Raw genomic sequence first — 236,128 nt, forward strand, 5'->3', positions numbered from 1 at the left:
CGCCGGCCGCCCCGCTCCGCCTGGCGCCCGCCGCGGGAAAGGGCGCGGACCGCGGGCGGCGGGCGGGGACAAAGATCCCCGCAGCCCCCTTTAGGCGCTGGAGTTAGTCTGATCCCTTGAGAAAGTCTGCGTTTCCGGCGCCCTCGCTCTCCAGCCTCCGTTGGGATAATTTGCCATAGTAACGACAATCAATCATCATCGTCACGGTCACCCGCGATTTACTTCTTTATATATTTCTGACCCCCTCGCTTAGTCTTCACGCCAGCCCCTCGGGAGACGGGATGGTCCCCTTTTTGCCTATGGCGAACCCGAAGCTCTGAGCGGTCACGAGTGGGCCGAGGGGACACGGCCAGTAAGTGGCAGAGCCGGGATTCGAACCCAGAGCGGTGGGACGCCACGGCCCCTGCACCTGCTGGTGGGCAGCGGGTTCAAGTCTGCGCCTCCCTGGCCCGAGGCAGGCCAGGCATCCAAGTGCTTCTTGCATTTCTTGTGACTGCCCTGGCGTTATGTATCCCGTGGCAGGGGAGCGCCTCTCCACACCTGTGGTTGGGAAGCCTTTCCTAACCCGTGCTTGCGTCCAGGAAGGAGCCAGGGCTCCCTAGGCTCGATGTACCTGGATTTCATTTCTCATTCAGGTGGGCTGTGACCTTGGCGCTGGTCCATGTCCTCCTGAATGGTTTTCTTTTAGCACCTGGGCGCCCTTATTGCTTTCTTCTCTGCCAGGAGTTAAATAGACCAGCTTGCATTCTCTAGGGGGGGAAATGGAGTTTACAGATGTTAGTTAAGGTCACGGTCACGAAACTCTTTTTCATTTCTCTCTGACCTATGTAGATTCAAATTTTGCATTTTGCCTGCTTATAAAGGTCGTTTACATTGCTTTGAGTATCCCTTCGTGACCTATAATTCGTGACCAATAATTAATTTGAAGGTTAAGTTGTGAGAATTGAAGTTTCTTTCTGTTAATCCTTAATGGAGTTGTATGTAAATGGAGGTGACTTCACAACCTTCTTTTGAGATAACAGCCCTTTTCACTAAGGTATAATTTTATATCTTTAGAACAGTTTGGTAAGTCTCTCTTCTGAAAGTCGATGGATTCAGTAAAGCTTTTTAAATAAAAGGCATCCAGTCTGTGAGTTCTGTAGACTCATTCACTGTAGAAAAGACAAGCGGGGATCCTTCATTAAAAGGCCAAAACATAAAGATTCAGGGTGTTCTGGACAGTCCTCAAAACCTCCCTTTTCCTTTGAGAACTTGGCTGCTCTGCCTGGACTTTTGGCTGGGAACCACGGCTACTTTACTAAAGAATTGACATTTTAGGTTCTTAACTTCAGGAATGGTTGGTGAAAATATTGCCCCTACTGTTGGGGGCATGCAGAAAACCCAGTTAACTTAGCCGAAACCCTTCTTTTGTTACATTAATGCATTTTCCCCTTTTATAAATATTTGGCATTTCTCAAGCCTGTTGAATTATCCTGAGGTGAGATTAAAACCATAAACAGGAAGAGCCAGGGGATCCTTGTTTAACAAGTGTCCCACGCGATTCGGTGATGAAGTAAGTGTGGGCACCTGTATTAGGTGATAGGCCAACGCCCTTCTTTAAATGAAAGGGCATGAAATTCACCTGTGTCTGTGGTGTTTTAGCTCCTTATCCTTTGCTTCTGTGTGGGGAGCGTCTTAGATCAATCCTGACTTTGCAAACGTTACCTGCTTCCCTGCTAGGAGATTTCTAAAAGGCTCAACAGACATCCCGTTCACCAGAGCTCTGATTTTTATGGCAAACCTTCGGGAGGGAGCAAAATCTGGCTTTTCTGCTTACTCTCTGGGTTGACGTAGTGGAAAATGCTCTCATTGGGGCCTGTGTTGGATAAGTTTTGATAGTTGAGCGGTAGAATCATTTGCCAGTCTGTTTGGAGCTAAGGTGCCTATGGCTATGTGCAAAATATTTATTTATGAGGTTAATGACCTGCTTAAAACCACCTGGCTCATACCTGGGAAGACCAGTTCCTCATATGTGTGAGTATCGTGCTTGTACTGAAAGATTAAAAACTATGAATTCACTTAGCAAGTTTAAAGCAGCTTTTGTTTGCTGAAGCCGCCTGATTTTCTTATTTTGGGGCCCTGACCATTTCTTCTTTAATCCCTGAGTTTTTGACTTTCACTTTATTGTTCCAAGTTTCCGGTGGTAGGGAGGGAAGGGAGCATGGTCGGGATTACATGACTTGTAGCAATAATCATTTCTCTCTCTTCCACTCAGACCCCTGGCTGGTACCGTGAAACCCCAGGGCCCATCTCTCAAGCAGAAATCACAAGTTGTTTTGTTCTCTTCTCATAAATGATTAGACTACAACAAATCCTTGAGGCCGCAGCGTCCTGTGCTTGTCTGGCTCATAGTAGGCACTCTGGAGAGGTATAGGCTTTTAAAAAGAGTTTTTGTTTGCTTTTTTCCCTTGTCCATGGCTTAACGGGAGTCAGGTGGCATTTTCTCATTAGAAAGTTCTCAACAGAAAACATACCCAGTCTTTATGCCCCGAGGCTCCGGGCCGCTTTTAAAAGTCCCTTCTGATGATGATTTCCTAAGAGGTAGGTTCCCTAGCACTGTGAAGCCCCTGTGTGATGTCTGGACACCGCTTTCGAAGATGGGAGCGTAGCATTTGTTGTGTTTCTTTGGGAAACCGTGAAAGTATGTGGGTCGTCGATCTCCTTTGCTTCTGTTAGCATAATTGATATGTGTATCACGGTTCTCTCAGAACACGTTTGTAGAGGAACTGCTGCTTATCATTGTCCTACATCTTATTTAATAAAAGGACGCCAGGCCCTCCGATGTTTCCAGGAAGGGAATACTTAGATGCTTTTGTATCTCTGTGATATCCGGCCTCTGCCCAGACCCAGTTCCACTATCGTCCCATCCTACTCTTCAGAATAGTTCTTAGTAACTTTAAATATATATATTATATTTGTTAAATATATATTTAGCCTGTTAGTGTGACCATCAAATATGCCCTGAGCAAGTCATAGAAGCTTTACTCCATGTTTCTGCTCCTGCCTTTTATAACAACCTCATTTCATTGTTTCTGGCAATATGTCTGGGCATTCCTTCCAGCAAAAGCTGTTTCTGTTGACCAATTTTTTGGGGGTGTCGAAAAAAACCAGAGACCTTTTTGTCTGTGACTCCACAAACCAGAGCTATCAGCAGCTTGTAGGGTCGGGGCTTATCTTCATCAGGAGAAGGAAAAACTCTCTAACAATTAGAGTGATCCCAGGCCTTTGGTGGTAAAAAGTGCCTCCACCCCAATTGTTGATTCCGGGATTAGGCACAGGTGAAGGGGGATTCACAAACCAGAGACAAGCTGGATTCGACCTCTAAGGTTCACCCACTGCTAGAATGCCCCAGAATTCTACACCTCCCCCTTGAACTTCAGTGCCTGCCCGTTTTCATAAAGAGCTGACTTTCTGGAGGTGGACACCCAAGTCTCTGCTGCTTTCACAAATACGATATTTACATTGAGCTGTGATAATGCAGAGAAGGGCAAAAATAAAGGCTTTGAAAAGGAACTGCAAGTAACCCTTTATCAGTTTTGCATACATCTTGGTAATGACCACATTGCAACTATTGTGCAGTTATCTTTCTATCTGGCTTGTGTTTAAAAGCACACAACAAAGAATTTAGAGACTAAAAGGGGTCTCAATAGTAAAAATGCTTTAAAAAGCTGGGCCATCTCTTGGCCGGTACTGCCGAGGGTCTACACTATTCCAATGCTGACCGATAGATACTTTACTTGGCCCTGGGGATAAAAAACTGAGATACCTCCTGAATCCCCCCCCCCCAAAAAAACCCACCTGTCAAATTTTTGGCATCATCCTGACTGTAAGCATGCTTGACCTTGGGGAAAGTGAACAATGCTTATTCTCATAGCAGCAACGCCGTATGAAGTATTTATCTAGAACACTCTTCCCTGCAGACTTGCGATGGGGGGAGGGTATTCTGGGGGAGGGCTTCATGAGGCTCCAGGTCTCTCTCTCTTGCCCTTCCCTGGCTGCAGGGCCTTGGATGGATTCTTCCCCCTTCCTTTCTTTTCCCATCCCTAAGGGAGAGTAACAGCAGCCATCCCGTGGGGCTGTGTGAGGCTGGGAGAGCACACGGTGTATAGCAGGTGTTCAGCGAACAAGGGCTGTGTTTCAGGTGGCTTTGTGTTTCTATCGGTACTTGTCTGGTAACTGCATTCTTCTGGAAAAAAGTAAGGAGTCGGTTGAGTTGCCCTGGGGAGCTGTTTCAGATTTTTAAGAGTCTGAACGTAGCTGTTCTCTAGTGATGTGAAGGGCTGGACACAGCCTGATGCTGGCTTTCAGGGAGCTGTTACCTTACGCTCCCTCCAGACTGTGCCATTTTAGGTATGAAGATATATACAAGGTCCTTGCCTTCTGCCCCAATCCATAGTCTTACCCAATCTAAGCCCTTGCCTTCATTCCATGAGGAAATCCCCGTGGGCAATCACCATTTGGGGAAAGCTGTGTTGTCCCTTAATTCCAGAATTGATTTAATCTGGCCACTTTGTGGCTCCTGTAGTTTCTCACTGTGCACGTCCCATTGCTCCGGCCTCTAGACCTGTGTTATAGGCTCGGTTAACCTACAATGCCACATCTGTCCCTCCATGTTCCATTTTCTTTGTCCTTTTCTATTGGCTTCTATCAGAGTTCCTGAACCAGTGATGTGCAAGTCACATTCAGCCACAGGCAGGCTTTGTTTGGCTCAAGGACTTTAAACACCAACCAAAAAATAACCCTTGAATTAGAAGACAGCATTTGAAAATCCTTCAAGCTGGGATTTCCAGCTTTTCTTGAAAAATCGGAAAAGTTGGCCACGCTCGGCCAAGAATCCCATGAGGTAGCCATCGGCTGGGACTGCACACAGCTGCCCCCAGTTAGAGGGATGGCCCTGTGCTCTTCAGTTTGCCACAGGCCTGGCCACTCCTTATCACTCATCCTTAATGTCTAGGTCTTTGCCATTTGTCTTTGACAGTATTTTTTTGTTATTTGTTTTTCTTTGAAGACAAAAACAAAATATGTGTCTACATGTATGTGTGCACCCATGTTGCTATTAAAACCCGAGAAGGATTATCAGTGGCTAATAAAAATAATCTACCCTTTCTCTGCAACTTCCTCCCCTCAGCAATGTCCTTCGCACATCCACCTCCGTCCTTACAATGCTGCGAGGTGGGTGTTACTGCACCCGTGGGAGAGATGAGGTTGTCACTCTGATTTGGCTTACCTGATCTGTTTGATATGACCGTGTCAGGGGTGGGGAAGAAGTTTATAGGACCCCTCCCTTGTACTTTCCCACACTAAGCAGTTTCTCACGGGCAGGGCATTTTAGGCATCTCTTCTTAGGATGCATGGCTTGGGACAAGGAAACAAGGCAGGTCCCATTGGTAAAGATGCAGCTACGTGCCAGGGGATTGCTATTCCTCACGCTGGCCCCATAGAGGCCACACACTCCATTTATGGGCTGGATAAATGGAGTTGAACACACTGGGCAGTACAACTTGCAGACCACTTTATAACTCTGTCAAATAACCGGATCTAACCTCTCAACCGTCTGATCCATAAGGGAACATTTGAACCCACCCTAAAAAGTGTAGGAAAAATGAATTTGATATATTTGTTTTAATCTAATGGGCTTCTTCCTTAGTAAAGTAGCTGGAAATGTCTGGTATCCTCACTTTGGTTAAACTTACCACCCCCGAAATAAGGGTATTTAAAATATATTTTGAAATGGATAGTTACAATGTTTGGGGTAATACTTTTGTATAATTAAGACATTGGGGGGAAGCATGCCTCTTTAAAAGGAATATTCTGCAAGCCTTAAGCCAGCTCTCTTTAATATTACAGACTGATTTGGAGTGGGGGGGATCTTCCTGCGGGCACAAAAAGACCTCTAATAGTTCATTGTTCAACTGAGAATCCAAGCTCCAATTTTTTCATTGTGAGCAGCTTTCTCCTTCAAACGCCAAACAACCCTAAATGGTTTTTAAAGACGGTTCAGGGAACTCCGAGTACCACTATTTCATGTTTAGATCGTGTTCCCAGTAACAAAAAGTAGCATGCTCACTTATTAAAAGCCCCTTCCCAAGGCTCTGGACTGTTGTTTCTTTCTTTCTTTTCTTTTTTTTTTTTTTTTCCATATCTCTCCCCACTTGTGTCTAAAGTGAAGTGATTGTAAAACAGAATGGCACGTAAACTTATTCAAATACAGCACTTTGTGGACACTCTCTGCTTTTTATTGCAAGGTAACAATCCCGGCTGTTTGTTTTAGAAATGGTAATGTTGTATCATTGTAACAAATTATACTTAAAAATCATTTAGTGTGAAATTGCAGATTAATCCCATAGGGATAGGGTATTAACAATCACCCAGCCCTTTGGAGCATACAGATGGTGAATCTGGGATTTACAATAGGAACAATCACTGATTACATGCATGGGTGTAACGGACAAAAAGGCCTCCACAACTTCAGCTTGGAGAATACGGTGGAGGTCCTAGCGCCTGACTTGTTTGGGACTCTCCGTTCCGAAGAATGCCTGTTTGATCACCTAGCCTATGTGAGCTGCTGCAGCGCGTCCTATGTGCTTTGAAACCTACCAAGGGTTGTCTCCCTGTGCTTCGCTTCCACCCTTCTAAATGCCATTAGAATTGGTTGAAAGAGCAATTTCACAGTGGGGTGTGCAGATGTGCCCAACCAAGAGCGCTCGTTATCCAAACCATTACCTGCTGTTCACTAGGCACCAGGAAGAAAGTTGTCATGCACGTGGACCGGGGGCCGGGGAGGGCTCTGCACTTCAGAAGTGAATCTGTGCCTGAAATGGAAAGGATCCCTAAGTGCAATACCCCTGATTTTGAAACTTCTTTGGCAGAGCTCCAGACTGCAAACCCCAGGACGTGCACGCTACGTAAACGGGGGACTCGTACACACAGTCTTGAGTACAGACCATGTTACAGTGAGTGACCAGCCAGTGTGTGCTTGGGACTCTGAACTCATTCAGCGAGTAACACTGATTTCTTTTAAACTGTATACTTAAAAATAACTCCCTGAACTTCTAAACTCAGAATAGCCATTTCAATGCCAATTTAGATTCCTACATAGCTTCTAGATACACCCGTATAAGTCCCCTCCCGCATCTCAGCTTTGATTTTTAGATGCAAAGGTAAGAAAGTTTCCAATCAAAAGAACAAGTTGGGGGTGGAGGGGTGGGGAACAAGTTGTCTCAGAAGGCAACCAAAAACCTGGAATGCTGGAAAGAATTTAATATAATTCTCTTGGCTTTTTAGGGCTGTTTCTCAAAAACAAAACCCTTTTATCTGGATGAACGTTTTATTCCAAATATTCTTTATCCAGACATTGTTTTGTTGACACTGCTCAGAGCAAAATAGGAGTGGAGTCTAAGTGGATGTTGTCTTTGACCGGAGAAACTGTTTTTTGCTTTTAGGCAAATGCACCCCACACTGTTTTTACTGCTTTTCCTAAACGCAGGGATTTGCGCCCCTGATGGTCCAGCCGAGTGGTAATGACCGTGTCCTCTCTATCGGACCCGTTAATGACCCTCCCAGAAGGGTTTTACAGCTCCATCTTGAGGGGACGCTTGTAAGCCTCTCAGGATTATTCTAGAGGTGCTTTGCAACTGGCCCTTATTTTAGCTCTGCCTCCTAGGAGCTGGGTTGGGAACAGAATCAGTGTGGCCTTTACTGTCATGGTAGTAACATGGAGGCAAGGCTCAGTCCTTGGGAAAAGTCTGTTGTATCAGCTTTGAGACCCATTATGGCATCAGATACAAAGTATATGGTTGGTGATACACTCCTTTAAAAAGGAAAGATTTGCTGGGGCACCTGTGTGGCTCAGGAGGTTAATTGGACTGGCTCCTGATTTCGGCTCAGGTCACGGTCTCAAGGTTGTGAGATTGAGCCCTGCATCAGGCTCCACGCCTAGCATGGAGCTTGCTTTAGATTCTTTCTCTCCTTCTGCCCCTCCTCCTCAGCTCCCACGCATGCGCCCGAGTGAGTGCTTTCTTAAAAGGATTGGCCAAAGCTGAAAAATTTTGATTTTAACCCATAGTATAAGCTAAATATCCATGAGTACATTCTGATATAAATGCTGGAAGAAATAGAGAAACGTACGAGAGTTGAATATTCCTTTCAGAAGAATCCCAGTTACTGTATGTAGACAACATCTGGAAGGGGAGCATGACTGCCCACCTTTCTCCTTCCCCTTCACTGTTGAGCTGGTCTTAGTGACCCCCCCGCCAACTTACAGCGTTTAGAGAGGAAGATGCAGTAACTTGACAGCAGAGCAACCTGGCACATATATTGACCTTGACCAAGAGATGAAGGTTAATGTCAGCCGTGATGCCCTGGGGATCCCATGCCCCACCCCCTGATAGGATGTGATGGGATGAAAAGGCACAGAGGCACTTCACCCCCGTGGTAGCCTTCTTAAAAAACCTATAACTTCAGTCTACTCATGAGGAGAACATTAGAAAATCCCAAATTGAGGCTCATTCTACAAAATACTGGATCAGTACCCTTCAAACTCCATAGTCCTGAAAAGCAACAAAAGTATGAGAAACTATCTCAGACCAAAGGTGAGGACACGGTGAGTAATGCTCCGTGGTACGCTGGGTTGGATCCTAGAAGAAGAAAAGAACATAGTGGGGGAAAAAAAAACACAATAAAATCTGAATCAATTCTGGAGTCTATTTATAGAAATGTACCACCATTGCTGTAACAAACACACCATTGTAATGTGAAAGGACCTGGGGGCACTAGGAGAGGGGTATGTGGGAGATCTCTGTATAATCTTACAATGTTTCTGTAAATGTAAAATCCTTCCAAAACCATTCATTTAAAATCACGTAAATGACACCTCCATGTTTGTAGCTGTAGGATTTCCAAAGGCCAGGAGGTGGACACAACCGAGTGCCCAATAGTGGAGAAGTGGGTTAATACAATGTGGTTACACAGGGAACATTCAGCCTTAATAAGGAAGAAAATTCCGACACATGCTACAACATGGAAGAAACTTGAGGACATTACACTCAAATGAGATAAGCCCAGTCACAAAAAGATAAATGCTGTAGGATTCCTCTTCTATGCAGTACCTAGAAAAGTCAAATTCATAGTGACAGAAAGTACAATGGTGTTTGCTGGGTGGGGAGGGGGATGGAGGGTTACTGGTTGATGGGTATAGAATTTCCATTTTGAAAGATGAAAAAGTTCTGAAGATCTGTTGCACGACGATGCAAATGTCCTTAGTACTACCAAACTGGGCATCATATGGTAAATTTTATGTCCTATTTTTAATCAATTTAAGGTTTTTTTTTTTTTAATCAAGGAAATGCATAGGACAGCTGTACAAATGAGGAAAGCCTTTGCTTCCCATAAAAAAGACCTATGGCTGGGTTCTTAGCCTTGATGCTATTGACATTTGTGCTTGATGATTTTTTTTTTAAGATTTTATTTATGAGAGAGAGAGAGAGGGCAGGGGAGGAGTAGAGGGAAAGGGATAGGCAGACTCTGTGCTCAATGTAGAGCCCGACAGGGGGCTTGATCCCATGACTCAGATCAGGGCCTGAGCCAAAACCAAGAGTCAGATGTTTGACTGAGCCACCAAGGGGCCCCCTGATGGTTCTTTACGGTGGGGGGGTTCTGTCCTGTGCATTGTAGGGTGTTTAACAGCATCCCTGGTCTCCCCACCAGAGGCCCAGAGCACCCCTTCCCCTATCATGGCAACCAAAAATGTCCTCAGACATTAATGTCCCCTGGGTCTCAGGGAGAAAGTTGCGTTGACAGAGAACCATCGGTCTACTGAAAGACTAGGGAGGAAAAGAAACCGATCTTAAAAAAAATTGTCTACACCTTCACTGTCCAGTACGGTAATCGCTAACCATATGGGACTATTTAAACTTAAACAATTAAAACGAAATGAGAGTTTCAGTTTACTAGCCACATCTCAAGTGCTCGTTGGTCACATGTGGCTTGTGGCTACCATATTGGACATGACAGATGGAGACCATTACCATCCTCACAGAAAGCTCTATTGGCAACACTGTCTAGGTGTTGTGTTTAGTCACTGTATTTCTCCTCTCACCCGTTTGGTGTGTGTACTCCTTTTTAAAGTCCTTTCCAGGCTATCCGTGTGCGCGATGTTGATCGTGAACGACAGCAGTCTTATTATATACTATGTTGGTGAGAATATGGGGAAATAAATACTCTAGTATACTATTTGTGAGAGCTTAAATTGGTTCAACCTCTACCAAGGGCAACTTGACAGACAGCAGGTCTGCCATTAGCCAGGCCGGTAACTGTTAACAAAGCCGCCCCTTGTTACGGGCTCACAGCTGCCCTAGTGGCAAAAACATGAATGGGGACAAAAAGCAAATAATTTGTGAGTTGAGCTTACCTACCTGTTAGTGACCCCCGCAAACACCTCTCAGAGCTCCTTTGTTCTGTCTCTTAAACATCTAACAGCACCCATCCGCTGAAGATAAGCCTGGTTAGCAGTCCCCCCCAATTCTGGCCATCCTGGTGTCGTCCCCACGCAGCTGGATCTAAGGAGCCGACAAGCAGATGGAAGCCGAGGTCTGTTCGGCCCTGAAAGTGAGGGGTGGAAGGGCCTTGCGTGCGTTTGGATGTTATGCTCTGTAAGCACCTTGAAATGGTTTCTGGGCTCTTGCACTGTACGTCTACTCTCCTTTCTTAGGCAAATAAAAACTAACTGTTCGTATTCAAACACACCTTTAATTCTCAGAATCGGGAAATGCAGACTTCCTCCTCCTCTTTTCCAAGACCTTGAAGTCACAAAAATAGACATGGTAGCATTGGGCAGGGCCTTTCAGTGAGAGGATTGTTCTGTAAGGTCTGACACTCAGCGAGATCCTTGCGTGGTCTGAGTATGAGGGGGGTCAGTTAACTGTTTCTCTTTTCCAAAAAAAAATTTCTCCTTTGGTTGTCAGAGATGGGCTGAAGTCATTCTCTTATGTTCTGTCTCATTCCTTGTTGGTGTTTCAAAACTCAAATGTCAAGTCCCTGTCACCTTATTTATCCATCAGATTTTGGAAAGGATTGGACTCCTAGTGGGAGAGGGGCATAGAGGAGTGGGAGACGGTGTAAGGCATTTGTACACCTTTGGCTGATTTTTTAAAGTAACAAATTAGGATTTTAAAAAAATTTTAAGCATGCAACAGCATAGTAGTGACAAAAACCAAGAAATACATAGAAATTAGCCAACCTTGAAGACATTATGCTAAGTGAAGTAAGCCAGCCACAGAAGAACAAATGCTGCATGGTTTTACTTATGAGATCCTTAAGATAGCCAAACTTGTAGAAACAGTAGATTGGTGATGGCCAAAGGGTGGGGGGAGGGGGACATGGGGACTTGATTCAACAGGTGTGAGGGTAGAATTATGTAAATAATTTCTACAGAGCCAGACAACATAGTGCCTATTGTTAACCATTAAGTGGGTGGACTTCGTGTTAAAGGTTCTTACCACAAGGAAAGTAAATGTTACAGGCTAACAGAAAAAAAATTAGCCAAAGAATACAAACCATTGGTTGGTTGTTTTTTTTCCTAGTTTAAGTATAATTGACAAAATTGTAAGATACTTACGTGTATAACGGGATGATTTGACACGCCTATACTTTGTGAATGGGTTCCTCCCATTAGGTTAATTAACCTGTCCATCACCTCACCTATTTTTGTATATGTGTGAGAACACTGAACTTGTGCTCTCTCAGCCAATTTTAATTATACAGCAGAGTTACCAACTATAGTCACCATGGTTTACATTAGATCCTCCGATCTTACTCCTTTTATAACTGAAAGTTTGTACCTTTTGACCCATTTCTCCATATTCCACCCCGCTCCAGTCCCTGGCAACCACTTTTCTACTGTTTTATTGAGTTTGACTCTTCTAGATTGCACATATTTGTCTTTCTCTGGATTATTGCACTTAGCATGCTGTCCTCCAGGTTCATCTGTGTTGTTGCAAATGGCAGGATTTCCTTTTGTGAGGCTGGATAATATTTCATTGTGTGTGTGTGTGTGTATGTATACACACCACATCTTCTTTATCCATTCATCCATTGACAGACACTTAGATTGGTTCCATACATTGGCTATTGTGAATAATGACCCAATGAACAGGGGAGCGTAGGAACCCCTTCAAGATTGTGATTTCATTTCCTTTGGAAATCTACCCAGGAGCGGGCTTGCTGGATCATACGGGTAGCTCTATGACGTTCTTGAGGAAACGTCATACTATTTTCCACAGTGGCTGCACCAGTTTACATTCTCACCAGCAGTGTGCAAGGGTCACATTTTCTCCACATCCTCTTCAACCTTTGCTATTCCTTGTCTTTTTGATAATAGACATCCCTATGTCTGTATATGAGGTGATCTCGCTGTGGTTTTCATTTGCATTTCCCTGATGATCAGTCAGGTTGAACATCTTTTCATGTACTTACTGAACATTTGTAGGTCTTCTTTGGAAAAAAAATAGGCTATATAGGTCCTTTGTCCATTTTTTCATTGGGTTTTTTTTGCTATTGAGTTGTATGGGTTCCTTGGATGTTTCGGATAAGAACCCCTAATCCGATATATGGTTTGCAAGTATTTTCTCCATTTTACGGGTGGCCTTTTCATTTTGTTAATGGCTTCCTTTGCCGTGCAGAAACTTTTTAGTTTGATGTGGTCCCACCTGTTTATTTTTGCTCTTGTTGCCTTGCTTTTTGGTGTCAAGTCCAAAAAATCATTGCTAAGACCAATGTCAGGGAGCTGATCCTCTATTGTTTTCCTCTAGGAGTTTTATGGTTTCAAGTCTTTAATATGTTTTTAGTTGATTTTTGTGTATGGTGTAGGATAGTGGTCCAATTTGTTTTGCATGTGGCTGTCCAGTTTTCCCAGTACCATTTATTAAAGAGACTATCCTTTATTATATATTCTTGGCTCTATTGTATATTAATTGGCTCCTTTTTCATAAACTAATACACACGAGTTTATTTCTGGGCTCTCTGTTCCATTGATCTGTGTCTGTTTTTATGCCAATACCACACCATACTGTTTCAATTATTAAAGCATTGCAATGTAGTTTGAAATCTGGAAGTGTGATACTTCTGGCTTTGTTGTTGTTTCTCAATATTGCTGTGGCTATTCAGGGTCTTTTTTGTTTGTTTGTTTCAGTTCATACAATTTTTTTTTAAGATTTTATTTCTTTGTTTTAGAGAGCAAGAGAGCACAAGCGGGGAGGGGAGTAGAGGGAGAGTGTCAAGCAGACTCTGTGCTGAGTGTGGAATCCAATACAGGGCTCGATCCCAGGACCCTGAGATCAAGACCTGAGCCAAAATCAAGAGTCAGACACATAACTGACAGAGCCACCCAGTGCCCCTCATTCATATAAATTTTAGGACTTTTTTCTTCATATCTGTGAAAAATGGCATCAGAATTTTGATGAGGATTGTATTGAATCTAGATTCCTTTAGGTAATATGGACATTTAAACAATATTCTAATCCATGAATATCTTTCCACTTATTAGTGTTCAACTTCTTTTAATATCTTAAAGTCTTCAGTGTACAGATCTTTTAGCTCCTTGGTTAAACTTATTCATACGTATTTTATTCTTTTTGATGGTACTGCAAGTTGAATTGTCTTCTTAATTTTTCTTCTAGTTCATTGTTGCCAAGGAGTTTTATGGAGAAAGGCTTTAAATCTCTTAAAGGTCTAGAAGGAAGACAGGAATAAATGTAAAGAGAGATTTTTCATGGATAATTTTTAATGGTGGTAAATATACATAAAATTCATCTTAACCATTTGTAAGTATACAGTTATGTAGCATTCAGTATATTCACAGTGTTGTGCAATCATTCATCTCCAAAACTGAATCATTTTCTCAAACTGAAACTCTGTCCCCATCAAACACTAACTCTCATCCCCTCTCTCTCCAGCCCCTGGTAAGTACTGTTCTTTCTGTATGCATTTTACTACTCCAGAAATCTCCTGTAAGTGGGGTCATTCAGGATTTGTCCATTTGCAACTTATTTTGCTTAGCATGTCTTCAAGATTCATCCGTATTATAGCATGTGTCAGAATTTTCTTCTTTTCCTTTTTAAGGCTGAATAATATCCCATTGCAATTGTATATAAATATATATTCATTTATTCTGTTGTCTGTGTGCACATACATACACATTTTTATTTATCTGTTGATAGACACTTGGGTTATTTCTACCTTTTGGCTATTGCAAATGATATTGATATGAACATGGGTGTATAAATATCTGTTTGAGTCCCTGAGTCCCTGTTTTCAATTCTCTTGAGTATATACCTAGGAGTGGAATTGCTGGATCATATGGCAAGAGACTTCTCTTTAAGACCCTGAGTACAGAACCTGTGCTAGTCTGACTGAGTGGCTTACAAAACAGACTCTTACTTCTCACAGTCCTGGAGGCAGGGAAGACTAACCAAGGTGCTAGGAGATTTGGTACTTGGTGAAGGCTTTTGCAAAGGTCATCTTCTTGCTCTGTGCTCACATGGCCTTTCTTTCTTGCTCTTTGGTACCAATCCCATCATCAATGTTCCACTCTGCTGACCTCCTCTAAACCCAATTACCTCCCAAAAAGGTTTTACCTCCAAATATCATCACACTGGGAGTTAGGGCTTCAACACAGAAATTTGGGGAGGACACAAACATATGGTCCATAATTGAATCCTTCTAGATTTTTATCCTAAATCTTTCGCAATTTTCTCCCCTTTACTCATTTAATGGAAATTAACCCCTGGGTCACATTCTTTTTGTAAGGCGTATTGAGGACTGTCAGTGTATTTGAATTTCATCAGCGGTTTGCTTAATGTGGAAATGAATTACTTAATTACAACAGCAAGTTGAATCGGGTACAAATAGGTTTGGGAACAAATAAAGGTGACTCTTAAGCATTCAGTTCAACCTGTGGGCATAGAAGCGGGGAGTCTTGTGCGCATGCGGGTCACCTGGAGATCTTATTAAAAGGCAGGTTCTGACTCACTAAGTCTAGGATGAGGCCTGAGGTTGTATAGTTCTGAGTCCTCCCAGTTGGTGCTGATGTTGCTGGTTCCCAGACCTTAGGAAGCAAGGTTCTAGAAGGTCTCTTGCTGCTTTTGAGACTTCAGCAGAGGTGAGTGTCTTCCGTGTGTTCACCAGGGTTGAGAAAGCGGTGATTAATTTTGGGATTCATTTGGTGAAGGTCAGTTAAGAGAGTAAATTTGTCATGGTTTTAATTAATCCTGGGGAGTAATAAGCCACCCCAAACTTAGTGGCATAAAGCTTCCACCCTTTCTTGTTCTCACTGATTCTGTGGGTAACGAATCCCAGCAGGTCTTGTCTTTGCTCCTCGATGTCTGGGACCTCAGCTGGGAAGACTGGAGGGTTGGGGTTGGAAGTGACTTGACAGCTGGGCTCAAAGTATCTGAAGACTCATTCACTCTCAAGTCTGGCTCCTCGCTGGAGTGGACTGAAGGACAGGGCCCTGCCATTCAGAGGGGTCTATATGTGGCCTCTCCACCTGGAGGGGCTCCCTCACAGCATGGCGGTCTTGGGGCAGCCAGACTGCGATGGCAACTGTGTCTTTGACCTAGCCCCAGAAGCCCCACAGTGTCCCTTCTGCCACATTCTGTTGGTTAGAAGTGAGTCACAAGCCCATCTAAATTCAAGAGAGGGAATTAAACTCGGTATTTTATAGAGGAATGGAAAGATCTAGAAGAGCAGGTGGAAGGGAGATATTGTGGTGGCCATTTTCAGAAAATCCAATCTGCCAAACCTAATTTAAAATTTTTTTCACTTCTAGATTAAGGTATTTTTGGCAAAATACACCTTTTCAGTACATCTCTTTGATATTAAAATCATCTTATTAGCGGTTAAAATCTTGCTCAGGGACCCAGGAGCAGGGATGATAGATTCACACTGAAGTCTTTCCAAATGTATCACCCTGAGAGCACCCTGGGTCTCCTCCTTTTAAGGCTTTTTTTTTTCTTTTTAAAAGATTTTATTAATTTATTTGACAGAGAGCACACACACAAGTAGGGGGAGTGGCAGGCGGAGGGAGAGGGAGAAGCAGGCTCCCAGAAGAGAAGAGAGCCCAACTTGGGGCTCGATCTCAGGACCCTGGGATCATGACCCCAGCCCAAGGCAGATGCCCAGCGCACTGAGCCACCCAGGCACCCCCTCCTTTAAGGCTTTCACAAGACCGTTGCATCCTTGATAACTATTCATTCTTACATCACGGGCCTGTCCAGGCAGGACCTCAGACGACACAGCAATGCTACTAATGTGTGGAGGCCTTTGCAAAGAGGTTAATCAGAGTCCTTGGGCACAACTTGCTGGCCTGCCTGTACCTGTCCAGATATTCTTCTCTTCCAACAGGTGAGCAGTTCCATCACTGACCGGTTGCCCAGGTTCCCCGCAGTTTGTAGACCCCAGCATTACTTCCTGCTCCCTCCCTCCCCTACTCCAATGTTGTTCGGCTATCTTGGTCTCACTTCCCCCATTTCCAGGCTAACGAGTTGAGTTGACAGGATTGTTAATTTCACTTCTTTGTTGTGACAAACGTATCAGGTTACCTAAGATGTTGTCCTTAGGGGGAACTGGGCGAAGGATCTGGGGGAACCCTGTATTGTTTTTGCAACTTTCCTGTAAGTCTATAAATATCCCAAAATGCGTGTGTGTGTGTGTGTGTGTGTGTGTGTGTGTGTGTGTACAGGCACACACACAGACATACATGAAGTCAGCCACACTTCTTGGTGCTTTTAAAAACAATCATTTATGTGATGTAGTCATTATTAGAAAGTTTTAATGTGAATAGACACAAGGTTTGGCTAGCCGTGCATATCTGAATGTGGCAGATTATAAGTGGCTGGTGGATGAATGTCTTGCGGGGTTATTCCTACTTCCTTATTTAATAACTGGATTCGTAAGGGCTTCTTAAGCCTGAGTGACCCATGCTTTGTGGCCAGGCCTGGCCCAGTGACCCCTACCAAGGCCCCTGTCCCAATTCGTCTATCAGAGAAAAATGAATCTATTTCAGGAGCTATCAGTCCTCATTATCTCTAATTGGGTCTGGCAGCTGGAGACAGGCCTCATTATTTTTAATTGGGGCCCATCCTTCTAGAACAAAACGCCACCCAGTTGCATGCCGACCATGCGGGGATATGTGCTTGCAAGTTCAAAGTGAAATTGCATTGTGGGATTTCCAGGAAATCACACTATTTTCTGTCCTTTTGTTTCACCTAGCTTTATAGTTGTAGTCTTGGGTTGTTAAACCAAAAATAATAATTGAATTGGGACCGTCCGTGTTTATGTCAGAGGGCTTTTGTTGTTGTCGTTAGCACGTGGGTAGTCGTAATGGAAGTTTTTCTTCCAAAATTAATGAATATTATAATACTGGATATAATTTGGCACTTTGCTCATTTAAGCATCATTGAAGCTGTGGGCATGGTGTTATGCCATGGATACATTTGCCTTGTTTAAAGGGACTCATTTTTGCTAATTCTAATTTACTACAAAATAGATAATCCTTTACATATCACATGCTTTTGTGTTTCTTTGTTATCCTGTTAAATCATCAGTCCGTCATTTCCTGCTTTTCTGAAGTAGGAAGTCCATTTTAGAAAATCCAGAAGTGTCTAAATCCAGTATTGGTTTTTTTTTTTTGAGAGTTTTTGGCTGCCCCAGCTTTCATAATATTTTAACGATCCAAGATGGCAAATAATTTCTTTGACAAGCTCGAATGCCTTCTGAAGGCCCTCGGAGGACTTGTTGCCACTGGAGTTAGAAGCTCTGAGGTCCAGCATGGGTCCTATCCCCTGAGGGAGCGTGCCTGTGTGGGGCGGGGGTCTCCGAAGTCCCAGATGCCTTAGCAAACATTCAGACAGAAATCTGGGCCCTCCTTAGAGCGAAGAGCTGTAAGCAAAGCAGACGGGAAGGGGGATTTTAGGAGCACCTTCTCCTTGGCTTCCTCGGGGATACTTTTTAGACCTTTCAGCAAGGAAAGGCCAGGGCAAGACTTCCCTGGAATGGGAAAGGATCAATATGGCAGGGGTCGTTCCTCCAGTCCCCAGGCAAGATTTCTCCCGCCCACGCTCGGTTCGATGAGCTCCTGGGTTAGCTGGGGAATAGTGGCTTTTGTTTCATTCGCTATTAATGCTTTTCTATTTTCTCTACTCCTGTAGCTTGTACATGGCTTAACTTAATAGGGATTTTCTGCCACCCTTTCCTGTTTGAGATTCCTTCTGAGATCTTTTGGTCTCGAGTAGATAGTCCAACTAGGTGCTATGACTTTCGGTGACAAATTTGCCATATAAGGTACAGAGACTGGCCACACATCTTCCTGAAGTACTCCTGAGCGGCTGCAGACTTATTTCCCACTTTTTTTTTTTTAATTTTATTTATTTATTTGACAGAGAGAGAGACAGGCAGCTAGAGAGGGAACACAAGCAGGGGGAGTGGGAGAGGAAGAAGCAGGCTCCCAGCGGAGCAGGGAGCCTGATGCGGGGATTGATCCTAGGACCCTGGGATCATACCCGGAGCTGAAGGCAGACGCTGAATGACTGCGCCACCCAGGCGCCCCCAGGATATTTTCTTGATTTACAAACATTTCCTTCTCTTCTTACATATAGCATCCTTGTTAGTTCTGTGTGAATATCCCTTCCCTGTTTGTTGCTATTCTTTTGTTTCTTTAAATAACAGCTTTATTGAGATACAATTCACATACCGTTAAAATATGTACTTATTTATTTTTTAAGTCCTCTCTACCCCCAACGTGGGGCTCAAACTCATGACCCCAAGATCAAGAGCTGCATGCTCTATCAACTGAGCGGTTCAGGTATCCCAAAATAGATACTTTTAAAGTGTACAATTCAGTGAGTTTTAGTATCTATACAAAGTCATGCGGCCATCACCACTATTCCAGAGCATTTTTGTCACCTCAGAAAGAAACCCTGTACTCATTAGCAATCAATTCCCTTTTGTACCTCCCCTCGGTCCCTGGCAACCACTAATCTAATTTGTCTCTATGGGTTTGCCTATTTCAGACACTTCATATAAATTTTACCTTTTGTGTCTGGTTTATTTCATTTAGCACAAAGTTTCCAAGGTTTATCCATGCTGTAGCATGTGTCAGTGGTTCATTCTTCTTTGTAGCTGAGTGATATTCCATTGCATGTATATATCCTGTTTATCCATTTATCACTTGATGGACATTTTTTTTTTCATGCTGTAGAACTTAATCCACGATTCCTACATGGTCTTTTGGAGTTTGGCTGGATTAGGAAACTTTGTAGCAATTGAAAACATTTCTTACAAAATATGTGTAAGTTACTTTGCTTTTTTTTTTTTAAACAATATTGTACAGAATTGCTCTTTTCGTAGTGTAAAAGGAATCAACCACAAATGAGAAACCAAACAGCTACATAACCTTACCGGTATTCTACAATACTTTTTTCCTGTCCACATCTGATTTTTTTAAAAATAAGCTTTGAATCACAACACAGCTGGGACTAGGGTGAGGCACGTGAGGCACCTGCCTCAGGTGCAAAATTAAAGGGGTTACCAAAAAAATTCAAGATAATATTTTAATGCATTATTTTAGAAAAATCAAAATTAATGTGAAAATCCATGATGAGTAAAAAGTACTAAAAATTTAAATATAGTATCTCTGTGTACCATTCAGTATGACTAAGTTTATTATTGGTAATATACTACTTATGAATAGTAATCATACCTTAGACTTAGAGAACTTTGGGTCTAGAATACAATATCTTGAGACTTCTGTGCTGATGCTGCCCTGGTTACTGTGAAGGCCAGGATGTAAGCGAGACTATTTGGAAAAGCAAGTCTCAGATACAGTTTTGCATGTTGAGATTGTGTGGAAAGGAGAAAAGGGAACTTTTTTTCCTTCTCCTGAGACAACAAAGAGAAGGGCAAAGCGTTACAATAACTAAAACGGGTGCCTGGTTGGCTCAGTTGGTTAAGCATCTGCTTTCAGCTCAGGTCATGATCCCAGGGTCCTGGGATTGAGCCCCACATTGGGTTCTCTGCTTGGCGGGGAGCCCGCTTCTCCCTCTCCCTCTGCTCCCTCCTTGCTTGTGTGCTTTCTCTCTCTCATTCTCAAATATTTTTTTAAAAAATAGCTAAAACAGGTAAGAGTTTATTTCTTTGGGAATACAACCAACATAATTAGCCTCGTAATTATCAGAAACCTATCAAAACCAAACCTGGGACCAAAAGAAAGAATGGTTTTGCACATTTTTTTAATGTTAAAACCTATTTGCAAGAATAAGAAAAGTGCAAGAATAGAAGACCCCTGGGGTGCCTGGGTGGCACAGAGGTTAAGCATCTGCCTTCAGCTCAGGGCGTGATCCTGGCGTTATGGGATCGAGCCCCGCATCAGGCTCCTCCGCTATGAGCCTGCTTCTTCCTCTTCCCACTCCCCCTGCTTGTGTTCCCTCTCTCGCTCTGTCTCTATCTCTGTCGAATAAATAAATAAAATCTTTAAAAAAAAAAAAAAAGAAAGAATAGAAGACCCCTGTGCCCTTTGCCCAGGTTCACCTATTGGTAAACCGCTTATCCCATTTGCTTTATCATTTGGGCTCCCTTTACCCCCAAGCCCCCTTCTCTCCGGCAGGTTTCCCACCCAGGGCAGGATTGAGTGTAGGGTCAGGGATTCCATGTAGTTTTCGGGTCTTTAGCCTCTTTACTTTTTCTACTCCCCCCCTTTTTACCCCCTTTTCCCCTTCTTTCCCCTTTCTAGCCTCTTTTAACTGGAACTTTTTCTCTTGCTCTTTAAAATATTGACATTCTGGGTGCGCCTGGGTGGCTCAGTCAGCTGAGCGTCTGACTCTTGATTTTGACTCGGGTCAGGATCCCAGGGCTGTGAGATCGAGCCTTGCTTTGGGCTCTGTGCTCGGCGCTGAGTCTGCTTGAGATTCTCCCTCTCCCTTTGCTGCTCCCCCAGCTAGCACTCCTTTTCTCTCTTTCTCATTCATTCATAAATAAGTAGATAGATAAATAAATACTTAAAAATGATATTTTGGAGGAATACAGTCCCTCTCCATTTTATTAATAGAACATTCCTTGTGTTGTGATTGTTCCCTCACAAATTCAATTCCGGCAATGCATTCTTGGCTACAATACTGCACAGGTGATATTCCATCCTTCGTAGGGAATCCCACCTGGAGGCTCGTAGTGTCCATTTGCCCCTCGTTGGTGATGCTGACTTTTGACACCCAGTGGAGGTGGTGTCTGATTTCTCCATTGTATAATTACCATCTTCCTCCTTTCTGTTAGTATGCTATCTGTGGGAAGATACCCTGCCCCACATCGACATTTCCCCCTGGGATTCAGTATTCTTTGAGGATTCTAACTTGATCCCATCTTTTCTAAGATGCTCGTAAAATGCTAATTTTACTCTTTTTAAGAGCCCAAAAACAATAGAATAAGAAAGAGGAAAAAAGGAACTTTTTGTTTTGAATATGCTAAATGAGATGTTTTGAGCCTGCTAAATGAGGTTTTGCACCTGTTTTGAATGAGATGTTGCAAATGTTTTGAACCGGCTAAATGAGACCCACCATACTTTCCCAGCCTGCAGGGCAGTGGTTACAAATACTGGCTTGGATGTCTGCCCACTAACACTACTTACTAGCTGTGTGACTTTGGGCCCGTTACTTGGTTTCTCAGATCTATAGCTTGCCCCTTAGCAAAATGAAGTCATTAATATTTGAAGATTCAAATGAGGTGTGATGGTTAATTTTACGTGTCCACTTATCTAAGCTAAGGAACGCCCAGATAGCTGGTAAGACACCAATTTCTGGGTGTGTCTGTGTGGTATTTCCAAAGAGTTTAGTATTTGGGTTGGTAGACTGAGTAAAATGGCCTCATGTAATCTATTGAGGGCCTGAATAGAACCAAATGGCAGAGGAAGGGTAAATCTGTGATTTTTGGTTGACTTGGAGCATCTGTTTTCTCCTGCCTCAGATATTGGCGTTCTTGGTTCTTGGGTCTTTGATCTCACATTAGGACATACACCACCAGCTCCCTGGTTCTTAGGCCTGTGGGCTGAATTACACCACCAGCTTTCCTCATTCTCCAGATCATAGATGGTAGATCATGGGACTTCTCGGCCCCCCGATATAGCATGAGCCAATTTCTATAATATATCTCTCATGAACATCTCTCTACATCCTATTGGTTCTGTTTCTCTTGAGAATGTGGACTAATAAATGCATAAGAGTTAAGTCCAAAAAAAGGTATCCACATTGGTTTGCGTGTATCGAGCACTTATTAAGATGGTACCTGTTGTAGGCGCACATCCCATCTAGAAAGAGCCTGGGGAATTCTACATTTTAACCACCTAAACAGAATTCCAGGCACGCTATGAACTCTCTCAATACATGTCTTATAAATTGACCACCCATCACCTTTCTCCTCTTTAACCCTCTCCTTAAAGCACCCTATATTTGTGATTTGTCACTTTCTGGAGAATACATTCTAGAAGCAAAGGTGATTTATTAAATGCCAAGTAAGAGGATGAACGAATGATCTAAGGATTGTGACCCCAGTTCAGTTCACTCATTATTTACTGGGGTGGTGAACTTCAGCTTTTTCAAACTCCATTCACACCTCATTTACTGAGGTTTGGTAATAGGAGACCACATTCTGAGATCCGTGAATCTAGAATTGGCAGCACTTGCTAAGCATATAAATTAGGGTACTGGCTGAGCTGCTGAAATGGAGACCTCCAAAGGGCAGAGCCTTAAAGACGATGGAAGCTATTCTGTCAACAGCCCAGAGATAGGTGAATAGCCCAGTGTGGTTGGGTGTTTCTGTTCTACAGGACCATCCAGCATCCCAGGCTTCTTCCGTCTTGTTCTACCATCTCCTGGGGCCTATCCTTGTTTGCATGGTCAAAGCTTATCGCCAGGTCTGTAATCCAACCCGTGGGAAGGGGAAAGATGGAGGAGTAAGCCACACAATTTCCTTTTTAGGAAAGTGATGCAGACTGTGCACACTTTGCTTCTGCTCACATGTCACATGGCGACTCGTAAGTGCAAGGGAGGCTGGGAAATGTAGTTTCTAGCTGGGCAGCCATGAGCCTGCCCAACAGCTGGGGAAGGATTCTTTAGTCCTGAATGAAACAACTTACAGAATTGTCAGAAAATAAATGGGTGCAGTTTATTTCATTGAACTTTATATATATAAATCATGCCAGTAAAATATTTCAAAATTAAAATATTACAGTCCAAAATAGGAAAAGAAGTAATGGATTGGTACTTTATAATTACATTAGTCTATCTTTTGACCAAAGGGGGAAAAAGTTCTACCTGCATATTTGTCACAATAATGAATAATAACTTCACATTATGTTTTTAAGCCTTAACATCTGCATATCGGTCAATGGCTTCAATAGTGATCTTTTTTTGCATATGCATGTTCAATAGATAGGAAAAGGTCTTTTTTTTTTTTTTTTTTGTAAGAGATTTTATTTCTAAGTAATCTCTACACCCAGCCTGGGGCTCAAACTCACAACCCCAAGATAAAGAGTCACACACTCCACCGACTGAGCCAACCAGGTGCCCCCAAGCGGGAAAATTCTTAAATAGAAGGATAAATTTTGGTAGAGATTCACAAAATACTCCTTTTCACAATGCATTCCAGAAATGGCAGTATTATCCACGTCTTTGTATCTTCAGATCCATTCTTGTAGCTTCAGATGTCTCCATAGTTGAAAATTTCCGCCAGAACAATTCACTAGAGAGTTCATTACATTTAGTAAAAATTTCTGAAGTTTTTCCTCTACAGAAATCAGTTCATGGCTGATCGTTTTCATTTGGTTGGTCTGTGTTTATTTCCAATCAAAGGCTGTTTATTCAGAGCTTGCTGTAACAAGGGAGTCGGCCACCATCGCTTGTGTTTTGGCAGAGAATGTAAGGCAGGCAGAGAAGTGGGAAAGGTTTATGGGTGGGGGGAGGAGAAAGGAAGGCTTTCAGGTAAGCTCGGAGTGGAGGCTGTTGGCATGGGAAGCTGGAGACAGACTAACTGTAAGAAGGGCATTCTCTGTGGGCGGTCAGGGAGCTTCTCTGACTTTCCCTGGTTGGTCCTCAGTTGGAAGTGGGAATGAAAAGGGGGGGAAGGTTGGCAATTAGGAATCAAGTCCTGGCCATTTTGAGCTGATGGCAACAGGGGCCATTGCATGGTTTTCCTGGATTGTCAGCAGAGATAGGTAGCAGTCTGGCTCCTGGCAAGTCTCACCTAAACTTTTGTGTAGTCAGTCTCGAACTCATTCAGGTGTCGTATTGACATCGACATCCTTTGCTTTAGAACAAGCCTCTAGTTGGTGAAAATGAGACATTTAACCCCTGTCATTTTGATTTCCAACCAGTAAAACCAGCATCTTCTGCAATTTCTGCTGCTATTCTTCTTTGAAATTTCCTAGTTTTTTCTATGTATGTATCCACTTTCTTACATTTTGTTGTTGCATAGTTATTGATTTTCTCCATTGCTAAGCCACAGTTAGTGGCTTTCATGCAATTTTCTCTGTGAGGATCTTCAGGGTATAATTCTAAAGGCTGATTCTGGCTCTTTGCAAATGTTTTTATGATTGACAAACTTCATTTAAAACTGCACATGAGAAAAAGAGCCCCAAAAAGAAAAAAATAGCGCATATAGCTATCATTATTTCTAATCCATTGTTTAAGCCCAGAATTGGGTAAATACAACAGAACCTGGACACACAGACCAGAGCCCAAAGGGAGCACAAACAATTCGAATTCAATATGATCTTACTCTGAATAGGAACACATGTGGTTGAGTCTCCGTGTGTCAGGGGATGATGACATAACGAGGAAATCTCCAAATTCTATGTAGAATTCAATGCCTTTTAAAGGATAATCCACAAAACGTGCTATTTTGAAGCTTACAAATACATTATTAAAACTCAACAGAAATAGTTGGGCTATAATCATTTAAGACTTAGATGAACAAAAGATTCTTTTGCGGATGGACTATTTTATCCCTGGCGCTGCCTAGAATTGCTGGTACCTGGTGATGATATAAAAGCGGACTGACTTTTAGTTGGTTTTAGTATGAGTTGTAGATACTCTATGGTCACGCAGGCAGGTGATCCTCCCATTCCCAGTTCCCCACCAGTATGCCTCTGGAAGTGTCCTAACACCACGGGATGACCGCCAAGAGGGAGTAAGGGAACCTCAAAAGCAAGGAGCACAGTGTGCCTACATTGCGTGCTCCTGGGTGCGTGTATTTTAAGTGAGGTGTGCACTTCCATACACATACATATTTAAGCATGGAATAGCTCTAGCAGAACGTAGAGGTAGTCATTCAAATGACTGTTTCAAGAAGTCTGGCGTAGTGAAGAGAAGGCCATATGCACCCCAATGTTCATAGCTGCATTGTCCACAATAGCCAAATCATGGAAGGAGCCGAGATGCCCTTCAACAGATGACTGGATTAAGAAGCTGTGGTCCATATATACAATGGAATATTACTCAGCTATCAGAAAGAACGAATTCTCAACATTTGCTGCAACATGGACGGCACTGGAGGAGATAATGCTAAGTGAAATAAGTCAAGCAGAGAAAGACAATTATCATATGATTTCTCTCATCTATGGAACATAAGAACTAGGATGATCGGTAGGGGAAGAAAGGGATAAAGAAAAGGGGGGTAATCAGAAGGGGGAATGAAACATGAGAGACTATGGACTATGAGAAACAAACTGAAGACTTCAGAGGGGAGGGGGTGGGGGAATGGGATAGACTGGTGATGGGTAGTAAGGAGGGCACGTATTGCATGGTGCACTGGGTGTTATACGCAACTAATGAAGCATCGAACTTTACATCGGAATCTGGGGATGTACTGTATGGTGATTAACATAATATAATAAAATAAAAAAATAAAAAAAAAGAAGTCTGGGAAACTAAGGGGTGTGGTGGGAGCTAGTCTTTGTCTAGGTGACTTTCTGGTGACAACTTCTGTTCATTGAAAGACCTACCTGGATCTCGGCTGAGAAGTCAAGAACATCTTTATTTTTCTTCAGTGCAGCTCACTGAGGGTCCTGACTTCAATGTTCGGTGACTGGTCAGAAATGTAGGTGACTAATCAAAGATCAGCAGTGGCTGTAACGTGATCTCTAGGGAGGTCGGGTTTCCAGTTCTTATCGCTTGCAAGCCGCTCCGTCTGCACAGGTGGGCGGCCATAGGGTGCGGTCACCGCCTCCTATGATGAATTATTAATCCGGCCCCGCCCAGTGAGCTAGAATCGCATCATACCTCCCTGCTATGCATCGCAGGATCATAAGCCAACGGGGAGGAAGTTTCGAATGGCTCAAGCGGGATAACTGTTAAGAACCCACGCTCTCTCCTTGCAGGATGGCATCCAAGGTAATGTGACTGGGAGGTGGCCTCACTCTGGCACCTTCTCTTCTGTTGGGAGCTGTTGAAACAACAGAGACAGCTGGGCGTCCAGGGGGGATAGAGCGAGAACCAAGCTCGTGGTTAAGATTTTGAATTTATTTGGTGAACATGTTCAGATGATCGGTAGATGTCCTCCTTTTATTGTTTGGCGGGGGGTGTGATCCCTTTGGATGGAAGTGTGGAGTGTTACCAATTCATTTGAGATTGCCCTAGAGCAGTGCAGTCCATCAACCTTTCTGTGATGATGAAAATGGTCTATATTCTCGACGTCCAATACAGTAGCTGCCAGGCATATGTGACTGCTGAGTGCTTGGAATGAGGTTACTGTCCCTGGGGAACTGAATTTTAAAGTTCACTGAATTTTAATTAATTGAAATGCCACATATGGCTAATGGCTGCTCTGTTGGGCAGCACCGGTAGGACCTTAAGTAATAGGTAGACACCAAATGTTGAACAAAATCATGGGTAATAACGACCCTCACATGTGAGACTGTAAACCTATCCCAGGTACACCGTGTTTACTTGTAGATGTGCTAACCCCAAATTGTCCCAGGGAAAGACCACCCTAAGAAGTTTAAACTGAGCTGTTTTCCTAGGCGTGTAGACAATGACAATAATTCCCCTGGGGCAATGGAAGACAGAATTTGAGTATTAAGCCTACTGGCTTTTTGCAGGAGTTCATTAAAAACTTAAAGATGTAGGACAATTGTTTTTCCGACCTATTTTTTTTTCTTTCGCTTGACCATCTCGAGTTAATTGTCTATTTGGAACACATGATCTGTTGAAGGATAATTTCTCCTTCTCTAGATAGCCAAAAAGGTCAGAGAAGCGTTTATAAATGTAGCTAGAATAATTTAGTAGCCAGCCACAAACTCCTCATGCACAATGAAGAAACTCTAGCTGCAGCCTGTCATCGATCCATTCACTCAATGATCCATTTCTATAGCACCTAATACCATCGCCCTGGCAACCGGTGATTCCCAAATGGCTCTGTCCTTGACCAGAAATGTACTTGAACTCCCAGAGGTCCTGGTTTCACCTGCCATTCCTACCTTATGTCTCAGAATGGTAACTCTAGGAAACATGATTCGTGGGGAGAAGTCATTTGGTTCATTGGAGAGTATTCCCTACGGAACAGGTCTTACAGAGGACATGTAACAGGTAGGTCTATTCTCAAGCAAGGTGTCACGTGGCACTTCCCATTGTCATGACGGTATGAAATTCCTGTGGAAGTATGCACGCGGATTCATCTATTTGTGGTTGTACTTCCTAAAAGATGAAGGCAAGTTATCTCTCCTTAACTTGTGGATTACTTCCCAGACTCCTTTGGTAAACCTTTGAGTGGAAATATTACTTCATAACAGAAACAAGCCAACTATCGATGTATCCGACATCTTGGATGGATCTCAAAGGCATTATACTGAGTGAAGAGAACACAGTCTCGGAAGGTTACATGCTCTGTGACTCCATGTGCATGTATCCTTCTTGAAATAACACGATTATAGAGCTGAAGAATGGAACCTGGGTTGCCAGGAGTTAGAAAAACTGGTTGGTCTGACTTAGGAAGTGATGGAGCAATTCTGTGTCTTGATTGTAATGTGGTTAATGAGTACACACGTGGGATAAAATTATATTGTAGCACACGACATGACTGCATATAAAAGTTACTGAAATCTGGGGGCGCCTGGGTGGCACAGCGGTTAAGCGTCTGCCTTCGGCTCAGGGCGTGATCCCGGCGTTACGGGATCGAGGCCCCACATCAGGCTCCTCCGCTATGAGCCTGCTTCTTCCTCTCCCACTCCCCCTGCTTGTGTTCCCTCTCTCACTGGCTGTCTCTATCTCTGTCGCATAAATAAATAAAATCTTTTAAAAAAAAAGTTACTGAAATCTGAATAAAGTCAGAAGATTGTCCTAGTGTTGATTTCCTGGTACTATAGTTATTGTTTACTTTGGGAGAGGCTGAATGAAGGGTACATGGGAACTTTCTGTACTAGTTTTGCAACTTCTTGTGAGTCTATAATTATTTCAAAATAAAACTTTTTTTTAGAGCCTAATTTGGAAATATTAGCGATGGAGCCTTTAGAAATGACCCGCAAAGGAGTTGGGCTTGATGAACTGAACAAAATGAAGAACGATGCTAAGGCTATCCGGGCGCTTGGTTCGTGCCACTCAAGTGAGCCTTACCCACATGGTGGCATTTTTAGTTGGTGGGGAATTCATCCAAAAGCTCACTTTGTGCAAATCATCCTGGCGGTTGCCCCTTTCCTCCAGGGTAGTTGAATTGTAGGAACTTGTCATTTGGTCAGGAATCAGGAAGCTCCCCTGCCAGGTAATGAGGAAGCGACTCACGATTTCCAGCCATGCTCAGTGTTTGTACAGAATGGATTCCACTATGTTTCTTTCTTTCTTTTTACAGTCTTTGTTTCACAGTTTGGTTTCTCCAAGGTAAGTATTGCTACTCTGGCTTTCTTTTGGCATCCGTCCGTGTTTCACCATCCCCTCACTTTCAATCTGCAGGTGTCTCTAGGTCTCAAACGAGTCTTGTAGGCAGCCCATAGACGGGTCTTGTCGTTGTCTATTTATTCTGATACCTTATGTCTTGTGGTTGGAGCATTTAGTCCATTTACATTCAAAGTAATTATTGATAGAGGGGTGCCTGGGTGGCTCAGTCAGTTAAGCATCTATTGATTTCAGCTCGGGTCATGATCTCAGGGTCATGGGATTGAGCCCCTGTGTCATGCTCTTTCTCTCCCTCTCACTCTCTCTCAAAAAAAAATTATTGATATATATTTCTTGCCATTTTATTACTTGTTTTGTCATTGTTTCTGGCGATTTTCTCTGATCCTTTCTTGTCTTGTCACTTTTGGTCTCTCCTCTGCTGTTTCACGATGGAATGTTCAGAATATATCTGATCCAGTGTGTCATTCAAAGCCATCATTTCCTTGTTGATTTTCTGTTTACATGATCTGTCCATTGATGTAAATAAGAAGTTAAAGTCTCCTATTGTTGTGTTATTATCAGTTCCTTTATGTTTGTTATTTTATATATTTGGGTGCTCCCACAAAAATATTTACAGTTGTGATATCTTATTGGATTGTCCCCTTTATGATTCTATAATGCCTTTCTTTGTCTCTTTCGACACACCATATTTCAAATAACAAGTATTTTGACATAGTTCAAATATATTTTTGTGACTACGTATTTTTATGACTTTATAACACATCAGAGACAAATGCGAAGGTAATGTTTTTAAACTTTATTTTAAAAAACATTACAGACTCACAAAGTTGCAAAAATAGCACAGAGAGGTCCCGTGTGCTCTTCACCCCGTGTCCCTCAACGGTTACATCTTATGTAACTGTCATACAGTATTTAAACCAGGACAAATGATGTCTGTACCACGTGTGTGGGTAGTGACATGCCATTTTAGCACACCTGTAGATTTGCGGAGCAGTTGCCACAATTAGGAGTGATTATTTTCACCCTGGTTATCTTAGGTGCTAATTCACTAAGCTCCTGACGCCTAGGAGAGACTCCTTTTCCTGTCTGGGTAGGAGACAGTTTCATTAGAAGGCAGGTAACATTATATGTGGGATTCAGAGAATAATTGGGCTCAATAAGCCGTTGGCTCTTATTTCTGGGATGCCTGCATTTAAAATTTCACAACTCATTTTGGAACAGCTTATTATTAAAAGAAGACTTCATCTAAATAAGGCTGGTGTGGGATGTGTGTATGTGTTTGTAGTATTACTCTAAAAACTCCTTTGGGGCGCCTGTTTGGCTCAGTCGGTTAAGTGTCTGCCTTTGATCTCTGGGTCCTGGCATCCAGCCCCACATCGGGCTCCCCTCCCCGCTCAGCGGGAAGCCTGATGTTCCCTCTCCCTCTGCTCATGCTTTCTCTCCCTCTCTCAAATAAATAAATAAAATATTAAGGAAAAAAACCCCAAACTCTTCTGAACACTTGCCTCCCTTCGACCTCTCCTTCTTACCTTATCTTTTGACTAACAAAGTAAGCATTTTTTATTGACATGTTGAAGAAAAGCAAACTCACGCACAGTTTGACAGCAGGAACTTAGACTATTTTAAGTAACTTCCTATTTAAACATTTTTTTATTGGAATCTCAGTAAGAGCCTTTTATAAGTTTAGGCATGGAGTACAGAGTTGTCTTCACTGTACCTGTAACTGTTTTTATTTCTAAAGATATTGTAAGTTCCTGGGGACCAAGTGCCTCCCACAATGCCTTGCACACATTAAATGAGAAACTGGTAGGTCGGGCACTGTGTTCACAGGGATGATTTTGATCATGCTCTTGGTCCCTCTTTATTGGAACCACTCAACTTTTGGGGAACCGGGCTGGCTCAGTCAGTAGAGCATGTGTCTCTTGATCTCTGGGTTGTAGGTTCGAGCCCCACCTTGGACGTAGAGATGACTTAAAAATAAAATCTTAAAAAAAAAAAAAGTCCCTCAACTTTCTAATCTGATCATTGGCTTCTTAAGTCAATGATACAGACTCTGCAGTCAACATTTCCAATAGTTTGAGCCGATTTGATAAGATGACCTCATTTTATCTCTGCTTGAATCAAGCATTCTCTAACACAGAGGATCCCGTGGTGGTCAGAGAAGCGGCTTCTAATTATGCTGTTTTGCATCACTGTCAGAAAAGGTGAAACTCCGTTTTCCCTCCCATATAGTTTTCTAGATAATTGAGGATTTTGTCAGATGAGCTTTGCTCTCTTTCTTTGCTTCAGAATTTTACTACTGAATGGAACAAAAAGGTGCTCTCAATATGATACAGAAAATGAAGGTTGTTTTTCCCCATCTTTTCAGGTATCAATCTCTTGTTACAGAAGTCTGGCTCTGTTCATAATTCCACTTTTAACTGAGTTTAAAAGATTTTTTTAAAAAGGTTTTATTTATTTATTTGACAGAGATAGCCAGCGAGAGAGGGAACACAAGCAGGGGGAGTGGGAGAGGAAGAAGCAGGCTCACAGCAGAGGAGCCTGATGTGGGGCTCGATCCCATAACGCCGGGATCACGCCCTGAGCCGAAGGCAGACGCTTAACTGCTGTGCTACCCAGGTGCCCCCAAAAGATATTTATTTTTATAGCTTTTTTTTTTTTTTTTTTTTTTTTTTAAGTGAGGACATCAGGGAAGGGTAGAGCAAATCTTAAGCAGGCTCCACACTGATCGTGGAACCCAATGTGGGGCTCCATCTTCCAACTCTGAGATCATGACCTGAGCCAAAATCATGTGTCACATGCTTAACCGACTGATTCACCCCAGTGCCCCAAAGATGATATTTATTGTTGAGAAGAATTCTAGTCCTTTAGTACTAATACTTGCATCAGGGGCATTTGGCCAGAAGACTCCAAAATAATACCATTGTGCTCCATAGAACTTCTTGGGAAATTCACTGTTGCCTGAATTTTGATTCTAATGTCATTCTGACTGCTTCAAATCCAGATCATTTCACACTATGTGATGTTTTAAAGTATCATTCTCAATTTATGAGGATTAATCATGTTACTATTTTTTAAAATATTTTGAGAGGAAGCAGGGGGAAGAGTGGAGGGAGAGGGAGAGAAAAGAGTCTCAGACTCCAGCCTGAAGGCAGATCCTGATGCAGGGCTGGATCCCATGACCCTGAGATCAAGATCCCGATGCAGGGCTGGATCCCACGACCCTGAGATCAAGACCTGGGCCGAAATCAAGAGTCAGATGCTTAACTGACTGAGCCACCCAGGCGCCCCAATCATGTTATTTTTAAAAGCTAAAAAACCATGTACAGGGGCGCCTGGGTGGCACAGCCGTTAAGCGTCTGCCTTCAGCTCAGGGCGTGATCCCGGAGTTCTGGGATCGAGCCCCACGTCAGGCTCTTCCGCTGGGAGCCTGCTTCTTTCTCTCCCACTCCCTCTGCTTGTGTTCCCTCTCTCGCTGGCTGTCTCTCTCTCTCTCAAATAAATAAATAAAATCTTTAAAAAAATTTAAAAAAAAAGCTAAAAAACCATGTATAGAACATTATCCCAGTATTTTTACATACACACATGCCCGGGGTGAGGAAGACTAGAAAGGAATATTCCAAAGTGGAAAGAGTGGTAATTTCTGAATGGTGATGATTTTTATTCTCTTTATTGTATTTTTCCAGAATGTCTAAAACGAATGTGTATTTCTTTTATAATCAGAAAAAAGATACCATTTTAAAGAGCGATATCCATGGGGGACTTTTAATAGATGCTTATTTAATAAGTATACTTCTCATTCTCCTTTCCCTTCTATTCTTATCATAAACCAATGTCAACAACAAAATCCAGAAAAGGCTTTTTTTCCCCCTTAAGTATAGTTGACACACGGTGTTAGTTTCACATATAGGATATAGTGGTTCGACAAGTGTGTACATTACACATTACGCTGTCTCCACAGGTGGCAGCTACCGTCTGTCCCCATGCATTCCTATCACAATATCACTGACTCTATTCCTTATGCTGTGCCTTTTATTCCTGTGATTTTCTCCTTCTGTAACTGGAAGCCTGTATCTCCCCAGAAAAGTTAACTTAAAAAAACTGTACATATGTATCTTTATTTTGTGCATATTTGTCCCCAAGTGGGGCCTGTTGCATGCTGTCTTTCTCCTCCTTTCCTAGAAGAAGCCCTAGAAATCCCAGCCCAAGACGCCCAGGGTACAACTTGCTGGGGTATGTGCACAAGAATTCTACCCTTCATGGAATGAATATCTCCAATAAGTTTATCCAGCCCATGGCTAAAGAGCTTGTACTGACATTTTGTTGTTTTTTCTTTCATTAAAAATTTGGGACGGGAAAGGTCTGTTTCTTTGGAAAGAGGGATCTGAAAGACAGGCCATGTCATTTTGGTTTTGGTGCCTACCTACCCTTTACTTTTATAGACTTGAAATGAGTCCTTTTTGGCTCACCTCCCCAGAAGACAAAAAAGGAGGGGGGAGGAGGGTATGTCCTGCCTGGCAAGTCCAATATCACAAAAGGGAAATAACCTAGCTGGCATTGGACATGGAGGAAGAAAGGTTGGGAAATCTCCAGTGAATTCCAGTCGTAGGAAAAGAAAAACAGTCGAACTCGCAGTTCGCAGAAGCAGCGATAACCTCAGGTGATGTTGACCCCGCGGGGGTACAGAGCGCACTTCAAGGAACAGGGTTCTGAACACGGTCCTGGGCTACCTGCACCCATTCATTGCAATGGCCTGGGGGACCTGTGAAACATCCAGGTTCCTGGGCCCATACTCTGCATTTTCCCAGGCTTCACTTCTGCCATATTCAAGTTTGAGAACCACAGTCTCCACTTCTAGTGATTTTTAAACCTGCGGGAGGTCCTCGCTGTTTTCACCTGAGTATTATTTAAGCACAGATGTCACAATGGGGGCTACTTAAAAGGCCATGTAGAAAGTTGTCTACTGTGGGACGTCTGTGAATTTTCTCATTGTCCCCAAAGGGACGTGGACTGAGACGGAGGGGGGAAAAATCCCGGGAAAATTCCAAGCCACACTTTTACATTCCTCGATCCAAATAGGTTTCAGTGTAATCCATGGTCAATATCCAATTTCCACTGAGTGTTTTTAAGGCTCCCAGACCATGAAATATCTTTTGTTCCAGGGAAAGCTAGCTGAGGATGCCAGGAAGATTCTTAAGGCAAGAAAATGCCTCTTGGACAATTTGTCTATAAACTCAGGGAAACAGGATTTCTGGGTGCTTCCATGGACTTCAGGACAGGCAAAAAGCATCTCAAATAAATATCCTCCCCTTAAAACTGCTGTATTGCAGGATTATTAACAACAGCCAAAATGTGGAAGCAATCCAGGTGTTGACTGAAGGATGAGTGGATAAAGAAAGTGTGTGTGTGTGCGTGTGTGTGGTTATTCAACCATAAGAAGATTTCACCATTTGTGACAACGTTGATGGCATTATGCTAAGTGAAACAAGACAGATAAAGACAAATATTGTATGACGTCATTCATATGTAGACTCTTAAAACAATGACAGAAACCAAGCATATAGATACAGAGAACAGATTGTTGGTTGCCAGAGGTGGGGGCTGGGCAAAATGGGTGAAGGGGGTCAGAAGGAACAAACTTCCAGTGGTAAAGTAAATAAATCCTGTGGTTGTAATATACAGCATGGGGACTATAGTTAATGATATTGTACTGTGTATTTGAAAGTTGCTAAGAGTAAAATTTCTCGTCACAGAAAAGGATTTTGTAGCTGGTGATGGATGTTAACTAGACTTTTCATCCTTTCATAGTGGATACAAATATTGAACTACGTTGCACATCTGAGAGTAATACAATGTTACATGTCCATTATGTCTCAATTTAAAAATGGGTGCTAAGGAAAAACTCTGCTATGAATTTTCCAAGATCTTTTTTTCTAACATGTATTTAATTTACGGTTGGGAGTTCAGGGAGCAACATCTAGGTCTTGCATTAGGTATTTTTTTTTTAGCACCTGCTTAGGCTGGAGGATCTGGCCATATACTATAACTGCCAATGTCTTCTCCACCTGCAACTCCCATGGGGCAATTAAGAACCCATGAACTCTATTTTTTACTAGGAGACCATCTAATCCCTAAGGTAATTTAAGAGCATTATTCTGTTTGCTGATATTCATAATTATCATCACTCAGTAGTGATTAAGAGGCTGCATTTGGATAACAAAACGCCAACAGTCCTCTTGTCCTGAGATGAAAAGATTGTCCCTCATTTTGACCGTTGAGCTGTCGCTGTCGAGCAAATCAGAGACCTAAACACTTGCGGTATTATAATGCTTTTATCGCTCAAGGTCAATCCTAGTCAGTTCCACAGCTAAGACTCCTTGAATCAAAATATCGGACCACACTCCCTTAACAGGCATTTGATTTAAATGTTAGCTGCCACCGAGGATGGCCCTTCAGAATTGGGGACGGCACCTTCGAAGGGTTTCCTTTGAGAGCTAGACAAGTCTGCCTCTTCAGGGAGCAGACGCTCGTTGAGCTCTATGCTTGAAACTGCTACCTGCTGTTTGTGGTGAATTTCTGGTTTCTGTTTGGACAAGCGAGAAAACAACAGGTTTAGGAAGGTAACGTCTCCCCCGAGTTCCAAGTGATCTCATTTGCAAGATTGTTAGACGCTGAAAAAAATGGAGCCGCTAGGAATCCAGGAAGTCTTAATGAGGAAGTGTCACACCTCCAGATTTGAGCGATGTATCAACAAACCATTGAACGCTTAATTGGAAAAGTGTTCCGTTTGAAATTCCACTCTGATTCTCTTGGTGCATGGAGTTTTTTTGGTTTGTCTGCTTTGTTTTTGTTCTTTACCATTGATTCTGAAGTCTGGCTCCTAAGGGAAAGAGAAATGTGTGCTAACCGAGACACCGCACAGGGTTAGCAAGCTTGTTCTGTAACCGCCCAGATAGTAAGCATTTCAGGGTTTGCGGGCCACACAGCCTCTGTTGGCAACTATTCGTCGCTCCTGTGGTGTAAAATCAGACACAGACCTACACCAACACTAAGCATGGCTATGTTCCACTCAACAACACTGAAATTGGAATTTCATGTAATTTTCTCACGTCACAAACTACTTACTACTCTCTCGATTCCCCATCACTCCATCCCCCGACCATCCATAGCTTGTGACCAAAACAGGCAGCTGTCTGGATTTGGCCCCCCGGGACGTAGTTTGCTCTTCTCTGACACGGAGCATCAACACCGTTGTTTTTTGTTTTGTGTTTAGAATTTCATTCACCACGGGCCAAGCTTCTACAGCTGGCTTTGTTATGAATTTTGCTTTCTCCCCAAGTCCCCGCTGATACTGTCCGTCGCGTTCTTGCCTTTGGACTGTGACCAGAGGCCGTTTTCTACAGCCCGCCACGATCATCAGAAGCAAGGGTACTGTTCAAACGTCAGGATTGCCGCAATGGGAAAGAACAATAACACAGTGACGTGAGCCATTTTTGATGATCTAGGAAAGCCGATGCCTATTCGTGCCCGCCGGTTTCTTATGGAAACCGACAATGAGAGCGTTCATGGGTGGCGTACACCCTGCGTTGTGGAGACATCCCTAGGTGCTGAATGCCCTGCAGTGTGCAGAGGAGAAAGGACACTGTACCATGAGCTACAGCCAGTCAGCGGGTGAGACTTGCAAGACAGGTTTTCTCCCCTGCGGTGTTAGCCGTGTTAGCGAAGGATCTCCTGGTGTTGAACTCTTTGACCCTGTTGAGAACAACTAAGAGAACAGCTGTAAGATCAGTATTCCCCAACCTTTCCTACTAACAGGCTTCTAGGTCTCTCGGCCTGAGTTTTTAGTGAAATCTTTACATGTAGGCATTCCAGAAAAATACATCCAGCCCCTCGGGAGCTGGCATGCGATCCCTCGCTGATGGAGCACATGTTTCAAACTGAGGTTATTAAAGATGGTGTTGGGTGTCCGCCTGGGAGATGGCCCTTCACTGTGGGAGGGTGGGAGGTGGCTGGGGAACTGCCCTGCCAGCTAACCGAACTGCGGGCGGGATTCCTGGCCTGAACCCAGACGTTAGAGCGCCTCATAGCTCATAGGGAACCTGACAGGCAATTGTATTATGAAAGCTGACGTGCTGAATGGACTGCTTTTAACGATATTCTTTACCTGTCTCTTTGTGTTAAAGTGGGAACAAGCAAGGGGACAGAGTGGAGAGTCGGGGAAGGCGGGAGGGGGGTGGCAGGTGGAATAAAATATCGGTGGTTTCATGTGTGGAGCTGATGTAGACTGGGTAACAAGAAAGGGTTGCACAGAACAAATCTCTTTTGTTCCCTGTCATCTTTAAATGAGTGTCAAAGTAGGCAGGGGGGCTTTGACCGTTAACCGCACAATTTAGCCGGCCTGTTGTGTCCTGCGGGCCCCACCTCCTTGGGGTTTCTCAGATTAGAAAAGAAGGCCCCAGCCCCTTATAAATGGGCCATCTCTTGTTCTTTGTGTCCAGACTGCCCAGTGTGAAATCCACAGTGACGTTAAATGTTTTCTAATGAATAATTCCTGAAAGGAAATGGAGGACTATATGTGTAATGGATTGTAGCGCATTAAAATGTTTTATTTTGCGCACAAAAATGTTGTCCTTCACAAGCACCACGATTGTTGCAAAAAGGCCTTTGTGACGGACCTGTTTCAATGGATTATCTGCAAGCGTTTCTATCCCAAATGGGAATCAAAGGCTGCCTTTGGCAAACTAATGTTTTTCAAGATGGCAGCCATGAAACACAGTTAGTATTTAAAGTTGCGGGTTTAAAAGGAATGTTTGAACTCGGGAGATTTTCTCACTTACTTTCCCCGCTTTTGATTCGAGAAAGTGAAGCGGCTGCCCCCGACCTCTGTCCTGTTCTGGCAGCCGAATGGTCAGACTTTACAAGATCCTTGGAGCCTAGTTCTTAGAGACAAGCAAAGGGGTCCCAGGAATGGGTGGTAGACACTTTTTCTTTGGCTAAACTTCATTTTTCTTCTTCTTCCTCTTCTGGATGTGTGCGGATACACATGAGATTGCAGGGAATTTCAAATGAGATCTTGTTGTGATCTCAAGAAGTTCCCTATGGGTTTCACTGGGGAAATTATTGGGATTTGAGCGGCTCTTCAGTGTCTAAGTACAGAGACCCCTGGGTTTGTGCACTAGCCCTGATCGGTTTATAACAAAACTAATGGGAGTCTCTGTGCTTCTTAAATTGGGGTGAAGTCCGCTTTAGCTTCAGGGCTATGTGGTTGCCAGTTAGCCAATCACCATGGCAAGGGTCTGCACTCCCCCTGTCTCTGTCTCTGGAACTTTACTAATGGGGAGCTATTCGTAAATAGAGTAATTAGCAAATAGAGACAGAACAGCTGTGCTTTGCTGATGCTGACAGACTCAGCTTCTGTGAAGGGTCTAGTTTTCCAACTTTTTAGTTATCTGTCTTCACAGGAGAGAGGATAAGTGTGCTTGCTCCCCAGAAAAAGTCTCCGTGGCCCTCACGGAGGATGTGTGAAGTGTAGCCAAAAACATCCACCATGTGGCTTTTCTCCACAAGAATGAAATATCGTTGGGGGAAAGAAACCAATAAGCGCTCCGCTTCTGTGAATTAGGCATGTCAACAGAAGTAGGTCTTGACTGCAAGACTCTGCCTCACATCCTTGTTGAGTTCTGAGCTCTAGACATGTGGCTACCGCGGGTTGTGTGCTGGAGGGGAAACAGAAACAAAAACAACATTTCTGGAAAGTACCTCAGAGAACCGATCTAGTCGCCTTTCCAGCCCACGAACAGAATTCCCGTCTACTGAGTAGTTCTCTTTTGGTTTGTCCTATTTCTCTGCCTTCCCTACAAGCTTCAGTGAATTTCCGCATGAGACAAGACCTCAGCAATTCGGCCGCCCCATGTACAATTTTATAAAGAATAAGTGAAGAATGAAAGCATGGAATTCATCACAGGGACTGCGGTGCCATATTCTTTTCCTTGAGAGGGAACACAGCAGAAATAGGACATGTGATGTTTTTATTTTTTTTATTTTTTTTTAAAGATTTTATTTATTTATTCAACAGAGATAGAGACAGCCAGTGAGAGAGGGAACACAAGCAAGGGGAGTGGGAGAGGAAGAAGCAGGCTCATAGCGGAGGAGCCTGACGTGGGGCTCGATCCCGTAACGCCAGGATCACGCCCTGAGCCGAAGACAGACGCTTAACCGCTGTGCCACCCAGGCGCCCCGGACATGTGATGTTTTTAAAAGTCTTCTTATTATGGGCTGTAACCCACATACTGAAAAGTGCATAAAATAAATGTGCAGCTTTGTTATTATAAGGCACACACCGACCTAGAACATTCTAGCCCTCCGGAAACCCTTCATGTGCCTCTTTCATTCCGTTTCCTGCATACCCACTTAAAGAGAACCACTGTTGGGATTTTCATGATCTGTTTCTGAACCATGTGCGGAGCATTTGCAAACAAAAGTTACAGCTTTAAAAAAAAAAAAATCAGCCTAGTTTCACCAAGTGGAAGCCTCTAGGTGAGTCTCGCTGGCACAGAAATGAGCGGTTATGTCTTAATGTGCATTATGAAAAGTCCCTAGCAAAGCCAAGACATCGCTGGTTAGACGCTATCACTTAGGACAAGATCAGAGTAGGCCCTGTAAATCCTGGCGCAGTGCGCACACAGACCCAAACTGAAATGTACAGGATTCATTAATAATTGGGGTGGGTTTTAAAAAATTTTTTAATTCTTTAAAATTTTTTTAATTTTTTTTTTGGTGGAGGGGAGTAGATTGCTTTCTGTTTGCGTTTGGAAAGAGAAAGCAGACATCCAATGACATTTATGGCTCAGCTACTAAAGCCTTTGTAATTCTGTCCGCAAGAAGGAGCGTTTTTACCCAAATACTACAAGTCACCAAATAATCGTCGGGAAATATCAGGGTAAGCTGCCGGTCGTTGGTTATTTCATTGAGGAAGGGCACAGCTCCATTGACTGAGATTTACTGAACCCACATATCCTGGTATTCAGTGGAAAGTTTTACAGTCTGTGCTCTATTTGAGCCAAGACATCCTCTTTTTTTCTTCTGAATTTAAATTTTATTATTTAAAAAACAAACAAAAAACCTCTATCCACTGTGTTGTGTTTGGTTTCATTGGTTACAAGCAATAGAAACAGCCCTCATTTATTCCAAAAAGGAAGTCCTTTTTCTCTTCTGACCGGAGAGGCAGGCAGTGAGGATGGTGTGTCCCCAGTACACATCACACGGTCACTACGGTCTTTGTAAAGCCTCTCTGCAGATTTGTTTTGCTTTATTCATCTCTGCCATTTAGAGACTCCCCAGCCCCAGTGCATTTGGTATGCTTCTGTAACGTGGCTGTGTCCATATGCAGCATGCAACTTTGCTGTTTTTTGTTTTTTGTTTTAAGATTTAGTTATTTTTAGAGAATGTGTTGGTGAGGGGGCAGTGCAGAAGGAGGGAGAGAATCCACAAGGAGATTCCTCGCTGAACACGGAGGCTGACATGGGGTCTATCCCAGGACCCTGAGATCATGACCTGAGCCGAAACCAAGAGTCGGCAGCTCAACGGACTGAGCCATCCAGGCGCCCCCTTGCAGCTTTGTTTGGCATGCAAGTTAGCTGTGCGTGAGTTAAATGGTACATTTGTTTCTTCTTCCTTCATAATGCATTTGTTGTCTTTCCAAGATGCTGTGAGACTGTTCCCCAGGTGCCTCTCCCATGCTTCCCCAGTCCCTAGTGATAGACGCTGAACTTGCCTCCAAACCGAGAGGTTGGCAATGGCTATTTTCCTTCTTTACATGCCTGTAATTGAGATCTAAGTGCCTGGAAAGCGCAATCGGGAAGCCTGAGCTGTGTTTTCCACCTCCTGGCTAGAGATGGGAACGTCTTATTGGACTGTCCCACCTGAGACCTTCCAGTCGGGAAGAGGACGTCCCCCCCACCGCCCCGGGGAAAATGAGAGGAGACGTACAGGTGCTGGGAGGGGAGAAACAGTTATCTAGCCTCACAGTGGAAAAAGGAAATAAGAATTCTTTCGGGCTCAGTGTGACCAGTCAGCGGGGAGAGTAGATAGACACTAGACATGGGAATCCAGTATCTGCACGTACCACATTCCCTCATGTAACTGTGTCTCATTCCTGTCCCAGTCCCTTCCGGGCCCATGTGCATCCATATTTTGTAATCATAGTGCACCTGTACATTTGTATTCTGTTGCCCTCACTTAAAAGGGAGAGAACATTGGTTACATAATCTTCATAAGCATTATTTTAACATATGACAGTGTTGCCTTTCTAAGGGATGGTCGAAATTTACAATGCTTCTCATGCTGCATTTGGCTGCAATTTCATCTCAGCCTTGCCAGTATTGTGTATTATTGTTTCCCTTGCCCTTTTTTTGGTAATAACGTGGTGCTGTTGCAGTTTTCCTCTGTATGAATTTAATTGATACCGATGTTGAGGACCCAAAGGTAACCTTTGGCCAGTGTGCCAGGAACTGCACTGCTGGAAGCAATAACGCGGCTCAACATGGGAGTGCTTCCTTATTCTAGATTTGTTGCCAAACTGAAAATATTTCTCCGGCAGATGATGGTATCTAGGCAAAACCAAAGTAGACCAAACTTCTATCTACAAAGATGGTTTTGGGACGCTCTTCTGAGTCCTTTTCTTCCATCTCCTCCTTCCCTGGGGCTTCGAGAGCCTCCGTGGAGATGGTGAGCTTGGAGCTGGGTGCAGGGAGTCTGAAATCAAGTGGTTGGTATGAATCCTGCCTCCCTCATTTACCCCCTCTGGGTCTTGAATATTTTAGTGTAGGTTTTCCCTTTTGAAAAATCGAGGTCCTAGCACTTATCTCACAGGAGTGAGCTCTTTGAGAATTAAAGGAGATAAGACAGTCAACATGATTGAGGCTGTGAGCCTTTGCCAATGCGTGGGGAGCATTTGTGACCCATCAGTCGCGATAGGAGGGGGATGAGCGGCTTCTGTGGGCCTCCCCAGCACCCAGACATGCCATCCCAGAACTTGTCATGCTTTTTCTTCTCAATTCGCTTCTTTCGCCGAAACTTCTTAAAACTACATCCCATCAGCCTTCATTTAAGCACTACTGTTTATCTCAAAGCAAAGGAATCCAGAGATGAATTTTTATTTTTTTAATTGAATTTTTTTTTCATTTCAAATTTTTTTAAATTCTGGAAGAGATTGGGGCGCCTGGGTGGCACAGCAGTTAAGCGTCTGCCTTCGGCTCAGGGCGTGATCCCAGCGTTATGGGATCGAGCCCCACATCAGGCTCTTCCGCTATGAGCCTGCTTCTTCCTCTCCCACTCCCCCTGCTTGTGTTCCCTCTCTCGCTGGCTGTCTCTCTCTCTGTCAAATAAATAAATGAAATCTTTAAAAATAAATAAATAAATTCTGGAAGAGATGAATTTTTAGCCAGTGCCAAAGTTCGTCCAAGATGCAGAAAGTTTTGGAGAAATTGAGGGAGTCTCTTTTCTACACCCCTCAAGTCTAGCCATGTAGGGATCCTTGAGACTGCTCTAGGACTGGCTTAGAACCCATTGCAGCTGGGAGTTTTATTTTGTGGTTGAAGTAGAATGACCAAACCTCAAGATTCCAGAAAAATCTGGCCATAGCTCCGGATGGAAGACAAATGCGTGTTGTTTTCAGCCAAAAGCAGAAAAACCTAGCTATAAATTCAGAGGGAAAAAGTACAATGTTGAGCACTGAAACAGAGGAGGACACTTGCATTTGCTAGGTAAGAGCCTAAATTGAATAGGGAAAGAGGGATGAGTTTGAAGGGACAGATGTGGGTTGAATCCAGGGCTCTGCCCCTTATCGGCTACAGAAAGTTAGTCAATTCTATTGTTATGTCTTTTTGTCTTTTGTTATCTACTTCTTCCAGAAGAGGGGCTCAGGTTTATTCAGCGACACATCTGTAGTTGTCTCCTACTCTTACGACAAATCTATGAAGGAAACATTATGACCCCATGTAGAAATGAGAAACAATTCTATTCCTTAGTTTCTAGGAACGAAAGCCCAGACAAGTGAGCTTGAGTTTATTTTGTTACCACAAACTCCAGAGGATGCAAGAAGAAGTAAATCGTGCTGGAGTCCTAGATCCTATAAAGGAAAATTTCATTTTTGAAGAAGACTTTATTTATTTATTTACTTAGAGAAAGAGAGCGTGAGCAGGGGGGAGGGGCAGAGGGAGAGTGAGAGAATCCCAAGCAAACTCCCCACTGAGCGTGGAGCCAGATGTGGGGCTTGACCCTGAGACCCTGACCTGAGCTGAAATCGAGTCCGATGCTTAACTGACTGAGCCACACAGGCACCCCAAGGAAAAAAAATTCATTTTTATGTACTAAACTTCATCAGGTATTTCTCTGCAGGAAAAACTGCATAAGAAAATCAAGAGACAAAGGACAAACTGGGGCAAAGGGCTAACTTCCTAACTCCACAAAGAGGTCATTCAAATAAAAGACAAAACTAAGTTCCTTATTAGAATCTAAGGAAAGATGTGAGTGGGCAAATAATCGAGAAAGAAATACAAAAGCCCAATAAACCTGCAAAAAAGATGCCCCCATCGGCTTGCAGTTCACAAAATGCTCCCGTCTCCAGCTCTGTGGTGACAATGCAAAAGGTCCGTCTAACGGTATTGGAGAAACTTGGGGGGAAAACTGCATTTTCATACCCACTTTGTTGAAGGGAAAGTTGGAGTGATCTTTCTGATGCATGTTTGCTAAGCTGGCTCTCCCAATTGTCTTTTGATCCAGCCGCTCCTCTCCTATAAAAGCTTCCTACTGGTTCTCTCGCAATAAATAAATAAAATAAATAATAAATAAATAAATAAATAAATAAATAAAAATGCCAAGCTGCAACTGGCAGGATGCCCATGACAAATGGCCCATGACGCCAAAAACTAAAACTAACCTAACGTCCATCTGTAGGAATGGCAGCTCCTCAAGGACAAGGCTATTTTCCTGGCCTGTGCATTGGTGCATCCCAACTGAAGCGTCTAGAATTGAACTTGACACATAAAAAAAAATGAGCTCCATGAATGTTAGTGGATAATTGAAGGTGGTATACAATGAGTATGCAGTCACACACACACACACACACACACACACACACACAAATAGGTCGTTCTTGCTGCTATTGAAAGCTATCTGGATATATTAAGTGAGAAAAAAAGCAAGAGGCCATATGCCATGTAGTACATGGTTCTGTCCGTGTAAATAGAAAAGTGTTACAGGTATGTAAACGTTGAAGAAGGACAACAGTAAACCTTATGGGAAAGGGGCTGAGGTTTAAAAAGATGAGAAAGTCTTTATTTTGGGGAACCGTTTGACATTTAAAAATTGAGTGACCCAGGCACCCCATTACCTGTACAATCAGGCATTCGACTCCTGATTTCGGCTCGAGTCATGATTTCAGGGTCATGAGATTGAGCCCCACGTCAGGCTCCACACTCAGCGGGGAGTCTGCTTGAGATTCTCTCTCCCTCTGCCCCTCCCCCTGCTGGCACGTGCACACATGCTCTCAAATAAAATTTTTTTAAAAAATTGTACAGATACATTAATTTATGACAGTTTCCCCCTCCTCCACGCACATGCATACCATGGGGCAGGAAGTATGACCAGATCTAATGGAATCAGGCAGTTATAGAACAATTAGTGTTTGTCCCTCTCTAGGACCACCAGCCCATGCCTTTGCCTCTGTGTGGGCTAGCACGGCCAGCCTCACTGTGTTCATAACCTTGCAATTTGTACACCTCCATGGTAAAAAGAGTGGAGTGTCTTAGATGCCCCCCAGCTGGGTTCTGCCTCCTCATCTTCCCAGGGGAGAGCCATGCCCTGGCCCACTTGTGATGAGTTCAATTCACGTCTTCAACAGAGGTGGGAAGGAAGCAGAGTGCCCGGGAAAGGAGCGTAGGTGGAGAGGCAGTTGCTGTCAGCTCTGCCATGCTGAGGTTCAAAGGGGGCAATGACATGGTCAGAGTCACAGCAGTGGGGCGAGCCTGTAGACTGATCCAAAGCCTGCGTCCTTTCTGCAACCTGTCACTGAACTTCTGTTTCGACTTTCACCCACGGGGGAAAATACCTTCTACGGGATGAGTTGTCATGGATATTTCATGAGATATCTGTCAACAGCGCGGTTACTGTGCACATGGGACATGCTCAGTAAATAGAAAGGGCTGTTACCCACATCAATATTATATTTTATTGGCAGGAGGAATACATTTGGATAAAGCAATGTTGATTATCTTTCTTTAAACTGTGATATCTCCCAGACCAATGGCTTTAACTGCAATGCCATCTCTTCGAATTCTCTAGATTGTTTTTTTTTTAAGATTTTATTTACTTATTTATTTGAGAGAAGGAGTGAGAGAGCACAAGCAGGGGAATAGAAGAGGGAGAAGCAGACTCCCCACTGAGCAGGGAGCCTGACTCGGGGCTCAATCCCAGGACCCTGGGATCATGACCTGAGCCAAAGGCAGACGCTTAACTGCTGTGCCACCCAGGCACCCTATCGATTGTTTCTATCTACACAAGGTAAAGGATTGTCATAAAATTCTAATTCACTCAACAAATTTACTGAGTGCCTCTTATGTGGCAAGAACTGAACTAGAAGCTGGGGGTACGACAATGAACAAGATTTACTCTTGAGAAGTTTCTAGAAAAGGTCAGCCTAAGATCAAGAAATCGTGATTAACTGTAAGTTGTAGAAAGTCCTATATAAATGGGTGCAGAGATCCTGACTATTAGGGACATTTACTTATAATTTTTGCTTTTGAATAGATAATATAGTTAAAACATACAAAATCCAAAAGGTGCAGACAGGTATACAATGAAACTTAAGCCTCTTTCTCCAGAAGGAGCCACTGCTGCCAATCTCTTGGGCATCTTTCAGGGAGATGTCACCACTTGTAAGGATATATGTATGTGTGTGTATATTTCTTAAAAATTGTGGCAATCTATTCAGGAGATTCTCTACCTCTATGATCCACTGTATTGCCTATACCATAATTTAATTTATTCGTTCCTTATTAGTGGGTATTTAGATTTAATCTAATGAAAATAAATTACCTGATACTGAATTTCTGGAATAAATCTAACTCGGTCATGTTTTACTCTTCCTTGATTATTATTATTATTATTATTTTCTAAAGAATATCATTTTTTAAGATTTTATTTATTTTTTGAGAGAGAAGGACAGAGGGGAAGGAAGAAGGAGAGAATTCCAAGCAGACTCCATGCCGAGTGCAGGGCCTGATTCAGGGGCTCCATCTCATGACCCTGAGATCCTGACCTGAGCTGAAACCAAGAGTCGGATGCTTAACCGACTGAGTCACCCAGTCACCCCTATTCCTTTATTATTTTATTAGGTTTGGCTTGCTAATCATTTATTGAGGAATTTGTATTGATGTACCTAAGTGAGATTGGTCTCGTTTCTTTCATATATTCGTACACATATATACAATATATGTATAACTTAATACAAATCACCTGTATGCCTCCACCTAGTAGAAGATATGAAGCACAATCTTGGTTTTCATGGTAGTTTTACCACCTATGCCTATATTCTCAAGAAGTATATTGCTTGATTTTGCTTGTTTGGGACATTTGTTAAAATAGAATCAAGCCATATATATATTCCCATGGGCCTTGCTTTCTTTGAACAAGGCTCGTTTTGAGCTTAACCCATGCTGATGAGCACAATGGTGATTCATTCACTTCCATAGCTGCGCACAGGATCGTGGTTGAATTAAACATCTTTGTTGAGTCTTCCTACCCAAGATTTGGCATGTATTTCTATTTCTTAAAGTCTTCATTTGTGTCCTTCTGGAGTGTGTGAAAAACAGCATGGGTTCTGGGGTGTGGCTGTTCCAGTTTGAATCTTGGTCTGGCATATACTAGTTATGTGGCAAGTTATTTGATCTCCCCATGCCTCAGTTTCCCCACCTATAAAACGAGAGCCAAAGTACCTGTTAACGTCCTGAGTTTGTTGAAAGGTTTCACGTGAATTCCTATGTGAAAAGCACTTGAGACAGCGGCTGGTGCCCTGTAACTCTGTGTAACCGTCGGTGGTCTGACTAGGCAACAGCCATCGTCCTGTATTCTATTAAATGGGGCTGTTCCAGATGCCGCTGGGCACCTCTTGTGCTCGTCCCCCTCTACACGTAAATGAGAGCAGTGAAGTCGCTTGGTCACAGGAAATCCGTCTTCCTCCTTAGCCGGCTATGCGAAATTGTTTTCCAAAGTAGTTGTGACAATTTACACTCCGACCCACAGAGCGTGAGAGTTTCCGTCACTCCACATCTTTGGACGAACTACTGGCGGTTTCGGCAAAGTGCCTGTGCCATTTTACATTCCCGCCAACAGTGGCTGAGGGTTCCAGTTTTCCCACTTCCTCACCAACACTTGTTCTTGCCTGACGTTTTGATTGTAGCCATCCCGGTGGTCGTGACGTGGTATCTCAGTGCGTTTTGATTTTCCTCTTTCATCTCTTTTATTTAACTTTTTTTATTGACGTGGAGTTGATACACACTGTTGGCATGAGTTCGGGATGTACAGCAGCGTGATTGGACAGTTCTGTACGTTGTGCCGCGCTCACCCCACGTGTCGCTCCCAGCTGTCACCGTGCAACACTGTTACAATACAATGCCTATATTCCCTTTGAGGTACCTTTCATCCCCATGACTGTACCTCCCACTCCCTGTCCCCCATTTTGTCCATCCCCTCATCCCCTCTCTTCGACCTCTCTTAATACACAGGTTCCCTGGCGCTTTTCTTGAAAAACAATGTTGAAACTGGGGAGTTTGTCCTGTAGAGTTTCCCAGTCTGGATTTAGGTGATTGTACCCTGCAGCGTCGCTTAAAGTGTTTCTCCTTCTTTGTTATCCTTCAACTGGGAAGGTAGGTCTAGGTCTGTGCTCTTTAAGTTCGCTGAAATTAAATTTTCAATTCCTTAAGCTCCCTCATCATATCTCAAATGCGGATGGGCCATGTGGGGCTAAGGGCTGCTGTGTTGGACAAGGAAGCTAGAGAACGTGTCCATCATCTCAGAGCGTGCTACTGGAGTGTTGACCTAGATGCTTGGTCAGACTCAGCTTTGTAGGACATAAATCCTTTGAGATCTGCCTTATGGCCCAGGCGGTGGTTTGGTCAACTTTTGTAAATAGTCTATGTGCTTTTGAAACAAAATGTATACTCTGTAATGTTTGGGTGCAGTGTTCTTTCTACCTGTGGAAGTTAATTGTGTTGTTCAGATTTCCTGTGTCCTATAGATTTTTTATTATTTATTTATTTATTTATTGTGTGCCATTGTTTTCAGTCAGTTTCTGAGCAAGGTCAGTTAAGCTCTTCCTCTGTGGAACTATTTGAATAAACTACAGTTTAGTACATACACACAGTGGAGTATTTGGAACTGTAAAAAGAAAAGGGGAATGTTGTTAGCAACAAATTTGAGGTGATCACCAGGAGATTTCCTAGTGAAAGACAAATTGGCAAAATAGAATGTAGAATTTGCAAATATATACATAAGGGGGGAAACAAATCTACATGTGCTTGCTAATATTTAAGAAACAGTTTTAGCATTTGAATAATTTTTAAATGGTTATTTACAGAAGATAGAAGGGAATAGGGCTGAAGGGACAGTGATAGAAGCTAGTTCTTTGGATATGCCTTATTTTGTTCTAGGGAACCATATAAAAATGTTTATGTAATTATAGAATAAAATAAAACTTAAAAATTAATCTCCTCAAGTAAGGAAATAAACCTAAATAAATAAAACAAAGGAAATAAACCTAAATGTGTATCTGGTTGCTAATATTGCCACATAGAGATCACTTATTTCAAGGGAGCTTAAAAACACAGAGATTTGCCTGTACAACCCCAGAAAAGTTCACTCCAAAGACAGATAATTAAAAAAAATTCAAACTGTTTTCAGTAATCATATTGGGGATAGTGTTAGTATTATTATTTTGGAGCTATGATGTGTGTATTACGGAAAAAAGCCAATGCTTAATTGATCGTGTTGTTGAACTGGCGTTTTGGATAGGAGAAAGGGGAAGTAATATAAGAAAGATAAGGTTAAGCACAAACCCCTTAGTTATGTATTTGAATTGATAGAATGAACTCATCATGCATTTTGAGATACTTTCTTGCTTCCTGTAAGATGGGGAGCAAGACAAAATGCCCACTCTCACCACTCATATTCAACACAATACTAGAAGTCCTAGCCAGAGCAATTGGGCAAGAAAAAAAAATAAAAGGCATCAGAATTGGAAAAGAGGAAGTAAAACTGGCTCTCTTTGCAGGTAGCATGATTTTACATATAGAAAACCCTAAAGATTCTATCAAAAAATTGTTAGATCTAATCAACAAACCCACTAAACTGGCAGGATACAAAATTGACATGCAGAGATCAGTAGCATTTCTCTACACTATCCATGAATTATCTGGAAAGGAACTAAAACAATCCCATAAAGAATATTTTCTCATGCTCTCTACTAAGAAGACAGAAACAATGACCAACCTAGTAGCAATGAGTATCCCTAAGGTCTGATTTCAGTACCTACCACTTTCCCACAAAGAAACCAGAGCTCATGAAAATATATAAGACAAACCTGAGACAACTTGTCATCCTGATAAGCAAGGAAGCTCTCAAAGACTGTTAAGGCCATGTCAAAAGGACTCAAGAGTCATTTAATAGGTTCCCACTAGCCAAAAATGAGATACTCTGAGCATCAATAAGGATAATAATTGCCATGGGATGACACCCATTAAAACACTTAAGTCCATGAGCTCAAAATGATATTGAAAACTGATGATCAGCTTTGGAGGATGCAATGGAACCAACTCATTATTCTGAAAACTGATAAGCATTTATCCTGCTTTGCCTATTTAAACTGTACCTCAAGGCATCCAAATAGTTTATGGAAAGATCCCAGCTAATAAATGAAGAAGGAGCAGTAGACCTGGAATATTACCATTTTTTACAAACTCCTAAAAAAAATGACCTGTGTGGGAACATTGACTTCTTAAAAGACAGCTAGACCTTCTGTGTCTTCTGCTGGAAGAATTCACTGCCTAGAAAGTCTTTTGGCCAGAACAAATCAGCTCTGTATCTGATCAAGCCCCTAGATTAAACTACCAATTTTTCAGGAAATGCAGGAGAAAGAGGAGCACCTTAAATGAACTCAGAAGAATGCAATCAACAAAATCCAGAATGTGGACAAACTGCCCAATTTCAAGTTGTGAGAAAATAAAGGGAGGGCAGGGGACCCTATTGAATAAGAAACCTGGGAGACACATCAACTAAATACAATATGTGGACCTTGTTAGGATACTGATTTGAATAAGCCAACAGAAAAAAAAAAAGAAAGAAGAAAGAAAAGAAAGAAAAAGAAAGAAAGAAAGAAAGAAAGAAAGAAAGAAAGAAAGAAGAAAGAAAGAAAAAGAAAAAAAAAAGAAACTTGAACATTGGGTATGAAAATCAGGGAATTATTGGGGTGCCTGCATGGCTCAGTCAGTTGAGCATCCTTCTCTTGATTTCGGCTCAGTCGTGATCTCAGGGTCATGGGCTCAAGCCCTGCATCAGGCTCTGTGCCCAGTGGGGAGTCTGCTTGAGAGTCTCTCTCTCCCTCTGCTCCTCCCTCCTGAATGCACATTCTCTCTCTCTTTCTCTCTGAACTAAATAAATCTTGAAAAAAATTAATTTGAAGTCCTTTATGTATGACAATGGTATTATGTACATGTATTTTGAAAGAATTCTGATCTTTCAGAGATACCTACTGAAATATTTATAAAGTGACGTGAAGTTTGTGACTTTCTTTGAACGAATCCATTGTTGGGAGGAGAGGTGGGGCATAGCTGAAATAACAGAGGCCATAGGTTGGTATTTATTGAAGCTGGGTAATGGGTACCTTGGCTTTGTTGTGCTTTTGAGGCTTTACTTTTATGTGTGAGCATCTTTCATAATAAAAGCTGTAACTGTATATATTTTCAGGAAAAAACTAAAGAAATTATGAGGTAAAAGAATAATATTGGTGGTGCACAGGTGTGAGTATAAATGTGAAGGGAGTACTCAACGAAGCCCAGGGCACGGGATTCGGGAAGATACGGAGGGGTTTGCCAACTCTCCTCTGCCCTGGGGCTTCTCACACTCTCTCCCACATGCCCATGGGTAACCTGGTAAGACTTTCCCCTTTAACCAGAAAAGCTTTGCTTTCTTTAATTTTACATATTGAGGTTTCTTATGACTTTCCTTGGAAAAAAGGGTCCTGGAGCATAAAATGTCAAAAGCTACAACTCTAGGGCTTATATTCTCCCCTTAAAAAAAAATGCCCCCTTCTCATATTCCAAACTTCAGAGTAGTAGCCAGAACAGCTGGCAAAGTTGAACGTGCAAGAGTCATGACTCACAGTCAAAGTGCTGTTCTCCCAATGGAAAAACCCTTTTCTGCATGCGCATGAGTCAGGACAAGCAGCCTTCAGCTGCAATAACAAACAGCCCCAATTCTCAGAAGTTTGCCGTAACAGGAATTTACTTCTTGCTTACACAAAGCCTACTGTGGGTTTTGATGATATTTTTTTTTTTAAAGAGAGGACAAGCAAGCAAGCATAGTAAGGGGTAGGGGGAGAGGGAGAGGGAGAATCCCAAACAGCTTCCTCACTCAGCATGGAACCCAATTCGGAGCTTGATCTCATGATCCCGAGATCATGACCTGAGCCGAAATCAAGAGTCAGATGCTTAACCGACAGAGCCACCCAGGGTCTCCTGGGTCTTGATGATTCTTTAGAAGATCTCTCTTCCCTGTGACGACTCAGGAATCTAGACTATATTGATTTTTGTACCTCGTCCATTCAACCAGAGAAATTCTCAGTCACTGTGGCCTCAAAGGAGTCCAGATAACCCAATGGAGGAGCTGGCACAAATGTCCCTTCTACTCACAACCTGTTGGCCAGAAATAGTCATGTGAGTCCACCTAGCTGCAGGGGGAAATGTCGGGAAATGCATGGAATGTGTGGCAGGCATTTTGGTCTCTGTCACAGCATTTAGCCACCTTGATATACACGGTGTCCCCTCCCCCACCCCCTATACACACACTGGGTCAAGCGCTAGGTCATGTAGAAGGTGATAGGGTCAGGTCACCACTGAGTATACGAGGCTTCCAAAATAATGGTCCTAGTGGGAGCATCTCTTTGAATCTCCCACCTGCATATAAGTGAAGTATCTAAACCATGTGGGACAAATGGTGACTAGCTTGCTTTTGGCCAGTGTCCCACCGGACGAAATATGTGCAACAGGATTTCACATAAAATTCTGAATTTCTGACTTTTCTTGAATAATCAGAGGGCCCGGCAACACAGGCCATGCATTTGCACCTGGTGTCACCTAGTGGAGCCAAGCAGTGGCTACCCAGCCTAGATGCCTATTCATTCCCTAGTCTAAGTGGGTCCCCAGCACCCAGTGGCGTGACTCAATCCTAGTCCTTGGGGCGCCTGGGTGGCTCAGTCATTAAGCGTCTGCTTCTGCTCAGGGCATGATCCCAGCGTTCTGGGATGGAGCCCTGCATCAGGTTCCTCCACAGGGAGTCTGCTTCTTTCTCTTCCACTCCTCCTGCTTGTGTTCCCTCTCTCGCTGGCTGTCTCTCTCTGTCAAATAAATAAATAAAATCTTAGGAAAAAAAAAAAAAGCCTAGTCCTTGCCCGGGACCCTGCAGGCAGCAGAGCTGTGAGCCTTGATCTGGGGGTTTGCACAGCAGCCTCTTCCTACAAAGTTGTATCACCCCGAAGATGTTCATTCTTAGGTGTCATAAAAATATCTCTCTTGAATTTCTTCTCTCTTATTTGGTCATTTCTGGGTTTAATCATCTCTTCGCCATAAAATCCCTTAGTCCTCTTCTTTTTGGTCAGAGCTGAACTACTCCAATTTCTTTATCACCCTATCCCCTTCTGCCCCAATATTCGTCCCTTTGACTGTTCTGTCCGTCTTATTAGGATGCTCTAGTTTCCTCATGCCCTGTTAAGATCTTTGGAAATGAACTAGATTAAAGGAACCCAGGTATAGGAATTGAAACGTTGCAGAAACAGAAGCCCGGTCTGAAGCGGAGAGAGTGTGCTTTGGCCCTTGCAAGTCGAAACCACTGTCCTGTCCCTTAATCTTCAAGGTTTTGTCGAATCTTTTTGGGCTGCAAGTCACATAAAGCCCTAGGTACTGACTACAGAGCTCGTTCTGGCAAGCACACACCTACCTCTAGGACTGGGATAAGAAAGCTTTTAAATTTCCACACCCACCACCTGCAGAGATCAGACTGTGGTGATACTTGTGGGCACAGCTCCAGACATGATTTCAGACTCCAGCCCACTCCCCATTCAATAGGGGCTCGCCGACTACTAGCCAGCACATTTTTTTCGCTTTATTTTCTTGTTTCTAATAATCGTATTAGCAATACTAATGAGGATAGAAGCAAGCGCTCACAGAGCTGACATTGCGTCTGGCGCTGTTCCAAGTGCTTTCCATGGTCTGTCCAAACCAACAACCCTGTGAAGTAGGTACAATTATGTTTCCATTTTATAGACATGAAATAGAGACAGGGGCTTGGAGAGGTAGACTTTCCCAAGGTCGTACCACCAGGAAGCAACAGAGGCAGGATTTAAACCCAGGCAGGCTCATGTTCCAGAGTCCTTGTGCGAAATCACGATGCTATACTGCCTCTCTTACACACACACACACACACACACACACACACACACACTTACTTTAAGATGGGTATATTCAGAATCACTCAAATATTCTTTGATCTACATGCATTGTTTTCTTCCTTAGCAGGTGCTTGTTCTAGCTCTGTTTGACTAGTGTAGAGAGACACCTGGTGGCCATTCTGGTTTTTAAAACTTTACTATGCAAAATTTCAACTACATACAAAGTAAACAGAATAGTTTATAATAAATCCTCCTTACACTCATCACCCGGCTTCAACAAGTATTACCATTCTGCCATTCTGTTTCCACTTATACCTCCACCCACTCTCTCTCCCCTCCCCACTTACTTACTTATTGTGGTCCTTTTTAAAATAAAATTTACATATGTGGAAATCTCCAAAATCTCAACAAGGTATCTTGACAAATGGACACACCCGTGTAACTCACAGCCCTATCAAGACAAAGAATGTTTCCATCACTCCAAAAATGTCCTTTGTCAGACCATCCCGCTAACCAGGCAACAATTGTTCTGATTTTTCACTGCAGATTAGTTTTGCTTCTAGAATTTAATATAAATGGAATCGTAGGGCATGCACTCCTTTGTGTTTGAGTTCTTTCACTCAGTATAATGTCTGTGAGAGTCATCCGTGTCGTGCGTACCGGTCATTTCTCTTTTAGTGCTGTACCCATTCCATTGTATAGATTCCACTCCATTCTCCAGTTGATGGGAATTTGGATTGCTTCCAGTTTGGGGCCATCATGAATCAAGTGGCTGTAAACCTTAATGTTCGAGTCTTTTTGTGACTATATGTTTACATTTCCCTTATGTAAATACTTAGGAAGGGAACTGCTGGATCAAAGGATGGAGGCATGGTTAACTTTATTAGAAACTGCCAGACCTTTCCCCAAAGTGATTCTATCATTTCGCATTCCTGCCAGCAATGTAGGAACATTCCATCTGTTCCACATCCTCGCTCATGGTTGATGTTGTCAGTCTTTTTCATTTGAACTATTCTGGGGTTTATCTCACTGTGGTTCTAACTCACATTTGCCTGATGACTAATGACATTGAGCATTTTCCCCACTTAGTTACTATTTGTCTATCTTCCATTGTGAAGTGTCCGTTCAAGTCTTCTGCCCAATTTTTACTGGGATTGACTTTTTATTATTAAACCATAGGAGTCTTTTATCCTGGATACAAATCCTTTTCAGGTATATATTTTGTGAACACTTTCTGCCAGTCCCTGGCTTGCCTATTTATTCTCTTAAAGGTGCCTTCTGGGAGCAGTTTTATATTTGATGAAGTCAAATTTCTTATTTTTTTCTTTTATAGTTATTTCTTCCTGTGTCATAAGAAAACTCACTTCCTCTAGTTGCAGAGATATTCCCCTTGTTTTCTCCCTGAGGCCTCATAGATCACACATCTACATTTGGGTCTAAGATTCATCCTCAGCTTATATATATACAAATAAAATGTTATAAAATAATATGATAACATATACATGTCTTTATGAATTTATATCTTCATGTATTATGAAATAGGAATTGTTTATAAAGTTTATATACAATAATAGTTTTCTCTATATAGTTTCATATATCAGCTTATACAGTATATAGATATATAAAAAGTTCTGTATAGTTTTACATATATGTTAATACAGTATATAAAAAGTTCTATATATAGTTTTACATATCTGAGTTTATACAGTATATATATTAAAAAGTTCTATGTAAAGTTTTACATATATAAGTTTATATAATATATAAATTAAATAACGAACACATATTTTGTAAGATATGTTACTAAAAACGTTATCTTATAACATTTTATAATAAAAATACACAAATATATTATGGGGAGTGAAATGAAATTTATTTCATTACGATATCTAATTATTCCTGTACTATTGTAATGATTTTCCTTTTCTGCACTGAGTTGTTTTGGACCTTTGTTAAAAGTCAATCCACACATGGTCTTGATTACTTCAAGGGAAGAAGCCGGAGTCCTCCGGCTTTGTTTTCCTTTTTCAAGGCTGTGCTCCAGCTGTCCTAGAGCCTCCGCATACCCAAAGATAGCAGGTGTCAATTTCCTGTCTCTCAGATCCAGATTCATCCTTCAGTCCCTGCTCTGTGATAACAAACTGGCCTCCTTCAGCATTTCTCCTGGAAGGGAGCATATTAACCTTTGTCACTAGAGGGTGCTGGAGGGACACTGCGATAGCCAGAGGTTTGTCTTCCTGGCTCCCTTTGCCACGTTTTGCTTGTTCTTTTGGGCTGCGTAGCCACCTGCACACTGGGATGCGTGTGAGGGATATGCATCAACTGTGTGCCCAGAGCACAGGCCCTCGATGCTTTTTCAGCCTGTTCCAGATGACGGCCTTGTGCTATCCTCCCAACACAGACCTCGCCCCCCGCCCCAGGCCACCTCCTACAGCCGTGGCCCCCACTCTCTCTGTACACCCTCCAGTCTCCAGCCTCAGCTTGCCCGAGACCTGGAGAGCCGTTTCCCACAGCCCTCCCGACTCAGGCAGTGCAGCCCCAGGTCTCCTGCCCAGTGCTGATCTGACTCCCTTTGCTTACCTGTGCCCAGGAGGGTCATTCTGCTGCCTGGTGACCATGGACAAGCTCTGCCCCCTAGTAATGCAGTGAGATTCTCCACCATCCAGTGGGCCTGCAATCACTCCTTTTCCAGGGAGCTCTGAAGCCCATCCTTGGGGAGAGGACCCTCCACGTTTGTCCTTCCTTAAGAACTCACTCCCCTATAACAAGAAATTCCCATTCCAACCAAACTCCTCATCACTCATGTCAGAATTACATAGCCACGGGCATCTGGGGGGCTCAGTTGTTAAGCATCTGCCTTCGGCTCAGGTCATGATCCCAGTGTTCTGGGATCGAGCCCTACATTGCGCTCCCCACTCAGCGGGAAGCCTGCTTCTCCCTCTCCCTCTCCCACTGCTTGTGTTCCCTCTCTCCTCTCTCGCTGCCTCTCTCTCTGTCAAATAAATAAAATCTTAAAAAAAAAAAAAAAAAGACACAGCCAATTTGGGCAACTAATCCAATTGAGTAAGTGATGGTGAGGAAAGCGTGCTCTGGGGCCAGACCGTCTAGTTTCGTGTCCTGGCTCTGCGTTTTGGCAGGACGAATACATGTTTTGTAATGTCTCTGTCCTCTGTTGCTGCATCTGTTAAATGGGCATGGTAATAGCGCTTGCTTCACAGGGTCATAACGAGGGTTAAAGGAGACAATACAGGTCAAGTATTTAGCGTGGTACCTAACACGGTACCTGCTCAGCTCCCGTCCGCTGCTGCTGTTACTGTTCGTGCTTTTATTACCATCCCCTTGCATCCCTAACCAGGTGGTCAACTCTTACCGGAGAGCATAATCTGATCTCCGTGCTCTACTGTCCCCAGGGGTGGGTATCTTGGTATGTCCATATTACATGAGCAACAGGAACTACAGAATAAGTGAGCTGCTGAGAATGTTCTGTTTGCTGCAGAAAGAAGAAGTGAGGAGGAGACACATTCGACTGCACATGGAAGGCGCGCTCACCGCCAGAGACAAGGTCGGGGTGCAGGATTTTGTGCTGTTGGACGCCTACACCAGCGAATCCGCTTTTCTGGACAATCTTCGCAAGCGTTTCAGCGAGAACCTCATCTATGTAACGTAACCCGTTTCTTGCTGTTTTCCTAGACTGGACGTTCCCCCACCCCACTCCACCCCCGCCTGTCTTCATGGCCTTGATGATAGCCAACAACAGCCTTTAAAGGGACAGGTGAAGGGACCACTGCCAGATGCAGGCTGATCCTTCGTGTTAGGCCTTTAGGGCCGCCAGTGACAGAGACCCAGTTTAAACAGGCCTAACCCCCAAGATGGAATCTATCGATCTATGGCACTTTAGGGACCAGAAATAGATCTAGGGTCTAGGGTGATGAGTCTCGAAGAGCCTTGAGAGCTCTTTCTCCATCTGGAGGACTACTTCCCATCTCTCTCCTCGGTTTTGCAATGCTCTCTTTCTGGGGCCGACTCTGCAAGGTGGCACGGTGGCTGCCAGCAGGACCAGGCTATGTTGGTACTGAGACGATAGCAAGTCCTCCTGGAGACACAGACATTGGTTGGCTCTGATTGGCCCATCTTGGGTCATGTGCCTACCGCTGAACCAATCCCCGTAGCTAGGATGAGGACTATTCTGATTGGCCAGGCTATTTACCTATTCCCAGCCCTGGAGGGGATGGGCGAGGCCAGTGTGCACCTTACTGTAGGATGTGGACTGGAGAAGGTTCCTCAAAGGAATCTGCTGGAAGAAGGGCATCTAGATACCGGACAGGTAAACATAAGGATGACCACTGCCTCCCACGAATCTTCAAGAGTCAAGGCGGAAACATTTTACCGGACTCTTTTTGGCTTGGTCTAGTTGGTTCTAGTGATGGTCAGTTTTTAACTTTCCCATTTATCACACCACCTTGATTTGATTGTTCAGTTTTCAGGTAAATTCCTTTAAGGTAAACTCCATAGTGTGTCTGTGTGTGTGGTGGGGTGTTATTAAACGTAATTAACTTTATGGAGATCTTACTAGCTTTTGCTAAGGGTAAAACAGACAATCAAAAGCAATCTAAAAATATTTGTCTCACAGCTATTTTGTTTTCAATGGTGGCTGTGACTTAGTCTGCATGTTGGAACCAAGGTTACGAGAAGAAATAATCAGAGGGCTTCTCACAGTATATACTTTTAATTGTGGAAATAGATTTTATGCATAAGCAAAGGAAAAAGAGCGTGGTTTGGAGAAGTATACGTGGGATGATAGGGTCATCATGAACAAATCATTTCCAGGTTGAACAGATAGACTTCAGAAACTATATTCTACCCTGGAAGATTTCTAGTGATGGAAGCAACGCAGAATTTTAGCCGAAATACAGTATTCTTATCTGTTCTAGTTCTCTGTGTGACTTTGTCCTCTAGAGTAGAAACATTCATGAGAAAGATTTCCGGTGTAATTTAGCATAACCTTGGGAACCTCCAACATTGAGACTCTGGAATGAAAACCCACAACAAACAGAATCGGCAAACTCTGGGTGCGTTTTTCAAAGGAGCCCAAATGTTTATTCCCCCCCCCTTTCAGAGCTTAGAGCTTTGTTTATTCATAACTGTATGCCAAGAAGCTTTTATGTTAGTGGTTCTATTCCAAATAGAAGTACTTGAAAAACTTGACTCATAATAGAATCCCACATCCAAATCCAGGGAAAAGGATGCCAGCAGCAAGAGTGTCTGCCCAGCTGGGAGTCGGCTGGGATACACACCCACCCTGCTTTCACCTAGCGGCCAGCGAGACCTCTGTGACACACAAACACAAATCAGATCGTGGTGCTCCCGTCTTAAAGCTATCCACTTGACCTAACGGTTTAAGGCGCTGCAGTTGGAACAAACCCCCAATTCTTCCTGCCCTGTGCGCTCTGAACTTGCTCCCTCTCGGATGTCATGCCTTACAATTTCCATTCTCCCCTTCCCCACTGGCCTCCAGGACAGTCAGCCTGCCACCTTTGTCCCCTCAGCCTGACCCGCCCTTTCTTTCCTGCTTCCTTTTTTCATAACTGGCTTCTCATCCTTTAAGTCCCAGTTCAGAGTCTCCTCCTTGAAGACGACTTCCCTAAGCCCAGGAGCTCAGATGGCGTTCTCATGACCCTACGTACACCTTTCTTACCATTCGAATTGCAACAGTCTTGATCCCTTGGTCGGTTGTCTGGTCCCCCTCCCCTGCAACCGTGCACACACATGGAAGTTCATGGCAGCAGAGACGGCACCTGTCTGATTTATCGTTTTGTACCCCAGCCTGGAATGAACGCACGGGGATCGTCACATGTGATGGTCTTTTGCTTTAGCAGTTTGCACCCCAGAATTCCTCACCAGTGCCTTGGTCTGTTCCTCTAGACCTATATTGGGACGCTCCTTGTGTCTGTGAACCCGTACCAGGAGCTTGGAATCTACACTGTGAGCCAGATGGAACTTTATCAAGGGGTCAATTTCTTTGAACTGCCACCACATATGTAAGTAACACGTATGAGGGTCATCAATAGTATTTTTCTCTCTCTTTCCTTCCTCTTTCTCTTTTTTCTCTCCCTCCTTCCTACCCACTCGTCATCCATTCAAATCCTTGATGCACGCTCATTGGATTCTGACTTAAGTTCCGTACCTCACTTAGACTGCCGCCTTCTTCAGTGCAACAGAAAACATAAGATCGTGTTGGAGTCTCCGCTTAAATATCAAGAGAGGTGGAATCTTTTGTTAACTGCTGAGAGATCCGAGAGTGTGGCTAGAGAGGTGTCTTTTCTGTGAAGAGATTTGCTATAGTGCCATCTACCGGTGTCTGGGTATCATGGCAGCTAAGGAGCATCCCCGTGGGTAGCCGGACTTCAGATCCATAGGACAAGCAATTTCCTATCTGATCTACATGTGACTCAGGCTTGGCTCAATTTCTCAGTTCTCCCTGGTTGGCTTCTGGAATAATATTTAAGCGCTCCCTCCATTTTTCTTGGTGACTCATCTGTTCACCTCCTAAGGCTTTTATAAACCTTCCTGCATCACTACCACCACCAATTTCTGAAAGAGCCAGCTTTCAAACTCAGCCACATGGGAAGGTTAGTGTCTTGGAAGATTTTCATGCTTTGGTTTCTGATCTTGAAGATAAAGCCCTTATAACAGTGGTACCTCTTGTCCTATAGATATCACAGAGCTTTTAAGATATTTTCAGTTTCCTGGGGGCGCCTGGGTGGCACAGCGGTTAAGCGTCGGCCTTCGGCTCAGGGCGTGATCCCGGCGTTATGGGATCGAGCCCCACCTCAGGCTCCTGCGCTATGAGCCTGCTTCTTCCTCTCCCACTCCCCCTGCTTGTGTTCCCTCTCTCGCTGGCTGTCTCTATCTCTGTCAAATAAATAAAAAATAAAATCTTTAAAAAAAAAAAGATATTTTCAGTTTCCTGTCTCTGTTCTCTTACTTCAGAAGGTTTTGAGGGAAAGAGGAAACATGATCTTAGTATATCTACTGAGTGTTTAAAATATTTACACGAGATGTTATTTCCACCTACAGTTAATAGAACGTCTCCTGGGGATATCCTTTAGCATCTGGCTTATTCTTATAAGAAATGTTGGATTTTTCAAAATCAGTTCATCCCATTATTGTTCGAATTCTCCATTTTAACTCAACTGTTTGAGTATTGGTTTCTGGAACACTTTATGCACGTGATCAGTTAATGGGTCGTGGTGAGAGTTAGATAGCTGAGCTCAGTGTCTTGTACAACTTTGTCTGGATGTGGTTTCCTGGAGGCAGGGAGCTCTGATGATGTCACCGCTGAGGGAAGTACCGTTATGGCCGCTTCCCACTCCTTCCGTTTCTGCCCCACTCCTTCTCCAGCTACGCCATAGCTGACAACGCTTACCGCATGATGTGCTCTGAGCTAAATAACCACTTCATCCTCATTTCTGGAGAGAGCGGGGCAGGGAAAACAGAGGCCTCCAAGAAGATTCTCCAGTATTTTGCTGTGACCTGCCCAATGACCAAGTCGCTACAAATAGCCCGTGACAGACTGCTGCTCTCCAATCCAGTGTTGGAGGTAAGTGACCTTTGAGGACCTGTGGAGGGGAGTTCTAGGAAGGTCATTAAGTAGGAAGAGTCCTCTGCCTGGGCAGGTTAGTCAAAATGGGCAGGTCACCCTCTGGGAGTTAAGCAGAGGGCCTCAAGGGCAGCATGACGGTTAAGGGTATAGCTTTGAAGTCCAGCAGGCATGGATGCTAACCCCAGGGCAGCCACGAGCCAGCAAGCTTCGACAAACCACTCCCAGATCCTGTTAGCCTTACTGTGGAATGGGTATATTCATAGTTTCTACCTCGTCGGAGATTTCAAGGCTAAAACAAGATGGTTGCATAAAAAGCACCTGGCAGAATTAGTAGGCACTAAAGTCATTAATATTCTTATTTAATTGAAATTGTCTTGATTATTCTGCCATTGCAATTGACTGACTTGCTGGATGATTTTGAACAAGTTATTCTGTGTTTTTGTTGCCTTTCATGTTAAAGACATTTGTGGTCGAAGGAATTTTCCCAATAGACCTATGGTCTGAACAGTTTACCTCTTTGATATAAAAAGGGGTCTGGTACTGTATCTTCCAGGAAACAAGGCCGTAGGTTCCTCTCTCTCTCTCTGTCTTCATAGTCATTCCTAGATTGGATGCCAGAGAGAAGATGTCTCTTCCTCCTCTCCAGCCCCATCCGGTATTTGTCATCAAATCCTCTTTACTTAGTGGTTCCTTCTTAGAAGATAAAGTATGGCTTTCATACCTGGTTCCCCTTCTCTCCTCCGTTTTCGTAATCATGGCATTTGGGGTTAGGAAGTTGACGAGCACAGTGAGCTTAAATGACCAGTCATCACAGTTTGGTTCAGTCTGTCCCTGTCTCCCTCACTTTGTATTCCAAGGCTTTTGGAAATGCCAAAACACTCCGGAATGACAACTCCAGCAGATTTGGAAAATACATGGACATACAGTTTGACTCTAAGGTACACTGAAGTTCCTATTACTGGTTCACGGGGACCCCTTAACTGGCCATTGACAGCAACCCAACCCAAGGTACCTTAAGGGAGGAACGGCTTTATTGACTCAAATAATTGAAAAATCCAGGGTTAGTGCTATTTTGGGAAATGCAAATAAAGACCACAATGAGATATCATTTCATACTTTCTAGAGGGGGTAAAACTTAAGAAGTCTAGTGATACCAGCTACTGATGGGGGTGGGGATAATTAAGAGCTCTAACACATTGCCGGTGGGGTGTACATGGGTGCGACCCATTTGGGAAACAGAATGTTACCTCGGGGAGGTTGAAATCCACGTAATCTAAGATAGAGCCATTCCACTCCTGGAGATACTCCCATAGATTTGCAAGCTTGGGCACAAGGGCACTGTTCACGATGGTAAAAGGACTGGGAACAGCCAACACATCTAGAGGACTGAGTGTCATCGACACAATGGCTAAATGGCGGGATGTCCATCCAGTGAAGCGTCACATAGCAGCGAGAGCGAATGAATGCTGAGAGTGACATATACCACCGTCAAGTCTTAGGATTGTCCCATGTGTCGGGGTGATGCCGTTTCTTAAAAGCCAGAGAGCAATCCCATGTAAACAATGCGTTGTTTAGGCATACATAGTCACATGGCATAGGTTGGCAAACGTTTTCAGATAGGGCCAGGTAGTCGATATTTTAGACTTTGCGGACCATGTCGTTTTGGTCACAACCACTCGGCTCTGCTGTCGCGGCATGGAAGCACCCAGAGACCATACATAATGAGAGGGTATGGTTGTACGTTGCACTGAATTTAAACGGGGCTGATGCAGGTGGGGGAGGGTCGACAGAGTTCTCAAGGACATAGAATTCCAGGTAACAAAGCGCGTCACTTGGACAGGGGAACAGTCACTGGCCGAGTGTTGAGTATAGTGAAGACAGACTGGCTCGGGGCTTTCCAGAGGCTGGTACATGGACTTCTGGCAAGTGTGCCTAGACTTTGGAAAAAATTGGACAGTTATGTCTGTTTTAAAACTTATTGAAATTCAACACACATATTAAGAGTATGAGTCATAAGTACAGCTTGAGAAGTTTTATATGAGTGTATCTGATTGCGATAACTGGCACACAGATCAAGACAGAAAAATTTCTAGGGATGCCTGGGTGGCTCAGTCGGTGAAGCGTCTGCCTTCTCCCTCTCCCTCTGCCTGCCACTCCCCCTGCTTGTGCGCGCCCTCTCTCTCTGACAAATAAATAAATAAAATCTTTTAAAAAGAATACATAAAAGAATATATAAAAATTTCTAGTGCCTAGGAGAATCTCCTACCCTTCTCTGAAAGTACCTGCCTTCCCAAAGGTTACCAACTGTTCCAACCTCTTATAATCAGATTAGTTTTGCTGGTCCTTGAGCCTCAGGGAAACGGAATTATACAGTAGCTTCTATTTTGTGTCCGGCTCCTTTCAATCAACATGCTATCATTCTCTCAATCAGATTCATTCGTGTAGCAGTTGGTCATTTTTGGCTTGGGTGACCTCTTCACTATTTGCTCTCCTGTTGATAAACATTTGGCTTTTCCGATTTGGGGCTGTTGCAAACCGTGCTCCGAGCATCCCTGCGTGTGTCTTTGAGTAGAGAGTAGTGCTTACTTATGTTGGGCGCATGCCCAGAAGTGGCGTTGCTGGCTTCTTACCAGCAATGTTATGACAATTAATGACCGTTCCCATTGCCAGCAGGTTCTCTACACCCTTGTTAACATGTGGTATTGCCGGTGCTCTTGGTTTGAAACATTCAGTGCTTTCCTGCTGTGATTTACGTTCGTATTTCCCTGATTATAAATGAAGTCCTGATAACTGGCCAATTAAAAATTTCAGGTTAAAGCCTTTTGCCCACTTTTGATTACGTTGTTTTTCTCATATTGATTTGCGGGACTTCTATATATGCTCTGGAATACAAATGCTTTACTGGAATATTCTTAAAACAGTGTGGGGGCACCTGGGTGGCTCAGTCGGTTAAGTGGCTGCCTTCAGCCCAGGTCACGATTCCAGGGTCCTGGGATGGAGCCCAACATGGGGCACCCTACTCAGCAGGGAGCCTGCTTCTCCCTCTCCCTCTGCCTCCTCCCCCCACTCGTGCTCTCTCTCTCAAATAAAATCTTTTTAAAAAAATAGAAGTGTGCTATTGGCACAAGGATATATAAACAGGCCAGTGGGCCAGAATGGAGTCTACAAAGGTTTCCGCGTATGATATGGTCACCTGGCTTATGACAAAGGCACCACTGTGATTAAATAGGGATACAATTGCCTTTCCAATAAACGGTGCTATCAGTTGGAAATCCATGTGGATAAGAAGACCTTTGACCCTCTGCCTCACTCCATACACAAAATTTCAATCACAGTCCTAAATGTGAATGGTAAAATAATCATACTTCTAGACAGAAGTATAGAAAATATCTCTCATGACCTCAGGGTAGGCAAAAATATTTTTAAAAAGAGCCCAGAAAACACTTAGGCTTAGAAGAATCATCATTCGAATTCAGAATTTCTGTCGCTCGGAAGACACCAGCAAGAGAACGGCTTAGTTACCATTGTCATTGTGCATGTTTTGTTCTGAAGGGCGTTCCCGTAGGTGGGCATATCATCAGTTACCTGATAGAAAAGTCTCGCGTCGTCTATCAAAACCAGGGCGAGAGGAATTTCCACATCTTCTACCAGCTGCTGGAGGGTGGCGAAGAGGAGCTCCTTGCTTCCCTGGGACTTGAGCGGGACCCCCAGCTGTACAAATACCTCTCACAGGTTGGAAGGACCAGCACCTGGCTTGGGTGGTCCCTTGGAGGCAGGGATCAAGGGTGGTAGTGGGGGCTTCTATGGGTTGGTCCAGAAGTTTCTCCTCACCATTCTGGAGGTATCTATGGACTGTTTTGTTGACACTTATCATAACCCCTCTGTTTATGCCTGGCAGGTAGATGGTAGACCATCTTGGTAAAGTAACTGATCTCTAGGTGAGTGGCTCTCAGCACTGGCTGGACTTAGAATCACCCAAGGAGGTTTTTTCAACACACACACCCCTGAGCCCTCCCTTCCAGAGACACAGATCTAATTGGTCTGGGGTGGGACCTGGACATCAGGGTTGTGTTAAGCACTCCCCTGGAATTAAATGAATCCCTGGTGATTCTAATGACCAGCGGAAGTGAGAACTGCTGGTCTAGGTGTGAGAGTAACTTGCTGTCCCTCCATGTCCGCAACCTGTGCTGCGTCCTTGTGCTTTCAAAACTAGTTAGGAAAAGATTCTCCACCTCCTTGCCTCCCATTCTGAGAATTGTTGGCTGCAAAAGGAACACGCCTCCTTATAGAAGGAGTCCGGGCCATTCCCATAAGCAGTCCTGGGGGCTGGTGCTGTGATGTGGACTTTCAGAATGTAACCCCCCCCATTACTCTTTCTGCAGCCAGCACTAAGGCTCTAGAAGGTCCAGGGTGTCGAGCACCCACCAATCTTTGATGTCACTAGTACCTTTTTGCCCCAAGATTTTTGGATTTTTCTCTTCTTTACTGGGCCTGGCTTCGAATGGGGGTCGCTTGGCAGAGTGCAAGTGGGGACATCATTTGAGAAAGAGAACGAGGTCTTATGAAGTGAATCTTGTAAAAGAAGGACCAACATTTCCTAGTGAGTCTTGGAGGAAGAGTAGATGTGACTGAAATTTATCTTCAAAAATGAAGCTATATAATGAAGATAAAAGAATCCCGTAATCTCCTTTTACAAACTTTGTACTGATTGTTAGAATGAAGAGTAATTCAAATTTGATTTTTTTCCCTTGAGGACCTAGTTTTTCTAACAAAGCTGTATGGCAGCATCACATTGGATTTTTTATAACATGGTCAGAGAGGGTCAATTTATAACAAGTACTTGTGGGCTTCATTCTTCTTCCCAAGGGCTTCTCCTAGCCCTTTGATATTCAAATTATTCCCTTTTGGAATGTATCTTGTCTTTACCCTTGCAGATTTTTTTTGCTAGTCTGTTTAATTTGGCCAGATCTTTATGCCACAGTGGCTTTGGAAATGGTTCAAACGATTCGCCCGTATTATTTTGTTCAATTTTGTGTTCTCCCGTAACTTTGGCAAACTTTGTGGCTTTACTTGGGAGGCAGCCACACTGCTTCTAAACCGCTAGGTGTCCTCCAAGGACTGGTCCCACCCTTAGGGAGGGGACCTAAGTTGGCCCCACCCTTAGGGGGCGGGAGCAGATCCTGCTGGTTGGCCCCGGGAGGGATATTTGGGAAGTTGCAGATTGAACATCGGCCAGATCACTGGTGAATGTTTTCATGCTACAGTGGCACCTCTGGTTTCCCTGTGCAACAAGAAAATCTTTGAAGGTGACAAATCTTCAGATAGGAATCCAGGAAACACCCTGTACTACAAAAGCAAAACAATAAAAAAAAAACAACCCCAAAAACCCCTCATCTAGAACATCTTCCCTTTAAATTGTGACATTTGGTGGTGTGTGTGTCTTATCTAGAAGACAACTTCTAAAGTAGTGGGAAGTCTCATTACATTTCTGCTGTTGATTGTCTCCATATAACCTGCCTTTCTCTAAATGCCAAACTTTTATTTTCTCGAGTGAGAGTCTCTTTTCACCTGGTCCCACACTGCAGTTCCCACTAGAGGTTGTAAATGCATCAAGATCCTTTCCAAATTTCAGTGCTGTCCTCTCCCTGCATATTTTAGCACATGTTTATTGAGACAAACATCTTCAGCTTATTTGGCAAATATGACAAGGAAAACTATTTTTTTTAAAGATTTTATTTATTTATTCGACAGAGATAGAGACAGCCAGCGAGAGAGGGAACACAAGCAGGGGGAGTGGGAGAGGAAGAAGCAGGCTCATAGCGGAGGAGCCTGATGTGGGGCTTGATCCCAGAACGCCGGGATCACGCCCTGAGCAGAAGGCAGACGCTTAACGACTACGCCACTCAGGCGCCCCGACAAGGAAAACTATTTTTAAAAAAACATTCCACATTCAGGGGCGCCTGGGTGGCTCAGTCAGTTGAGCGTCTGCCTTCAGCTCGGGGCATGATCCCAGGGTCCTGGGATCGAGTCCCACATGGGGCGCCCTGCTCATGGGGAGCCTGCTTCTCCCTCTTCTTCTGCCCCTCCCTCAGCTTGTACACTCTCTCTCCCTTTCTCTCTCCCTCCCCCCTCAAATAAATAGATAAAAATCTAAAAAATAATAATAAAAAAATTAAACACATTCAAAGAGATATACCACTAATGTGTACCTTTGAAAGTTTTCCCAGAATAGAGATAAAATTCTAAAATTTGAAAAAAGCAGCAGTTGGCAAGTCACCATATGCCAGACGACTAGTTAAACCTACCTTTTTACAATTCAGAACATTATAGAACTAGCTCTTGCGTGCTTACAGAGAAAAACATTTCGATTCAAGACTAGGTGTGGGCATGCCTCACTGCCCTTATAAAAATGACGTTAAGCAAACCAATTCTGTGTCAACAGGGTCACTGTGCCAAAGAGTCGTCTATTAACGACAAGAACGACTGGAAAACTGTTTCCAGTGCCTTTTCTGTCATCGATTTTACTGAAGACGACCTCGAGGTATGAGCCCCAAGGGCGGAACTGCTGATCAGTGGGGTCTGGGATTGACAAAACAGTCCTGGGTTCTTGGTGACCCCCTAGTAGGGTTGCCAGATTCAGCCAATAAAAATATAGCATGCCTAGCTACTTTTAAGGGGCACCATTATTTCGTGACACCATTTGGGACCAAAATTAGTCATTGCTTACCTAAAATTCAAATGTTAACTCTGCGATCTGCATTTCATCCTGCAGACGTCAGATTTCCCAGTGCTGTATGCGAGGAGGCGGTCATGTTTTGTCCTTCTCTCAAATCCAATCTCAAATATTTAGATGTCCTAGAACTACAGGATTACCATTTATTTACACTTCTATTTTTAAACAAACTGGAGCAAATTGTAGGATTTATAAACATTGTGTTTTTATATCTTTTTTTTTTTTTGGATGGTTAAAACTATTTTTCTTTCAACTACCAGAATTATAATTTAAAATACTATATATTTATGTAAATACATATATATGTATTTATGTATATATATTTATGTTTATATATATTATGTGTATATATGTATATTTATGTATATATGTATGTATGTATCTGGGGTCATGGCATTTGCATATAAAATGGTTTATTGGTGGAAAGGGGGTGGGGAAGATATAAAAATAGAAGTGGCCTTTGCTGGAGATGGAGGGAGGCATCCTCCCCACCCTGTGCTGAAGCTGTTTATTCCTCTTCCCTTAACATCTGAGGTGAGCAAGAGGCTGATTTCTGGGGAAGGAGGAAATCAGCTTGGTTCTGCAAGCTCAGGACTGGAATTGGGAAGGGGGTGGTTTTCCTGGTGATGACATCTCCTGCGATGACATTTGTCAGTTAGGTGGCTGCCCTTCTCTCCCTGTTCTCCTCGCCTTTTCCCCCATGTTCCTAGAATCTCTTTGGAATTATTGCCAGCGTCCTACACCTGGGGAACATCTGTTTCGAAGAAAACCACCAAGGCTGTGCCACCGTACCAGACACCCACGAGATCAAATGGATCTCCAAGGTGAGCGAGGGCGATCCATGAAGAGCACAGGGAAGGGCAGGGGAGGGGAGCTCGAGGCAGCTGGATGCCCAGGTCCCAAGTGGCTAATACCATGTCCATCTGGCTGATACTGCCTAGGAGAATTAAAGAGCGTGGGGGCAGGTGAGGAAGTGGGTAAAAGCCGGCTGGTCAAAAGATCGAATGTGATCTATTTCACATTTAATCAAGATTATCAGTCAGGGCATATAATCCCGGGCCTGGAAATTGCACCAATTCTTTATAGGTTGGCCAAAAATCAAATCCAGTCACCGAATGGCATTTTGGTTTCCATTTTTTCAGCTCCTGGGGGTCCACCCATCCATCCTTCTGGAAGCTCTCACCCACAGAAAGATCGAAGCGAAAACTGAGGAGGCAAATGCTCTAGGTGGAAATGTTCCTGCCTTCCTGCTATGGCTGCTGCCTGCCTCATATAAGAGCAGGATGGTGGTCCTAGAGGGGGCCGGACCCCAGCCCTCCAGCTCCTGCAGGGGTCTCCTGCCACAGCCCCCCCCCAACCCCAGCCATTACACAAGCTCTCCATGCCTCCCTTTCACCATGCCTTTCCTCCATGAGGTGTTTGCACATGCTGTTCCCACTGTTGGAATACTGTTCCCTGTGCTTCTCTAACACCTTCTCATCCTTCAGTTCCTGGGATCACATTCTCAAAGAGCCTTCCTTATCACCCCACCCCTATCCTAAAACACCATAGGTATCTCCTCACATTGCTCTCAGCTTGCAACATGACTGTGCGTGATGCACAAACATACCATCCCCCAACTGTGAGCCCACAGAGGCTGGAACTATTTGTCTTGGTCATGGCTGTATCTCAGCAGCTCCATGCCTGGCACATAGTGGGCACTCAAGAAATAGCTACAGTCTGAACGCTTGCAGGGGGGGTGGCGTCTTCCCCCAGCACATATCCTTCACTGGCCATCATTAAAGGCTAATTTGAAAACTCAGGAGGGGGTGGAATTTTTTTTTTAACCTCTGTAATGATGCACCTGTTGTTATTCTCAGGTAATATGCCCATTGACACTAGAGCTCTCTGTCTACGCTAGAGATGCAATGGCCAAGGCCGTTTATGGACGGACGTTTACTTGGCTGGTCAACAAAATCAATTCCTCCTTAGTGAACAAGGTTAGTCCACACATTTTTCGTTGACTCGCTCTCAGTAACGTGGTAATGTTTTATAACCGACGTCATCACTCTAAAGGATTTACGAGCATCGCCTGTTGGCTCCCGATGAGCAGGGAGGGTGTCCTTCAGTGTCTACGTTTCCAGCACACAGTAGGCTCACAGAAATGCCCACTGAATGATTGTGTCCCAAAGAGTGGGGTGCACAGTGTTTGCAGCACGCCAGACGGATTTTAGTGTAACAGACATTTTGGACATTAACAGTAGTATGTTTTAACGTGTATAAGAAAAAAATACAAGTCCTTCAAATTTACCCTAAGTGGAATTGTTTAAGGAATAAGGGGGAGTTTATTCAAAGCTAGAAATTAAGGAAAGGATACTGGGGCACAGACAGAGATGTGAAACTTAAGGAAGTATTATGTAAAAGACAAATTTGGAGGCATCGGCTCAGTACACCATACAGGATGTTAAATTGTGGCCCATTCGAAAAAACAGTCATGTTCTCTTTAAATATCCAGCCTGTCTGACAGCACTTGGTCCTCTGTTTAAAATGGTATTCAAACCATCTGCCTTCTCTCCTAGACAAACCGCCCCTTTGCTGCTGTCTGTAGAGGTCTCTCTCTTTCTTTGAGGTTGATGTGGACTCAGGAGACTGAGAAGGGCTGAAGCAAGGGAGTGAATCAGAAGGGGGAGGTCTCACTTCTCCCTGGTAGACACGGCAGCTGCAGTGGGATCCTGGCAGGCGTCAGGCCAGAGGGGTGGGCTGGGAAATTCATTTCCATCCTACAAGTCCTCTGTGAGCCAACGCTGGAAAGAGAGAAGGTGTGAGCTGTATAACCAAGTCCCAGCTTTGGAGACAGCTACTGGGTTTTAAGAGTCACTAAGTGAAAGACCTAAGAACAAGCAATGTGTGTTACTTCGACTAGGATTTCACCAAGAAAACTGTGATCGGCTTGCTGGATATCTATGGGTTCGAGGTCTTCGACAAGAATGGGTGAGTTTGTCATCACTTACCGGTCTTCTCTTCTTCTTTAGGGTCTGAGACTGGTTTAAGGCTTCTCTAGTGTTACTGGAATTGGTTTTCCCGTCCTCAGAAATTCCCTGGATTTCCATAGCCGCTAATTCATAGAGTGTTCCAAAATTGGAATAACCATAAAAAAATGCAAACATCTCTTACCATGACTCTTCTGATCCAGTTAGTAAGTGATGTGATTAATAAGGACTTCGCTTTCTCTGTTAAAAAAACATCTTTAGAAATAAGTAAATACACTTTTTAATTGGTCTACGTGTGCAGCTTTACTTTTTAAATGTTTGCATCTGGAGGCACCTGGGTGGCTCAGTCTAAGCGTCTGCCTTTGACTCAGGTCATGATCCCAGGGTCCTGGGATCCTGCCCCGCTTCGGGCTGCCTGCAGGGAGCTGCTCCTCCCTCTGCCTGCTGCTCCCCCTGCTTCTGCTTTGTCTCTCTCTCTGTCAAATAAATAAATAAAATCTTTTAAAATAAATAAATACATTTTTGCATCTCTAGTTTTGAACAGTTCTGCATCAATTATTGCAACGAGAAACTCCAGCAGCTGTTAATTGAGAGAACACTGAAGGCGGAACAGGCAGAATATGAAATGGAAGGTATAGAGGTAAAACATTTTAATGTTTTCTCCTCATTTGATTTCTTACTCCAGTGAAAGAGATTCACTTGAGCAATATTTCGTTGGAGATTTTATTCTCATTAATACTCGGAATTATGTTTCATGCTTTCTCTGAGTATTTCCTGGGAAATTACTTTGACATTCAGAACGTTTGTTTTTGTTTTTGTTTGTTTTAATGGTGGAGATAAAAAAATCAGATTTTGGAAAAATAACACTGGAAAATCACTTGAAAAGAGAGAGATTATGTGTTCATCTACACCCTCCTTGGGGAATTGCTTTCTCTTTGTCATTTTAGTGGGAACCAATTCAGTATTTCAACAACAAGATCATCTGTGATTTGGTGGAAGAGAGACACAAAGGGATCATTTCCATTCTGGTGAGAAAATTAATGTTGGCTTAGCGTCTTCGTACAGTGTTGCCAACACGCAGAAGAATTCCACCCCCCCCCCCAGGCTTCAAAGGGTTGCTCAGCAGGAATGGAAACCCAGAAAACGTAAAGGCAGGTTTTATGAAGAACGTCTGTTGATCCTGAGTTGGGGCTTTTCGGGATGCACGTGTGACTTCACCTTGAACGGTTGCACCTTCCGAGAACATCCGTGGCTGCCAATCCAGTTGTTCCAATGTAGACATCACTTTTTAAATCTAAAGGCCAATGAGAAACTATTTCTTTGCCTTTCCATTTGCAGTCATCTCCCTTCTAACGAAAATAACGCGTCTCTTTTCTCCTCCTGCCCCCTCCTCCATCTAACTGTTGTGTGAGCAAGATTGTAAAGCCCAGCAGGGACATTAATGGCTGGTGACTGTAGTTGCCAGGAACATGGGCACCGCCCGGATTCAGATCCCAGCCGCCTCCCCATGCTTACTAGCTGTGTAAACTTAGGTGGGTGTTTTAACCTCTCTGAGCTCCAATCTCCTTGTCTTTAAGTGGATGCAGTGATACCGAGCACTTATCTTAAGAGGAGTCCTAAGGACGAGCTGAGCTTGTATGTGCCCAGGGCTTAGAATTATGCGGGTGTGGGGTAAGCACTCAGACTCTATTCACTCAACAGCTACTCGTCAACGCTTACTTGGTGGCATGATTGTACCTTGTGCTTCGGGGCACAGCAGTGGACAGAACAGATCCAATCCGCTACACTCACGAGGCTTTAAATTCCGGCACAGAGACTGACAAGAAGCAGGTTAATGGGCAAAATCAGGGGCGCCTGGGTGGCACAACGGTTAAGCGTCTGCCTTTGGCTCAGGGTGTGATCCCGGCGTTATGAGATCGAGCCCCACATCAGGCTCCTCCGCTCTGAGCCTGCTTCTTCCTCTCCCACTCCCCCTGCTGTGTTCCCCCTCTCGCTGGCTGTCTCTCTCTCTGTCGAATAAATAAATAAAATCTTTAAAAAAGGGCAAAATCAGCGGGTTGTACAATGAAGAGAAAAGCAGAAAAGATTAGATATGGTGGGGAGGACGATTCAATCTTAGGTAAGATGGTCTGGGAAGGGCCATGTGGCCATCTGGAGAAGCGCGTTCCAGGAAGCGCAGACTGACCTAAGCTATTCTGTGTGCGCTCAATGCTCATACGGATTGCTAGACTAGTATTTTGTAAATATTTTAGGAATAAATACTTGTTCCTATGTGGTTTTCCATAGATGGAATCAGGAAGCATAGAGATGCTGTTTCAAGAGAGTTGTCTCACCAACCTGAACCCGGTTTTTTTTTTTTTCTTGCTATTTCAATAAAAGCTCCAGGGTTGGTTCATTTTTTCAGATGGTCAGTTAAATGTTAACAATGTTAAGGACTCGAAATAGGAAATAGACACAGTTGGAGAAATGTGAAAAATTAGATGGACCTGGTTTTATGGCTTTCTTTCCGTGGAGATTTTGCTCCTGGTTAAAGGGGATTTGTCCTTAGCCAGCATGACTGGTTAAGAGAAAATGAGGTGGTATGTTTGCGTAAGCTGGTCATGGAGGCTGTAGAGCGTCCTTGGGAAGACTCTGGATATATGGCAAGTCCGATGGGTGGGAGCGTTGACTTTTCAAAGAATTTCCAGTCCCTCTGAGGCGTTAAGCGCATGTAACAGATTGCTGCCCTCCCACCCCCCATGCTCACCTGCGCTTGGGTTAGATGACAGAATTTTAGTCTGAGACATTTTGCCTCAGCTGCGAAGGCATTTAAACTTGGAATTGATGGCGTGTGATGGACGCTATGGATCAAGGCTTCTCTTTTTCTCTGGAAGGATGAAGAATGTATCCGTCCTGGTCCCGCTACAGACTTGAGTTTCCTGGAGAAATTGGAAGAGAAAGTAGGCAAGCATGCACACTTCCAAACGTATGTATTTCACTTGACAAGCTGTTGCATGGGGAAGGTCATTGTGTATCCACTTTCTTGGGTATGTGGGCAGTGGACCCCAAGAATACAGCCACTTCTTCATACATTGAGATGTGAGGTACCACAATGATACACCAACTCATTTACACGCATACCTTTTCTTAGTGGAAATCAAATTCAAATGAGTCCCGGGTAGAATGGTCTAAGATTTTATATCTTTCTTATGATTGCTACATTTTGGATAGGGTTGCATGCATGAAATAGTCTTTTCTTTTGAGGCGCCTGGGTGGCACAGTGGTTAAGCGCCTGCCTTCGGCTCAGGGCGTGATCCTGGCGTTATGGGATCGAGCCCCACATTGGGCTCCTCTGCTATGAGCCTGCTTCTTCCTCTCCCACTCCCCCTGCTTGTGTTCCCTCTCTTGCTGGCTGTCTCTATCTCTGTCGAATAAATAAATAAAATCTAAAAAAAAAAAGAAATAGTCTTTTCTTTTAATGGTCTTTTTAAAAAGTTAGGTTTAAAATATAAAATACATATAGTGATACGTGTAGGTCTGAAGTACACAACCCCACAAAGTCTTCACATTTGTGTGTACCCCCACAACACCACGACCAGATCAAGACATAGAGCATTTATGGCATCCCAGAAAATTGAGGGGACTGGTAATGTTCTGTTTCTTGATCTGGGTGTTGGTTACATGGGTGTGTTTATTGTGCCAAAACTCACTGAACCTTACACTTAGGATATCTGCACTGTCATTATGTATATGGATATACGTTTCAAGAAATGGTTATAAAAATTAGGAATCCCCAGAATCTGAAAAATAATGTTTCATGAGTATTAGAGTCACTCAACATCATAAAAACGTAAGGTAGTGCGATTGTTTCTTAGTGATCACCTGGAAAAAAATAAAATTTATTTCATTGTATAAGTAAGTGTCTCTGTGGCTCACATGTTTTTTAATTCCTCAGTTCTTAGAAGAGGGACCTAATTTTAAGTTTTTATTTCGAGTTAACATACAGTATAGTATTAGTTTCCTGTGTACAGTATAGTGATTCGTCATTTCCATACATTGCCCCATGCTCATCACCACAAGTGCCCTCCTTCACCCCCATCACCTATTCCCCCGTCCACCCCCACCTGCCTCCCCTCTGGTCACCATCAGTGTGTTCTCTATAACTAAGAGTCTGTTTCTTGATTTGTCTTTCCGTCCGTTTTCCCCCCTTTGTTTATTTGTTTCTTAAATTTTACATATGAGTGAAATCGTATGATGTCTTTCTCAGACTTCACTTAGCATTATTTTCTCTAGCTCCATCCATGTTGTTGCAAATGGCAAGATTTTATTCTTTTTTTATGGCTGAGTAATATTCCACTGTATTTCTATACACTGTATCTTCTTTATCCATCCATCCATCGCTGGTCGCTTGGACTGCTTCCATAATTTGGCTATTGTAGCTAATGCTGCTATAAACATCGGGGTGCATGTATCCTTTTGAATTAGTATTTTTGTATTCTTGGGGTAAATATTAGTGGCGCGATTTGCTGGATCCTAACGTAGTTCTATTTTGACTTTCTGGGGAACCTCTGCACTGTTTTCCAGAGTGCCTGCACCAGTCTGCATTCCCACCACCAGGGCAAGAGCATTCCCCTTTCTGCACAGAGAGGGACCTAATATAGACCTATGCATGTTTGGCTTCCAGGGCTGGCCTTCAGTCCATTGTCATGTTCCTAAACAACTTCTCTAGGCGTCTCTTTTCTCTTTGCTTCCTATATCGGTACATTTTGTTGCCGCGAACTAGAAAGGTTCAGTTCGGGTCTATTTCTGTCTTGCTGCAGCCGGAAGCTGGCGGGGCCAAAGGGCCGGAAGAGGATTGGCTGGATGGAGTTCCGGCTCTGCCACTATGCGGGGGAGGTCACGTACTGCACGAAAGGCGAGTGTCACGGCCATGCAGGTGCCCCTGTGTCCATTGAGGACATGGTTTTGCGTGCAGCCCAGATGTTCACTGACTCTGCCTGCAGGCATGCCATTTGAAGTTTTTTTTTTAATTCATGATTTTGACGTATAACCACTTCGTTTCACCCATTTAAAGTGTCCAATTTGGTAGTTTTTACCGTATTCACTTTATAGTTATGCAACCATGACCACAGTGCATTTTAGAACACTTCACCCCAAAAAGAAACCCCGCATGCACTAACCACCACTCCCTTTTCCCCAGCCCCCAACCCCACAGCCCTAGGCTACGGCCTCCTCTATTTTCTGTCTCTGCGGATCTGCCCATTCTGAGTATTTCATATAGATGGAGTCTCACAATATGTGGTCTTTGGTGTCTGGCTTCTCTCACTTAGCATCACGTTTTCGAGGTTCTTCCTTGTTGTTATTTTTATTGCTAAGTAACATTCCATTTTATGGATAGACCCCATTTTGTTTATCCATTCATCCGCTGATAGGCATTTGGGTTTGTGCACACTTTTGAGCTATTAGTAATTATGCTCCTATGAACATTTTCTTTCAAAATGTTTACAAAATATTTTTGTTGGTCACTTCTGCTTTAGGTTCTAAATTATTTTCACTTCTTTTTTTTTCTTTTAAAAAAATGTTTTTTCCATTTTTTTTAAAAGTAGGTTCCATGCCCAACGTGGGGGTTGAACTCATGACTCTGAAATCAAGAGTCACGTGCTCTACCGACTCAGCCAGCCAGGCACCCCTAAATTATTTTCACTTCTAAATAAGTTTATTTCTCTAAGAATCTTTAAAAAGTAATATAATTTTTTCCCCTTAAATTCCCAGGGGTATAAAAACAGAAAACATTTCAAAATAGGATGACTCTCTCTCTGCAGATCATCAACTGATTTTTGTTTAACGAACAGTATACATGTAAGGCTGGAAGTTGCTGTCCATACAGAAAAGTCCAAAAAGGAAACCTTTACTCCTAGCTTCTCCCTGAGGTAACCACAGGAACCAACAGTTTCTTGTACTTTTTCAGGAAAGCAGAAATATCTTCTACTTACATATGTGGGGGCACACATATTTGTATGCCAGATAACACGCATACGCACACACATTGAAATAACACATGCTGTCATTTTGTGGTCTCTCTTTTGCATCTCTTCATTTAATGACTATTAGAGACCATTTGGATTCCAATTCACACTCAGTGAGCACTTACGGCGTTGCCAGGCACTGTCCCAGTGCTTAAGTGCTTTAAACCTCACAGAACCCTTTTCTTGTTCTTCGTCTTATTATTATCATCCCCCTTTTATTTTATTTTTTTAAAGATTTTATTTATTTATTTGACAGAGAGAGACAGCCAGCGAGAGAGGGAACACAGGCAGGGGGAGTGGGAGAGGAAGAAGCAGGCTCCCAGCGGAGGAGCCTGATGTGGGGCTCGATCCCAGGACTCTGGGATCACGCCCTGAGCCAAAGGCAGACGCTTAACAACTGAGCCACCCAGGGGCCCCTATCATCCCCCTTTTAATCTATGAGGCAACTGAGCTCAGAGAAGTCCAGTCACTTGCCCAAGGTCACCCAGCTAGTCAGTGGCAGACCTGGGGTTCAGACCCACGCCTTTTGCCTCCAGACCCTCTTTCCTCATCCATTCTCCACAGCAACTCACGGATTTGACCACATTTCTTTTTGAGAGACTACAGGCACTTCTCTAGGGCTGTGTCCTTTGACCCATTTGACGGACACTGCTTGTTTCCAGCTTTGTCTCTTGTAAACACTGCTGTGTTTGATGTTTTTGCATATTTCACTTGGCTCATATGGGTGCCCATTATATACACAGGCTAAATTCCCAGAACCAGAAGTGGCATTGCTCATTTAAAAGTTCTATCAGGGGATGCCTGGGTGGCTCCGTCGATTAAGCATCTACCTTCAGCTCAGGTCATGATCCCGGGGTCCTGGGATCGAGCCCCACGTCAGGCTCCCTGCTCAGTGGAGAGCCTGCTTCTCCCTCTGCCTCTGCCTGCCTCTCTGCCTACTTGTGTGTTCTCTCTCTCTCTCCCTGTCAAATAAATAAATAAATAAATAAATAAATAAATAAATAAATAAAAATTTTAAAAAAGCTTCCAGCAGAAGTTAGTTTGGACCCCTTCTGGGTGTGCATCTGAAAGAATCGAAATCAGAGACTTGAACAGATATTTGTACACCTACATTCATAGCAGCATTATTCACAGTAGCCAAAAGGTGAAAACAACCCAAGTGTCTATCGATGGCTGTGTGGGTCGGCACTATGTGCTCTATATAAACAGCAGAATGTTATTGGGTGTCTATCGATGGCTGTATGGGTCGGCACTATGTGCTCTATATAAACAGCAGAATGTTATTGGGTGTCTACCGATGGCTGTGTGGGTCGGCACTATGTGCTCTATATAAACAGCAGAATGTTATTCGGTCCTAGAAAGGAAAGAAGTTCTGATATATCATACCACACGGATGAAACCTTGAAGACCTATGTTAAATGAAATCAGCCAGTCACGAAAGGATGAAAACTATGATTCTGATGACAAGGTGCCTAGAGTGGTCAAAAGCATTGAGACAGAAAGTAGAATAGTGGTTACCGGGGGCTGGGGGAGAGGGAATGGGGAACTAGCACTTAATGGGGTCAGAATTTCAGTTTGAGAAAACGCGTTCCAGAGACAGGTGGTGGTGATGGTTGCACAACAGTGTGACTGTCCTTAATGCCACCGAACACTTAAAAATAGCTAAATGATAAATTTTATGTTATGTATCTTTTACCACAATAAAAATGTTAGTTTTGATAGCTCCAAATAGTCTTCTAAAAAGATTGTATCTTAGATGTTTTTGATACATATCATTTTTAGCAGGTTCTGATTTTTAAAAATTTTTTAAGTAGACTCCATGCCCAGCGTGGAACCCAAAGTGGGGCTTGAACTCACGACCCTGAGATCAAGACCTGAGCTGAGATCAAGAGTTGGACGCTTAACTGACTGAGCCACACAGGCACCCCTGGTGCTGATTTTGTAATGTCATTTAGTTACTATTAATTATTATTGACTGACTAGGATTTAAGTGAGTACTTAAAAACCAAGTTTTAAAATTGGAAATGGCACAGCCTCCTTTGTATGAAGATACTGTTGGGTCCCTCTAGTCCTGGCACTCCAGTTTCACTTTCCTCGGTGGGGATGATTTTCTCACCTGGCTTCCCCTGCCCACTCTTGAAATTCAATACTCCCTCCATTGTTTCGATGTCATTTTTTTTTTTAGATTTTATTTATTCACTTATTTTAGAGAGGGTGTGCAAGTGGGGGGAGGAGCAGAGGGAGAGGGACAAGCAGACTCTGAGCTGAGTGCAGAGCCTGACACGGGTCTCGATCCCATGACCCTGAGATCATGTCGTGAGCCAGAAGGAAGAGTTGGACGCTCAACTGACTGAGCGACACAGGCGCCCCTCGATGTCATTCCTTTTTTGCGTAGCTCTTTGCAACTGGGCTAGGACACATGTACAATACTTTGCATTAAGACTATTTGTGTGATAGCTAGTAAGAGGTTAGAACGTAGTGTGTGTGTGTGCCATCAATTCAATACTGTGGACCTTGTTCTCAACCAGGGATGGGATTAGTCTTCCAGGAACATCTGGCAATGTCTAGAGACAAATTTGGTTTTCCCAACTGGGGAAGGTGCTACTGACATTGAGTGGGTAGAGGTCAAGGATGCTGTTAAGTCTCTTACAATTCGCAAGACAGTCCTCACAATAAAGAATTCTCCAGCCCCAAATGTCAGTAGTGTCAAGGCTGAGAAACTCTGATCTGAGCCTAGGAGATTATTTTCAGGAATTCCCTTTACAGTCAATTGGGATGGAATTGCATTTTTAGGCAAAGCCAATCATTCAAACGTTTTTCAATGTTTTACAGGATTCTTAGAAAAAAACAATGATCTCCTCTACAGACATCTGAAAGAAGTAAGTCTGGAATTTAACTCTATGTATTTCTGATGGTATCACCCATGACGCTGATTTGGGGGTAGAATTGGCCTTCTGGATTTTTCTGTTCAATGCACTATGTTAGAACTCTAGCATGTCATGGCCAGAACAGATATTCAAGGTCATCTGTATGATATGCCCTTGATTCAAGAATGTATGTTGGCCCTACTGTGTGCTGGGCTAGTTCTGGGCAGTCCTTGTTCTCATGGGGCTTACCATGGGGGCAGGGAGTGGCCAAGAATAAATATATACAGGTGACCTTGAACAACATGACCCTGCCAATTTCCTGTGCAGTCAAAAATCCACGTACAACTTTTAACTCTCCCAAAACTTAACCACCAATAGCCTTGACTGGGAGCCTTACTGATACGTAAACAGTTGATTAACCTATTTTCGTATGTTATATATTATATAGTATATACTGTATTCTTACAGTGAAATAAGCTAGAGAAAAAAATATTTGTAAGAAAATCCTAAGGAAAATACATTTACAGTCCTGTACTATAAAAAAAATCTGCATATAAGGGGATCCACATGGGTCAAACCCATTTTGTTCAAGGGTCAACTGTACGCAAATAAGTTACCCATCCGTGAGAAGTGCTACAAAGAAAATAAGAAGACATGATTGAGAGGGATATTTTTAGTTTAAGAGATCAGAGAAAACACCCCTGTGGAGATGACTCTGGGCTGAAACCTGAGTGAGAATGCTATTGGCCATGGAAAGATTGGGGTGAATTCAGGTTGATGGACCAGTGTGTGCAAAGGCCCTGAGGCCCAGATGAATCAAAGTGTGTTCAGTGAGGGGTATAATGTTAGGAGAGGGGACAGAGCCCAGCAGCGTAAGGTCCCCAGGGAGGAGCAGAGATTTTTTATTCTGGTGCAGTGGGAATATACCAGGGTAGCATGAACAGAGGATGAGAAAACTGAGACCCAAAGAAGTCTCAACTTCCTCAAAGTCACATCATGAATCAGGGCTGGAGCTGAAGTTTGCCCCTGGGGCTGCTGTTGAAACTCCAATCTCCTTCCATATACCTCACCGATCAGAAGAAACTTGGGTGTTTTGAAGCCTTACTTTGTATTGAAACAGTTAACTGTTTTATAAAAATTGGATTTTACTTAATTAGCTTGGTTTACAAAAAGCTTAAATGTAGGGAGACCTTTTCAGAGTGAACACACAGACTGTGCATTTCAGGAGTACCTTCTGGCCTTGCCGATCTTTCTCTGCCACGTCTAGGACCCCTTGTCCCAATCCCTGGGCTACAGGATAGAGAACTATTCCTAACTTTGGATCTCTGCTCTAGGCGGGTGCTCTCTGGGGCTGCGTGTCAGCCCCACCTTTTCCCAGCCGTGGGGTCTCAAGTGGATTTCCCCATCAGTGGGCTGGGTCTGGGGGTGCCTCCCTCCCAGAGTCACTGTGAATGACCCAGGAGTGGAAGGGCTGACACAGGGAACATAGTACTCCTCTCCTGACTTTGCCTTTCCTTGCCACGCCCACACCCTTCACAAACCCACCCATGGAGGGTGCTTCCCATGGAAAAATCTCAGAGTTTCTCACTTCACCAGCCAGGGCCAGAGCTCCTTGCCCTTTCTTTTGACTTCAAGATGGGCCATTTCTAATGTGTTCATTCTTGTCTGCAAATTGCTTGTTCGAGCCATCGTTAAGTGCAGAATTAGAGTGGATTAAACCATTTTTTTAAATTTAAAGAAACATCAAATTGTGGTAAAATGCACGTACCATAAAATTTATCATCTCAACCATTTTTAAATATGCAAGTCAGTAGTGTTAAGCCCTGTCACCTTATTGGGCAACCAAAATCCAGGATCCTTTTCACCTTGGAAAACTGAAACTCTGCCTCTGTTAAAACACTAACTCCCCGTTCCTCCTCCCTCAGCCCCTGTAGCCACCACCCTACTTCCTGTCTCTCTGAATTTGATTCCTCTAGGAACCTCATGTAAGTGGGGTCATACAGTACTTGTCCTTCAGAGTCTCATTTCTGTCCCTTAGCATAATGTCCTTGGTTTCATCCATGTTCCTACGTGTGTCACAATTTCCTTCCTTTTTAAAGGCTGAGGGGCGCCTGGGTGGCTCAGTCAGTTAAGCATTTGCCTTCAGCTCAGGTCATGATCCCAGGGTTCTGGGATGGAGCCCACATCAGGCTCCCTGCTCAGTGGGGAGCCTGTTTCTCCCTCTCTCTGCTGCTCCCCCTGCTTGTGCTCTCTTTCTTTCTCTCTCTCTCTCGAACAAATAAATAAAGTATTTTTTTAAAAATAAAGGCTGAAAATATTTCATTGTGTGGCTATGAAGAAAAGAGTTTTAGTGTCGAATTAATTTTTTTAAATTAAAGATTCTTGGGGCACCTAGGTGGCTCAGTAAGTTGAGTGTCCTAGTCTTGATTGTGGCTCAGGTCATGATCTCAGGGTTGTGAGATCGAGCCACGTGTTGGACTCCAAGCTGAGCGTGGAGCCTGCTTAAGATTCTCTCTCTCCCTCTGCCCCCCCCACTCTCTCTCAAATGAATCTTTTAAAAATATAAATTAAAGATTTTTGGTAATGCAGGTTATTTTGAAAATGAATGCCCGGGGGGAAAAATCAAACCGTACAAAAACTGGTGTCCTTGACCCCATGTCACCAACTCTCTCTCTCCTGAGAGCCAGCTGTTCTAGCCACTTGATTGTGTATCCTTCCAGGGATGGTAGAGACCAAGGGGTGTGTGTATCTCCCTCTTTTTCCTTTCTCCTCACACAATAACCGCCCACTGCACATGTAGTCCTCATCTTGCTTTTTTTTTTTTTTAACACCATATCTTGGAGATCACTTGTCAAGAGCTGGTTCATTCTGTAGCAGCTGGACTGGGAGCAATGTTTCCTTTACCATGTCAGAGGAAAAACAATCAGATGGCCTCACCACGTAGACAGAGCAGTGGATCCAGTATTTAAACATTTCCTTCCGTGTTTGTCTTTATTCCCACCATCAAGTGCTCCCAGAACAAACAGCTCTGGGCTGCTGTGAACACTTAGGCAAGGGAAAGACCCTTGGTGACTTCTGAAGCAGTGAATGTGGGCCTCATTTCCTTTACTTTCAGGTGCTGTGCAGGTCCAAAAACCGCATCCTGAAGGAATGCTTCCTGGTGGCTGAGTTAGAAAACCGGAGAAGGCCGCCAACGGTGAGTGGGGGGATAAAAGAGGGTGCAATTATTCTCAGTTGCTTATACATTTTAAACTGCCCTTCCTTTTTCTGAAAGTGTCACTCTCTAACACATACTACTAAATATATACTTTCCAATTGTAGCAACCAGTGTGTTAATTGCAGCCATTCACGGAGCACCTGTGTGTCAGGCACTGCGTGTGGGGCACAAGATTTAGCAATAACAGAATGGACAAGGTCCCTATTCTTATGGGGGGTATAATCTAGTGGGAGAGAGTATAGGAAAATACCACCAAAGAAAGAGAGAACTTATAACAGCACAAGGGTCATAAAGGAAGCTTGGTAACAAGGAAATGGGAGGCTGGTGGGGGTGATGGTCTCAATGGCGATACTGGCTCCTACGAGGTGCTCACCACGTATTTGCTGAATGAGGAAAGCATCCTGGACAGGTGCTTGTCCAGCCTCTGTTGACCAGTCTGAGCTTGGACTTCTCAGGCCAGAACATCCAAAATCTTCTTAGTGGGCAAGATGGTAATGGGTAGGGCAATCTGTCCAGAGCTGGGATCTAAAGAGCTGGAGTCTTGTGCCCTAGCCAATCTGCTCTGTATTTACTGGGAGAAGTACTATCTGCTTAGCTCATTCTCTCTCTCTCTCTCTCTGAAGGTGGGGACTCAGTTTAAAAACAGCCTGAGCAGCCTTCTGGAAATCCTGATCTCTAAGGAACCTTCGTACATCCGTTGCATCAAGCCCAATGACAGGAAAGAACCCAGTGAGTCGTGAATCATTCTGAACACCGAGCTCAGGGAAATGAGGCTGGGAGGAAAGCCAAGATGGCAGTGTGTTAAAATCCTAAAACCCCCCATAGGCTTGCTCCTTGTCCTTTGTACATGAATTCTTTTCACTTTTAAATAATAGAAGGCAAATGAATAGGGAGGGAGAGGGTTTTTTTGGTGGTCCTGAGTGAACATTGCTCAGAGCCTGGCCGGTTTCAGGAGCAACACAGCTGAGCCAGACAGATGTCAGAGGTGAGGGGAGCAGTGTTGCTTCTCTCCCGCCAGAGGACAGTCTTCCAAGATGGTCTGTGGCTTGGCTATCTTCCAAGCTCATGCTGTGGTCAGTAACACAGTTGTACAGAAGGTAGGCAGGAAGAGCAAATGAGTGAAGCAGACTGGATGTAAGGCAGTAGGGAGGGGAGGGGACTGTGGCAAACTGCAAAGGGCATGTGCCCCCAGGGGCAGCCCTATTCCCTTCCAACCAGTTGTTCCCACATGGAACTAGAGCCCAGAATGGCCAGATATCATGGTTTTTTTTCCAAGAGAAAGCAGAAATCCAGATTTTCCTGTAAAATTCCCCCATTAAAACACACACGCAGACACACACACAATTAGGACCTGACAAAATATGTCTGTAGCCAGATCCAGCCCCTACAATGGTCAGCTGGCAGCCTGTGGTCTTTCTCGGTTGAAACAGAGCCATGGGGTCCTTTACTGTCACTCTCCCTTCTGTGTTTCCAAAGGCAAGTTTGACGACTTGCTCATAAGGCATCAGATCAAGTATCTGGGGCTGATGGAGCACCTGCGGGTGAGACGGGCGGGCTTTGCATACCGGCGGAAATACGAGCATTTCTTGCAAAGGTAACGTTTGTTTTGTTGGTCCTAAGACGGCAAAGTCAAAAACCTGTGTGGGGAGTCTCTGGGGGTGTGGCGATGAATAAAATGTTATCCCCCAGGGAACTCAGTTTGATTCTCCTGGAGCAGTAACTGTGATGAACACTAACATTTTGGAGACTAGGAAGCTGACTCATTTTACCTCCTTCCCTTTGTCTCCCTAAGCCTGTAACTTCTTGGAGTCCAGGAAGCGCAAGGCTGATGCACAGACCTGCCACTAGGGGGCAGACGCGGGCAGCGCACCACTGACTCTGTAACTAGTTGGGAAAGACCCTCCCCAAGGTGACTGTAGGGGGTTGGTTTAGTGCCATCAGTCTGGGAGCCAACCTCTTGGCCTCGTGGGCTAGCCAGAGAAGCAAGTGTAGTGGTGGGAACATGGGCATTGAAGCCACGCAAACCTGGGTGGGAATCCCCATCCCGTCTCTTCTAGCCATGACCTATTTCCTTGCCGTAACATAGAGATTAAATTGTCTGCTCTCAGGGAGCTCATCAGGATTTAATGATATGATCGCACCGCCACCCCAGTTGCTGGGCGCTAATACTTCATTGGTGGTGGGCTGCGTGTGATTTGTGCTACCAAACAAAATCAACACAATCTCGCCCTCTCGAGGGGAGCATAACGGTTATTTTTATAGGTCGACGTGGGTGAATGAATGTTGGCAATTTCACATTTCAACCTGATTCCTAGCCTTCTTTTGAACTACAGCTCCAAAGCTCATGTACATGAGCTTACGGTTTTCATCTAATTTCTTGTATTTTGCAACTCCCGTCAAGATTCTGCCCTTTCAAATTTGAGCATTTCCTAGCAGCTCTTATTTTTAGCCCCTGATTTAGTGATCTCAGATCTTTCTCTACCAAGGATCATGCTGGTTTTTCTCCCATGATTCTCATGTCTTGATAGGTGGTATCTGCTTATATGCATTTATTAAGTAATAATCTGTTTCCTCACTGTTATTTTATTTAAATTCTGGTTAGTTAACATGCAGTGCAATATTGGTTTCTGGAGTAGAATTCAGTGATTCATCACTTACGTACAACACCCAGCGCTCATCATAACAAACGCCCACCTTAATCCCCATCCCCCAGAGAGCCCATCCCCCACCCTCCTCCCTCCATCAACCCTCAGTTCTCTGTTGTCAAGAGTCTCTTATGGCTTGTTTCCCTCTCTCCTTTTTTTCTTCTCCCCCTTCCCATATGTTCATGTGTTTTCTTAAATTCCACATGTGAGTGAGATCATACGGTATTTGTCTTTCTCTGACTTATTTCGCTCAGCGTAATACACTCTAGTTTTATTCACGTGGCTGCAAATGGCAAGATTTCATTCTTTTTGATGGCTGAGTAATATTCTGTGTGTGTGTGTGTGTGTGTGTGTGTGTATGTATACACACCACATCTTCTTCATCCACTCATTAGTCAATGAACATCTGGGCTCTTTCCATAGTTTGGCTATTGTTGATAATGCTGTTATAAACATCGGGGTGCATGTGCCCCTTCAAATCTGTATTTTTGTCTCCTTTGGGTAAAATACCTAGTACTGCGATTGCTGGATCATAGGATATTCTGTTTTTAAATTTTAAGGACCCTCCATACTGTTCTCCAGCCTCACTGTTATGTCGATGACTGATGTACTTGCTGATACCCTTTAGCTATAACCCGCTTATCTCCTTACCACCCCAGCCCCCAGCCCTAAGCAACTATTAAGCTGTTTCCTGTCTCTATAGAGTTCCCTATTCAGGAAATTTCATATGCGTGGAATCATACAGTCCGTGGCCTTTTGTGACGTTGCACGATGTTTTCAAGGTTCGTCTCCGTGGTAGCACGGTTCAGCGCTTCATTCCTTTTAGGGCTGAATCATACTCCGTCGTGTGGATAGACCACATTTTATTTATCCGTTGTTGGGCATTTGGGTTGTTTCCATTCGGAGCTATTATGAATAACGCTGCTAGGAACATGTACAGGTTTTTACGTGGACATGTGGTTTTTGTGGGGGGGGTGTATACCTAGGAGCAGATCACTAGGTCGTATGATAACTCAGTGCTTCATTGGTTGAGGACCTACCAGCCTATTTGCCTTTCCCCCCGAGGTACCTCCTCTATATGCTGCTTTTGCTCTTCAGCTACAAGTGGTTCATTTTTTCACATATTCATTTTTTCTGAATCTGACTTCCGGTGGAGATGGCCAGAGTCAGCAGCCGCTGCCCGCCCCACCCCCCAAGCACCTGCTCGTGTCACGTTCCCAGTTTTCCGCAGTTTTTGCACTGCACACATCTTTTTTCTGCTTTGTTGTCATCTGAGGCTCGTTCACTCTGTTGGTTAAACACTAGCGAGGTGGGAACTGGGCCGGCTGGAGGACCACCTAGGAGGGCCCGCAAGGCTGCAGGTCAGGGGTGGGGGTGGGGGGCCGGGGGAGGGGCTGGAGCTCCTCGGAGGAGATGTGTGCTCTGCCTGGCACCAGCTCCCTTGATCAGGAAGCAACTGCATTTCAGAGTTGAAAAGGACAGAGTGCCCAGCCCTTCTGCCTGTGGGTGTTTAAGACATCTTCCCATTCCCTTCGTCTGTCTGCCCCATGTTGGGACCGCTTTGATGGCGTGTGCTAGTGACAGGCGTGGACTGGACAGGGGGCATCAGGGCCTGAGGCCCTACTGCATTCCCTGGGGTAGGCACGCACCTGCGCCTTGGTGTGTATGCCTGGACCGAGAGAGGTCATCGGGGAAGAACATGGGACACTTAATGTCTCAGTTAGGGCTGCTGTAACAAATACCATGGCCTGGGTGGCTCATAAACAACAGAACAGTACTTCTCACGGTTTTGGAGGCTGGAAATCCGAGATCAAGATACCAGCAAGGTCATGTTCTGGGGAGAACCCCATCTGGGTTACATGCAGACTGCCCTTCTCTCGGGTCCTCACATGATGGAAAGAGGGCGAGGGAGCTCTCTGGGGTCTCTCTTATAAGGGCACTGACCCCATTCGTGGGGGCTCCACGCTCATGACCTCATCACCTCCCAAAAGGCCCTCACCTCCTAATACGTTCACTTGGCGGGTTAGGATTTCAGCCCATGAGTTCAGGATGAAGGGGACGACATAGATATCCACCCGTGGCAATGCCCTTAATGGACTTTTTCATTAAGTATAGTTCCAGGAAAATAAACATGTTTTTAACAGTTTAAAACGTGATTTTTAAAAAACATTTTATATAGTTGTCAGAGAGAGAGAGAGCACAAATGGGGAGAAATGGGCTCCCCACTGAGCAAGGAGCCCGATGCGGGACTCGATCCCAGGACCCTGGGATCCTGACCTGAGTGGAAGGCAGCTGCTTAACCAACTGAGCCACCCAGGTGTCCCTAAAATGTGATTTTAAAAACAGAACAAACTCTATCACAATATTAAGGGTAAGAAGCATAATAGGAACACCATAGCTAACATTTTTTGTAGCTTGGACTATGTCCAGTACTGTCCATGGATTATCTGACTTCGGCCCCGTGACGGCCCCACAAGGAAGGTCTTGTTACTTGTTCTCGTTGCAGAGGTGAGGAGGCAAGTGGACTTGCCCAGCTCCTGAGCTGGACTCGAACCCAGGTAGTGCAGGCCGGCCCAGCGGCTCTAGCCTTTAGTCCACAGGCACTTGTAATCCTGCCATCGCTTATTTCATTATGTTGCAGACCACATGGGGTTTTTTTATAGTGACCACATACTAGAAATGTAGGCTGAAATCAGGATCTTAAGTCATCACTGGGTCCAAGTTCCTCATTCCTTACCAGGCATGGAATCTTTTCTTTCCGTGCTGGCCCATGTTTTTTTTGTCCACTCATTCATCAGCAGATGAATGGAGTCTCAAATGGAGACTTTTCTACCTTTTGTCTACGATGACTAAAGACACTGTGACGCTGAGCGTTCACATATGATCTTGTATGTCGATGTATGTTTTTGTGTCTCTGCATGTATACTTAGGAGTGGAATGGAGTTTCTTGGATGGAGTGTCTGATGATGTTATTGTTCTATGAAGACAGGCCAGACCTACCCTATTGAAACAGTTTCACCCTTTTATCTTTCTTGCCAAGTGTATCTTGTTAAATTCAAGGAAGTTGGTGTGACGAGTCTGCTAGATTGTGTTGAGTGACTGGCATGCCACAGCTGGGCAAAGCTGACCTCTGGCCGGTGGGGGGGGGCGAGTGTCTCATGGCTTTCTAGAAGGGCCTCTCCTCTCCCCAGGTACAAGTCCCTGTGCCCAGACACCTGGCCGCACTGGCATGGGCCTCCAGCAGAGGGCGTGAAACGGCTGATCCGGTATATTGGCTATACACCGGAGGAGTACAAGTTAGGGAGGTAAGCGGCCAGGAAATCCCCCTTAAAAAGTTCTGTGCATTCATCCCTATGCATTGAGAGCCCGGGGACGAATTTTTAAAGAATTTATGTCGATTTACAAGCAAATACTTACATCCACTCAATTTAAATGCAGCTCTATAAAGAAAAAACGTGTGTGTGCCTGCTCTCGGTACTTTGCTCACACTCAGAACATTCCACAATACTTCTGAAAGCAGCTGGGTGTCCCACACTTCAATTCTGACATGGTCTCCCCCAGCTAGTATCAGATGCCCAAGATAAGGACTCAGTCCCACAAGGCTGTCTGTCCCCCGCTTCAGATGCCAATTGCAAGTCCCCGTTGTCACCTATGCTTCTGATGACCGACTGGATATCTATTCTGCGCAGGACCCCCTCTTTGGGTTCGACTGATTTGCTACAGCAGGACACAGAACTCAGAAAATATTTACTTACTGGATTACTGGCTTATTGCACAAGGATAGAACTCAGGAACAGCCAGTTGGAAGAGATGCATGGGGCGGGGCATAGGGGAAAAGCATAGTGCTTCCATGCTCTCTCCAGGTCCACCCAGAACATCAAGCCATGTCCTTTTTGGGGTTTTATGGAAGCTTCATTACACGGGCATGATTGATAAAACTATTGGCTGTTGGTCATCTCTTCAACCCCCAGCCCCTCTCCCCTACCTGGAGGCGGGGCTGAAAGTTCTGAGCCTCTCATCTCAAGCTTGGTTCCCCTGGCAACCAGCCCCCATCCTTAGGTTATCCAGGGGCTTGACAAACATCACCTCCTTCGCATAAACTCAGGTGTGGTGCAGTCGAAAGGGACCTGTTATAAGTAGCAAGACACCCATTTCACTTTTATCACTTTGAAACTATCTCAGGAACAAGGTCCAAATATTAGAAGATGCCCCTATTGCTCTAGTTATAAGGCTTTGGGGAGCCAGGGCACTAGAATGGGACAAAGACCACATACGTATTTCTTATTACGAATCACAGTATCACAAGCTCCAGGCGGTTGGAAGGGTGTTGGAGGAGACGAAGTTAGAAAGGAGCCCTGTGTTCTGTACCTGACCTGGGGCTGGGTTGCACATCTTTGCCTGCAAAATGAGTTTGCCTGGTCTTTTTATTGTTCAAATGCACACGGGACCTCGCAGAGGGGGTATCAGGACTTACGTGAAGTGAAAGGTCCTGTGGCATCCCGGAAGGTGGTGTTCTAGAACTCTGAGCACATTACTGTAGCTGTAGTTGTCCAGGAGCAGGAGGACTTTCATACACGTCGACAGCATTGAGACAAACTCAGTGGGGTGAACCGGGAAGATTTTAGTCTGTCCTGTTAGTCATTTTGGTCAGGGTTCATGTGGTGGTAAGGAACAGTGCCCAAGAATGTAGACGGGCATTCCCAGGCTGCAGAGAATTTCTGCCTTTGAATCCATCGATGCAATTTGCCTGCCAACCCCTAACTCCCCTAACTTGTATACAGCCCTCTGTGGCCACCCTGGTCCCTCTCCATCCTTACACTTCTGTTCCTGGCCCTGCTTCGAGAATTAATTACATTTCCAAGCCAGATCCCCAAGGGGAATGGGGCTTAGCACATCCTGAGGGAGGCAGATGGTGGAGGTCATAGGTAGTGTCTGTCCCCATTCCCTCATCTGGGATGGGAACATGGGATCACGTGGCATGAGGCACTGCTGCCCCCTGGTGGCTGCCCTGGGAAGTTTCCCTCACAGGGTGGGTAGGGCAGGCAGGAAGTGATGGATATTGATAATTGATCTTTGCTGGTTGATGGGATTTTCTTTTAAACTTAGACTCCTATTCCTTGTCATCAATTTTCAAAGCCCAGGGAAGTAACGTCAGGTTAAATTGGCGTTGTAGTTTCCTGAGGCTGGATAGCAAAGGACCACGGACTGGCTGGCTTAGAACAAGAAAGTACTCTCTCACGGTTAGGTGCGAAGTCCAAAATCAAGGTGTCAGCGAGCTCTGCAGGAGGACCCTTCCTTGCCTCTTCCAGCTTCTGCTGGATCCTGACATTCTTTGGCTCGTGGCCCCATCTCTCCAGTCTCTGCCCATCTTCAGATGAACTTCCCTGTGTGTGTGTGTCCCCTTTTCTCTTACAGGCACACACTTATTGGGTTTAGGTCACCCCTAATTCCGTACTATCTCCTGTCAGTCCCTACCTTAATGACATCTGCAAAGACCTTATTTCCTGATAAGATCACATTTTTTTTCTTAAGACTTTATTTGACAGTGTGAGAGAGCACAAGCAGGGGGAGCAGCAGAGGAAGGGGGAGAAGCAGGCTCCCTGCCAGGCAGGGAGCCCGATGCAGGACTCAATTCCAAGACCCCAAGACCATTACCTGAGCCAAAAGCAGATGCTTAACCAACGGAATCACCCAGGCGTCCCTAAGATCACATTCTGAGGCTCTGGGGGAGGGGACACTATTGAAGCCAATGCAGGTGGTAACCGATCAAATTAATCATTACAACAATCTCTCTTTTCACTTCTAGAACCAAAATATTCATTCGTTTCCCCAGAACTCTGTTTGCTACTGAAGATGCCTTTGAATTTAGTAAACATCAATTAGGTATGATTTTCTCTGTCCTGACTTCAGTAGAATGTGAAATGAACCAGCTTAGCTGGGGAGACGCCTTACCAGGGTGTGCGATGCAGCGTCAGAAGTGTTGGCTTTGGAAACCAGAACAAGATACGGGGTTATGATAAGATACATGTTTGCCTAAATGTGCGTTTGGAGGGCAGTCTTGGGTGCACACGGACACTTAAACACTGGATTTCTGTCCCAGTTCTCGTTAGGACCCAACTCTTGGGCCACACCAGGGCCTAAACCTCAAATGAAGCTTCGAAAACTTCATTCCGAATGGGTATCTGATGTTGGAAGGTGTTGCTTCAAAGCCTGCAGCTGGCGGGGGGGGGGGCGGTGTGAACGGTGAATGAGGAAAGTTACGGGGTGGGGTGGACGTGGAGCAGTGCAAATTTTTTTTTAAACTACTGAAGTGGAATGGAGCTTCTCCCTTGACATCTCAACTGCTCTGTTGAGACATCCACTATTGAGTGATCTGAGTGCTTGCTGCATATCAAGTCCTCTGCCCTCAGGACCTCGGTGTGTTCTTAGAACAAATCTGCGTGGCCACATTATGTCCACTTTACATTCTGGGAAACTGAGGTCCAAGATGTCGGTAAACTGCAGAAGGCTGCACAGCTAGTAAGCGGCAGAGCTGGGGTTTGAACATGGGTCTCTCTGGGTTCGGGACCTGGGCTTGTAACCACTGTGCTTACAGATCTCATTTATTTTTTGACCCTGACAGCAGCAAGCACTGATCCCAGGACCTGGGACAGTGCAGGTGCTGGCTGCAGGCGGGGCAGGGGGGCACTCAGTCAGCGTTTCTAATCAGCCTCCGGGGTATGGGATGCCGCTGGTCTGCGGTGGGGGGGGGGGTCGCTTGATGAGCTTGGCCTGTGGTGGGAACTGGGTCAGCAGGTGGAGGGGGAAGCTCCGGGGTGAGTGTGCATGTGGCCCTGCATCCCCAGGTTCACGCTCCTCCTCAGTAGCCACACTGCTGTGCCCTGCAGCTGTCTCCACCACCCAAGCCTGCGCACCCATGTGTGGCATGAACCTGGCACCTGCCTCGAGGGGTGGGTGTGCGGGTGAAACAGTGCCTAGCCTGGAACCGGGGCCCACCGGCCCTCAGCAGACCGCGTGGGGGCTCTTACCACTGAGTCTGTTCTTTACCCTGGGGGAGGGAGCCGGGAGCTTCTGGCAGCCAGGCTTCCTGTACCCCCACCTGCTCCCCACCAGTCCCTGGGTCAGCCGGCAGCTCTGCACTGCGCCACCCCGAGGCCCCTTCTGACCTCCCCCCTGAAGAGCACAACTACAGAGTTGCAGAGCTGAAAGCCGTTTCACCCACACTTTTATCTTCAGTTGCGAGGATCCAAGCCAAATACAAAGCCTGCCTAGAAAGGAGAGAGTATGTGAAAAAAAGACAAGCAGGTAAGAATTAAACAGAAACTTGCCCGTTTGCAGAGCCAGAGCTCTGCTGTCTCTCTCTCTCTCACCCATGGGGCACCTGGAGGCAGAGGCTCTTTGTGGCTTCTCTCCGCCTGCTGGTCCTTGAAACCTGGGTGCGGCTCATCTTTATTCTATTAATCCGAGATTGTAACGTAGTGGCCCGCATCAGTCCCACCAACGTGGCTTATTTGATTCGCAGCATGTGACCATTTAAAGAATCATTTTTTTAAAAGGATACTAACCCTGGGAGTACCCGGGAACCTGTCCCCTGTGGCTTTCCAGTCTCTTCTCAACCCCACACCCCCCATCCCTCTTCTGAATTTCGCCTTTATCCTTCCCTTGCTTTTCTCTATAGCTTTACCATTTATGGATGCATCACTAAAGGATATATTGCATGTTTCGAACTTCATTAAATTATACCATTTGTATTTTTAGGGACATTTTTGTTCCTGAATTCAACCAGTTAGCGTTGCGTAGATTTGGTCATTTATTTTCATATAAAGCTGCATAGCTCGCCCGGTATCAGATGTTGGCAAGCTTTTTCTTCAAGGCCAGATGGTCCTTTAGACTTTTGTGGGTCATCTGGCCCCTGCCACAGCTACTCAACTCTGATGCTGTAGCAAGACGGTACTTTAGGCGATACATAAATAAATGGGCATAGTCCTGTTGCAATAAAACTTTATTCACAAAAACAGGTGGCGGTTCTGAGGTCCGTAGTTTGCTGACCCCTGTGCTGTAGGAGTCTACCACAATCCAGCCGTTCCGTTGATGGACGTGTGGGTGGCTGTAGTTGTTTTTGGAACCGAAACAGCGCTGCTATGAGGAACAAAACCTCCATTTATTTGAGACAGAGAGGGAGAGAGCGAATTTCAAGCAGACTGTGCTGAGCGCAGCCTGACTCAGGGCCTTGGTCCCACAATCCATGAGATCATGACCTGAGCTGAAACCAAGAGTCAGATGCTTAACGAACTGAGCCACCCAGGCGCCCCAGAAAACATTTTTAAGCAAACTGAATACTGAACAAAATATGAAAAGCATTTAAAAATTGGGAAACAAGCCCGAAATCTCTGTGTATCCCAATTGACGTGTCTCGGTTTTTAAGTGTGGACAACTAAAGCACATACTGGACGAGACAAACCAAACGCAGCCCCACGACTACCCTGTGCCCCTCAAGACGACCTGGGGAAACTGACCCCTCATGCAATGTCAGGGCCCTCCTCGAAGCTTCCTGCAGCGCTGCTGGAGTTCCTCAGACGCCTGGCCTGAGCACCCCCAGATAGGAACTCGTGACACTCAGCAACTTTCCATCCCGGGGGGGCCTGCCGAGTGTGGCGGTGGGCGTCCAGATGTCTGGGAGGGGGGTGAGAGATTCTGAAAAGAGCCTTTTGTCTTTAAGTGTGATTGCGCTCAGCCTCTAATGCCAGCAGTGAACTCTTTCAGCCATCAGACTTGAAGCGCACTGGAGAGGGGCCCTGGCTCGGAAGGCGGCCCAAAGGAGAACGTGGGCTGTGCGGACCGTGAGGAAGTGAGTTCCCTGCAGGAGGTGATCGTGGACTTGGTTGAGTGCTTTGGCTTCATGCAGAAAGCTAAGCTTCCCTTCTGGATGTCAGGCCTTAGGGATTCGGCTCCACTGCTTTCCTCCGAGCTGCCTAATCTGACGGCGATCACGATACCCATGACGCTTGTTAGTTTCTTAGTTCAAGTCACAAGGTCAGCTGCTAGTTGTTGTTAGCAACCAATTCAAACTGCTCAAAACAAAACAAAAAAGAGTACGGGTGAACTAGAACATATCTTTAGGGCAGACTTAACCTATGGGCTACGTGACTGTCGCCCTGCGTGGCGACCAAAGCAATCGCCACCATTTTTGGCCTCCTTTGAAATTAAACAGGTGGAGAGAATCTCGGGGAAGATATGGGCCAGAAAGCTAACAAAACGCTTGCCTCTTTAGGTTCATAAAGGGATTCATCAACCGCAACAAACCCCTCTGCCCCGACAACGAGGAGTTTATCGTGTTCGTGCGGAAGAATTACATCTTGAATCTTCGGTATCATGTCCCAAAGAATGTCTTGGACAAGAGCTGGCTGAGGCCTCCTGGCATCTTGGAAAATGTGAGGACCGAACGGGGACTCCTATTGCGAGTGACTCGGGCACTGACGGGGCTCAGCTTTTGCGTCTTCACGCAGCCTCCCTTGGCTAGAAAGGGTTGCCGTAGCAAAGCGTTGCCTTAGCAAGGCTGTTACACAGGGAAATGTCACTCCTCTGAACTCATACTCTAAAGCCAACAGGTCTGTTTGCACAGAACGTTTGTGAATAGTTCCCATCCTTGATGTAGCCTTCCCGATGGCTTTTAATGACTGTCACCTGAAAAGTGTTTCTCAAAAGATGGTTCTAAGGACCCTCTGTCTAGTGCACAGTGGGGGCCACTGTAAGATCCTGGGCCCCAGCCTGGGTCTACTGAACATCTCTAAGAGTCCCCCTCCTTTTTTTTTTTTTTTTTTTTTTTTTGGCCAGATCCTCGGATGACAAACACATTCAAGTTTAAGAACCAGTAGTTTAGGGGCGCCTGGATGGGTCAGTCGTTAAGCGTCTGCCTTCGGCTCGGGTCATGATCCTAGTGTTCTGGGACCGAGCCCCGCATCAGGCTCTCTGCTGAGCAGGGAGCCTCCTTCTCCCTCTCCCACTCCCCCTGCTTGTGTTCCCTCTCTCGCTCTCTGTCAAATAAATAAAATCTTAAAACAAAAAACAAAAAAAAAAACACCAGTAGTTCAGCAACAGTTAGCAACAGAAAAGGTAGTGCAAGATTGGCACATGAGCTGCCTGCTTGGAGTTTTAAATACTAATGCTGCACTTTGATTTTTTTAAATAAATACTTTTATTTATTTATTTATTAGAGAGAGTGAGCCCAGGCAGGGGGAACGGCAGGCAGAGGGACAGGGAGAAGCAGGCTTCCCACCGAGCAGGGAGCTCGACGCAGGGCTCAATCCTGACGTGAGCAGAAGGAACATGCTCAACCGCTTGAACCACCCAGGCGCCCCGGTGCTGTACTCTACATGAGACTGGATTCAACTGTGCTTTCAACGCTTCTGTCTTTGCGGCCACAGCCCACGAACTGGGTGTGAGCAAGGCAGGTGGGACAGAAGTGTGTTCTCCACACAGGCATCGGACCTGCTCAGGAAAATGTGCACAAGGAACCTGGTCCGGAAGTACTGTTGCGGGATCACGGCCGAGAGGAAAGCACTGGTAGGGATGGGGGGAGCACGGGCAGGTGGCAAGGCGGGGGAAGGGCCAGAACTGATGGTGCACGCCCCCGGGCTCACCTGGGAACCGAGGGGCTCACTGGGCCCATGCCTTGTATGTGTGTTGAGGATTAAACACACCTAGGCCAATTGGCACAGGGCTCCAGTTCCAGGGCAGCTGTTCTAAGTAACGCCGCTCACACTGTTGCCCTGGGAACACGACCCAGGTGGTCCCCTACGCAGCCCAGAAGGCAGGACCCCTTCTCTGCTGCAGGGTTTGGTTTATGCTTATCTGCAGGTCGGCAGACTTTTTCTGTAAAGCACTAGAGAGTAATATCTTGGGGTCTACGGGCCACATGATCGCTGTTACAATCTCCACTCTGACACCGGAGCATGAAAGCTGCCAGAGACAACATGTGCGGACGGCAGAGCCGTGCTGCCAAAAAATCCCCCCCAGAAATAAAAAAATAAATAAAAAAACAAAACCAAAAAACTTACAAATAATGAGCAGCAGGCTGAATGTGGCCCTTCGGTTGTAGTTTGCGGATCTCTGACCTAGAAGGAAGGACTTGCTCTCTGAAATTCAAAAATTCCACTTCTGGGAAGAGCGTGCGAGAGACCGGCATTAAGTGTCAGCTCCGGTCTCTGCCGGTATAATTTTTAGGGCATTTTGGCCAAAGCCTGGAACGTGTTGTGATTTCTGTGCCAAAGGAGGACGAGCCTCCTACAGCTTATCCAGAAAGTAAGCCATCCCGTGGACCTAAGGGGCCTCTGTCCCAAGGATCCCCGTGGCTACTGCTCTGTACTTCCAATTCTGTACCATCAGATGCAGCAAAAGGTGGTTACAAGTGAACTCTTCAGGGGAAAGAAAGAAGGTTATGCAGAAGTCTTAAGCCAGCCCTTTGCCAATAGTCGGATCGGTAAGTACATTTTTCCATCTGTGCACTCGCTTCTCCTATTTTAAGAGTTGAAAGAAGCTGTCTGACTCCATAGCATTTCCTGACCATAGCTGAGGTCTTGGTCACGGAGGGGCATAAATCCAGCAGCTGCCAACGCACCAAGATGGGATTTAGTGATGACTAGCTGTGTTCTGGTTCCCTCCCCAGATGAAGGAGACATTAATCCCAAAGTGCTTCAACTCATTAGCACTGAGAAAATCCAGGTAAGGAAATATGTGTCCTTGGGTCCAATAGGATTCCCTTAACAGGGTCTGTTTACTGTATGAAGAGTGCCTGGAAGCACTGCTGAAATGAAGGGCGGCGTGGGGGTGGGCCAGGTGCTCGACTGTAATGCTCTGGGTATTAACGAAGACTGTGGGGCCCATGTGACCACTAGGTATCTGTCACCCTAGAAACTGGGTTTGGTTTTCTTTCATTTTAAAAAGACTTTATCTGAGAGCGAGTGAGTGAGCGAGCATGAGCAGGGGGGAGGGGCAGAGAAGCAGACTCCCTGCCGAGCAGGGAGCCTGATGCAGGGTTCGATCCCAGGACCCCAGGATCATGACCTGCACCAAAGACAGACGCTTAATAGACTGAGCCACCCAGGCGCCCCGTGGGTTTGGTTTTCTATGATATTGAGCGAAACGCTGCTGTGAACGTAATCAGTGAACACCCCCTCTTAGAAGCAGTGTGGCAGGGTGCCAATGCGGGCTTCATGACTTAGCTGCCCATCCGGGCAGGTTCCCTGAGCTCTTGCTGCCTCTGTCCTTCTGTGAGTAGGGATAGTGGGGGTACTGAGAGGCTGAAGGGGTTGATGGTGGGAAGCACTGTGTGGTAATACCGGTTTGTTTGAGCCTCTCTCGGACTGAGCGCTTGAAGGAACCGGTCTTAGCAGAGTCTGGAGTAAGAAGGAACTCCGTACTCCGCCCTCTCCCCCCACGGAGTCACCTTGCCCTCCTTGCAGTACGGTATCCCAGTCATTAAATATGACAGGAAAGGCTTCAAGGCCCGGCAGCGCCAACTCCTCCTTACCCAGAAAGCAGCTTACGTGGTGGAGCTTGCCAGAATCAAGCAGAAAATAGAATACCCAACCCTCAAAGGTAAGAGGCAGGGCGCCTTCAGACCATTCACTGGGTTGACTTAGCTCCCGAGGAACACCAGTAAGGAAGGCGCTCTCCACAGGAAGACAGAAGTGTAGGGTGCCCAGAAAGGCTGGGGCTGCCCGGGGCCTGGCCTGTGACGCTTTTTTCTGGCATAAATGTCAGCGGCCACCCTTTCCCCCCCAAGTCTCCGGGTCAGGCAACAGTCCCCTTCTCCAATGACCTATGTTTTATTCTAAGTGCAGCCCTTCACAGCCTCGTAGCACGCTGACTGCGGGCTGTGCCCTTCATCCTCCGGGGCCCAGCGAGGAGGGACAGTGTGTGGGGTTGGGGTGCCCCTAGGTACACTGCCTCTTTTTTCTGCATGAGTGTCCAGTTGTTCAGTTCCTGGTCCCTCACTGTGGGATCTGTCCTAAGGTGTCTCTACTAGCAGCCTCAGTGACGGCATCCTGGTCATTCACGTCTCGCCGGAGGACCACAAACAAAAGGTAAGTGACGGCCACCAGTGTCTGCTGGAGGAGGGAGACCCTGCCACGCTACTGAGCTGCCCGCCGTGAAGCCTCCGTATGGAGTATTTTTCTTTGAAGCCACTGCTACCGCAAGTGCCATGTCCTCTCCTTGCCAGGGGGATGCCATCTTACGGTGTGAGCACGTCTTCGAAGCAGTCACAAAGCTTGTCATGCTGCTGAAGAGGGGGAACGTTGTGAATGTCGTCCAGGGAAGGTAGGTGGTTTCTTCAGTGATCGCTCGTTCACCAAGGCAACCGGCACAGTTCTCCAAGGAGGGCCTTCCGTTCTTGGGGGAAGCTGTCAGCCAGGGAACTGTGCACCTCAGGGCCGGGGCAGGTGACAGCCACACCTTTCCTGACGAGGCCTGTTGTCTAGGACAGTTGGCTGAACACCATGGGCCGCAGCGTGGCAGGCTGCTTACCACTGATGAGAGGACAGGGGTAAAATTTCTTTAGGACAGAGGAGAAACACGGCACAGAGGTGCTCTTACGTAAGTCACCACGCTGACGGAGCTGCCAGGTTTTGTTTCACGGCCGCAAGGTGGCTGAGCAGCAGGCCCAGTGTCAAGCTGGCTGGTCAGGGGCGGTGTGAGGGTTCCTGAGGCTGAATCAGGCACAGCACCATCAGCGCTGTTCTCCCGGAGCCCCCATGCTGGCAGGCTGACGCCCCACCCCCGCTGCTGCTGCTCCTAGCGGGTCTCAAGCCACTGTAGGCTGGTGAGCAAATTCCTATGTGCAAAAGGGGGAGAGAATGGGGGGCGCTCTGCTGGATCTGAGGGGAGACCTGGCCACCCCATGAGCGTTTCAGCAGGACCTATGCAGGTGGTTCTTCAGATGGCAGATTGGCCCCCCGAAGAGCTGAACATGCTCAGGTGATTTGGGAATAGCCCCCAGAACACATGGTAAAGTTCCCGGTTGTGGCCATGGTTGTCTTTTGAGGACTCAAAATGTGCAATAAAACTCTAATAATACAAATGGGAATTTGATCTCGAAACTAGTAAAGCCTCATAAGTGAATTTCTTTTGTAGACAGAAGGTGAAAAATAGAACGTTCAGTAATTGATTACTTGGTGTGTTTTCAGTTTACAGTTTTATATCAGTCCTGGAAAAAAAGGCACGATTGTTTTCGACACAGGACCGGAAGAACAAGTCTATAAAGATAAAAACGGACAGTTAACAGTGGTGAGTGGCTGTGGCGAGAGGTGTGTTACTTGAGAATATAGATTAGAATGAGACCAATGGCAGCTCTCCTCTAGACTGTTCGTGTCTCCCTCTATGCCCGACTCTACATCAAGACAACCGGAAGGTACGGACGCCAGAGACACACACTCACGGAATGAAAGGGTTTGGAGAAAGCAAGTTTACCTCTCATTTGTAGGTGTTAGTGAACAGGACGGTGACGTTAAATCCTTCTCGGTTTTAAATGCTAAAGCCAACTTTACCCTGGATGGCAAAGGCCTTAGTCCTTATTGTGTCTGTCTCCGACGATGGACTCTCCTGGTGAGCTTCGGAAAACACCCGTGCCTGAGTCTCGGCCCTGGACGCTGTGATGTGACTGGTGGGGGAGCCATGCCGGGTCTGAAGAGCACAGCTGACTGCTGTCTGGTTCAGTCCAGGCTGGGTGCTCAGCGCTTAGTCCTCCCTGCCGGTCCCACTGTGCTGGGCCCGGCATCCCCACAGCCCTCACTGGCAAGTAGTACGCAGGGCTTGTTTGATCCCATTTTGCTAGGAAATGACAGATTAAAACCTGAGGGGGCTGAATCTTTCAGATGTATTTTGTAGGTGCACCCAGTAGTATTATCTAATACAAATGAATGAGCGAACAGTCTGTCAATATACAGGCTGTCTCGTACATACTTATATTCACATCCCCTTAACTATGAAACTCTTTGTGGGTGTAAATGGTACCCAAAAGGCTTTCGTAACATAATTGCCTCTGAACTCCTTCAGGGAGAAGTTAAAATCTTTAAGTGTCATTTCATATATAACCTATCAGGTGATTTTTCAGTTTACATGCTGTCTTAGGGCTATAACATTTAAGAATGATTTTGCCTTGCGAGTCACACAGCTTGTCTGCCTGACTGGCTCGGGCTGAAAATGCTAAGCAGTCTCAGTGAGTCCTTTTTCTAAATGCCCTTTGTCTCAGTGGCAGGGAGGGCAGGCTTCTAGAAGCTTGTCCACACCACTCCTGGGTCACAAAAGGTCTCTAACCTAAGTGTGGGCACTCTCCCAAGGTGTCAGTCCGCACGAAGTCCTCCTGACCGCTCCCATGGCCGTCTCTGCTCTAGCCGAGAAAAGCACCCAGGAAGCCGGAGGCTGTGCAGGGAGCTACACCGTCAAGGAAAGCGGTCCTAGCAACTCTAGACAAAGGAGCACCTGTGAAGAAACAGAGTGGCATCTGCCCGTCTCCCGCTTCTCAGTGGCCCTGGGGCACTAAAGGAAAAGGTCCTCTTCAGGGGCCCCAGCTCCAGTCCTCTGCAGGGACGGGTTTCAATGTCCCTCCCAAGTGTTTCCCTCGATGGGTACCTGAATGTGTCCTCACAAGGTGGGCACCAGATCCTCCACCTTTGTCACGCTGCCCCTGAGGAGCAACGACAGAGTATACACATGGTCTGCGAGGGCGTCCGGGTAATTTCATAAAGCAAAATTCAAAATCTGCAGCTTTAATTAAATGGAACTTAGGCACATAGGTTCCATATGGGGAGCTATAGCAGAAATGTTAAGGCCTTGGGTGTGTTTCTTTCTCCCCCTTCCCTCATATGAAAGTGGCAGCAACCCCAGCTGATTCATTCTGCTTTCCACCTAAGACTTCCTTACAGTGTTTTAACAGAACAATGACCCCCACCCTCCCCGGCGCCTTCAAGGTGATAAAGCAGAATGAAGGGAGGACAGAGGCCTTGGTCTCTTTGCTGCGAACCACACCACACGGGGCGGGGGATGATGCTGGGTGTTTCTGAAAAGATCCAGAAAACATTTAAACAGAAGCATTATGCAACTTTTATTTTACACGTCCACAAATGCTTGTACAACATACAGTGACTACTTCTAACGTTTATAGCATTTTTTCATAGCACAAAGAGGAAGAAAGGTTAGTGCCACAGAGGGGTGCTACAGTCACGCTGGGTGGAGCCCTCAGGAGCACATGGCGCGGAGGAGGGCTGAGCTGCTGACACGNNNAGGCGCCGAGCAGCTGCTGGGACGTGCAGGCGAGCCCACCTACGTGGAACGTGGGGTCCCCGCCTCGCGGCCAGGCTGCTCATCTACCTACTGTTGGGCGGGGGGGGTTGCACAACAGAAGAGGCTACTCCAGGATTGTCTTGGGCACAGGCCCCCAAGTCACCACAAACAAGGACTTCTTTGAAAAAACAGCTATTCAACTGTAAGCTCTTACAATGTAATACAACTCAACTCGTCACCAAATCTTAGGCCAGCATTTTACTTAGATGGTTCTTAAGTATAAATATGGACCTCTGTTTGCCCTCCATGCTAGCATCAGAGTCCGTTCCTTGTGGAAAACATCTGCTAACAGAGCTTGGACCAGCCAACACCTGCTGTCAGCTCCTGGCTATGCAGCTAACGGTGTGTCATTCACCGTGGAATGTTTCAGGAACCTGTTCAGATCCCAGGAAAGCAAAGACTCAAAACTGCAAGTGCAAAGTCAAGGACAAGTGGAAAGACTGCCTGAAACATTAGCTCATACTGTGTAGAAGCCCAAACGAATCCGATTGTTCCGCACACTTACTCTCACAGAAGTATTTAAAAACAATTCATATGATGGCTTTTCCATTCCTACAGAAAACATCAGAACCGACATTCACTTTAACTTTCTAAAAAAGTTCAACCCAAACGTCAGGGTTGGTGTTTAAAACTGAAACGGTATATAAAATATTTACGAAACAGTATTGAAGTCCCCCTTTCCTCAGCGCTTAATAAAACCCGAATGGCCTGATATGAAAGTTCCCCACACAACAGTTTAAAAGTCATCGACCCCCATACGTGATTTTTTAGGTTCGGTCAAGATTGTTTTAAAGTTTTATTGTAGGCTTTGCTGCTGGATACAAAATAAAGGTATACAACTGTCCCAAGAAGGGCAGTATGTACAAAGCCTAAGCTGTAAAAACCATTTTAAAATATAAACTCGTTTTTTGGAATACACTGTGTCAAAGGCTGCCCACTTAACCAATACCTTTGGTATAAAACAGTAACATTTCCCTTGAACAAATCCCATCCATTACCTTACACACGTTCAGATCTCCTTGTAACTACTCTACCTAGTCTAGTCGCGACCAGCCACATCAGTCACCACTCACTTCTGTCCCTTCACAGGCGCAGAGGAGACTGGGAGGTAGGTAACCGAGAATGTCCACCCTACACGAGCACCGTGCGGACAGCCGGGTTCCAGCGCGGGCCCCCTGCGCCCCACAAGCACACATCCTCATCTACAGTCACACACGTCCCTTAAACATGAACATAAACACTTAACTGGACCCCAAAGGAGCTTCACATCCTCTAACTCTGCTTGCTGTGGCCACTCCACACCGTGTAAAAATCCGAGGCAAAGACACAAAGGGGATCTCCAGGTGACAGCTGCGTAGGGCAGGAGAGCTGCCTGCCCCGAGACTGCTGGTGTGAATGGGCTTCCTGCCTGGATGCCAGGCTGGGGGGACAGAGGCCAGGCCATGTCCACATTCTAAGCAAAAGGCAGGGCTTCTGCTTGAGACAGGAAACCCAGCTTAACAGGGAAGAAGTGTAAGAAAGACTGGAGCCCGGGAAATGGCAGTTTGTGAGCTCCGCCCACAACCAAGCCATGAGGCCTTTGCTGAACGGAGCTAGTCGACAAGGGGGGGGGCAAGTGGAAGGCGCAGGAGGTGGGGAAGGAACCAGGAACAGAGGGGTGCACTCCCTGCCGGGGCCAGCTCTGCCCTTGGCCAGGCATGTGGGGTCCCAACAGGCCTGCCCCTCAAACAGATCTGGGCACCCAGAGCTACGCTAGAACAGTCAGAGGCACGCAGCTCATCAGTCCTATCTTCCGTGCCACACACTGCACTCATCTACCTATAAGCTGGAGGGGAGAAATCCCGGGGCAGAACGGACTTCCAGCGAAGTCCGGGAGACGGCCCGGTCTAAAGCACGGGAACGCAGCCAGAGTGCTGGGCCGGAGATTAGGAAACAGGGAGCTCAGAGAAACTTCTGATGGCCACCAACTGCAGGATCCCTCTCAGAGCGTCCGACTGAACCCCAAGGGAATGCTGCCCCAAAGCCCAAATAGGTAGTCAGCACCCACCAAAATAAATACTGCAAACAAAATTTCTCATGTTCACTTCATACCCACTCATACTTTTCTCCGAGAACCAAGAAAGCCTGGCTCCAAGGATTCCCCGATCCCCATGGAAGGGGGAGTGCTTGGACACCGCTTGCTCAAGAACAGGGGTGTATTCACCTGGGGAAAGACAGTCACCTGGTCGAGAAATATCAAAATAATCATCTGGCTTGTTACAAAAGTATCTCCAGACTCCCGGGGAAGTGGAAGGCGCCCAGAAGCTGGCAGGAACCGGAGTGAACAGCAGGGGAGGAGGGTGGAGGAGGGCAGCTCGCTCTCTTGCTCACTGGTGGAGGTGGGCGCGGTCGTCCGGCCGCTTGATGTGAATCCGCCGCACACGCTCGATCCGCTCCCGCTCTCGCTCCTCGTCTTCATCCAGGTGGTGGGAGCGTCCCGCCGCCCCGCCTGTGGCCTCCAGAAGTGCGTTGTCAGGTCCTCGGCCGTCCTGGGCCTCGTACAACAAAATATTGAGGGTCTCCTCATAAATCCGGGCCTCTGGGAACTCTACCTGCATTCCCACAGAACACAAGGCAGGGGGGTTAGCATCACACGCCGCCCCCCCACCTCTACCTCTGCTGCCACCTGGTACTTCTGGGCAGGGCCGCTGGCTCAAGCCCCTGGGATTCCTTTTTAGACTGCCTTATTAGTTTTACAGTAGCTTTTCTTTTTTATAGGCAATACTTACACATGGTGCTTACACTAACAAAAGGGATACAGTACATATAAAAGTAGGACCATACACATATATTCACACACTTTACAATCCACAAAAGGTGGCCCATCACACACTCCTCTGCACCTCTTGCTTTCCCCTAACTTGGGAGATCCTTCCATAGCAGGGAATTACAACAATGTAACAATACAATTAACCAATGAGGTCCTTTCCAGTAGGTTCCTACTAATAACAGATCTGCACCCTCGGAGCTGCTCCACACCCTCGAGCAGCCTTTAAAGCAGCCCCACTGTTTGAACAGGGAGCAGCTGAAAAGGACCTGCCCCCTAGTGCTTGGTAAAGCTCTGTGTCTGCTGCTTGCCCTTTGGGGGTTAAAGCACTGAATTGAAGGGAGACTGCCCAAGTGGGCCCCTGGCACTTGATTCACAGAGGAGACTTTGCTTTCAAGGGCAGAATTCTGAGGTTCCCAGAGGAATGGAGGCAGCACGCTCTCCTCTGTCTTTCCCACTGAGGCCACAAAACCAGGAGAGAGAATGTGCAGCGGGTGAGGACTGAGAGACATAAATTGTGGCAGATGGAGTGGGGAAAAGACCAGAGTTTGGAATAACACCTGAGCAGCAGAGTTTACTGCCTGGAGGGAGGTCAGTGCAGCCTGCACCCCAGACTGAGCATCACTCAGGGGGGCCACCAGAGTCTTCTAACACCTAGACAGAGTTCCCGGTTTTCCTTCCTTCCTTTTTTCCTTTCTCCATTCTCTTGCACCCCCATCCCCCAAAATCTTGTGGCAGCAATAGCTGGAGCCTGGGGGAGTCAAAACTCTGAAACCTTCCTTTCTGATGAGGAGAGCTGTGGTCCCATCAGGGTGGAGCGAACCCCTGCTGTTTTTCTCTCCCTTCTTCATGCCGCTCGGCTCTGGGTACAGGTCCAGTCATGGGCAGTGTGTGGCAGTGTGGGGACCTGTAGCCTCTGCTTTCTGGCCAGATGACTGAAAAGGGGAGCCCCAGGGAAGCAGGAAGCACCAAAAGATGGAAGGAGGGATGCTTGGGAAAGCAGCTTCTCGGGCTTGTGCGTGGACTCCTGTGCTCGAGCCCGGCTGTCAACCTGGCCCTCAAGAGCATGCACAGAACTGAGCAACGGGGCAGACCTCTGCCCGGGACACAGACCCGCCCTCGGTGCGGCCCAGAGCTGACGGCTTTGACACCTGGGCTGTTACTGGCACTGAGGCCCGGTGCTGCTTGCAACTTGTGGCCTGAACCCAACTGGGTCAACTGCCGGCTAGAACAGAAAAAAAAATCAATGTTCTTGTTAGGATTTAAACAAGACCTAGAGCCCTGTAACACTTGGAATATCCAGATACAATCTGAAAGTTCCTGGCATAATGAAGAACCAGAATAATCTCAACTCCCGAGGGAAAACACAATCAACAGATACCAATGCCAAGTCCAAGATGACCCAAGATGTTGGAATTATCTGACAGACTTCAAACAGCTGTTTTAAAAATGTCGCAATAAGGAAGGGCAAACTTTCTTAAAGCAAATACAAACACAGGAAGTCTCAGCAAGGAGACAAAACATAGAAGAAAAAAAATGAAAACTGTATGACTGAAAAATATAGTAACCAAGACCAACACAAAAACAAAAAAAAATCCAATTCACTGGCAGGGTTCAAGATCAGAATGGAGAAAACAGAGAAGAGTTCGGGAACTTTAAGACAGAGCAGAAGAGGTGGTATCATTGAGCAACAGAACAAAGACCAATAAAGGGCGCAGTTCTGTGCTCTATTATCACCAGTTCCCGGTGAGTCAGAATCAAAAACCAAACGGACAACATGTGTATTACATATCTACTCAAGCCTTACTTTCAGCAAGCCATACCCTTAAGAATTAGCAGAGCACCTGGAATGTTGTACCAAGAAAGACAACGCTACAAAAAACCCCCAACAGGAACATCCGCCCAGTTACTTGAAACAAGTGTCGGCTCCAAAGCGTGGCTCTTGAAAGTGTGGGCCCCAAGCAGGCACCTGCTCCTGTAGGGACAGCCATTCCCTGATGCGAACCCCCTGGAAAGCCAGTCACATGCTTCCCCTGGAGCAAGGAAGAAGCCCTTGGGGACAGGACGGCAGAGCCAAGGGAGCCGTGGCTAGGGGCCGTGGCCTGCCACCCTGGGCCCTGCCTCTAGCCAGTTTCAAAAACAAAAGCACAGGCTCACTCTGGAACCTAGGGGCTCATCTACAAATGGCTGGGATCAGATCACGTGGTCTCTGAATCCTTTGCTCCCTATTAAACTCCGAAAATGTAAAGTCAGTATTTTAAAGCTTAATCAATATGATTATCCTGTTAATATCCAAGAACAAAGGCAACCCGTATATATAACAAAACCAAACTGACAAGATGGGGAAGCTAGTTATAGGCAGAATTCACAGCCCTAAAAAAGTTCACAGGAGAAAACAACGTGGGTCTTGCTAACGTGGAAAAGGGAAGCAAGTGATTCTGATCTCCCTGCAATCTTTGAAAGAAAAGATTTTTCTTTTTAAAAGTCTTTAAGGGGCACCTTGGTGGCTCAGTTGGTTAGGCGGCTGCCTTTGGCTCAGGTCATGATCTCAGGGTCCTGGGATCGAGTCCTGCATCGGGCTCCCTACTTTGCAGGGAGCCTGCCCCACTCTCTCTGTCTCGTGAATAAATAAAATCTTTAAAAAAAAGTAAAAAAATAAGCCTTTAAAAAAATGCTTAGAACTCCAGTTTCTACTTCGTGGTCCCTCATTTGCCTTTTCTTCTGAGGCCAGCTCTAGAATCACAGAGAACTGTGTGCTCCTGGAGTCACAGTGACCATGGTAGCCTGACTGGATGATCTACAGATTTGTGCATGAAAACCTGCTCAGCAGACCCACCGCATGCCCCTGGTAATCAGGGTTCCCTTAGCAAGGCTCAGAAGGAAGGGACAGTATATCGTAGAATTTTTTTTTTTTTTTTAAAGAGGAAGAAAACCGAGTTGCATAGCCCAAGAAGGGCAAGCAAGCAGAAGACCTGAAGGGAGTCAAGTTCAATTAAGGGCAGACCAGATCTCCAACAGCATCCTGTGGCACAATCTAGTTTCACAGAATGGCGCAGTGACAGAGGTCAAGTCTACCAGTTTAGAGAAGATGATGCAGGAGTGTCCACAGAGTCCAGATCTGTCAGGAAGTCATGTGCTCAGAAGGAAGCCAACAAGCCTGGGAGCCAAGGAATGCCCAGCAGGCCCATTGAGGGCAGAGGGCCACTCTAGGTCAGTGGGTCAGAGGAGGACAGACAGATGGCAGTAAGTCATAGGTCATGACTAGAAAGCCAAGGTCAAGCTCTTAAGGGTAGCATGGTCCCTCTGATGACTGAGATGGGATGAGGCCGTGCTGGCGGGAAATGGTGGTACGTGGAGAGTGAGGAACAGCACAGGCCATGTGCCGTTACTGACAGGAGACAATGCTGGTGGCCCAGTGACAGCAGTATGAGGGTACATCTCAATCGACTTTTTTTTTTAAAGGTTTTGTTTTTAAGTAACCTCTACACCCAACATGGGGCTCAAACTCACAACCTAGAGATCAGGAGTTGCACCCTCTACCGACTGAGCCAGCCAGGCGCCGCTCTGAATCAACATTTATGGCAAAGGGACTGAGGTGCCATAGGACGGTCCCTGTCTGCCAACAGTCAGAAAGGAAATGCCATTCTGTTTCTCCAAGACCTACATGTGACTCTCTCCAGGGCCCTGAAGATACTGAGCATTTTTACAAAGAACAATCATGCGTCAAGGAAAGCATTTTTAAAGCCTGACCCTCTTTAAGTTTGTTTTGCTCAAGGAGAAAGGGAAGCGGTACAAGTATGTATCTCAGACTAGCCACCCGGAGCCGCCCCCTCGGAGCTCTTACCTTGGTCTGTTTCTTCTCAGTGGCATAGACAATGGAGGTGCAGCAGACCTCGGCAATCTTGCGGCCCTGACCGTAAAAGGACCAGCAGCAGATTTCGTCCCCAATGACATCCTTTATGAACAGGACCCTTCCATTAAAGCGCAGAGAGAGCTTATCAAAGAGCTCAATGTTTTTCAACATATTATCATCAGAATTGCTGCAAAAGAGCATTTGAGAAGGTGAATACCGACTGGCTCTAACTGCAGGTGTCTCCACATCACACACTAGGGCGGCCGCTCTGCCAGGCTCCGCTGCGGCCAGGGAGGAATTGTGAATGATTCGGGGCCTGCTGGCATAGGCACCAGGTCTGGAGCATGGAGTGGGCCTCTTGAGCCCCAGGGGTGGCAGAATGCAACTGTCCAAGGGAGACTTTTCATCTTGGGTCCATTTATGGGTCTTGAGGAACCTCATTAAACCCCCTACAGCTGAGACCACATGGTACCAAGAGGCAGAAGACATTCTAGAAATCTGTATATATTGCTGGTGGAAATGTAAAATGGAGCAGCATCTTTGGAAAAACAGTTTGGCAGGTCTAATGACTAAAACCACAGTTAGCACTGGACACACCAATTCTACTCCTAGGTACCCCCAAGAGAAATTAAAACCTTCGTTTTTATTGTAAATAAATGCGCATACGAATGTTCGCAGCAGTAGACCCCAACAACGGCCCCAAAGTGGAAACAACCCTGACTGTGCACCCACTGATGAATGGATCAACAAAATGCAGTAAAGATCCATACGACGGGATATTATTCAGCCATAAAAGGAGATGAGGTATTGATACACATGCCACAACAAGGATGAACCCTGACAACATGACGCTAAGTGAAAGAAGCCAGTCATAAAAGGCCATGTATTGTATGAGTCCATCTCTATGACACGTCCAGTAGGCAGAGGGCAGTGTTTGCCAAGGGTTGGGGGGACGGGGAGGGGGAGCGGCTGGAGGGGAATGAAAAGTGACTGCTAATTGGTTTCTTTTGAGGTGATGAAAGTGTTCACAAAGTAGGCACGTGGTGATAGCTGAGCAACTCTGTAAATATACTAAAACCCACTGACTTATATACTTTCAAAAGGGCAGCCTTCATGGTATGTGTGAATTCAACCTTTTATCTTTCATCTGCCTCCCTGGGCATCCTCGAGGTGCAGAGGGCAGGTAGGTGCTGGGCCTGGCCCGCATGAGCGGAAGCTCTCCTAGCCAGCGGGGATGGCTCTTCTCGCTGCCACCTTACCTGGTATACGAGTATTTGTTGTTACTTCTGTTGTACAGCAGCTTCACGGCCGGCTGAGGGTGGTTATAAAAAAGAAAGAGTCACTTCGAGTGGAGGTACCGTGGGCTTCCCACGGGGCTGGGCTCTGCCACCGTGTCAGGGTGGCAGCGGGGCAGAGCTGGCAGAATGCGGGAGGGGGTGAGCAGGGGCGGAGAGTGAGACGGCAGGACCCACAGCTGGGGCGGGGGGGGGGACACAAGATGAGCTGCAGGTCCCCACTCTGCACTCCTCCTTGGGCCTTGCTCAGGCACTTCTACAGGTTCCTACTTCAAACCGTACTCACCACGCGAGTAGCTAAAGAAACGTCACAAGGGTGCCTCCAGCATACCTTATTTGAAGTCGCTATAAGTTTCTGCTCTTCCTTGGACGAGGTGATGACAGGAACTTTGCAGAAAGGCTCGTAAGTATCTTTGTTCTGCTGGAACAAAACATGCTTTCAGCCTAGGAGGCCTGCCCAGCATCGGATTATTTAAGCTAGCGTGCCGGGCAAAGACAGGGCTCTGGCGAGGGAAGATGGGGCTGCCAGCGCTGGGAAGAGAGGAGGATTCTTACCACCAGTTATTACGGTGGGGGACAGCTAAGAGTCGAGTTCTCCAGTAAGTCTGCCCTTTGGCCAGGGCGCTCAGGAAATCCTAACAACAAGGACACACTTCCACAGCCCAGGGAGTCACTTCAAAATATACTCTAAACATGGCAGATGAAATATGATCGTATCGAAGCACCCCATGGCAACAACTGTAGAGGAACTTAAAGAGTTTAAGCCTATAAGGAGAAAAAGAACGGGAGAAGTGAGGTCTACGGACAACAGATGTCGAAAATCTGAGGCTGGGAAGCAGATGAGGGATAACTAAGTGGAAAGAGAAAGCCGAAACTTAAGACGGCAGATGGGAAGGAATCCTGGCAGTTTTCAAAGAACAGTTCAGAAGGCTGGTGGGCAAAGGGCAAGAGTAGAAGAGGACTGCTAGCCAGTCAGAGGCAGCACCCGTGAGACCCCCCATCCCCGCCGCCACAATCCCCTTCCCCTGGCAGAAGAAAGATCTACTTTCCTAGAGTGGCTTGTACAGATAAGGACAGCGCTGAGCTGCCCTTCTGAAAACAGGGGATTAAGTGAATGGTCCATGCACTAAATGGTGAGCCCCAGCTCCCAGCCCCTTCTCTTACTCAGATCCCAGAAGGCAGCCAGTCAAGCTTATCCCCACCAGGCAAGAGAGTGAAGGATTCCTCCACGGGGATCTGATCTATCCAGGAAAATGCTTACAGACCGACACTGGGGGTCCCACTGAAAGAGCCTTATCACCTACCACTAATGGCCCACTGGACAACAAGGCTCACCCACACACATACAGCTTTCCAGAACCTTACTCCTGAATTTTAACAGACCAAAAATCCTCAGATTGTATGTGGAAAGCCTCTCAACTATAAGACTGAAACCAAAATAAAGAGGAAAAGGGAATGAGTCATGACAAGGGCATCAGAAAGAAAACTTCGAGAGAGGGGAGGGCAGATACTGAATCCTATGAAACAAGAGCAGTGTTCTATATAAAAAAGAACACTCAGAGAACGTAAAAAGGCTCTTGGAAATTAGAAATATGATAGAAACGCAAAGTTCAGAAGAAGGGTTGAGAAGATAAAACTGAAGAAAACCTCTGAGAAAGTAGAAGAGGAAGATAAAATCAACAGAAACTGAGAGGAGATCAGTCCTGGAGGTTCAATCTTAGACTAACAGAAACCACAGAAAGGCAACCCACAGAGCTTGTCTCTAAAACAAAGAAGAAACAGAGATTCACTGGTGTGTCTGAACACACTAATAGGAGATTGACCTTTCTAACCATTCAGGGATGAATTAGGGCTATGCACTTAAAAAACCAAACAAACAACGAGGTAATCACTCACTCTGGCAAATTGAAAAGCTGCACAATAAAGGAAATTTTCACTGTATACTCTGACTCCACTGTTAACAATATTTAGACATCACAATGTAAACCCCGAATGCCAATTTAACCAAAGTGGTGGTGAACGCTACATTGGGAAGAGAGGAGAAGGAACATGTGTACATGTTTGGTAGTTGTTGGAGGTGGTGGTGGTGGTAGTGCGTGAGCAAAATTTTAATTTTCTATACACCAGTACATCATGTTGAAAACTGCAATGTCAATAAATATCAGTATAAGAAATATGAAAGTAAACAGAACCGTTGAAAGAATTAACAGATGAGAGGCGCCTAGATGGCTCAGATGGTTAAGTGTCCAACTCTTGATTTCGACTTAGATCATGATCTCAGGGTTGTGAGATCGAGCCCCACACCGTGCTCTGCACTCAGCGTGGAGTCGGCTTGCGATTCTCCCTCTCCTTCACCCACCCCCCCAAAGTAATAAATAAAATCTAAAAAAAAGAAAAAAAAAAAAAGAAAAGAAAAAAAAAGAACAGAGCAGAAAAGTATGATGTACATATATTAACAAACAAAAACAAAATAAAAATACTAAAGAAAAGGCTATCGCATTCAGTTAGGGGTGCCTGGGTGGCTCAGGGCGTGATCCCAGGGTCCTGGGATCGAACCCCACATCGGGCTCCCTGCTCCACTGGGAGCCTGCTTCCTCCTCTCCCACTCCCCCTGCTTGTGTTCCCTCTCTCGCTGGCTGTCTCTCTCTCTCTGTCAAATAAATAAATAAAATCTTAAAAAAAAAAAAAGGGCTATAGCATTCAGTTAGATTTACAATGAGTTCAGACTCTTGGAGTAGAGGTGGTATGTGGAAACAACAGTTCCTTAAGGAGCTAGGCAGTAAGGATACTGCTCCACAGGAGGACCAGACATGTGGCTGAGGGAGGCACAAACAAGAGCCTCATATATACGGATCCGATTCCTATGAAAACCTGAAGGGACTCAGGATTCTCTGCCATGTCGGAACTTTGCTTGATATAAATGGGCGCTGACTATGTCCAGAAGCATTTTGGTTTTACAGGGATTTTGCTATCACCAGACTTGACCCCAATGGTCCTTCCCCAGGTCCAGCTGAGGAGTGAGGGGTGTCTGAGTCCGCAGAGATTATATGAGGCTCCCAACAATGACTGGTGGGGTGATAATAAGTCCCGAGATGCGTCTAGAAAACTGATTAGGTTTTATACCCCAAACTGAAGGGTTTCAATGTACATAGGAGATGACCCAACACCATATGGCAACTGAAAGCCAGAGGGTAGTTAGGTGGCCTAAGCATTACAGGGAAGCCTCTAAGGGGTCACTGACCAAAGGAGAGAGAAGCTCCAGGGTTACTTGTGAACTCGCACATCTCAGTGAGGAAAGAACTGCCCCCACTTTATTGAGGAGGAAAATGAAGAAAGCAGGTGGGCCTGGTACCTCCCCACTCATATGGGGAAAAACGGTGATACCTACTTGTAAGGCTGCCTGGCACTCCTCCACCAGGCCCTGGACCAGGTAGTACTTGGCTTCTGCCAGCAGCTCCTCAATCTCCCGGCGGCTCTCGGGCAAGGGGACCGCCCCGTCACGAAGGTAGTTGAGTATCGTACCAAAGTGTTTCCCACACCGGTCAATAAGGATCCAGCCTGCAGAGGGAGGAGGAGGAAGGGCGGGCCTAGTTACATGGGCACGCGTCTCCTGGTAGGTGCTGAGGACACATGGGGTATCTCTTGGCTCCCTCCACCTCCTAGGGAAGAGCAGGACGACAGAGGGGGCAGCAGCCCCACCTGCCTAGCTGTCAGCGAAGGGCTGACAAAGCCCTGCCTGGGAAGCACTGCAATGATCTGAGGCCCTGCTGGCCGGAGACAACCACAACCACGGACTCTTTTGGTCTCAGGCTCTTCTGGATGCCAGGATCTCTGGGGCCTAAAAGCACGTTTCTAAAGTATCCTCAAAAATCCCTTAGCCATCCTGAGAGTGAACTATACTTGGATAAAATGGGTCCATATGACTACACCTCAACGACAGGGGAAAAGCCTGAGGTTAAAAATATCTACTCTCCCTCTTTCCACGATGTTTTCAAATTTCCAAATAATAGAGCCATTTCTAAGGAAGAAGACTGCAACCTCTGGCTCCCAAGGGGGATCCCCTATACTCACCACCACCACCTCCAGATGTTCCTTAACTGCCCCAAATAAGCACTTATTGGCCAGTGACAGTGACTGGCGAGAAGAGGGTGAATCAGACCTTGCCTCAGGCAGTTCCGTCTAGCATGGGGAGATGGAACTTGCTTGCATTAACTATGGGAGAATGTACCAACTGCTGACCAGAACCAGGCACAGTGAGACATTCTTGGGGGTGGGGGCCAGGAAGCCAAGCCCTTCAGCTTCTGGATGACCTCTCCAATCTGGGGATCGGCCTGCTATACCTCCACTAGGGATCCCCAGGTTTTCACAATTCCTCTTCAGAAATGCAAACATCTGAAGGGGGGGGTGTTACTTGCAGGAAGAAACAATGCTGAAGCCTGGGAAGTGGACGGACCAAAAGGAGAGGTAGAGATGAAGCAAAGACCTGGTATGTCCTGACAGAGGACAGGTGGCTCAGAAAGAAGCCAGGTTGTAGAGAAGTCCCCCCCAGGCCAGCAGGGCAACCCCAGCAAGGGGCTTCCCCAGGTTTCCTGTCCCCCATTACAAGTGAGAGGACAACAAGGCACAGGGCAGTTAGGTTTAAACAAGAATTCGTAGTTTTACGCCCCACTTTCCTCAACCGTTGCTCAGTTTGGGAGAAGGGGCCCACACTTCCACTCCTAACACCATGGCACCCTGCCCTAAGTCTTCCGTAGACCCCCAGCCCTGGCTCAGGCACAAAAGCCAAGAGCAGCAAAGATACTTCTTTCATATCCAGAGTCACAAGTCCACCCACTGTCCCCTTCCCAAATCCAGCCCTGCCAAGTATGCTCTCAGGGCTAGAGGGTGTGATATTTATTTGGTATTTGCAATAATCCCTAGGAGAGTTTTGTAAGAAGGCCATTTCCATACTCCCGTCCCACAAACTCCTCAGCCCACGGCCCCTGGACCTTTGGTTAAAGGTCTGGTCTTGTCTCTCCAGAAGCTTCTGCTTGGTACTTCCCCACTGCTACGAATTCCTGAATACGAAAGGAAGAATAATTCCCGGTGTGGCAAACACAACGCAAACGTGTGTCCTGGAGTCAAACGCTGGTTTCAAGAAAGGAAGAGGCCTTCACAGGCGTGGTAAATCACATCACCCTGACAGTAACTGCTGGACCTCACTCCACGCTTTTTTCTACCTTCGAGACAATAAAGTACAGACGCGGTATCTGCCACGCAACTCAGGTGCCTACAGGGGCCTGCAGCAAGCAGCATAAATGAGTGTAGGGGGGCCTGGGCCCAGAGGCTGACCAGAGAGCACGTGCCCTGCCCCCTGGGGACAGGAGACAGGGAGGCTCTTCTCACTCCAGCCAAGAACAGCCAGGCAGGAATGTGGGCTGAGGGCTGCATGAGCCTCTGATATTCCAGAGAAGCCAGAAATGCAGGTTTCTCTGTGAAACCTCCTGATTTTTAAACAATGGTAAACCAAGCGGTCACGAATCCAGTCTAGGGCAAAGAAAGCCTATTTGCAGGCTGCACTGGGCCTCCAGGCCAGCATTTTTCGACCTCTCTGCTGCTCTGGATCAAGGGCTTTCCTGCTGATGAGTGGACAAGGTGTGGAAGAACCACATGATCTTCCTAACAGTTCTTTTGGAAGTGAAGTCCCCTGCACTGTCTGCAGATGACCACAGAGCCTCAGAGAGTTTTCGGAACATTCCCAAGTCAGGCAGGCAGGACTAGACCACGAAAGGCTGGTAAGATAACTCACAAGAAAGCTCCTTCCACCAGAACTGAGAAGACGAATAGAGCCTCAGTCTTCAAAGAACTGGCAACCCATTTAACTCAGCAACTCTGGGAAGAACATGTCCACGCTCTGCCTTTGGTGTGTGGGCAACTTGGCTACTCAGCACGAGCAGGGCCCTGACATTAATTATCCAAGTGACAGTCCAGAGTTTCCATAAACTAACAGGCAGACCGTGACATTGGGCTCTAGCCCAAGAATGCCGTCAAGAAATGCTTGTGGTGAAGGAATCATACTTTGGACAAATAAGGGCAAAGGAGGCAGGCGCGCGCGCCATGAGGTTTCAATTAGCATCTTGATTTTTAAATATTTTAGTTGCTTTCAAAGCCGGAATCTACCCCTTTGAAAAAGCTCCAATGCCTCGCGTGTAAAAAGCAAATGGAAGTCAAGCAGTGCCTTGCTTTGGGGGAGTCTGCCCAGCTGCCATGGAGCACGCAGGCTATTTCCGAAGGCTGCACCCGTCAGGGCGGCCCAGCAGTCCATCCCGCAAGGCTGCAGAGCAGACAGGCCCAGACCGGGAGGCTCAGGAATGGTTTCGGAGATGCAACACAGCCCAGGGTTAAGAGCAAGGGCCTGTGCTGGAAATCCAGCTCTGCCACCTACTAGCTGGATGACATGGGTGTCACAGCAAATCTCTCTGTCCACCAGTCTCCTCTCCTAAAACTGGCAGCCCTCAGGGCATGGTGAAAGAATGCACGGGGAAACACACAGCACAGTGCTGGGTCTATTGGCAGCACTCACATGAGGTGTTTGACAATAAGCCCTTCCCGCATCTCTTCATCATCACTGGAGAACAGAGGGGCAGCAGTGTCCAGAGCGGGCACATTCCGGCCCTCAGGAGAGTCTCAGTGGCTTTCAGGGTACCCTGGAAAAGGCTTCTCTCAGGACCGGGGCCTGGGTGACAAGGCCTGCCCCCTCCCAACCCCGCCAGCACACCCTGAACTTCTCCTCTCTCCTTTCCCTAGCCCCACCTCCAGGGGCGGGGGGGGGGGAATGGGGGGGGCACCGGGGACAGGGGACCTTCACTGACCTCTCCTTAGCATCCTAAGGTTTTAATACTCTGTTTCTGTGGTTCCCAAACTTGCCTGTTGGTAAGTCACCTGAGGTACTTGTTTCAGATTCCGGAAGGCTGCCTCATTCCCGAATCAGAAGGTCTGGGGCAGGGCTTCTCAGCCTCAGCACTACTGACACTTTGGACCATACGATTCTTTGTTATGGAGGGGCTGTTCTGTGCACTGCGGGGTATTCAGCTGCACCCCTGGCCACTACCCACTAGGTGCCAGGGGCATTCCCACCCCCAAGCTGTGACAACCAGAAAGGTCTCTGGACACTGCCCAATGTCCCCTGGAGGTCAAAATCATCCCTGGTTGAGCACCAGTGAGGTAGATCGAAGACCTAAATGTAAAAAAACCAACATAAAAACTCTGAGATATCAAAAAAGAAAACACCATTTAAAAAGCTGTAACAAGAGGCGCCTGGGTGGCATAGTCGTTGGGCATCTGCCTTTGGCTCGGGGCGTGATCCCAGAGCTCTGGGATCGAGCCCCACATCAGGCTTCTCCGCTAGGACCCTGCTTCTTTTTCTCCCACTCCCCTTGTTTGTGTTCCCTCTCTTGCTGGCTGTCTCTGTCAAATAAATAAATAAAATCTTAAAAAAAAAAAAAAAGCTGTAACAAGTCAGACTCAGAGAAAATATCTGTAACATAAAATCACAAAGAAATGGATCCAGAACACTTTTATAAAGCAGTAAGAAAAAAAAAGGAAAACGTGTCAGTAAGATGCCATTAGGCAGCTGAACAATGAAACACAAATGACAAAAAGATGCTCAATGTAGTAGAAATGAGGAAATGTTAAATAAAACCAGAGTATCAGATTGGCAATAATTAAGAGGTTTGTGCCCAGTGTTGGCACAAATTCAGACCATGGGGAATGTAAATCAGCACAACAGCTAATACCAACCAAGCCACGGATGTTTGCCGGATTCCCCTCCTGGGATTCGATTCAGGACAGACCTCCCAGGAGGGGGTAAGATCTCAACGCTGCAGCCTCTCAGGTCATTGGGTCCACAGCCTTTTCATTTACCAAAACAGAAATACGACTTTCTGTGTGTGCCATGTTGTGGCAAAAGTCAGGAAGCTCTGCCCCAGAGATGCTCACACATGCCAGGGAGTGTTCAAGAAAGGTAATGTTCCAAATGGTGAACCCTGAAGCAATTTATGGATCTGTGAACTGCAGTACATTCCCAAAATGGAACACCAGCACGAATGTCTGAACTAGACTACGTACCCTTCATGGCTCAATCTAACTAACATAATGCTAAGAAAGCAAAGCAGCTACAGACAATATATCACCCCCTATATAAGCTGGAAAACTCACCGATAATACATTGTTTAGGGACAGAAACAGTGCAGCAAAAGTAATTCACTGACAGATTCTCATCAGTGGTTTTCACCACTGGCTGCACATTAGAATCCCCTGCAGAGATCCTCAAAGTCTGGGGAAGTGGGGGGGGGGCAGGCATGAGGCTTTAGCTCCCAGCTGAGTCACTGTGCTATGGAGGTTGAAATTCACCTAGTGACCCCAAGGTCAGGCAGGTGGTTAACCTCTGGAAGGGAGAGACAAAGTAAAGAGAGGCCCCATCAGCCCAAGTAATGTTTTATTCCTTGTCTGAGTGGGGTGATGTGGAGAACAAAGGCAAAAGAAATGTAGAAAATATTAAATCTCCTTACAACTTGCAGCCCTTTGACACACTGACTTGAGAAGGGCAGAGTGACCTTCCCCCAGGAACTCAACTGCGTCATGTTAATACTTTGCTAGGGGCAAAAAGCAACCTTAGCTTGATATTAGCCTGACCTCACGGATGCTGGAAGTCTTCTTTAACATATAAAAATCCCTTTGCAAAGTTCCTTTATCTCTACCAGCCTCAAATAAATGTTGGAAATCATCCTCCAAACATAAGGCCCACTGAAATACATCTCATGCCTAAGGGTTTACTCGACAGTAGTAAATGACCTAATGCTAACAGCAGCTAGGTCCTGGAAACCTTCCTTCGAGACTACGCTATCCCTAACCCACTCCCAACTTCAAAGTATATAACCAGCTACTGCTCATGACCTCAGTGCAGCTCTTTCTGACAAGTCCTCTCCCCCACCCCATACTTTAATAAAAACCACCTTTTTTGCACCAAAGATGCCTTAAGAATTCTTTCGTGACCATTTGCTCCTCAGCCCCAACATTTCACATCAGGGGCATGAGGGAGTTTGTTTTATTAATCACATTTTAAAAGTTCTCAATGTATTCAAAATTTTACAGGAGAGTGCATTCTAATTTAAGCAGGAGACATGGAGATCTCAGGGAAACCACTAGGTACTACGGTTTTCCCACATACTACACTGATTTCCCCACTGGTTTTCAAGGTAATGTGTGCTGATAATAAAATTAATGATTCCCTTCCATATTCCCTCATTCCAGAAACACAGCAAGAGACCAGAAACCACTGTGGAGGGGGAGTGGGGGGGGGAAGCACTGTACTAAGGAACAGGGTTATGAAACAGGCAACTACAGGTGAGTACCGAGGCGGAACTCTTGTTAGGAAAGGTGTCACATCAATTCATGTGAACAAGGAGATAAGGTAAAATTGCCAGTACTGGGGAGGAGGCTGGGAAAAGCCTTCTTAGAAAAGCCATCCTTTGGGGGTAAGGTAGAACTACAGAGCACTCACCCCCAAGGCCGAGGCTGGCTACTTCTCCCCCAAGGGCTACTAAGACTGCTTGCGTTCCTCCCTCCACTTGGGACACACCCAACCCAGGCAGGCTGCAGCAGGAGTGAGCAGTCCCCACAGACTGAGTCTCCCAACTGTCCGGCACTCCATCAAGAGCTTTTTAATGTTAATGTCCTCACTTAATCCCATGACAACCCAGAAGAGCATGACCATCCATGCCTTGGAAAAGTGGAAACAGGTTCAGAGAAAAAGTCCCATTACCAGTAAGTGACAAATGAGTCTAAATCAGCCCGATGCCACATACACAGCAACAGCTCTATCAACGTTAGTTGTGACTGTTACCCTGGACCAGAGCCAGCGCCCAAACCCACACACTGCAAACTTCCCTGTTGAGGAACTGAACGCACACAGTACAAATCGTCAACAGGAAGAAGGGCTTGGAGTGCAAGAGAGAGTCCACAACCCACTGTGGGCCCCAGGTCCTCTCCCCAGAAGCAACCAGTTTCTCAGGCATCCTTCCGGGATTTCCAGAAACTCAGTGCCTTTGGAGCCCCTCTTCCTCCGCCAGCAGGACACACCGCTGCATCCGCTCGCCTCATGGAGCTGCACCTGCTGTTCTGGCCTGTTTGTGGCAAACCTCACTGCAACGCACAGACTTCCTGCCTGAAGCCTAGAGTGCAGCTGTGAGATGCGAGACATTCAGGCTAATTTGTAGACCCAAGGGTGAATCTGGGCCAACACTCAGGTGGTTACGCAGTGCGGTGTACTCACCAGGGGCCAACAGGATCGTGCTGCCTGGCAGTGTGGGCTGGAAGACCAGACACAAAGCTGGCCGTGACCCACAAGGCTGCCTCGCTCAGGCTACCTGGCCCAGGGGCTGGGCCCTCAGGGGAACCAAGGTCCGCCCTGTGTAAGAGCCAGCAAGCCCTGAGCTCAGTGGTTTTTAAGTCCCATAGCTTTCAAAAAGGATTTCTCACTTACTGAAAGGTAGCACCAGTACCACCCCTGGGAGGGTTGGGTTGGACACGCATAGGGCTGGAGCTCCAGCTCTAGTGGAGCCCTGCGAAAATGGCCAGCCGGGGTCTCAGGGCCAAAGACAGCTCTGCTTCCCCAGAGGCGGCGGGTGTCCAGGAAGCACTGGGGACAGGGCAGCCTTCAGCAGCTGTTCAGAAGCACGAGCAGGAACCCTGGTAGCATCCCCGTGTCTCTCCCACTGGGGGATACACGAGCCTGAGGACCGGCTCTTGAGGCCTTTCAAGGAGATGAGGCCCCAACCTCGTTTCCAAAGTGACTCTGCTGCTTTTCCTGAGCCCCACCAGAGACTGGGTAGGACGGAAGAAAAGCTACAACAATCCTGCGTTCTCAGATAAGGTCTGTTTCCTTCGGCAGCTGGGGTGCTATTGTCTCTGTCTCTACAAATACTCCCCAGGCGATGCTGGGTGTGGCCCCGCAGAGGGGATCCTCTCACTCATAAAAAGCGCTGTGCTTTCTGGGTGAGACACAGAAGGAAGCTCTGGGGCTCAAACCTCGTCTACCTGATGCTCAGCCAGAAACCCGAGTTTCCCGGGAAGCCCAGGGAACCAGAACCTCAAGCCCCACAGCCCGGCCTTCCCCAGGACACGGAGGGAAACACCCTAACAAGTGCACAGCTCAGGCTTCGGGTCCCCACCCCACCTACTTGTATCAAAACTTGCCTACCCTCCCAGGAACCAACGTCCCAGGTTAGCACAGCAGCCAACCTCAGACACAGGTAAGGTGCGCTTCAGCCAGGCTGTGGTCTGGCCAAGTCTTAAGCAATCTCAGGCCAAAGAAGTGAAGGATGGTGCCATCTTTAAACCTCACGTCACCTGCCCCATAAACCCAGCCAGGCAAGAACGTCCCCCTTGCCAAATGTTCTTGGCTTGTTCCAGGTGGGGAGGAAGCAGTTATGGTAAGATCACTTCGAAGAATCCTTTGCCTTTCAGGAACATGACTTTCCATGAGAAAAAGAAGACAAACATAGCACTGAATACATGCGCATCGAATAGTACGTGCCAACAGCCCCACGTAGGATCCCCAGCTACTACATAGGAAGTTGTGACTCAAGTCCAGGTCTGTGAGTCTCTGTCAGGCCCCCATCCCAGAAGGACAGGGGTCCAGAGAAAATACTCATGACTCTCTCTCGCTCAAGTTTCACTCCGAAGTCACAGAATCATCGTTGAGAACTGGCAGGGGACCAACCAGGGCAGCTAGTCCAGCCACCATTTCATGCAGCTGAGCCCTGCAGTGGCGAAGTGACTTTCTCAAAGTCACATGGCAAATCGACAACTGAGTCAAGACTACAAGTCCCTGCCCAGGGTACTCCAACTCCTTTTCACATCTCAGCTCATCTGTCACTTCCTCAGGGAAACCCTCCCTTACCACACCCCTCAGACTAGATCTGGTCTCCCGGTGACTCACTCTCAAGGCTCCCTGCACAGAGAGAACATCGAGCACAACTGGACATCTGTACCCATGTGGACGATCGTCCATGCACCACTGGCCTTCTGAACTAGCATGAAGCCCCCGACCACAAGCACGTCCCCAGAGCCTGGAGGGGGGGCTTACCTTCGCTGTCAGTGAGCACTTCCATGCGCCCGCTGAACATGGCCTTCAGCATGGTGTCCTGCTTGGTCAGCGTCTGCATGGTGGTGTAGTAGAGGGCCCCGCCCACATTCAGCTTCACGTACTTGGAGCTGGGGCTCGTGCCCTTGAAGGAAGTGGTGCGGGTAGCAGCCGCTGGCACCGCTGAGCTCACCACACTTTCTCCTGACATCTCTTCCTGCCAGTGGAGAAGACACAGGGTCACCAGAGTCACGGCACCAGGCCTGCTTTACCTCTTTCAGCCTCTAGGCTGATCTGGCCTCCATATGGGTTTTGCTTGGCCCAAGTCTATGCTGCATTTAAAACTTAAAAGATGGCTCCCAAGGTTGACAACATGGGAAAGCTCACCAAAAAAAAAAACCCAAAAAACAAAAACCAAAAAACCTTGGATTTCTGGCTTCTCTTAGAGGCCAACTGGGCCCCTAGTTGTGGCCCACCACAACTGGTGGGACCTGGGGTACTGGCTGCCCCAAACCCCATCCAGATAATCTCATATGCTGACCTCACCTGCTAACCCTACGAGCACAAGCGTACCACTAACTCCTGTATCCTGACTACTTCCTTTCTGCTGCTTCCCTATATAAGTGAACACCCTGGACGCATCCCGAAGCAGCTTCAAGTACTGCCTTGGGTCTCTGTTTCCTTATTGTCGTGCACCACTCTGAACTGCGGATGAAACAGGCCTTTATGAATCCAGTGGGATCCCAACGGCCACTCCTAATCCTTCCTGTCGGTGGGGTGGGGTGGGGTGGTGGATGTGTTTCTCAGGACTACACACAGACATTAAACACCCTTGGAAGCAAGTTATCACAAAATTAGAAACTTCCTGTACGAGTGCCGTCCCAAGCAACAAGATCTGGTGACAGTCTCCTTAATGGAACTGCCAGCTCGTGTCCAACTCAAAGAAATGGACATACCGTCTGATCTAAGCGGGCCTACGAAAGAAGACAGGCAGACATGTACTCAGCGAGAACATTTCTTTGACAGGTAAGATTCTATGGCCGGAGAAGATGTCCAAGAGCGGGCTGAATCTTTGTGACTGGGGAATAGCACAGATGAAGCGGCCCCTGACAGCCAGGACCTGGGCTGGGACCCATCTCTGGGCCTTGATGTTTCCACGCAACAGGAAAGATTCAGATAGCACGTCACCATCTGACATGGCCACTCAGCGGCGGGTAGATCAAGACACAAACAAGACTACTCCATAATTACGTCTAAACACAGACAAAAACAAGAACGTTGCCCGAAACAGAAAAAGTGACCAAACATCGCCATATCCTGACCAACGTGACTCCCTGCTGCTTTTTTACCCGCAGAGCTTTAGCCCCATTTCATTCTTCCCCACCTTCAACACAGGAATTACTGAGACCTGATCCAAGAATTAACCCTCCTTCCTGGCAGCATTCAAAACAGAACAAAGCCCCACTTCCCTGAAACCTTCCCCCAAATCACCCAAGGCAAGCCTCAATCCTCTTTCTGAGATGCTCCACGGTTCTCCCTCATTGCCACAAGGAAATAAAACCCACTTTGACCACAGGCATGCTCCTGGGGGGGGGGGTTGGCAGTGCAAAGCTTTTAAAAAACGATACCCTGGGGGTGCCTGGGTGGCTCAGTCGTTAAGCATCTGCCTTAGGCTCAGGGCGTTATCCCAGAGTCCTGGGATCAAGCCCCACATCAGGCTCCTCTGCTGGAAGCCTGCTTCTTCCTCTCCCACTCCCCCTGCTTGTGTTCCCTCTCTCGCTGGCTGTCTCTGTCAAATAAATAAATAAAATCTTTAAAACAAAAAAAAAAACGATACCCTAATCCTGAAAAAGGATTGTTTTTTAAATTCTTTATGCCTTTCTATCTTTTCAGGATCTCCCACAATTAACATGTATTACATTTATAATAGGAAAAACACAACTTATTTTTCAATGGGAGAAGGGACTAATGATGAGTGGCAACCTGTTGTCCATTGATCGGTAATAGGAGAGGCAAGGCCCAACCCTCTTGACTTCCATGCACCCAAAAGAGCAGCCTGGAAATCACTCACTGGGGGACTCCTGTCAGGGCCCTGCAGAATGGCACAGGAAGAATGGGCTCCTGGAAAGATAAGTGTTTTCTCAAGAAAGCGTTCTTGCTTCATCAAGTGAATATATCCCAAGAAGGTACGTTTTTCAAAAGCTAAAGTTTAACTCACCTGGGGTCTCTATGGCCTAACACCACAAATAAAAGCAGTAAAGAGAAAGCAGTGACCCCGCCCTTCCAACTTTCCTTTGAAGTCAGTACCCAGAAACCCTACATTAAAGGTTATCACCAAACCTTCCCTCCAGAAATAGTTTGTCCATGGGATGACAGAAGTAGCTGGGGAGAAGAGAGTTTCTCAAAACTTTGAAGACCACGGGCAGGGCAAGGAGGGCAAGGAGGCCTATGGGTGTGGGGTTTTGGTGTCTTTCAGTCAGGAAAATTGCTCCAAAATGGAAATACTTTTTAAATCACCCTTTCAAATCTAAATTTACACAAAAATATGTGTTTTTGGGAAATGGTCTAGTGTTTTTTAAGGCACCTATGAAATGAAAAAGTCACAAAATACACTTCAATGTACTTTTAACTTTCCAATACCTTTTAAAGATAATTTGCATAAAGTATATTTTAAAAGCGTGCAGTTTGAGGAGTTTTGGCCAGTATACGCATCCTTGCAGCCACCACTCTGATCAAAATAGAGAACATTTTCATGGTTCCAGAAAACCCCTCCACACCCTTTTCCCACCCCTCCGCCGCCGAAGGTACCAGTTTTCATCTCTATCGCCACACACAACATTTAAAATCCAAACAATGCTGGAACACAGCTACTGTGACTTCCAACTTGAAGATTTGGAGTGCACTTCCCAGAGTGCACTGATACTGGAGGTGGGTCAGTGGCAGAGCAAGGACATGGGCAAGTCCTGTCTGGCCTTGAGCCCATAACTTTATCAACATTCATGCTTGGAATATATAAACCTGGAACATATACATTGAGAAAGGGGCGTCCCACCCTCCCTTCTTTATCAAGTACAAAAAAAGCTTTGAAAAAAGGTGGGAGGCAATGTGTGGCTAAGGGCTTGGGTTTGGAAGTCAGACCTGAATTTAAGCGCCCAGCCCTGCCATCGATTGACCAGTTGTGGAAGCTTGGGTGAGTCATCTGAGTCTTGTCCCGTCTATCACACAGGGGCAACAGCAGTGTCTCCTTCCCAGGACTGCTGTGAGGGATGCCACACATGGCCTCTGGCTCAGAGCAGACACTCCAACATGAAACACTCACACTGTGATTATTTGAGAATGCTCTCAAAGACTCAAATTATCTTCTCTCTGAAGACCATTTCCATCTCTACGGCTACCCACCTGAATCACTAAGAGATAAAGGTAGAAACCATCCGGATCTAGCCTGAAACTCCAGAATAGAGAAAGCTCTGAACCTTTCTGGAACCCACCCTTCCAAAGGTCAGTCACCTCAATACTGCGAATAGCCCTTGGATAAAAGGTTCTGACCCCGTCCCTGAGCCCGCATGACACTGAGCTAAGGACACAAAGCAGCAGACAATAAGCCTCTCCTAGCAAATCTCTCTATGGAAGACTCCCCAGCCAATGCTACTGGGATCCTGCTTTTCCACTTGTTTCAAAGATTTGATTTCATCATTAATGAGGTTGGGGAGAGAGCAAAACTGGTTACAAGAAACAAAGATGGAATTAATACTTGAGGTACTGGTCACCAATTCTATTCAATCAGAAAAGTTTAATCCAGTTAGATCTCTCCCGAGTATCCTGTTGCAAATTCTAAACAGTAGCTCTCTCACTTAAAAAAGAAAAAAAAAACAGAAACAAACAAAAAACTGACATCAGGGTCCTATCCATGTAAATTCTGATGCTAACTGGTCTGGGGGTATGGCCTAAGCAACAGAAGTTTTTTAAACTCCCCTAGGTGATTCCAATTTGCAGCCAGATTGCAACGCCACTGCTCCAAATAGTTCTGTACACGTATTAACTTCATCATCTTGGAGAAGCTCCCAACCTCTTGTTCTATTGGCCCAGTGAATTCCTGACCGCACATAAAAATAAACTAAAGCATCATAAACAAAAGCCAGCCCCCATCTCACAGCTTCAGAGCCACAGACAGGAAGCAACTGTATACATGCTTAAAAAATAAAAATCAGCCCGAGGAGGAAAAGTGTTGACTCGAAAAGAGGCTCGTGCAAGTACAATAGAAGGAGGCACCAAATCCCTCACTTTTGGATGTTTTCTCTACAGCTCTCTGTGGAACTGTCATTCTTGTGTGCTGGGGGGAGATGTGCATGTGGAAAGTTTGATCAAAGGTCTGAGGAACCTCGACTAGTCTCAGTTCCACCACTTCCTGTGTGAGGTTCAGACAAGTGTTTTAACTGAGTCTATGAAGGTAAAGCCATAATCTTCATAATAACCTTCAGGGAATGAATGTTAAAGTACTTGGCACTTGGCCCTGTCCCTCAAACTTCCTTAAGACCAGAGGTCCCAGCCCAGGCTGGGCACTACAATCACCTGGGTGCACTTAACGGGCTTCACCCCAGGCCAATTAATCAGAATGGGGGGGGGGGGAGAACGGCAGCTCAGCAGTACTTAAAAAGCTCTTCAGGTGATCTAAGGTGCAGCCCCAGCTAAGAGCCACAGAACTAATGTGTTTCTTTAACCAGCTCGATCTAAGAGTCACTGCTTTTTGGCTAATTATAAAACTTCCCCAAACTAAGGGCATTTCTACAACTCAGGAAAGTCGGCTCTTCCATTTCAACCAAACTGCACTACATCAGTCACATAACCGTGGCATTATTTTTCATCCAAAACTTGCTTATAAGGCAGTTACTGCCACTTCCAAGTGTTCTGCTAAATTACTTTCTCTCCCGCTGTGCATCATGCAAACTATTGGCCTATTTCTCCCAGGAGTCCAGTGAAGAAGATGCTATCCTCAATCCCACTTTTTAGGGGAGAATGAAGAATCAGAACTATTAGGGTCCTCTGACTCAGGCCCCTTTCATTACATACCCCAAATCAAGATATCATGAATCTCCCCCAGGGTGTGTTAAAACAGATTGAGGGCCTGACACCAGACTGACTCAGTAGCAAATGGTACAGCTTGAAAATTTGGCCATTTCTAACAAGTTCCCAGGTGATACCAGTCTGAGAACCACTGGTTTAATGCCTCCTTCTCCTCAGGTGGTCCTTATTTTGCATAAAATGATCTAAGTCAGATACAGGTTGGCTAAGTTTTCTTCACCAGTGTCCTTGAAACTGATCTTCTCTAAAGACTGCATTTTCCAGGAAAGACAGGAGGCAAAGACGTAAAAGAGCTAGGCTGAACTTTGGTCATCTGCACCCAGGGCCAAAGGGCCATTTAAGGTACAGACCCTTAAAGGATTACGAGCAACAACCCTTCCCACAGCTGAGTGACAGCATGTGACCCATTCCAGCTCCTTAGGCGTGGCCACTTCGCACTCCAAAGGAAGTGACTAGATAGGTACCAAGGCGCCAGTTAAGGGCGCTGGACTCAGTGGTGAAGATACCCTGACCTCAGGCCAGTGGCATTCCTCTAGGCACCGGATGCATATCAGCCCTCCAGCTCCTTCTATTTCTCCCCCCATCCCCTCCGCTCGTCCTAGTGTTTAGAAGCACCTGGAAGTCTCTTCACTTCCCCGAAACCCAGAGACTGCAGTCAAAACTTCCAAAAAACCCCAAAAGCTCCGCCCCAAGGAATCCCACATCGCTCTCTCAGAACCTAACCGTTCTCTCTCGCAACACCCTCCCATCCTCACTTTCCACCCCAATGTCCACCTTCGACGACCCCTTTGTTCTCTTCACAATCACCAATCCCATTTCCAATGCGCACTCAAGACTCAGAGACACCCCTACCAACTCACCCACACACAAACCTACTCCTCTAAGCCGAAATGCTCCGCTCGCGCCCCCCCCCTCCAATCCCCTGCCTCTCCCCTTTCGCGACAGCTCATCGTAAACCCCCCTTCTCGACCCCTTCTCTCTCTATTCTACCTCTGCCGGGCTCTCCCGGCCGCCCAAAGCCCCGAGTCGGTGGGCAACGCCCTCCCTACCATGAAAAGTCGGAGGACGCCGGAGTCTCCAAAACCGGACTGAGAGAGGCAGGAAACACCCAGTTCGCGCAAGCGGGGGGCAGAGGCGGGGCCGGGGAGGGAACTTCCGCTGCCGCAGCTCGCTTCCGCCCCGCAGAGGGTGCTTTCTTAAATGGTCCGTCGTAAGCCTACACATGAACTGCATTCCCTCCAGCCTCCGGGACTGGAGTGGGTTGCATCTCCTCTCCGCTGGATCAGGCATTAACCCGCTCTTGAATGGTCCTCTTTTTTTCACCTTCCAAAGAGGAGGAAAAGATGCAGGGAGGTCGTGCTTCCCGGGTAAAGAAGCTCTGCGGAACTGTCGTTTACCGGAACTGGATAGTTGCTTCCCAGCGGAGCTTTGAGAGCGGACACCCCGGGGCAAGATGGCGGTCGGGCCTCGGCAGCTGCCCCGGGTCTGGCAAAGCTCGAGGGTACTGGGCTGACGCGGCGGTAGTTGCGGCCCCGACCCCGAGCGCGGGGGCCTCGAGCGCACAAAGGTCTACGGCCTGAGGGTAGCGAGTGGGAACAGGGTTGTGGGTTCTCCGGGTGGTGGTGGGGATTTTGAGAGAGGTGGCCCTTTGCCCGGGTCCTTGCCTCCCCAAGTCGGAGGGCAGGTGTTGGGGACTGGCTTTCGTGTTCTGCGGGTGGTCTCTTCGTAGCCGTTTCCACCCCTGTTTTTCTCTGGGACGATAGACTTTTATGGACAGACTAATACTGGGGGGAAAGATTTGTTATTGTGGTTGTTGGTGCCGAGGAAAGATTCTGGGCTCAGGAGTCACCCGAACCGGAGTTCGAGTCCTATTTACTCGCTGTGTGACCTTGGGTGAGCTCCCTCACCTCTCCGAGCCTCGGTTTCTTGCTCTGTAAAATGGAGTAATTAGCTCGTTTCACAGAGGAGGTTGTGTAATGCAAGTTTTAGTATCTGACACTCAGCTCTCAGTAGAAACAGCTGGTGTTAATGATTTCAATAAGAAAAACTTGGTCGTAATCGGACTCCACAATTTAGCCCTAGCGGCAGCCTTGCATTCTCAGCTTTTCTTTGCTGTCCTGTTGAGTGACGGAGTCCCTTGGGTCTTGTCTGTTTCACTTAACTAATTGCTTTGGCTTAGAGGTGGCTTCAAAATTCGGGAGTCTAGTGACCTTTCACAAGTCATGTCCCTTCTACATTTCATTTTCTCTGTGTGAAGGTGGGATTGATAATAACATGCACCTAGATAGGCTGTAGCCTTCAATAAATGAGAGCTGTTATTCTTAATAGTCTTAGTCCTGTTGCCTATTCTTTAAAAATTGGACCCCTGAGACCTTCAAGAGCTGTTGAAAAGACAATAGTTAAGTATCTGTACAGTGTCTGATACATGATCTGCCCGTAAACAGATGGTGGTGGTCCCTAAACTTGGCTGCTCAGCTCTTCCATCATAGGGGGGAAATCCTCTTGGGCTCAGACAGTAGGTGATATTTATGATGCTTCACCTTTGGATAATACCCTCTGGACTCTTTCATAATTCTCCATGAAGCTGACCTCATCCAGGGAAGACTGATTTTGAGCAGATACCATGGGAATATAGAAGTAGAAAAGCATCTGAGTTCTGTCTCTTACTATTAAAATCTTGGCTCTGCCCCTTACTAATGGTCTAATGTGGACTCCGGGACATAACTAAATGATCTCACACGGTTGCTGGTCTTAGTATGTAGAAGGGACATGACACAAAATGGATATTTAATCAACTTATTTTCCTTTTTGCTTTTTAAATCTTGGTTATCACCACTCTCTTGTGTTTCTAATTTTTCCACATATATCTTTGTCTCCCTAACTGGATGGTAAGCTTTTGTTTTTGTTGTTGTTGCTTAAGTCCAGCTAGCATGTAACTGAGCTTTACTTTTATCTGCTTCCAGATACTCCTTGTTAAAATTTTCCTACTGAATCCTAATCACAGTGTCATGTTGACTAGGTCACAACAGAAGAAGTGTAAATGTTTCAATTAATTCTCTTAGCACCCCTAGGAAGTAGGTACTATTATCAATTTACAGATAAAGAAACTGAGGCCTAGAGCAGATAAGCAGTTTGGCCAAATGAAGTAGAATCAAGCGTACTTTGTCTGATCCAGGGTTTTTTCTACTACATACAGCCTTTTTTTGACTACGTCAAAGTTTGTGTAATCCTTCTTTACAGTAACTTTGAATAATAAAGATTTCATAATGTACTTTGACAAACTAGTAGATTCTAGGCAGATAGAAGAGGTGAATAAGAAGGAATTAGAAAAACTGCAAAGTACAGACTATTATATGGCGTAAGCAGCAGCCAACATATAGTATTGCTGAGGGGATGGTAATTTCAAGAAAGAGCTCCTCTGCAAGGCCCCCTGGGAGAAGTGAAAGTTTTGAGGTAGTCTTACAGATACTTTGTCACGGTTTGCCTATGTGTCCTCCTGTTTTTCCATTGAGAAGAGGCTCGCTCTCTCCTCATACCCCAACTGCCCCCCAAGTGAGGGACTCTCTGCATGTTAAGGAATGATCATACCATTGTGCTCGTGGCTTCCCTTTTTTTCGGCAGCTCTCAGGAGCTTGAAGCTGTTACCCAGTCTACACAGGGTCCTAGCCCAAGTGACAGGAATGGTGAAACTTAGTGCACCCAGGGATAGGACAAAATTTAATTGATGAAGAATGTGATGGTCCCAGCATTATTTCCTACCCAAAGAACCTGCATGACTGTGCAGACGAGAGCCTCTACCGAAGAGTATTCTTTTTTTTTTTTTTTTAAGATTTTATTTATCTGAGAGAGTGAGAGGGAGCATGAGCACGAACATGGGGGAGGGGTGGAGGGAGAAGCAGACTCCCCACTGAGCAGGGAGCCCTGACTCCGATGCAAGGCCAGATCCCAGGCCCCTGGGATCATGACCCGAGCCGAAGGCAGACACTCAACCAACTGAGCCACCCAGGTGCCCGTACCGAAGAGTTTAAAAAAAAAACCAAACAAAACAAAACTCATGTCTGTGAAAATAATACATTGTTTACTTATTGACTGTACTCTGTTAGCCACCTTAATAGGCATTTGACTTACGCCATCTCATTTGGTCCTCCTTAGCCTCCGCCAATTAAGAGATGAAGGCAGAAAGCCTCTGAGGCATCTCTACAGTACCTGGTGGAGCTGGGGACCGGCTCCAGCTCTGTGTGACTCCGAAGCATGTGTGCTGCTCAGTGCCGTGCTGCCTCCCCATGTGCTTTCTGCAGAAAATTTGGAAAACAGACTCTAGTTAAGGAAGCAGAACTTCCCACGATCCCTCTATCTCAAAACAACCACCCTCAACCTGTTGGTGTATTTCTTTTTCCCAGCTTTGTGCCTGTGTGCACATGCGTTCTTTTCATTATGTAATTGGGATCTTATTGGTTCACAGCCAGCTCTTTTTTTCATTTCTCTGGCATAAACATTTTTCATATCGTTAAAAAATGTCAAACATAATTTTCAGTGGCTTTTTTAACTTTATATCCGCTCTGCTCTTGCTTACTATTGTAAAGCAAGTGCAGCTTTAATTCAGCTTCTCTGGGATTGTTTTCAGTCTGTTCGCCTTAAACTGAAGGCCTGGGGAGGTACGGTGTAACATTTAGATCAGACGTTAACTAAAAAGGACACTAGTGTTGTTTTAAACCAGAGGCACTGTTTATTTTATTCAGTGGGGAGCATGTAGGGTGCCCTACCTATAAAACTTAACCCTGAATCTGCTTTTTTTTTTCCTTCTGCTTTTGCCAGAAAAGACAAGCTCCTCTAAAGCGAGAAGCTGCCCTCAGCTGTGAGACCTTGACCACATCACTAATGATTACCTGCTGTTTCTGTGTCACAGGCAAGTCCTCAGGTGAGCTCTCCAGACTTCTGCTGGGCAGAGAAAGCAAGTGAGTCTAGAAGACTGCTATTTTTTCCTCCCCTACCTTTTTTATTTTTTTAAGATTTTTATTTATTTGACAGACAGAGAGACAGCAGTGAGAGGGAACATAAGCAGGGGGAGTGGGAGAGGAAGAAGCAGACTCCCAGTGCAGGAGCCTGATGCAGGGCTCAATCCCAGAACGCTGGGATCACGCCCTGAGCCGAAGGCAGCCCTGAGCCGAAGGCAGACGCTTAACAACTGAGCCACACAGGCGCCCCTCCTCCCCTGCCTTCTTATCCTCCCCGCTGTGATCAGGAGGGCTTTGTTCATTTGTTTTGAAAATTACTGATGAGAGACCCACGTGTTGGCAAAGCCTTATTGTTTAACAGATGCGAATCACTGTTTAAAAGGGACCACAAAGAGGCGCCTGGGTGGCTTAGTGTTGATGGTGTTTTCATGCGGGCATTGCTGTGAGGGAGGTAACACGGTAAAGAGATTGTTTTCCAGAAATCTGAATTTGAGTAATCCATTTTAGTCATTTTGTCAGCTGGGCTGATTATATATTTGGGACAGAATGACAGTTTTCAAGCATTCAAAGAAATCATCTCAGTGTGGGAGGCTCCATGGACCAGTGTTATGTGCACTAGGCTGATAGCCAAAGACACCACTCTGGGAAAAGGCAGTTACTGGTGATTTAGATTAAAAATGTAATGGATAATTGAAAGTCTCTGTCAAAACATACCAGTCAGTGGATGGCAGAGATCTGCGGCAGAGTCTTCATCGGCCCTTGGCAGGATGGGATCAGTAAGGATGGTAGAGTAAGTGACACATAAAACCAGGTGTATTCAGTTTAACAGATTGCCTTGCATGCTGGAATCACGTTTGGCTTTTTTAGCATTAAAACGGCCCTTTTTCAAAAAAATTAAGGTCTTTCGTGGTGGGCACAAAATAAGTGCCAGTAAATATTTGTCAAGTAAATGTCTGAATGAAATAATGACAGTAAATAATTGATCCCCCCCATGTCTTTATTTGGCAAAATAAATTTGCTCAGTTTTAGACTGTTCCAGAAAATTCGATTATCTAGGAACCTTTGACCTGGAGGATGCCTGGTTTGCATTAGAGCTTCAGGAATGGAATCGATTCAGGCTTTTTCTCGTCTGTTAAACGATTACGGAGCCCATACCCTATGGCAGATGCTGTGCTCTTTCTCTTAAGAAGATGTAATTATTTAATACAGGAAAGAGCATCGCTGGTCTAGATGAGTCACATGAAAGGAGCCGATAGGAAGTTGGGACTTGTGCCAGGAGAGCTATTAGCCCCTTTAGAGGGTACAGGAGGGCCCCAAGTAGCTCTCTGCTGCCCGCCCTTGGCTCATGAGCCCCTTCCTGTGTGTGTTTTTCCTATAATCTACAGAGGCTGCTCACCACTTTCCCTGCAGGGTTTGTGTAAATTTGCCAGCATGTTCACCGTTTCTCAGACCTCGAGAGCATGGTTCATCGATCGGGCCCGTCAGGCTCGAGAGGAAAGGCTTGTGCAGAAGGAGCGGGAGCGGGCGGCTGTTGAGATCCAGGCCCACGTTCGGAGTTTCCTTTGTCGGAGTCGGCTGCAGAGAGAGATCAGGTGGGCGCCAGGGACTCAGCACATTTTCCCTTGTTCCCAATTAATGGCAGGAAAAGATGGTGCTTTCTGCTGCAGTTTGTGAAAAGCCTTCCAGCTGCTGTGAGCTAATTAAAAAAAAATTTTTTTTTCTTATCCTTCCCTCCCCAGGAGAGAGATTGATGAGTTTTTTAAAGCAGATGATGCTGAGTCCAGTAAAAGAAGCGCACTTTGTATTTTTAAGATTGCCAGGAAACTGCTGTTCCTGTTCCGAATTAAAGAGGATAACGAGGTAAAATAATAATAGCGAACATTCTGCTTACCCATCGGCTAGGTCTTTTTAAAGTATTTTATAAATACTAATTCATTTAGGCCTTAGGGCCTTAGAGCGAGTCTGCGAGATAGACTCTGTGTCGGCCACATCCTGCCCTTTTTGTTTTCTTGGGACATGTTTTGTAGGCATTATGCCCAGTGCTTCTGAGCATCATCACAGCTCTTTTCACCTTGACTATGATAAGCACTTGGACTCAGATGCAAACAGGAGCCAGGCAGGTTGGGCAAATGAGTGAAAGAAACCATATACAGGAACAAAACATAACAGAAGTCCTAATGAGCAGTAACCTGATGGGAGGTGGTGAGGACATCAGAGGGAGTGGTGAGGTCTGTGGCATGCCCAGTCAAGGTGGGCAGCCACTCCTGGGCTCCAGCCAGTGGTGGACCGCTACTCTGATTTGTAAAGGAGGTACTGGAGATCTGTGCGCGTTTGTAAAAATTGGTAGCTAATTTGAAATTTCTTTCAAATCCTATAAACCAAACCAGATGTGCTGGTTGCACCTTTGGGATTGGAGCGATCAGCCTAGAGCAGCGAATTGTCTGTAATAGTACTCACGATACCATTGAGGAGTGCCTCTGTGCTCAGGGGTTAGGCATTTGTTACCAGTACGCGTCCCATTTTGCCAGACCCTCCTCTAGGCACTTGGGGCCATGGAAGGAAACAAGATGGGCAAGGTCTAGCCCCATGGAGACGGTAGCCCAGAGAGAGGCAGGAGTATACTGGCAGTGGGCACACAGACACATAGATGAGGACAGGTAGGTACAGTGAGGTGACCCCTCTTAACAGAGGAAACTATAGCTCTGGGTAAGGAGGTGGCTGCCCTGGCCAGGGCACTTCTGACGGTGGATCCAGGGTTGGTATAGGCAGTGTAACTTAGTTTCCACTTTTCTTCTTTTTGGATTCAAGAGAAAAGTGATGATGTGACAGTTGGTGAGGCCAAAGTCCGCGTCTGTGGTGCTTACAGAATGGCCACTGGGAGAGCACAATTCAGGGACTGCTGCTAGTCTGCAGGAGTACAGGCCCAGATTGCCAGATTGATTTCATTTCTCCAAAGGATCCTCAGTCCAAAATGCATGTGTAGGGCTCATCCAGCCTGTGGGCCACCAGTTTGAGAGCCTTTCATTAGCCTTTCTGATCTTCAGTTTCTGTATCTATGAGAGGGAATTAAATATGATCACATGTGAGTCATCTGACACCATGCGAGTGCCTGCATGTGCCAGGTGCCCACGGGACACTTGCTGCTTTCCCATTTCATCGTTGGTTGTGGGAATTTATAACCCCCACTCTGCCTCTTTGCAGAGATTTGAGAAGCTGTGTCGCTGCGTCCTGAGCAGCATGGACGCTGAGAATGAACCCAAGGTAAGTGGGATGGGGGTGAGAAGTCTCTCAGAAGCTCTTGGGCCGGTCTGTTTGGCTCTAAAGTTCCTGCTGAATGTTAGGATTTTGTTAGGTATGACTTTGCATGGATACATACAGCCCTGCGTGTAAGTAATGGATTGAAACATTAACAAAGTGTAACTGATTTTTCTTAGTCTTTTCATTATCCAAGAGCTATGGTCTGCTCTTACCTCTTACTCAGGATGCTAAATTCCCTTACTAGGTTATTTTACCTCTGGGTTTAGTATTAAAATAAATTCTACTCTGTTTATTCACCCATTCATCTCCACTGCTTTCTCTGGCACTGGACCTAGCAAAGTGGTCCCATTCCAATAGCTACAACATATGTAATTTGATCCCTGTACCTGCCCATTACATTTCTCTTTCTCCTGCTTATAGGTGTGGTATGTGTCCCTGGCTCTTTCCAAGGATCTCACCCTCCTGTGGATTAAACAGATCAAACACATTCTTTGGTATTGCTGTGAGTTTCTTGAGCAGCTCAAGGTAAAGACAAAACAGGAGGCCTCATTGGAGGCCTTTAGCATGTATTTTGAGAGTCCTCGTGATTCCTTCATAGATTATTCCTTTGGAAGTTTGTTAGAGTCTAGTAAGAAAATTCTTAGAGGGGCGCCTGGGTGGCTCAGTTGTTAAGTGTCTGCCTTCGGCCCAGGGTGTGATCCCAGGGTGCTCGGATCGAGCCCCACGTCAGGCTCCCTCCTCTGCTGGGAGCCTGCTTCTTCCTCTCCCACTCCCCCTGCTTGTGCTCCCTCTCTCGCTGGCTGTGTCTCTGTCAAATATATAACATCTTAAAAATATATATATTATTAGAGCCCTTGTTCTAAGAGAGAGCAAGTTAGATACTATTATCAGAATGGGCCCTTCTTTCCTGTGTAGTATTTTGAACGTTGGTCTGCACTTACCACAGTCTCTGATGCCTGGGAATCTGTTGGCTTTCTTTCCATTCTTTTGATACAATGGATAACTTACTGTTTATATTATTTTACTAGTCAGGCTTCTTTTTACAAGTGCAGAAACCCAGCATGAGTACAGCTAGTAATACATACAAGCTAAGGAAGAAGGAGAATATCTTCTATAGAATATTCTCTATAACATGGCAGCCAGGGATGACCAGAACCAGGAGCTTCTAGGATTCTCCTTGTCCCTTTCTCTCCTCCCTGTTCCCTTTGGGAATCACGGTAGCCAGCAGTTCTGGCCTCACATCCTCACCCTGTCTTGACCAAAGAGAAAAGGGAGACCTCTCCTACTGGTTTAGAAATCTGGGAGGACCCATAAAGGCATAGTGGGATCCCAGTCTCAACCTTGAGCTGGTCACCGTGGCAAGAGGGATGGGGTACTGCCACTGTCCCGTCCTGGTCCTGTGCTCACACTTGTGTTATGAGAAGGCGGGCAGAGTGTGAGTCATTGCAAACAGTGGACATTTTTCCTTCGTACGGTGGGGGGAGAGGTTTCAGGGGCAGAGGCTTGGCAGTGACTCAGGTGGTAGCTGAGTGATGGAGCAGATCTCCCCAGAGCCCCCAGTGATCCATTCCTAGCCATCTCCCTCAAGGCACTTGTGAATGACTCACTTGGCCTTGACCTGGCAGCAAGCATGAATTATGATTATAAAAATAGCCAGTGTTCCATAGAGTTATCTATGTGCCAGGCACTGTTCTTAGTGTTTTATATACATTAATTCATTCATTTCTAATAACAAGCCAATGGAGAAAGCAATGATCAGTCATTGCTAGTCAATAGCTGGGGAAACGGGTACAGAGAGGGTAAGCAATTTGGCCTAAATCACACAGCTGGGAAGTGGTAAAGCTAGCCATGTGAGCCCAGAGCCCCTGTCATGTTCAACTGCATTTCTACACTGCCGCTTCAGTGAACATACGTACATGCTTGCATACGTACATACACATAGCCAGCTCCAGTCATGTTGTTTTCCAAGAATTCTCTTCTCCATTCCCAAGAGCATTTCAGATTCCATGCTTGAGCACTCATGTGCCAAAATCTCTGTCCTTTAACTCCCAAAGTGGTCATTCCCCAAAAGAAAAAGCATAAACTCGGACAGTCCTGACTCACTTATTGGAGGCCATCCAGGCAGTTGTAAATGGCTGCTCTGCCATCGGAGACTGGAGGGCATATGTCTTAATCTCAGTCTCTTTATTGTTTCCAGCCCGAAATTTTACAGGACTCCAGACTCATCACGCTGTACCTCACGATGCTCGTCACCTTCACAGACACTTCAACGTGGAAAATTCTCCGTGGGAAAGGTCTGTGGGGCTCGCTTCAAAACCTTTCCCAAGTGGCATTTGCATAGTGAGCTTGGGGACCCTTTCACCTTTTTAAGAAGCATGTCCGCCACCGTAAGCCTCAGGGAGAGACCTAAAACCATACAAATGAAGATGCCGTTGGCGCTTCCGTTAGCTAGCTTTTGCAGTGTGCAGAACACGTTCAGTGTTGTGTTACAGTTTCTCCCTTCTTTGCATTTATGTTTAAAGGCTTGTTTCCTCTGATCTCCCTTTTTTAAAACTGCCCCAGCACCTCAGCTCCAAGTGGTAACCATTGCTCAAGCCTTGTCGTCTGTGGTGGGATCACTGAGCAGCAAGTCATTCTATTTTGCCCATAAAATTTGTGTTGTGAAGCTGCCTCCTTTTTCCCAGATAGTGCACTGAGCCTTACATGTTTCGTATGTTCAGTGAATAGCCTTCTCCGTGCCAGATACTGCGCAGGCGCTGGGGAGACAGAGAAGGTCGCTGCCCTCAACAGCTTTAGGTGTCGAACCACTGCCTTGTGCCCGCCCTTCCTCTCAGCACTGGGGGGGTCTGGTGAGGGAGACAGACACCAAACAGAACATGAACATAGGCAGACTATACGTGCAAACACGTACGTGTCATGACAGCAGTGTGGCATGTGCTCAGAGGGAAGAGTACAGGAGGGGAGTGCATTCAGTGCATTGGGGAGGACCTGCCTTGCTGTGTCTGGGGCTTGGGCTCTGCTGCAGCAGCAATGTCGGAGCTAAGAGCCGAAGGGAGAGTTGGCATTCACAGAGCCAGGAGGAGGGACCGCACTTTGAGAGCAGAGGCAACTGTATGTGCAGAGGCTCCCGGGCAGGAAGGAGGGGTGATTTTAAGGCAGGGGCATTGGGAAGGGTGGTTTAAAACTGGGTGAGTTCTGGCCTTGAGTTCCAGGGAGCTCATATCCTAGATTGGGGGGGGCGGGGCACAGAGAGCAGAAAGTGCCAGGCCCTCGGAGGGAATTAGGAAAGGTGCTATAGGCGCTTGGAGGCTGGAGACATTACTTCTGGCCAAGGAAATGATAGGACTCGTCACCTAAGAGGGGACACTTGAGCTGGACCTCCTCGGGGAGAGAATTCTGGAGATAGGCCTCTCCCTGTACTCTGGTACCAAACGAAAGGGGGGTAGGAAAGCAAGCCAGAGAAAATCTGCTTTCTTCATGGCCTTGGGCCTAGGCCATGATATTCTGTCCCACATATAAACCGTTCACAGTAAGGCCAGAGCCTTTCTTCTCAGACTTTTTTCTTCATTTAGGGGAAAGTCTTCGACCAGCCATGAACCACATTTGTGCAAATATCATGGGACATCTCAACCAGCATGGATTTTATTCTGTGCTGCAGGTTTGTGACCTCTGTCCCCTAACATGGGACCTTGTTCTTCCTTACCTAAACTTGAATTTTTACAGCTGATTTCGGCCTATCTGGTGCCCTCCCACAGAAACCTTTTTGCAGGAGAAGTTTAAAGCCTGGCATCCTGTCCCTTCCCTGCCTTGAGTCCCTTGTGGTTTGTGTCAAGGGAGGACAGTGGCCCTTTGATCCCTTTATTGTGCTGCATCTTTGGCTCCAGGAATAACCCAGTCACTTGATATTTAAAGTTGGGAAGGAGGCCTCAGAGCTTGGTTCCCTCAGGTTCCTCCATGGGTGGTGTCTGGTATTACCTTTCTTGCTGTGTCCTCAAACACCTTTTGTGCACACTGCCCCTTAGTGTGCCAGCTCACACCCCCAGGGAATTGTCAGAACTCTAATCGCTGTTTAAAAGCACTTTGGCCATCAGGGAAATTCAAATCAAAACCACACTAAGATACCACCTTACACCAGTTAGAATGGCAAGAATTGACAAGGCAAGAAACAACAATTGCTGGAGAGGATGTGGAGAAAGGGGATCCCTCCTACATTGTTGGTGGGAATTGCAAGTTGGTGCAGCCCCTCTGGGAAACAGTGTGGAGGTCCCTTAAAAAGTTAAAAATTGAGCTACCCTGTGATCCAGCCATTGCACTACTGGGTGTTTACCCCAAAGATACAGACGTAGTGAAGAGAAGGGCCATATGCACCCCAATGTTCATAGCAGTGTTGTCCACAATAGCTAAATCATGGAAGGAGCCAAGATGCCCTTCAACAGATGACTGGATTAAGAAGTTGTGGTCCATATATACAATGGAATATTACTCAGCTATCAGAAAGAACGAATTCTCAACATTTCCTGCAACATGGATGGCACTGGAGGAGATAATGCTAAGTGAAATAAGTCAGGCAGAGAAAGACAATTATCATATGATTTCTCTCATCTATGGAACATAAGAACTAGGGAGATTGGTAGGGGAAGAAAGGGATAAAAAAAGGGGGGCTAATCAGAAGGGGGAATGAAGCATGAGAGACTATGGACTATGAGAAACAAACTGAGGGCTTCAGAGGGGAGGGGGGTGGGGGAATGGGATACACCGGTGATGGGTAGTAAGGAGGGCACGTATTGCATGGTGCATTGGGTGCTATACGCAACTAATGAATCATCGAGCTTTACATCAGAAACCAGGGATGTACTGTATGGTGACTAACATAATAAAAAAACATTAAAAAAAAAAACACTTTGGAATTTTTGAGTTTAAGACATAGCATTGATTTAGCCCTTCCTTCTGCCTGGTACTGAGATGGACTCCTTCCTGATCGAGTTGCTTTCTCTCCTCACACAAACCCTGTGAGGTGGCATGCTTGCTGGCCAGAGGTGGTGCCCTCAGCTGTTCATCTCAGTGAGGAAGCTTCTGGATACCACAATATAGGAAGAACACACAGACAAAATACAAGTCTGGTATTCTTTTCACGGGCTGTAAACTTTTTTTAGCTGTTTATTATTTCAAAGTTTTAAATAACAATATTGAGGGACAGCGTGGTGTACTGAAGGTGATAACCCTCACTATGCTTTCCCTTCATTTTCAGAAAACATTCCGATAGAGTTTTTTGTCTGAAGCTCTTTTTACTTCCGTGCTGCTATTTTACGTATAAGTGAATATAAAGTCAGTATTGTCCCCTGACCAGTTAAAATGTTCTTTTTCAGATATTGTTAACCCGTGGCCTGGCAAGACCCCGGCCTTGTCTGTCTAAAGGCACTTTAACTGCAACCTTTTCTCTAGCACTGCGGTAAGTAGTAAACTCCAGCTGAGGGGTTGACGTGCTTCGGGAGGCTTCCTTCTCTCGCTTTCCTTTTCTCCTGTTCCTTATGTTCAGTGTAGGTTTGCCCGCTTTGTCGGAATTCACGTGAAGTGTCATTCTTCCGATCGTGATGTGTCTGGGGCAGCTCTTCTGTCTGTGCCCCTGAATTTTTTGCATCGTGATTTGAAAGAACCTTTTCAAAGTGAATTGCTTTCATTGTGCCAAGGACCTAAGATACAAGTATTTTTCCTTTTGAGCTTTTAATTGAATAGATAGCCTTGGAGCTGAAGGAGGCCCAGCAAAGGGCCGAGCAGAGGGTTCAGGGGGTAGGGTTGTGAACACAGATTTAAAATGTTCCAAGCTGTAGACCCAGAGAGGATGTGCTGTTTGCCTTCACTTAGTTAGGATACAAAATACGTAAGCTAAATAGTTCGATGTGGAAATTATGCCTGCAATTCTGAGACTCGCCAGGTACACAAAGCTGTGTCTGTTTGGGTCTGGAAGATTCCTAAACTGTTTAAAGGAGCACTGACTTGGGAGAGATGTTAATAAGGTAACCCGATAATCTTAATCCCCAAGATAATAATAATTTAGGGCAGAGGGAGTGTTGCAGTCAAATCAGCTTCGTAGAGCTCCCTGCTCTGCCCCGTTTGCTAATCCATAGGGCACTTTACCCCGGGAAGCTCTTGATAAGTCCCACGGTTCAAGAACCTTTGGGCTTGTTTAATCTGATGTTGGCCTGAACATACGTGAACATGGAATACCCTCGCCTAATTTTTCAGTGGTAGAGCACGTCAGTTAATGTCCCATGGAGTCCTTTTCTATGGAATACTATTTTGGAAAATGATGTTGTAGAGTATCGGTTGGCAGACTTTTTCTGTAAGGGGCTAGCTAATACATGTTTTCGGTTCTGTGGGCCACACAGTATCTGTCGCAGCCACCCTGTTATCGTAGCACAAAGGAGCCAAAGACAATACATACACAAGCGAGAAAAGCTGTGTTTGAATAAAACTGTATTTAGAAAAATAGGCAGTGGGCAGAATTCGGTCTTTGAGCCATATTTTGCCACTCCTGGTCTAGATTGTGCTGTCCACTAACCACTGAGCCCCGTGGGGCTGTTTAAATTGAAATACGTTAAAATTGAGAACTCAGTTCCTCAGTCGCATTAGCTATGTTTCAAGTGCTTCCAGGCCACGTGTGACTGAGGAGTGATGACCTTATTGAACGCACAAATAAGGAACATTCCCATCACCACGGAAAGTTCTGTTGGACAAGGCTGGTCTAGAGCAGCCCCGTCCAATAGAAATATAATGAGAACTGCATTAAAAAAGTCCAAAGAAAGGGCAAATTAAGTTTAATGATCTATTTTCCTTAAACCAGTATATCTCAAGTATAATCATTTCTACATGAAGTCAGCATTTTTAAATCACTTATTTTATTTAAAATTAATCTTTTTCTTTCATACTGAGTCTTCAAAACCTGGGGTAGATTTTATACTTAAGGCCTATCTGCCGCTGAACTAAACACATTTTAAGTGCTCAGGAGCCACACACGGCCAGTGGCTACCGCTTTGGACAGCACGTTCCTAGAGGCGAGATCCTTAAGACAGAGGAGCGGGTGTCAACCATTGATGCTGTAACTAGTTCCAGAGGTACCTCCAGTTTATCTAGTAAACAGTTACACCTTTCTTGCAGACATTGAGAGGAGCTGTATTGAATGAGTCGTAGGATGTAGTTACAAATAGGTTTTCCGGCGGAGGTTTCCTGCAACAACTTTTCCTGAGTCGCCTCCTGGGGTGGCTCATTCCAGCATCGCCCACCCTCTCCTCTGTCAGGGGCAGCAAAGGGTTGACGCAGATGCCTGAGCTCTAGGCACAGCAGCAGCTCTGCCGCCTCCTCTGTCCTGAGAACGCAAATCCTTCTGTTCCAGCGTCCCTGCCATGCCCGAGAGGGTTGTAATTCACCGTGTGATTCACTAGGAGGGTCACATCCAGCCATTCCAGCACGTTTCTTCTCCCTTAAGAATATGGTAGCATCCATCATTTTAGTTTTTCGCTCTGTACGTTAGAGTCCATTGGTTCATTTGTGAAGGCTGGTCTGCTCTAAATCCTTTTTTTTTTTTTTTTTAAAGATTTTATTTATTCGACAGAGATAGAGACAGCCAGCGAGAGAGGGAACACAAGCAGGGGGAGTGGGAGAGGAAGAAGCAGGCTCATAGCAGAGGAGCCTGATGTGGGGCTCGATCCCACAACGCCGGGATCACGCCCTGAGCCGAAGGCAGACGCTCAACCGCTGTGCCACCCAGGCGCCCCTCTAAATCCTTTTTCTTAACCAGTGCACCTTTTCCCCCTCTGAATATCTGTATGTAATTGAAAATGGCCAGGACCTTTTAAAACAAGGTATCTAATGGTTTTGTCATACTGGAATATACTATTGAAAGCCTATAAAATTATAAATGGTATGTTTAGACATGATCAACAAACCTTATGATGCAAATAGCTAACATTCATGGACCACATGATTGTTCTAAGACTTCTACCCACATTAACTGACTCCTCACCACATTCTTCAATCTCGGTTTTATAGATGAGGAAGCTAAGGCCCAGAGATGTTAAACCACGTGCCCCCTGGTCACACAGAGGGGGGTGGCAGGGTCAGGAGTTAAACCCAGGCTCCCTGACTCCAGAGCCTATGCTCTTTACTCCTCGTTCTTTACACTTGCCTACTTGCCTCACGTATTAGACACATTCTTGTATTCTAGGAACAATATATAGAGAATTTGTGGCACGTGGGAACTCTGTCAAATTCTCCCTGTTCCATTTCTTACCCAGGCCCCAGGTTTGCCCAGGCTCGGTTTCTGTTTTTCTGTGCGCCTGTCCAGCTCCCTGGTTGTAGCATGAGCTGTCTGTTGGCGGGTACCGTGCAGTAAACCTCTCTTTTCCCCTCCTCCCCTGCTGTGCCTAACACCAAGACCCGCACATAAGGTGCACCCTGTTAAGTGTACCACTGGCAGGATGTTGGTAGGATTTGTCACCTGAGGGGACTTATGTGCAACAACCACAAGGCTGAAGAAGTTTTTGATGACATCATGCTGGGGGTATAGATAGCAGGGCATTGAGGGAAACGGAGTGCCTGGTGTGTATTTGTGGTCTTTTGAGACTGGCCTGCCTCGAGGTAACCCTGCCTCCTTACAGTCTTGTGATGCCTCACTCCTGGTCAGTCAGGCGGAGTTACTCGGGGATATGACTCAGGGTGGGATCCTGCCCTTGACGCCCCCTTGGTGATGCAGTTGTCCCCTTAGAAGCAGGAAGTGACGAGTTAAAGTTTTGGTGATATTCTGTTGTGGTTTGCTTTTCCTCTCTCTAGGTAATTTTTTAGTCCTGATCCACACCTCTTTCTAACATACAGAAAGTAACTTAATTCTCTTTTTAGAGAATTATCTTTTGTCCAGCTCAGCTCAGTGAGTTTAGCTTGGTTGGTCAGCCTCCTGTAGACAGGTATTTGACAGAGACAGTGGTGTTTTGAGCATTTTAGCCATGTGTAGTCTTCTTGTCCCAAAAATGGTATCCTTGAAAGTGAACATTTATAATACAGATTCTGATAGTGTAAATACCGGTAACATACTTGCTTGTTGCCATTGGAGCATGTTAGCTAGAAGAGATCAATTTCCTCCTGTAAGTTCTACCCTTTTTTTTTTTTCCTGCATGACCTCTGGTGTTTTTTTTAATAACTTTTTTGAATTATAATTCACATACCCTACCTTTCACTCATTTGAAGTACACAGTTCATTGGTTTTTAGTAAATTCACAGAGTTGTTCAATCACCACCATTGTCTAATTCCAGAAATAAACCCCATACCCATTACCAGTCACATTCCTTCCCCCCTAATCCCTCTCCCCAGCCACAACTAATCTACTTTCTCTCCCTTGGGATTTGCCCGTTCTGGACGTTTCACATGACTGGAACCCGACAGTGTGTGATCTTCTGTGCCTGGCTTCTTTCACTTTGCATAGTGTGTTCATCCATGTTGTAGAATGTATCTGTTCTTCGTTCTTTTTTATGGCTGAGTAATATTCCGTGGTATGGTTATGCCACATTTGGGTTGCTTCTATTTTTTGGCTATCATGAATGGTGCTGCTATAAACATTTATGTGTAAGTTTTTAGTGTGGACATGTTTTTCATTTTGTATATATTCCTGAGAGTGGTATTGTTGTATCAGGTGGTAACTCTGTGCTTAACTTATAGAGGAAATGCCTAACTTTTCCAAAGTGGCCTCACCACCTTACATTCCCACCAGTAATGAATGAGAGTTGCAATTTCTCCAATTTCCTACCAACCCTTGTTATCTTCTTTATCATAGCCCTCTTCGTGGATGTGAGGTGATCCTTCCCTGTTGTTGTGATCTGCAGTTCCCTGATGGCCAGTGATGTTAACCATCTTGTCATGTCCTTATTAACCACTCATGTATATTTCTTTGGAGAAATGTCTTATTTACATCCTTTGCCCATTGTTTAATTGGGTTGTATGAGTCTTTGTATGTTCCAAATAAAAGTCCCTTATCAGGAGATAATTGGCAAATATTTCCTTGCTTACTGCTGGTTGTCTTTTCACTTTCTTGATGGTGTCTTTTGAAGCATAAAGGTTTTAAATTTTGTGTTTTGGGGTTTTTTTAAGATTTTATTCATCCATTTTGAGAGAGCGAGAGCACGTGCATGTGCGCACACTAGCAAGGAGGAGGGGCAGAGGCAGAAGGAGAAGCAGACTCCCTGCTGAGCCAGGATCCCGACACAGGGTTTGATCCCAGGACTGCAGGATCATGACCTAGCCAAAGGCAGATGTTTAACCAACTGAACTAGCCAGGCGCCCCAAATTTTGTGGGGTTTTTTTTGTTTGTTTTACCTATCTAAGAAATCATTGTCAAACCCAAGGTCACAAAGATTTGCTCCTGTGTTTTCTTCTAAGGGTTTTACAGTTTTAGTTCTAAACCTAGCATTTAGGTGTGTAATCCATTTTGAGTTAATTTTTATATATGGGGTGAGGTAGGGTCATTATCTCATTTGAATAACATTTATCTTTTTTTTTCTGATTATGGAGGATTGCATGCTTATTGTAGAAAACCTGGATGAAATAGAATAGTATAAGGAAGAAAAGATGTCTGTCATGATTCTACAACCCAGACATACGTTAACATTTTTTTAAATCTATCCTTCCTGGGTTTTTTTCACTTGTATATACTTACAGGCTTATGTATGTATGCGCATATCTAAGTATTGTCATAATGCATACTTACAATAAATTGCTTAATTGAAGTGTGAATTGTTGGTGAGTTATCACATAGTAAACATGCCTGCATATGTACCACTCCCTTTGAGAAACAGAACAGTGTCATCATTCCAGAAGTTCTTTTCCTTCCTCCCAGTCACTACCTCCTCCCTCGCCTCCCATGGACATAGTTTCTTATTCTGTTTTCTCTAAAGTTTATTACAGCATGAATATTCTCTGATGTCAGTAAAACTTTGAAACATATCTATCTCGTAGCTGCATCCTACGACCATACTGTCACTGACTCAGCCACTCCCCTTGAAGGCATCCTCATCTTTAGCCTTTAGTTTTCCTAGGGTCCTGTGAAGCATAATTCCAGGGGAATTGGGGGCGTTGGCAAAGTGGCTCTTTGGCTCTGGGGTGACGTGCGAACCCGTGTGAATAAGGTGATCTGTCTGTGTCTAGCCCTGTGATTGCCGCACAGTTTTCAGACAATCTGATTCGGCCATTCCTCATCCACATCATGTCTGTGCCTGCTCTTGTGACTCATCTCAGCACAGTGACCCCTGAGGTAAGTGACTCTGTGATGTCCCCCCGAGTCCGTTTTTGCCTTTCTTCATAGAAACTAGAGAGTAAATGTTTTCTCTGTTAATTTCCACTTCTTCTCCTGAGATTTCTTCTAAGCCGGTAGCCACTGTAGGCATGCTCAGGTTAGCAGGCCAGAGAGCCAAGTTCTCATCTTTGTGCATTTCCTTCCTGGCCCTTGAGAGCACATCGGGCATCCAAGTGTTCATCTGCAAGCCATCGAGTTTGTGCTCTGGTGGGAAGCTCCTGTCAGCTCCCGCTCTAACAGTCTGCACTTGTTTGCAGCGCCTCACTGTTTTAGAATCTCATGACATGCTTCGTAAATTCATCACATTTTTAAGAAACGAAGATCGATGCCATGATGTATGTGAAAGCTTAGAAGGATGCCATATGCTCTGTCTGATGGGTGAGTATCTGTGGCTGGAGTTGGACTGTGTTCTGGGCGTCAGGAAAAGTCCAAGTGTTTTTGTTTTTTTACTGTTCTGGAGATCATGAGTTGTTTTTAGTAACAGTTGAAAGTACTTAAAAGACGCATAATCAAATAGAACAGACAAGTAAAATTGAAAATCAATGGAAAATATATCCACCTGGCAACCTAGTTGAGTGACTGTAAATGAATGTTAAATTTCGGCCCTCAGCTTTGTGGCAGCCAAGGGAAAAATGAAAATGCGGTGGATCACCTGGATAATTCTCATCTCAAGAGAGAAAGATGGGCACAGTTGGGTGGTGTTTAGTTCAGGGTAGGGCCTGCATCATCTGTTTTCCATTTTCCTTGTAAATGAAGACAGGACAGAAGCAAATGGATAGAAGCATTTGAAATCAGCAGTGGTACGTAATTCTCATTGCTTAGAAGTTTATTTTACATAGGGAAAGGTTCTTGGGGCAAAATTTTGAGAGAGTTTATGTTGAGAGTCCTCACACAAGGCATATTAAATAACTTAGGTGAACATTGAACAACAGTGATTTCCCAGAACATTCGGATGTCCTTCCAAAGGTCATTTCTTACATGGACTCTTGATTTTCAAATCTTCGTGTCATATCAAAGTGTTACGCTAACAGAAGATCACACACCTCTGTCTGTCTGATGTTTTACGTTACTTCATGTAATCCTCACATCGACAGTGGGTGATCCTTATTCCAGTCTTATAATGAGGAAACAGATTGGAGAGGTGGGTTGAGGGGCACACAGCTCTCTGTGGCAGGGCCAGGATTCAAAGCCAGGCGCCTTTCCGCGTGGAGTTTATTCCTGCACATGGACGTGGCTATGGGAGCCCCGGGCAGAGAGCAGGGCTGTGAAGGTGATGCAGCGGGTCACCTGGGCCCAGTGCACTCCGCTTTCTCTCTTTGTAGGCAACCTCCTTCACTTGGGCTCCCTCAGCCCCAGGGTGTTAGAGGAGGAGACAGACGGGTTTGTGAGTTTGCTCACCCAGATGCTGTGCTACTGTCAGAAGTACGTGTCCCAGAAGAAATCCAACCTGACACACTGGCACCCTGTTCTCGGCTGGTTCTCGCAATCTGTGGACTATGGGTGAGTCCTGGAGGCAAACCGCCATCTTTCCTGTCCCCTGCCTGCCTCTCACCACCTCCCCCTTCTTCTTCCTTCTTTCTTCCAGCTTGTGTTGTGTTGTTTGTTAATATATATTCACTGGATAAAATCTGTATAAGACCAAAAGAGAATAAGTGCCATCCCATTATGGCACTACCCTGAGACAACCTGCGTGAATATCCCTTCAGTTTCTTTTTTTGTTTACCTGTAAATATCAGCAATTGCTTTGAGGTCATCTTATTTTGTATTTAATTCTTTAGTAAACTGTGAACCTCATCTGTTAATACTGTTTTCTTTTTCAATATTGCTTTTCCTGACTCCCTAGACTGCCGTATTTTGGAGGTGCTAAAATAAGCCACATGATTGAAAGGGGATAGAAGTCACCTCGTCCTTTTCAAGAGGTGGAATATCAATTTAAAAATTTTTGATTACAGAACTCAAAAACATTAAAAATGCTAGGCAAGAAGAGAACGATTAAGTTAAAGGGCCATCATGAGTTTGAAAATGAAACCTGTATACCCTCGAGTGAGATGAGGCAGGTCTCAGGAGTGAAGGTGGCTGTGGCTCCCAGCTGTTTTCCTGTTCAGATATCTCCCTAGGTCCCTGGCAGCTGCCCTTGAGGCAAAGAATGAGGGCCAGGGAAGGAAATCCCCAGATTGTCTCCCTTTTCCTTGTGCCTAAGAGCTGTCCATTTGAGAAGACAAATGCCCAGCTGATGGCAGGCCCCCATGTGACTCCCCAGCCTGAAGAGGATGGAGCATGTGTGATTGGGACTTGGTGAGGGGGTTGTTTGGGGAGGCAGGAGGGGCTGGGGAGCACGTATTTGGGCAGCCTGGTCTGCTCTGGGGGGCTTTAGGCAAGCCGCTTCATCCCACTCTCCAATCCTGAAACACGGGGACAGTTTTCTCAGTCCCTTGGATAATGTTGTTTCAGAGGATTGAATGAGATGAGGTATGTCAAGGGCCACCTCAAGGCCTGGCCCATGCTCCCACGTGGGTGGTGGCTGCTTCTCCTATGATGCTGGGAGTCCGCGGGAGCCTTCATGGGATGTAGAGCCGGGAGGTGATGAAGACAGATTTCAGGAGTGAGTCTGAGGCTGGGGGTGCCACATGGAGTGGGGGAGGAAACTCTTGAAGGCAAGGAGACTCCTAGGAGACTCCAGAGACTTGCGGGCTTGGGCCTACAGTCTAGGTGTGAAGAAGAAGACAGTACAGCAAGCATCATTTAGCTTTTGTCAACTGGGTGGTAAATGGTTGGGGGGGTGTCAGGATGAAGAACAGAGACAGGGTGTCTGGGAGGACTGTACTGTGGGGAGCCTGGGGCCCTGGGGTGAGCAGGAATGCTATCGGCGGCACAGGAAGCCTGGGTATAAGGCAGCAGAGAAGACAGAAGAGGTCAGTACCTTATGCCTCTAGGCCCTTGGTGGCATTTGTGGATCCTACTTTCTCTTCTTTATCCTCTTACTTGCCATGTTGAGTGGCAGGTCGTAGGCAGCCCTCCGAGTGAAAGGACCAGTGGGGAGCTGAGTGGGCTGTCTGTGGCCATCTGTCAGGTGGAACTGACATGCCTGGTCTCCTGCTCTCTCGTAGCCTTAACGAGTCCATGCCCTTGATCACCAAGCAGCTGCAGTTCCTGTGGGGAGTGCCTCTGATCCGGATCTTCTTCAGTGACATCCTGAGCAAGAAGCTGCTGGAGAACCAGGAGCCAGCCCATGTGCAGCCAGCATCCCCCCAGAACGTGCTCCCCATGAAGAGTGAGTGGCTGGGGCGGGCTGAGCCTGTGGCCCTGCTTGGCTCAAGTACAGCTCCTGCTGTCCCTGCGTGCCTGCTCCCCTCCACTTCCGTGACACTCGAACGTCTCCCACACAGGTCTTAAGACTGCTTCAACCAAGTTCACATTGAGCAGAAGAGCAACAGAAAACCCTTAGGGATAGAAAACAAGGACCAGGGAAACATAAATAGGTGAACCAGACCAAGATCTGTGTAGAGATTATGGGTGTTCCCTGAGGGCTACGGTGGGGATCTCTGAACTTCCATTTGGCTCTGAATTTCTAGTAGCTAGAATGAAAGGGGGTTTGTGGATCTTTTCTTACTCATTAACAGGAAGAAGGAAGGCCCATTTCTTAGGGGAAGTAGAGCCTTTCTGAGTCCCTAATCATAAAAATCTCCCATGTGGGGGTCTGTACGCAGAGGACGCTGGGTCACTGACCAGGCCACCCCCACATTGCCCCTTTAGCTTAGTCATAGGTTGCATGGAAAGGTTTCTTGTTGCCCTCTCTGAGAGAAGTTCAGGAAATGCCGCTAACACAGAATTCGGTGGAGTCACCTGCCTGTGGCAGGTTTCCAGGTTTGGGGTGACTTTTCTTCTACCACCCAGCGTGGCATGGAGCCCCGTCGTGCGGCTGTCCGTGAGCAAGGGCTCAGTGTCATTTCAGCAGGATGGAAATGTGAACAGGAAGTTCTGAAACTAAAGTCGAGCACAGCCCAACCCAAACCGAGTATCACTACTTGAGGTTGATGCTGCTTCCCTCTGAAAGCAGAGAACTGGGAATCCCCCCAGGCCCCCTGCGTTTGTCCGTCTTCCCCTAATGCAGTCCTCTGCATTTTTAGCCTGTGAGTTCTAAAGTCCAGTGGCCCAGTAAAAGACTCCCCTGTAGGAGTCAAATAGGCCCGGCTTGGTCTGAGATATTTTCTGATGTTTGAAGAGGTCTCTGGGTTGCACTTAAAAGGCCTACTGTTAATGCTTTTCTGATTCATCCCAAAGCGATGACTTGAGTCCCAGCAGCCGCCCCGCTGTCCAGCCCAGGCTGTAAATCAGGCACTTTATTGAAATGCTCTTCACAGAGTGAAACTGGGCAGATGGCAGAACGTCTGCTCACACATTCCTTCTCCTCTCCATGCCAGACCTCCTGAAGCGCGCATTTCAGAAGTCTGCATCGGTCCGGAATATTCTCAGGCCTGTTGGGGGTAAGCGTGTGGACTCTGCGGAGGTCCAGAAGGTCTGCCACATCTGTGTCCTCTACCAGACCTCGCTGACGACTCTGACCCAGATCCGGCTGCAGATACTCACAGGTGTGCGGTCCTGAGGCATCTGCTTCCATCTCTGACATTTGGCGGATGATTTTTCTTAGAAAAAGTTGATTTTTCTTCCGGCTTTCTTGGCTCAAAAGATAGGTTTTGAAGGAGGGTATTTTGGAGCTGTTCTTCTCAGAGGTTGATACACCTCAGTTAAATGGCTCATGCTGACCGCAGACCCAGCGCTGCCAGTTCGTTCCTGTGACCTGGCTTTTATGTCCATTGTGGAGTGCAATTTGCTTTCAAAAGTCCTTATTTTTTCTGAATAGAAAACTAGAAAAGACAAGAAAAAAGAAAAGCTGGACCATATTTAATGCTATAGTCGAAGGAGAAACACCTGTGTCTGAGTGTACCACCTCTGTACACGTATGTTTAGATTGAAATGCGCAGCATTTTATCATTGTCAGCAAGTCTTCCCAAATTTCGTTTATGTTGACCGCGTAGTATCTCATCACACGGATATGCCCAATGTTTTCCTTCTTCGCCGAGCAAGGAAGAAAGTCGTGTGTGTCGGGAGCACAGAGTTTGGGCATTTGGGGCTTTCCCCTGCCATGCAGGACTTGTTCATACAAATTGGTGTGATGAGGACAGAAAGTCTGTAGGCTATGAAACTGTTAACTACATAAAGGGTTAAGAACTTTTCTGTTTCGTTTTACTTTTTTTAAAATTATAAATGGCCTCTGCTTCTCTCTTTTACACATATTTATTCATCTTCAGACGTGAACAGAGCACCTGTATGTGCCAGGCCCTGAGGGTGAAGAGGTGACTAAGACAGCCAGGGTCCCTTTCCCAAGAGGATTCTAAGAGTGGGGAGGCGAGCTGTAGGCAAGGGAAAAGAATATTTTCTGTCACGATGGGCTCTGTGACCGCGGAAGTAAGGAGACGGGTGGGCTTGGACTGGAGCAGGCCTTGGCAGCCTCAGCAGCACTGCTGACACCTTGGGCCCAGTAATTCTTCGTTGTGGAAGCTGTCTCGTCCGTTGTAGGATATTTAGCAGCCCCTTGCCCCTACCCGTAAATGCCAGTAGCGCTTCCCCCTCCCCAGTTGTGCCAACCCTGCCAAACACTGCCAGATGCCGCCTGGGGGGCAGCACGGTCTCCAGTTGAACAGCACAGGACTGGTGTGGTGGCGGGGTTGCAAGCAGGGGCCTTTGTATATGTTTTAGAGGCCGTGTCTTTAGCTCTTACAGGTACGCTGGAATTGGAGGTGTGAAGGCTAAAGTCTTCAAAGATGAGGCCAGAGTGTTGGCCCAAGCAGCCTATGTGGATGGTGGTACCCATTTGCTGAGCTGGAGACAACCAGCTAGGGGTGGGCTCGTGGGGAATGAAGAGTTCTGTTTGGCTGTGATGAGTGTGAGGTGCCATGCAGGCATGTGAGTATACTGGGGGGGGGGGTTACAAACAAAGGGGTGTCACGTGAAGCCTTGGGCCCAGGGCAAGCTTCATCAGGAGAATGCAGAAGGAGACGAAGAGGGTCCTAGACCAAGCCTGGCACCCCAGCACCCGTTGTGAGGGTTTGAGAAGCATAGTGAGTGACGTGACTTTGAGGTTATGGCCTGTGCTCTGCTTTTTAAGGTGACCACAAGTCGAGGCATCCCCTGGAGTCCTAGTGAGAGCACCCAGAAAGAAGTTTTCTTGGCTTACTTGAAAATCTATTGTTTTAAGAAGGAGATAAACTAGTCTAAAGTGTTTGTAGAATATTCGGTCTGTTTAGCTACTGCAGAGTGGATTGTGAGGATGACACACTTCTTTGCTCATGTTCCTCCCATGCACTTGGTGGCCCAGAGCCACGTGCTGCCCCCACTGGCAGAGCTCTCCGGAGCCCTGCATCTTCGCTTCTGTTGGAGTTGCTCCAGATGCAGCTCTGGCTGAATCTGAGTCTGAAGCTGGAGATACGATGTGAGCGTAGTTGCTCTTCCTGATTGTCCTGTGGGAGTACCTTTGTGGTCTCCACAATTTAATTATTCATTGTTTTTCTCTTGATCTGTTTTTAAGTTATGAGGTCTTTGCATTCTTTTTTCTTTTTTGATTTCTGCATTCTGTAACTACATTCTGCCACCTTGAAAATGTGAGCTCAAACCTTTAGGAGTAATAACTAAGTGGGCGCTCCGTTTGTTTGCCTCCTGTACGGTTCCTTCACCTGCCACCCTGGTCTAAGCATTTATAGCGCCATTGAGTCTGTCATCCTGCCCCTGCTCTAGGCAAATATATCTTCCCCAAACAGTTCTTTGTTCAAAATTAAGTAATTCAGAGTGCTCTATAAAAGAGGTATTATAAGGACTCAAATATAAAGTGAAATATGAGGAATAATTTGAGGCACACACCTTACTGTATATTCAGAGACACATGGAACTTTAGAACTAGGCTCTTTGAGTCAATAGCTGTATTAATGGACTTAAAATGTAGCAGTGATGTAGCCTGTGTGTCTGAGGCTTTGAAGCCATCAGGAAGCAGATCTAAAATGTCTTGTGCTTCACCCAGTGTTAAATGTTTGTGTGACACTTCACAGGATCTCTGCTGTAGCCATTCATTGCTTTCCCATTTTTAGCAGAGACAGAATAACAGAAGTAGAGGAGAGGAAAGCTTTGCTAAATATAGGTGAACTTGAAAGATGGTTTAAAGCAGGGTCTGCAAACTACAGCCTGTGGGCCAAATGCGGCCCACCACTTTTTTCGTAAATAAAGTTTTATTGGAATACAGTCCCATCCAATCATTTACATACTACCTGTGGCTGCTTTTGTGCTACGCTGGTAGCTTTCAGTAGTGTAACAGGGTGCTAGGCCAGGCCCACACAGCCCAAAAAATACTTCGTCTCCAGCCTTTTCCAGGAAAAATTTGCTGATCCCTGATTTAAAATATAAACACTGAGTCAAACAGGTGTGGGTTCTCTTCTTAGCTCTGATACTTATTGGCTGGGTGGTTTGGGGCTAATTACTAAACCTCTCCCTGCTTTGGCTTTTTTCTCTTATAAAATGGAGGTAACATTGGGTTTCACAAGATAGAAAGGAAATAATGCATGCAGAGTACTTAGGTTGGCATATGAAACATAGAAAGCACCCATGAAATGTTAGCTGTTACCATGATCATTACTCTCGTGGTGATAATGATTTTTTTAGTGATGGCACCTTCTTTTGCACACATTAAATGTTCACAAAGAAGTGTAAGCGTTTTATTCCCCCAATGGGTAGGAGAAACTGTAGACAGCTGGAGCCCCCACCTGAAGCTTGGGTTTCTCTATCCTTTTCCAGGTCTCACTTACCTTGATGACCTGCTCCCCAAACTGTGGGCGTTTATCTGTGAGCTGGGGCCCCACGGAGGGTTAAAGCTCTTCTTGGAATGCCTCAACAATGACACGGAAGAGTCTAAGCAGCTCTTGGCCATGCTGATGCTGTTCTGTGACTGCTCCCGGCACCTCATCACGTAGGTTGACTGCTGTGGGGCTCAGTTCCTTTCCTAGAGTGTGGAGAAGCCAAATCACAGCATCAGTAAGGAAGCCGTTGCTGATGTGATTACCACCATCGTTCGGACCTGTGGGGCAGGATCATTAAGAAAATTAGACCAGAAAACATTTACAATACAAGGTGGGCGACATGTAGTCAGGGTTCAGCAATTCTTAATTCCCATCCTTCCAGGGGAGCTGGGTCAGTACTCCTGAGTGTAGGCTTTGGGGTCTCCCAGAGCTGGGTTCAAGTCACACCTCCACCATTTACTCACTGGGTTAGGTAGTTACGTGGAAGTGTCCAGAGCCAGGGAACTGGGAGGCAAATCCAGGATTGGCCACTTCCCAAGACACCTTGGGCAAGGGGGCCTTGCCTCTCTGAGCCTCCGTTTTCTCCTCTGTAAATGGAAATAACAGTAGCACATGCTCTGGCCATGTGGTAAGGATTAAAAGAGGTAATACGCACAGAGTGCTTGGCACAGTCCGTGGCACACAGGAAGGGCCGTGATGTTTATTATTATCAAGCTGACCCTAGGCAATTTGTGTAACCTCTCTGAGCTTCAGTTTCCTTAGTCATAGAATGGGAATAATATTAGCAATCTGATAGGGAGTAAATGAGAAAAGGAACATCAGGTTCTCAGTACAATGCCTGGCACAGAGCGGGGAATTAGCAGATGTGAGTCCCATTCAGTTCCTTTGTCTTTTAAGCTTAGGTGTCTACTTGTGTGTTTGGTATTTTTTTTAATTCCCTGTTTTCCCAAGGTTGGTAAAGAACCATAAGAGAGAAGGGACCCTGGACAGTTATGTTCAGGGAGGAGAGGATCTGGGACATGTAGGTGGCAGATTCTGGATAAGAATCATGGAGAGAGGGGCTCAGTGAACAGTTGGAGGTGAGCACAGAGCTCTGTGCTGCTGCTGAAGACACTGAATGGCTGGGTCCAGGGTGATCTGAGAGCGAGTCGTGCTCTAAAGCAAATGAAGCAGTCTTGGGAAATTTTCTCATAGAGCTGTATCTTACATGATTCATTTACTCACACGTTCTTTCAGGCATTTATTTATTCCCTCATAAATACTCCTCAGGTACCTACTAAGTGCCACTAGTGGCTGTTGTCGATGCAGAGGAAGATTCCACGGCTCTCCTTGGTGGACACGGACTCTCAGTCAAGATTCCTTGATAGGCATGAGTTCAGGCAGGAATTAGAAAATTAAGAAGAGTGTCATAGTCGGATCCTTATGAATAAGAAAAAATATAAAGGGGAGCTTCTCTCCATTGTAGTCTTAACATTTTTACTACGGACAGTTGCAAATAAATGGAAAGTGGAGAGAATAGTAGAGGGAACCCCCCCTCACATGCCCATCCACAGTGGTCAGTGCAGCCACCTCTGCTTGCCCACCCCCCACCAGCTCTGTCCTCCGCGTCACCCTGAAGCAGATCTTACACATCCTGTCGTGTTAGCTATACATTTTATCTGAAAGGTAAAGCTTATTTCGTGAGCTTAGTTTTGTCTCATCAGAGGTAGAGCTTTCCTATTTTCCCCCCTTTCCTCAGTGGGAAGTTGTGACTAATTTTCCATCTGATTTAGGATCCTTGACGACATTGAAGTTTATGAAGAACAAATTTCATTCAAACTGGAAGAGCTGGTGACCATCTCCTCTTTCCTGAACTGCTTTGTGTTCAAAATGATCTGGGATGGAATCGTAGGTAAGGTAAAGCTGCTTGCCGTCCTTTCAGTGATGCTACACGCAGGGAGGCTGCGATCTCTTCCATCAACTGATTCTTAGCTTCACTGCCTATCACAGCTAATTGGAAAGGCACATTTAATCACGTAATTGGAAGTTTTACTTCTTCGCTCTGTGCATGCTCCCTTAAGGTAGTAGTGTGCTTATGGGGGACTTAGATCTCCCTTAAGGAGGTATGTATATGTGTGGAGGATTATTAATGATGAGGATTTTGCCCTGCCTCTCCTTTTGCTCCTTTGAGTTGATTTCCATGCTGTATCAGGGCGCACTTCAAATCACAGTTCACCTCCCGAAGTACTGTCAAGTTCAGTACAAAGCTCCTTACGTTAAAAAGGTCTTCTAGAGGGGCGCCTGGGTGACTCAGTCGTTGGGCATCTGCCTTCAGCTCAGGGCGTGGTCCCAGGGTCCTGGGATCGAGCCCCACATCGGGCTCCCTGCTCTGCTGAGAAGCCTGCTTCTTCCTCCCCCACTCCCCCTGCTTGTGTTCCCTCTCTCGCTGGCTGTCTCTCTCTCTCTGTCAAATAAATAAAATCTTTAAAAAAAGAAAAGAAAAAAAAAAGGTCTTTTAGATCACTCACTAGCGGGAGGCAGCGTGAGTGATTGTGTCTGAGACACCCAGGTCCTGCAGACACTTAGAACATACCCAGGGCGCCTTTTAATTCCGTTGGTTCCGCATAAAATCCAGAGTGAGGGAGATGAGGAGATGAGGACCTTGGTGGGGCCTGGTAACAGGCGGAGACAAGAAGCTGTCCTCCTGGCCCCCGACCCGCTCTCACCACCTCTCTGCTTGGGACTCTTCTGTTTGCCCCACAGAGAATGCCAAGGGGGAGACCTTAGAGCTGTTCCAGTCCGTGCACGGGTGGCTGATGGTGCTGTACGAGCGGGACTGCCGGCGGCGCTTTGCCCCTGAGGACCACTGGCTGCGCAAGTGAGGAGCAGGGCGGGGGAGGGGGTTCCTAGAAGCCAGAGTCCCCTCGTCACGCTCTGCACGTGCGGACGCTGAGGGTGATGAGAACTCATCAGTGGTGACAGAGCCAGGCCCCATTTAGCAGATGGGGACCAAGTGCTTGCTCAACCGAGCAGCAGATGACAATAGTTCATTGGTGGTTTTTATCAGCAGAATGAGCAGGACAAAAACGACAGCTAGGTTTTTTGGGAATGGGCTGGGGAAATCCTCTTGCAACAACTAAACTTAAGATGTCTGCAATTTTTTATTAATGACACATCGGCTCTTAGGTTGTGGCACTCGAACGGGGTCTGGCCGACGCTTTCGGTAAAGGGCCAGACAGTAAATATTTTAGGCTTTGCAGACCAGACGGTCTGTTCTGCAAGTACTCAGCTGTGCCATTGTAGCGTGGGAGCAGCCAGAGACCCTGTGTAGTGATTGTGTTCCATGGAAATTGGTTTACAGAAACGACAGCAGGCTGTCTGGGCCACCCCCGCACTAGAGAATGGTTTTCGTGTTGTAATAACCCCAAACCCGTGCCTTTCTTCTGAAGGGATCTCAAACCCAGCGTGCTCTTCCAAGAACTGGACAAGGACCGGAAGCGGGCCCAGCTGATCCTGCAGTACATCCCTCATGTCATTCCCCACAAAAACGTGAGTTGCTCTCGGAGCTAGGCTCCTGTGCATCTTTCTGTCCCAGCACACGGTACCTGACTTTCCCTCTTCACTGTAGCAGTTGGAGAGAAAGAAATGAGCTCATTCACTCAGCAGATGCGAACGGTGATTGGCTCTCCTGCTACATCAGGTGTTAATACCAGTACAGAGACTGAAGACAGTGGGAGCTGGCAGTTCTGGGGGAGGGGGGTGCGTGTTACAGGGATGGATGCTGTGGGGCCCAGACAAGGGGGCCTGACCCAGCTGGGAATAGGGGGAAGGGAGTCAGGAGAAGTGGCCAGGGGCGGAAGCGGACAGTGGCTAAAGGCCTGGTTGACTGAGAACCTGGTGCTCTTGGAGGGCGAGCCGTACGGTCTGGCTGTGGAAAATACAAAGGGGAGCGGGGAAACTGAGGAGGTTTGTAGGAGTTGGGGTCAGAAGGGCCTTGTGAACCAAGGGCAGGAGTGTTGATTTTGGTTGGAGTCATTGGAGTGTTTTCAGCTTCAGGGGCCCCTGGTCAGAGCTATGCTTTAAAGAGTTCCTTCTGGCCGTGGGATGGAGGACTGGCGAGGGGCAGAGGTGTTACAGGAGTGGAAAGATGATAAAATCAAGAGAATGAAGACATTCAGAGGAGAAAGAGAGATGGATTTCAGGTGGTAGGCGTGTTTCTGGCTCGGGCTCCCGGGCGCTTGTGGGAGTCGTTTCCTGGGGTAGGAGCACCCGCGAGAGCAGGTCTGGGAAGTGCTGGGGTGGCCTGCTTTGAGCAGGCAGCAGGTGAGGTGTCCATGCCCCCTGAGGCCATTGGACAGTGGAGCTGGAGAGAGACTCAGCATGTGGACAGCGCCCAAATCTGGCTGCATCCATGGCCATGGACAGGGTGGTCAGGGAGCCAGATGGAGTAAGACGACTGGGGACCTGTCCTTGGGAGCTCCAGCACAAGGAAAAGACTAATCAGAGGAAGGGAACCAGCAACGCAGTGTCCCGGACCCAAGGGACGTGAGAGGCTTGGGAAGGCTCAGGTCCACCCACGTCCCCAGTCTGGAGTGATGCTCCAGAAGTGTCTGCTGGATGCCACAGCAATACGGGGCTCCTTCAGACGAGGCTCTTAGAGGTCTTGGTGTGCCTTTCTTTCTTTTCCTACTTTTTTGGCAAAAGACATTTTTAGAAAAGAACACAAGGCACATTTTTGTAAATTGAACCTCATTTTTCAGAGATACTTACTCCTCATTGCTCTCTGATATTGTTTTGACCTTGACGTTATTAACGATTGCCATTCTCCCTCAAGTAGCAATTTGCAAACGGATGTGGCTGTTTAAATTCTTGTTGCACTTGACAGCAGAGCCTCTCAGAAATGAAGGGATCTCGTGGAGATGACTTAGTGAAACGTGCCCCCACCCCTCCGGCCAATGTCCCTGACCTTGCCTCAGATGGAGGGCCTGCAGCCTGGCAAATCCAGCCGTGCTGTTGCTTTCCTCTGCCCAGTGATGGAACGTTCTTCCTCACCTGAAGCCAGGTGATTTCGCTGTACCTTCTACCCTTTGGTCCTTGAACAACCACTGACAGTGGAATCTCTAAATCTTCTGAGATGCGCAGACGACCCTCATTTGCCTTCTGGGTCTTCTGTGTTCCAAGGGTGGCATCCTTCCCTTCCGTAACCACTCCGCATGGAAGTGGCTTCCAGCCCTTCATCTCCGGGGCCTCGTCCATTCTGGTGCAGTCCCCCTGCAAACACAGCACCTCACCCTGAGCCTGTGTGCCTGCGAAGTCAGCCCTGGACCGTGGCGTTCCCGTATTGCGCGGCCTGGGATCTGTGCTCTGTGTCTCTGCAGTTCACAGATGGCATGCGCGGGTGGCCCTGGATATTTTAAGTTTTTGAGAGGAGCACCCTGAAACCTATTGGCCACTCTGTGAAGTACCAGCTCAAGCTCACGATGGCAGCATTCCTGTTGAGGATGTCCTCTTTGCTCAGTCCCCCTGAGAGGGACAAGCAGGCTTCCTACTGAGCAGGGAGTCTGATGCAGAGCTCGATCCCCGGACCCTGAGATCCTGACCTGAGCTGATGGCAGACGCTTAACCGACTGAGCCATCCAGGTGCCCCATGCACGCAAATAGTGGTTTAGGACCCTAGCCACCTTGTAAATGCCGCTGTAAGAATTTCTTTTGACCTAGGAGTGCCGTGAAAGTCCTTACTGAGCCTTTAGGGGTACTGAGAACAAGAAGCCTGGAAACCTCTGAGATTAGTTGGCATGACTTGAGGGCTATAATCTAATCCTTCCCTGTTTTTCTTTGGGGAATTTTGCCAAAGATTGCCATGAAGGTTTTTTGTGCTTGGTTCATGAACTCTCTCTTTCCTGTCTCTTGGAGACCCTTCCTAGTCCCTGGCCCCTGTCCTGATACTGTGATGGCCTCGGCAGGTCTGGGAGGGCATGTGTGGCTCAGTGTTTTGGAGTGGTGAGGGCTCTGTCCCATCCTGATGCGACGTGGGCTGCCCTCATGCTGACACGTCTTACTGGAATGCACAGGGTAACAGGGTCTCTGCAGTCCTGCCTGCTCTCTTGTGTCTGTCACTATGGCATCTGCTCTTAATGCCAAAACTCTCCCTGTTCTTGATCTCACTCAAGGGGGTGGCTCACAACGCCGTTCTTCCCTTCATGTTTTTAAGGGCCTCAACTCTGCCTGGTTCACACACACAGCACTTCGTTCTCTGTGCTGTCTTACGTAGCTTTTACTCATCTGTGTGCGATTCATCTTCCGACTGGGACTCAAGGCCTTTCTCTCTTGTTTGGGCCTGGAAGGCCTCGTGCCCTGTGGGGTGGGCAGAGGCTGTGTGGTGTCATGGTCTGTGCATGGGTCCTGCGTTTGAATCTGGCCCCTCTGTCCACCAACTGTGGGGCCTTGGGTGAGTCACTTTCTTCATCTGCACAGTGGAGACAAGGGTCCTTTCCCAGATGTCTCCTGTGGTCGCCGAGGCCTCTTAGCCCCTTGAGAGCTGCTTACAGTTGCCCCAGACTGTCTTCCATGCCCCGTGGACATGAGGGCCTCATCCTGGGATTCCTGGGAGAGGCGGGCATTCCCTCGGCCACCTCTGCACTTCAGCTTCTGTGTATGAGGTCTCTGCCCCGTACTGGGTTCACCCAGATGGGAAGCTCTTCTGCTCGTGTTCAGGTGATCGTGCTAAAGATTTGAGGTCAGAGAAAGCCGTTGTGCCCCACAGCCCACACAAGTGAAGGCCCTGTTCTGGAAGTCGGCAGTCCTTCCGCACAGACAGGATAGGCAGCGGTGCCCTTCGCCCCCCATCACAGCCGCCCTCACTGTTGCTCCGTCTGTTCTTCCCCTCCATGTCGTCCTGAGACCCCCAGAGCTTCCGATACTACTCAGAGCACTTCAGTCCTTGTTTCTAGACTCGCCGACCAGCCACATCAGATTGCTCTGCTGAGAAGTAACCCCTCTGCCGGATATGTTCCTCCTCCTTGGGAGGCCACTGGCGATTGCTTTTTCTGCTACAGCCATAGTTACTTCATAGCTGATCAGATGATCCAGTTTGAATGCACTGGCCTCCCCTGTATGCAGTTAAGCATTATTACCATTGTTACTGTTCTGACTGTCTTTGTTTGTATTTAACAAAGTTTTTGATTTTGGAGGGGATTCTCATTTAAAAAAAAAAAAAAAACAGCAGTGGTTGGATTTATTTCCTCATTTGGCTGACATCTGAGTGCTTTTACAGCAGTGATTCTCAAACCCAGGATGGGGCAGAGGGTCACGCTCTCCTGGAAGGGGCTTATCAGAATCTTGACCGTGGGGGAGAGAGGGTTCTTCTGTAACAGTAATTGAAAAATGTTACTGGGTGGGGGTGGGGGTGGGCTACGGTGTGCTTGAGGGCACAGAGGATGCAGGTAAAAGGTCAGGGACCTTTATTCTGTGGGATCATTTTTTTAAATTTCTGACAGTGAAAAAAATTACCTTTGAAATGTTTCTGTTTTGTAACTCATAACATTGATTTCCTTTAAAGCAGGCCTGGCTGTATAAAGCAGCCTCTGTAACCTGTCCCGCCGCCAGGTTTTTATAGTGGTTTATCAACTGAACGAGAACGATTTTCTCCCAGACCATTGTTAAGTGGACTCTGGCTGCGGCCAGACTGTTCTTTCTGGGCCCTTCCTTCCTTGGCATGTATTCAGCTCTAATTTATAATTCCAAGGTTGTTTTGGGGAATGTCTACCATTCTCCCCAGACCCTTCTAACCTGCAGCACCTATCAGAGCGTCCTATTCTGCCTGCCTCTCACGTGACTCGTTTCACTAATGTTGTACACTGTGTCTTTGGGAATCATCAGTTGCTGACCCAGTTTCTGGTCTCACCTTTGCTCATTTCAGAGAGTTCTCCTGTTTCGAAACATGGTCACCAAGGAGAAGGAGAAACTGGGGCTCGTGGAGACCAGCTCGGCTTCTCCCCATGTCACTCATATCACGATCCGACGGTCCCGGATGCTGGAGGTGAGAGCCCGTCACAAAGAGGTGTACTCTCTGAAATGCTGGATTTTTAGTGGATGATCTGTTGCCTCCAACCATTCTTTTCACTCGTCGATCTAATGGCACCGAAGTCAAGGCTTGGGGCTGGAATGGGGCTGTTTGTCCCGTCGTGTGCTCCGGAGAGCTGCTTGATTAAACATGACCTAGGTGCTGGGGACCCGCAGTGCTCCAGGGCTGGAGCATGGAACACTTCATGCTGTTTGCAGTGAGGACAGGAAGTGCTATGTGCAGGCATTCTCATGTCTGCAGACTCCCTTTGCCCTGGTGGACGCATTGCTGAGACTCCCAACTGTGAATGTGGAGGCTGGAGTGTAGGTAGTAAGTTTACTGAGCCATACTGGGGGGTGCATTTACTACAGAGCTAGGGGTTCTTCGGAGACAGGAACTTAGGAGAAACAGTGAAGTGGCCCACCTCAGCCAAACCCAGTGTCCAGTGTGACGGTCTGTGGCAGCTTCATGTGAACAAGAAATAGGTGCCTGTCCTCAGAACACTTTATATGTCAGAAAATTGTGATAACTTAATGATTTTGTCAGAACACGACCCCAACTACCATCTGCTGGCATGTTGTTATAGTAAATGTACGTGCCGTCCTGTCCCCCCGGGTTGTGTAGTGTGGAGCCTGCCCAAATGTGCTGAGCCTGCCAGTGATCAAATTGGTGACCGAACCCCAAGTCCACATTCCCAGGAGAGGCTGTACTTGATAGAGTGGCCCGTGCTTGCTTTTTAGACCTCTCTGGCTCCAGCCACAGCCCGTCGTTAGCATGTCCTATGGAGTAGGGTAGTCATGGGATCCCAGGACAGCACATGGCCACATAGCCAGCCACCAGCAGATGGCACTGGCAGCAGCCCTTCCTCCCCCACATTTTCATTTTCCCCCTTGGGGCGTTCACACTCCTTCCTGGAGAGCTGCTTTTAGTTCGCCTGAACACTGGCGATGGACATGGGGCTCTGCTGGGGAGAGGCAGCGCGTGGTCACCAGATGATGCTTTTGACATTCTTAAAATGGGAGAGAAGAAACTGAAGTGCCTACAGGGACCCCGCCAGTCGTGGGAAGGGTCAGACTGGCTGTGTGTGTCCGCGCAGGAGTGTCTTGTGTGCACGCTACACAATGGGAATGTTCTTGGCTTCCACTGGGCCATCCTGCTCTTCTTGAAACACAGCCCTCAGTTTAGAGAGCTGCTTAAGAAAAAGAGCCCCCTCGTGTGGGCAGATGACACCTGACATCCAGCCTCAGGGCTGGCAAGCAGTGGAGAGGGGTAGGCAGGTGGGGAACATGTACCCCCCCCCCACCGAAAGAGGCCACCTCCACTCTGTCCCACCTGATGACTTCTGTGTGCAGATTCAGGCTCCATCATGCTCTGGGTTTTTTGTTTTTGTTTTAAAAGATTTTATTTATTTGAGATCGAGAGAGAGAACCCAAGTGGGGAAGAGGGGCAGAGGGAGAGGGAGAAGCAGACTCCCTGCTGAGCGAGGAGCCCGATGTGGGACTCAATCCCCAGGACCCTGGGATCATGACCTGAAGCCGAAGGCAGACATTGAACCAACAGAGCCTCCCAGGTGCCTCTGCTCTGGGTTCTTAAGAGCAGGGCAAGGAGCTTTTATGTTATGAACAACTGAGATTTTGTGAAGTGTCTGGAAGGTTAGATGACCCAGCGAATCCGCCCTGTGGGCCAACCAGTCTGCAGGCTTTGCTTTGACTCAAAGGGGAAAAAGCCCAGTTGTGTTCTCCAGCACTTTTCTCATCGGATGTGGATACTCCTCCCCTGTTACTTATGGTCCCCAGTCCCTCTCAGACGTGGCCAGCACCAACAGGAAGGCTGTGCTGGTAGAGACTGGTGTGTGTCCTGAAAGTGACAGAGTTCCCGGCTCCCTCCTCAAGTGTCGTTGATGGTGGGAAACTGACCACATGTCCCGGTTACCCAGGGCCTGCTTTCACAAACACAGCCCTCAGGGTGTCACAGGAGGTGTCTGTCTTAGGTTCTTGGCCAAGTCCACTTTTCCTTTTATATTCCATCTCGTCATGAGACCGATTGCTATTGTTCCTCTTGACCTAGGAAGCGGAGAGGGTCACAGACTCCATTACCCTCCTTGTTCTCATTACCTGCTGGTTTGGTTATGAGATCAGGAGAGCCCAGCGGCATTTGCTTGACTTGGACACAAGAGGGCATCAGAAAGCTGATATTAGTGGCTCACATGCTATTATGGCCTTTTATTCAGTCTCCTTTTCTGTGGTTTTATCGAAGGTGGTGCTTCAGTATTCCCCTTGCAAGGTGTTCGTCAGAAGTCTTGCGAGAAAGCTTCCCCTCACAGGGGGTAAACTGGGGCCAGGACCCTAGCATCTCAGGCCCGGGAGGAGCCATAAGACATCCTCTGCCCAGCCCTGTCCCCTCTGTCAAAGGCAGAACTGAGGCCAGAGAAGTTAAGATTCACAGTCATGTTCACTCAGGTCTCAGTGGGAGAGCTGGGCGTGGGAGCCAGCTCTCAGCCCCAGGTCACAGTCCTCTGTATCTGCTCTTTGAGACGCCCTAGGGAGAGGAATACCCTCCTCCCGCTCCCCTTCCAGAAGGAAGGACACAGATCTGGTTCTCGTGTAATGACACTTGTGCCCAGAGGGCGCAACAGGCCGTTTTGTCAGAGGAGGCAGCTGGCAAGTTCCTCTCCACAGCTCTTCGAAGAAAAGGCCAACGTGGGGCTGATAAAGAAAAAGTGAGATTCGACTCCAGCGAATGTTCCTTAAGCACCTGCCATGTGTGCGGCCTTGTGCTAAGCGCTTGCACATAACACCATCTCATTTAATCTGCGTGATCCTGGCACCCCTACCAACGCGAAGTCAGCTTAGGGGGGCATCATTTCAAAGCAGAATGGAGGAAATCCTGCAGGCAAGCAAGAATGTGCTGAAATTCTCCACCCATCCCCGACTCCGAGCCAAGATAATTACCATAAATGTAGGCAGAACGGTTTAACCATCTGCTGCAGCTGCATGCTGACGTCCTGTGCTTTTCATCACACTCCGTGGTCCTCAAACTTCAGCCTCTCAGGTGCTTCTCGGGACTGCACACCCAAAGCCTCTGCCTTCCAGAGATCGTTATTACTAGCTCTTTAACTTGGGAGCTTAACCCAGAATAAGATTAGGAGCCACCAGGGAACAGTCCTTTGCATCACAAGGGAAATAGTATCAGTAGGAAGGTGGCAAGAGTTCCCCAAAGCCATTCTTACCATTCTGGCCCCGTGTGCTTTGTGACAGAGGACCAGGCTGGCAGGCAGGTGGTTGCCTTAGAGATCGTCTGTCTCATGTTACCAGAATGTCTGACGGCACCACGGCTGTCACTGGGAGGGAGACCCGCAGGGCGGCCTCAGTAGGATATTGCAGTTGATTGGCAGCTTACATGACTGTATCGAAAGAGCTCAGTTGCACCCCCAAGATGGGCCGTCTCGTATTGGACCAGAAGGCTCCTTCCTGGCCGTTGTCTTGTCCAACGCTGCTTCTGACGGTCACTTCTCGAAAACAAAAACCTGAGCAGCTTGCCTTTCGGCACCCACATGCCAGGAACACAGTAGGTGACAAAACCAGGAGCCCAAAGACCTCAACAGCTTAGAATCGAGAGGCGGGTGAAACAAGACAGTTGAGTACAAGAACTCCAAAGTCGCATCCTCGAGTTCTGCGTGGGGGGTGCTGGATGGCTGCATGCCTCGCAGGCTGGCTGCCAGCCGAGGGTGCGCCGGGCTTCTCCCCGCTGCCCTGCCTTTTGTGGCCCAGCGTCACTCCTGCACCCTTGTCCTGCCATCTGTCTGCTCTGCCACCAACGAAGATCTTTCTGAGAAAGCCAGTCATGTCTCTCCCTGCCTGGACTCTTCTGTGGATTCCTACTGCCCTCAGGGTGGACCCTAAATTCCTCAGCCTGACTTACCCAGACCTTTCATGATCTGTGGAAAGATACCAGGAGTTAAGGGGTGGGGGGGTATTTTATTTTTCATTTCGTAGGGTCTGTGTTTGACTGATTTTTTTTTTTTTTTATTTACCATGAGCTAAATAAGCTAGTCTTTGCATTAAACTAGGGTGGGACCTTGTCCCGGTTACTTCCGTCCTTTGTCTGATGGTCTGACGGCCAGGAATGTGTCGCAGCTCATCTCGTCCGGTTTCCATGTGTCCGTGCTCTTTGTTGTCTCGAGGGCAGCCTCCCTGCCACAGGGCAGTGGAGCCACAGCACCAAAATGAGTTTTCCTTTTAACAGTCTCATTTAAAAGCAGGTGAGAACTGCCCATCCCCGTACCCCGTGTCCTGACTCACGTGTTTAGTAACGATGCTGGGAAGGCTTCACACAGGGGAGCTGGAACCTTGGAGCGGCAGCCGTGAGTTAGGCAGAGGGCCTCCCCCTCCTAATGGGCTGCCATTCTACCTTCGGCAGGATGGCTACGAGCAGCTCCGGCAGCTCTCCCAGCACGCCATGAAGGGCGTGATCCGCGTGAAGTTCGTCAACGACCTCGGGGTGGACGAGGCAGGCATTGACCAGGACGGCGTCTTCAAGGAGTTCTTGGAGGAAATCATCAAGAGGGTGTTCGACCCGGCGCTCAATCTGTTCAAGGTATTTAAGGGGCGTGGGCACAGGGCTGATGGCAGCCTAATTCTCGGTGACGAATGAGAAGCGAAGGGCCGGGCATGTAGGCTCCCTGCCTCTCCATCTCTCCTTCTCCCTTGCAGACAACCAGCGGGGATGAGAGGCTCTACCCCTCGCCCACGTCCTACATTCATGAGAACTACCTGCAGCTTTTCGAGTTCGTGGGCAAGATGCTGGGGAAGGCCGTGTACGAGGTAGGCACAAGCAGGAGCATCGCACCCGGAGGAACGAGATGCTAGAAGTCCCAGGGACTTGGTGCACAGTGTCGTGGCCGGGCCCAGCCACATAAAGGCCCTGTCTTTAGGATGGAGCCCAAGAAAGAGGACAAGACCCAAGATTACTGGACAGAAATACTGGGTGCTTTCCACGTAGTATGTCATTTCCTCCTCCCACCAGTCTTGTGGCCTGACTGCTGCTGTGCCGGTGACCTCCCAGTGACAGAACTGAGACTTCTAGAAGTCACCTGTCCAGAGTTCTCAGTGCTAGTTAAGCGGTAGAACCCAAATTCAAACCCAGGCTGGCCTGGTCCAGTTGTCGGAGGGCAGCGTACTGTGGGGTGTGATAGTTGTGACATCTGTTTTCTGTAGTTATGGGAGTGAGTGCTTCAGGGCAAGCGACCGGCATCCCGGTGTTGCCTACAAACCAGAACAGGACAGCAGGACAGAGCCCACAGCTCCTGGTCGAGACTGGTCTTCCCCAGCTAGCCGTATGACCATGCAAGCACGTCCCTTTTCCTTCTGTAGGCCCTCGTTCTTGTCAGAGAAGGGGGGGGATAATAAAAGCCACGTTACTGGGTCACTGTAGATAGTAAATGAGCTAATACAGGTAAGACCCTTCGTGGTGCCTGGCTCATCGGTCCCGTGGAGTCAGGGCGGCTGGACTTGTGCAGGTTCCCGGTGAGGCCCACACAGCTCCCAAACCTTGTCCGCTGCGAGCCGAGCTGGGAGAACTCCTTCCCGGTGGCACTTGGTCCCCGCCCTAAGGGTCCTGCTCCACAGGCAGGAAGTAAAGCTGCAGCAGGAGCTTGTGGCCATCACAGTGGCCCCCAAAACTGCCTGAGCAGCCCTCACCGCTCACCCGGCACAAGCCCTAGGGAAGACAGGGTGCCCTCCAAAGGCAGAGCCGGTGGCCGGGGCAGATGGAGGGAGGGCGGGAGAGAGACCACGTGGGGGCGAGCGTAATTCTCTCTGTGTCCGTGGCCTCCGTCCCTGACCAGGGTGCGGTCAGATGCCCCATCTGCATCCCTGCCCAGGCTCCCTCAGGCTGGCCCCTGCCCTAGACTGGTTGGGGGTCCTGGGCTCCTTTTCTGTTTCCATATCTGCAAAATGGAGACTGTTTCTCAGTTGATTCCCATTTAGAAAAGAGATCCCATGAGGATGTACCTGGCCATATGCCACATTTCTCTTTTAAACATGTAGCTGTGATATGCCCAAAAGAGTTGGGCCAGCCAAGAAGCATGACTTCGTGGCTTGTGAATATGCTCCCCCGTTTTCTGGGCCCAGTGTCTGTCTCCTCCTTCTCCAGCAGTAACGACGCAGAGAGAAAGTAGGACATGCTGGGCCCAGTGTGAGGAGCAGAGTGCATTAACTCATGTAACCCTTGCAATCCTCTGGCACAGGCCATCATCCAGTCTGAGCCCCTGTCCCTTCCAAATCTCTCTGACCTGTGTACTTCTCTCCACCTAGAACAATCTGTCTGTTCTCCCCAGTGTTCTGCAGTGGTTTCCTTGCTGTATCCCTGCGTCCTGTCTTCCTTCTCTGGTCCATTCCCCACATCAAGTTCAAACCTGGCACTTCTCTGCCTAGAGCCCTCCTGGGGCTCCCTGCAGCCCTCCAGTAGAATTCAGATTCCAGGAGGCTCAGGAGACGACTCCTGACCTGGCCCCGATCCCTCGCCTCCCCTCCTTCGCACACTGTGCTGTGGCCAGAGAGCTCTGTGATCCGTCCCTGGGGCATGCCTGTGGGGCTCGTACGAGAGACCTTGTGCTCCTTTGGTCTAGCTTAGATGGGTCTTTCCCTGGGAGGCTTCCCCTGCCTTGTCTCCAAGTGAGAGCCAATGCTTTGCGTTCCTCTCCGCCCTGCTCGTTTAAACCGTAGAACTGGGAGGCTGTGCTGGTCCCCATTTACAGATGAGAGAGCAGCCAGGCAGCAGAGCAGCTGGGGTTGGATCCCTGGGCTGTGCAGCCCCGAAGCCTCTGCCCTTATCTGCGGTGCTGTGATGTCCCCAGGAGGCTCTGGGTGGTGTTGAAGGGTCGGGGGGTGCTGGTCTCCACGTGGAAAGTTTAGGAAGCGCCTAGCAATGTCCGTGGAGCCCTGGGAGCACCTCTGCAGCCCGAACCACCCCAACAAGGTCACTGAGATGGGATCCTGCATGGCAGATGGCAAGCTTCTGTCTCTCCTTTCGCAGGGCATTGTGGTGGACGTGCCCTTCGCGTCCTTCTTCCTGAGCCAGCTGCTCGGGCACCACCACAGCATCTTCTACAGCTCTGTGGACGAGCTTCCTTCGCTGGACTCGGAGTTCTATAAAAACCTCACTTCCATTAAGGTCAGTGTGGCATGGCGGAGGGCGTAGCTGCAGCCTGGTGTAAACTCAGTGCAGTGAAGGCCTCAGGGTTTTCGTGTGGTGGGAGGCGATTTCCTGCTCTGGTACGGGCACTCTAGCCACAGTGGCCCGTATCCCTTTGTGGGCACTTCTACGTCCTTCCTCACGGTGATGAGTAGCCTCCCCTGTGCTTCGGGCTGGGTGGCAGCCATAGTGGTCCTTCCCACGTAGTACCGTGTAGGAGGGGAAGTGTTAAAGCTTTTAAGGATATGGCCTTCCTGGTCCCAACTCTTGCCCCTTCTCTGTTACGTTAGCGTTACGATGGGGACATCGCTGACCTGGGCCTGACTCTGTCGTATGATGAGGACGTCATGGGTCAGGTAGGTTGGCCGAGCAATTCTTTGCCGCCCTCTGCTGGCTTCCTGGAACCTGCCCCACTCTTGGTGTTTTCCCCAGGAGGTCTACAAACCGAGGCTGGCTGTCCTCTGGTGCCTGGCTCCCTCGCCCATCCCCCTACTCCAGCCTCGCCAGCAAGGGGGGCGGTCCCCCTTCCATTCCCAGGTGACCTGGCCTTTGCCTGCTTGGCCCTTGGAGAGCTCCCCACAGAGACCCTGCTTTGCTTAGATCGCACTGTGGGTCATTCCTGATGGAAGCTCTAATTCCCCATTTGTAACATCGCTTTTCGTTGCCATGGTGACGATTAGCTGTCACACACGGAGGCTTGTGACTTGCGAGGGGAAGAAGCCACCCGAGAAGTGCCTCAAACAGAATGCAGTCCTTGCTCTCACTCGTCATAAAGAGCAGAACGGGAAGAAAAGACCCTTGACACTGTGGCAGCAGAGGAGTCTCCTCCCAGAGTTTTCTTTTTGGCTTTTCCCCGAAGTGCCCTCCGCGCCGTCCAGTGATTTCCCAGCAGACACCTGCGTGAGTGAGCCTCGGTGCACCTGTGTTCTGAGGGCCGCGGGAGAAACCAGACCTAGGGCTTCGTAGTGCAGAGCTGGCTCTTGGAGCCAAGCCTGCATCGCCTCCGAGAGGTCAGTCTCCCCGAGCCCTGCTTCTCTTATCTCACAAAAGTACCTTTCGTGAATGTGAGTCCCGGCTGGGGCCAGTGGGACGCCGTGAACATCTGAGGAGCCTGTGAGGGAGGGTCCTCCGCCTTCCCACAGAGCTGTTCTCCGAGGTTCTCCAAGTAGTAGCACATGGACAAGACGCTCCCTGGAGCCCTTTCTGGGAAACACCAGGCTGGGGGCTTGCCAAAGGCCCTTCCAGCTCAAAGTCCTCACGGTTGCCTCAAGGTGTGGTCAGCGGTGGGACTAGAGGCCACAGTCGCTCCTTTCTTCATCATCAGAGACCCAGGATATTCTATTAGTAGAATTTCTGCTAAAATTAGCTTTAAAATTATGCATTCTTTGATTTTTAGGTGACCCCCCCCCCAAAATGCCTGAAGTTGAGGAAAATACTTGATTCTATGGTTTTCAAATACAAAATCAGATTTTGGAGCCTTCCTCCTGAGAATTTTCTCTTCTGATGATAAAAATAATGCAAACTGCTTACCACAGATCCTGCTATAAGATGAGCACAGGACATGAAAAACCTGGTTACAGTGCCACTGCCAGGAGAGCGCCACTATTGTGTCATCCGTGTTTTCAGACTTTTCTCCCTGGGCACCTGTATAACTTATTTTTTTCCAGAAATGGTACCATACCATGCATGTTATTATGTAATCTTGTTTTCTCATCTTCTCAACAAATACACAGTTTCATCTTGTGTTTTTAATAGCCACACGATATTCCAGGGTATGGTTGTACCAACATTTATATAACTGTGCTCATAGTGCGAACACGGTCCTCTCTATGATGTCTTGACGCCTCAGTACAAACGTCTGCATGAGGAGCGGGTGAGAAGAAACCTTCCGTATTGATTGTGCGGGGTCTGCTTGTTGATCTTTAAGCCCTGGCTTCTTGTGAAAATGATTGTTCCCAAACACGTCCCATCTTACTGTGTCATTATTATGGACGTCGGTGTCGGGCCCTTTCATCTTCAGGAAGCCTTATTTCCCCGTTAGAATTCTCTCGAGTAATTGCTCCCCATCTTCTCCCCCAGCTTGTTTGCCATGAGCTGATTCCTGGAGGGAAGACCATTCCTGTTACAAATGAAAATAAGTGAGTATAGCAATTAGATTTTTAAGGTCAGCACTTGAAAAGACTTCATTCTGGCTCTCCGGTCTTACTTTGAGAATTTATTAAGATAGATTGAAGTAGAAAGAGGCCATAAATATCATAATGGAATTTACTGGTTACAGTTCATAGGCCAAAATTGTATTAAATTCGATTTGCAAAATAAGAATTGACAATTTATTTTTTGCAGTAGCACATCTAAGGTCAGAGCTGCCCAGGCCACGGTGTTCCTAAGAATTTAATGACGGCTCGAGATGCAGACAAATGGGTTCTGAGCTGCTCCGGCACGTAGTCCTGAACCCAGAGGGCACGGAGGCGGAAAGACACCTTGGAGGGGCAGATCATTTTGGAATGATAGCATGTGGCAGTTGTATAAAACGCTGTTCTTGAGAACACACAGTGATGAATTCAAATGCCACAGACAGGCCCTTAGACGTGGGGGGACTCGGAGGCCCGGCAGCTATTGTCACAGATAACAGGCTTTTAGAAATCTATCATAAATGTCACCCTCTTTGGTCCCTAGAAGCAAAACTCCTCAATGCACTGTCTCCACCCGCACTGTTCTCACCTAATTAAAACAGTAGAACCTGGCATGAGGAGTAGATACTGGCCCTTCTGTCAATGTATCAATCTTCTCCTGCCGCTAGGCTCAGCTGAGCAGCTGAACTGTTAATCTGAGCCTCACTCTCCCAGTGACAAGGGAGAGCTCAGTCCCACCTGGTGAGTCATTTGGATCAGAGGCGCGTTGCGGCCCGAGCAGCCTGGCCCTCTCGGGTCAGGTGGTGGGGTCAGTCTGCATGCTTGTGGAGCTTTTATTTAGACTGTCAGTGTGGGCAGGACAGGCCTGATTCTCCTCATGATTGAAAGACCCCAGTTTTGACTCCTGGCCACGGGGCATTAGTTAGACAACTGAGAAAAGAGCCAGGAGCTCAGGTTGGGAGGCGCTGCCCGGGGGTGTCAGAGAGCAGGGGCGCATCCTATTGCTCCCTGCCGTGGGCCTCTAACCATCCCTTCAGGGAGCTTCTGTGAGCTCATGCGTGTAAGATACCTTTCAGGACGTCTGGCTCAAAGGGGGGGCCTCCATAAATGAGAGCAGTGAACATGACCAGTGTCAGCGATGTGACATGCCCCATAGAGCCCACCACCCCCAGATCGGCCGTGTTTTGCCGGGCCTGGCACGGGGGTGATGGTGGGAGGGGCATGGATCACAGCCAGAGGCAGCGGGCCGACACAGCCCGTGCTGGAGTGAGACTCCTGTCCTGCCTGGACCTGTGTGGAAAGCCGCTTCACAAACTCTTACACGTTCTCAGCAAAAAAGCTCAGCATAAGGGCAAGGGGATTCGGTTCGGCAGACAGCCTTAAAAGGCCTGGAAACGCCAGTTCTGCCCTCCTTAGGGGTGATATTTGGTCTTGCACTTTCTGGTGGGCGTTAAATGGAGAAGTCCTCCAAAGTGCCCCTCTCTCTTTTGGTAAAATGGAACAATATCAGCAGCCTGCTTCGAAGCGTGCATGAAAGGGTTATCGATAATGGAAAAAGTCGTACTTAAGTGTCTCGATGCGCAAGTCTGCTGCTGGATAATTTTTTTAAATAGGCATGTTTTCAAGGTCAGAAATTCAGGTCTGAGCACTGTGGGGTAAAATTTTTATTTGGACTGTGCTTATTTGGGATTTGGGGAGTTGTACCTGGGCTGGGCTCAGGTTCTTTGCTAAGAAATCAGTCATGCTAGCAAGCCTGGATTTAACCTGTTCGGAAGGTTTGCATTGTATTACACAGTCGTAGATGAGGTCATTGTGCTCAGAAAAGCAGGCCCAGAAGACCATCTGCTTGGAACTGTTGTTAGTGCTCTGACCTCCCCAATGAACCTAAATGCAAGCTGGTCGCATTTGGTCACAGCGTTCTGCAGGCTTACTTTTCATGGCTTGGAGTCTTGGTCCAGATTAGCAAGCCTTTGATGGAGGTTTCATCATGAATCCATTTTTTCTCCATTTTAAAGCTTACTGGAGGATGGAATTCTCTCTTAATCAGATGAAATTAAATAAAAGTCCAAAAAGCACCGTTTGTACTGAGAAGGGCCCCCTCCTTACCTGGAAAATGTCTCACTTGGGTTCTTGGTATGGTGGGAGTTCCCCGATGTCTGACCCACTGGTTTTGGGGGAGGAGTGAATGAGGTAGCGCCCTTGAACGCATACACAGTGGCACAGTGGCACGTAGCACGCCATTCAGGAGGGCCAGCATCACCATCGTCATCGTTCTGGTGAAACGCCCCGGTACCATTGGTGTTTTTGTGAAGTGGTCCAGAAATGACTGGACTCATCTTTCAGCGCACTGGTAACAGCCCAGCCTGGCCTGTTAATTCCCGTTGTTTTTTCCCGTCGGCAACAGGATTAGCTACATCCATCTGATGGCGCATTTTCGGATGCACACGCAGATCAAAAACCAGACGGCTGCCCTCATTAGCGGATTCCGCTCCATTATCAAGCCCGAGTGGACCCGGATGTTCTCCACCCCTGAGCTACAGCGCCTCATCTCTGGTGACAATGCTGAGATTGATCTGGAAGATTTAAAGTAAGGAGCGAGTGGGGGAGGTGAAATCTTCTGGCCTCCTGAAGAGCAAGCTGCCCCCTTGCTGGGCTCCTTCTGTTTCAGGAGCCCACCTGCAAGTGTGCTCCTCCCTGATCACTGGGTGAATCGCTCTGGAACAAAAGCTCCTCCACTTGTCTGCCTAGGGACTAAGAAGTGGAAATAGAGACTAGGCAGGTGTCAGGACTGCTGGGCTCCCCAGAGTTCTGGGAAATGGCAGTGCAGGATCTCCCGTTAGCTTCTGCTTGGGAGTCACAGGGCCAGCTCTTGAGCTCCCCACCTGTTCAGCTTCCAGGGACATGGGTTATGAAGGCATGAACTTCTGCCTTTAAGAGAAGTCAGGGGCACCCAGGCCTGCCAGAGTTTGCTGTGCCACTTGGCTAAATCCCATCCCTGCCTGGGTCTGTAAGCGCCCATTGGAATGTGTGGCTGAGCCCATTTTCTGCATTGTTTTCAGGAAGCACACGGTGTACTATGGTGGCTTTCATGGAAGTCACAGGGTCATCATCTGGCTCTGGGATATTCTGGCCTCCGACTTCACACCCGACGAGAGAGCCATGTTTCTGAAGGTATTTTATATGTTACGTAGATGCGTGTTCATAGATATTCTCATAAACGTAGAGGCCATTTGATATAATAATTTATACTGAGAGGGGCGCCTGGGTAGTGCAGTCGTTAAGCGTCTGCCTTCGGCTCAGGGCGTGATCCCGGCGTTCCGGGATCGAGTCCCACATCGGGCTCCTCCGTTGGGAGCCGCTTCTTCCTCTCCCACTCCCCCTGCTGTGTTCCCTCTCTCGCTGGCTGTCTCTCTGTCACATAAATAAATAAAATCTTTTTAAAAAAAATAATTTATACTGAGAAAAAATGATCAAGATGACCTCCTATCATCAGCATATCCTCTCCCGTAGGCCCCCTACTTGGTAGGTCATGCAGTAACCAAACAGACTCGAGGCAGGGCCGAGTCACATGGGCCCAGGAGCTGCTGTGTACCCCTCTGCAGAGACAGGCCTGTGTGGGCTTGAGCTCATTGGGCTCAGCATTCTGTCTTCCCCTTCGTTGGTGCTGGCCTTGCTCACATCTCATTTCTTCCTTCCTTATAGAAGTAAATGGTATTTATTACCTTAAAATACAGACAAGCAATTTTTTTTGTTTTTTTATTTTTAAGTAATTTCTACACCCAAAGTAGGGCTCCAACTTACAGCCCCAAGATCAGGGGTCACGTGCTCCACCACTGAGCCAGCCGGGCGGCCCAGATAAGCGAACATTTGATCAGTCTCCATTCCTACTCTCCAGGGACTGCCTCTGTGTACCCTTTTTCTCAGTAGTGTGAAACAGGCAGTACCACACATACAATGTCTCGATAAAACACACGTGATTGAGTAGGCTTATAACAATGTGTATTTTTGCAAACAGAGTGGCTGACATTAACCGGTTCCCTTATATTGATGTTTTTAAAGTTGTAAATGTTCAAAACATTCCCCCCGATGCCACCGTGTTGTTTTCTGTTACTGACACTGGCAGAGTGTTTTATAGGACACTGGATGACATACACACTTGTCTGTGTGTTTGTTACATACTTATGTATTTTTATAAAGATAGAATCATCACTTTGCCACTCATTCTTCTATTTGATATTTTATCATGAGCACTTTGCCATTTTCTGAGGGTAAATTTAAGTGCCTTGAAATATTTTCCTTTAGAAATTTGGGTTTCTAGAATGGTCTCCAGTGACCTCAGTTGTTGAGGTAACATGAACAGTATCACCACCAGTTGAAATGACAACGGGTTTTCTTTCTCCTTGGTTTGTCATTCTGAGGAGAGTTCATTCCCATCAAGGAGGCCCCCACTCCTAGATGCAGAAATGCCCAGGTCATCCCTATAGGTTTTGAAGGACTTGGTGTAGGCAGGTAGACATAATCCCAGAAATTATTATTTTTTTTTAAGATTTATTTATTTATTTGACAAAAAAGACAGCCAACGAGAGAGGGAACACAAGCAGGGGGAGTGGGAGAGAAAGAAGCAGGCTCCCAGCAGAGCAGGGACCCCGACGTGGGGCTCGATCCCAGGACTCTGGGATCAGGCCCTGAGCCGAAGGTAGACGCTTAACGACTGAGCCACCCAGGCACCCCAATTCCAGAAATTCTTAAGAGAACCAATTCCATTTTTCCAGTAGCGCCTCTTATAGGCAAAACCCCCCCTGCCGGCCGGTAAAACCACTCCCCCTGCCTCTCCTAGAAAGACACTGGAGAGAGCCAGTATCTCCTGTGTGCAGTCTGTCCTACACAGCGGGCATGTTTATGTCTCTGGATAACCGCTCTCCAGACCTGCAGTTCCTGCACACAGGCCCCAGGGTCGGTGGGAGACACAACTGTTGTACAGGAGTGGGCCTGACTGTGCTTTCTTTAGCTGTGACGCTAGCAGATGGCAGCTTCCTGTGCCCTCTCTTCCTCCTCCTCCCCTCCCAGGGGGATGAAAGCAGCACTCCATCCATTGACCAGCCCCGTCTTGCAGTGCACAGCAGGTCTGAGCGGCCTGAATCGGGATAGGCACGGGCCCTTCTGGGTCTGTCTCCTCATCCTTAAAACGGAGCGAATCACACAGTTTCCGAGAGGAGCGATTAGGCGAGGCCGGGCCCCAGAGCACTCAGCACAGTGCTCAGTCCTGCTTTCTTAATAGGCACTGCTGCTATGTTTTGGTTGGTGGAAAATAAACTACTGGATAGTAACATCGATACTTGGTGTAAAAACGGCTTTTTGAAATGTGCCACACAAAAACTCTTTGGATGCCCTCAGGAATCTCACAGCCATTTAGAACACTGTTTCAGTGGTAATATTTATATTAAGACACAAACAGTCAGCTTGCCGTGGACTTTTGAAGCACAGCTTGGTGTTGTAAGTAGCAGGCCCGTACATCCCCTGGAGAAGGGAGAGCGTTTTAGCTGATGTTCACTACTGAGAGCGAATGGTTTCTTAGGACTTGCCCCTGCAGGTCTATCACTTGGATTTCTGAGTCGGTCCGATTCCTCTGTGCCCGCACGAGCTGGCACGTATGGGGAGATAACACAGGTGCCACCATCTGGAGGATGCAAGGAGTCCCAGGAGCGTAGCAAGGGAGCATGGCTGGCTGCCCAGAGGCCCCGTTCCCGGTGTCTGGGGCGTTGGTGTGGCCCTCAGCCTTGCTGGCGCCGGACGCCTGATTGTTGTCTGCATGCCGCGGGCAGATTCGTCTGTCAGAGGGGGCCCCCGGGAGCCAAGCTCCCAGAGACTGCTCTGTGACCCGGTGCCCCTGCACACCTTCCCCTGGCTGGCTAGGAAGCCGAGCAGGAAGCCAGGTGCGAGGGGAGTGGGGCCCTCTCCCGTGCCACACTTAGGGGGCATCACCCTCTCTCTCTGCCTGGTGTTCCCATGCGTGGTGTCTCTCTACGCAAGGGCCTGCGTGCCAGTCCCACTGAGATCAGTCCTGTGGTGGGGAGTTTGTGGTGTTCCCGAACTCTTCAGCTACACATTCTCCACCAGCTCCTGGGTTGATGTGCACAAGTGACTGCTCCCATCCACTGGTGTGCCTTCTGTGTGCTTGAGCCTTCGAGAGAGCACCCTTAAGAGAGATATGAGACGTGTACCAGTTCTTGGGCCAAATGCACGGTCTGCCACCGTCCTGTCATACCGTGACTGGAGAAAGCAAACAAGAGCAGCTCGCCTGCCCGGGCCCTGTTGCTGAGGGAACGAGAGCCCCACTCTGTCCCCTCAACCTGCTTTGTGTTGCAGTTCGTGACCAGCTGCTCCAGGCCCCCGCTCCTGGGATTCGCCTACCTCAAGCCTCCCTTCTCCATCCGCTGTGTTGAAGTGTCAGATGACCAGGTACCGCAGCGGGGGGAGAGGCGGCCGCTCTTGTGGGGTTTGCTGTGCCCGCCGGGTGGAGCCTTCATGCGCTCTGTGTCCGCGGGGCAGGCAGCGCGGCTCCTGGGAGCCAGGTGAGAAGGTTCCACAGCCCTCCAGCCCGGAGAGCAGCCTCAGACTCGGGCTGCTCTGGGGCCTCAGCTCTCTCGGAGCTCCCTGTCTCTTGACTCCCTCGGGAAGGGTATCTGCGGCGGTTTTAGTAGCTGTGGCCTGGCAGGGACTCCGGGTGTGAGAGGCGGTGTGGGAGGTGGGTGAGGACCCCGGCTTAGGAATGGGGCAGGCGCTCGTGTGCTGGCCCTCCATGTCTGGCAAGCCGCTGCTTTTCCTCGTCTGTAAGGGAGAACAAATGCCTCGGGTTATCACCCTGTGTGGAAGGGGTGCTCGAATAGTAGCCACTATTCAGTGTCTCAGCCCTTCTCTCCCGCCTGCACAAACCCAGCGGCCTCTGAGCGTAGCTGCCTCTGCAGTCTGGCCTCCACATCCCCGTGACACTAGACGACCCTCAGTCCCCTTAAGGAAGGCTGCCCCGTGTTACCACGCGCTGGTGGGAGGAGATGGGTTTTTGTACCTGAAGTATGTTTACAGTAATCTGGTGCTGCTTCTGTGCGCTCAGCACTCGGGGCCGGGTGTCACCCATTCGGGGGCTGGCCTCGGGCAGCAGTGCAGTCTCACTGGCCTGGCCGTTCTGCTCAGCCCTGAGGGCTAGCCAGGTCCTCTCCTGGGTCGCCTGCTCCGTCACCCACCAGGCTTCCTCGCTGGGTGCCTCCCAACCGAGGCTTGGTGTGTGCTTTCAGGACACGGGGGACACCCTGGGCAGTGTCCTCCGGGGCTTCTTCACCATCCGCAAGCGGGAGCCGGGCGGCCGTCTGCCCACCTCCTCCACCTGCTTCAACCTGCTCAAGCTGCCCAACTACAGCAAGAAGAGCGTCCTCCGGGAGAAGCTGCGCTACGCCATCAGCATGAACACGGGCTTCGAGCTCTCCTAGCTCCCGCTCCCGCCACCTGCCCTGGCCGACTCCTGGGATCCCAGGGACCTCCAGCTCCAGGGGACAGGGTCGCCCTAGGAGTGGGTGACCGACAAGCCGGGTGACCTCTCACTCTCTATAGCCATGAGACTCCCCTGTGGCCTCAACTACTTGGGACACACATGACAACTCAGTAGCATTCTCCAGGTGACACTGATGGGAAGGGTGTTGAGAATAAATCTCCAGGTTCTGCCAGTGCCGGTCCTTTTCTCCTACTTTCCAGGGCTTGAAGCCCAGGCCTGTGATCACAGAGGGCCTTCTCCTTTTGATAGTTTGGGATTTTGGTGAGTCTTTTCTCTCCTTAACTTTCTGAGTGAGCTGTGCATGAACAAGTCCCAGGAACTCCAAGAGTCCAGAGCGGTTTTCACAATACGGTTCTGAGTGCACAAAGCCCACTACGGGTGAGACACTCCTTCCGTTTCTGAAAACTCTTTACTCAGGTAAGGCCTTGCCAAGCCTCTATGCACTCGACAAAGTCTCTGCCTCCACCCCGTCCACAGCGGCCTCTCTGCAGACAGCCAGGCCCACTTGCTCCCCGGGGAAGCAGAGGTGCCTGCCAGGAAGGCTGGGGAGCCCAGGAAGTTCAGGGTGCTGCCCCCACCTTGAAACCATGCATTCCACATGGCAGCAGTGCCCCTCCCCCAGTCTCGCCTTGGATGCTCTGAGGCCCCAGCAGGCCGAGCAACCAGGACGCCCCCACTGGCTTGATCCCGTCTCATGCGTTCACATTGTCATCCTGGCTTTGGGAGAAAAATCCTATTGGCCCTTAAGAGCAGCTCCGTTTCCAGAGGGTGCTGGCTGTTCCCCAAAGCCTGCTGATTCCTAAGGGGGCAGCTGCCTTCCCACTGCTTGTTTGCCTCCTTGTTGTCTAGTAAGGAACAAACACTAGCCGAGTTACCCAGCCTATTGGGGCCGTGGCTTCCACGCATTGATGGTAAAATCCCAAGAAACTTGCCTCAGCACGGGGAACTGGGAGCCCTTCGCACTGATGGAAGTTGAAAAGGCTGAGGAAACTCTGGGTTGGGTTTTTTTGGTTTTTGTTTTTTTTACTTCGTTTTCTCTTCCAACCCATTGTGCTCCTCTGCCCTCATTCTTCCCGCTTATCATGAGAACTTTATTCTAGATCCAGGGAATTGAGACAAAGGCCGTGTCCATGGTCTGTGTTGACAGCCATCCACCCTCGCCCCCCTCGTCAAGCTCCATATGCATCCCCACCACCAAGATCGAAGCCAGGAGCTCCTGGTCCCTCCTCTACTCTGTGCAGCCGGCTGAGGGCTTGCAGCTTTCTACCGAGTCAGCAGAGCACCTTCTGGCAAAAACCTTCGTGCTGGCGGCTAAGCGGGCAAGGCTTGTCTCCATGGCCTGCCTCAGAGGGTTGCAGCTAGGTGCCGTGTCCTGCCCGGGCCCAAGCCTCGCTCCGTTAGAGCCCCTGGGCTTCTGGAAAAGAGTTCGTGCTTTACTTTGATGGAAAGATAGCAAGGAATTTAAAGACAGACAGTAATTTATTATTGTTTAAGATTTGTTAGTAAACTCTGATTCTATGAATTTGTCACTTTAAACATGCAACTCCTTTGAAGACTTCCTCTGAACGTGTGTGTGCGTGAGAGCGTGTGCGTGTGCACATGTGCGTGTGTGTACGCGGAGCAGGTTTGTACATTGTTGCTGGGGCCCAAATGACTGTCCGCCCGCACAGAGACGTTCGATCCCATCTTGACTCTGATTATCTGAGAATCCGCTGGTGTGGGGCTGGGGAGAGAGTGGTTTCTAAGCACCAACACCAACTTTATTTGTTCTTTTGACGAGGGGGGGTGGTTTGTAATTTCATTTAAATTGTTCTCTTTAATAGTTGGAAATATTGCACTATCGAAAACACTGAGTCTGTACTTACATGGCTGGTGTTCCTTGACACCTCAGTGGCTCTTGATGGCTCTAAAAAGTTGTGGGGGCTTTTTTCGTTTCCTAGATAACCTAGGGATTAAAACGTGATCAGAGGCTTTATTAAATTTGTACTTCGGCACATGATGGCTGTGTTCTGCTTTTTATCGGAGGAAGGAGCGCATTAGGACCACGTGCCTGGGTAGCTCACGAGGGGGCACCTGGAGCTTAAAGGGCACGTATGCTCCCGCAGTGGAAAGACGACTGAGGAGAACACAGCAGACACCCAAGCCTCACCCGTGAAGCAGCGTTAGTAGCGCTTGACAGCGTTCCATCTGCTCCCAGTTCCGTTTCGAGAGGTAGCACGTTTCAGATAAAGCTCAGCTCACCTTCAGCACCGCCCAGGCCCTGGTCCCTCTCCCCCCCATTCCAGAGGCAGCCATCGTGCCGGATTACGTGTTTTACACAGTAACATACAAGCGTAGATGTGTGTTCATTGAAAACCATCCACGTAACTCACAGCATCTGAAGGCAAATTTTACAGCTACATGTGTGCGGCTTTCCTCCCTGAGGACTGTACCTGCAGGACACACAGCCCTGTGTCATTCTGTTCAGCCCACGATCACGCTCAGCAGAAAACCCATCTCAAACCGGCCTGTTTTTCCAGCTCCTCAGGTGGCTTTTCCCCTCATCTGCGGCGGCTGCGGCCTCCTGTGAGCTCTCGCCGCCTCCTCTGGCCTGGAGCCCCTGGAGGGTCGGAGCAGGAGGCTGACCCGTTGAAATCCAGGAACTCAGGACAGAGGCCTTGAAAGCCTGACGGCCCTTTTATGACAGAATGCCTGGGCACCCAAGAGGAATTGGTGTGTGCCGGGTTTTCTCACGTGGAGCATTCATACCGCCGAAGGAAAAGAACCCACCTCCCCGGATATGTCGGTAGCATCCAGTGAGACACTCCTACCTAGAAATCCAAAGCCTCGTTCTGTGACATTTTGGCCTTTATACGTTATCACGGCAAAGAGAAAGTTCTTAAAACTAGGAAAAACAAGTGGGTTTTTTAAAAATTTATTTAAATGAAGACAATTTTAGTACACTGACAGAACTTACAAGTGCCTACGGATACTGAGGCGGAACTGCTCTCCCCCGTGTTTCTGACTGTGGCAAAGCCATCAGCCTGTCTTTGTCCTGTTGACTTAGCAGAGGTCATTGCTGCTAACGGTGTGTGGCGGGGTTGTGGACAGACCTGTTATCTCTAAGGTTGGTTCATCTGTGGATCCAGGCCTCACTTAGGCCTCAGACTTACTTCCCGGAAACTTCGTAGGTCGATAGGAGCAGCTGAAGAACCGTGGTTTGTGTGGTGCACTTTTTCAGGAAGCCGAGCGAGGGCTCAGGACCACAGAAATGCATGTGAACCTTCCCTGGCCCGGTGCCGGGATCGGCCTGTGCCTCCTGAGAATCTCGGTGCCCACTTCAGGGGGCGGGGGATTACGTGAAGCAACATGTGGCCTGCACCACACTCAGTTCCTGGCACCAAGTCAGCATCAGACGTTAGTCCTCCTCCTCCATTTGCTCACCCTGCACTAGAAGAAAACAGAGCTGCCTGTGGCCTGTCCATCACGCCCTGGCCCAACTTCTAGTAGCTTCTGCTGCTACCGACAGTCACAGCAGGGCAGTGAGAAATCCTATGGCCAAGTCTTGTCCACGGTCTCCCAGTGGAACTTCTGCAGAATGGCGGGGAGCCACACTCCCTCCTCCACGCTGCCTGTGGGGAATCGGCCGAGGTGTTTCCAGGCTTGCGTGGCCTCCAGCCACCTCACACTCCCACGCTCCCACTCACGGAGTCCCAGTAGGGATCCGCGGGTCTCTCCCATCTTCAGAGTCAGGATGAAGTCGCTTGCTCATCAATATTTTTTTACAAGCTCGTGCTTGCATCACGACTGACTCTGGAGCCTAAGCTCTCAGGGCTCTGAGGGCCCTGGACAGAGCAGGTTTGGAGCCTCTGGAACTGGGTTCGCATCCCAGTGCTGCAGCTCACTGGCTGCGAGGCTGGGGACGGGGCCCCTGGCATCTCTGGGCTTTATCTCGCTCTTCCATACAACAGGGGTGGCAGCAGCCAGCATGCAGTGTGGCCTGAAGAGCCCCATCCTGTGCCAGGCCCTCTGTGGATGGTGATTCGTGGCTGGTCTGTCGCCATTATTTTATTCCGGAGACCTAACTCACGTTCTCTCTGGAATTATCTTTATCTTTCAGACTCCTTGCAAGGAGGCATCCATAGGTATTAGGACATCCCAAGGAGCGTCTGCTGGGCTTCACCCTCTGTCTCGGGTTTTTGCCTCCTCTGCCTGAGCCCTCGCCATGTCCTGAGCTCCCAGCACACACTTCGGCCCAGCCTCTCCCCACAACCTGGAACCAGCGGCCACATTCCCTTCTTGGTTTTCCCAGCCCGTGGCAGTTGGGTGGTCTCTGGGCCACAGGGAGACTCAGAAACTTGGGAAGACCACAATGAGATCTGTGTCATTTTCCAGACCCTCGAGACAGCCAGACAGAAAACCCAGTGACACCAGGAGACACCCCACGGAAGATGTGACCCGCTGCTCTGATCCCAAAGAAGGCTGCAGAGGAAATCAAAATCTGAGCTTCCCAAATGTCCACATGCCCAGGGGTCACCGGGGTGATCCTGACGCAGCAGGTCTGGGGGCACCCAGGGTCCTGAATTCTTGACGGCTTGGCGTGGTACCACCCACCACACTCAGGAGTCTGCCAGGGCCCAGCGTTCAGGCAGGTGGGGTAAGACCCTGAACTGGGCATCAAAATCTGGTTCAGGTCAGGCGAGTGACTCTGGACAAGTTTCCAACTCCCCAAATTTTCTTTTCTCATCAGTAAAATCACCTCTAATACTAATAACCCTCCTGGTTACCTCACAGGCAGCTTGGGGCGGTGGGGTCACACAGACCTGGGCGCCAAGCCCAGCCCCGCCTCTCACTGGCTGCAGGAGCTTTGACCACCTCTCCCAGCCTCGCTATTTCATCTGAAAAACGGGCGTGAGTCACACCCTAAAATGTGTCTCCATCGTACTGGGACAAGTAGTGCTTCCGAGTCAAAAGAGGGGTCATCTGTGTTTAGGGAGAATGGGGCCATAAAGGATGTGTTCCTTTGTTTTCACCTAGAAAGAGGGTTTGTACTTTGGAGGCAAGAAGGGAGGCATTTGGGACAGAGGAAGCAGCCAGACCAAAGGTGAGGTGGTGAGTAATAGGAGACACATCCCATCTCTCACTGAGCGTAGGAACAAGGGCACCCTACAACTAGTGGTCGTCCCCCAGTCCTTCGCCGTGAGCAAAGCACTGCACTCCGCCTTCTGCACAAGTTCTTCGCGTTGTCGACCCTGGGTAGTCCATTCTGCAGATGAGGCTGGAAGTTCAGAGAGGTGGATTCACTGGCATGAGACCACACAGCTAGAAAGCACCCAAGGTAGGATTCAGCCCTGGGTCCCTGTGATGACAGAGGGCCCCCTTCTACCCCCACTAGCTTGGCCTCCGCAGAGAACAATCTGCTGGACATCCCGTGCGCTGGGAGCGATAGTGTGGGAGAGCTGGGGAGGGTTAGAAGTCATTGGGTGCAAGCAGAGACTGAGGGGGCTGTGGGAGAGGGGCCCCCAAGCGGGGGGAGGGGAGCCTGAAGTTGAAGGCAAAGAGACGGGTGGGGGGCGGCATGTGACAGTGACGCTTTGTCTAGGGACTCTGTGCCAGCAAGGGAGCATCACCCTGTGTGGGGCGGTGAGGGTCTGCCGTGCAACCCGGATGGCCTTGTCACCATCACAGATGATGCTCAAGGGACCCAGCAGTTGGGTGTCCCAGCCAGGAGCCAGCCCAGGTAGCCAGACTGCCAGGGAGCTCAGGCTTGCCTCTTTTCATCCAAAAATAGACACAAGGCTGCGCCAGGTGCTGGAGGCACAGCCAGGAAGAATGCGGACACCCCTGTCCTACAGAGCTTGCTATCAGGTTGGCGGAAGAGGCAAAGCTAACCCAAGAAAGAGATGCCTGAGCACATAGTGTGATCACTGCCCCCAGTGCCACACTGTTAGGATGGCCACTTCACAGCTAGGCAAACTGAGATTCAGAGACGACAAGACCCTTGACCAAGGCCCTAGAGTCTGTCAGTGGCAGAGCCAAGATTTCGAACCCTGCTTTGTCGTGCACTCCAAAGCCCTGACCAAAGTTTGAGCAGGCAGAAGAGGAGTGGGAGAGCCTTCTGGACAATGGGATCAAGATTGAGCAAAGCCCTGAGCTGTTCTGTCCCTTTCTGCATCTGGTGCTCATTCCCGTCCCATCTCCCCTTGAGGGGACTGCTGGAAACAGAATTGCACCCGCTTTGCAGATAAGGCCCTATAACATTTTTAAGGACTTGCTGAGGACCCCAGAGCTCTCGTCTCCCCAAGTCCTGGCAAAACCGGGAGAGGTGACAGTCTCCGGAACAGCACCGTCCCCAGCGACAGAGGTAAGAGGCTGAGTAGGATTGGGGGTGTACCTGAGCGAAAGGGGACCTGCTCTGCCGCTACGCTGCCTCTCCCCCCCCACCCAAGTTCCCCAAGCAGAGGCAGCTGCAGGAGTTTCGGGACCCACCCCCACCACTTCCTTAGCTCATCGCTCTGATCCCAACAAGCTGAGCCCCTCTCCTCACCAGGTGAGCCGGAGACCCAGAGGGGACAAAGTCAATGCCCAGAGCAACTCCTTCGTGCATCTGGGACCATGATCCATTTGGGACGGTGGTGTCTTCTCTAGGAAGGCCTTGCCCCTCAGCCCTCGAACCATCTTAATAATGACGATGAACTTGCCACGGCTTCCACAGCAATGGCCAGAGTTCCTTGGTCTTCCTTCTGGGTTGGCTGAAATAGGGGCCCCTGATGAATAAGCTGCGTGGCTTATCCCGGCCAGTTCACACTGTGAAACTGCAAGTGGGAAACTACCCACCTCCAGCCACCACGGGAATGGTTTCCATCAGCTAGGGTTCTGCCTTATGGAGAACGAGAAGGGATTTATTGGCAGGTTTTGAGGATGGGAGAACCAGAGGTGAGCCAGAGCGGGAGGCAGGGCGGCTCAGAGTCTTAGAGAACAGACGGCAGCAGAGCCTCCTTGGGACTCGGCAGGAATGGCTCAGCCGAACAGGAGCCCACTCTCGTTCAGATCATGCCAATCTTCAGGGAAAGAGAAAAGATGGAAGAAGGCACTGATGTCATTCTTTCATGTATCCATTCAGTAAATGTTGTCAGGCACCTGCTGTGTGCCAAGCACTAACTAAGCTCTAGGATACAGTCAATTTGGGAGAGACAGACACCAGTAGGAAACCCATAAGATCATTTCTGCTGTGTCGAAAACAAGACAGAGACACCCCCCCCCATGGAAATTGTATCCCATTGGGAAAAGTAAATCCCCAAAAGGAAATTGAGGCATGGCTATGAAGAGAAGAGGGATTGGATGAAGGGTCCCCAAACATAGCAAATACCCACAAGAGGGCTCCTGCCACTTTTAGGACTTCAAAAGCCTGCTCTGGTGCCCAGGGCGGTGGCAAGGATTCGGGTTCTGGAAGTAGATTGGACTTCATATCTGGTGCCGGCCACATCCTTACCATGACCTGGGCAAGTCACCAAACCTTCGCAAGCCTGCAAAATGAGGATAATAATTCTTCCCACGTAGGGTTGAGGTCACATGAGGTCAGGATGCCCCACACCTGGCGTATAATGAGCACTCAGTTTACTTCCCAGACCAAATACTTGCTCACGCCCTGGGTGTGGGGGGTGGGGACGCATGTATGCAAGGCGGGTCACCAAGCCAGGTCCTTGAGGTTGGGGGCTATGCCTGCTGACCCTCCAGCATTTCCCGTTACAGCTTTATTCTTTTAAGTTAGATTGTTGAGTTTAGATTTTTCTTCTTTGTTAGATTTTTTTTTTTTCCAGTAGTCTCTACACCCAGTGTGGGTTGTGAACTCACAACCCTGAGATCAAGAGTTGTATACTCTACCAACTGAGCCAGCTGGGCACCCCTACAGCTTTAACATCGTTCCTTCTTTCCTCCTTCTATATAAGATTTACTAAGGTACCTAACTACAGAACTGCCCCTGCTTCCTTGAACGACCCCCAAAGTGTCCAACACATGCTGAAGAAATCCTCCTGAAACACCCCACGTTTCCCCAGGGTGTGTGTGCTCTCTTGTTGCAACAGGACAATCTGACGTTGTTCAACTACAGGTGCACTCTTCGGGGTCTTCAGTGGGAGAGCATTGTAAACCATGAACTCGAAATTGTCCCCCTAAAGAAACAGTTTGCCTCCACTAAATGCAGCACTGCAGGGAGGGCAGCTGGACCTGGTGCCTAGCACAGCGGGAAGCAGCCCCACAGGGAACTGAGAGAAGAAACAGCCAAAGGGATATGGCTTCCTGGACACCTGCCTGCTGACAGGAGGGGGTGGGGAGGGACGATTGTGGCAGAGCTTGGGGGTCGGCTGGCTGCTGGGAGGTGTCACACTATTTCTCACTGGTTTTAATCTTCACTTTGCGTGCTTTAATGTGAAATGTAATTACAGATTCTGAATTATGGTGGCGAGCTCATCAGGGCTGACTCATCAATTAGTCAGATTTATACGCATGTGGTTCTCGAATATCTATGACTCTGATGTGTCACCTCAAAGCTCTAAGAAATCTGTCCTGCCAGTTCACTCTCTTGGGGGAATGGCAGGGTCGAGAGAGCCACTTTTAGGGCCGGCTTGTAGGGACAGTCTGACCACTCTGAGACCACACATGCCTCTGAAGTCCACACTCTGAAATCTGTGAGGGTGTTGGCCTAGGAACCAGAAGTGTCAAATGCACAGCTTTTGTTCCGCTACCTCCATTGGAAACCATGCGAGGCATCACTGATGGATTACCAACACCTTCTGCTGAATCTGGACCCAGCCTGAGGCTCCTCAACATAGCCTTCCAGGTAGCCCCTACCAATCACCTGGCATTGGCACTTCCTTCCCACCCCTGGGATCAGCCCTTCCAAGTCTCCGAAGAACATAATCGGGAAAGGAAGCTGGATTTGACACAGAAGGCCTGGGGTGAGTGGTTTTGCCCGTTGCTGACTGTGGCACATTGGACTCCTCACGCTACCTGCTGGGGTGCCAGTTTGTCCAGGTGAAGGTAGGGCGATAATCCACGGTGAAAATCCATAGAAGGTAATCACTGGGAATGTCCTTTGTCTACTCTCAAAGCCCACACAAGCTAAAGATGCAGCAACGAACAGAGGAGAAAGAAGGATGCCAACACCCCCAGCATCCTGTGACAAGTGGGCGTGATTACCCTCCGGGGGCAATCCTCCGTGGGGCCGTGATCGGCTTTCTTCCCTCCTCTGTTGCCCTAGACTAGAAGCCAAGCATCCACGTTCAGACCACACGGGAGCTGCGCTCCACGCAGCCAGCTGGCTCCGACAGAACGACCAGGCGCATATTCTCCAGCCTTCTAGACTTTGGAGGGGCCCCGTGGCTTTGGCTGCCAGAGGGCAGCCTCCCCTGACTCCAAACATCCCAGGAGAGGCAGATGATTTATGACAGGCATGGCAAACGATTGCCAGTTTCTTCTGTCTTTTGCTCTCATGTTTATTATACAAGTAAGCCTCTGTCAAATCCAACCCAAATACATTGTTAAAAAAAGAAAAAAGAAAAAAAGTTGGAAAATCCAGACAAACAAAAGTGAAATTTAAAACCACCCATAATCCCGTGATTTTGAGGCATTATTAACACATGGAACATAGCCTTGCATATTTTTTTCCTGGTGTATATGCACACACCTATTTCTTTTTCAGGAATTAGGCCGTTCAATACTATGCTGTTGTATAACTTGGGTTTGATTATTGTTGTTGTTTTTCACTTAAAAGATGGTGAACATTTTTCCATAGTAATAAATATATAGACACCATCCATTTCAGTAGTTTTGTGTTTCTTAGAGCCCCTTATTGTTCAGTATTTTCCTTATTTGACAATTAGCTCCCTATTTTTGGGCACGGCTTCCAGTTTTTCACTGTAATGAGCAGCTCTGCTGTGAAAAAAATCCTGCTGGCTCCAGCAACGTATCTGTTTCCTTTGGAGAAATTCTCAGACACGGAATCGCCGGCCCTAAGGATGCACATTTCTAGGACTTCTGTATACACTGCCAAATTGCCCTCCTGCAAGGTCGTACCTAGCTCTGATTCCCCCCCCCCCAGCAGTGGAGAGTCCCCACTTCTCTGTCCCCGCTGATGCCTGCGGGTGGAGAGCCACAGGCTCAGAACTCTCTCCAGCTGCCGGGTCCTGCGGCCGGACCCCTGAGGGTCCTCAGAATCAAGTTTTTGCTCTCCCACCTGGCAACCTGAAGTCGGCCCGAGAGAGTCCATGGCCGGGAGGGGGCAGGGTCCTGGTGCCACCTGGTGCGGCCACCCGCAGAACCTGACCCCCTTTTTTTCCGTGTACGCACCCCAATGCCTTTTCTTGAGGCGGGCTGCCCACACCTTGTGACGAGACGGCGAGCTTTTGAGCTATCATCAACCTTATTTTCCTCTACAGCTCCTACGGAGTTAACAGATGTACACACGTCTGAGGCAGTCATGCGGCAAGAGACTTTGGGGCCAATCCTTCCCGTTTTGACAGTGTGTAATCGAGGTGAAGCCATAAATTTTATAAACAAGAATAAACGACGCTTAGCAACATATGTCTGCTCGACCCTTCCAAGGTGATCGTAAATAAAGGCACCTGCTTGCTGGGGGAGCGACGTGGGCGCTACAGATGGCCGGCAATGGGGACCGAAGGGTCTGTGCCTGGGGAGCATCTGGTGGGGGACAGGTCACCCTGCCACCCCCAGGTCCTGAGTCAGCTGGATGCCTTTCTGCCATTTATTCAATCATTTCTCCAGGCTGTCTTTGCCCTAAGCCCCCCCGCCCCCCAAACTGCTGCCTGCTTCTCGCCCTTCCCCAGAGATGTCGCCTGTAGCTGGGGCAATAGGGTCCCCTCCCCCAGGGTTTACGATACCCTCTTCTCCTCCCCTCCCCTTCTTCACTGTCAATTGCGGCCTCGTCACCACTGTCCCAAGATGGCCTCCCCACGGGAATCTGAATACTGGGGTTCTTGTCCCAGCTCCACTGCTGCCCACAGGGAGACCTCAGGCAGCGTGAGTCACTGTGGAGAGGTAAGAGCATGCTAGAGGTAGACAGATCGAAGTTCGAATCCAAGTTTGGCCTCTTACTTGCTGCATCCCACCGGAAAGTGCTCTCTCCCTGTGCCTCAGTTTCTGTGTCTGTATCTGGAACAAAGCTGGTATCTACCTGAGGGGCCGTGGCGGGGGAGTGCGTGCTAAATGCACACGCAAGTTGCTCTCCTATTGCTCAATAGAGTATTCCTCATATTGCTCAAGAAAAGCTCAATAAATGTCAGCCATTTATTAGGATATCAGCATAACCATCACATCACCCCAGCAGATCCTGTGTGATTCTGGGCAAGCGACCTCACCTCTCCGGGCCTCATTGTCCTTACCTGTGAAATGGGGAGAATACATGCACAGACGTCAGTGGGTTCTGAGAAAGACACATCAGGGTACACCTGAGCACGTAGCTGAGTGTTGAGTAAAGGTTAGTCGTGGTGTTGAAGGGCGTAGGGCCCTGATATCAAGCCTAGCTCCACCTCCTAGAGCCGTGTGACCTTGAGAAAGCCACTTGTCCAAGCCGGGCTGGTTTTTCACCTGTACTTTGGAGATGACAGTGATGTTAACAGTACCACCTTCGTGGGCTCTTGGAAGAGTTAAGTGAACTATTGCATGTAAGGTGCTTAGCAAGATGCCTAGACACAATCACTACTCGATTTGTGGTCATTATTAATATTTACTTCTAAATTCTCCCTTGGCCTTAGTTTTCCCATCTGTAAAATGGGAGCAGTGATCTCTGATATCCCTTCCAGCTCTCATTGCTCTGTCACTGAGTACTTGGGCATGGTGTCCCTGGAGCCAGGGCCCCTGGTCTAACTGGGACCAGCCACCCCCCCCCGAGGCCACCTGTGTCCCCCAGCCTCGGCAAGTCCAGACCAACCGGGGGCACTGCTTAGTGGTCTTCTGAGCTTCACCCAGGCCTGACCTACTTGAAAGTGCTTTGAAAAGGAGAAGACATAACTCAACAATAGCTACATTTTTTTTCCTTGAGCTGCTCCATGTGCCAAACCTGTGGGCTTATTCCCCGAACCCTTGGAAGCTGAATCATCAGCCCCAGTCATAAAGGATAAAGACTGAGGCTCAGCAAGGTCAAACAATTTACTGGAGGTGGCTCAGCCAGGAAGTGGCAGGGCTGGAACTTGAATTCAAGTCATAACAACGACTATAAAAACAGTTAACTTGCGGCGCCTGGGTGGCTCAGTCACTTGAGCGTCCAACTCCTGATTTAGGCTCAGATGGAGATTTCAGGGTCGTGAGATCAAACCCCACATTGGGCTATGCACTCAGCTTGGAGTCTGGTTGAGGATTCTCTCTCCTCTCCCTCCGCCCCTCCCACTCGTGCTCGCTCTCTCTCTCTCTCTCTCTCTCAGATAAATAAATCAATCTTAAAAACAAAACAAAACAACGGCTTGCTGGGGGCCATGCTAAGTCCTTAAAAAAAAGAGATTATTTATTTTAGAAAAAGAGAAAGCTTGGGGGTGGGACGGGTAGGGGCAGAGGGAAAGAGAATCTCAAGCAGTCTCCACACTGAGCACGGAGCCCAGCACAGGGCTCAATCTCACGACCCTGAGATCATGACCTGAGCCAAAACCAAGAGTCAGACGCATAACCGCCTGAGCTACCCAGGTGCCCCTAAGTCCTTATAATACTGCCTTATTGAACTCTCTTCGTGGCCTCTATCTACGGGGTAGATAATATTGTCCTTCCTATTTCACAGATGAAGAAGCAAGCCTGAGAAAGATGGAGTGACCCGCCCAGAATCATGAATCCAGCTAAGAAGTTTCAGAGCTGGTCTGGAACCTGAGTCTGCCTAGGCTGATGCCCAGCTGTGTGTCTCACTGCTGTTCACGGCCCTCCACGGTCTCGAGCATCAGAGGCCATCCAGTGGCCTCCCCGGCCAGCCCCCAGTGCTGCTGCTTATAACTGCGACGCTGGGGTTCTGTGAACTCCAGAAGCGGCTGCTGGAGCAGGCAGCCTGAGAGTCGGGTTGGCTCCAAGAGCGGGCTGCAGTGGTTAAAGTGGGGATTCTTACTTGGAGCTTCCGTGGACTTCCTGAAATTGTATGCGTCCCGTGAACACGTGCGTGTACATGTGTCTCGGGAGAGTGTGCATGTAGCCTCCATCAGCAGTGTCTCAAGTGTCTGATTCTGTGGAGTGGGAGAGAACACAAGGGACATCCCCCAAGGCCTCAGGTGTCCCCAACCTGGCTGTCCCCTGCCTCTGCTCGGGCTCAAGCATGGCCTTCCACAAGGGGCTCCCAGAGAAGGAGATTGCACACCTAGTCGGGCTACAAAGGTGAGTCCTCTCAGTAAGCAAGACTGGGCCAGCCTGGGTCCAGTATTGCCCGGGAGACTGCCGCGCCAGGGCGAAGGGAGGGAGGGATGAGCCACAAATCCTTCCAGGTACTGATTTATGTAGCATTCATGCGAAATTTATTATACAAGGAATTTTATTCAATTAAACTTGAAGTGCGTCTGGATTCTTAAAGGTTCAGTAGTGATAACTGGGAGAGAGCAATCATAAAACTGGATGGGCTGTCGGAGGAAGGTGTCGGGGAGGAGGCAAGGGTGACATTGCAGCTGATGGGGGATTCGGAACCGGGACGTTTGTCATTGGGATGTGTTACAAGTTCGGGCTGAGAAAATTACTCGGTGAGAAATGCACATTAACAATAGCCAGGAGATATCAGTTAAGGGAAACTAGGTTGAGAAATGAGACAGCAGAATCTATTAGCGTCTGACATTGTTTTCTGCGGCCCAGGTCGTGATTAAAACGGCTGTCAAGGGGTAGCGGAGGGGGAGTCTGCAAGGCCCTGTCCTGGGCCCACACCTTGGTGCTGACTCCCTGAGACAAGGAAGGGGCTTCCCCGAGCCTCGGTTTTCTCCCCTGCACGGAGTGGCTGTTTCGGGGTTGCTGTGAGCTTTGAATGAGAATGATGTCTGTGGCGCCCCAGGATCGGGGCCCGGCACATGGTTTAAACCCCTCCCTGGTGCCGGCTGGCGTGATGATTCTGTGCGGTTCTCTCCGATGTACTATCCAACCACCAGCTGCTCTCTGCAGGGGTACTAAACGTGTCCCCAAAAGCCGGGTGGGGCTACGGGGAGGCAGGGGAGCCAGTATAGGGGAGTGCCCAAACCCCCAGGAATCAAGATAAATACAATTTTCATGTGATATTTTTAAAAATCAAAATTATGCAAAAGACCTATGATCCACGAAGAATCCCAAGTTTTTAATTTTTATTTTTAACTACTCTCTGCCCAACATGGGGCTCGAACTTATGACCCCGCGATCAAGAATCACACGCTCCTCCAACTGAGCCAGCCAGGCGCCCTGAGATGTCACAATTTTAAGTTAAAGCAGCCCACTCTCTCTCTTTCCCAACCCTGCACTAGTGTGCAAGGGGGCTGGCACTTGTGAGCATTGACAGCGGCGTGCAGGCAGCGCGGGCTTCGTACCCATCGTGTTTCGCTGGTGGAGCTCTGCATCCGCGGTTCCCGCTAGCTCCAGGCTCGCGAGGCCGTTTCGGCGAGCGCGAGGGGCGCGCAGATCCCTGGGCTTCAGGCTCCGCTGTGGCTTCGTACGGCGCCGCAGAGGAGCTCCCGTCCGCACTGGTCCGTCCTCTGGGCCCGCAGAGTGGCCCTTCTCTGCCTTCCCGGGCTGCCAACACAGGAGGCCCCTCCAGCGGCGCCACGTCGGCCGCGCACCTGCGCCGTCGCTGGGGGAATGTTTGCCGCCGGAGCGACGAGGCCGAGGCAGGGCCTGGGGACCCCGAGAGAACGTCAGGCCCACACGGACCCCTCCCAGCAAGGGCTGCTGGGGCCGGGAGCTGGCAGTAGGCCAACTGCTTTGTTTCGAAGCCTCACTTGCTGCTGTATCTCCTCAAAGAGCTTCTCTCGTCCTTCGTAGGGCGTCTGACCCTGGCCGGAGGCGTGGGGTTGTCGTTGCAGTACCTACGTCCTGCTTCTTCAGGAAGATCTGGAGGGGCGGGCGGAACTGAGTGAGCGGAGTCGGTCCCCGCGAGCTCGTGGAGCGAGCCCCTGCCCGGCCCCGCCTGAGCGCCGAGCCTCTCCTGACACGCCGGTGCTTTCAGTGGGTTCAGCTCCGCTCGCCAGCACCGAGCGGCTGCCGCGTACCAGACCTGGCGCTGACCCCTGGGGGAGCTTCCACCGCGGCCTCGCCTCCCGGGCTGAGCCAAGGGGCCCAGCAGGATGCGACGTACCTGTTCCTTCGGCCGGACTAGCAGGCACAGTGGTGAGGATGAGAGCCAAAGTCGGCACGTGACTGGCCGTTTTAGCGCTCGCGGAGCCACTGGGAAGGAGGACAGCCAGGGTGACCAGGCTCCCCCAGCCGAGCTGGTGCCTGGCGCTGAGCAGGGGCTCGGGGAGTGAGTGATTGCCCAACTGAGTTCACCTTGCGTCTCGGCCCTGACAGTTCGCAAAAGCCTGCCCTTCCGGACTCATTTCCTGCAATTAGCAGCGTGCAGCCTTCACACTCTCAGGGCCGCCTCCGTGCCCTGCATAAATAGCCCCTTCCCAAGGACACAGCTGGCACTGACAGCATTGTTTCGTGGGGGGGGGGGCGTTGGGGGGGGCCAGGGGTGACGAGAGAAATAAAATACAGCCGTGGCATGGATCTCAGAGGCTGAAAGCAGCAGAGAAAGAAGTTCTCCTCTGAGCAGTGCTGTTCCTCTCACCAGGGTCTCTGCCCCTAGTCCCTCAGCTCCCTGAGGAAGGAAGGCTCCCCTCCAGGAGGGGGTGGCCCTCTGGGCTGCACTCCTGCCACACACACCGGCATACCTCGAGTGTCTGCGGCTGTCCTTCCCCCCCAACATAGGCAGGGATGGTGGCTCAGAGGTGACCAAACTTCCAAATCCTGTCTGCCTTTATAAACGGGACACTTACAGCCCCTGTGGCACAGCTAAATCACAGTTCCGTCTCCAAGGGCCTCTGGTACCGTTCCAAATCCTTACGCCACCTGAGCTGGCAGTGGAAGGGCTCTCTCAACGAACACACGCACGTGTGCACACACACGCACACAGCTCAAGCTTTGCCCACTTTTATTTTTCTTCTGTGGCTCTTCCTTGCAGTAATCACTTTACCTTATTTTCTGCAATACTGAATTCATTCATTCCCGCTTCCTCTACGACCCGTGACAGCCTAGAAGAGCGGGCAGGAGTGTCGTCCAGCCCCCCTGGCTGAGATCTTCAGGAATCAGGACAGGAAGGACAAACTCTTCATCTCCGAGGGGTCTACAGATCTCTGCCTTTGCATTATTTCCACAGGCCTCGGGCTCAGTCCGATGGGTCATTTTTCTTGTATATTTTTTCCTGATTCCCCTCTTTCATGGCCATGTATCTGGCTAACGTGAAGAGATAGTCGCTGAGTCTGGAGGGGCAGAGAGAAGTAAACGGGATGACTTGAAATGAGAGATCAATGCTAACTGGGTCCTTCCCATATTAGCCTTCAAGGAGGAAATATAAATCACACGCCCTAGGAGCACTGGGCAGGACAGCGGGTGCTCAGCCAACTTGGGCGTGATGGATGGCCCTGCAGGCCAGCTTCTGTACTCCGGCACCAGGGCTGGGGCGGCTCCTGCTGGACGAGGCCGCTACTCCCACCCGACCTCACAGGGCTGATGGCTTTGGGCCCCACCCTGGACTGGTTTCTGCACCTTCCAGTGAGCAGGATTGAGACACCCCAAACTGAGACACCCAGCCTGCCCTTAGGGTGCCTGCAGTGAGTTCAGGAAGCCGCCCACCTCTCAACCGTCCCCCACTTTTCCTTGTCTTCATGCCGCGCACTAACCACCACCCTCCACCTCTCCCGGGCCCAATCCTACTGTCTGGGGCCGGCTCCATGCCAGGTCCTGCTGGAACCTTTTCTGACCCACGCCCCCACTGGGATCAAGGCCCCTCCTCCTAATGCTTGCCTGTCTCTCTGGGAGTAGGGGTTGGGAGCAGTGGAAGAGATTCTGCTCTGGGCATCCCCCATTCCTGGGGGGTGGTGACATACTTGTTTCTCATCTGCTCAGTGCGGCCTTCCTTGCCGAGGGGATGAATTGGCTCAGCCCACACACTACACAACTATAATGTCCCTCAAAGGTCGCTGCTGCGACAATGAACGGAACCTCCCTCATTCTCTTCGGGCCTACCCACCTCCCAGGAAGACTGGAGCTGGTCAGGTCATATCCCAGTGGGAAGAGTGACCACAGCGAGGGGCCAGACCCTGGCTGTGAAGTCACTTTCTGGACACCCAGGACAGCTCCCAGAGGCCCCTGGGTTCTCAGCCTACCCCCGGGCCCTGACCTTGCCCACACTGGGACTACCTGAGCCCAGGCTGAAACAGAATCCAGCGGATCCTTCTCTGGGCCGGCCCAGCTCACTGGGTCCTGTGCGGGGGCCCTGGGCTCAGATGGCCCTGAGCTGGCTTGGTCAGGCTGTCTCTTCTCAGTTCACATGGTCTTGGGGCCTTGCAGGGAGGAGCTGAGAGATCCCTGCCTGAGCTCCCCGGTCCCTCAAACCTGAAAGTGGGCCCCTTGCTTCACACCGTCCATTTGTTTTAATGTTTTGTGTCGCTGGTTTTTATCATAGGCTCTCCCCAACGAGACCTTCACCTCCCCAGGGACGGTGCCTGCCTTGTTCTCAGCGGCATCCCTGTGGCTGGCTCAGCACCGGGCATGCCGCAGACCCTGTGTGAGTATGAAATGAATGAAAGAGTGTGTGGGGCCCCTTGCCTTATTGTTACTTCCCACAATGGGCCTAGTTTTTCAGAGGCCTGAGACTCTCCCAATTCCCTCTGAGTACCTGTTTAAGAACTTGGCCACGTTAGCATCCGTCTCACCCATCTGGACGAGAGGAACCACGCTGGAAGGAGAGGAAACACTATCACGTACATCCCAGGACCCTGGCTCCAGGGGCCCCAGGGCTGCATCCCACACCAGCACATCCAGAGCCCGCAGCAGCTCCTTGCCGGTCTGGGTGCAGACATCCCAGACAGTGGACTGCTGTCTGCTGAGCAGCTCTGATGTGGCAGGCCCTTGTTAGGCCCCTCCTGCCTGTCCCCCCTGCCGCAGAACCCTTGCTGCCCCCAAACTACGGCTCTGGATTTGTGGCCCCTGCCCAAGGGGCTTTTTCATCCCACAGACACGTGTCCACCTCCCTGTCTCGTGCCCTGAGGACCCATCCTCCACTCGACTAAGCCCCACTGCTGGGCCTTTGGCTTTCTCCAACTTTTTGCTACGAGCATTGTCAAGGTGGATGGTTTTGTATAAATGGTGACTTTTTTCTTTTGAGGCCAGAGCTCTGTTACCCAGGATCTCTTTGGCAAACCACTTGGACCCAAGAGCCTTTCATGAGAGATGAAACCTTTACGATGTGGGGCTGTGGACAGAGCTCAGGTTTGGACTCTGCTGGGGACCAGGTGGCTGACCTCCCTGGCCAGGATGTCCCCTCTCTGAGCTCCAATTTCCTGACTCCTGTATACTGGGGGCCACCACCCCCTCTGCCAAGGCAATCGTAAGGCAGCAACGAAATAAGGAATAGGAAGTGCCCAGCACAGCCCTGCCGATCGTATCAAAGTGCTGCTTTACTTCCATTTCTCTGGAAGGCTGGGTGGCAGCTGGTCTCTGAGTGGTGCAAATGCAGGCTTTGCAGTGAGCTCTTTTGAAGTTTCTCTGAAAAGGCTGTCAGGAGCTTTTGGGGGCCCCTCCTCTCCCTGACTCTGCATTAGAGGTGTTGGTGAAGCGGCTGGCTTCCCCCCTGGACCCCCCACAGCCATGGGGGCTCCTCTGGGCCCTTCTCTACCCAGCAGCCAGCAGGGTCCCTTCATGCCACCCCACGACCTAAAACCCATCCATGGCTTCCTGTGGCTCTGAGGACAGAGGAAGACCCCTCTGCGCCTACAAGGCTCTGCCCGGCCCCTGGCCTCGTCGTGCTCCACACCCTCTCACCCTGGATCCAGACACTCGGCCTCCTTTGTGTCCACTCAGTGCACGGGCACCTGTGCCCTTGCTGTCCCCTCGCCCTGCACACTGTCCCACCCCGCCCCCCAAGCCTTCAACTCCTGGCTCACACAGCGTGCCTGGGAGAGACCCTCCTGAGGTGTGGGGTCCTCCCTTCACCTCAGCCCAGCTCCGACCGCCCCGCTTACACTGACCCCCAGGGATGCAGAGCCAGGGTACGGGGAGGGAGAGTGTCACCAAATATCCTTTTGACTTTCATGCCACGTGAGTGGTGGAATTATCAATAACCAGCTAAACCCACCAGGGCCGCCTCCTGGCCTCCTGCCCTGTTCACCCGTAACCTCTTGTTTCTCTGTAAGCTCTGTTCTTGATATGGTGACATCATCTGTCATTCGTCTGCTCCTAGGTCACTGTCTCCCCTCCGTAACGCAGGGCTTTGAGGACAGAGACCTGGTCTGGCTGGTGTCCACCTGGTATGGTGAAGGGGCAGGTGAAGGTCTGTCGATGGCTGGCTGGACAGCACAGAGCCGACCCCCCTGGGCCTGCCTGCTGCTCTGACCGGGCCCCCCACCCTCTCCCTTAGCCCCCTCACCGTCTCTCTGCTCGGCGGCACACAGCCCGACAGAAGTGCAGCACGGAGCTGCTCTTGCCTCCAGACTGAAAGGAGAAAGTGGGTGTTGGCTGGAGCACGGGAAGTGGGGGAGAAATGGGAGGGGGTGGGACAGGTGTGCCCATGGCAGACAGATGGGCCAACAGATACAGAGGGCCCTGCACCCCAACGGGCAGTGTTCTGCTTCCAGGGGCCCTGCAGGGGCGCACCCGCTGGGCAACCCCCGCCAAAGGCAAAGTGGGCAGGGGTGGGGAGAGACTGGTGAGGGTCTGGAGGGGACTTGGGAGGCTGGGGGACAGCTTCTGTCACCAGCAAAAATTGAAGAGAGAACTCAGTCAATGCCTGTGTGTTTCTGTGAATACATCTGGCCTGCAGCCACCCCTGGTTGAGACCACTCGGTACCTACTGGCAGAATAAAAGCCGTGAGCGGGGGGAGCTGGCTGGAATACTTGTCGATCCACTGCTCCAGCTCCAGAATGGGCCCTGCCTCGAATGTGGCATGCCCTGAGGGGTGGAGAAGCAAAAGGACACAGCCATGAGACCCATGGCCCACCAGACCAAGGAAACCGCCCGTGTCCCTTCTGCCCAGGTGCTCTGCAAACCCCTCCTACTGGCTCAGGAGGTCCTTCCTTCTTGGGGTCTAGGGACCAGGCTGCCAGGGGACCCAGGTGACACCCAGGACAGAGCCCCAACCCCTTGGGCCCAAGCCCTTCCCGGGGCCCTCCAAGCACAGAGAGATTACTTAAGTGAGCTTCCCTGGCCGAGGAGCGCGGTGTGGCCAGGGCAGAGCCGACATCCTGCAGCGAGCACTGGATCTGGGGAAGCACAGAAGGCGAGAATGAAGATCCATTCCCGCGAGCTGAGCAGAGATGACGGGACTCCACGTGCAGAGATGCCACCTGACGCCAGCAAGGCGCGCAGGGGCTGGCCTGACGGGGCCTATCCAAAGTTAACTTTAATTAGCCGGCATTTGGAGGCTAATGGATTAACAAAGTCTGCTAAATCTTCAGCACATCTGCCTCAGACGCCAGCTCTGTTGAGAGGGGGCCTGGGTCCGTCAGGGATATCTGGGTTACACTGACGACAAGCGCCCAGTGACGGCCCAGTGATGAGTATCTTCTCACCCCGTCCTCATCTCCCTTGTGCCTGGGCCCCGTGAGGTTTTTCTCTTTTTCCCTCAACTGATAGCTTTGGTTTTCTGACCTAAAACAGGTGGGCCAAGACACCAAACGTGACGGTGCTTTCTAAATAAAGGACAAGTACCTGGGAGAACGTGGTCAGCCCCTGCATGACAAAGGCCGACAGGCGCCTGTGCCAGTCACACCCACAAACACCACCGCTGACCCTGCGCCTAGCCAGGGTCCACTCGAGCTTGCATGGGGGGCCGTGGGGTGGGTGGGGGTCTGTGACCACTGTGACAGCATGCCAGGAGCAGCACACAGTGGAGGACAGCAGAAGCTTCCCACCCAGCAGTGGACCGGAACCCTCCCTGGGCTGCCACTTGGGTGAGTTACTCGAGCTGGGGCTTCGGAGGGAGGCAGAGTAACAACACCGCCCCGGCGGCTAGCCCCTGCGGCATCGGCCCCCAGGACTGGAGGGAGCTGGCGCCACTTAGGGAATTGGACCTCAGCTCTGCTGGTTCCCGGCTGGGGAGCCTTGGGCAAATGGCCCTTTCAGAGTCTCAGTTTGGCCCCATGCCACGTGGACGTTGACCGCCAGCTCACGGGCTTCTGTGAGGACAGCAGTGCATGGGTGGCCTGGTGTTCTTCCAGAGGCCCAGCTAGCAGGGCCCTGGTGGGGCTCCCGGGTGAAAAAGTCACGGTCTGCACCCTCGGGGGGCCCAGGCCAGTAGGGAGACTGACGGATCAGACCATTTGACACCGTGGTGCCCGCTGGAGGCCAGGTGGCCAGCCCGGGCCCCAGAGGAGGTGATGTCGAAGCTGTGACCCAGAGGACAGGGACCTAAAGCACAGGTAGGCTCATCACATCACTGGCCCCTCTCCCCAGCCTTTTCCCTCTGTAAACTCTGCTCAGAGATAAGCACATCATCTAGAAATGACCGTGGTGGATATGAAGTTCTCCGTCATGAGGCTGCAAACCATCCCCCAACACACAGAACGTGCCTCATTCACAGAATGTTCCGGCAGTTGAAGCCTCCCATCCTTCTGCAGCCCCCTCACTGCCCTGTCTGCTCCCAGGAGCCTAAGTGGGCTCCGGCCTGGCCTGGAGGACTGAAGCGAGCCGAGGGTCGATCCGGCAGGGAGCAGCTTCCAGTCTCAGGTCAACCTGTAGACTGTAACCTTGTCCTGTGCGTTCTAGGGGCATGCCTGTCTCCACTGTTGAAGTCCGGTCTATGGGTCAGAGCCTTCTAATGACCATAAAGTCCCCTGGCTGAGGGCTTACTGAAGCTGGCCTTCTCAGCTTTCTCCACCCAGGGGCTGTTGACGTTCAGGCCCAAGCCATTCTCTGTTGCGGGGGCCTGTCCTGTGCACCCCAGGATGTTAGCTGTATCCCTGGCCTCTGCCACCTAGATGCCAGTAGCGCCCCGCCTCCGCCTGTAACAACGAAAAATAACACCAGGCATTGCCGAGCGTCCCCTGGGGGCGCAGAATCGCCCTGGGTCAAGTCCACTGCACTTTACATTTCCCCCTCCTGGTGCTATCCTCACCACTCGCCTGGGAGGGAGGATGATGTGTTTCCCCATCTGGCAGGTGGAGAAACTGAGGCTCCCAGAGAAAGAGGCTTACTAGCCCCAGGTGGCACAGAGAGGAAGAGATGGTCAGATGGCAAACGCAGTGACGGCCACCTGGCCACACAGATAAGTATCCCAGCGTGGGGCGAGACACTGCTACTCACTTTCCGAAGCTCTTCAGCAAATGGGTGGCCTTTTTCTGCGATGAATTCCAAAGCAAACCTACGAGGAAAAAGAAAAGAATATAATGTCCTGGGCATAAGGCAGCAAGCTGGCCGGTGGCAGGTCAGTTAGCTAACACAGCTCTGACACACACGGTTTTGTTTCTCTTGCTGACGAGAACGTCAGGACCTTTCGTTTGGTTAGGGGGTGTTTGTTGCTCAAAATGCCTTTTCTTATACTCGTTACTAATCCAGTCAATACTTCCGTTTTCAGTGGCCCCTCTGCCCGGTCCAGGCAGCTCAGCACGAGCACAAGGGACACGGGCTCTGTTCGGCACGAGAGGGAGATGTGGGTCAGGAATCACGTGACTGAATGTGAAGGTGCACCCTGAGGTCAGGGTTTTGGAGGAGCGGGCGGGAGTCCTGGAAACTTTGGCCTTGGCTATGGTTCAGGGAGGGCTTCCTGGAGCAAGCGGTGCAGGACGCGGGACTTTGAAGGCTGAGGAGGAGTTCCCTGGTAAGGCAGGTGAGACGGGCAAAGCCAAGCACCTCCGGTGCAGGTCAGGACCCCGGCCCCTGCCTCCCTCCAAACGCTGCTCCCTCTCTCTGCACCAGGCAGGGTGCTGGCAGGAAAGAGTCAGCAGTACATTCACAGGGTTCCTAGACGAAAGGCTGGCAGAGGGACTACGAACAGAGCGTGAGAAGAGTTCTGGAAACTGACAATGGATGGCAAAGATTAGCGAAAGCAGGGGCCTGAAGGGGCAAGGAAGGGTCGAAGGCGCTACCACCCCAGGAGAACCGGAACCTCAGGGGGGCCACCGCCAGGAGCCAAGCAGCCAGCTGGATGAGAGTCACTGGGGTACAGGGGCAGAAATGCTCCCACATCTGTCCCCACCAATGTCCCATCCCCTGCTGGTGCTTCCATTGGCTGGACCCGCCCGGAAGCCAGAGGACGAGGGGGCTAGGGGCGAAATCGTCACTACGTGCTGCAGGCCACCTCCTGGGCATACCAGTGAAGACGAGGGTGGAGAACAGCTTCAAAAGGGCCAATGAAGGACCACCAGCACACCTTCGTAACCCATCTCACAGTCAGAACTAAACAACCGTGTCATTTGTCTTCTAGTGTGGGACAACTCTGCATGCCAGACACCGTCCGCTCTGAGCACAGCAGCATCCTCCCTCCTGGCACAAAGTAGGTGCCCAGGAATGTCGTCACTGAGGATGTCCCGAGACGCAGGCGAGGTGTCGGCCCCTCCTCGGTGCTGCTCCATCAGCCCCCACCGCCTGCAGACGTCCCTCTAGCTAGTGTGTCTGCTCCCCAGCCCCTCGGACCGTGGGCTCCACGGAGCACGTGAGCTGTGGCGCTCTGCTGAGCCGTGCCTGGCACGTGGAGGTGTCCCCGGTCTCCTGCCCGCACGGACTGGGGACGATGGCTGGTTGATGTGCTCATCCTAACAGCAGGTGCGCACCTCACCTCCCTTCCCCTCTGCCTACTTCATCTTGTGTCTGTCTCTCCCTCCCGCCTTCACACACAGGCCAAAGCGTCTGTCTTCTGTCCTCTGCTGGCAGGGCCCCTGCACCTCCATTACCCGTCCTGAGTATCTCACCTGGTCAGGCCCATTACTGAGAAGCATACGCGCCTGAAGGGCGGGGGAGCCGGGGATGGAGGGCGAGGCAGCTTCACGTGGCGTGGGACGGATGCCAGGCAGGAGCAGGCAGGGCAGGGAGGGAAAGGAGCCTGCAGCCCAGGAGCCTTGTGGAACTGACCACACGCCCGAGCTGCCAGGCCGAGGCGGGGTCCTCGAGGGTTGGCAGCCCGAGGGACCAGCCAGCACTCTCGAGCGCTTCACGTGAATTCCACTGACTGATGCCAATTCAAACTCAACCTCAAGGCCTACCCCGTCTGCCTTACCCAATGGCTGAACTCAATTCATCTGTGGTTCCCACGGCTTCAAACACTTGGTCATCTTTAGGTCTCCTTTCTCCAGTGAAGGTGCTAGAAAACCCTGTGAAAAAATGTTTAGCCACTCAAATACAGATTTTTTTTCTTTTCCTGATATGCTCTTTTTAAAAAACTTTCCACCTGGGGTATAACATATACACAGAAAGTGTTTAAATCGTAAGTGTACAAGTTGGGGGGCCTGGGTGACTCAGTCGGTTAAGCGTTGGACTTTGGCTCAGGTCATGATCTCAGGGTCCTGGGCTCAAGCCCCGCGTCAGGCTTCCCGCTCAGCATGGAGTCTGCTTGAAATTCTCTCTCTCCCTCTGCCCTTCCCCCCGCTCGGGCTCTTTCTCTCAAATACATAAAATCTTTTAAAAAAAAAAAATTAAGTGCACATGTTGAGGAACCGCCACTACCTGAATACACCTGTGATCAGCGCCCAGATTAACAACTAGAATATGATCAGCGTCCCTGAAGCCCCCACGTACCCCCTTTCGGTTGCTACTGCTAAGTAGCAACTCCCCTCACTTCTTTCCTGACGCGCTTCTATTTCAAGCCTCAAAATCATGGACTAACCATCCTGCTGAAGAAATAAGATGCAGAGGTACATATTATGTGTACAAGATAATTGTATGTCACATAAAATCGAAGTCCTCTGTATCTCTGCCAGTTTGCCGCCGTTCTCCCCTAACCACGGAGAAAGAGCAGACGTGCTCCCCACAGCCAGGAGCGGGCCTGGCGCTCACAGGTGGGCTGTGGAGCTCTCCTGCTGGAACTCGAATGAGTTCACAGGACACCATCTGATGGCCCACTCTGACTGTGACACATCAAGACCAAAACAAGAGCCTCCATAATCACGTCTGAGCCCAGAACACCGTCCAAACTGGGGCAATGACCGAACACCCCCATTTTCTGGCTAAGGCGAGGGACTGCTGCTCCTTTATCAATTATAGCTTTAGCCTCCCTTTGTCTCTCCCACCTTGTAGCTAAAAGTGATTTAAGAAACCCAACCATAGAATTAGCCCTGCTTCCTTTTTTTTTTTTAAGATTTTATTTATTTATTTGACGGAGTGAGAGAGATAGCGAGAGAGGGAACATAAGCAGGGGGAGTGAGAGAGGAAGAAGCAGGCTCCCAGCGGAGGAGCCCGATGTGGGGCTCGATCCCAGGACTCCGGGATCACGCCCTGAGCCAAAGGCAGACGCTTAATGACTGAGCCACCCAGGCGCACCAGAATTAGTCCTGCTTCCTGACAGCATCCAATCCAGAGCGAAAGCCCCACTTCCTGGAACTCTCCCCCAGTGACCTAACAGAAGCCCAGTCCTATAATGAGTCCTTTCCAGCATCTTCTCATTGAGCCCACAGTGTGCCACGTAAGGAGTTAACTGACCCAACTTGACTATATTGTCCTTAGGGGTCTCCGATGGAGGGCATCAACACTACCTTCTGTTTGTTGTCCCAATGCACATTTTCTTTCCTTTTTATTTTTTTATTGTGGTAACATACGTCACGTAAAACTTGCCGTTTTAACCATTTCTAAGAGTACAGTTCGGTGGCATTAAGTACTTCCCATACATCCTATGCATGTCATTTGTCCTTTTACTACATAAATAGAGACCCCCCCCCAAATACACATACACTAGTGATGTGCACAGTTTTAAACTTCAGAAAATGGGTCACACTGACACATTCTTCCACATCTCACTTTTTTTCTGTATGTTATGTTCTGGTACTCTTTATTTTTTTTTAAAGATTTTATTTATTTGTCAGAGAAAGAGCACGCACAAGCAGGGGGAGCGGCAGACAGAAGGAGAAGCAGGCTCCCCACTGAGCAAGGGACCCGACACAGGACTCAATCCCAGGACCCTGAGATCATGACCTGAGCCGAAGGCAGACAGACGCTTAACCAACTGAGCCACCCAGGCGTGCTGTTCTGGTATTGTTTAAATAATCAAAGTAATATATGCTCATTACAAAAATAATAGGATAGAATAAAAGTATGTGCCATAAACAATGAAAACCCTTGTGTTCATTCCCCTCTCTCAAAACTCACTCGCTCTCCCAGGTAATACTCCAAGATGTAAGCTTTCGGAGTATTCTATGCCTATCTGAACACATATATACATACACATATAATACACACGGTTTTATCCAAGGGGATTTCAATTACATGGATTGTTCTGCAACTGACTTTTATCACTTAATATATCTTAGGCATCTGGGGCGCCTGGATGGCTCAGGCAGTTAAGTGTCCAGCTCAGGTCATGATCCCAGGGTTGTACGATTGAGCTCAGCACTGGGCTCTGCACTCAGTGAGGAGTCTGCTTGAGATTCTCTCTCCCTCTGCCTGCCCCTCCTCCCACTCAGGCATGTGTTCTCTCTCTCAAATAAATAAATCTTTAAAATATATATGTATTTTTAAAACATACGTATATATGTATGTATATATCTTAGGCATCTTTCATTTCACATCACATTTGATGATATTTATTGAGATCCATTACATAATTTTTAATGACTTCGAACGATCTGGCAGAACTTTCAGATGGAGGTGACTATCTTTTTCTTTCTTTTTTTTTTTTTTTGCATGTTTCACTCGCCCCCTACCTTTGTCTCCTGTTTTGGTGTATATCTTGGGGATCTTGGGTGTCTTCAAGGAAGACTGTGGCCTGAAGAGAAATAGACATCAAGATGTGGTGAGTGGGGATGGCTTACCCAGTATGACACCTCCCTCAGTGGGTCACAACTTGCTGCTTGTAGCCTCAGAGGCAGCATTCACCCCTCCTCTGCTGGCATCTCTGCTGACAATTCCCTTCCTTTCTTCCTAGTTCAGCCCTTTGTGGGTAAGCTCTGTGTCTTGCCCACATCCATATCTGCGGAGTAGCTCATGCTCGATAAATACTCACGGAAAGAGTTTACTGGTGACTTTCCATAGTCTCTGCACTGTGCTAACTGGATTGCTGGCATTATCTCCTGGAATCACCCCTGTAATCTTTCCACCTATGGCCTTCATTTTACTGTTGAGAAAACTGCAGCTCACAGGATGAGCCTTGCCTTCCCAGGTCACCCAGGAAGGAAGACATAGGCCTGGGATTCATGCCCAAGACTACCTTACTCCCCCCAAACTCTTACCTCCACCCTTACTTCTACCCACCCAAACTCTTTTTTTTTTTTTAAAAGATTTTATTTATTTATTCAACAGAGATAGAGACAGCCAGTGAGAGAGGGAACACAAGCAGGGGGAGTGGGAGAGGAAGAAGCAGGCTCATAGCAGAAGAGCCTGATGTGGCTCGATCCCATAACGCCGGGATCACGCCCTGAGCCGAAGGCAGATGCTTAACCGCTGTGCCACCCAGGCGCCCCTACCCACCCAAACTCTTATCCTCTATTCCACCCAGTCCTGGCTTCTCGGAGAGAAAGCAATCTGGGCCACTTCCAATTCTGTGAAGCTCCGGGTATACTGGGGAATGAGGAACTGCTACAACGGAGTCGGATTCTGGCAGTTTCAAATTGCAACATAACAACTTTAATACAAGCTTTGACACTAAAACATGGCATTAGGAAGTTATTCAAAACGTTCGATTACTGGATCTATGAAATATATCGATCCATTATTAATTCATGGTTCTGAGGTCCAGGAATGGGGTGCAAGTTAAGAGTCTATGACGACAGCCATCTTCAGATCGTGTGGGTGTATCTCTGCGTCTTAAGGTATAAATTGCATTGGAGATAGGTCAAAATCTGAACTGAGGCCCCGCCCGTGAGGCCAGGCAAGATGGCCCTCCTGGCCCCCGTGGGATCTGCCCTGCCATGACGCCTGACAGCTGGGCTTCCTTCGGACTTGCGCAAAGAAATCTTGGTCTCTGGCTTCCACGGTGCCCACGTGGCCACGTGACCGCTCAGGCCTAAGAGAGGACGTCACCCGGCGGTTGCTGCGGTGACCTCACAGCGATGTGACGTCACCATGGCGACGACACCACAGTTCACAGCAGGTATCCGCGTTACCCTCCCAGCCAGGCACTTACCCGTCCCCGTCTTTCACGCCCGGGGGGCGGTGGCTCTGGAAACGGGGACACAGTAGCCAACCGGCGCCGACACTCCGGCGCAGGCCGAGGCGGCCTCCCACGCCCCACACAGCCATGCGCCGGGCAACTCGACCGAAGCTGACCCCGTCAGGCTGCCGTCCAGGTCCCGGGGTGACTCCACCTACCTCCGGCCGCGCCACCGCTCAGCCACCATTTTCCATTGGTCCGTGGCTCTCGCCCCAAGGCGGGACGCTCCCAGGGGCCTGCTTCCCATTGGTTCACTGAAGGGGCGGGGAAACCCGTGACAACTTGGTTGCAACACCTATTGGCCAAGGTTCAAGCCAACTGGTAAAGGGTTGCCCAGCTCGCGCGTTCTGATTGGCGGAGAGGTAGGACGGGGGCTCTCGGGGACTCGGTCCGGTACCGCTCCGGCTTCTGCTCTCCGGGCGGGCGGAGGCAGGTGAGAACTTAGGGTCTTCCGGCCGGGTGGCGCGAGGTTTGAGGCTGAGACCCCAGGACGACCTCGGGCCGGGCTCCCGGCTTCTTGGCTCAGTGCCTTCGACTCTGGGAATCCGTCTTGAGCGGTCGGTGAGCTCGAATCTGAAGTGATTTGGAGCTTTGGACCAGCAGTAGGTTTCCCGGTTCCGAGCCTCAGTTACCCCCTAAGAAACGGGATCACGCTAGTACTTGGCTTGTTGTGGGGCTCGTGTCTTATATTAAGGTAATGCACGTGAGGCCTTAAATGGTCGGTAATTCTGCAGAGTTTATAAAAAAAATCTAAACCGCGCACATCTGTAGACCCAGCAAGTCACTTTCTAGGACTCTATATTTAGAGATCGTGGCTTAGGTTTTCTACAGCCTATGATTTATCGTCGTGAGGCATTGGAAACAGCCTAAAAGTCCAAGGAAGCGTTCCTTCTGGCCCATGATTTATCATTTAAATTTCTGCCTTCAACAGTAGCGATAATAAAAGCTGCAGCCAAGAACGGAGCTGGTAAGAAATCAGTTATTGAATGATTATGGGGCCAGATACTGCCAAGTGTTCCTCTCGCATTATGTAAGGTAACTCTTCCAAAGCCCATTGAAGTACGGTTCTTGTCTCCATATAACATGAGGAAAGCGAGATTTCTAGTCATTTGAGCGGTTTAGCGAAGATGACCTCACTGGAGAGTGGAAGAGCTGGGATTTGAACCCAGCTCTTTCTGATGAGTCTAGTGCACTACCTCACTGCACAGTCTTTAGGGCGCATAGCAAGTGCTGACCTGGTAGCTGCTTTTTTTTGTTAGAATGATGAGTTTGAACTAGGCATTCTCTAATATCACTAAGATCTGGGGACCTTTCATCCTCTCTCTGGCTTTTTCTTTCAGGATTCTCGGGAGCCATGCTGTCAGAAGTTCTGCTGCTGTCCGCTCCAGGGAAAGTCATCCTTCACGGAGAACATGCCGTGGTCCACGGCAAGGTAGAGTTCCCCAGAGCCTTTCAGAATTGGGCTCCTCTTCTCCCTGACCCTACTCTTAAGGCAAAAGGAAGCCTGGAGGCATAGCCTGGGAGTACATAGGAGAGAAGATCAGTTTCTCTTCAACAAGGCAGGGAAGAGATGGGTTTTATGCCTACCGAAGGGCTTCCCTGGCTTCACCCAGTGAGACAGCACAAAGCTGAAATGTAAAGTTGTGCAGGTGGAATGAGACAACCCTGAAGGTGAGCTTTGGTGGAGAAGAAAAGAGGTCGGAGCGCTGAGCCCTGGGGCACCCTAACATTCAGAAGTGGGAAAGATGAGTAGGATCGAGCAAAGATATCTGAGACATGCATTATCTCATTTAACTCTTAGGACGACCCTCTGTGGTTAAACTTTGATTATCCCATTTTGCAGATGTGAAAGCTGAGGCTTAGGAGAGGGTTGGTAGCTTGACCAAGGTCCCATGCAACCTTAGCAGAACTGGGAATGAACCTAAGCCTGTCTGAACCCACAGCTCATGCTTTTTCCACTCCTGCATTCTGTCATTCTTTATGTTTCCAACTTACATTCATCTTTGCTGACATGGTGATTGTGGGGAAGCCATTCCTTGGTGTGGAGGACCTCTGAAGTTTTGTACGGGGAGAGCAAACATAAGTAGGTATCAGCTCCTAATTGATGGGTAGAGGCTGTGCCACTTAGTGGGAGGGCATGCCAAGCTTTAATCAGTGGCATGTGCCCTGTATGCTGGTATGTGCTCTCTGTCCTCAGTACATTGACATTGACCCCTGAGTTTGGAGCCAAACTCTTTGCACCCCTCTCCCCCCAGCCACGTACAGCCTCATTGCTTTTGCTCTTTATTCTACAGGTAGCACTGGCTGTGGCCTTGAACTTGAGAACATTCCTCCGGCTTCAGCCCCACAGCAATGGGAAAGTGTGCCTCAACTTACCAAACATTGGCGTCAAGCGGGCCTGGGATGTGGCCAGGCTTCAGCTGCAGGATACGAGCTTTCTGGGTAAGTGCAGCAAGAAAGAACCAAGTGTGGGAAGAGCCTGGGCCCTGACCAGACGGGAAATGGGACAGCTGGGTAGTTATTCTAGGCTGTCACTGAGAGGGCCAGAGACTAGCCACTCTGGGGGTGTTTTCTCTCGACCCGATAAAATGAGCTTTACTTCCTTATTTTTTTTAAATTTAAGAGCATCAAGTGATGCACTGGATCTATGTGGGCTGTGGTGGTCTGATCCTCAAGGCCTGTTGTTGGTTAAAAAAACCACAAGATACGCATAGCATGTATCTAAGGAAAGATCCAGATTGAGTGTCAGTACATATGTACACGCAGTGGTGATTAGTGGGAGGGTCCTAGGGTCTGAGAGTGGACAAAGGGAGCCTTCCTTCTGTAAGATGGTTTTGACAAGGAGAAGGTATTAATTGGTGTTGGGTGTCATTAAAAATCGTTAAATATAAAAGTAACATGCTTATTAATTGGAAAACAGAGTCAATAGTGAAACACCATCAGTAAAGAAAAAAAAAGGCACCTGTTACCACTGCCCCCTGACCACCCCCCATGACAACTCTCAGCATTTTGCTGTTAATCCTTCTGGATTATTTTCTGCAGATGGATAGTTAGATTGAGGGAGATGGGGAGGTTTTCTTGTTCCTTAACCAAAATCTGATCGGGCCACACAAATTTGTCAGAAATGTGTGATTTGTTCGTTTGTTTTTTTCTTCAGTGTATCAAGACTCTCTTTCCGTGCCAATAAATAAAGACCCCCGCGCTGATTTTCGTTAATATTGTGAATGTAGTGTCCCCTCATAAGCAGGCAGGGTTTTTCATTAGTGGGGTCACTCTCCACCTGAACCAAAGCTGAAGGGTGTTTTCTATCCTCTGTTCGTTTTCTGTCTCCTCGCCGGGCTGACGCCTTCTTGTTTGGAACAGTGTTTCTCAGCCATAGTGGGACAAGTGGGAGTCCTCCAGGGGTCTTTTCTCAACTGCTGCCTGTTCCCTGGAACAATCAGTCCACAGGAACCCATTCCCAATATCGCGGGGCAATGGAGGAACAGGCAAAAACCCCCATTTCCTAAACAGTCACTCCTTGAGATCCCCTGGGGAGGTTTTCATTGTTGTTGTTGTTCTTAACAATACAGACAGATTCCGGGCCCTGCCTCTCTCCTATTAAGAATGGGGGTCGTGGTGGCAGGGGACCAGGCAGGTGTATTTCGAAAGAAGCTCCCTGGGTGATTCCAGAAACAGCTTCAATGAGGAGCTTTGGAGCAGGCCTCAGAAAACAGCCATCCAGAGCAACCCAGACTTTGCTTTCCATGGCGCATTGGGCCTCCCCTCCCTGAGGCTGGAGATGTTCCCATGCCTGTGTGAGCCTGGACAGGTCACTTAACCCTCGGAGCCTCCGAGAGCGGAGTCGTGTGGCCTGGGAGGGTTGCTGTAAGGATCCAGCAGGATCGGAGGTGGGCCAGGGCCGGGACAGAGTGTAGTACGTGTGTGAGGGCTTGAGAGTGATTTCTCCAGGGAGAAAAAGGGAGTATGGAACATGAGCCTTTCAGAGACGTGTTTTCTACTAGATTGCCAGGCTCTTCCATCTTTTTTTTTCCCCCAGCATTCTCTGGTTGCTTCCTAACAGTCACAAACACCGGGAACATTTCACTGGGTATCTTTTTGTGTGCCAGGCACTGGACTAGTGTGTCGTGGACGTTGGCAGTCTTAGAATCCTCCAGCTTGCCCTGGACACAGGTGGTGGTATCCATCCCCATTTTATGGATGAGAAAATTGAGCTTCAGGGGCCAAGTGGCTCAGGTCACACAGCATTGTCAATGATGCAGAAAGAATTCAGACCCAGATCTTTCTAAACTCTCCAAAGTCTTTTTTTTTTTAAGATTTTTTATTTATTTATTTGAGAGAGAGAACATAAGAGAGAGCAGGAGCAGGGGGAGGGGCAGAGGTACAAGCAGGCTCCCCACTGAGCAGGAAGCCCAATGCGGGGCTTGATCCTGGGATCCGGACCTAAACTGAAGGCAGATGCTTCACCGACCGAGGCACCCAGGCACCCCTAAACTCTCCAGCGTCTTAATGAGTCATTCCATTTCCCTCGCAGCGCTCTGAAATGTCTGTGCTCTCAGTAACACTGTTACACTGGCTCGGCTGCCTTTAGTGCGTCATTATTTCGGGGGATACATAGGGCTTCGCGCGTGCCCCACCCTCACGTTTCCCAACACCCGTGCACCAAGCGCAATGTTCTGTTCCCTTTACAGTTGCACCCGTGACTCAGGGGGCAAGTTGTAAAGCTGGTCGGGCTTGCTCGGCCTCCTCAGGCTCTCCGAGAAAAGCGGCCCAGCCTCCTGCCGGGCCTCTCCCTGCTCCCCAGGCAGATCTCAGCACTTGACACTCTCTGGTTTGGAGTGTCCCGTTCTGGAGAGTTGTTTCAGGAGAGGGTCGCGTTTGGGGGATAGTTGAATACTGCCTTTGGTTTTGTACCGTGGGAGTCAAACCTGGACCTTTGCGTGGCTGAGCTGGCACGGGCTTTGTGCGCATAGGTGCGTTTCAAGACGACCGCTCATTAAGCACGGGCACTACACACCAGGAGCTGCGCCGAGGGTCTTACGTACCTTGTTCCAGGTTATCTTGGAGGAGGTACTGTTCCTATCCCTGACTACCAAGGAGGGAGACTGAGGTTCAGAGAGCGTAAGTCACGTGCTCAAGGCCCAGAGCCAGTAAGTGGTGCCGTCGGGACGCACGCCCAAGTCTGTGCGCTAGCAAAACTCGAAGGCCCCGGCAGACGCAGCCCTGGTGCTCAGGCTGTGAATCCTTGTCCCTCAGATGCTGATTCTCATGCCCGCTCGGGTTTCTGTGTTCTGTTGTCTATAAACGTGCCTGCGGGCCTCTCACCCTGCCACGTGTGCTTGTCTGCCACAGAGCAAGGGAACGCCGCAGCACCCACCCCAGAGCAAGTGGAGAAGCTGAAGGAGGTGGCGGGCTTCCCCGAGGACGGCGCCAACCCCGAGTGCCTGGCTGTGCTGGCCTTCCTCTACTTGTACCTGTCCATCTGCCGGAAGCAGAGGTGCGCGCGTGGCCTGGGGGGGGTGCGCACGTGGTCTGCGGGAGGTGTGCGCGTGGCCTGGGGAAGGTGCGCACGTGGTCTGCGGGAGATGTGTGCGCGGCCTCGGGCAGGGTGCACGCGTGGTCTGTGGGAGGTGTGCACGTGGCCTGCGGGAGGTGTGCGCGTGGCCTCGGGCAGGGTGCGCACGTGGTCTGCGGGAGGTGTGCGCGTGGCCTGGGGAAGGTGCGCACGTGGTCCGGGCCCAGAGCCAGATTCCCACATCTGCCACGTGAATTCTCCCGGGCCACGTCCACAGAGGCAGCCCTGCTCCCCATCCCGCAGCCTCCAAGAAAACTCTGTGACGAGCAAAGTGAACCCTGTGTCCGCTCCACCCCTTAAAAGAGGATCTGGGCTATCTGCCGTCAGGAAGGCCAGCTCCCAGAGGACAGCGGTGCCGTTGAGGCCATGTCGTATGGTGATGGAGAGTCGGACCGTGTTGGTCAGACCCCACGGCAGCCGCTTACCAGCTTCCTTGAGGTTCTTACCCTTCCTGGGCCTCAGTGTCCTCATCTGTAAAATGGGGGTAGTCATAGTACCTACCTCGTAGGTTTCTTGTGAGGGTGAGTGAGTTTATCTATCTAAAGTGCGTGACACAGAGCCTGGCACACAGCTTGAGAAATAGGAGCCATTAATATTCTCCTAAGAAAACTATTGGAGGGTTAGAAATATTATATATGAAATGAGCCTATCTCTGAAACTAGCCCACAGTGATTTTCACTGTGATTTTTTTGGGGGGGGGGTACCCAGGCCCACAGGGAAAGCCTCAAGGGGCAGCTCTTTACTGAGACAGCAGATGCTGGCTGAGTGGGCCCTGGAGGCCAGGCACGGTGCGGAGGGCACATTCATAAATGTCTCAACTCTTGCTGTCCACCGTGGGATTTTCAACTTGAGTAAGGGGCACATCCCTTTCCGGGAAGGGGTGCACATTTCCGGAACCTCCTGATGTGAGTTGGGTGGGCGTGTGTAGTTTGAAAAGCAGGTTCAGCGATATAATTTTATATGTGGAAAACAGCAGAATTACTTAATTGAAAATACAGAACATGAAGTTTAACAGCCCTTGCTTGGGGGAAATACAACAGGGGAAGCATCCTGTGAACACACAGTGTGCCTACAGAGGGCAGCGGTGGAGAAAGGCGGTCATCAAAGGGAGCGAGGAACGGCTTCCGTGGGTGGCCCAGGGAAGCTTCCCAGGGGAAAGGACATTTGAGAAGGGTTTTGCAGGATGGGTAGGAATTTGCCTGGGGGAGGAAGAGGCACAGAGCTATCCCGGGCAGGGATACAGAGAAGGGCCATGGGAGAGCCTCGCCTGTGCAGGGAACAGGAAGGAATTTAGAGAAACGGTTGGTGGTTCACAAGGGTATGTTATGCTTTAAATGATTCTGGTACCTGTTTCCAAGCTATGTGATTCACCACAACTTCCTGCCCATCCCGCAGGGCCACTTTTGGGGTCGGCAAATGTCCCCAAGTTCAGAAACCTAGGCCAGGCCCTGCCAATGTCCAGTCCTGGGCCTCGGCCGCTAGCTCGACGTTGGCACCTCACCACCCTTCCAGAGACTCAGCTCTGCACCCCACTGTGTTTCAGGGCCCTGCCCAGCCTGGACATCACGGTGTGGTCACAGCTACCCACGGGGGCCGGCCTGGGCTCCAGCGCCGCCTACTCTGTGTGTATGGCCACCGCTCTCCTGACTGCGTGCGAGGAGATCCCAAACCCACGGAAGGACGGGGAGTCCGCCAGCAGGTAATCACGGACCTTGCCCTGGTCACTGTCCTTCCTGGGCGCCACGACCCGAGCATGGGTTCTCTCTCAGAGGACTCCCCGCCAGAGGTGTCACGTGGCCCTTGTACAGATGAGGAAGCTGAGGCATGGAGGCCAGAGGGCAGGCCCAGCCTACGCAGCTAGGGACAGTAGACTGAGACTTGCACCGGGGCTGTCTGAAGCCAGAGCCTGACCTCTTTGCCCCTTTGCTAAGCCACTTCAGTTCCCCCACCCCTCACCTCCACCTTGCCTCTTTGGGGTTCAAGAACCCACGATGTGGCAGAAAGAACCTGAGCCTGGACTTAGGGAATCGTTGGGCCCACTTCTGCCATCGACTCACCGTGGGACCTCGGCCATAGCCGTTGTACCCCTGGGGACCCCTGCGTCTCTTCGTAGGAGCCCTTGACCTCATTCCACCGAGAGGGCATTGCCTCTGCTGTTCCCACTGTGAGTCAGTGAGGCTTGTCGGGACTGTGTTGCCGGCCACCATGTCTGTTGGGGGAACGCACCTCGAGAAGCCGCCCCAAGCACCGAGGTGATGCGGTCTGTCCTGGGCCCTGCCCCGGGAGTGGTGCCAGTCCCAAATCCAGCCTGGCAGTTTCTTGGTGAGGCCTGTCCCTGGGCCCCCGGGGCTCAGGGGGCCCTCCCACTGGGCGGCCTTGGGTACCCAACACGTACTGTGTCGGGGGACTGCTGGCCACTTCTATCCTCCAGGGCAGCTGGTGGGAGAGAAAGCTGCTCTGGCTATGCCGGGTGCCAGGATGGACGTGGCCGTGTGTGTCCTCCCAGAGTGGTGCTCCCGTGCCCTCCACACCCGCTGCAGGGGCCTGCGGCTGAGGACCTCTTTCCTCTTCCAGAACTTGGTTTTGAATTGAGGTTTCCTTCCTCTGCCCTGAAAATGCCATGCTTTTCTGATAGGCCGGTTCCCACCAGGTGCCCTGTCAGGGCCAATGATTGCTCTTCTGACACATGGAGGTTAAAATACAGTTGAATCCAGACTAAGCCCCAAGGTCCCTTTGATTTTCGTGGCCACGGCAGATCGGGGGGCTCTCAGTGGGATGTGTCTATCAGCATTCCTCAGACTCATTTTGGATGGTTCCTGTGCGTGGAGAGAAGTTGGGGCAGGGGGCAGGTAGAGGCTGCTTTTGTCAGGGGAAGAATCCAGAAGGTAATGAGAGACGCACCTGTAGGTAACACAAGGTGATGGTTTTCAGGAATTTCGGTGAGGTTTGACTGTTAACTCGCTGCAGGCCGTTGAGACACCCCTTCTACTCTCAGGGCTCTGTTTCCTCATCTGGAAGCGACAGGCCACATCTGATGGGCCTTTGGAGTCCCTCCAGCCTTGACGTTTGGTGATCCTGTGATACAACGGTGCTCGTTAGCGTGTGCTAATCACTAATTGAAACCTAGATCAGTGAAGGCCTGCTGGCCCTGGGTCTCCCGAATAGACTCGTACGTATGGGCCAGCAGACCAGCTCTGCCGTTCGCAAGGCGTGGGTGACTCATGAGCGTGTGTGTGGGGGGGGCACTCTTTCCCACGTGACTTCCTGACAACCAGCTCTGCCGTCTCCCCTGAAGACCCAGTCTTTCCTTCCCGGGACCTTTGGTGAGAGCAGGCCCCAACCCCTGCCCTGGCCCCAGCATTTCCAAATCCTACAGAGCTAGAGTCCAGTCTCCTATGAAGAGGGGGTTAGAAATCTGAGCCCCGGTAGGATGAACGGTACACAGAATGGAAGGGAGACTCGCCTTTGTGGAGAGGGCCAGGTCCTGGGCTGGGTCCAGCAGCCCCTTTGCCCCATCGCTCATTCGCTTTGCAGTTCCTGGAAAGGGCCAGTTCTTGTCCAGTTCCAGGTGCTACGCAGCCTCGGTCTGGAATGCTCTCCTCACACGTCTTACCTTGCTGACCCTCCCCTTGTCCCTCAGGCCCTCCCCTTTCCCGATGAGGTGCACCCCTTCCAGCCCGCTTCGCATCTCCTGGGGGTTGTAGTTGAACGCTGATTGCTTCTGGGCATCCCTGCTCCGTGAGACGCCAAGCCTCGAGCAGTCAGGGGCCGTGTCTGGTTCATCCCCTACCGTGAGCTTAGTCACAGGCACATCGTAGAGGCTCAGCAAATATTGGACAGGTGAGGGCATCTTGTTGGCACCTTAAAGCTCAGGCGTTGGCTGCTTGGGCCCCAGGCATCAGATGTGGAGCTGGGGTAGCAGTGAATAGCCCCGGAAGCTGCTTTACCCACCTGAGCCTCAGTTTCCTCTTCTGTACCAGAGGGATAGTAACTGTACCTTCCCTGTAGGGTTTTTGTGGGGATGACAGGAGGTGGCCATTTGAGAAAGGCTGCAGCAGAGTGCTCGGCACCTGGTGATAGCATTGAGCCTCTCTCAGCCACCCTGTGAGTGGCGGGGCCATCACGTCCTCATTTGGCCAGTGAGAAAAGAGGCTCAGAGGGGGCGATGGCCTTGCCCAAAGCCTCACAGCAAATGAGCGCTGGACCAGGCTTGGAGTGAATCCAGGAGCTGTGATCCCAGGCAACCTTTTTCCAGAGCCCAAACTGTTTCCCGGGCATTTTACAAAGCATTTGTGTGTTCGTATCTCACACGTCCTCAGTGAGGGAGACATGATTACCCGTGTTTTACAGCTGAGAAAACAGGGTCGGAGGTGAAGCCGTGGCTCAGGGATGCCCAGAGAGTCAGCGGCAGGGCAGCTCGCTGCTTGCTCCACAGCTCTGCCCTGGAGTCCCAGCATTCTCGGGGCCACGGCACCCCCTGTTTCGTGGGGGCAGGGCGTCCGCAGAAAGGAAACAAAAGCCTAGAGAAAGGGGCGGGGGACGGGCTCACTGGATTCCTTGTTCACTACTCATGGGCTTGGGGTCTGCTCACTCAAACTGTGAGTGAGCCCACACCTCTCCCGAGCAAGGCAGCGTGGCCGCGTGCTTAGGAAAGATCCAGAGACGGCCCGTGCACACTTGACCCACTGAGGGTGTTTGGGGCACCTGGAATCCACATTCCTGACAGCTGGGCTTTGGGAACAGTCACACGTCTCGTCACACGTCTGCTCACTCGTCCTCACGGCAGGCTGGGTTCCGGAGCAGGTGTGGACGCAGGGGTCTGTGACAGTGGTAACTACTGCCCGCTGCTTGCCGACGCCGTGCCAGGCACTTCGCCAGCACTCGATGCACCTGCAACTAGCCTTGGGCGGGCGTGACCATTGTACAGATGAGGACAGTGGGGCTCAGACAGGTTAGGGAACAGGCCCAGAGCCCCTCAGCTGCTAGGACCGTATGCATCTAAAGCTAGTCTCCTTCCTCTGTGCCGGGTGGGAGGGCTGCAGAGGAAGGGAAGGTCAGCACGCTCTGTAGTGGAGAGGTTCCAGGCTGTTCTTCTGTTTCTGCGTTCGAGAGTCCAAGCCCCTTTGACTTTTTTTGGTCTCCACCAAGCTTAACCTGCGGATCCTTCCCCCTGCTGCCTTTGGTGACCCTAGTCCCCCACTCTCCTCCGAGGTACAGACGAACTCCTGTGTCTTCTCCAGGTGGACCGGGGAGGATTTGGAGTTAATTAACAAGTGGGCCTTCCAGGGAGAGAGAATGATTCATGGGAACCCCTCCGGAGTGGACAATGCTGTCAGCACCTGGGGTAGGGGCTGCCTCAGGCTTGTTTTCTCTATTTTTATTATTTTATAAGTTCTTAGGACCATAGTAAATGCCCAGGCTCTGTTGGTTTGAATGAACGAAACCAGCGGATTCTGAGGAAAATAGTCTCTTCCTGTTCGGTGGTGGGGGGAGGGGAGAGATTTCAGGGCCCTGCCACACACCTCCTGAATCTAATCTCTGGGGGTGTCTGGGGGTTGGAGCGGGGCCTGGGAAGCCAGGGTTTCAGAGAGCTCCCCAGGAGGGTCCCTGGGGTAAAGCTGCAGGGCCAGAGCTCTAGAGTTTGGCGGCCACACCGGCTGGCCTCCCCTCGGGTCAGGACCCTGGCTTCTGGGACCCGGCCACGGTCCTGGGCTCACCTTCACTGCATGGCCTGTGGCACGAGGCTGGGCAGCCTGGAGGGCGGGAAAGCCCTTTCGCCCTCCTGGACCTTGTGTAACTGCAACTGGGATGACTAGTGATGAGGTTCCGTCTGCTCCCTGGATGGGGCAGCGCTCTCACCCCCACCGCAAGCCCAGCTTCCCTGCCAAGAGGCCAAGGTACATAGCTTTTCCCCCAGCTCTGACCCGCTGCCTTTTCTCTTTAGGAGGAGTGGTCCGATTCCAGCAAGGCAAGATCTCCTCCCTAAAGAGGTAATTCTGGGGCGGAGCAGCGGCTCCTGGCACGGCTGTGGCAACACGTCCGGTGTGGGGGGGCTCTACCTCGTGGTCAGGACGCGTGTGGGCCGCGTGTCCCCGGGCTTTCTCTCCCCCGCCTCATGAGGCCCTCACAGGCCTGTTCTTACCTTCTGTGCTACAGCTCTTAGATCTCCAAGAACTTAGAGGGAGAAGTCATGCATGGCTGTGCCGTTCACCTTCCAGACAGCAACTCCTCCCCCAGGCCCCCAGCTTCTCAGTCACTTAATTCATCTGCTCGTGTATTCATTTAGCAAACAAGAATCAGTGTCTTCCCGTGTTCCTGACGACACTGTACTAGGGTCTAGGGCTATAAAAATGAGCCTCAGAGGCAGTTTTGGCAGGGTCGGGGGCGGGAATGGGGGTGGGGTAGGGGAAGGGCCGGCAGACATGGGCACGAGGCTGCAGGCAAATGTGAGAGTTGCCACACTGAGGCCCTCGGGGCAGAGGCAGGGCTGAAGCTGGTGGGAGGCTTCAAGCAGGGGTGATGTGACAACTTTTCACCCCGTTTCACATGTTCCTTGACCCCCTCCCCCTGGAGGAATTTGGATTACAAACGCACGTGTTAAAATAGAACATTCTCTGTTCTCTTTGGACTTAGAGTGGACTTGCCCGGGGCAGATGGGAGCGGGTGCTTCTTGGCAGTTCCTTAAGCCCTCGGTCAAGTCGGGTGCTTCGACCTGCACCTCTGGCATCTTCCTGCCTCGGCTCTCTTGTCTTCCAAGAGCCAAGCCTGCCTTTCTGAGCCTCGACATGAGGGTTTCTTTACCTTGCGGCCATAGACATCATGGACTGGATAATTCTTTCTGGCGGGGGGCTGCCCTCCACAGCGTGTTTTGGATGTTTAGAAGCATCCCTGAGCTCCACCCACAAGATGCCAGTAGCACCTCCCCCATCTCCCAGCTGTGACAGCCGGAAATGTCTCTAGATATTGCCGCCTGTCCCCCGGAGGGCAAACCACCCGAGATGACAGCCTCCGCTGTGCACAGACGAGGAAGCAGAGCCATTGAGGAGCGTGGGACCAGCCCGCTGGGGGCCTGGATGGGGCCGGCTCTGCCAGGTAGACTGACGCCCGGTGCAGCGACAGCAGGAGTCCGCGCGGGACTCAAGCTGCCAGGGCTGGGCCTGCCCACAGGGCTCCCCATCCTCACGACTGTCATCCTCAGAACAAAGGCTCCAGAGAATACAGAAGCTGCCGTGCATGACCGTGAGGGGTGTCATAAGTCGGGCTACGGATCTGGGGGTGCTTCATGGGGGCTGTGGCATCTCGTTCAGGGTTTCCTGAGAGCTAGTTGTATCCTAAGCACCAGGGATAGAAAACCCGCTAACATGCGGCATGGGCACGCGCACATTCTACTCGAGCGAAGTCAAGAGATGAGTGATAAAGGGATTTCCAGGTGGGGGGAGGCAGGGGGAGAGGCCCTGAGGCGTAGTCAGTGGCCAGCTGGTGGTGGCGTGGTGGACGGAGGCAAAGCCCAGCTCTGCCACTCGCAAGCCGGCTGCTCTTGACCGAGTCGCTTTTCCTGGTTTATGTAATGACGATCCTGACCTGAAACCAGAAACGGTCTCTGTAGAGTGCTTTGCTTTCTGCCCACTAAATTTAATTCCACAGATGTTAGTGAGCAGCTACTGTGTGCTGGGGCCTTGGCAGTGAAGAGTAAGTCCCACCTTCACAGAACTCGCATTTTGTGGGAGGAGACAGCCAACACACGGCTCCATAAGAGCGTGTCAGGCAGTTGGGTGGATAACTAGGGGAGCCTCCAATGAAATGACATTTGAGCAGGGACCCGAAGGAAAACACGAGAGTGAGTCCTAGAGCTGTCGAGGACAGAGGACAGGGATGGGTCCCTGGCAGAGGAAATGCAAGTGCAAAGGCCCTGGGGCCAGGATGTGCCTGGCATGTTAAGCCGCAAGTAGGAGGCCAGGATGGCCGGGTGGAGCTGCCGGGGGAGGGCAGAGAGGAGATAAGATTGAGAAGTTAGCCAGGCCTAGCAGCACAAGCACTTACAGGGCAGAGCCTGGGTGGCAGTGTCTAGTTGCCCCAGGACGCCGGGGTTTTGTGGGGCCAGTGGAGCTGGCAGCAAGCCTGTTCACAGAGGACTTGCCTAAGGAAGATGAAAACAAGGTATTCAAACTCCTCCCGCCCCAGTGGCCAGGAGCACAGAACAGACCGACCTTCACTGTGGGCTGCGGGGTGCCACAGAGAGCAGATGGCGGATTCTCCAAGAAGCCGGGAGGCCAGACTCCGCATTAATCCCTCCGATGGCTTCAAGAGGAACCCTTTCTCCCCAGACCACGCATGGTGCTTCTCCATTAAAAAAATGCATTGTTTGCAAAGTGGATCAAGATGCGACCTCCCAGAACGCCGCCCTTTTGAGGAACGGCTTGTCTTTAAGGGGAAAAGAAAAGCCAAATAGAATGTTCATCTTTTGTAAAGTTAAAAAAAAAAAAAAGCCGGTCTCCAAGGCTGAGAATCGATATTAATTTCATGGGCTTCTGGGCGGTGAGATCAAGCAGGTTTCTGGCAGCCTTTCCCCGCCCGATTGGATTTTACAGTCTTGGGTTGTGAAAAGAAAAACGGATAAAGGTATCAAGGGGCCTGCCTGTCTCCAGCTGTCCCGCGCCAGAGCTCATCCAGACGTTCCATCCTCAGCGCCCGGCCCACAGTGCTCTGAAAGGCAGCTCAGGGATGACAAGAAAGGGTGCCCTGAGTCCCCAAACATCACCACAGCACAATTGGGACTGTGACTCTAGGAGGCATCCTAAAGCTCAGCGGTTGGAGAGGGCAGCTTACTGTGACCGCCCTGGGCCCTCTGTTGTCTTCCCTGGGGCAGCCGAGCAGGGAGGAATGACTCCCTCTAACCATCTCTGGCTGTGCCAGGGCAGCGGGTCTGGGCTCCCATCAAGGCAGGGCAAGGGTGGGCCCCACCTGCACAAACCTGCCCTCCCCTGCACCCCTGGGCTCACTGTGCCAGCCAACCTGGGCATCTTCCTTCCCTGCGTGCGCCCCCCTGCATGACCTGCCCCAGGTCCCTTTGCATTTCTTCCTAAATCTCTAGACCGTCCCACTCCAGCAAGCTCAGGTGGCCCACAGGACAGAACCTCCACCCCTTCTTGCACCCTTGGCTCTAGTGCCTTTGAACTCTTCTAACCCCGTGAACTTGGCATGCTCTGCCAGCTCCAGGCTAAGCCAGGCCCCCTCGCATGTGCCCAGCCCATAGTCGGTGCCGCACTGAAGCCAAGTGGGTATGTGATGAGCCAAAGGAAAGTGTCTGTCTTCCTGGGGGCTGGAGTGGAGATGCAGCTGCGACTGGCAGCAGGAGCCCCCTGCTCCCCTCGCTTCCCCTCCAGCCCCTTGCTGTCCCCTCCCTGGGCCTCCACTTCCTCCTCTGTGTCAGGGTAGGGTGACATTTGGGATTGCCCCCGGCCCTGACACCGTGGCCCCTCTTCACCCCACAGGCCACCGGCTCTGAGGATCCTGCTGACCAACACTAAAGTCCCTCGCAGCACCAAGGCTCTCGTGGCCAGCGTCCAGAGCAGGCTGCTTAAGGTGCCTCCCGTTCCACTCCTGGTGGGGTTCCGGCAGGGCCGCGGCGGCCTGGTCTGGGGGCTCGAGCTCGCTCTCTGCCCTGTGGGTTAGTGGAGGGGCGGGATGGATGATGGGGACTGGGGGAGGCGGTTTGGGCAGACGAGGTGCTGTGTGCCCCCCACCCCAGCTGGGGGGCAGGACAGGAAGTGTCAGACATGCTGGCTTGGCGATGAGACTCCCCCACTCATGCCAGGGGGCACCGGGCAAGGCAGATACCCGGTGGGAAGGAGAAGGGGTTTCCTCAGAGGTGGGGAGTGGGCCGTGGGGACACCTCTCTCTCCTCGCGTTGCCCAGTGGCTGGCTGGTGTCTGCCCGGCCCTAGGTCTCACTGGCCCTTGCTTCCTCTCCCTCCAGTTCCCTGAGATCGTGTCACCCCTGCTGACCTCCATCAACGCGATTTCGCTGGAGTGCGAGCGGATGCTGGGGGAGATGGAGGCGGCGCCGGCCCCCGAGCACTACCTTGTGCTGGAAGTAAGAGCCGGTCTGCGGGGTGCACGGCCTCACGCACACCGCTGTCTGAGGCAGGGCTCCCCATCTGCACTCAGAAGCCCCAGAGCCAAAGCAGAGAGGCTGGGCTCAGGCCTGGGGTCCCGTGTGTGCAAAGGCCAGCAAGCATGCCTTCTTCTTAAGCCTTTTCCCGGATGGTTCAGAGGCATGCAGAGAGCACATGCGAAGCGCAGAGGGCAGGGCCCGGCGCGTGCTAGGCGTGGGCTAAGCACCAGGGGCCAGGTTTGGGTTCCTCCCGTAAGGAGCAGTGGGATATTGCTGACACTGTCTTCCGTCGGTCCAGAAGCGATTTCTTGCTTGGCCACCTCTTTCCTGCTCCTCTTGCTAACTGCATTTGTTCCTTTGGTAACTGTTTATCACCGGCATGCTTTGGTTCAGAAATTTTTATCTATTTATTCGAGAGAGAGCGAAGGGGGAGGAGCAGAGGGGGAGGGGTAGACAGAGAGAGAGAGAGAGAGAGAGGGACAAGCAGACTCCACACTGAGTGCAGAGCCTGACGATGGGGCTTGATCCCACAACCCTGAGATCATGACCTGAGCCGAAATCAAGAGTCTGACGTTTAACCAGCTGAGCCACCCAGGCGCCCCGGTTTGGATATATTCTAACACTATTCTTTCTTCATTGTTCCCCGAGCTGCTACCCTTTGCGTAATTCCTGTGTAGAGGCTGAGACCTCACACCTTGCGTTTGATCAGGTCCTGATCTGAACCCCAGCTTCACCCCTGCTGGTCTCACCAGAGCGTCTTAAGAACACAGTGAGGCCCAGTAGGTCACCATGCAGTCACCATGCCTGATGAGCCACCACTTTAGTAAGCCAGAGGACGCAGGCTCATCCTCAGACACGGTCCGGGTGGCCCGGCAAACATGGATCGACATCAAAGAGCCATCTGGCTCCCCTTGAAGAATCAGGGGATCAGGCAGGCCACGCTGGCGAGGCTGTGTGACAACACTTGGCAGGAGGGGCAGAAGGGGCCCTCCGGGGGAGGTCCTATGGTCTCCCATTTCTCCACAGTCCCCACCACTCCCTAACTGCTACCCCCAGCTGCCGTGGGCTGCCTGGTGCCTCCCTGTCCCGCTGTACGCATTTGAGTCGGCAGCCCCTGTAGTGAACAGAAGCAGCTCTTAGGCCAAGGCTTTTCACAGATGATTTCTCCCTTGATCTCTGCAATCACCTGCCTGGGAAGTAGATATGCTGTGCCCATTTTACAGATATAAAAACCAAGGCCTATAGAGCAACTTTCTCCAAGGCTCACCAACCAGTGAGTGGCCATGCCAGGCGTCAAACTGGCTGACTTGCTTGTCTCTTTAGCCAACAGCTTTTGAACGAGCACCTACCTGGGCCAGGGGCAGTGACCCTCCTTCGTTTCTGTGCTTTTGCTCCCATTTCTATAGCTGTCTGCCTCCAGTCCCCCAGCGTTTGCCTTGCTGGCTTCAATTCCTTTCACGTAGAAAGGAGGGAACATAGTCCTCCTGAGTAGGAAATTAATAATGATAGAGTACTGCCTAAAATATACCCTGTTGAGCCCCTGGAGAATGCCACAGAACAGCACGTTGATTACACATTGTGTATATTTTTGGCTGTGGCAGCCGCTGAAATGTGCAGCTCGGCTCCTGGACAGCTTTGTGCTCAAACCAGCGAGCTGTTCTCCTGTGTCACAACCTGTCATCCGATCCTTGACAGATTTTGGATCAGAATGTGACAGGTGTCTGAAACCTGCCTCGGCAACGTGACACCTGGCGCTCAGGCGCAGAGAGCAGCCCCCAGAAGTTTTCCCTCACATCCAGCCCTTGGGGCTGGGGAAAGGCACCTGGGGCTGCCACCGGGCCATCACGCCTGTCTGCTCATTTGTCAGAAGTGCTGGGGGGTGGGAGGTGGGCTGCAGGGGAGGGCTGACCCGAGCCCGCCCGACAGCCCAGGGCAGGAGAACCAGGTGGGTCTCAGCAGACGGCTCGGTGATTGGCAACCCTCCCGGCGCACAGGCGCTCCCCGTTCCCTGGAGCAGAGCCGCACGCTGTCAAGCCACACGCCACAAGAAGTAGGTGGCAGCTGGAACGCCAGGGGCGCTCTTGGAGGCAAGGTAGACGTGAGCTTTGCATCGGGCAGACCCGGCTTCCAGGGCTGCCTCAGTACCTTGCCAGCTCAGCGACTTTAGGCAAGTCATTTCCTCCCTGAGCCTTAGCATCCCCTTGAAATGAAGAGGACGGTGATGTGACCATGTAGTGCTAATAGCCGACTGTCCCGAATCCCTCATCTCAGGCCAGGCACGATGCGGAAAACTCACCTCGTTCCATCCCTACGGCAGTGAGGCAGAACCCCTTACAATGCCAGTTTTACAAGTGGGGAAACTGAGGCACGGGGTGAAAGCCCTCGCCCCAGAACCAAGAGGTCACGGAGCTGGGACTCAAACCCAGGCCCCCCTGACTCCAGATCCCACATTCTTGGCTTGCTCATCCTTAGAGCCCCAGCACCTAGCACACTGCCCGGCCCGGTGAAGGTGTTTGGCAAACACCGGTGGAGTAAATGAAATGTTATAGGGGGCGCCTGGGCTGTGCTAGCTGTCAGTTCTGTTATTTCGTCCACTTACGTGCTGTTTGAGCCTCAGAAGAACAGGAATTTTGCTCAGGATCAAAGAAACCTGAAACACATTTAGCTCTTTCTTCCACTTGTGACCTTGTTAGGACAATAAACCAGTTCTTATTCTGAAAATATGGGCACCTGAGGCAGCTGTAGGATGGCATAGTACTTCAGACTTCTGCAGATGATAGGAACCCATCTCAACCAGGCTTTAACAGAAAGGGAATTTTTTGGCTCATAACTGTGAAGACCTTCAAGAACAGCTGCAGGCATAGCTGGATCCAGGGACCAAAACAGCTCAGTCTGAAATCTCTCTCCGTCTTCCATATAATCCCTGTCTGCATGCAGGGCAGATAACTCTGGCAGCTTACCTTCGAAGTCAGCCAGTTAGCAGCTCCAGGGCAGAGGCAAGAGAAAACCCCGGGAGGGCTGTGGTTGGCCCAACCTGGGTCACAGATCTATCCTTGACCAGTCACCTGGGACATGTGTTTGCCACCAGCTCCATCCCAGCCCCATGGGAAGTCCTGCAGGAGGGAGAGGTTCTTTGACCCGTGGAGAGGGACACGGTGTTGGCTTATCTAAGGCATGTGCTGTCACAAACCGGTGGCTGTCACATGAGTGGGGTGGGCACAGGACCTTGGCTTCAGGCACACCAGGTGGGAACAGATGGAACCTTCTCCTCCAGGAGCTCATCGACATGAACCAGCACCATCTGAATGCCCTCGGCGTGGGCCATGCCTCGCTGGACCAGCTCTGCCAGGTGACCATGGCCCATGGACTGCACAGCAAGCTCACTGGTGCAGGCGGTGGTGGCTGTGGCATCACACTCCTCAGGCCAGGTACCTGGGGGGTGGGCAGGGTTGCCAGCCGGGGCTCATACAAACGTTATACCTGGGCAATTTGCTTGGGAAGAGGAAGAAACCAGAGAACAGCCTCACCTCTGCTGTGTAGCCTTGGTCAAGTTAATTAACCTCTCTGGGTCTTTGTTGCTGTGTTGGTAAAATAAGGATGCTAACATCTAGTTTATAAGATCGTTGTCTAGATTCAAGGAGAAAAGTGCATTTAGCACGCCTGGCACGGGGCTGGGCTGTAGTAGGGGCTCATACTGTGGCGGCTGTCCCTCCCGCCTCCTTCCCTGCCAAGTCTCCCACAAGCTCGAGAAATAACCAGGACATTGTCATCACCTATGGTCAGCCTCACCCCTCTCCCCCACTGTCATCTCTTGATGTGGCCAAGATGGGAACTGACCTTGCTACAGAACAAAGAGCTTTCTCTCCCCTTAGTGTCTGGGGGAAAGAGCAAGGCTGGGTAATGGTACCCAGGGCCGGCGAGGGGCTCCTGGGGGTGCTCAGTCACCACACCGGTCCTCAGGACCGGGCCCTCAGAGCTCCCACCTCCACTGTCTTCCCTTTGCCCCTCCTTCTGGTCTTTCTCTCCCCTTCTTTACCTTCTCCTCCTTCCTCTTTTTGTCCCACCTTTCCCTGTTGCTTTGCAGTCAGCCCACAGTGGCCCCAGCTGCTCCCCTCACCCTCAGTGCGCTCCCAGGCGTCAGAAAGTCAGCACGGCCTACGGCAGACTTTGACCGTTGGCTTCTAGTTCAGGGTCAGTGACGATGATGAGAGAGAAGGCTTCTGGGGCGTGTCTGCTGTGCCAGGAGTCTTACCTGCATTCTCCCGTGAAAGCCTCACAGTGACCCTCGAGGGGTAGGTGTTATTAGCCCCATTCCCAGATGAGGAGACAGACTCAGAGAAGGCAGGTCACTGGTCTGAGGCCCCATGGCTGATCCGTGACAAGGCCAGGTCCATGTGACTCGGGAGCCCATGATTTTAACTGTTGCCCCATAGCCACCACCACCCCCACTCCCGAGGGTGCCAGGCTTGGTCCCGGGCCTTTTCCAGGATGAACGATTCCTAAGGGAGCGGATGATTGTGGGGTGACCTGCTGCTTTTCCTCCCCCCAGATCTGGAGCAGCCGGAGGTGGAGGCCACGAAGCAGGCTCTGACTGACTGCGGGTTTGACTGCTGGGAAACCAGCATCGGGGCCCCCGGCATCTCCGTCCACTCGGCCGCCTCCCTGGATGCCCCCGTGCGGCAAGCCCTGGATGGTCTCTGAGAGGAGCCCGTGCCGCTGCAGCCCCAAGAAGCCCCTTCCTGGAGTATTCTGGGTGCCGGAGTCGGCTTCTGTGCTGACCAGCGGGCCCCCAGCCCCTGTGCACCAGCCTTCCTAGTGGCCGCACCCCTCCGTCCCAGCGGTGCCACCTGGAACCTGCAGTGGGCTGGGGTCCCCGGAAGACCCGGTCTGTGCCCTGCCTTCTCTTGAGCCACCCAGGAAGTGGAGCCATGTGGGGTCCTCTGAGATGTGAGGGGCTTCCTTCCTGTCCTCCCTGAAGCTCCCACGTACCCATCTGCTTTGGGCCTCTGCCGCCTTCTCAAACCCTCTGCCCACTTGGCTGGACGCTCAGGTGCAGTGTGCCTTCTCCCTCCCTCTGCCTCTGCCTTTCCACCTGTCTCTCAGGGCTCGGCCCCTCCCGCCTCCTCCAGGAAGCCTTCCCTGACTCCTGGCAGGATGACCCTTGTTCCACCTTCCACCCTGCACGCCCCGTGTGTTTGAACCAGTCAGCATTTGGCGTGCTCTGCTCTTCTCTCCAGCTAGATTATGGACTCCCCAGGGGTTGTCTGGGTGGTAGTCTTTACCTTCTGCCCTCCCATCCAAGGGTTGGCTGAAGGCATGGTCCATGTACCCAGTTTCTTCCAGTCTGTACCCACAGGACTTGCAGAAAAGATGGCAGAGGGGAAATAAAAAGCTCGTGAGTAAACCAGGGCTTCCCTCGGAGCCCAGAAAGAAGGATGGTAGTCTGATACAGTCTGCAGCCCGCCGGTGCCTGCCTCCTCTGTCCCTTCTCTGGCCACCTTCCCCGTGGAGCTCTTAGGGAGTTGAAGGAAAGAGGGGCTCTGGGTCACTCCGTTTTGTGTCTCAGGGACACAGTGGGCTTTTCCCAGATGGTCCTCAGTCCTCCAGCACAATTCCTACCTGCTTTTCCAGAAAGCGGAGTTTTAAGCTTCATGGCTCCTGGAGTTGTGAGCACTCATGACTTCACAGACTTTTGTGAGCCTTGGAAACAAAAACCTATAGGTTCTGGAGTCTTCCTTTCTTTCTGAAATTCACTGGGTGGGGGGGAAAAAGATTCAAGTGCTTGTAGCCCGGTGCCTGGCACCTACCTGGCCTTATTGGAACCTTATATTACCAGTCAAAGCTGTACATCAGAAAGCCCCCATAGCTAGCACATTGCCACGGGGAGCTCCAGCAGCCGGGGACCTGCGGGGTGGGCTCACAAGAAGGTGGGGGCTGGGCAGGGAGTTCAGGATGGGGTTAAAATGGCCCTGCACTTCTGCCCTTGGCCACTAGGGGGCAGCGGGTGCCTTTCCAGGGTTTTCACTGGGAGGGTGAGTTGGGAGCTGGCCCAAAGAGCAGAATCTGAGCTCTACACCCCCCACCCCTGCCGGCCGTGCCAGGCATCCCGGGCTGTGCCTGGGCTCACTGCCAGAGACTCCCAGCATCGCTGATGGGGGTTGCTTGCTTCTCTTCCAAACACAAATAATGCATAAAACAATAATGTTAATAGTGAGCTCTTACCATGCACTGGGCACTCTTCTAAGCACTGTAGACCCATCATCTCTTTTCATCTGCCCCGGGCTTGGAGAACAATTGCTAGTCTCAGCCCCATTTTATAGATTGGGAAACTGAAGCTCAGAGAGGTTGAGTAATTCAGCCAAGGCCACATAGCTAAGCCACATCAGGGGCAGCACTACAGCACCTGGCCTCAGCCCCCGCGTACTTCAACCTGGACACAGGTTCTTGCTGCTTTCCACGCTTGGGCTCATTATTTCCTCTGGATTCCGATGTACTTGGACCCAGGGCCTGGGTATTTTCTGATGTTGCCCACACAATTTGAACAAGCAGCTGGGACCAAAAGGTGCTTTCTCAGGGATGCTGGTTGACAGCGTTTCCACACTGCAGGAGGCCAGCCTGGGAGCTCCCCAATGGCGCCCAGAGATGCCCATGGCAGGTGTCCAGGGTCCTTGAGACCCTCCCTCTTTCTCACTCGCGGGTGGCTGTGTGCGTCTCTCCGTGAAGCAGCCACCTGCAAGCCTCGGCCAGGACAGCCTCACCCCAGCCACCATATGGGCCTGGCAGTGCCCACCTCTGGCCAAGGATCTCTTGCATGGCATTAGCAGACAGTTTGCATTTGCAGGGAGCGTCCCCCCTTCTTGCCTGGGGTTCTCACTCCCAGCTGCACATCAAAACCACCCTGGAGTGCCTGCCTCACCCCCCACGTGTTCTGAGTGAACTCATCTCAGCGGGACGCAGTCCTGGGTAGTTTTCAAAAGCTCCCAGGCGATTCTTCTAATGCGGGGCCAGGGCTGAGGACCCTGAACTAGATGACCCCAAAGGTCAGTTAAGCTCCGCCCCGGCTTCCGGTCCCCTCTACCACCCATTAGCCACGTGACCTCAGCCTGGCCAGTCCACCTCGGGCAGCCACAGACTCCTCGCTGGAAGGTGGAAAAACTAGTAATCCCCACCCGAGAGAGGTCTCGTGGCGAGTGAGTGAGAAAGTGCGCGTGAAGCCCGAGGCTTGGTGCAGGGCACCCAGCAGGTGTTCGTGAATGCTCCCCGTGATACCTGGCCTGGGCCACAAGCCCAAGGGCCTCCCAGAGCTCAGAAGTTTCAGAGTGGTGCACAGAGCCGGTTAGAAGCACCCAGCCCAGTTTGTGCAGACCCCCTAGATTGACACCCCGGGGGTGGCTGCTGGAGAAACACAGCCACCTTTCCAGCCTTGCTCCTGGCTCCCTCCCTGAGGAGGGGGTCACAGAAGCCCCGGCGCCCGCTCTGCCGGCCAGAGACGGGAAATTTCTCAAGTCAGCATTTGGACTGCTCCCAGCATCTGCAGCCCACTGTGGATTTAACACCCGCCCTCACAGCCTCAAGTTCGCCATTTCCCCAGGCTGGCAGAGGTCTCACGTGGCGAGACAGGCAGCAAATATTGTGACTCACGGCAGATAGAGTAGCTGCTGTGGTTTGCACCCGTGTGCTCTCTGTCGGGGAGAATTTGCTTCCCGCGGACGGATGGACAGACAGATGGACAGACGGCTGGCAGCCTGTGGAGGTAGGGAGCTGGCGACAGGTCAGCGCGCACAGGCGGGCCCCATCCTGCCATCCCAGTGTGCTTGGGCCAGTCCCTTTGCCCAGGGGTTAAGCAACCTGCCTACGATATGTCTACACCCGAATTCCCAGGCCATAGTTACATTTCCCCCTAATTGTCGCCCAAACTCCCAGAATCCTCTTTAGGACCATACATGTGGCTGTTACCGCCCTAAATTCTCTCTCTCTCTCTTTTGAAAGATATTGTCAGAGAGAGAGAGCACAAGCAGGGGGAGCAGCAGGCAGAGGGAGAAGCAGGCTCCTGATGCAGGGCTCGATCCCAGGACCATGGGATCATGACCTGAGTGGAAGACAGACACCTAACCGACTGAGCCACCAGGCGTGCCCCTAAATTCTCTTTTAGTCTACACAGCAGCCCTTTTTTCTCCGTTACACAGCCTACTACTCAAGAGACCCAGCTCGTTATCCCGCAGATATGTCCCATCGACTGTGTTCATCGTTCAGTCAACCCCCTCCTGGTGCTTGGTCAGCTCCACTCACAGCCGACCTTCCAGAGCACCTGCCCCATGCCCAGCACGGTGCCTAGTGCTTCGTAGGCCTTACCCCTGCGAACCTGCTCAGTTCAGTGAGATAGGTATCGTTCTCCCCATTCTGTTGATGAGTAAACTGAGGCCCACAAGGCAAGCAAGAGACAGAGTAGAATTTGAATCCAGGTGTTTGTGACTTCAGAGCCTTGTCCTTAGTGACTCTTCTGCACTGTCCCCAGGAGATGACCAGGGACGTCCCAAAGCCCCCTCTCCAATCCCTGCCTAATCGTCATAGCTGAGTGGTCACTTCCACCCCAGGGGTGCCGGCTCAGCTCACTCCTCCTGCCCCCTTGGCCATCCTTGCTGCCCATACCTTGGAACCCCGTGGCCCTGCCAACACTGCAAACAGGCCAAGTGACCGCACTGCCTCTCTCTCGGAACTGCGCACAGCCCCGTGAACCCCAACACTGGGTTGAATAGGTGCCGCACCCCTGTGTCTTCTCCACACAGAAGCAGACAAGGGCCCGCGTCTCCACTGTCACCCAGAGAACGTCTAACTACAATTAGAATCCAAAAGCGTCAGGGTCAGGGGGACCCTTGGAGATCACACAGTCCAGTGTCTCATTTGCTGTGATGGAGGACGGAGGCCCAGAGGGGACAAAAGACCTGCCTAAGGTCACCCAGTGGGCCACCTTTTGGTTTTCTCCTCACAGCTGGGGCAGTATGGTACTTGGAGTCCAGAGACCTGTCTCAGGGCCTAGCTTCTACCCCTGCTGACTTCGTGGCCTGGGACAGGGGCTTCCCTCTGGGCCTCAGTTTCCTCGAATGTAAAATTCCAGGCAGTGCGCTCAACCCCTCCGATGATAATCGCAGCTCTGGTGCAGGTGGGGTAGGACCCCAGTCCCTTATCTGAACCTGTGGGGCCATGTGACTTTGGAGCTCCGAATTTGCGGTTTTAGGGGATAGACTGCCCGGGTTCCATCCCTCAGGGCCCCTGGGGCAACACCACTCCAGAGCCTGCCACGAAAGGTGTGAGGAGGAAAGATCGTACAGAATAGGTCAGCCCAGGTTGCGTGCACAGCCAGGTGAGCTTAGGTGCCAAGCTTCTGGGCTTTCGAGCATCTTGGAATTGTGGGCCTGGGTAAATTGCAGAGAAGCAGACCCGCACTCCCACAGGGAGAAGTTCAGTGACTCGCCCAAGGCCTCGGACCTGAGAGGGGTGAAGCCCAGCCTTGAACCCCATCCGACAGGCTGGATACACCTCCCTCACTGCGGAGTCTGCCCGGACCTGTCTTTGTCTGGTCGGAGTGACAGGGCTGTGCACCTGCCAGCCAGCGGGGGCTCAGATGTGCCCCTGCACGGTGCAGGCTGAGGGCCAGGGCCGCCGGGCCCCGGGTACGCTGGCTCAAGCTAGTAAATCACATCAGAGTCGGTCAGTCCTACTTTTTTCAAGTTTGTAATGTGACAAACCAGACTGCAGAAAATGGGCCAGTGGGGCCCTGGGGTGGAGAGGGGGCGGTCTGCTTCTTCCTGCAAACCGAGGAAGGGCGGAGCAGGAATTGGGGAGCCACAGCCCGAGGGAGAGAGAAAGGCCCTTCCCTGTCCTCCTGGGCCACTCCCAACCCCCTCTTAGCAGCGGGGAGAAGGGGGGAGGTCCGAATGCCCCATTGTCACCACCCTCAGTGAGCTAACAGAGTGGGGAGCTGCCTAATGACACAGACCGGGGAAGAGAAGAGAATTGACTCTTTTTTACAGGCTGCCCTGCCAAACCCCTCCCCGGCTTGGGAGATTAACTGAGTCTGTGCTCATACAATGTTTTAAATCCGATAACGAAAACATCCATTTCAAGGCATTTGCATAATGTACTGGCTGAGGCCGAGGTGTCACCTGAATGCTGATGGGGGCACCTGGGCTGAACCTGGCCCCTGGGCCTCCTCCCTGCCTGGGGACCAAGGAGCTGCCCTCCTCCCCACCGGGCCTGGCCCTGAGCTCCCAGATGCTCTCATTTAACAAGTGCTAACTGTGCACCTACTACCAGCCGGGACCGGGGCGCAGCCCTGGGGAAACCAGGTGGCTGGTAGGGCTGCCTAGGTGACCCCAGGGCACCCCGGCCTGTGGCTCTGGGTGCCTTCACACCCATTCCCTCCACCTGTACCCACAGCAAGTCTGTGAGGAAAGTGTGGGGAGCCCCGTTTTACAGGAAACTGAGGCCGGGGTTGGGAGTGGTTGGCGGGGGGCGTCCTGCTCCAAGCCACGAAGTCAGCAAGGGCAGAAGCTTGTCCTGATAGGTCTCTGGATTCCAAATGCCCTGCTCGTCCTCTGACACCCTGGCTGTGCAGAGAAAACCAAAAGGCAGCTTGCTGTGGGAACTTAGGCAGGTATCTTGCCCTCTCTGGGCCTTGGTCACCCCATCCATAGAGTGTCCTCCTGTGCCAGCAGCTCTGCCGTCGTCGTGCCCTCATTTCCTCTTGCCAGTGATCACTATTTTGTGTCTCTGGGGTCAGGGAGGCCTGGCCTTGTCCTGTGGCTGATCACCTGTAGCTGTGGGACTTGGACTGGCCACACCCCCTCTCTGAGCCCCAGGTTCCTTGCCTGCACAGTGGAAATGCCGGGCAGCAATGCACATTACGTGGAGCCTGGAGCCTGGTGCATCCAGTGAGCAGGAGCTGCTGTCATCATCCAAGATGGGGGAAACTGAGGCTTGGAGTAGGGACATGACTGTCTGGAGGCAGCCAAGCTGCGATTGGAACCCAGCAGCTTCTGGCTGCAAAGCCCAGGCTTCTTCCACTTTCCTTGCCAGGCGAGGCCAGGTTTTCCAGTCTGCTTCCGGAGACATAGGATTGGCAGAACTCGGGGTGAGGAGGCAGGTTCGGCTGAATGGCCTCACACTCTTGTGGTCCCCAAGATCAGTGATCGTCACGGGTCTGGGAGTTTGGGGATGTGGGCTCTGGAGAAAGAGGCTCCCCTTGGACCGAGCACCTGCCTTCTGTTACCAGGACAGGAGCCCCATTTCCTCTGTCCCCCCTTTGACTTTCACAGGGCAGGGGCGGCTCCTCACTGCAGCCGGGCTGGAGGTGGGAAGCACATGTAAAGGCCCTCTTGTCCGCCCCCGTTAGCGCCCCTTGGTGCATGTGGCTGACCTTGTCGTTGGTGGGCGTAGGCTGGGAGGGCACTTACCGCAGGTTCCCATGTCCTGCCTCTCTGAGGCAGGTGCACCACTCGAGAGAGGATGTCCTTCCATCGAGAGCATTCTCCGATAGAGCTGAAGGACCTCCGCTCTGTAGATGGGGAACCAGAGGTGCAGAAGAATGGTGAGCCACCCGTGGTCATGAAGCGTGTCTGTGGCAGAGCTGGGACTGTCTGAGGGCGCTGGTTTGAGATGGAGCATTCCAGTGGCCAGGGCTACAGACGTGTCCTTGCTTGCCCTAGCAGAGGCTAGGACCCCAAAGCCGGCTCCCAGGAGGACTGACAGCACACGCACAGATACAGGAGTCTAAATGGGCTTTGATGGGGAACAGAGAGGGGAGACATGGTGGGCCAGAGTCAGGACCCCCTCTCTCCCCATCTGCCTCATGTGGTTGAAGAACACACTGTCCACAAGTTGGGAGATTTCTGAAATGCCGTGTGACGTAGACAAGTGGCTTCCCCTCTCTGGGCCTTGGTTTCCTCTCATTCCTGAAGATATTTAAAAGTGCCCTGGAGTGTTCCACTTACCCCTCAGCACCCCTCCGAGGAGCCCTACCCACTGGGCGGCCACACGCCTGCAAACCTCCAGGGCCCAGGCAGGTGACATGGTTGGTGGGATCAGGCGGCGGGGGGGCGGGGGGATGTGGTGCCCCCACCCCAAGCTCCAGCTGTTCGTTGCTCTGTGGGTGGTGGACCCACTGTGCTCCAACCAGTTTTTAAAGAGCATTCAGAATCTAGATTTTTGGATAAAATACCCTGTTTTTAAAATACTGTCAACCAATAAAGAAAAACCAATTACAAGAAAAACTCAAATGGCCAAACCAGGCTCTTCTGCCCGCGGAAGACCACCCGGGGTTGAGACCTCTTTCAGAGACCATCTCCCCCTGGCTTTGGAGACTGAGCTCGGGAGTGGGGGCACCACCTGTGGGAGGGCACCCTGCCTCCAGCGGAATCTGATTACCCCTTGGCGCCCCCATGAAATGGCAGGCGGGGCGGGGGGGTGGG

General features: G+C 48.8%; 5 protein-coding genes across 14 annotated transcripts; 3 read left to right on the forward strand and 2 right to left on the reverse strand.

The window, feature by feature from the left end:
- Window positions 1-57,199: 57,199 nt before the first annotated feature.
- Window positions 57,200-100,459, forward strand: MYO1H (myosin IH). The gene is made up of 30 exons (XM_019801809.2): window positions 57,200-57,331; window positions 59,596-59,711; window positions 61,075-61,273; window positions 62,134-62,214; window positions 64,829-65,008; window positions 67,719-67,817; window positions 68,720-68,833; window positions 69,152-69,223; window positions 69,869-69,988; window positions 70,912-70,979; window positions 71,513-71,618; window positions 71,926-72,006; window positions 73,852-73,943; window positions 75,778-75,872; window positions 79,816-79,862; window positions 82,966-83,046; window positions 83,691-83,796; window positions 84,544-84,661; window positions 88,904-89,017; window positions 91,519-91,595; window positions 92,949-93,017; window positions 94,476-94,560; window positions 94,984-95,143; window positions 96,192-96,275; window positions 97,098-97,191; window positions 97,378-97,433; window positions 98,174-98,309; window positions 98,727-98,797; window positions 98,935-99,032; window positions 99,899-100,459. Exons 1-30 carry the CDS (start codon window positions 57,206-57,208, stop codon window positions 100,029-100,031), a joined length of 3,078 nt encoding a protein of 1,025 aa, XP_019657368.1. The 5' UTR covers window positions 57,200-57,205; the 3' UTR covers window positions 100,032-100,459.
- Window positions 100,460-102,836: 2,377 nt separating this feature from the next.
- KCTD10 (potassium channel tetramerization domain containing 10) lies at window positions 102,837-128,403 on the reverse strand. Of its 2 annotated transcripts, none has more exons than XM_034637972.1 (7): window positions 128,260-128,403; window positions 122,135-122,348; window positions 113,396-113,565; window positions 110,339-110,425; window positions 109,972-110,024; window positions 108,704-108,899; window positions 102,837-104,644 (listed from the first exon to the last, which is right to left on the reverse strand). In XM_034637972.1, the coding sequence occupies exons 1-7, from the start codon at window positions 128,260-128,262 to the stop codon at window positions 104,420-104,422; spliced, it is 948 nt and encodes a 315-aa protein (XP_034493863.1). In that variant the 5' UTR covers window positions 128,263-128,403; the 3' UTR covers window positions 102,837-104,419. The 2 variants fall into 2 exon arrangements, with proteins under 2 accessions (XP_034493863.1, XP_034493862.1); XM_034637971.1 differs by having other exon boundaries at window positions 110,339-110,428.
- A 221-nt stretch (window positions 128,404-128,624) lies between these two features.
- UBE3B (ubiquitin protein ligase E3B) lies at window positions 128,625-181,512 on the forward strand. Of its 9 annotated transcripts, none has more exons than XM_019801825.2 (28): window positions 128,626-128,792; window positions 132,026-132,165; window positions 133,576-133,757; window positions 133,905-134,025; window positions 135,367-135,426; window positions 135,844-135,948; window positions 137,621-137,717; window positions 138,996-139,081; window positions 140,790-140,872; window positions 146,612-146,717; window positions 147,017-147,137; window positions 148,082-148,259; window positions 149,867-150,030; window positions 151,181-151,348; window positions 154,599-154,770; window positions 156,373-156,491; window positions 157,343-157,457; window positions 158,029-158,128; window positions 162,498-162,617; window positions 167,061-167,237; window positions 167,354-167,464; window positions 169,677-169,814; window positions 170,126-170,191; window positions 171,915-171,973; window positions 174,372-174,554; window positions 175,027-175,138; window positions 178,334-178,426; window positions 179,260-181,512. In XM_019801825.2, exons 3-28 carry the CDS (start codon window positions 133,597-133,599, stop codon window positions 179,449-179,451), a joined length of 3,207 nt encoding a protein of 1,068 aa, XP_019657384.1. In that variant the 5' UTR covers window positions 128,626-128,792; window positions 132,026-132,165; window positions 133,576-133,596; the 3' UTR covers window positions 179,452-181,512. The 9 variants fall into 9 exon arrangements, with proteins under 9 accessions (XP_034493860.1, XP_019657384.1, XP_019657383.1 ...); XM_019801824.2 differs by having other exon boundaries at window positions 128,626-128,777; window positions 133,551-133,757; XM_034637967.1 differs by having other exon boundaries at window positions 128,626-128,777; window positions 132,026-132,128; window positions 133,551-133,757.
- A 12,257-nt stretch (window positions 181,513-193,769) lies between these two features.
- On the reverse strand, window positions 193,770-208,133 carry MMAB (metabolism of cobalamin associated B). The gene is made up of 9 exons (XM_002921235.4): window positions 207,947-208,133; window positions 206,529-206,590; window positions 203,894-203,987; window positions 201,985-202,042; window positions 199,871-199,943; window positions 199,535-199,632; window positions 199,111-199,175; window positions 197,362-197,421; window positions 193,770-195,943 (listed from the first exon to the last, which is right to left on the reverse strand). Exons 1-9 carry the CDS (start codon window positions 208,060-208,062, stop codon window positions 195,850-195,852), a joined length of 720 nt encoding a protein of 239 aa, XP_002921281.1. The 5' UTR covers window positions 208,063-208,133; the 3' UTR covers window positions 193,770-195,849.
- Window positions 208,134-208,280: 147 nt separating this feature from the next.
- Window positions 208,281-229,095, forward strand: MVK (mevalonate kinase). The gene is made up of 11 exons (XM_002921236.4): window positions 208,281-208,406; window positions 209,314-209,405; window positions 210,268-210,415; window positions 213,326-213,470; window positions 215,092-215,247; window positions 218,789-218,892; window positions 219,493-219,538; window positions 223,040-223,130; window positions 223,524-223,640; window positions 226,936-227,089; window positions 228,211-229,095. The coding sequence occupies exons 2-11, from the start codon at window positions 209,328-209,330 to the stop codon at window positions 228,360-228,362; spliced, it is 1,191 nt and encodes a 396-aa protein (XP_002921282.1). The 5' UTR covers window positions 208,281-208,406; window positions 209,314-209,327; the 3' UTR covers window positions 228,363-229,095.
- The last annotated feature ends 7,033 nt before the right edge of the window (window positions 229,096-236,128 follow it).

Source organism: Ailuropoda melanoleuca, chromosome 12, assembly GCF_002007445.2.
Source record: "Ailuropoda melanoleuca isolate Jingjing chromosome 12, ASM200744v2, whole genome shotgun sequence".
In the NCBI taxonomy this organism is placed as follows: domain Eukaryota; kingdom Metazoa; phylum Chordata; class Mammalia; order Carnivora; family Ursidae; genus Ailuropoda; species Ailuropoda melanoleuca.

Coding starts and splice junctions, on each gene's coding strand:
- MYO1H (XM_019801809.2), top strand. CDS start 57,206: ATGGAAGGCGCGCTCACCGCCAGAGACAAGGTCGGGGTGCAGGATTTT. Junction 69,989..70,911: donor ATTCCTCCTTAGTGAACAAG/GTTAGTCCACAC, acceptor TACTTCGACTAG/GATTTCACCAAGAAAACTGT. Junction 91,596..92,948: donor ATTTAGTAAACATCAATTAG/GTATGATTTTCT, acceptor TTTTATCTTCAG/TTGCGAGGATCCAAGCCAAA.
- KCTD10 (XM_034637971.1), bottom strand. Junction 113,566..122,134: donor AGTGCTCACTGACAGCGAAG/GTAAGCCCCCCC, acceptor CTCCCTCTGCAG/GCTGGATCCTTATTGACCGG. Junction 110,025..110,338: donor TTATAGCGACTTCAAATAAG/GTATGCTGGAGG, acceptor AACCACCCTCAG/CCGGCCGTGAAGCTGCTGTA.
- UBE3B (XM_019801824.2), top strand. CDS start 132,089: ATGATTACCTGCTGTTTCTGTGTCACAGGCAAGTCCTCAGGTGAGCTC. Junction 135,949..137,620: donor AGTTTCTTGAGCAGCTCAAG/GTAAAGACAAAA, acceptor TATTGTTTCCAG/CCCGAAATTTTACAGGACTC. Junction 170,192..171,914: donor ATGAGGACGTCATGGGTCAG/GTAGGTTGGCCG, acceptor CTTCTCCCCCAG/CTTGTTTGCCATGAGCTGAT.
- MMAB (XM_002921235.4), bottom strand. CDS start 208,062: ATGGCTGTGTGGGGCGTGGGAGGCCGCCTCGGCCTGCGCCGGAGTGTC. Junction 199,176..199,534: donor TCACGGCTTTTATTCTGCCA/GTAGGTACCGAG, acceptor TTCTCCTTTCAG/TCTGGAGGCAAGAGCAGCTC. Junction 197,422..199,110: donor TGCCGCCGAGCAGAGAGACG/GTGAGGGGGCTA, acceptor CTCTCCTTCCAG/CGTGGTTCCTCTCGTCCAGA.
- MVK (XM_002921236.4), top strand. CDS start 209,328: ATGCTGTCAGAAGTTCTGCTGCTGTCCGCTCCAGGGAAAGTCATCCTT. Junction 215,248..218,788: donor GACGGGGAGTCCGCCAGCAG/GTAATCACGGAC, acceptor TGTCTTCTCCAG/GTGGACCGGGGAGGATTTGG. Junction 219,539..223,039: donor AAGATCTCCTCCCTAAAGAG/GTAATTCTGGGG, acceptor TTCACCCCACAG/GCCACCGGCTCTGAGGATCC.